The 288358-nt window shown below is 40.8% G+C and overlaps 19 protein-coding genes and 1 pseudogene across 42 annotated transcripts; 9 read left to right on the top strand and 11 right to left on the bottom strand.

Annotated features, from left to right (window-relative positions):
- Positions 1–31957: 31957 nt before the first annotated feature.
- On the bottom strand, positions 31958–32832 carry Or98b (Odorant receptor 98b; the record flags this gene model as incomplete). The annotated part of the gene is given in 2 exon segments (XM_032439077.1): positions 31958–32257; positions 32758–32832. Coding segments are annotated over 2 exon segments (375 nt in total), but the record flags the coding sequence as incomplete, so codon positions are not given.
- A 12330-nt stretch (positions 32833–45162) lies between these two features.
- scrib (scribble planar cell polarity protein) lies at positions 45163–115907 on the top strand. 20 transcript variants are annotated; one of them, XR_004304921.2, is made up of 31 exons: positions 45171–45382; positions 46483–47017; positions 57187–57304; positions 67261–67843; positions 67908–68326; positions 68893–68967; positions 72109–72323; positions 72980–73291; positions 73360–73439; positions 73502–73800; positions 81295–81866; positions 81940–82146; positions 82221–82407; positions 82497–82861; positions 83861–84145; positions 86913–87023; positions 87580–87759; positions 89062–89220; positions 89337–89550; positions 89619–89707; positions 89765–90046; positions 90124–90402; positions 94927–96324; positions 96580–96822; positions 100036–100168; positions 101033–101351; positions 109282–109743; positions 110266–110401; positions 110818–110997; positions 113212–115032; positions 115469–115907. XR_004304921.2 is itself a non-coding variant. In XM_032439339.2 (31 exons), exons 2-30 carry the CDS (start codon positions 46856–46858, stop codon positions 114853–114855), a joined length of 9708 nt encoding a protein of 3235 aa, XP_032295230.1. In that variant the 5' UTR covers positions 45171–45382; positions 46483–46855; the 3' UTR covers positions 114856–114891; positions 115469–115907. The 20 variants fall into 20 exon arrangements, 19 of the variants coding, with proteins under 19 accessions (XP_032295229.1, XP_032295230.1, XP_032295239.1 ...); XM_032439339.2 differs by having other exon boundaries at positions 113212–114891; XM_032439338.2 differs by lacking the exon at positions 115469–115907 and having other exon boundaries at positions 45163–45283; positions 113212–115247.
- Positions 115908–132604: 16697 nt separating this feature from the next.
- On the top strand, positions 132605–133703 carry LOC6634861 (keratin, type I cytoskeletal 10). Its single transcript, XM_002058660.3, has 2 exons — positions 132605–132744; positions 132811–133703. The coding sequence occupies exons 1-2, from the start codon at positions 132730–132732 to the stop codon at positions 133591–133593; spliced, it is 798 nt and encodes a 265-aa protein (XP_002058696.1). The 5' UTR covers positions 132605–132729; the 3' UTR covers positions 133594–133703.
- Positions 133704–134478: 775 nt separating this feature from the next.
- Positions 134479–135299, bottom strand: TwdlP (TweedleP). Its single transcript, XM_002058659.3, has one exon. It carries the CDS (start codon positions 135256–135258, stop codon positions 134578–134580), a length of 681 nt encoding a protein of 226 aa, XP_002058695.1. The 5' UTR covers positions 135259–135299; the 3' UTR covers positions 134479–134577.
- A 1239-nt stretch (positions 135300–136538) lies between these two features.
- LOC6635050 (uncharacterized) lies at positions 136539–137545 on the bottom strand. Its single transcript, XM_002058657.4, has 2 exons — positions 137488–137545; positions 136539–137418 (listed from the first exon to the last, which is right to left on the bottom strand). The coding sequence occupies exons 1-2, from the start codon at positions 137500–137502 to the stop codon at positions 136645–136647; spliced, it is 789 nt and encodes a 262-aa protein (XP_002058693.1). The 5' UTR covers positions 137503–137545; the 3' UTR covers positions 136539–136644.
- Positions 137546–139670: 2125 nt separating this feature from the next.
- On the bottom strand, positions 139671–140905 carry LOC6635049 (uncharacterized). Its single transcript, XM_070207153.1, has 2 exons — positions 140809–140905; positions 139671–140742 (listed from the first exon to the last, which is right to left on the bottom strand). Exons 1-2 carry the CDS (start codon positions 140821–140823, stop codon positions 139756–139758), a joined length of 1002 nt encoding a protein of 333 aa, XP_070063254.1. The 5' UTR covers positions 140824–140905; the 3' UTR covers positions 139671–139755.
- A 328-nt stretch (positions 140906–141233) lies between these two features.
- Positions 141234–141998, bottom strand: TwdlO (TweedleO). The gene has a single exon (XM_002058655.3). The coding sequence runs from the start codon at positions 141945–141947 to the stop codon at positions 141255–141257; it is 693 nt and encodes a 230-aa protein (XP_002058691.1). The 5' UTR covers positions 141948–141998; the 3' UTR covers positions 141234–141254.
- Positions 141999–143694: 1696 nt separating this feature from the next.
- Positions 143695–145723, top strand: LOC6635047 (uncharacterized). The gene has a single exon (XM_002058654.4). It carries the CDS (start codon positions 144479–144481, stop codon positions 145331–145333), a length of 855 nt encoding a protein of 284 aa, XP_002058690.1. The 5' UTR covers positions 143695–144478; the 3' UTR covers positions 145334–145723.
- Positions 145724–145997: 274 nt separating this feature from the next.
- Positions 145998–148662, top strand: LOC6635046 (uncharacterized; annotated as a pseudogene).
- A 1321-nt stretch (positions 148663–149983) lies between these two features.
- Positions 149984–150881, top strand: LOC6635045 (uncharacterized). The gene is made up of 2 exons (XM_002058652.3): positions 149984–149998; positions 150074–150881. The coding sequence occupies exons 1-2, from the start codon at positions 149984–149986 to the stop codon at positions 150755–150757; spliced, it is 699 nt and encodes a 232-aa protein (XP_002058688.1). The 3' UTR covers positions 150758–150881.
- Positions 150882–151112: 231 nt separating this feature from the next.
- TwdlR (TweedleR) lies at positions 151113–152660 on the top strand. Its single transcript, XM_070207388.1, has 2 exons — positions 151113–151127; positions 151184–152660. Exons 1-2 carry the CDS (start codon positions 151113–151115, stop codon positions 152114–152116), a joined length of 948 nt encoding a protein of 315 aa, XP_070063489.1. The 3' UTR covers positions 152117–152660.
- Positions 152661–152781: 121 nt separating this feature from the next.
- TwdlS (TweedleS) lies at positions 152782–153754 on the top strand. Its single transcript, XM_002058650.4, has 2 exons — positions 152782–152955; positions 153036–153754. The coding sequence occupies exons 1-2, from the start codon at positions 152941–152943 to the stop codon at positions 153678–153680; spliced, it is 660 nt and encodes a 219-aa protein (XP_002058686.1). The 5' UTR covers positions 152782–152940; the 3' UTR covers positions 153681–153754.
- Positions 153755–156499: 2745 nt separating this feature from the next.
- On the top strand, positions 156500–157505 carry LOC6635042 (uncharacterized). Its single transcript, XM_032439216.2, has 2 exons — positions 156500–156585; positions 156648–157505. Exons 1-2 carry the CDS (start codon positions 156571–156573, stop codon positions 157398–157400), a joined length of 768 nt encoding a protein of 255 aa, XP_032295107.2. The 5' UTR covers positions 156500–156570; the 3' UTR covers positions 157401–157505.
- A 10388-nt stretch (positions 157506–167893) lies between these two features.
- beat-VII (beaten path VII) lies at positions 167894–225878 on the bottom strand. 2 transcript variants are annotated; one of them, XM_002058646.4, is made up of 9 exons: positions 225129–225878; positions 190457–190566; positions 186909–187007; positions 185897–186032; positions 185694–185830; positions 184793–185009; positions 183954–184158; positions 171582–171976; positions 167894–170245 (listed from the first exon to the last, which is right to left on the bottom strand). In XM_002058646.4, exons 1-9 carry the CDS (start codon positions 225184–225186, stop codon positions 170055–170057), a joined length of 1548 nt encoding a protein of 515 aa, XP_002058682.2. In that variant the 5' UTR covers positions 225187–225878; the 3' UTR covers positions 167894–170054. The 2 variants fall into 2 exon arrangements, with proteins under 2 accessions (XP_002058682.2, XP_032295064.1); XM_032439173.2 differs by lacking the exons at positions 167894–170245; positions 171582–171976 and adding an exon at positions 183510–183663 and having other exon boundaries at positions 225129–225876.
- On the top strand, positions 178873–179972 carry Tb (Tubby). The gene is made up of 2 exons (XM_002058647.3): positions 178873–179051; positions 179121–179972. Exons 1-2 carry the CDS (start codon positions 179037–179039, stop codon positions 179871–179873), a joined length of 768 nt encoding a protein of 255 aa, XP_002058683.1. The 5' UTR covers positions 178873–179036; the 3' UTR covers positions 179874–179972.
- A 15224-nt stretch (positions 225879–241102) lies between the features above and the next one.
- TwdlQ (TweedleQ) lies at positions 241103–242070 on the bottom strand. The gene is made up of 2 exons (XM_002058645.4): positions 241897–242070; positions 241103–241827 (listed from the first exon to the last, which is right to left on the bottom strand). Exons 1-2 carry the CDS (start codon positions 241912–241914, stop codon positions 241162–241164), a joined length of 684 nt encoding a protein of 227 aa, XP_002058681.2. The 5' UTR covers positions 241915–242070; the 3' UTR covers positions 241103–241161.
- Positions 242071–247535: 5465 nt separating this feature from the next.
- Positions 247536–270968, bottom strand: amon (prohormone processing protease amontillado). The gene is made up of 12 exons (XM_002058644.4): positions 270258–270968; positions 255050–255157; positions 254296–254566; positions 254177–254214; positions 251859–251935; positions 251215–251303; positions 250562–250737; positions 250177–250490; positions 249871–250104; positions 249629–249793; positions 249452–249569; positions 247536–249390 (listed from the first exon to the last, which is right to left on the bottom strand). Exons 1-12 carry the CDS (start codon positions 270504–270506, stop codon positions 249229–249231), a joined length of 2001 nt encoding a protein of 666 aa, XP_002058680.1. The 5' UTR covers positions 270507–270968; the 3' UTR covers positions 247536–249228.
- Positions 270969–271931: 963 nt separating this feature from the next.
- On the bottom strand, positions 271932–273936 carry LOC6634919 (uncharacterized). 2 transcript variants are annotated; one of them, XM_070206872.1, is made up of 3 exons: positions 273722–273936; positions 272669–273664; positions 271932–272612 (listed from the first exon to the last, which is right to left on the bottom strand). In XM_070206872.1, exons 1-3 carry the CDS (start codon positions 273792–273794, stop codon positions 272581–272583), a joined length of 1101 nt encoding a protein of 366 aa, XP_070062973.1. In that variant the 5' UTR covers positions 273795–273936; the 3' UTR covers positions 271932–272580. The 2 variants fall into 2 exon arrangements, with proteins under 2 accessions (XP_070062973.1, XP_002058679.1); XM_002058643.4 differs by having other exon boundaries at positions 271935–272612; positions 273719–273907.
- A 304-nt stretch (positions 273937–274240) lies between these two features.
- On the bottom strand, positions 274241–276132 carry Sfxn1-3 (Sideroflexin-1-3). The gene is made up of 5 exons (XM_002058642.4): positions 275813–276132; positions 275280–275397; positions 275038–275199; positions 274849–274976; positions 274241–274785 (listed from the first exon to the last, which is right to left on the bottom strand). The coding sequence occupies exons 1-5, from the start codon at positions 276123–276125 to the stop codon at positions 274541–274543; spliced, it is 966 nt and encodes a 321-aa protein (XP_002058678.1). The 5' UTR covers positions 276126–276132; the 3' UTR covers positions 274241–274540.
- Positions 276125–287588, bottom strand: LOC6634917 (probable sodium/potassium/calcium exchanger CG1090). Of its 3 annotated transcripts, none has more exons than XR_004304852.2 (8): positions 287083–287588; positions 284225–284431; positions 283919–284165; positions 283570–283859; positions 281650–282634; positions 281321–281509; positions 280489–281254; positions 276125–276205 (listed from the first exon to the last, which is right to left on the bottom strand). XR_004304852.2 is itself a non-coding variant. In XM_032438994.2 (8 exons), exons 2-8 carry the CDS (start codon positions 287083–287085, stop codon positions 281244–281246), a joined length of 1932 nt encoding a protein of 643 aa, XP_032294885.1. In that variant the 5' UTR covers positions 287086–287123; positions 287183–287588; the 3' UTR covers positions 280943–281243. The 3 variants fall into 3 exon arrangements, 2 of the variants coding, with proteins under 2 accessions (XP_032294885.1, XP_015024963.1); XM_032438994.2 differs by lacking the exon at positions 276125–276205 and having other exon boundaries at positions 280943–281254; positions 287083–287123; positions 287183–287588; XM_015169477.3 differs by lacking the exon at positions 276125–276205 and having other exon boundaries at positions 280944–281254; positions 287083–287334; positions 287394–287588.
- Positions 287589–288358: the final 770 nt, after the last annotated feature.

Raw genomic sequence — 288358 nt, 5'->3', positions numbered from 1 at the left:
CGGCAAATGAATGAATGAGTGAATTGCGCGTCGCTTCTCTATGGCAAATATGCCAATTTTGTGCGAATCCCCTTCAGATTTCTCCATTCTCCTATTCCACGAATTCCCCTAGACTCGCGCTCTATAAAAATCTCAGTGCCATTCATTGACATGTGCCGTCTATTGTGAACAGCTCCTGCCACATGTATATATGCTGGATAAATACGTGTGAGTGTGTGTGTGTGTGTTCGTGCGTGTAAGTTTATGCATGTGTGTTTTTGTGGCGTGTTCACTGTTCTGCGATATGCTCATCAAAATAATCAACCAAAGTTGGTATTTTTTTTTTTTTTCAAAAAATAAAAACAATTCACAACTGCACAATTTATGCGACTATAAAAATGAAGTGTCGGTCCCAAAAAAACATGTTTTTTATATAAATAAGTACATAGTGTATACGTAAACTATGTCGGGTATATTAACAGATCTATGTTTTTGGTTACAGTAAGTGCTACTAAGACTGGGGACTTGGCTATCATATGTGTTATCAATCTTTTTTCGCAGTGATTGGAATAGAATTTTATATTCCAGAGCTTTCACAATAAATTTCTGTTAAAGTTTGAGGCTTAGCTTATATATCAGAAATAAGAAACACTCCTTTGTCTCCTATTAAGTACTTGCGCTGTATAACCATTAAAAGCTAGAGACTTTGTTAGCTTGTCTTAAATCTATTATATTTTGAAGCACAGAATATTCCATTATATTCGGACTCTAGACGGACCAAAGCTACTGTAGAATGCATTACCAATATTGTCGGTCTAATGAAAGGTAAACAGAAACACATGTCTGAGTGAAGAAAAGAAACAATTAATGTACTTCATCTCACAAGTTAGTTAGTTGAAGAGCATTAGAATGTCGAAAATACATGGCGTATGGCGTTGGTTTTTCGCAGTTGTTTGCGTATTTTATGTTTGTTACATAATTTTTCTGCTATCAGCAAGAAAAAACTACAACTATCTGTGCATATATTTTATCTTTTATTAAATATCACTTTATGCCAAGTTGATGCTCTTCTTGTCCTTCTCAGTATTGAATTTAATTTATTAATTACTACAGCCAACAAGCTGTGGTGATCGATTTCATGATTAAATGGCAGCCAACCATTATTCAATTAACGAGTTTTTTTCATCTATTCCAGGAAGAGATTGAAAAACATCTTTGCAGAAAGTATTACAGTTCATGCCTAGGAAGAAATCCGAAGTAGGAAGAAGGAAGCATCTGCAAGCTTATAAAGTATGTATATTCTTGAGACAGGTTTTTTTTTCTCGAAAATTATAAGAGGTAAATGCAAAATGGTTGAGAATATTACACTTTTAATATCTCCCGCTAATCGCAAAATTGAAATGAGCTTATTTTGTATAATAATTTTGCGCAAATGTATTTAACAGACAGATGCATCTGAGATCTATCTATCTATCTGTCTATTGACATGCGGCTGCAAGTGTAAAGTGCAAGAATTTTTGTATACATGTGGACACATGCACACAAATAGAATTGAAATTGCGATTCCCAACGCGTAGTTCGAGCTGTATTTGGTGACGTTAGAGAAAGGTTTAGGGTATTCCGTATTCGGGCAATACAGAATAGAGCACTTGTTTTATTTTTCAATTTATTTCGCAACGAATTTTATAATTGTGGTATAAGCTAATTTCTATAATAAACAAACCAATAAGCCCTAACAAGATGCCTAGTTCGTGCTTTCTATTGTTTTTAAGAATATCCTAATTCAGGTCTATTGTTTACTTTATTCAACAAACTATTGTTGTTGAGTTTCTAATTAAATTAATTTATGAGCTGAATAAAGTCAACTAGGCAAATTTACGTTATGTCTTTTGAACTTGAATGCTAAAATCCATTGTTGTTGCGAATTATGACATTGTACGGCATTTAGAGCTGGCGGCCTATCATGAATAAATTAATTTTCTGCATTTCGAACATAAATGTAACAATCAATTGTTGCTTCATATCTGACATGGGAATGGCCAAGCGCTCAATTAATCTGCCAGTAAAACTATTGGTATTCCGCATATTGCATATTACAGCTGTGCATATTCACAGCATCACATGGACAACCGTATGCTGGAGTCGGAGTTGGTTGCACTGCCGTAACAATAGCCGGGAGCAGAAGCAGCAACAGCAGCAACTAAACGGAATGCCCATGTGTGGATGATTGTCTATCGCCGGAGCGGCACGAAGGCTTGAAACTGACTCAACTCGGCATGGGGCATGAACCAGGACTGATTTATGTGCTCTACGTGTGCAGCTGTGATCGAATTTCCAATCATGTTTACGAGTACACGCACACACACTTGTATGATTATCTTGCATAGCAAGAGGACGAGACGGAGTCCATGTAGCGACGATAGACAGGCCGCCAACGTCGTCGATTCGTTGGCCAGCAAACGTCGGTGTTGTCCATTTCTGTTGCTGGCTGTGATAAAAGCGACAACAACAACAAAAAACAACATCAACAGCAACAGCAGCAACAGGAACGGGAACACTAACAACAATACCATCAACAATACAAATGAACACGAATTGCACTGAACAGGTGCGCACATGACTTCATTTTCTGGGTTACATTTCCCTGTGTTGTTTATTGTGTGGATAGCCATTCTCTCCCCCCGCCACCAGCCTCTCTGCCGCCCACAGAGATGGCATATGCTTTCTGTTGCTACTATTTATGTTTTCTTTAGCAAATTGTGCGTACTATGCATTTGCACACTCACACAATCCACATCGAAAATGGAAAATCATCATGGCAACGTTGTTTTCCCTTTTTGTCAAGCTCATTTGCAGCATTTTTCATATCCTGTATTCTCTGGACTCTTTTTAAAGGGTATCCTTAGAGACTTGTCATGACTGTTATTTGATTGTACTTGTTGATCTCTAGCTGGACACTCGTAAGATATACGGTATAGATAGACACACCATCGAAATTTTCCAGATTTAATAAGAATTAAACATACTTATTTTTTACAAATTTTGCATATGCCTCCCAACTTTAGCTTAAGTATCATCACACGAAAAAAAAAAATTATTTTTAATACATAGTAAAGGGTAACTCCTAGTCCTTTTCCTGCTCATGATATTTTGTTTGAGTTTTTTAGACGAAAAGCGTCTTTGCCTTTTTTTTTGTTTTCGGCTGACCGGAAAATTGAAAATTAACCAAGTTCTCAAAGGGAACAGCCACCCAGCAGAGACTTTCGACGTACAGTTGCTGGGGTGACCGCAAGCTCTGTTTTGCTCCATGGCGCACATTCAGTTTTTAGCCCCATTTTTGATGGCGCCAGCTCCCCGTGGACTTCTCAATGTCACTTGCAATTTTCAGCCCCTGTTGTAGTTCACAGCATTCGCATTTAGTTTGTTTCACTACAGCTATGGACTTGGATCTGCAAATATTGCAGGCGCATTAACAATAACCCAAGCCGAAACCTATTTATTTCATGAGTTCTTTCGAATTGAAGGCATTCGAGATTATTTGTAATATAATAAAACCTTCAGAAAGAGTATACAATATTTGGTAATGTTCCATCCAAGCATCCTACCGCATTCTCGTTTGTTGTAATTTTTCCTATTTTGTTGGCCTCAGAAAAAAATTCGTAATGCTTTCATGGCAGTTAATCTTGGTGGGTCCAAACGAAGCGTTAAATGCCGCTGGCATTCCCTAAAGGTGCAAAAGTGTTGAGTGCTGCTTAAATTATGTTAATTATTAAATGTGTGCGGCTTCTATGTTTGGTAAATTTAAAGTTATATTGTGTGTGGCATTTTAATTAGCATGCGGAATAAATTTAGATTTGGTAAATCACGGACCAGCTGCCAGCCAACAGCGAGCAGAAGCTTTAACTTCAAAAGCGAACAGCGCTCGAGGGATAGAAAATCTATGGCAATGTGTTTTCCATTTTATCCCCCTGCTGTTTTGTCTACAATTCTATTTCAACCTTTTTGTTCTGTCGGGCAAATCCTTTGACGCCAGCAAAGCACAAAAAAGCTTCAGCTCTTCTTCTATGTACAAAATGAAATTAGTGTCAAAATGTTTTTGCGCTGCCTGTGACTGAGTTTTCATGCTGTTTTACACCGGCACCACGCCCCAAAGCGTTTAGCGCGCCTCAGACACGAAAAAGAAAGCGAATGAACGAATGGGCGATAAAATGTGCACAAATGTTGACTACAAAAACAACCAAAAAAAAAAACTTGAGAGATAAAAAAAAAGTAGACAAAAGACTGAACAACTAAATGCAGCACGTCGAAGATTAAATATCCTTGTAGACATTTAACATTGAACTGATGTTATACAACAAACACTTGTATGGATAATATATTAGAAAAATAGTCAAGCTGGAAATTTCTGGGCTTGGCTAAGATATATTGATGCAGAGACTTTTGAATACAAATCCCAGACACTTACTATAGAGCTACATCGACTTGGCTATGAAGCTGGTCAAAAATATAAAAACTTTGTAGTCTAAGAGACATTTCTATCTATGCCTTACACATTTAAGGGAACTTTTTTTATACCATCTGGAAGGGTATCAAAATCGGTGTCTTTCAGTCAAAATTATTTTGAGTTAAAGCCAGAATAGGAACTGACATCCGCAGGAGAGGAAGACAGAGATAGAGAGAGATAGAGACGTCGGGCAGTTATTGAAAGTGAAATGCAATTTTTTTTCACGCCTTAAATGCTTATCCTCCATCTTCATGTGTATCTACGCGTATGGGGCTTCCAACATTTTTTGTAACCTCTTTCCCCTTCATATCTGCTCAGCAGGCATTCAGTAAAAGCCGACAAAGAGCTGCTTTACCAACTGATAACAAGTGGAGAGCGTGTCCTCAGCTGACAAGCGGAACCAAATGATTAACTCATCTACCTAATTAAAGTTTATGCAATTGAACGAAAAATTACCACAACACAGCACAACACAATACAATTGTGCCTGCTCTGCAGACACTCGATGCTGGCCAATGGTTCATTTGCATTATGCAAATATTGCCAGCAAGACATCCGTTTTGTACGGCATATATAAACACGACATGTTAACCGCTATATAAATATGCTGTAGCTTTTCAACGTTTTTCAACGTGCCATTGCACACAGCACACGGCAATCTGTGAAGTGTGGCAACGGGGCGTATACGTATTAAGCACAAATTGCATAACAACGCTTTAAATCCACTTTGATGCATGCATAAAGAAATGTGTGTATGCGAGCACATGACTATGCCATGAAGAAAGTCAGCGCTGTCAGAAGAAAATGAAATGTTATAAGACATAAAATGACAGTTTTAGATTGTCCTATAAGACCACTTTAAGCTCACTGAAACAGCGAGCACGTGACTTACACTTTTTGCTAATTCGTATATTTTTTCTGATATAGTCAATATACTGTACGAAATTGGGAGCAACAAAATATTTTGAAAAGAATTCATCTATTTTAAAAAATTGGATACACAATTATTTATTTTAATTAATTATTTTATATTGTGCATACCATAACTTTATTTTCTAATAGATCACTGTAAAGCACATATATGAGAAGTAGCTTAATCTATTATCTGTGCAATGAGATACAGATATATGATTATAAATATGTGAGATTCCGAAGCTGAGCTCTGATGGTGGGGCTGACCGGCGTTACCAGAGCTTATTTAATTGATTGCACACATTATGAAAAAGTTATATGTAAATAATACTCCCTACAAGCATTTCGCAGCAAAAAAGTATCGCATTTTTTTTAAACCAGCAAAATAAATATATTTGTTTGTAGCAACTTTTTTAAGAAGGCTTTTAATTTGATGCTATAAAAAACAGTATTTACTTCGATGTTGCATACGGCTTTTTGTAATCTGTAAAACAAATAGAAGAACATTTTTATTTTCAATGTTATAGTATATAAACATTATTTTCTCAGACGGTTTATACATTTGCTCTTTAATTTTAGTGTTTATTCCTTCCACTTTTTCTATAAAAATATGCGAATCACGTTGGTATTTTTCCTGGCACAAAATAAAAAAATAAAACAAAAACAAACGACAGCCCTCTTCTATTTTTGCTATACGCAAATATTTTTACAGCCTATTGATTTTTTGTGTCTCTTCGTTCCGAAAGCAATTGAAGCGCTTTTTTTTCTTTGATAGATTCGTCAAAAAGAAATCGACGTCTTCTAGAACTAGAGAGGCATGCAACTGGTTGCAAGTACATTCGCGCACAAAAGTATGCTATAGCTACGGCACCAGCTGCGATAGAGGCTGTGGTATCTTAACAGTACTCTAATATGTGTACATTGTGAGTTTTATGTGTGCCAGTGTGTGGGTGTGTGTGTGTGTGTGTGGAATGTGTACTTTATTTGATGATATGTTGCTTGATTTTTATTTCGGCGCTTTCTGCATTTGTTACGTAATATCAATAACTCACGCGCAGCTGACACATGTAATAATTCAATCGTGCGGACAACCATTAAACAAGATTGATGATCTCTTTAAAGCGTGCACAGAGCGAAGCAGATCCGACCCAGAGCTTCGTATGGCTGCAGACCCATTGACGCCAATGGGCGAAAGGCAGACGCCTGCCCTTTAAAGTTGTGCGCCGTGTGAAAAATGAATTTTGTGGAACAATTAAAAGGCCACAGGCAAACAAAGATTCAACAAAGATTCAGATACAAGTGTGCTTGTTTATTTATAGGCCACACACACACTCGCACCCAAACACACTTGAGAGCGATAAGCATTTGTATGATTGATGAACTGCCAACGGCTAGCTGGCTGAATGTCTGTCATTCATTCATTCATTGTTCAAATATTTTGATATACAGCCGCAGCCGCAGCCGCAGCAGCAGCCGCAATCTTCTTATTATGTTCACATTTTATGGCAACCGCAGATTAGTTGAGATTGCCCCCGCCTCCATTGAGCCAGCCAGCACCCAGCCAAAGTAAGACAGGCTACAAATTCCGCAGCTGTTAAAAAGCTAACAACGTCACCTTTGGCTGTGTATTGTGCCGCATAAATATTTACGGCTGACATTCCAGTCGGGGCAACAGGCGTCGTCAGACAACAGACAACAGTCAACAGACAACTGACAACAGACAACAGACAACAGACAACAGACGGCAAGCGGCAGACAAAACGTCAAAGTGGCAACTGTTTGAGGAGCTAAATTGAAATATCCTCGGTCTTGGCATTGTTGCGGCAGGCCTTGCCGCTGGAAATTCATTATGAAAGGTGTAACAATGCCATGGCTAAGTAGCTAATAAAAGCTCGAATCCCCAGACCGTCAACTGGCTGTCAAAGACAAGAGCCCAGCCCATTGGTCGGACGCCTGGACCGCAAAGGCCGACACGGCATGGCAAGGGATGCGAGATACGGTCCGTGGGGCACAGGAGCTGCCGCGTGGCTGACTTGTTTACTGTCATCATAATTATAAAAAGGGTTTTAACAGCCTTCGCACAAAAGTAGCAAGCAGCATAAAGGGCAGGTGGATTGTCGCTAGGGATTTAAGGCGTTTGGGTTTTTATTGTCGCTCTGATACCGTCGCACCCATCGGCATTATCATCATTACGACCTTGGGTCGACAAAAGGATTAAATGCGGATTATCTTAATATGTTGACAAGATTCTGATTAAAATTGTTTGTGTGATCCCCTTTTGTCTGCTGTCTAAAAATACAAACTCAAACTCAACAAAACTAACAAGTCTAATAAAAATACCTATTTATAGTTATTCAATAAATATATAAAATATTTAATATTACATGTTGTACAATTTGTTCTTAGTTGATATGATTTCTTTTAGCGGCCTTTGTGGTCCTTATGCTTAAAGCTGATTTAAATTTCGGACAACTTAAAGGTCGAGCAGCCCTCGAGCTTTTCTATGAGGCATGCCAAAAAATTAAGCCAAACATAAATATTGTTTACTGCTCTTTGAATGAGAGCTCAGAGCTCAAGGCAAAGCGCAGGCAGAGAAGAACGCCATCCTTCCTAATTGACTTTTATATGAAAAAAGTCGGAAAAGGAAAAAAAAACGTTCATTAAATCAAAATAGCTGGAAGCGAAAATTTCACATTTTATTAAATAAAAAAAATAAAATATAGCTGCGACTGACTGACTTACGCTCTAGTTGTCCAGCGTTGTGTATTATTTTAAATTTTTATTTCTGTGACATATATACAGAATGTACAGATATATTATTCAAATGCTTCCGTCTGCATCTGATGCTGATGTTAATCTTAAACGCTTTGTCTACAGCAAATAAGTGGCTTAATAAAGCCATAAACTATACTGAGATGAACATGAACAGATAAATATGATAGGAAGTTCATACACACATGCGTACTTTAAACAGATATGTATGGGTAAAAGCACGCCATGGCATTTTTATATTTTCCTGTCGCCATATGGATGACATCACTGAGTGCAGTAAAGTAAGTGATGCACATGATTGACAATCTAGTGAGACGGACTGGCAGTCGAGCATAGTCAGTTACCGAGTCAGTTAGCGACCTTTCAAAATGTTTAAGTTCATTCAGGAAAATTAAACAAATATGATATACATATATGTATGCATATATCCACAGCGAACGCGACGTTCTGTCTGCGTTGCCATTGAATAAAAAAAGAAAAAAAGTGCAATAAACGCTTGAATTAATAAAAATGCATGAGAATGTCTCTCTCTCTCTCTCTCTCTCTCTCTCTCTCTCTCTCTCTCTCTCTCTCTCTCTCTCTTTATATATATTTGTACATGCTGTAGGTGCAGATGGGTGTGCTTAAGGTTGGCGCCGCGTCTGCGAGTCATCTTCTAGCTGCACTTTTGGTGCAAATGTAAATCGCTTAATTTGGACTCGATTTTTGGGTCAAAATGTGGCAGCTTCCGCACCGCCCGCACATTTGCTCCCAGCGAACGTCTGTCAACGATGCGTTTGAAAGCTAAAGATTTTCAATTAAAACTACTTTGCCAATCAGCATTTGAAAGCAGTTAGCCAGACAGACAGACCCACACAGAGTGCGAGTGAGGGCAGGAGAGATGAAGCGGGCTTCTCTTGCCGTCTCTGCCACTCTGCGCGTCATCTTGCCTTGGCTCAGTCGCTGCAACATTGCAACTGTAATTATGAACTTTAATCGAAAAACTTTTTACAACTCATTGCTCATTCCTATGCAATACACACACTCACACACGCACACACCCCCCGGCACACATGTACACGCATATATAGACAGCTGTCTATCAGGACTGTTGCCGAAAATCGCTTTACGCGCCTGCACAGTTTACTCTCCCTTACCAGCATTTAACTTAAATTATTTACTGCTGCTTAAATTGAGGCATCAGACAGGAGCATGTGTCCGACTTGGTGATACCCTATGTCCAGGGACTAGCTGCCGTTAAGCGTATTGTGGCATCTTTCTTTACATACATTTATGCATTACATACATACACATACATCACTTGATATACCTAGCTCTTATAATTTTTGAATACATCAACATATTCAAAACTTATATATATATCGATATTATGGAAAAGGAATGAGAAGCTGGCTAAAGTCGTATTGTGCAGATTCATTCTATTGAACTTTTTAGTGTTGTAAAATGCACAAGATTATTATTATACTTATTAACATTATACTATATTAACTGTTTTTTATTATTCAGCAGCTAAATCTCAACAACATTAAGGGTCTATGAATGACAAGCAAAGAAAAAAAAAAATTCATTGAAAAAACAAGAAAAATTGTTCTCTTTCAATGATTAGAAATTGAATTGAAGTGACACAACGAAAGATCCAGCATGCAATTTAATTATTTAACTTGTATCAAAAATGCATATAATAAGTATAAATGTGGGCAGAGCTCAGACTAGTGACTCTTTCAAAGCAACTCTCAAAACAGCATCGAAATGAAAATTCTGAGAAGTAATCAGAGCGCATGTTTTCTTCTTAAGCAAAGTGCATAGTTACTTAAACAATTAAAACATATATGTATATAGTTTATTTTTCTATTTATTTTTATTGTAACCAATGCATACTCTCCGCGCAAATACGTTAGAATTTTATTTGTAGTTGGTTTTGCAAAGAGGTGGCAAGATTTTCGCGCATGAACTTGTACATTTGAAAAATATTCGTCGTTAAAGGCCCAAACATTATTGCCGCCTGCAGCTGTCGAGTGGTTGGTCGGCTAGTCCAATATGTTGGCGCCTCTGGCTGGTCTAGATTCTGGGCAAAACTGCAAAACAAATACATGAGCTGGGGCTTTGGCAAATGCAATCCGAATAACATACAAACAAGCGCTCACAAACCCCACCACACACACCACATATAGGCAAATAGATACAAGTGCTTGGGCCTGTCTGGGCGATATTGCATTGAGAGTCACGGGCGCGTAACAAATAAAATTCCGCAATTCGTTTTTATTTATTTGTTGTTTTTTTTTTTTTTTGTTTTTGGTATTGCTGGTTAACCTACTGAAACGGCGCGGCTTTGGTCAAGCGGCCGGGCAAATAGAGAAATAGAACTGCATACGTTTACCTATATGTATGTGTGCATATATGTATTTGTATTTGTGTGCAATAGGTGTCGCTCCGCGGTGCATGTCAATCAAGAGTTGCATAGGAATTTTCGCTCATCTCACACCTTCGCTTTCAGCTCGCTGGCTTTCTGCCGAAGTTCCTGTCCGCTGCGGGCAAAACTTTGCCCATCTATCAAAACTTTCGACAGCGTCTGCCGCTTATAGCGATTTCTTGCATGTCTCGCAGTTATCTGCATTTTATTTGGTTAATAAATTGAAACTTGCTGCAAAGTTTCGGCTCTATGCCATGAGCGTTTACGTTGAATTCGCCTCGTGTGTCCGGCTAGTGCTCAAAGCTGCTACAAATATGATTATGCAAGCCCGTATGCTCACATACATTGTTTTTGCTAGGCCAGCGAAAATGTTCAATTCGCCTGCCTCTAATAGACCTCTTGTCAACGGTTCCGAAAGCCGTCAAGTGCTCTTAACTGCATTTAATGGACACTTTTTGGGATTGCTTTAAATCGACCACACATACATACTCACGTACAAACATAGTCAAACTAGCCAAGCTATGTAGCTTGACAAATGCAAAAGTTTCAACCTGCGGTTTATCGCGCCGGATCTGAATACGCCAGTTCTGTAGAACGTGCTACCTTTGCTTAATTACATTCTGTCGAGCAATTAAATGCTCAATAATTGTTTTGTTGCCCGCTTTAATAGCAGTTATTCAAAGTGCCCAGCCACAGCATCACCCGGATCAACATCTCCCTCTCAGCTACCCTGCAACTATTAGAGTAGAGTATATTGGAATTAACAGTAATACTAGTTAATTCGCTGTGTTTGAGATATATTTAATGCATTTCATTCATCAACGATCATACTTTAAATATATATTTTAAGCATCATGTCAGACAATGCCGAGTGCTGGGTATTTTATAGTCGCTGATATACCATTTCGGCACTGAAGAATGTTTATGTTTACGAGTTGGAACTCGGCAAAGGTGTGTCCTGCCTCTGCCGTGTCCGTTTGTCTGCATTATTTATGGCTCTGTAATAATGATCAGGCATTTATCTTGTTGTTGCCCGTCATCTCACTGGCTGTTGTTGTCTTGTGTTCTTTTCAACAGAGGACCGCTTAACTTTCGTCTGCCGGCACACGCGGCGCATGAGTAATGCCTTAAAGTTCGCTTACACTTAATTAATGCACACACCTTCGCATCGCTGTATATACAGCTGAAAATTGTTTTGTGTAAGATAATATGCTTGTGCATTATAGTGGCTTGTGTATTTATTTACCTTACCTAGCAGTTGGGCCCTCGGTTGTTGCTCTGAGTTCTCATAGATGTGTCTGCTGCTGTCCTACTGCATGCTATTGACACTTGCATGTGTCGATAGACAGAGAAACAAAGCGAAGGCAGCCAGCGACAGGTGCTCGTATTCACAGTATGCTCGCTGTTTCGTTTCAGTTGAACAAGTGCCTTTGTTAATGTTCCCCCCCCCCCCCCTGCCCCACTAAGTTGCCTTGCTTGTCTGACTGCGCTGCACATCCTATTTTGCCTGCTGTGTTGTGAAATCCATAAGCCATTGCCTGCGCAAGCAGGTCACAAGCTGCTGATCCCACTGACTCTCACCACATTCAGGTGACGTATTGTCCACATTGTCAACCGAGCTACACGCATGCGGCATGGTAGAAGAATATTGAGATTTACGTAGAGTGATATAAAAAAACCCTCTTTGGACACAAGGAAACGAAGATTTACTGAACAAATTTAGTATCCCATAATCAAATAGAAAAACATCTAAATTGACAAATTCGCATCGCAGCGCCAATAAAGTACATATATTTAACATTTTGAGAACTTTACATACTTTCAGAATGATATACAAGACTGTTGTAAAGACCGTTTGCAGCTTTTGAGTTATGCTTAAAGAACGAAGTTTTAAAATATATTTGTATTATTGAAATGGAACGAGATATAGATAAAGAAAATTATACATCCATTTACACAAAACATTATACTCCCTTTAGTCACACTTAAAGAGTGCAGGGTATATAAGCCAAGCAGCTTTTTTAAGAATATTTCGAAATATTTCTGGGGATTAATACCCTGTAAATATAGAGTTATACTTACATAGAGTATAAACCCAAACAGAGCTGTACGGAAACAAGCATTCAACTACACTAACTTATATTACTTTTTTTATAACTAAAAGTATTTTATTGCTGTGTCTTAGCTTTTCAATGGCAATGAAAACATTTATTGAGTTTAATAAAATATATAACAATCTGACAAGATGTGAAAAGTTTGCAACCAATTCAATTGGCAAGTCTGTTTTCTTTGCTCAAAAGTAACCCACAGCAGGCAGTCCATTAGCATATTTGCTTTACCCACTGAATTCATTTAAGCATTGGCAACGTTTAGCATTGATTTGACAACCAAGTGCAGCACTTTCTGTTCTCTGTCCTTGGTTGATGCTCATCAGCTTATCTGCTGCATGTATCTTAAAAGTTTTGCAATAGCATTCCGAAAAATACAGCGCACAGAAGTTTTCTTAAAAGCTTAAGATCTGCTCTGGCCCGACGCACGGTCGGCGTCTGCCTGTCTGGCTGGCTGGCTGGCTGGCTGGTTGGTTGGTTGGTTGGCGGGCTGTTCTGGCCAACCGCACGCTACAACAATTTCCCATAAGAAATTTGCAAACATTCAAGGCAATTAAAACTGTCAGATGGAAAGGGGCGGAGTGTGGCCCACTGATAACTTTTGCCATGGCACATGGCCAGGCATCGAGCCTCTCAGCCAGGCTGTAGCAGCAGCAGCAGCAGCAGCAGCAGCAGCTGAAGCGGCCGTATCAGCGGGCCATGGCCAACATTGTGACCACCAATGCCGTCGCATTGTCCGTCAGTCTGTTAGTCTGTCGCCACTCAACAGTCAACAGAGTCAGCTGGTTCGGTCTATGGGCACGCAAAACTTTTCGGCCCACATTAGTTTGGGAATTGTGTTTGAGCTGGAATATTGCGCACTCTGGTTAGAGTCAGATTGGCGTTCTGTTTTTGTTTGTGTGGCAAAAAAAAAATAGAAAAAAAAAAAACAAAGCGACAACTAACAACAACAACAACAACTAGAATAGCAGCAGCAGCAGCAGCAACAAAGGCAAACAACAAGGATGGCACAAATTAAGTGCACACTTCCTTTGCATATTTAAATGCCCCTATATACTTCCGCTTTGAGTATGGCACGGCCAGCCAGTGTGTGCACATGTGTGACGTGTGTGCATTGAATACGTGTGTCTGTATGTGTGTGTGTGTGTGTGTGTGTGATTGTGTGGATAAACATTTTTTTGACCATTTGTTTGCATGTTGAACACGGCCACACCAACTGTAGCTGTAGCCGGGCAAATGTGTGGGCACAGCTTGGGCAGGGCGTGTATTTGGAGGTTGCCCGTGTCCGCTGCCTGCTGCCATTGTTTTTTGATTTCTAATGCTGGTTTGTATTTGGTAAAGCAACTGGCAATAATTTTAGCTTTAATTTTACAGCTACTGCGCGAAATACTGCAATACACAGTTGGAGCCCAGATTCAATCGGTTGCCAGCCAGTTGTCTGTCCACAGGCCTTGCATGAGTTTCATAAATATGTATGTAGGGATATGTAGGTATTTATTATTCTGAGGTTGGCCGAGGTGTCGGCTATAAATGCTTCAGGATATTTTTAACAACCACCATACATACATACTTGATTCGGCAACAAAGCTGCTGATCAAATTTAAAGCTTAGAATTTAAATTGCAGAATATTACATTAAGCTGTTGTGCACCCAACATGGATATGCCACAGATGCAGCTATATATCTATGTGCAAAACCCAGAAAGGGGCAGACTGGCAACATCGAGTACGCACTGGCAATGAGATGACTTTGCCTTTTAGTGCCAGGCACTGAACCAAACAGACTATTCGATTTTGATTCTGAATACCACTGAATAGCAAGGCAAAGTGCCAGCTGCAAGCCGCTCAACAACCACAAGACCGTGCATGTGTGCGTGTGTGCTTGTCTGTTTGTGTCTATGTGTGCATGTGTGTGGAATACCTCTGAAGGATGCTCATAAACTAGAAGCGTGTGTGTTGCAACTTGGCAATTTGAAGCTGGCAAAGGGCACTGAAACGCCGACATTGTTTCCAGCAGTATTCAATTGCTGGAAAATTGTTAATCCATCGGTTAGTCGACAGCCTCTTGAACTCGCATACACGCACACACACACACACACACGCACGCCCCTTGACGGCACACTTAGGTATGTTTAGCAGCATATGGCCGCAACGTGCTAAAATAATCTGATGTAATGAATGCGACGGAACAAAATGACGGATTTGGCACGATGAAGCTAACGACAGATTCAGTATGCATTTAGAGTTATATATTAAGAATATGAAATATTTAAATAGTAAACGAATTTGTTAGGCAAGAAAAGCTTCATACAAAACGTTTAAACACACTTAACGATTTGAAAGTTGTTTTAAAATCGCTTTCAATTGTTTGATTTGTATTTATTTAAAGGATAATAGACTCTTTTGTTGTCGTATTTATTAGAATAGAAAGTGCATCAAATTATTCGCTCTGCTTGTAATTGTTTCAAGCAAAGACTGCCCCAAATTTGGCAGGCTTTAAATAATAGTCTCGACGCGGTGACTGTACTTTCGTTAATTACGAGAAACAATATGCGCTTGACCACATAATTAGCATTGTAATTGGGCGGCTCAGGCGTTGAGTGCCACCAAAGCCGACAGGCAACGCGTGACTTGGCAGCATTTTGGTGGCTGCCCCGTCAAGCGGCAAGTCTTGGGACTGATGTTTTCAACTGCTTTTAATTACAACGTTGACATATCTAAGCTGCTTTCGATACAAACAGAGCGCGGCTAATAGGATTTCGCAGCGGCAGTGGCAGTGCAGCTGTCAGAACGATGGCAAAGGTGCGGAAGGGCTGGACGGTGGGGGCTTGGCACATCAGCAGAGCAAAAATTAAGTATACGTCGCGTTTTAGCAAGATTTATAGCATCAGCTTCAGGGGCATCAAGTGTAAACGGCGCACAGTGTATTTAAAAATAAAATGCAGACGCGATTGGGAAATCTAAACACCCGCCACATGGCATGCATACTTATGCAGGCGACTGTATTTAATGGCCACTATGCGCTGCGTGCAGAGAAAAAGGCGTAAATTTTGCTAATGGCCTGAAAATTGGGCAATTTTATAGCCTCATGAATAAAAGATTTTCATTTTGCTTCAATTACAGTCAAACACACACACACACACACGGGCGTTCAGAGTCAGAAAGCACATGGCAAAGGGCTATTGCCAGCGCCAGTCATGGATGATGCCAAGATAGGCACCACACACACTCACTCACTCTTGGCCACTTGCACACATATGCGACAAGTTGGAGGCCACAATCTTGAATTTATACGGCTTTGAGTGGCATCGTTGTCGAGTCGCCGACTGCCTCTAGTTGGCGCTGGCTGCGCTGCCTATTTAAAAATTAAGAATATATTAAATTTTAATGCCACCCAAGCATCCATAAAACCAGCAAGTTATTAGCTAGCTTGCCACGCACCACCTGAGCGCCCGGCTTTCAGCATGCGGCAATTTGGGGCACAGTCTTTGCAGCCGCCAATCGAGCGCCGCGATGATTACAAAATTTCCACTTGAGCGCATATTTTTGTGATTAATTTTGTTCTACTATGATCCCACCGAAAATATGCATTGTGTGAAAAAACTCGTTAATATTTGATATCCCAACGAGCATAATACAGCCAGTTCCCAAAAAATTGTGAAATAAAATAAAACCCAGCATTTGCCAACCGCACTCAAAGTGAATTTTATTTCTGTTTGTGGCCACAAACGTGTCAGTTCGGACACATGAATGATGAATTATGTTCGGTTGTCAACACATCGCCACAATTTCACATACATATATAATTTAGCAATATGAAAACCGCAGAAGCCGCTAATAAAATGTTGCCCATACGCAAACTTCAGCTAAAGTTGTACTAACTCGGAGTTTTCGATGTTCAAATACACTTCACTAAATAAAATACACTCAAATAGCTATCGATTAAATAATTTATCAAAATGAAATAAAGTTCAACATATTCAGTTTACATTGACACATAAAAATGAATTGCATAATAATATAATAATAAATATAATAATATAATAATATATTATTATTATTATTATTATTATTATTATTATTATTATTATTATTATTATTATTATTATTATTATTATTATTATTATTATTATTATTATTATTATTTAAAACAGAAAAAATTGTGTACATTATATTATTATCGTAAGAAAACTATAAATATTTTGTTTGATAAAATAGGGCATTATTTACGTTATACAAAAATAAAATTAATTCGTTATAGAGACTACCAACCTTCGCTTATAATAGTTCGATCAACGTGCATATTTGCATCAGTTTTGTTTAAATTAAACAAATATATTTCATCACATTTTATTCGTTTTTTTTTTTTGCTAGGTTTTGTGCTGACGGTTTACCACACGAATAACGACCAATAACGACGAACCGTATGAATAGATATGTTAAATTATTCTAACTAAAAGTATATATAAAATATCTGGTACAAAAAATACATTATCATATAGAATGATAATCTAATTGTTGGGTTAAAAAGTGTGAAAGCTTATTATTCGTTTTTATACCCTGAAAACATTGCAAATAATTAAAAAGTTATATGAAAATATATTTAACCGTCAGTAGAAAACATCTCCTACCCGATAAAGTATATATGTGCTTTTGCCGACTCGACCTTCCGACGAGTGTCCGTGTATATATTTCTATAAAAGCAGTATATATGTCGGAACCAGCCTGATCGGACAACTAAATCATCTTTAGCTTCCGCAAACCAGCTACTTTTATGAACAACTATTTTGTTTATCTTCACATATACTATTAGCTGCAGCACTCAACATCACACAATTATATGAAGTAGGAGGAATCGACATATTCTGTTTTTCAAAATATTTTACCTAATATATCTTCGAAACCAAGGTGATTTTAGCTGTTCTGATCGATTAAAAAATTCCAAAAACTATTTAACTCTAATTGATGACAGCTGAATTTCTGATTATTAGTACACATACTCAGAGTCACTGAATGTGCCCAGCTGGCTAGGCTAACGTTTCGGCTCTTGTAAAACCAGCCTAAACACAATTTCAATGCCAAATTTTCAGTCTTACTTTGAGGATGAGGACTATATCTACTCCCATTGGCTTTTGTTGCAGCGTCTGACTGTGCCCAACCAAGCGGCGGTCAAACTGAGCGCTTAATTGAAAAACGTAATTAACTTGCATTTTCTGCTTTCGGCGTTTATTGCCGCTCATTTGCAACGGGCGAAACAAATGGTTAGGCGCCGCAGCCCCCCTCGACGCAGCTGCAGCTGTGTATTTATTTGCGTTACACGGCAAATATGGTCATGGAATTGGATTGGGAGTGTAAATGGGGTGGCGCATGATGGGTTTGCCTGATGGACGCTTGTTAATTTTGACCGCAATACGTGCGCCGGCCACTGACTGGCTGCAATCGAAATCAGTGGCTAACAATTGTCGTTGCCCATAGATATGCCTAGGGCAATGGATGTTGCCCTGAATTCAAAAAATTAAATAGAAATAATAGCCCACAAATTGTTGTGTTCTTTATTCAACAGTTTTACAAGAATCTCATCTAGACGCTTACAGAATAACGTATAATTTTATTAGTCTTAAAGAAAAGATTCTAAATTGGTTATATTAGGAAATAAAATTGAGGTAGACATATAGAGCACTTTTCTAGCCCGCTGAATAAACAGATAGGATACTATTTTGTACGAAATATTATGAATTTTGTACAAAAGAAAAGTTTTCAAACTTAAATTTATCCTAAACTAAGTACGTTTGCTATGTACTTATTCAATTCCTTTGAGCTCGCGAGCCTTATTGATCTCACTTCGACAAGGGCGACAAGGACCAACGGTGCCACACTCAAACCTCTCGCCTTTTGAAGTGCGTCCGCGACTCAAGCGACTTCAGACAAGGGCTTGGGTGAATGTCTAAGACGGGGGACGGTCTTGTTAGTGGTGTCCATTGCAACCTGCGATTCTCCTTTTACATTTATATGTCCAATCCTGACAGGTCCGCGGAGCACTGTCCTTAGACCTGTTGCAACTGTGTTTCTGCTGTGCTTCTTACTGTGCCAATGGATGCAAAGCAACAACACCTTGCCTATTACAAAAATTATAGTTATTTATTATATATAAATAGGCTAGCCAGGACTTCCTGAGTACATACTTTTGAGTTGTTAATGCTGATGAAAGGAACATAACAGTCATCTTATCCCTGCAACAGAGAAATATCACAAATTTTGCCACTTCGAAGAATATATGAAATCCATGCAAATTCATCCATAGCTGTTTCTCAACCACGTCTGGCCTGCCTGACTTACCTTCTCGTCAAACAATTAATTCTTATTAATAAATGTCAGTCATTTAATGAAAATAAATAAAATTTCATGCAGTCTAATAAAGCTGCCAACACTTCTTTCTGTACGGCAGCTAATTATTTGGCCAAAAATACACAGGAGCGCAAAAGCTAAAATAGAGAATGCTACCTGAAATTCCATTAATTACTAATTTAAAATGCTGCACGTGCATGGAATGGCGAGCTGTACAGCTATAAAACTGTATTACATTGATTGAACGCTTAAGCTCGCTTGTGTAGGGCAAACACGTTTAATTTAATTGTTGATATGGCGACGCTACAAATGAATCACAGAGTGAGACCAACAGACAGTTGGGCGGCCAGACGGGCAGATTGAGCGCCATCGAGTCAGCTTTTCGCTATTTGCCAAGCGAATCGGCTAAGAAAATCCAAGTTGACTCTGGCCTGCTGTGCAGCATTGCCGCATGCTGCGTTCAAATAAGTAAACATGACGGCCCCAACCAGCCAACAAGCAGTCTCCCAAAGTTGCTGACTTTACAGCAGAACCGCCAACAATCAACAGCCACAACAACAACAACGACAACAACAACATAAAGAAAATAATCAAGAGCAAGTAATCTGAGATAATTAACTAAATAAGCAAGCGTCGCCAAATTTGCTGCGACAAAGCATAAAAGCGGCATGTGATGGCTTACAATATTGCGGCGAGCCAGGGGCTGAGAGCAGAAGCATGCGTCATGCTGCGCTCTTAGTAGCATACTTTTGTGGGCCGGTCAACGGTGCGTATACTTAATGCAATACTTATTTAGGAAAATCCCTTTAAATTCGAAATGGAAATACATAGACGTTTTCTTTGAATAACATTCTATTTATAGTAAAATCCCAATTAATTAATTCAATTAATATATATATAACATGAAGAACCAAGTAATTATGGGCATATCGGCAACCTTCCAATTACCAACTATTGGTTCAATTAAAAAAGAATTATTCATACGCCTAGTAGTCCTTAATGACTTTCAATTGTTAAAACTAAATTAATTAGCAAGCGTAATGCTAACTGTTTTAAATACTTTTGTGGCATGCAAAATTAAAAATTAATTAACTAACTTCCTCGCACGGACAAACTGCTAAAGCAGGACGCAGAGAGGAGAGCTGAGTTAATTTGCACATTTTTCAAAGTATAATTAAGTGGCAAAAAATTATTTTAACGCATATAAAGCATGCGAATAACAACAACAATAACAACGCCGCCTGGCACCAGCTTGATGGATGAAATGAAATAAAAACAATAATAACGAAGGGTAAGCAACAGAGGGACGTGTGGGTGGGGTCATGTCCAGGTCGATTTGATTGAAAACATTTGAGCCGGCTAATAAGAGAGAAATTATTTGCTAATTTGTTTTTGTAGAACCATTCTGTGGGCAGCAGGCTAATCAGCTTAAAAAAGATTGTTTTAACAAGCATAAAAACAATGCGTGGGTCAGCCCCAAAAAAAAAAGTTAAAAAGGCAAAAGGAAACAGAGAAAAAAGCCAAATACACTTAGAAAAAATACGAGCAATGTTCCGCTAAACTACATTTTTGATTTATTATCTAGTTAAGAAGTCTCTCATGTTCGATCCGAAAATCCTAAATACCAGACTTCATTTATGCTTTTTATACCCTGCACCCATTCAAAGTTAAATCCACCAAGGCTGAAATAAAACAAACTTTTTGAGGTCTAGAGGAGTTGGCTATATTTAAGCCCTAAGCACTTTCTAATGATAAGGCTTATACAGAAGACTTATTCTGAAATGTAGGTCCCAGTGAACGGGACAAATCTCAGTTATTATTATTACACATTAGTAACTTCGAATATCCTGATTAAAGGATACTTTCAGTCAGACATTCTCGACTTGAGATACTTGTGTCTTTGACAACAAAGTTTTTCCTTGTGTATGTAAATAATATGGGTGAGTCAAAGAATATGCTACGAAATCAAATAATACATAAATAATAAGGAATAGATTTTCAAGTTTTTATTAACTTAGCAGATTTATATTCAAATTATCAACACCAACCTTATCTCTATTATATTACGTTTTTCAATTACAAAATTGCGCAATTATAAATATAACTTAAGAGTGTTAAAAAGGATTCCACTTTAGAAATAGCTAATCTATGACCATGACCCCTAATGATTATAACGTAGAGCTTTGAAAGGCAGCCAAGTCAAGTTGGCAAAGCTTAAAGTCGCCCCCAGGTTCTTTTTATACTCTTCTAGAGGGTATTATAACTTTGTTTTGAACTGTGCAAAGCAATCTATTTGTATGAAATTTAGTTTCTCAATTCAAATTCTATCGTCATGAAGCTTTGCATCCATCCAGACAGTATATATGAAGGAAAAGGACGATCGCATCAGTATATCATAATGTGCCATAGAAATCATCCGTTGTAATCTAATTTCTTGTAAGAAAAAAAATTATGACCTAACCCAAAATTTATTAAGTTTCTTTCTGATATTTGAAATAAGCTGCGAAGTTCTCCTCACATACGTATCTGCATTATCATAAGGCAGAAAGAGTATTTAAGCTTCGGCGCGCCGAATAAAGTCATTCTTTCTTGTTTTATTTCAGCGCTACTTTACATTAACATTTTCTATTTTTTTTTTAGCGTGGGGTATCCGGGCAATTTTCTGTTTAATAAAAATTAAAAAAGGGTTCTGTGCACAGTGAAAAGTTTTTCATTAAGCTGCAAAGCAGCAGCGACGAGGATGCTGAAGCTGACGACGGCTACGCGGCTGAAAATTACAACAAAATAACAGCTCAGCTTCGCTGGATTATCCAGGAGGAGGTGCACGGTCGGGACAACAAAGAGGCAAGTGAGGCGAACTGCCGCAAATTGTATAATGAAGATAAATGTTTATCGCTTCTCAACGGGTTGGGGGAGGCGTTTGTTATTTGTAAGGCGTGGCAGGCTGCCAAAAGTTGGCAACGCAAATTTCTACGTTGATTATGCCAATAAAATCGATGATAAGCGGCCCAAGTCCAAGCAACAAGCACATTTTTTTCGGCTATCAGGTTTAATTTGAGTTGGGTCAAAAATTCATTGACTGCCAACAAAGTTTTTGAATGCGCATAATGCTGATAAACAAATAAATAGGCTAATGCATTGAACAAAATTTAAATGCTCGCTAGGATAACCATAAAAGGTATACAGAAAAGAATAGAGATAGGCACAGCTAGAGAGAGAGACAGAGAGAGAGAGAGAGAGAGAGAGAGAGAGAGAGAGAGAGAGAGAGAGTGGGAGTGGGACGCAGAGAATAAAAGAAACTACGAAATTGGTCAGCATGGCAAAATGTATACAAGTTTGGTTTTCCAATGTCATTAGAGAAATAAATTTTCACATTTTGGGCACTAATTAAATTTCATTTGACTTTCTGTGTATTGCGGCCAGGACTTTTCACATGCCTGCATTTTGTCTAATTTCAATTGTTATAGCGCATCGCAATATATCGTAAATTAGTTTACAGCTTGGTGAAATTGTATTTACTCGTGATGTAAAGCCAAAGTGCACAATTGTTTTTAACATCGAATAAATAAATGCTCTTAAAAGAATCTATGACTCCATGTAAATATAGACCGATGTAAATCGTTTAAGAAATATATGTCTGAGCCAAAATATTTGTAAAAAGAAACTTTTCAGCTGACATGGAAGTGCCAGGAACTATAATAAATGTTAAATTTGAAGCTGTTCTAATGATATAAGTAGAAGCGGATAGTTTCTTATATGAGGGATTCATAAACATACTAATTTGTGTCTGCAGCACCTTGAACTTATACATATGTGATGCAGGGTTTAGTAAACTTTTCATTCAATTTGCAACCAGTTTTCGTCAAGTCTTGCAGCCATCTATCTAAACCATTTATGTCAGTGGGTCGCTGGTCAATGCACTTGGCCAGCATGCGGGAAAGCTGCAGTAGTCCAAAACACAGCTTCGAATGACAGCTAATGGGAAAGAAAAGAAAATGGGGAAAACATATGGCGCCCGCAGCTAGTTACATGCGGCAGACAATGCAAAGGTATACGTAACAGACGTATGAAAAGAATATGAAGAAGTTGCAAAAATATCAACAGTATCTACAGAAGGTAGGGGGTATAGCCGAGGGAGACAGAATGATAGCCGACAGAGATAAAATAGTTGTACGCGGAAGCAGATTGTCAATGGCAGCCCCATGGATGCTTAGCTCTAGTCGGATTCAGTGTCGCCAGGTGGCCAACTGGCCTTACCTGTAAACAGCTCGCGGGCGCAGCTCCTTGATGAATGGCCACGTGCCACACGGAAGTTGAAGCCTGCTTTTCAATCGAACTGCTTGAGAGTAGTTTGAATACGTGTTGAAATTACTGAAAGCCCTTGCCTTGTCTACGTATTAATTTGTTTAATTTCCTTCATTTATTGCAACTCACATGTGCAACACCTTTGATTTACCCTTTCATTTTACAAAACACGCTTACAATAACAACAAATTTAAACTGCCTTTGTGATCGGGTATGGGTATAGGGGGAAAAGTTCTGAACTGCGTTGGGGGCCTGCCCCCTTGCCGAAGTTATAGCAAAAGCACTTAAGCGATTTCATGTACATTTATTTTTTTTTTTTTTTTTTGTAGTTTTGCATTTTTATATTCATTCGCGCTCAGGTGTGCATTATGGCAACATCACTTTGGCAGCGACTGCGGCAAAAAACTACAAAGCAACGCTGCGGGGCTGTGAAAAAAATGACTGGTTGCAGTCAGAACAAAAAAGGAAAAGAGTCGCCACAGTAAAAGAAATGGAAAAACAAGCAAAAGTTGCTCGTGCACTTTCATTAAAATTAACGTAGCAGAATTAAGAGGGCTAATATAATTTAAACAAATTAATATATTAAAGTCTGCTTATATTTTTATAAAACTAAAATTACGATTTTTAAAAGAGAAGCTCATTAAACTTTAGTAAGTTGTACTTAAATATTTAATGTCTGCGTCAACTGAGTGTTTATTTTAGCAGTAAAAATAAACCTACCGTTTACGCAGGTAACTTCAGGACTATTTCGCCAATTCAATATGATGTTAACATAAAATTAATTTTACTTCTTGTGATTTAGTAGTAAGTAGTTGTAGCAAATGCTGGAATTATTGCAGTTAGCACGCCGAAGATATTAATACCCTTCGATGAGAACATATTGGCAAACTCAATATTTTGCCATACATATCGATTCTTCCTATATAGCTATATAATATAGTAGTGCATCTATAAGCAGCTTAACATACAAGGTATAATGCTAGTGTTGGTCAAGATATCGTGATCAGCTCGGCTGTTGATGCTGTTCTAGAATTTATTGGCATTATGGTCAGAGATGTCTTCTTCTATGCAACACACATTGTATTAAAAAATTACAAAGGTATAACAAGAGAGCTCTCTTGGAAATGCTCTCATGCTAGCTCTAAGCTGCCATTGCATAATTATAAATCTGTTCAAAATAGAATCATGTCATTACCGACATATATCTACTGAGTACCTACCACGGTTCGTAATATCCGTGCTACCACATTCAACCCAATTGTCCCTCGATGTTCTCGATGCTTATACTAATTTTCCCACAAATAAATTGCCTCGCATCAGTTGCACAAAGCAAGCCGCTTGTGTTTGAATTTATAAAAACACATATTTGTTTATTTAAACGTTCAACGTCGCCTTTCAATCGACTGATTGGGTACTGCAAAAAGTACATGTGCGAGCGCCGTAGTTGACCAAACAATCAAAACAAAAGAAAAATTGAAATTATTAATTGTAGCACCCATTCATTTTCCATTTCATTGTTTATTTTATACCCTTATACCCTTATAGATTTTGTTTATTTTTGATCAGTATTAACAGTCGAGCTCAAATTGGAACACTATATAAAATTAAGTTTTTGTATGAATCATTTCTGGCTTTTACTGCGATATCTATAAGTTTATCAACATCGGACTACTATATTTAATGGCTCAATTGGCAGAATAGGTCGAAAATACATTTTTTTTTCGACGAGATGTCAAGTTCTCATAAATCTATCTGCATAGCCATATGTAACTCATATGCAAGTCAAGAACATTTAATCTTCGGCGTGCTCTTCCTTGCTATTTCATACATAACTTTCTTCCATCAAACTGTTATGAAAAACAAGTAAGCATTAGTTGAGTGTGATCGACTATAGAATGCCCTGTGCCATGCAGCATCATGCTGCGTATTCTTCAAATCACATATGATATGAATATAATATGAATTCTGCAGTTTTTATGCCCTATTTCCTGCCTTATAAGGTGGCATATGATGCCTTCTGCCTGATACATACTTTTGCACCCAATTATTCCCGTTTTCAAGGGGTACAGGGTATAATAAAAATATGTGAAAAATATCCGGTCTTTGAATTGTTGACCTGGGGTACTTGCTTGTTTCTCATAAAACTGACATGAAATATTAAACAATGTGTACATATTTCATTATCTTCTATGCAGAGATGAAAAGTAAGCTGCTTCAATCAAAACTGTAGCAGGAATTTGTATTTGTTGCGAATACCCGTAGTTCTATGAAATTTTTGGCCACAGAAAGGTGCAGCCAAATATCGTTTTGAATATTTTAAAAATATAAACGTAACCTTAGAGTGCCGTTGGCATCAAAGCGCAATGCCTTGGCTACAAGTGCAAAATGCTATTTGATTTTTGATGGCCAGCATAAAAAATACACATCATAAGGCAAATGCCCAATAAGAGCGTAATGCAAAAAAAATAAAGTTCTTTGGCTGTAAAAATTACTTGCGACATAAACTTTGCCACATAAATTAGAAGTGCGTGAAACGTTGGCATATAAATTTAATATGCCGACGCCAGCAACAACAGCAACAACAACAAATCAAAAGCATTTTTAGATGCGCACGTCGCTGCAGTAAAAAAGTCAACACATTTTACATATACCTACAAATTTATGTAATTTAGCGTTTTATTTATTGAATGTTTAGCGGGAAGCTAAAGCGCCTTCACGGCGGCGCCGCAGCAAATGGCAATCAACGTATATTGTTGTGCTTCTATAAAGGCTGTTGCTGCTGTAGTTGTTGTTGTTGTTGTTGTTATTGTTGTTATTGTTGTCATTGTTGTTATTGTTGTTGTCAGAAAAATAAGCCACACATACGAGAACATATGTAAATAAATCACAATTCAAAGGCAAAGTCCTTGTGACAAATTGTAATTTGGTTTAAGGAAGTAAAAATCAAGTTGTGTTTCCCCATGTTAAAGAAACGCAAAATATGTGAACAACTTGGAAAATATGTGAAATCCAATAAAAAATTTGTATATATACATATCTTACTTAAAGAATAAGTTACAGGCTCATGCTTGATCAATTTGCGGTCTATTAGCACAGATTCGTTTCATTCTTGACTTTAGCTGGTTTCATTTGAGCCTAAAATTAATGCTTTACTTTTCAATATCTTCTCATCACTACCAAGCGAAAGAAGGTAAGTAGGTAGTAGAAGGAAAGTAGGGCATAATTACGTTGTTATCTACAAAGATAAGATATTTACAATCGACTGAAGAGATAGCCTGGTCATGTATGGGACTGCCTTGGCTAAATGTATCCTTGAGCTCTTCACAGCACTAACTATAAATATGTTTCATAAATTAATAATATTAACAAATTTATGTTTTTGCTTTAAAATTTCACCATTATTTATGTACCATCTACAAATCCAAAAAGCTGTAATGGTTTTGGAAAATGCTCACAGCGTAAAAGCTAAATCCTTATTTTGGAAATTTGAATTTTGTATACCCTGAAAAAGGGTATAATCTATTTGTGCAAGTGTATGTAACAGGCAAAAGGAAAGCATCTCCGACCCCATAAAGTATATATATTCTTGATCAGCATTAATAGGCAGGACGATATAGCCATGTCCGTCTGCCTGCCCGGCTGTCCGTATGTAAGAGCTAGAGACTTGAAATTTAAGATGTAGTTTGAGCTTGTTTCCGATAATCGATAACTCGCCCCGTTTACAGGTAATCGATCAAAATTTATATCGAAATCGACTTTTTTTAAAAAATCTCTTGATTAGATTTACAAAACCGGACATGTAGCTTATAGAATAGCATATATATAGCATATATATCAAATATCTTTCATATAATAGCTTTATATAGTTCAGGGTATACCCTAGTCGGGTATTCCCGACCGAAGCCTCTTACTTGTGTTAAATAAAATTTTATAAATGTTAAAAGCAAATGCATTTGCTTTACCACGAACTCTTCTTATGATAGTACTTTACTATACGAATCAGCATTTTGCGTTTGTATTTTGTAGCTTCATTTCCTGCAATAACTATCACTTAGCTGTTGCCAATTTCCTTGTCGGCTGCTTTCTAGTGGCTGATGCAGTTGCTGATGCAGAGCAGAGCCGAGCAAAGCATTATTTGGCAGATAAGACAAATAGAGAAAGTTGCAGGTTTGGCATTGGAACAAATGCAAAGCCGACAGCAACGACTGTTGGTAGCTTTGAGTGCACTTCATGTTGTCGCTGTTGCTGTTGTTCGAGTTGCCGTTGTCATTGTCGTTGCCGTGTTGCATGTTGCATTTGCATGCCACTCACAGCTCACATGTTCTGCATTTTCAAGCCATTTCGACTTTTGTGCTTACGCACTGTCTGCTCGCTTGTTTGACTCTTTGCTCTGCTGTGCTGCTGTGCTGCTTGAGTTTTCTTTGCCATTGTTTCACTCTAATTGAAAATATTTTTGTTTGCACTTCATTAAACTTAAATGGCACACAGCAAAGCCAAAATGGCGAGTGGCAGATAGTTGCATTTAAGAAAAACTGCAAAGCTGTATGCGTATATTTTCATAAAAATTTATTTCAAAGCTCAACATCGTTGTTGGCTATAAAGTTTCTGATGTTGTTGTCGCTGTGCTTGTTGCTGTTATTTTAATCCAAAATGCAATCATTGAAATGCATTTTATTTAAGCTGCACTCGGTTATTGCATTTTTGCATACAAATTTGGTAGCTTTTGTATGTAGCTCAAAACCTCCAGCGACCTCATTCTATATGCTTGCAACTATTGTGCTTCTTACTCGCCGACCAGATTCTGATGCTGCAGCTTGCCCCGCTTTTGGCGTAAAAATTCAATGGCATTTTGTGCTTTTTGGAACTTTCAGCTGATTCTTTATTGTCAATCGAACAATAACGAAATCATCGGGCAAGTTACGTCAAACGCCGCAGACGCAGCACGGCGCAAACTTTAAGGTAGGCAGCAGCATCGGCAGCAGCAACAGCAGCGGCAAGACAGACAGCCCGAATGACACGCCCCAGCAGTGAGATTTATATGCCCAGGCGATGTGACTCAATCAATGGCATTTGTGTTGTGCGACAACAACAACAACAACAACAATGATAACAAAAAGACGAGTGAGAGGAACTGAAGATGCAGCAGAGCATCAGACAGTCAGATGGAGTAAAAGACATGCACAGCATTTTGTATAAAGAAATCAAAAATTTATACAAACTTTGCACAATGAATGAGCAACAACAAAGAGTGCGCACCGTGCCATAGCCATGCCATGGCGCAGTGTCCAGGAGGCCAAGCTATAGCTAGGAGCTGTGCGCCACATCGTCCTCGTTTCATAGCAGTTGCCGAAAATTGTTGCTCTTTGACAGCAACAACAGCAACAACAGCAGCAGCAACAAAATGGACACAGGAACTGACCTGCAACTTGCAGGCAGCAGGCAGCAGGCAAGTGGGCAACAAAAGGACAAGGCTCAGTCGACGTAGTTCTCAGGATGTGTACGAGAATGCATGTATGTGTATATGGTTAGCACTGCATGTGCCTGGGCATGGGAATTAATTAAAAATTCCGAAAATATCCGGTTAGCTCTTTATAACAATTTCTCATGCTATGTGAACTTTTGCTTCTTCTAGGCCAGAAAAATCTAGCAGCATTGTGTGCGTATTGTGCTTTAATATACATTGACTTTTCAACCGAACATCACACAATTTCCAGGCTATATCCCACTTCAAGACGGTCGTGTCGTTTATTCAAATTACATTTCGGCTTGGCCACTTGCCCAGTTAAATACATAAATTAAATTATTTGGCACATGTGGCCTGCATCGTATACGTAATATGTGCTGTTACCATTTTAATTGAGCAATTCCAGGCGACAATAGAAAAATCCAAAGAGCAAAGAGAGAATTCAATTCGCACATACATATTCATGTTATATTTAAAGCATGACAACCTATATGATGTAGTATTACGATCTTCATAGGATTTGGCAAAAGCAGCAAAGTGAAAGATTCCATGTTGGTCAAGTTATGAATGCCAGACCTTACGTTCTATATAATATAATCTACAGTACTGCTTGAGACAGAAAGAATGATCAAAAGAGAGTTTTATGACAATATTATAATACCCTCTGAATGTGTATAATTAACGAGCAGCCCGCACATTGCCTTTCTGCCTGAGCATATTGTAAGGGACCGAAAAATAAATCAGAGTAAATATTATAAAGGCCGCGCATTGGCAGGAAGTGCTTTGACCGAGCATGACGGGGCAATTTTTCAATAAAAATGAACGGCACGCTCGTTAAAACCAAAACAATTGACCACATAAATTAGCGACATTAAAATGGCGAGCCAGGACGGCAGGATGGCAGGATGTGCAAGCGATTGATTCAATTAATTGCCAAATTAAAAAGGGAATTTATCCGCAAAAGGCCACAAGAAAGAGGGCCAAATGACAGAGAACGATATTATGACAGAGTTAGAAAAGCAAACAATAAACGATTTGTGGGCCACTGGCCCTCAATTGGGCCAAATGCGCGCTTGGCCGGATCTGGGCTAACACACAATAGTGACAGGAGGCGCACCCGGGGGGCCTCACTCAGACACAATTGAATTTATTATGGCATTTCAACTCGACAAGCATCAATTGAATATAATTTTATCAACGCCCGCCCACACACACACACACACACACACACACATACACATAACTTAGCCAAAGAGTAAGCGAGGGAGCGGGAGACAGGATATTTCGAGGGCGGCTCAGTTGCAATAGCATCATTATTGAACTAAGCCGAAGCTATTGGCCCTCAATGGGCCACAACACGACACATTTGTAGACACACACACACACCCGCACATACACCAGCAGACAAAGGCAGGCGGTCGAATGCCCTCAGGGTGTATTTTTCGCCACTTTCGCCAGTTTCCAAGTGTGTGTTGTGTGTTGACTGTCTTTGATTCTGTTTGTCTGCATCTTTTGCGGCTAAACTTGCCCGCAACTAGCGTCTCACACACACAAACACTTGTCTCAGTATGTGTAAACATGTTGTCTAACGCGCTAGAACTTCGTCATAGATTGCGATAGCTGTCGCGATTTCCTGTGCAGTTCTCTTCGGTAATTTCGGTCTTTTGGCATATTTTCGCAGACCATTTGCGAGGGGCTTTTGGAAATCAGTAAATATTTATTTACTATTTATTTGGCCAACAGCAAGTTACGTGATATAAAAAAGGGATGCCAAAAAAAAAAAGAAATGGTAGTTCAATCTTGCCAATAAATCAATATTTAAGCAATGTGTATAAAACAATCCAAGCCCAATAGTTGCGTTATTTACCCAAAAATGCACACACCTAAATACGATTATTTGATTGCCGACTATTAGTTAAAGGTAGAGGGACCTTTAAGCCAATAGAAAAAATGATAGATGTGATTTTCTATTTATCTGTCAGCCTTATGTCTAGATCATATGTAGAAAACATTACTGAGAGTGATCGCTTCGGGAAAACATATTTTATTTTTGATTTTATTGGGAAATTAAATGTTGGTAACCTTTGCCATGTGACGGCAATGGTGGAAATGGGCCAAATGCACACACAGTCCATGACAGGAATAAAATGGCAAACGGTCCTTTTTGACCATGCCACACTTTAATGCATAATCGTTGGCTGCACGTGAAATAAACCGCATGGTTGTGTGGGAAAAACAACTATTACGCATACGTGCATGTAATGACCACGAGACAAAAAGGACATATATGTACATATATACCCGTGGTCGTTGGCTGGACAACAATTGCCAATAATGCAGGAGGCATTAACAGGCGCGCCGCTGATTTTTGCGAATTGGCCGTGTAATCTGCCTATAGTTATTAACATGGCTTTATTAGCAAGTGGCTTAAACAGCAGCAGCTTAAAGCGCCATTTGAACTGTTAAGTCCCTTTGCAACAACTGACTGAATGTAAACAACAAAGAAACAATGGCAACAAAAGCAGCAATGATGACATTTTAACTGTTTCCATCAAAATTTATTTTAAGTTATCACAGAAACTAAGTTTCGATCTAAGCTATATAAGGCATGTATCTCAAAGATACTTGTTATTTCTGTAAACTAGAAATTTAACTTATTTTCAGCCAAATATCTTACAGAGTTCGTAGCTATACCCTGTACATAAATAAATAGGGCTTATGCGTGAAATGTATGACCTGAGGGAGGTTAATCCAAACCCATAAAATGTTTACATACTGGAACAGTAGGACCTGCCGAATCTTTTAAGCCAGTCCATCTAACTATCTTTCTATATGAACGTGTCTATCTCGAAAATACCATATACCAAATGCAAATCCATTTTATTTCGATTTCTCGTTACATTATCAAAAAACAGATAAAAGTCGATTTCAAAAGCCTTAAAAGCTAATTTGGTATGTTAACTCTCGTTAGGTATACACAGATTATGTATTTACCTTTTGGGATTCTCCCCCCGTTTTGCTAGAGTCTTTTAATTCATGCAGACACATATAAGATTGCCATATTTATTCACTTACAATTTACAAGTAATTTAAATATCCAGGAATGTGGGTTGTTATAATAACCATGTTGGAATACATATTGGGCTATATTTTAAAATTTCAAGAATACAAAGCGTGCGTTTGCAAACCAAAATATAATATTGACAGAGCATTATAATTTTCGAAGAGCCAAGATGAGCTACTGCAGAGGGTCTCATACCAGGTGCTGTCATGGCTGGCCAAAGAGAGCTGTTGACAGTAAAGTAAGAACGTAAAGGCGGTGTAGAAGAGAACTTCCGGCTGTGTCAGATTTGCTGACAACTGACAGCTGTCAAGGCACAGATGCACTAAAGCTTCAAGGAACTAAATATTTATTAGCGGTCGATGGAGACGATTCAGTGTGAAAGACATGTGTAGGCTCTTTTGGCAGATACGGGCAGCATGTTGATGAAATTCATGCGTACAAATTGTAGGCCAGCAAATAGAAGTGCGTAGCCAGGCATGCCGTTGACCGCAGCCCAAGCCCAAATCGGCGGAAACATTCCACACATACGACACCAAATAGTTCAGTGCAATCCGACGATCCCACGAATAGCTGCAACGGGCCGTGCAAGTCTGCAATGCAATCGGACATTCCTTTAAAGCTGAGCTCGGCAATGGGAACTTTGGCTCAACTGCACCTGCGCTGGGGCACAGAAAAGAGTTCGACATGTGCCAGCAGACATGCCGACGCAATGGTTAGTTGGAATCAATTTCTGTATAATCCGCTAATTAGCTGCTCACAGACAAATACGCCCGCTTATGATCTGGCTATAAGCTATAAACCTATTAGCAGAAAAAGTTTAATTACAATTTAAGGTGAGTTAACTTTGTGTGTGTCACAAGTCAAGAAGCTGTATCTGTTAAATAATGCGTTGAACATCCTTATGCAGCCATAGAATTAGTCCGGCCTTAAACAGTGCCAAAATGTCAACCAGCACCGAGCAGAGGCCACATTTTCCATATTACACACACAGAACAGAACGTCACAGTCAATGGCCGAATATGTGATGCTGTATTGAAGCCCAGCTGGCGAATGTATGTTAAATGTGCTGCAACTTGAGCAACTTGCAACTTGAATTGTGGCTGTTGCTTTAATAGAGAGCACATGCCACACGAATCAGGTGTCTAATTGCAGTATAATATGCAGCCACCTACGCAGACACAGACAGGCACAAATTTTGCGCTCATTAAACTTAAGGTCTGAATTATGGATAGCTCGAAGTGCTCGAGCATTGACCAAAGGACATTTAAAGCACCCTTACTGAAAATTTGATGGCATTTGCACTTGAATTCAAATGAATTCAAGTATGTTTTCGTCTATCATTAAATGTGCATGCATTTCTAATGGTCTTGAAACATATATATTAAATATATATTTGTAAATTTTGGTAAAATATATCAAGAATTTAAAGTATATTAAAGACCAGCATGTGTAGAGAAGAACATTTTGAAATTGTGAGTCTGGCAATACAATTTATTACAACTATTATATATGCCAAATGAAACTCTATATTATATGCCAGCAAGGCTACTCTACAAAACTAAGAAAGTTTTCGACTATTTCTAAATATTTACTCTAGAATATATTACTTTAAGCTGGGCTAATTAGTCGACCGCTGCTTAAACTAGTTCTTGGGCATCTTACTGCATTGAGTTGTAAGCCCAGGGCATATGGATATACACGAAAATGTGGCAAAAGCCCAAGCCCAAAGTGTTTTTAAAACAAACAAAGCTCGTGATAACATGTTGATTTCATCAAAATGCAAATTCAGCTTGTTTTCAGTGTGCATAGTCTTTTGAATCCTTAAGGCCCGGCATTGTAAACAAAAACAGCAAAATGCATAAAATTGCGTATTGTGAGCTGCTTATTGTTGTTTGCGCAATAAATTATACTTAATTAAAAACAATTAAAAGCAAATCCAATTCTATTTTGCATAACGGCAAAATATAAAGGCTTCGACTCAACCATCTTCCGGTAGAGTCGAGAACACTTTTGTACACTGCTGCAAGCTTGTGAATTCCATTGCAAATATTTGGCAACATTTTCGACAACTACAAAAACTAAACAAATCTGTAACATTTCAAATGTAACATGCGGGCGTTCAAGCCCGTCTCTCAAGCCCTTCAAGCTTAGCCTTAAATGCGTTGGGCAACATCTTGAACGTTTGGCTTTGAACGCAACCATTGATAATCTCAGCTTTTTGTCAGGCATTCCAGTTGATTTTGAAAATATTTTAATTATTCCATGCCCCAGACAAGTTTAGCACAAGCATGCAGGCCATACAAAGGTCAGCTGCAAAAGTGAAGCTCAACAGTTGGCCAAACAATTTGGCAAACATGCAATCAGTGGGCAACAAAATCATGCAATTACTCTGCAACATGCAACCACTTACGTAAATGGGCCACTGGTTGAGCTTCTGGGCAGGGGGCGTGGCACACACACACACACACACACCCAAGTTTTGTGCACATATGCAGCATAATATTCGAATTAAAATCAGAGAGTCAAAGTGAGAAGATTTGACAAATATTGACAGCATAATTAATTTCTGGGCGCACTAACCCTGTGTTTGCAATTTCTTATTTAATTATTAACAATAATATGTTAATTATGCAACTTTTGCGTTTTACGATTGTAATTAATTACAATTTTGACAACATACCCGCACAGGTTCATTCCCACTAAAAGAGTTGGGCCCCCCGGGGGGGTGGGGTGGGAGGTAGAATGGACACAAAGTTTTGTAGCTAGACTGCGCCTAGGCACATAAAGCAAACATTGACACTGCCACGCCCACTGGCAACTAAAGGATTTCAGTTTATATAGTATTTTGTAGCACAAAACTTGCTCGAAACTCAGCTGGCAACTGGCAGAAGCTTTTCCGACCGTCGGCCTGGGCAGTGGCCAGTGGGCAGCGGGCAATGGTGAGCGGGCGGGGCAGGAAAGGAAAGGGGAGCGCCTAAAACTCCCAAGAACTTTTTGCTCTACGTGGTATTGTTATTGCTATGCTGATGTTGTATTATTGTTGCGACCCTACACTTTAGAGTATTGCAGACTATATCATTAAGTTGGATGCTTCAAGCAGAAGCTGTAAAATGAATCCTTCATTTGAGTATCCTCAAAGCACACTGTGATCAATGGTGATTGGTTACATTTTTTGAAGAGAAAGAACAAGTCGATGTTTGAAACAGTTTCAAAAGTGTCCCAACTCGAATCGAAACAAAAATTACATTTATATCTTAAACAATTTGTGCTTGGTTTAAAGAACTTGAGCTTATTCAAATAGTGAGACGTTTTAATTACGAAATACTTGATTTTTTTCAGTGTATATACTTGAACAAAATCCTACAAAGTGCCGTAGTTTCTTAATCCCCATGTGATGAGAGTGCAGGTCAGCTGCATATAAAGGAATATTATAGCTGCCTTTCCAGGTTCAATGCATTTCCTGCCGGCAGTTTCTTCGGATTTTTACGTGAAAAACTGCTGTGCAATCTGCTGCTAATGTTAGTGTATCTCGAGCTTCGTTCATTCAATTGTGCTTAGTTTAATTTGCCATTTTGTAGCTGCTGTTGCTGCTGCTGCTTCTGCTGCTTCTGCTGCTGCTCCTGGAGCTGTTTGGGGCTGTTTGGGGCTGTTGGTGGTGGCGGCGTTGCAATGCTCGGACAGCAGTTGAATCCAAAATGAAATACTTGATTTCAGTCTCCATGGAATTTGCCGAGCAAGTGCAGCGGCAAGAACAGAAGTTGGAACAGCGGCAGGAGTGCCAGAAACTTTGCCGCTTGCACAGGAAGTCAACTTGGCATCCCAGCGCCTGCCGACGCCGACACCAACGCAGCAGAGCAAGATGTAGATGAGGATGTGGATGTAGACGAAGATGGAGACGAAGACGTTGACTGCGGAGCAGTTTACTTAAAATGTTTAGTGGAAAGTGTTTTAAAATACATTAAAAAGTTCACGGCTGCCATGGCACGCATAGAATTTATGCGAATTTGGTGAACTCTAGAGTGGAAACTTTTTACATTTGCGCCCGCCCAATCAACTTAAATATTTGTTTAGCTCAAGCAGCTGAGCTCTTAAATGGCTAAAACATACAAACCCCATATACATGGATACACATAATACAAATATATGTAACAGCTGTAATTAATGCCTCACCAAAGAGCATGAGTCGCTATCTATATGCAGATATGCGTGTATATCTATAGATTTAATGCGGTTTTGTCATGAGCACCTTCAGCTATTTGTGCTAGTCATTTAATGAGCTACTTTCACTACCCAGCTCATATTTATGATATGCCCTGCCCGAGGCTCGAGCAGCCAAATATAATTCCATATATTCAGTGTGTGGGCTGTCTATGAATTCGTTCACGTATTTCCGTTTACGCCTTGATTTGATACGCTTCGCAGAAAACTGCCAAATTTGCAAATGACAAAGTCGTATTTCATTTCATTGCCAACGCAAAATCAAAAGGAGCACGAAAACAGCAAATAAGCAAAATAAAAATCAAACAAAAAAAATAAAGCAAATAAACACGCGTAAGTAATTTGGATATTATTTTTCCTCTTATTATTTGTAAGGAGTACGAAGAGTCATCGGAAGGTAGCTGAAATTTCGATGCCCTTAAAACATCTCAAGAAGGGCAGAATGTCATTAAATATTCATAAACAGCTCACAAATCAAAACAATTTTCTATAATAATAAAACCTAAGCAAAAAGTATAAATAGTATAACATAAAATCAAATAATATGGAGCTGGATAAAAGTTTGATAAATATTGTTAAGTCCGACATTAAATAAAAATTAAGCAAGCTATTTTATGCAAGCTGACTTAATGTTAAGAATATATTATTTATATGAAAAAAAAAAGATTATATATAAATTTTTAAATTTTACCATACATTAATAATTATGCTCAGTTAATAATAATTATTGAAAATGTCTCGAATGTTTAATAACAAAGTTTCAATACCCGCGGCAAGAGTATTATAATGCCATGCGAGTTGTTCGAGGCATTTGCATTATTTATTGTAATTTTACATTTTTTCACATTTCGCAGCTGCAGCACGCAATTTGCTGAAATGAACAGCTCTTATCAGCGCATCTGTTTGCTGGTTTTCAGTTCTTGATGCGACAGTTGCGGCAAAACATTAAAAAAATTTAAAATATATAAACAATATTAAAGTCAGACGCAAGAGCACAATGTGCAATAAGCGAGGGGTAGGGGTGGATCTGAAAATAAAATAAAACAAGTAAGAGGTTCCAGTCGGGAGCTCCCGACTAGGGGATACCCTGAACCCTCCTCTTCCAATATCAAATGCATATATATATTCTATTTATGGAGCACTTACATCTCAAATTTCTAGCTCTTACAGGTTCTGAGATCATTGCGTTCATAAATACGGACAGACAATCAAACAAACAGACGGACATGGCTAGATCGACTCGGCTATTGATGCTGATCAAGAATATATATACATTTGGATTTTGCACAAATACAATATACCCTTATACCCATTTTTAATGGGCTCAGAGTATAAAAAAACGAAATAAAGAAAAAAAGGAAAAGCCAACCGATGTTTCCACAATTGTTGGCTTCGTGTATGCAACAAACGTATTTAATTAAATAACCTATTTAAATTTGAATGCATCGAACAAAAAAAAAAAAAAAAAAAACAAGCGAGTGTTAAAAAAGAAAAGAAACTATATATTGAATTGATTCAACAAATGGAAATAATTGGCAACAAAATATAAAAAAAAAAAAACAAAATGAAAATTAATTTAACTCGCGTCAATTCAAAAATGCACAAAACGAATTATGCAAAGCAATTGACATTTTAAATTGCATTATACACAAGAATATGCATAAAATAATATGCACAGCCAATGTCCTTATCTCTGTGCAGGATAACGTACCAAAGGAAAATGCAAATGCAAATTAAATAGCTAAAGTGATTGCATTCAAGCCAAATTTGCTTAAATTTATAGTAAATGTTTATTCGAATTAATTATTCAATATTTGAATAAACATTTCAATCAACAGCGCTTAAGCTGTTTATACCCTAAGCGTTATACGTAGATGCGTTAAACGGGTATGATAGCCCGATTGCAAATGTACGTAAGAGGAAGAACGAAGCATCTTCAACCCAGCTAAGCAAATTTGTGCTTAGTCAGCATCTATAGCCGAGTCCATATAGCCAAGTCCTTCTATCTAGCTCCTATCTGCACCTCCATTCCCCATCTTTCTCTCAGTACTTATAAGAGCTTGAAATACTTGAAATTTTTATGCTACTTTAACTCCGTTTTATGTAAAGCAATGACAATTAGTTTTATTCAGTTCATAGATATAATTTCTCAAATTAAATAGATCAGCCGAGCTTTTTCATGTTTGTGTTTTTGTGGACTAAATGCACATTTATAAGAAAACAACAATTGAAAAAGGTTCAGGGTATCTCTGAGTCGGGTACTTCCGACCATAGCGCTCTAGCTCGTTTTGCTTAAACTTAGTTTTTGGCCAGCTTATCAAATAAATAAATAAATTGAACTATAAATAAATATATATATTTATATATATATATATATATATATATATATATGGTTAGATAACATTTACACCATTTCCACCCTCTCCTCGCATACCTATCAGATTACAATACAAATAATTATATAGAAACAAGTTTTATTTATTAATTTTAATTATATATTTTATACGGGCCTTGCCAGTTGCATTTATTAGATCAACTTTTTTCATTAGTTTCCCAGCTATTGTAATTTTAATCTTCCCTTAATTAACGCAATGTCTAAAGATATATTTTGCGTAAATATTTGCAAATTAACTTTCACAGAATATTGCGGCCAAAATCTGCGAAATAGCTGAAAAATTTATTCATTAAATTCTTATGTAGGGCTTTGTAGGACTAAAACAGTCAGGATAAAGTTATATAGAATCAGTTCCTATCCTTCATTCATTGTTTTTCTAGAGAGATCGGGTTGAGGTTCAATAAATCATATATTATGAATCTGCCTTTCTATACGTAAGACTACATACAAAATTGGGTGTCTCTAGCTCTCGGACAGATAGAAGGGGCATAGCTAGATCGACTCGATTATTGATGCTGACCAAGTATATATATACTTCATTCTCTCAGTTACATACACTTGCACAAAATCATAGCACCCCCTTTAATAACTCTTAATGGATGCTCTTACTGGTTCACACAAATCATAAGAGAAACAAGTAAGAACGCTGCAGTGCTCCACTACGAAACCTCGTGTTCCTCTTAGTCAATATAATATTTCGGTTTTTAGCAGCACGCTTTGAATTCTTGAAATCATAAAATATAACCCAATATGAATTTCGAAGTGCTTTCGCAGATACCAACTCATACATTTATGCATAGCCCACAAACTCGTGTGCGCAACCTACGCAGCAGGAGAGCTGCTTCTTCCGCATTTACCACACAATTGGACATTTAATTTTGAATACGATAGAGATAGATAGAGATAGAGATAGAGATAGAGATAGAGATAGAGATAGAGATAGAGATAGAGATAGAGATAGAGATAGAGATAGAGATAGAGATAGAGATAGAGATAGAGATAGAGATAGAGATAGAGATAGAGATAGAGATAGAGATAGAGATAGAGATAGAGATAGAGATAGAGATAGAGATAGAGATAGAGATAGAGATAGAGATAGAGATAGATAGAGATAGAGATAGAGATAGAGATAGAGATAGAGATAGAGATAGAGATAGAGATAGAGATAGAGATAGAGATAGAGATAGAGATAGAGATAGAGATAGAGATAGAGATAGAGATAGAGATAGAGATAGAGATAGAGATAGAGATAGAGATAGAGATAGAGATAGAGATAGAGATAGAGATAGAGATAGAGATAGAGATAGAGATAGAGATAGAGATAGAGATAGAGATAGAGATAGAGATAGAGATAGAGATAGAGATAGAGATAGAGATAGAGATAGAGATAGAGATAGAGATAGAGATAGAGATAGAGATAGAGATAGAGATAGAGATAGAGATAGAGATAGAGATAGAGATAGAGATAGAGATAGAGATAGAGATAGAGATAGAGATAGAGATAGAGATAGAGATAGAGATAGAGATAGAGATAGAGATAGAGATAGAGATAGAGATAGAGATAGAGATAGAGATAGAGATAGAGATAGAGATAGAGATAGAGATAGAGATAGAGATAGAGATAGAGATAGAGATAGAGATAGAGATAGAGATAGAGATAGAGATAGAGATAGAGATAGAGATAGAGATAGAGATAGAGATAGAGATAGAGATAGAGATAGAGATAGAGATAGAGATAGAGATAGAGATAGAGATAGAGATAGAGATAGAGATAGAGATAGAGATAGAGATAGAGATAGAGATAGAGATAGAGATAGAGATAGATAGAGATAGAGATAGAGATAGAGATAGAGATAGAGATAGAGATAGAGATAGAGATAGAGATAGAGATAGAGATAGAGATAGAGATAGAGATAGAGATAGAGATAGAGATAGAGATAGAGATAGAGATAGAGATAGAGATAGAGATAGAGATAGAGATAGAGATAGAGATAGAGATAGAGATAGAGATAGAGATAGAGATAGAGATAGAGATAGATAGAGATAGAGATAGAGATAGAGATAGAGATAGAGATAGAGATAGAGATAGAGATAGAGATAGAGATAGAGATAGAGATAGAGATAGAGATAGAGATAGAGATAGAGATAGAGATAGAGATAGAGATAGAGATAGAGATAGAGATAGAGATAGAGATAGAGATAGATATAGAGATAGAGATAGAGATATTTGTGTGAGTAAAGTATATTAATAATTTAATAAATATAGAATTTCGAAGAATGACAATGGCAGTTCGCAGTTGTGTTTAGGCTATCTTCTAGTGTGGCATTTTCGACTCGAGCAGCTTTATTTGCATGTCATTTTACCTTGATTAAAGCCCTTTAAAGCCCATTGAAGAAACGACAGGTGCGTCAGGTAAACGAATGCAATTTGGTTCTTAGAAGGACAATTCACTATTTATCTGATTTCATTTTAGATTGAACAATACAAAGCAAATTTCCTGCTCTGTGAAATGTAAACTGATGAATTTGTTTACATACATTTTCACGGTAAATGAACTGAAAAGTAAAAGCATATTGTTAAATTGGCTTAAAGCTGTCATTGTCAAGACGTTTCAGTTATGAAACGCTTTTGTGTTGTGATAAAAAAAGTCTTGAGGTTTTCCACAACGATCAGGAGTGTAATTAGCTATTAATTGAAATACTAAATATAAACAACTTCCAGTTTGACTTTGCACTCTTTCAATTGTGGGCAACCTTAGAGGAATGTCAAAGTTCGTGTAAAGTCAACTGCTGCCGAACGGCAGCAAAGCTGGCCAACAACTGAGCTGCAGTGGCAACAAAATGAAAAGCGAAACGCAAGCGGAAACGGAAACGAAACAAAAGAGAGAGAGAGAGAGAGAGAGAGAGAGAGAGAGAGAGAGAGTGGGAGAGGAAGTGGCAGCAATAATGTTTCAATGCCGCAACGTTTGCTCTTAAATAAAGCTTAAGAGAGCTCTGCGCCAGGCTCTTGCAGTGCCTGGCCGGCTGCATGGCCAAGTTTTCGCACACTTTTGTCAACAATTGGCCCTTCTTAAGCATATTTACACGCTTCGAGCATCAAGAGACGACAATAAACAAGCGGCGACTACTCCACACATTGCTTGATGTCGCAGGTCGCCAAATTGAATTAATTGCTGCTGCGTGTTGTCTCTGTTCGCGGCTGGCATTAAAAACGCGTAGGTGTACAGATGCCCGACCGCTATTTTGACGACCATAATGACAACAATTAAATATAAATCACCGACCGACCAGCTACATCTACGCATCTGCGCATCTTTTTGGCTTTCCGGCTTTCGGACTCAGACTCCGTCCCGAGCCCCCGAGGGCCAAGACACACGCATACAATTAGCTTTAATGGCCATGGCCATGGCCCCGGCGCACTTGGCGTATGATAATTTGAAAATATGGTAATTATATGAGGCGGCTTTGAGAAAAACCAACATATATATAGATATATGTATATCTGTATAAATTAATATTTTATTTACAATCGAGTACATATAGAAGGAGCATGAAATGGGCAGCGCTGTCTGCGGTAATTAGGCGCTCATAAATCGCGCGCCACACGAAAACAACAAATCCTAAATAACAATTAAAACAATTTGCAAGATTAAAAAACACCTTACGGTCGAGGCTTTAATATTTTAATTAAAAATTCCTTAGCCACAATATTGCCAGCGGGCAGCCCAACTACAAGGTGTGCCAGACCCTCGTGCTGGCGGTCGAGTGCTCTGAATGGTCTCCGGAGGCCTATGACTTTGAATTATTGCTGGCCCAGTCATAAATTAAGTGCCTGGCTCACAGGGGGCGGCTGGGCGTGCCAGGGGGAGGTAGGGAGGGGGGGGGTGTCGGTTCAAGCTTCTCGAGTACCGTTTAGCGCCAGCTAATAATCTGAAATGGGGCGTGAGATGCGATCGTAAGACCAAGACCAAGACCAAGCCAAATTAATAGGTAGATCCAGTTCGGAAAAGCCCATTAAAATAAATAAACAATTAAATCGAATGGGCACAAATAAATTCGCAGCCATTCGCATTATGTTGCGCCAGCAAAAACATATGTCTTGCAAAATATTTGCTGCCAGCTGTTAAATAAAACAAGTTAGCTGGCTCTTGGCTGGAGAATGCACGACTAGCAAATGCTCTGTAACTTCTATCTAAACACACTCTATAGAAAATACGCTTTTAATAGCTGCGTTTGTTATTCTCTGATGAAATATCACATACCCTGGGCTATTTTTTAGCTTAGAGAATGCATCGCTTTGCTTGCCTTTAACATTCAAGCAAAACCAATATACCCTGCCTGCTCAGGCTTAACGGATGCAGGGTAAAATATCAATTTCATATTTGATTGTTAAAACATAAATCTGCAAGCGATTGATATAATTTTACAGTTTTGGTTTTTCATTATAGAAAACTTCATTAGTTTTGTTATAATTTTGTCAAAATAAATTTAATTGAGTGCACTTTTTTCACAAATTCGCAACAAATATGTCTAAAATTACAAAATATTTAAATAAAATTATTTTTTGTTATCATGTGAAACGAGAAAGAAATAATTATATTTGTATTTGTATATAATTTTTATAATTTCTTAAATTTTTATAATATCAAAAGTGAAACTTGTTGAAGAAAGTGAATGAAAGAATTATTGCTGCGAATTAGTCTATATATTTTTGTGAATTTTGTTTGATAACAACTTTTGCACATAATTTTCCGCTTTTGTCATTTACATGTGAACGATAAATTTGCGTGAAAGGGAAAGCTGCTGTCCGCTGACGCCGAGCCCAACTGCACCAGGAACTGTTGCAAGCCGTTTACAAATAAACATCTGATGCGGCCCGGACGGGGGTGGGGGTGTCGAGAACTTGTTGCATAAACCCATTCCGGCTGCTCCTTGGGGCCTGGCCAAGTGGATGCCGCGTTGTAGGCAAAGCAATTTGAACACAATAAAGCTGAACTGTCTGTGTCTGAGCGTGCATATTAAATGTGCAAGTGGTCGGGGGCCACGGCTCAAACCCTCATAAATAAAAGGCAAAAGCATTCGGCTGCAGCAGGCAAGGAGTTAGCCAGGGCCAACGCAGACGTTGCGGCCGCGCAATCAAATTCAGATACTTGGTGACTCTCTCTTAAGTGCCGTAAAGTCCTTCTGCTCGCAGCGCCAACAACAACAACAAGAAGAACATTGGCAGGCGCTTTTATGATTTATGCAACTATCGCCTGCAGCAGCCAGTCCAAATATAGCCGCAGCGTCAGGAGCAAGCCCCATTGCCGAAATCCTTGAGGCGCTTACCATTTTTTTTTTCACGTTTCTCGTTTTTGGCCAAATGTCTGCGTCTCCCTCAGCCGCCCCCTTGCCGACGCCGTCGCCGTCGCCTGTCGTGCTGTGCGGTGGCTCTTCAAATTGTGCAATTTTTATGGGCTGGCTGGAGGGGGGGGGAAGGGGGCGGCGGCATTCATGAATAAAAGATTTCCAAGTGCGAGCCGTTTTCTCTCAATTTATTATGCTTCTGGCCTTGCCGAGTGCAAATAATAAGCAGCAAGTGCACAGCCACGCCCACGCCCTTGTTGTTTCTCTCTCTCTCTCTATCGCGCTCTCTCTCTCCCTTTCTCTGTCTGTCTGTCTGTCTGTTTCTCAACACGCCCACACAATTGTCGAGGCGTCGCCGTAAAATTAGCAAAGCAAAGAGTTGCAATTTACTTTCTATTTAAGCGCCGCACTCGACAGCTGTGTTTGTCGCTGGCAGCAACAACAACAACAACAACAACAATAACAACAAGGACACAAACAACATTGTCTGCGCTGAGGTTGCATTTGCTTTGTTTGCAGTCGCCGCTTGTTTGCCTTATTTGTTGTCTCTCAAGATCGCTTGCCCGTGCCCAAATATGCACCTGCCCCTAAAAGCAGGCAACATTTTTGCAAAGTTCGCAATGCGAACAGCTCTTGAAAATCTTTCGGCCAACAAGCGTTCGCAGCATTATGCAATCTATTTATGCCGAGTGCGCATTAGAACAGATTCTCAGCACAATAAAGGCTGCAAGCCGATTTTGAGCCTAACCAGCTTGCAGTCGGTTTTAACGAGAATTGAATCCAGGGGGGACTCAGATTAGTTGTATACAGCAAAGCCTTCCCTTCTTATGTGGTATATTCTGTATTATATTTTTAAAATATTCCATTTGCCAGGTGAAACTTCGATTAATAATTGTGAAATGAAAGGTTGCAGAACCGATGCAATCGCTAAAATACGTTTGTTGGGCTAACAGGAAATGTTAGAAGCTCAAGAAATTTTAGAAGTCTCTATTCTCCATTTTCTAAGATGTTTTCACCAAACTCAGCTCTAAATAATTTTGCCTTTATTTTAACGGCATTTAAATTCAAACGCCCGCGCATTGCTGAATACATTTGGCAGCACTGCAGCGAAATTGTGGCCAACTTAACACCGCTGCGTTTACATACACCTGTAATTGAACAGTGCCTTTTTGAGTTTAACAGCCTGTAATGCTGTAGAGCTCATTTCGCTAACACATATGTTAATTAACATTTAATGTATCGATATGTGATAGTTAACAGAGCCTATCGAATAGTTCGATTTCACGGCGCAGCCACACTGTTTTTATGTGGATTTAGTTATTTTTGGTGATTTGTCACATTGGTCACACCGATTAGTTGCCGAATTGTTTTTGTCGCGAGCGGTTGATGTGAACAGGCGCTGCGCTCCGTAAATTTCGTATACGTTGATTTGTGTAAACGCCATTTGTGTGCGCGCGTGTGTGTATGTATTTGCATGCTAGCAAGTTGTTTTTTGCCGCCTCTGTACAGTTAATATTCATAATTTTCTGTTAAGCGCAGTGCACTCGCAGCCGCAGCAAACGTAAGTGGCCAAATGAAGCGTGCGAAAAAGAAAAAAATTTGTGCAAACTGGCGCCTTGCTCAGCGACGACGCCGCTTGCCTCGTTTTGTATATTGTAGTCGTTTTCGTTGTGTGTAGCCGCCTATGACCAGCACTTTGTTGTTGCGCAGTGCCAGTGTGTGCGTGTGTGTGTGTGTAAATTCCAAAACATACGCTGCACAGTGGCACCAAAAGCGAGCTCACAATTGTTTCAATTCCCATGCCCGGCTTTGGACCTATGCGTGCGTGTGTGTGTGTGTGTGTGTGTGTGTGTGTGTGTGCGTGCTTGTGTTTGGGTGTGTCGTCGTTGTTGGCCGTGTTTATTATAATTTTCCACTTTTATTTCGTTGAAATTTTCGACCCAAGTGGAGTTCAGTGTGTGTGTGTTTGTGTGTGTGTGTGTGCTTGGTGCGTCGCTACTGCTTTTGCTTTTGCTTTTGCTTTGCATCAACTACGCTTTGGGCACTCTTTTACGCTTCTCTCATTCTAAGCCCGTTCGCAAGCGGCCGCCGCGCACCAGTCAAGTGTCATTGTGAGTTGTTTTTGCTTGGCTTTTTCTCGTTTTTCTGTGTGTGTGTGTGTGTGTGTGTGTGTGTAGTGGTGGAAGAAGCAACAAATGTTGCGATTGCTTCGTATCAAAACTTGTGATACGTGATAAAATGTGGCCAAAGTGCGCGAGTAAAAGCCGGACATCAACAGCCGCAACAACAACAACACGAAGACACAAGTGCCAATTAGAATTTATTATTATTCATTATTTTTCCTATTACGCTTATTTAACTCATACGGGCACACTCACACACACATACAAGAGGATAGCGCTACGCAAGCAAAACTTCGTTAGGCCTAGAGTCGGTTTGCGCGCTCGCACACGCTCATGCTCTCCCGCTCTCTCGCTCTGTCGCTCTCCGGAGTTACAAAAACAACAATAAGTGTTGGGCAAGGACAGGCGAAGGCAAGGCATTTTTTTTGACACGTGTGCTGCTGCCTGCTCTTCTTCTTGCCTTTAGTTACCTTTTCGTAACGCGAATAAAAAAAAATACGAATGCAAAGTGTAATGTGTTTTAAAATTGTAATTGCAGTAAATTAGCGCAAAATGTTGCCAAAACGTGTGCGATAAAAGTGAAAGAAAAGTAAAACCCACAAAAAGTACAACAACAACAACAACAACAAACGAAGAAAATAAAAGAAACGTAGCGCAGGGCCAGGCCAGGCAACCAAAAACTGCGCGTGCCTGTCTCTGTCTCTTTCTTTCTGTGTGTCCGTTTCCGTGTGTGTGTGTGTGTATAATTGTGTGTGCGTTTGCAACAGATGCTGCAAACGTTACGCTCTGTGTTTGTGTTGTTGTTGTGCAAAGACACCAACACCAACAGCAACAGCAAAAGCAAAAACAACGACGCCTAAAACGACAACCACGAAATACGTCATCAACAGCCAGCAACAACAACAACAACCATGTTCAAGTGCATTCCAATATTCAAAGGCTGCAACAGGCAGGTGGAATTCGTGGACAAACGCCACTGTTCGCTGCCCCAGGTGCCGGAGGAAATTTTACGCTACTCGCGAACCCTCGAGGAACTCTTTTTGGATGCGAATCACATTCGTGATCTGCCAAAGGTCAGTATAAATATGTGCATGGGCATTACATGCATGCATGTGCGTGTATGTGTACATGCGCGTGCATGTGTGTGCGTATGTAAGAATGGCCCAAACAGCTGTTAAAATTTGCGCAAAACCAAAAAATGATATTTTCAATGCATAAAACGTTATAAATACGATTTTTATGGTTATTTTTATTATTATAATTAAAATTATTATTTATGCATTTAGAATGCATAAAATGATTGTGAAATCAGTGTTGTTAACGCAATGCTGTTAAAGAGTCTTCGTAAAGCAGTGTTGGTAAATTAGAGAAAAACCTTTAAGACGTAGCTTTGCACTGGATAAATTAAAACAAATACTATTTAAACGGAATTCGCAAAGGGAAAATAAAACCAGGCTAGTTCTGTTTATTTTTGTAATTTTAATCAGGTTTACTTTGCTTCTGATATCCTTCCTCATCCATATGAGGGAAGAAGGTATAGTTACAAATATGTAACTTATAAGAAATTAGCAAGAGGGATATTTACAACGAAGGGGAAGGAGATATTTAAATGTTTCGCCTCGTAGATATGTCGACGGGTTGAGGTCGTTTGAGGCGCCTCTCTCTCTCAGGTCTTAGTTAAGAGGATTACGACCTTCTGGTTGTTAAATTGGTTCATTGAACTCTGCTCAAATGCCACGGTTGTGCCTTTGACTTGTCTGCAGCATCCCTTTACTTCGAAATCAAAAGCTGAGACTTCGCTAGCTACCTAGATCCCATCGACCCCGTAGCAACCCCCTTTCGGGTCGTTGTCCAGCACTGGCCAATGCATCGCCCCTACCCCCGGAAAGTTGTCTATCTCGCCAAGACAATGATTGCAACAAAAGACGTCCGTTCGCGCCGGCTCGGCCGGAAGTCTTTAATTAATATGGATGCGCAAAAGGGGCATGGTTCTGATCGTCCGCGGCATGCATACAAAATTGAATCTCCAATTACGCAACATACATACAGACATGTGCATCGACAGCTGCAGATAACGTTACAACTAAAGAAGGTGCCTATAAATTTCCATGAAAGCCAATTATGTTGGTGCTTAAACATCAAAAGACGGCAGCGCCCGCGGATTCTCTTAATAATCGTGTAGAAGTGCTTTTAATTAGCTGAAAAACTTCTGAAAATTGTTTTGCCATGCACCAAGTCAAATGCTAACGATAGCGGCATTAACTATTTCCAATTTAATTTAATGATAAACTTTGTGATCTCAAAAAAAAAAAAAAATAAGCTACTCTCCAAATGCTGAGGCAGCAATTTGGCATTAATGAATGCGATGGGGCCTGCAATTGTGAATCATTTTGAATGTAAATGTACTCAAATTATTTATTTGTTCTGCTGGCTTCCGTTTTATATGCAGCTGACGAAAAACAAACAAATAACAATAACAACAAATACAGGCAGCGGGCGCTTTATACAGAAAACAAAGCGTTGACATAGCAACAAGTGGCCAGCTCTTGGGTGAAAGGGGAGAACGGGAGAGGGACCTTACTTGAATACATACATATGTACAGTACGCCCTCGCTCAACACAATCCTCTATACGCACGATTTCGCGGGGTTTTCTTCACTGTGCAGCAAAATATACATTTTAGCAGTGAAACTGAACCACATGTAAGTTTCTCCAGTTGACTCGATTTTCATAGATTTTGTTAAGCGAGGGCGTACTGTACTTACAAAAATGTTTATCTTGATTGATTGACTGACTAACTTACTGTAGGTACTTTATGTAAGTCTCTCACGCTTAAATAGCGAAAAAGAAATCTCAAAGAAATCTCTTCAAATGCACTTGAGAGATATTCATCACTTTTTGAAAAATTCATCCATTTCTGTATAAAATGGGAATTGAAATCTTTAGACAAATTCATTCTAATCCACCCGTTTCGATGTAAGATGATGTTCGATATAAGATGAGAGACGAAAACTCTATTTATCGGCTTCAAAATTCTTACGACGAGACTATTAGCCTGATTTTACTATGCGCATCATTTCTAACATTTATGCCTGATACCAAGATTATGCGCAACATTTGTAACATTTATGCCTGATTCCACTATGCACAACATATGCTACATTTACATACTTCACATCATCGCAAAAAAACACGTACTACTTGGGTCGAAACTCAAAATTGTTTGCAAGTGTAAAAATTGTCATTTCTTATGAGAAAATATACAGCCAACATACTTCACATTCGCAAAAAAAATGTTAGAAATGTGGATAGTTGAATAAGGCTGTAAAATTGAAAGTTTTACTTCTTTCTTAGATGAATGTCAAATGTCATTTTCAACTTTCTATGAAGAATTTTAACTTAAGTCGTAAATATCACAAAATTTCGCGTGTATTAAAATTTTACACTGTCGGAAAATGTGTGGAAAATGTATGTCTAAAATTTGAAGCAAAACTTTTGACCGCGCAAGGCCGGCAAATATGAGTTACATTATTTATATATGTATCCATCCCTCTATCCCCTTCCCATATAACGTTGCATTACCTTTGCCTTCTGCAATTCATTTGCGGTTAGTTAACTTTCTTTCTCCGTCAAATGGGGGCGAAGGTATTTGGTTCAATCCAACAATTCAGAACGTATCGCGAAAAGTATTAATAGTCTTCTCATGACGCTCAGTTTTGGGCTTATCTTTAAGAAACCCATCTTAAGACCCTAATAAAAGTCTGGTTTTTTAATAAATCTCAATTAATCTTATGCTTCAAACAGAAGAAAAACTAAGTTATTTAACATTAGGTATTATATCACGCATAGTTCCCGACCGGGGAGAGAATAACTATTCCAGAAAATTAATGAATTACGCAAACTGCAAACATTCCAATTAAAACGTTTTAAAATGTATGATGCCGATGCGTTGCAAGGGTATTTCAGCTTCGGCTCGAGTGTTTGCTTCCATTTTTTTTTGCCGCATGTCTTGAAGTTGGAAATTTTTTGCCTGTTTGTAGAGCTTCCTTCGCGGTTAGCCGCACTCGCTAATGAACTTCTAATGCAAATTTTTGTTGTTCGTTTACATCAATAAAGTGCACAACGAGAACAACAACATTTACTGGAGCAATGGACCCTAGTTGCAAACAGCAGCAGCAGAAGCAGAAGCAACAACATGTTGCTGACCGATGGCAACAACAACGAGAAAGTAAGGCTATATTCGCAACGCCGAAGATTTAATACCCTTGCGGACATTTGCCTTACGGTCTTGCAGATATCTGGAAAAAGAGAAGCTTTTCGAGAAAACAGAATATGTTGCTAAACATAAACTTTATTTTCCACCGATCGTTCCTATAGCAGCTATATGACATAGTGTTTCGATTTGAAAAGGAATAAGCATATAAATGGGGAGCATAGTAAAACAAACAAGTGTAGACCTTGTGATACAATAAATTACTTTTCGACCGATCGTTCCTATGTCTGCTATATGATATAGTCGTGCGATCCAGCTGGTTTCTACGTATGCAACAGAAAGAGGGACGTATGCATGTTTTCATGACGAAAGCTTAAAGATCCAGAGATTAGTTGGCAGGGAAGCAGACAGACGGACCTGGCTATATGGACTCGGCTCTTGATACTGATCAAGAATATATATATATATATATACTTAATGGGATCGGCGATGTCTTCTTCTATGCGTTGCACATTTCGAGACAAAATAATGATACCCTTTATAAGGGTATATAAACTTAAAGAGCAACAACGACAATGGACAGCCATAATGATGATGTTCTTGCTACGCTGGAAGTTCGTTTGAATTTTAAACTGACAGCGTCGGATGTGCTGCTGCCTCTGCTGCTGCTTCTTGTTGTTACTCTGGTTTTTGTTTTTGTTGTTCTGGTTGTTTTTGTTGTTCTGGTTGTTGCTGCTGCTGACTACTAGAAACTCTTCGAGCGTCAACCCTTTAACTCTTTGAGAGCTGCAAACAATTTCCGCGTTGTCATAGCTACGACATCAACGACAGCAATCCGTGCTTCAATTGTATTGCTCTTAACTCGACGACAATCTGCCTCAATCTCTCTCTCTCTCTCTCTCTCTCTCGGTCTCTATTTGTGTCGTTTGTCGATTGACAGGCAGCCCCGTGCCTTGAGCTCTGAGTCACATAGCAGATAATTTAAATTTTAGCAACCAATCCATTGTTTAAAGGTTAAGTTGGCAATGGCATCGAGTTTTATGTTAAAGAATTGATTTATTTCGGATCTCTACCCTGCGAAAGAAAGGCTCCTTCTACCTCATGTACCTCTTGTCACTTCGTAAGCTTTACGAGCACATATTTTGTATCTATCACAGATTCTAAGTGATATCGCTTATCTATGCATTTCTTACCTTTCGACAGGCTTTCAGTAACAAATGCAAAAACTTGCACCTAAAATAGGAATCAAACTTTATATCATCATTTTTCAACTAAGATTTCTGTTTAGCTTCGATTCGGGAGCTTGAATCAAGGAACTCATTTTCGCCCGTTCGTTCCTGCGGCAGCTATCTTATGTAATGGTCCGATCTAGCAGAATGAGGGACTTCCGATTCTGATTCTTATTTCCGTTCAGTTTGGATTTGAGAGCTTGAATTGTCTTTGTTTTTCTGTGCTCTCGTGCTTGATTTATTTCTACAAAATGTTCATTCAAATGAACATAAATGCTTTGTGGTTTTAGCAGTATGCAATCGCTGGCTTTTTTTGTGCAGCTCATGGAACCTACCTCAAGTGAATTTCGTTGAAATTTCAATTTTTCACTCGAGTATGAAATTGGGTTATACACCCGCCCGTCCGCCCGCCCCTCCGTCCGCTCGCTCGCATCGCCCAATTCAGCGCTCGTTTTTGCTGCCAATTAGTCACGCCCAGAGATAAGATATCAGGTAATCGGCTCTTATCGCCTGCCGCTGCCTTGAGGTCTGGGTTCCAGCTACAACAACCTGAGCGCCTTCCCGGTTTAGCTGCTTGTCTTTCGCAATTCGAACCGTTGTCGCGTTGTCGCTGTTGTTATTGCAGGTGCGTTTGTCGAGAACTTAACCGTCGGCTGTTTGTTGTCTGGCTATTGGAACACAATACCAAAGCGACGGCAATGACATCATTTAGCGGCAGCGCAGCTATAAAAACAACAACTAAATACCATTTAAATGGCGTCGCTGTGTTGGCTCCTCTCTCCCCTCCCTACCTTTTTAGTCATAGCCTAAGAGCCCAAAAGCAACAGCAGCTATAGCTTTTAAGCTGGCCCAAATGATAGCGACTTACAGTGCCAGATACAGATAGTTCTGTTCAAAATTCAGAATTGCTTTCGTATTTTACTTCTTTTTTTTGTTTTTCTCTATGAGGCGCACTGAACGCCTTGCTTATATAAGTTCTATGGAGTCGCCGCGTCACTCAAAACCGGTTTCCATAAATAGACATATAATAAATGTTCTCGAGCTATTTCAATTAGTTTTATACCCTGTACCCAAACAAAAATACTATAAAAGGCATAATCAGTTTAGCCGCGAGCACCTTTGTGACTAGAGATTAATTCACAAACATAATTTGGCTTCTCATAGAATCTGAGAAGCGTTAAACGCTTCCAATTGCAAGCATATAAAAATAATAAATAAATAACAGAAATATATTTGCACTGATAAAAATATTTAGCTTATTAATTGTCAGCAATGATTTATTTTCACTTTTCTAATCTACGTTTATTCCTTTGATTTTATTTGTCTTATTTTTTTAATATTCTTAGATTGTTTTCATCGTGAAATTATATTCAATAACAACGTTTATTTTCTACTTTCTAGATAGCGTTCCTATCTCGTTTAAACATTTCTTAGATCCTTCTAAATTAAATGTAATACGCATTTATATCTAAGCCTCAAATAACTTGTTTTTGTTTTGCTGTATTTATAAATCTTCTCAGTTTCGCAATCTTTTCCTGAATTTCCGAGTTCCATTCTATCAAACTCATTTCATTCTTGATCTCTTTGAGAAATGAAGAGTATCTTTTAGTCGGTCGCATGCACCAAAGTTTCCTAAGCTATTTTTATTTGTTAGCTGGCTTAAAACAATAACCTACTAGCTGACGTCAAGGCAGCAGTTGGGAATTTTAACGATTTTGCACTTGGCAGCGCAGAATGAATTGCGTTGAGAGCTGCAGCTGCAGCGAAATTTATCAATATGTTTTATCTAAATTGCAGGACTAACAAGCAGATACACGAGATAATAGACAAATTACTTGCAGCTAACAGTTTCTGCTTGCAACCTAAGTGATGCCCCAGCTGCCGCCGAGGCCGCTGCCGCAAAGAAAGTTGTCGCTGCGTGTGACTTGCAACTTGTGGCTGCAACTGCAACAACAATAGATGTATCTATCTACAGCATGTGTGTAGCGTGGCCGCTTCTGTGTGCGTCGCTAGAAAAATGAAGATGTACAGATTCGAGCAGGCGCACAGATTCGGCCAGCAGGCGGCTGGCCTAGACTGGGATGGCACAGAGAGTCGCATCTGCACACATACTTGCAAACCTGTGTTCACTTGCATGTATCTGCATCTGCGAAATGTTGCAAATGCTGCCGGTTTGCGAGGCATGCAGCATGTTTACTATACATATGCACAGATATATAGATACATATATATATATATGTGTGTGTGTGTGTGTGTGTGCTTGAAGTGCGGCTCGTCGCGCTGCTCTGCTCGCTGTTCTAGCTCAGCTGGTTTTCGCATTCAGTAGATGCGCTCCGCAAAATATGTGCGAAATGTATCTAGAACTCGTTTTCGTCTGTATCTTGAGAGAGCTGCGCTTTGTCATATGCTGTTCGCCCAGCCATTTGCAACATGCACACCACCAACCTTGGCTGTGTGTACGCATGTGTGTGTGTGTTCCTGTGTGTATTACCAACGAGATACATTTAGCTGATTACACTTGCAGATACATTATAAAATTACTCAAAATCAGCGAAGCGCACTGCATGGATGTGCAGTCTGTCCGTCTTTCCGTCTGTCTGTGTTTGTGTGTGTGAGTGAGTGTGGGTTGTGTGTATTTACATTCATGTCATGGTTCAGCGCAGTTAACACACACACACGCACACACACATGATGTTCTTATTGCTCGGAAACAAGTAAGAGTGCTCTATGTCCAGAGTGCTCAAACTAAAAATACTCTGTAAACAGCTTCTACATAACACCTGCATATGTCCTGAGCTTCATCCTGTCCAAAATGGACTGTTTAATAACTTCTGTGATTATTTTCTTTTATAACCAAAAAGCGTTATATCAAATAAATGCTTGCCAAATATGGTGTCTCTTTTCCGAGACATGCTCCAAAAATGGGGTTGACAATCGATATTTATCAACATATTGAATTTCGTGGATATGCGCAGAAAGTATGACTTTATAGATTTTGCATATGAAATAGTTTTTCGCATTTAAAGAAATCGAGAACATGTAAAACTCGTTGCCCTCTACTTGTGTGTGTGTGTGTCTGAGTTTGTTTTTTATTGCGACAGGGTATCATATGATATTATAAAATGTATCTCGGGCCTGCAGCTGTACGCAAAGCTTTTATATTTGCCTATTAGGTTGCGCAAAGTGGTTTTGAAAATTTGATTTTAACCAAACTAATTGCTTTAGCCGGCTCGCTCGGACAGCTCGGCAGCGAGCCCTTTGTTGGCCAATTGAATTATGTGGCCTGGTTTTGCACTTAGCCAACATCAGATGCAGCCTCAGTTTGTGGCTGCAACGTCATTGGACAACGTCACATGCGTGACATGCGTTCTGTTGTCGAGCTGCAACCCATGCGAACTGCCGCAACTTGTTGGCCTGGCCAATACACAACCATTTCAACTAGTTGCTGCCCGTCGCCTGCTGCCGCTTGCTGTGCGCCTGCTCCGACTAGATACAATAGTAAAAGTGTGCTCGCTGACTGAGTGAATGCTCGAGTGAGTGGATAAGTGTGTGCGAGTGTGTGAGTGAGTGCCTTGGCAAAACTGGTAGTACTCGTGCAGTGTACGTGGGGCACGTTGCAATGCCGGCCGGCCGGCAGCTCGGCCTGTAATTTATGGTCATGCAAAAGAGCGACTCGCCTAGATACGACAGCGTGGGCTGTGGGCTGTGGGCTCGGGCTATTCGGGTGGCAGCACTTCGCTAAAAGTTTACAATTCGCATTCGTATTTATTGTCATCACGTCTTGTCCTCCTTTGGTGCATTTTGCTTTTATTTTGTTTTTTTTTTTCTTTGATTTTTTTTTTTTTTTGCATTGTCGGCCATTGCACCGCTCGACCGCCTCCAGGCCACAGGGCCTGCATTCTGATGCCTTTTTCATATGCAATTTGCATGACTGTATTTTTGTTTTCTCGTTTCGTTACGTTTCGTTTTGTCTTCCTGCATGGCTTTGTCCCTGACAGTTACAACTTTCTGACGCATGATTTGTTGAAAGGCCTTTCGTTTTTTTTTTTATAAGTAGCAGACGGAATCTGGGACATTGTAGGTGCTCGCTCACAACAAAAAAAAAAAAAATGAAATGTTGACAAAAAAGCGGAAAAGCCATGCACATAAAGCGCAAATATGCCTAAGTACTTTGCTTTTTAACAAAACTCTGACCAAGACAAAACTGAAGTGTTTGTTGGGCAGCTCGTTTGAGTAAATTTGTAATTAAGCGAAAAGTCAAATGGCTTACAAAGGCCACACAGGTTGAATAGATGTGTTCATTAATTGTGAAAATTACACACAGTATATATATAGTACGTACTTTTCATTACATTATTTTATTCTTCCCATTTTTACTCGTTCCATTTCGTATATCGTATACCGTATATCGTATATAGATCGTCTTTCCTTTTGGATATATGTATTTGTGAAGTTGATATCGCAACGGTTTAGTGTAATTTTTCCCTATTATACAAATCGAAATTAAAACTAACTTTTTGTCCTGATTGATTTTCTTGTTAACCCTCCGATCGGTCTCAAACTCATTTTCAAAGATATTTGTGAGAACTTATCTGAAAGGGTCTTGGGTGGCGAATGCGAGTCAAAGGCTTAATAAACCAAAGCGTATTCCGCAGCATCAAGGTTCTCACCGCAAGACTAACATGGGCACAAAACCGCACTTAAAACATATTTTTAAATAGATAGGTGGAGATCAAGATGGGTAGATATCAACTTTCCCAAGGGTCGTGTACTTGGTGGAAAAGTAACATTTTTAGCACAAAACATTCCGCGAGCAAGGCCGGGCAATAACCGGGCTTTTATATTTATAAATATTTCTAATACATTTACACATATCTAATGCATGTGGGCAACTTTCGAGCTAGGTTTTTGTATACCTTTTCTGGCTTTCAGAACTGGGTCATCAACATTATCGAGTCACGGCCCAAAAGTGGCACTCACACAGAACTTTACACTTATACAAGTCTTTTGAGACAAGCGAAAAAAAATTTAATCATCTTTACGACCACAACTACGAATTATTTTCATTATTATTATCGTCGCGACTCTGCTGCTGCTGCTGATGTGTGGTAGATGGTTTTGGGCGGGGGCAGCGTCAGCGGCAAGGGCAGGGGCAGGGGGAGTGACCCAACAATGGCCGATAAAAATCGCTGGCACAATGAAAGCAGCGACGCTGACGCTGACGCTGACGACGACGCCGCCGCCCGGTGCGGCTGTTAACCTTGAGGTCTATGACTCACTGAGTCAGCCGCTAGGGGGCGCTGCTTTCTTTTCCAAGTGCCAAAAGATGATTGTGTGCTCCACATTGCGGGCAGGAAGGTCAGCGGAATGCTTGTGGCTCTGATCGGGCGCGACCTTTCACTTTGGGAAAGTACGAGGCGCGCCAAAAATAATTTATTGTAAATCGAACATCGGAACGTTTTGGGGAATTGATGGGGCGGCCCAGGAAAACAAAAATCGTGATTTTCATAAATGAATTGTTGGGGACATGTCTGTCTGATGAAAAGAAAGCAACATCCCATTGGCATCTTCTAACAGCCTGCGAGATGCTGGACCCGTCGAATGGGTCACGGCGTTTACAAATGACAAACTCTTTGAAATTTATGACCACGAAAACGAACTCGAAGATGAACAGCAACACGTCCTAACGATTGTGGCTCTTTTGTTTGCCAAAGACTAGAGAAAGGCTCTGCCTCAACATTGTGTCGTGCCGAAGACTAAACCAGCTTTTCATCTCCCCTCTACCTCTACTCTCTTGCAGAATTTCTTCAGATTGCATCGCCTGAGAAAACTGGGCCTGAGTGACAATGAAATTGGACGCCTGCCGCCGGACATACAAAACTTTGAAAATCTCGTGGAGCTCGATGTTTCACGTAACGGTAAGTCGAAACACAACAAAACATAGAAAACATGCAACAAGTGCCAGATAATTATTATTGACATTGATGGGTTGCCGTTTTTACCATGTGAAAGCTAAGGATGCGCTCTCGAAACACTGGCACGCGCCTATCTATTTAGTTGAGTGACAGAATGACAGACAGACAGACAGCAGGGGGATTTTGTCATACAAATTGAGTCACTTAATGCCTGACATAAAACAATTGCACATCAGGTCTAATTGTGTCTGAAGGAGCACGCTCTCTGTCTGTCTATTGACTGCAAGTGAGTCAACGTCTTGTGGGTTGGCTTTCACCTACCATCATATATTGTTATTGCTGTGCTCAGGCAACAGTCACAATAATTCTTGGTAACCCACTCAAAGTTTGACCTATTATACGCTCCGAGCATTGCCATTGTCCTGCATTAGATCTCTTGTACTTAACTGGAAATTGGCTTGACTGTCAGTTACGATTTGTTGTTACTTTTGTACGAGTTGCATCAACAAAGCAGACTTGTTTAGCCAGAAAAACTTATGTTTTCCGTTCTGGCAACTCTTCGGTGCAATATTGCACGCACAAGCGGACTGTCAGACAGGCGAGTCGCGTACTCGGAGAACCGTATACCCCGCACATATTTGTTTTCTGCTTAAGCAAGCATAAATCCGTAAACACCAATCAGTAATTGGAGTCAAGTGCAGTGCGCACAGCAGCGCGTATTAAAAATAAAACAAATATGTATTCTCTTATATACACACAACTTTTGACAAACGAGCAGGTTAGAGCATGTTTTCCAAATACCCTGTAGCATCATTTTGAGCAAAGTGAAACCAATTTCAACAACTCTAATGTTTTAAAGATTGATTTATTTATGATGTAGGTTTTATTGGAGAGCATAGAAAAGTAGCTTATGAAATTCATGATACGATATATTCATTGTAATTTACATATCATCAAACCCCTTTTTGGAATACAGGGTATTTAGAAAATGAATGCAAAGCTTGTTACCATTGAAGACTCGTTTATTCATTCATGTAATTTAAGCAGTCAGGGCCGGACTTGACTTTTTTTTGGGCTTTTTAACAATAAATTGCTGAAATGATCGGACGAGTTTTCATATTTTCAAATGTTATACTTGAAACAGTTACTGTCAAAGCGAGCTATTTGAATTTTTCAAAAACATGTTTTAAGCGATCTTGAGGACGCACCGCTTTTAGTCTAGTCCGCTCCTGTGCTCGGTCCACAAAGACCGAAGTATTTTTGATGATGTTACAACTTTGTGCGGCTTCCTATTTCCGTTTTGTCCACAAGGGGCTTAAACTGGGTAGAAGTGTTGCACTGCCGCCTTGCCAGCTTGACTGCTTTTGCTGACCATGCAACATGCCGTGGTTGTTGTTTATGCATATGACCCACAAATGTTCGGCAAACACACCCCAAGCAATTCAAGTGAATGTGCTTTTAAAGCTCGTCCGTTGTCGTCGCCTGGTGCTGGAAATCTGAGCTGCGGAATCTAAGTGAAAGGCCCTCAGCGATAGAGATGTGAGCCACGATGATTTTTTCGCTAGACACGATCGCAGCGAACCGGGCAGTCTATCAGAAATATATAGACACCTTTTGAGATTTTAGCTCAACATTCAGTCGAGCGGCTGTTGGTAAAACCCTTTCACATTCAATTATCAATGCTGAAATTGAGTTATTATAATTATTATGGCCAAAGCGTTGTCGCCGAATGGCTTTAAACTTGCCTGGTAATAGGAAAAAGCGCAATTGGCAGGTGCGGCCGCACCTTGCTATATGCACCCACACGTGGCAGCAGGTATTTATATACCCTCCGAATTGGTCGAAGCCAAAAGAAATATTTCAGTTCGCAACTGTGGCGCATTTTTGTTAAAATTAGTGCGCTTGATTTGTGTTGCGTTTGTGGCCATAACAATGGCTATGGCAGCAGCAGCGCAGCAGCGCAGCAGCAGTAGCAGTAGCGATTGTGCAAGTGGATCGTGGGGAAACGAGCTGCCAGGCGCAGTACGCAAAAACACAGTATATTACGTATACGCCCGCTTGCACTTGACAAAAGAATTGGTCGACAGCGAAAACAAAAACGTGCAGTGCATTTGTAAGTGCGCTGCACAATGGACGTAAACACAATTAAAGCAAACAAAATTAAACAAAAAAACTCAAAGCTTTTTTTAAATGGAATCTTTTTAATACAATTACAAGCCATTTTATCAATTTATATTCGTAATTATACTTGAATTAAACTGAATATACATTTTATAAAATGTTTGCTTTGTTTTTCATAATTTGCTCGTCAGGTTTGATTTTCAAACATTCCATGACTTGGATTAACTATTATAATTAATATTTTATATAACTTAACTAAGCTTTACTTTACTTTCTTTTAATGAGTTCTTGAGTCCGAGACCAATATCCGCTGAGACTATCGAAAATTCCTATCTCCTATCTCCATCTGTTTTTTGACAACAAGTATTAAATTTACAATTTTCTAAACCCATTTAAAGCGGATTGATTTCCATATTATCTCAAGTTGTTCCACTGTGCAACACAATAGTTATACCAATACCAGTAAAAACATTAATTTGTATAGCTGTTGCGGTACACACGTGTGTTAGTGGGTGTTAGTGTGTGTGCATGCGGGTGTGTTTGCCATTTGCAGGTGCTGCGGATGCAGTCGACGTCGTCGTCGTCGTCGTCGTCGTTAGCAGTCGCGAGTTTGTACGAAACGTTAATCATTATGACAAGTTGACCTGTTTGCGAAACGTGCGCGAGAGGGCGCTTTTGTTGGCTGCTACTCATTGCATTGCATTCTGCCCTCGCAGCGGGTATTATAGTTTTGTCATTAAATGTGTGACGCTTAGAAGAAAACATCTTCTCATTCTCGAAGCATAGCAACCCACCAAAACTTCATGATTGCTTACCTTTTTCTATGCATACTAATAGTCTCTCGCTTTTAAGTTTATCGTTCTGAAAATGTATCTATATATTATTGTTATATATTATCATTATCTATAAAATACTATATCATATAGATGCCAAGGGAACGGTCGGTCAAAACTTACGTTCTTGTTTGTAAAAAAGCATTTGTTTGTTTTTCAAAGTATTCTAAATAAACTTGTCATATGCAGGCTCTGCAATGCTCCTAAAATGTGAGACAAATCTAATCAATATCGGACTAATAAATTTTGTAGGAAACATTTTCTTCTTGTAACAGAAGTCTCCATCAAATACCCTGATAAATACGAGTTCTCTTCATATATCTGCACAGATTTAAGCCGTTACGTTCAAAAGGGCATTTAATTTTCGGCGTGTTAAATTTGATCGTACTCTCTCGTTTTGTTTTTGTTTTTTTTTTTCTGTTTTCCCAACGCCGCTAATTGTTTGTTTATTTGCGCGTTGTGTTTTCTATTTCTTAAATTTCGCAATTTGTTTTTGCTGCAGTTTTGCGCAGTGTGAAGTTAGCTCGTGGCTTGTTTATTAATACATACTAATTTGTGCATTTACATATTTAAAAGACGCTGCAGCCATTCGACAAACAGACTCTAGTTGCTTGAAGTGAGAAACTCCGAGTTCAAACCAAGTATATACGAGAATCCGCAGCAAGATTATGAGGGAATGAACAGAATACTGTGGGAATTGGTTGTGAAATTCTATGGGAACAACTTAACAACCGATTTCAGAATAGAAAAAAAAAAGCACTGCATTTTACAAAAAGACCAATTAAATGCCATTTGAAAGTCATGTACTAAGCCAGCGACGACGACATCCTCAACGGCCAAGCACGAAAAGCCAACAGAATCTGTGTCATCTTTTATTCTTGTTGCTGTTGCAATTGAGGCGTCAACTGGGTCAAAGTTAAGCTCTGCGCCGAGTGCACCGAAAGTCGTCGCGTCGCCTCATTCAAGTGGCTTTTGCAAGATTCTTGTTGTTGTTGTTGTTGTTGTTTTTTTTGCGCTGACAACAGACACAAGTATTGTTAAAGTTGCTGTCTGCTTGAGAGTCTGACGGCAAACAACAGGCAGGCACTAAGCTGCAGAAGGCCCTCGACTATAGATCAAAAGAGCTCGTTGGCGGTAGATGGAACGAGAAAGCGGGAGCTTTTCGTCAGCACAATGCAAAATCAGGGCTAAGTTGTGGCTTGACTGGACCTAGGCCACACGTTATTACCGGCCATGACTTTGTTAAATGTCCACATATACAAGATTCTCTTCTCTCAACAGGTATTATTTTGGCGTAGTCTGACAGACACAAGCACACATGCCCATGGCGTGTGAGAAAAGAAAAGCAAAAATTGTTGAATTAATAGCATTAAACAAAAACTATATCAAGAAATCAGAAAATTGAAAAATCATTTCTACTCACATCGTACTTAGCCATAATAAATATGTACATACATAAGTATTTCAAATGCCTGCCCGCTATTGACGTCACCGGGCGAGGGCAATTAAAAATAAAAACTAATCGACAGACGAACAATAATTTTCTGTGCGGGAGGGAAACAAATCAAAAGCCAAAAGTACGACATGAACTGCCTACACCAACACATAGACAAAATGGCAAAAATGTGTAGGAAAATGTAAACTCAACAAGCTGTTGGGAAAATTAGTAAACCAGACTAGTAAGATACCCTTGTTTTTACAGCTAAACCAATGCCCAATGCTTGATGTTTAAGTTAAAAAGTAGTTTAAGACGCCAAGTCGATATTTTCTGCTAATCTGCCTATTAAACATTTAACAGGAGGATAAATGTGCCAGCAACAAATACAATTGACATGAATAAGAAACTGCCGTGCAATGTACCTAACCATTTTGCTAAGCTACAAGCTAAGCTGGCTAATTACTCACTTTAAAGTATAAAAAGCGAAACATAGTTCAACTTTGTATCAAAAGCCAATTGTACGACAGCTAGCTTTTACTTGGAACATGTGAAAAAAGGAACTTTTGAGGCTTAAAAGTTCTTTTCTCTTGTCGCATGAATAGCTAGCTTCCTGGTACATAAATGTTACCTGCAGTTCGCCCTTTAGCAGAAAAGGTAACCAAGTGAACGTAGCAGCGGGAAAATCATATTGAAAAACCGTTGCGGTCGGCTGGCTGGTGATGCCTTTTCCAAAGAGAATGAAACAGGAAAAACGTGGAAATTAAGCGAGTCGCGAGCTGAGTTTGATAAGCCTGCGCCAACTGGTACAGAGATGCTGGGCGCATATTGCGGATTTGTATTAATCGAAACATATTTTAATTGATTGACAGCAAGACTTAACTGAAGTCAAGCCTGAAGATTGACAAAGTGTTTGCATATACACCTCACATGTTGTACTTTATGTGAGACTTTTAATCAGAGTAATAAAAACACATATTTTATGTGCCCTTTCTTCTTTCTGCGCCAAGAATATTAGGACATTTACTCAAATATGTATGTGGTCTAAACAGTTATAGAACACTGAAATATTTAAATAGAAACTGACATTCTATTCCCTTTCCCATAATTCTCGTGAATGCTGGAGTTAGATTGAAGGTATCTCAAACTTGCAAATTGCAAAATGCAATTAAACTCGTAACAGCCTCATTTCTGGATAACTTTGTTAGCCTGCGGCTCTCTAATCGCATCATGCATGTAACGCACGGCTGCTTTTAACTGTCGCAATTTCCAGAAAAATTCAGACATCTGGCTGCACTTTTACAGAATGGAAATGAAAATCAGTTTTGCAAACATTCAAATTTGATTTTTACCGAGCAGTAGCTGATACCACGAAATGCATGGAACATGTTGTGCAATATTCTGCTAGTTAGAATATATGTTATGTGTGTGCAGAGATAAAAGTAAATAAATGTGCATACATATTTTAAAGTGGGATAATAAAATACCCGTTGATTCATTGGTTACAACCGGCCCTGCCATGGCTCAAAGCTAAAGTTACAAAGCTATAATATAGATATTTTTATATATAGCGGTTATTTTTAATTTACATTCAATTCAAACACAATTGAAGCCGACTCAAAGTGCAAATGCCTGTAACAGGCAGAAGGAGACTTCTCTCTGACCCTGTAAAGTATATTCGATTGTAACCAACATTAACCCCCATTAGTCTATACGTATATACGCGAAACTATGACAATTAGAGACTTGAAATTATGATGCTTTGTTTTGATGAAATCAAGCAAAATGTACATCGATATCTTATTTTTCAGCAAATCTCAGAGCTTCGAAGCGCCAAGATTAGCATCTTGTCTTTCGTATACTATTAGTCTTCCCGTTTTTCGAAAAACTTGAAAGAACAATTTTATTGTGTTATATTGTTAAACTCTTCGTTTTTAACATACGTTTGGATTTTATATGCCCTGATAATTTTATAAAGATCGGACTTTTAAGAATCGTAGTGTGTATGTATCATACTATGTATTAAGAAAATTCCTATATGAATTTGAAAATTTGTTTATTTCATAAAAGCCTCAACAAATTGATTAACTTTATGTCTGTCCGCTTGTTATGTATTAATTTTTTTTACTTTTGCTTATTGAAAGCGTTTTATTCTCGCTTGTTAAACACTTTAATTGCGTTAAATAGCACCTGTTGCAGCATGTCCTCTGCATTGTCGCGATGTGGCAGCGAGCTCTACAATTAAGGGCCATTTACTTAGCGCACTCCCTGAACGGCTTAGCCCGACTTTGGGTTGGTGACGTGCAGTCAGCCACAAGCAGCCGCCGGTGCGCTCTATTATGAGCCGGGCCATAAAGCATCCAGAGGCAGCGGAAAGCTATTTCTATTTGCACGCTGCCGTTGAGGGATTTGCTGGATGTGGATGCGAATGTTGATGCTGATGCTGATGCTTTCAACAGAAACAGAAAGCAAATTGCATGCAGACGACGTGGATGACGCCGTTGCCATTGATGGGGATGTGGATAAGGACGAGAACGAGGTCGACTCCATTCATTCAATAAAGTAAATGGCAGCGTGCCATAAAAGTAGTCATATATGGTGTTCTCTAAGTGAAGATTAGTGCAACTTAACCTGGCTGTGTGAAATTGAAAAGTCTGATGAAAGCTTTTCATTTGCAAGCAGCCATCAGTTTTATCATTAAGTGCAATGTGCAAGTCATATTGAAAAGTGGGGCCAGCCCCCCATTCGGCCGGCCCATAGTCTGTTGTTTGCCTTGATAAGTGACAAATCATTTCATTTCTCTCATGTGCCGGCAATACACACGAAACAATGCCGACGACAATATGCTCTTAAAATATTTGCTCGTTCAATGACATTGAAATGAATTTTCATCTACAATGTTGACGTCGTCAACTGACGTTTCGCCTGGCCGAATTTTGGCAACGCCCAACGGCAGCCTCTTCGATCTCTTTTCCGCTCGTTTGTCCCATTTCATTGAAATTTATATGCTTTATAAATTCATGGGCTTGTCAGCCTTGTTCCTTGTTGTTCTGTGTTTGCTATTGTGCTATTTTAAGCTGTATGCATTGTCTTTTTTTTTGCTCATATTCTATAAAAATGATAAAATATTTCATATTTTTGGCTCTCGACCCAAAACTCGTGTGCTGCTATGTGTGTTCCGCTTGTTGCTATTCTCATTGCATAATTGCACAAATTGATTACATTTGGGGCACCGGCTCAAGCATTTCCTTTCATTTCCGCTCCCACTGAATTAGTTCCCTCCCCCCTCTGCAACGGAAAGGTCAGTGAAACACGCGCCGCTGGGCGACTGTCGCCCATCTAATGACCGCCAACTGTGCCGCACAGTTGAGCACAATTTGGCTGCAGCCCTGCGGCCAAAATACAATCGAGGGAATATAGAACAGCCATCCCGTATGAGAGTCACATATGCTGCCAATAGCCCAAAGTGTGTGAGAGCTTGTTTGTGTTTATGAGAAGCGACTCGCTGCGTTCATTTGTCTACGGCAGTTGGAATCATTTTGAGTGTTTGGTGTGTGGCTCTGTTGCTGCCCTCTTGTTGATGGATCGACTGCTGTTTGATGCTGTGGGGCCTCGATTGCTCTTGACTGTTTGCCTGCTGGCTGATAGCTTCTGGCTGTTGCTATCCAGAAATACACAAAGACCTCAATAGTTAATTATAGCAAAACGTACTGAAACAAATTGTCATTGGTTACTCGAAAGCTGGTCTAAATTTCCATGTATTATCCTTAACTAGTTAAACCTGGGCAACGAATTGCATATGTCCATGCTGTACGAGCACGCATGTTCCTAATTTGTATCCCTACATTTGTAAAGAGAAAAGGAAAAAACGATAAATACCTAGTAAGAGAAATATTTTATAAAGATATGCATGATTTATTTTACATATTTTCGTGCTCAATGTTATATCTCATAAATATGCAAAGCACCAAAAACATTTAGTAATATTTTGTTTGTTTAACATTGAATGTTTAAAGTGCATGCAAATCGCAGCAAAGTCAACAATATGTATATAAAAAAGAAACATTTTATTTACAAATGTGCTTTTACACACACAGTTGTGTGTGTTCCTGTATATATTTTTAATTAAATTGCAGTCGGTAAACATTTAATCCGAAGCCAGCCCCGCAGCTGGTTAAGCAAGGGGGTCGTAGCAACAATTGTATACAATGCATCAGGCACTTTGAGTCCACACGTCATTCAATGCACATTTGCACAAATTTTTTATATTCAATGGAGTATTGGGGCTCCCTCACTCACAAGGACTGGCCATTTCCGCCAAATGCCACTCGAAATGCCAGGGCAAAAAACCAGGTTCATTGTTGCCCGGCAATTCGAACATGTCCTGCTCGACAGGCAACAGCTATTGTGTGCTCTGTGGCGTTGAAGTTGTCGCCGTGCAGAGGTCCCACGAGTCGTATTAGTTACATCAAGTTATTATTCCCAGTCTGCTGCATATACATTTATGCATGTATATTGATGTGAGTGTGTGTCTGTGTTGTCTCCTGCCTTGTTGTGTGCAACTGGGTCAACGTAAACGTCGCGTCGCGTCGCATCGTCAAAGGATTGCGCGCCCACCTGCCTGTTTACACTGCGGTGACCTTTTGTGCGAGGCTCCTGTGGCTTTCTGTGGGTGTGTTTCGCATAGACAAACAGCCACATAACACACACACACACACACAAACAATCACTCACCATTGTTTGTGTATGTAAATGCTGACACCTACATATACACAGACATATTTATATATATATATATATGTGCTTGTGTGTATATGAAAACTCCAGCTTTTGCGTGCGCATTTCCGCCTGGCAGTTGAAAATGTATTCGATCAACAAGTTTCTTTTGTCATTTTACGCTTCGTCTCGCTTTATCGATGTGGCGTGGCCACACAGCAATAACAAAAGGGCAGAGCGAATAAGCCTATGTTAAATGAATTGAATAGAATCTGAACATACCATATACATACCTTAACCCGTGATTAAGCTGTGAAACCATTTATATGGCCATGTGCTGTGTGAGCCGATTGTAGTTACAATAAAGAAGAACATTGCAAATTTCAAAGTTTTTTGTTTAATTCCTGCACATGCGAAAATTTTTGCCAAAAAGGGATAGAATCGTAGAATCTGTCAACTGATTTTTGGATAGGTACATTTTATATAAACATATATATGTAATGCCAAATACATTTTCTCAAAATACTTAAAAACGTATCAAAAGAGTAAAGGAAAGGAAGTGCGGTGTACAGGATAACTCCTAGTCAAGCATGCTCGGCCACTCAAACCCTTATCTGTACAGTTTTTTGCGCAGCATTCGCCGCTTTCATTAAATATTTATAGATATTTTATAAATAATTATATATGGATATTAGGCACGTCCTTTAACGCAATTCATGCGTAAGCGCAGTGCTCGACAGGGGGGAGGGTCAAAACAGAACTTGAATAATCGATGAAGCAACTCTGAGTAATAAACAACGATAAGAGAAGATAACAATTGTTAAATGTATTGCTTTATATATGTATATATGCAGATATACCCGACATTCCCGATGACATTAAGCATCTGCAGAGCCTGCAGGTGGCCGACTTCAGCTCGAATCCGATACCGAAACTGCCGTCGGGCTTTTCGCAGTTGAAGAACTTGACCGTACTGGGCTTAAATGATATGTCGCTCACAACATTGCCCGCCGATTTTGGCAGTTTGACGCAGCTCGAGTCACTGGAGCTGCGCGAGAATCTGCTCAAGCATTTACCCGAAACGATAAGTCAGCTCACGAAGCTGAAGCGCCTCGATCTGGGCGACAACGAAATTGAGGATTTGCCACCATATCTTGGCTATTTGCCGGGCCTGCACGAGCTCTGGCTGGATCACAATCAGCTGCAGCGTCTACCGCCAGAGCTGGGCCTGTTGACCAAGCTAACGTATCTGGATGTGTCCGAAAATCGCCTGGAGGAGCTGCCCAACGAGATTGGCGGCCTGGTTAGCCTCACCGATCTGGATCTGGCACAGAATCTGCTCGAGACACTGCCCGATGGCATTGCCAAACTGAGTCGACTGACCATACTGAAACTGGACCAGAATCGCTTGCAGCGTCTGAATGATACGCTCGGCAAGTAAGTATAGCAAACGCATTTGGCAACGGTCTACGGGATTAGAAACTAATCAAAACTTTTGCAGCTGCGACAACATGCAGGAGCTGATATTGACGGAAAACTTCCTGTCCGAGCTGCCCGCCTCGATTGGAAACATGAGCAAGCTGAGCAACCTGAATGTGGATCGCAACGCCTTGGAGTATTTGCCCATAGAGATTGGCCAGTGCAGCAATCTGGGCGTGCTCAGTCTGCGCGACAACAAGCTGAAGAAGCTGCCGCCCGAGCTGGGCAACTGCACAGTGCTGCATGTGCTCGATGTGAGCGGCAACCAGCTGCTCTATTTGCCCTATTCGTTGGTCAACCTGCAGCTGAAGGCGGTCTGGCTGTCGGAGAATCAATCACAGCCACTGCTCACCTTCCAGCCGGACACGGACGCTGAGACGGGCGAGCAGGTGCTCTCCTGCTACCTGTTGCCCCAGCAGGAGTATCAGCCCATTGCGCCAGGTAAGTTGCTTGCAACTGCTAAATAGTAACTGGTAACAGGTGACTGATGACTGGTGCTGGAGATCGTGATTCGGCTGGCTGCTCATTGCTTTAGTCATGGCTCGAACATTTCAACATTGGTCAATAAATATAAAGGGTTGCTTATCTGTAGCTGGCATTCTTTCCGCGAGCCATATCATGGTGCAATATCTGCAATCTATGCTCGCGATAAGATAAGAGCCCCCAACACTTGTTTAATTGTACCAACAAGAGCAATGAGCAACACTTGAGTCAAACGCTCTGAATATCCAGTAGTACAGGCTTTTCCAAATTCTAAAATTTTATCAATTGCCTTTTTTGTTTTTTTTTTTCTTGTAACTAAAAGTCTTTAACGTTATTTGGCCTTAAATTTCTTCATGCACTAAGCACTTTGTCCTCGATGTATCTCAAATATCTATATACCTATTTGTTTTTCTTCGATTTTGTTTATTTTTTTCCGCATTCACACCATGCGCTCTCTATACTATATACTGCACCTTCACTCAAATATCATAAAAAAAAAAAAAACAATCACAAAACACCAAAAGATTATCCACCCCAGACGCTTTATAGATCAAGCGAAAAGTTCGATTCGATGGATTTCTTCAGTTATCAACAGAAAGGTTTGCGTTGTCTGTTAATAATACTAAAATAACAAAACGCTATTCATATAAACAAAACCCCTATAAATATAGTTGTCCCTCAGAGCTATAAAGTAGAGTTGTGCTTCTTGCATGTGGCTAGTCTTAAATTATTTATTTTTTTTTCTAGAATTTTAATTCTTTCAAAACGCGTTTGACGAAAATTATATATATTTTTTTGTGAGCTTCTAATAAGAAATGCCAGTTTTCAGTAAACAATAATTTTTTTACAATTTTACAATTACAATAGAAGCAATAGCTAAACGAATCAAAGAATCTCTTAGTAATTCGTCTAGCGGATTTTCATTTAAATTTCTTAATTTTGAAAAGCCAAAATGTAAACAACTCTCAAATTTGTCCACATTTATCTTATAACTAAATACTTATTTCCTCAACTATTTATCCAATTAACTTTTTTTCAAATATTCAAAGATTCTCTTTTTAAAGAAACCGGGCTTATCAAAAATTTTAAAAAGTCTAAAGGGCTTGCATAAATAAATTAAATAAAAATAGCATTTTCTTGAATCCAAGAAATTTGTTTGGAACTTTTTGTAATAAACCTTTACAAATCGGGCATATACGAGCTAAGAATATTTGTAGTGTTGTTTATATATTCAAAACTTAAAGTCGAAACAAATTGTAATTCCGCCCAGTTATGCATGCCTTGAACACAACTCTACTAAATAGTGCGCTTCTTATAATCCATAAGCTATGCATGCTCCTCTCACCTTATGCCTATTACCTTGAAAACTTGAAGCTGTGGCTTTGAGAACGCATTCCTCGAAGCTGTTGCCTGAACTGAGACCAGGTCTTTGGTCAATGTTGTTTTGGTTAGAATGTTTGTATATCCAAGTCTTTTGTTGTTTAAAGAAAACCAGTTTAGTGGCACTAAATGACGTCATATAAATCGGATAACACAAGTCGGGCCGGGCCGGGCCGGGCGTTGGCCATGTCAAGAAGAGACTGGGTGCTGTAGCGCAGTGTATTATGGGTGTGCACACCCAACGGCATACTCGGAATGTGCGTGTGTTTGATTTGTTGTTTGATTTGATAATGTTATTATTTGCTGTTTATGTTCCATTCATTTGACAGCCAGTCCGGAATCTGTTTGCTTTGTATGCGTGTTTCCCATCACACAGCCCATCGCTCAACACTTGAGACTGGAGCGTTAGGTGCCTGGTTAATGCTACCGATACTCGGCTCTGCGTTCAGAGATTCGGATTCCGATTCTGTTATTAAACAGCTGCCTGCTGTCAGTGGCAGCAGGCCAGATCAAAGCGTATGCCCTGCTGCACAGGCGTCTTCTTTGTTCCGATACTCAGCCATTTGGGGGTGTGCTTCTCCGAGTGATGTCAACGCTTATGACGTCATGATCTGGCCTGAATGTAGACCAAGATCGACGGGCAGTCGTAAATGTATTCACGAGCAATCGCATGTATAACGCCGATACTTAATAATATTAATCGTCTTCTAAGAGCGCTCGCGACTGTAGACATTGTGTACGCCATTGATTAATGGCCTGTCAGACAGCTAGGCGAATAGTACAGTGAAGCGTGCTGTTTGACGAACGCACTGCCCGAAAACTTGGCTTTATGCATTACAACTAAAACCATATACCAGGCTCCGATAATGTATAGTCCGTCCTAAGCCTTACTGGCATTTCCCATAACTGCCAGGTTTATTTATATAAATATATTTTTAAATTTGAAGCCTTAGTTTTTACCTACTTTTCCTCTTATAAATCCCAAGTATATTATGTGTGTTATATTATTGATTATTATACTTGTTAGCGCTAAGCTGAAACTCAAACCCAAAAAGCTTTAATATTAAGTTTGAAATTGTCGTCCTATCCAATCGATTGTAGTTTCAGTCTATAAATTATGGCTTCACATGAATGCATGTATGTGTTGAGTCTTGTTTTGCGTGGTTTCACTGTAGCATTCACTAGTGCTAACTGGTATTATTCAACTTGTTGTTATTGTGGTTTCCGCTTTGTTGCGTAGTTTTTTGTCAGAGTTCTCCTCCGGTTAGTTTGACATTCGATATAATAATATTTCGTAACTGTTTTGAATCGGAAACCAGTTTTGCTAAAAATAAATCGATAATATCATCATCAGTTTTTTGTTTTTCTATTTTCATCTTGACAATGTTGAACCAAACGATTTTCGTAAGTGCATCAAGCATTTTTCATGCAATTAACACACTTGCGCTAAAAAGTGCCCAAGACCAGGCGGCGGCTCATCAATCGAGCGCCCATATGTGGGTTACGCTTTTGGGGTCCCGGGTGCGCCATGTGCTGGCACTTAAACGTTGCTCAAATTATCCAATTAGAGCTGTGACGGTCAAGACACGCAGTGACAATGGCGGCGCCCCTCGGCCTCATTATTGCTATTACAAGTTTCTGTTTTATTTACATAAATCTTCATATGAGAAATGTTGCTCGAAGACACATCAAATTTACTCGGCTTATCAGTAGACACACGCAGCACATCCCGCTGCGTGTTGTTCATTTCGAAAAGATATTATTCCGCGCTGAAAATCCGTAAAAATTGTAAGTTACGAGCTGACATTGGATGCAGCTACTTAAGCCGGGGCCAACTACTTCCGTCATAAACAACGATTTAAATTTGTTTATTGGTCAGCAGCAAACCGACCCCACCCCTGGCCCCTCCTCTACCACCCGGTGGGCTATGGCATGCAATTGCCGCGCGGGTTGCCCACATCTTGCAATTTTTATATTGTTTACGCTGAGTGGAAATTTATGGCACATATCCACACACAATCCCTTGATGGATTAGAGAGTGCCTGTGGCAGCGGGGCTGTGGCAATGTTTATGCCAAGGCCTCAAAAAAAAAATATATATATATATATATATAGTTGCCTTATTGTTTTAGTTGGTTTTCACATGTTGCTGTTGCTGTTGCCGTATTTATTGATCTTACATAGCCCCAGCTACAGGTCGTTAAGCGGCCCGAATGTAAATATTTATAAACTATACAGCTACTCGACAGCTACTAACTGTAAGTGCATGCGCATGCCGTTTGCTAATCTTTCAATTAGTAAAACCACAATTAAATCAAATTGTTCATGAACAATCCAATCTCCTTCTCACTTTTGCCGCAGCACGCGATTTGGAATCCGACTCTGAACCCTATGAGGAGCGCGAACCGTCACGCACCGTTGTCAAATTCTCGGAGGATGCCAGCCAGGAAAAGGATACGCCATTTGTGCGCCAGAACACGCCGCATCCCAAGGACTTGAAGGCCAAGGCACAGAAACTCAAAGTGGAGCGCAGTCGACACGAAGAGAATGCCAATTTGGTGGCACTGCCCGAGGAGGTAAATGATACAAGAAGATCAAGTGAACGGGTTCAAGGGTCAAGCTTATGTATCTACTTCAAATGCCCTTAATTGTTATAGAACAAAATTGTACAATTTCGGGGTCCAGCGGAGGCAGCTAGCTCTTGAATTCATTTCAAAACTTCTGACCTCTTTTTATGGTAGTTTAATCAAATTTATGATATTGATATTTTATTATTATTAATGTAGCTATTTAACTTTACATTTATATTATTCTCAAATAGTTTATTGCTTTATTCTTAATGCATTTATATTCTTAACTTCACATTTATATCATTCTCAAATAGTTTATTGCTTTATTCTTAATGCATTTATATTCTCATTACAATAGAATATAGAACCATATTAGTAGTATTATTGGTATATTTGGTTGCACAATTCGGATTAAGTAATTATGCTTTGAATATCTCAAAAACTTAACAGTATTGATAAAATCCATAAGTTTAGTTTTAAAATACAAATATTAACCAAAGTATTATAGTTATAAGTACGTTATATTCTCTTCTTAGTTACATTATATGATTTATTTTCTGCATTCTATTAAACTTGCACGCAATTCTTTAACTTTTCTATGCTTTTTTCATATAATATTGCTTATTCATAATTTATTTTATGCAATTTTATTTTTTTAACAGAACGGCACCAAAACAGTCGTGACAGAAACCCCCGCCGAGGCACGCACTCTGGCCAATAGTCACCAACAGATAGTCGTGACAGCCACCAATAGCGCTACCGCTGCGCAGCCAGTACACAAACCAGCCGCAGTGGTGAATTCCAAACCTGTAACGGTTGGTGCAATTACACCAACACCAACTGCAGCTGCGCCACAAACCGTACAGGGTGCCCCAGCAGCAGCAGCAGCAGCAGCCACGGCCAGAACCAACAGCGACAATACAACAGCAACAGTTGCCCAGGCGGCTGACGCTGCGGAACAGGAAGACGAATATGTAAGTAAATGTGAAATAAATTATTAATAAAATACATTTTGAATAACAATTTTGACTTGATGTTGCAGGAGACCGATCGCCGCGTGGGCTTCCAGGTGGAGGGTGAGGACGATGACTTTTACAAGCGACCGCCAAAGCTGCACAGACGGTAAGTTTGATTAGCTAATGCATTGCGAAACGTGTTTCCAATCCAGTTATTTGTACCCTTAGCGATACGCCCCATCACTTGAAGAACAAGCGTGTGCAGCATTTGACCGATAAACAGGCCAATGAAATCTTGGCCAATGCTCTGGCCTCACAGGAGCGCGACTCGCCAGAGCCGCAGCAGTCGCTGGCCAAGGTGCAGTCCCCCATTGAGGAGAATGCTGATGCCGAGCTGCTCGAACAGCAGCAGGAGCAACAGGAGCAGCAGCAGCAGCAGCAGCAACAACAAAAGCAGCAACCATTTGACGCCTCGCTCTCCCCAATCCCAGCTCCAAAGGCTGAGGCAGCAGCCGCCACAGCAGCAGGTAATTTATGCAAAATCAGCTCTTCGGAGCTTTAACTATTTCAAAACATTCTCTTAACTGCTCACAATGCGAAAGAGGGATGAGTTTCAGGGGACCTGCCCCTACGACCCACACATAATCAATAACCAATCGATACGATTTTCTTGCTAAATATTGTGCCCCGTCTTACATTATGAATATGTGAAAGCCACCTTTGGCAGACATCCAGCGTCGCATTGTCCGCTTATGGGAGTTGTCTGGTTAGGGGAATGCATTTTGAATTACAAAATGGAAAGCTTACATGATTTGTCAGTTAAAGTGCGTTCACTTTAGAAGTGGTTTTATTTGCAGGCCTGACGGGCCATTTAGAAATTTATGCACAAAGTAACAAATCTTTTTTTAAGTGCATGCATAATACTCAAAATTATGATAATTTATCAATCAAATGTAACGATCATAATTAGTTCCATTTATTAATCATATTTGCATTCATTACAAATGCGTGATTTAAATGAGAAAACTAAAAGTAATTGAATATATATTATTCATATTCAAAATATATATTAAATAGCAAATATTTAGAAAGTATTTAGCATGTACAGTAAAAATTCCCCAAACGAACATTCGACAGATTTCCCTCTTGGACGGACACATTCGTCCATTCTCTCGCTGTCGCTATCTATCCGCTCAAGTTTTTACTGTATATGTGCTGTCATATTGTATGAGCAATCCATTAATGTCTGTCAATATATTTAACTTGTATCTAAGAAATGAAGTAGAAGGATATTATAACGTTGAAGATAAAATACGAAAGGGAAAATGTTCGATTCTGTAAGGAGAACATATTCTCCATTTTCTACCAATGATCTCAATTGATCTCAGAAAGAACAAGAGTTAATGAACAAGTTTCACATTTCCCCAAATTGGATTAAGTCATAAAATACATAATTATTAAAAGATATCTATAGCTTAGATTGTGCCAAGAAGATAGATTGAGTGGGAGAAATGCAGGAAGATATTAGAGAATTGTGACAAAACTCAGGTGAATGATATCTGAGGCATTTCAAGTGTATAAACTACAATGTCCAACCATAGCTGACATGTCTTGCAACAACTTAGGTCAGGTCTGTCTACCAATATTTAATGAAGCGCGCTGATATCATCACTTGAAGACTTGTTCGAGTAGCAATTCGACTTAATTGAAGCAACGAAAATTTAATTGTAGTGCGTGCTTATTAAAAGCGCGTTACGAAAAAAATAAGAGTTGGAGAGGAAGAAAACAAGTGCGCAACAGGTAAACGAGCGCTAGAAATTTGGCCTAAAAATACATATATATATATATATATATATATATATATACACACGCAACGCCAATAATTACGCGGTATGTACGACGCGTAAAGCCTATATATAGGGCCCGGGGCCTATCAGTGTGCGCTATCTATTTGCTGGCTTGCAAAAGCTGATAAGCAAACAAGGTGGTGGGATCAGGGGGGGGGGAGGGTTGGGTGGGTGTTAAAGGGGGGGTTAACTAAAGGGAACTGAGCAAAACTGAAGAGCGACAGCTCTAAAGAGCGCAACAAGTTGAGAAAGTTGAAAATAAAATAAAATTAAATGAAACTAAAATCAGCCGCCTGCTCATTATGGCAGTAGACGAGTGGCTACCTGAGCAGGTGTGTGTTTGTGTGCGAGTACTCTAGAGAGAGAGGGCTAAAGAGAGAGGGGGAGAGGGAGAGGGAGAGTGAGAAGAGAGTGAGTGAGCGAGCGAGCGAGTGTGTGCAATTGCTGGCAGTCTGCCTCTGGGTCTGGGTCTCGACACTTTGCCCATTTGCCGCTGACTTTAGTCATTTTTTAGTAACGCTTGCGTTTTGTCAACATCGCGAGAGCGCGCGCTACGTTTGTCGCGTTTGTCTTGAGTTTTCTACAAATAGCATTTACTACTATTATTTGTTTATTATTATTAACGCCTGCTGACTAGACACACACACACACACACGCACGCACTTGAGAGCCCGCAACAATAGCAATAATAACATTGAATACAAACTTTTCACATGCCTTGACTTAGTCAGAGGCCCGAAAAAAAAAAGCAAAAGCAACTGCAAAAGCGACACAGTTGTATGTTAAATATGTACTTATATTCATTTTTATTTTGTGCGAATTGTCGCTGCCATTTCGAGGCGCCAGGCAAGCCAACTGTCTGCCCGGCTAGTCTCGCATTACGCATACGCAGCGTTCGCCATTGTGTTGGCCCAAATTGAATTTCAAGTGCAAATATGCTCGAATAGGGCGCTGCAGCAACTCTCTTGCAAGGTCGCAATAGCTAGCTGCTCAAGGTTATGCCGTGCCACATCAGCTGCTGCTGCTGCTGCCTTGGAGCGCAACCAGCTTCCGCTATTTTCATTTTGGTTGCATTACCCAAAAAACTAAAAAAACGAGCTGCTTGAAAGGAAATTTTGCATGTTGTTTGCGTAGTCACAGAGTGTCCTTCCTTATATATATATTTGCACATGACAAATACGCCATGTTTATCTGCTTTTGCCAGTGTGTATCTGTGTGTGAGTGTGCATATCCGGTTGCCACTTCCTATTTTTTCGGTTAGCTGCTCAACAAGAATCATCAACATTTGCACAGTACCTTTTTGCATGGGTTGGGCAAACAACACGCTGCATTTGCCATCAGCTTGCATTGTGTGGTGTGTCTTAAAGCGGGGCCCCAGCTCAAACCCAAACCAAAACTAATATATAGCCATGCTGTATATATAGTATATACACACCATGTTGGCCAATAAATAAACCGACGCCATTGATAAGCCCAAGGCAATGCAATTGATTTTATGTATTGTATTGCTGATTGCACGCTCTGTGCGCGCCCTTATTGAATTTCTACACAGTGCGTGTTTGTTCTGTGCTGTTCGCTTGTGTTTGTTTGTTTGTTTTTGTTTTGTTTGTTTGTTTGTTTGTTTGTTTGATTGTTTGTTGTGTGCCCTTTTGGTATATACCACCAACGCAGTCTTGTTGAATTATTGCTGCGGGCATTCTGCCTTACATTTTAACTATTCGCATTCTAATGGATTTTTCTACATTAGGCAAACAAACATATTTCAGTTATCACTCTTGTTTTCGACTTGTTTTTCTACAGTTTAACGTTTGCATGCGAATTTCATCGGTACAGCCCCCCTGTCTCTGCCGTCCAACTGCCTGTTTACTGTAATAAATGCCAGTTAAGGAAAATATGGCTGAAAAGCTGTTTGAATGACGTAGAGCGAGAGGGGAGGGGGGCGTTGCAGTGGCAGTCAGTCGGAACTGGAGATGGTTATGTCAAACAATTTTGCATTACATTTCACAGTCAGAAAATGTTGCGAATACGCGAACTTATTGATACGCCAGACTAGAGATGGGGGAGTTTTTTTTTTTTTGTGTCAGCGAACATTTGTTGTTGTGTGTTAAATGTGATCATTCCTTTGATTCATTCTCTATAAATCTTCGATATTGAAGTTTTCTTCAAGTTTTTAACAACTTAAGTAGTTTTATCATAAACGAAACTTGTTGTGACACTTGCTGCTAGATACCAACTCCTCAAACTTGCTGTTTGTCAGCATTTAATCCCATTTCCGTTCTTATCTCTGAGATATAGAGCACATAAATTGCACAACCTGTAGATGTTTGGCTTCAGTTAGAGAATCTGATGAATCATGCAACATTTCCGTTGGGCTGCCCTTTTATTAGAGTATTTTCTTTGTACTCCACAAACATCTGTGAGGCTAACAATTATGCGCAAAATTAAACTTAAAATGAATGGACCCATGATGTCATCGCCTTTCTTATCCAACCAACACTCACCTGTACATACACACCTGTGTGTGTGTGTGTGCATGCCAGCTTTTCATAGCGTAATATCAATTTCTGTTGGAATCATTGATAAGCCGGCGGCGTGGCGTATGGGGCATGGCTACTCGAAATTACGCATACGACAGGTGGACCAAGGTCATTAACTAACGCTTGACTTTGGCTTCGTGTAATGTTGCTGCCGTAGGCCGTCGAAAAAATATGTCGTAATGATTCAGTTTTCCAATCGTTGCCTTATCGCAGTCGCGGGTTTTGTTTCTGTTTTTATTTTTGTAATTTTGTTTCAGTCACTTTTGCTGCGCTTATCAAATTGGCTTTAGGCATTCCAAACTTGTTGTTCTCATACCTGATTAGATATGAACGCGAGCGCGCACCCCTTTTTCGCGGAGGGGGAGCGCTCATTATTGCAAAATGCGTGGAGCTCTACACAAAAGTATTTATTGTTTATTTTTTGTTATTTAATTGTTGCCTGTGCTCTGCTCTGTTACAATAATAATTCAACGTTTTTATGCTGCCTCAAAAATGATGATTCATTAATTTTTGTCACCACATTTTAAAACATAGCTCGCTGGATTTTGATAGCTTTACGCATGCAATTTGTCAAGAGCTTGCCCAACATGACCGGCAATTTATCACAGCGGCTGCCTGTTGAGCCCGCCCCCACCCCCGCCGGATCCAACGTGCCACATGGTATTCCACGGAGTAGAACCCGCTCACGTGCTCATCGATTGCTATTTAAATGCAATTAGGCACTTGATCTTTTGCTATTAGCTGGGGATAAAAAAAAGCACGAATGTAATTAAAAGCGATTACATTTGCGGGGCATACACACGAGTACTTGGATCAATAGGCGGTAGCCAGAGCATAAATGAATGAAAATTCAATTGTGGCGGAGAGGAAAATGTGTGTGTGTGTGTGTGTGTGTCTAGTTGAGTAGAGTGTGTGACATGCGTCCAGTAAATTTGCATAACGAAAATGTTTTGCCAAGTTTTCTCAAGTTCGACTTTTGTGTCACAAAGAGAATATGTCAATGCACCAGCAGCATCGGTACAAACGGGAGGGGGAAGCACGTGTACTCGGACTCGGGCCAAGTCAAAGACGGAGACGCATGTCAAGCTGTCAATGGCCGGCCACAGGACATGGCATGACATGACCGGACCCAACAAAAGCCTGTGCTTTATGTGAAATATGGGTTTTGCTCTCTCTGCCATATTTCTTGGCATGCAGACTCCCGGCCAGATCATTTACATATAAATAACCAAAACGAGTCGTAGATATCGCAGGCGCATTGATTTGGCATTTGCCAGCTGTATTTCACGCAATTCCAAATTCGAATGCGTTCAGGGAAATCGCCTGGTGTTGCTTGAGTTTTCCCAGCAGCGCTTTTAATGACTTTTCCCAGCACATTTTATGGGCTTTGCCTCATTTTCGGCGTATTTAAAATTTTATATATATGTTTATTCACATTGCCTGCCGCACATATCTTCTGTGCACTTCATCGCAGGCGACGTTCGCGGGGCCTCTTTAAAATACTTATACTTAAATGCATACTTAAATATATGTACAGAGTCGTAAAATTTTCAAATGTTTATTTGAGTGCGTGGAAATGGCAGCTTCCAGACGCGCGCGCGTTTCTGTGTGTGTGTGTGTGTGTGTGTGTGTGTGTGTGTGCTTGTGCACAATTCGTTGAACTCTTGATTATGAGCCCGATTGAGACGTTGTACTCCCGATGGTTTTGTCTGAGGCGTATTTTGGGGAAAGGAAAATTAAAATTGAAGTGCATAATTTCACACATCATGTCAAGTTTTCCCATGATCCAAAACTTTTCACTTTATTGCAAATTCTGTTTTCGCATTTAGATTAGAAACTGTCTTAAGCTAAAACATTTTTGGCCAACAGCTATAAATGGAATATGAGATCACGTTTAACTCGTTTGAATTAATGGATTCCCAAAAACTTAAACGAATTACAGATTTGGATAATACAGCTATTCGAATGTTTTAGGGATACATATTTAGTATAGTCTTGGCTTCGTATTACCTGTATTTATATTTTGCCTAGTTTTGTATTCATATGTGCGCATAACTCTTGCATTCGTTGCCTACTTCTAGGAGCTTGCTGCAGCTCACATACACATACACAGCCATAACCAACACATGTATACATAAGTCTGTGCCTTTGTTTTCTTTTTGGCTGCTTTTGTTGGCGACTCTAAACAAAAGTGCGACAGATTCTTCATGTGGCTTTGCTCACAGCGTGCGCACAGATGTGTGTGTGTGTGTTGATAACCCATAAAAATGTTTTCACCTGGCGCAGATTCAGTGAAATTGCCGAACATTTTACACATTTGCTCAACAATAACAAGAAGCAATGAAAATCTTTTCGTTTTTATTGCCACATTATTTGTCAGTCGCCGCTTTGCGATTTAAATGAAAAGCCTTTTCTGATAATTCAAGTGGAGCGCAAAATAAAAATAATTGCCATTTTATCATAATAAAAATGAAAAGAAGCAACGCAATGACCAATAAAAGCTAAACTGAAGTGGAATTTCATAATTTATACCCATATCGATTACAGCAGGGATAAATGTTCGTTTTTGTTTTGTCAAGCTTTATGTTTTGCGTTCAATTCATCGCAAATTCAGGCTTCAATTAATATGCGGGCAACGGTACTAATTATAAGCTGGCGGCTTGGATCATGCCATTAGCCTTGACAGTCATTAAAAACAAAATAACTTTAACAAAGTGCCGACGGATTTATTGAGTGCAAATCAGCCAAGTTGGCGGCGTGGGTAATTCGGAGCACAGGTAGAGCCCGGCTGCAGTGTGGGTGGCCGTTGCCCGTTGCCTCTCGCTCTTTATTTATTTAATTATTATACAAAGTTGCTCTAGGGCCGTTCGCTGAGGTTGGTTTTTGCCCCAAGGTCGTTGGCTGTGTGGCCCAAATGGGCTTTGTCTTTGTCTCGTCGCAGTCGTTGATTGGCCCAGCGCAATCTCCGTTTTGGCCAAACAATTTTTGGACCATAAAATATGCACAGGAATTTTTCATGTCATTAAAATGTGTAATTTATGCAATGCATAAATTCAATTCCGTCTGTCGAATCGAATACAAATTTAAATTTAATAATATCAACAATATGCCTATATATTAATATTATGCGATTTTTCAATCAAGTGCACACAAGACGGGTACAGGGTGCGCGAGACTTTGGCGTATTTCAATAAAAAGAACTTTTGTAACATACAGGGTGCTTCTGATTCTATTGCAAAAGTGAACTTATCAATATGCCAAGCAGCAGCATATATTGAAAGTGCATTCAAGTAGAAACTCATAAGCAGCAACATGTTCAATGTGAAAATCAAAGTCAAAGAGGGCAACAACACACTGCCCCGTAGCGCACAGCGCAGCAATGGCAACTCCTTGTTGGCCGCCGGCGGCAGCGGACGCAACAGTCCCGCCACGGGCAGCCTGCGCAGCTCTTTGGCATCCTCGAATGGCGGCTCGTTGCGGCGCAAGGGCAAGCATGTGCGCATCGTGACCAGCTACGATCCCTTGGAACGCGACTACGAGCGAAACAGACAGCAGTTTGGTAAACATTTGTGCAGCAGTCGAGGGCTCTGAAATCTCTGAGTATAGCTGCTAATCCGGTTCTTCATTTCATTTGCAGATAACATTGATGGCGTGACGGAGCTGCGTCTGGAGCAGTACGAGATACACATTGAGCGCACCTCGGCTGGCCTCGGCCTGAGCATAGCCGGTGGCAAGGGCTCGACGCCCTTTAAGGGTGACGATGACGGCATATTCATATCGCGCGTCACCGAAGCGGGACCCGCCGATCTGGCCGGCCTGAAAGTGGGCGACAAGGTGCTCAAGGTGAATGGCATTGTTGTCGTGGATGCCGATCATTACCAGGCCGTCCAGGTGCTCAAGGCATGCGGCGCCGTGCTGGTGCTTGTGGTACAACGCGAGGTGACGCGCCTAATTGGCCATCCCGTCTTCAGTGAGGACGGCAGCGTCTCACAGATCTCCGTAGAGACGCGCCCTCTGGTTGCCGAGGCACCAACTGTCACACAGGAGCGCTACATTCCGCCGCCCATTCAAATAGTTCCAGAACAGCTGCAGCAGCAGCCCGTTCAGCAGCTGCAACAGCTGGCGCCTGCCCAGGCACATGGCTATGCGGGCAATGTGTTTGCCACGCCCACGCCAGCAACAAATGGCATGTTGCTGGAGAACGGCAAGGTAGGAGAGCATAGTCATACTCTTGCTTTTGCTTGATATTGATTAATTTATGTTGTCCTTTGTGGTTTTATAGCTGGATTTGGCGCCGTTAAGCTTTATTCAATTGCACACAACGCTCATACGCGATCAAATTGGCCAGGGATTGGGTTTCAGCATTGCCGGCGGCAAGGGCTCACCGCCGTTCAAGGATGATTGCGACGGCATTTTCATATCGCGCATTACCGAGGGTGGGCTGGCGCATCGCGACGGCAAAATCATGGTCGGTGACCGTGTTATGGCGGTGAGTGAACTGACAGACGCTAATGGCATTTCATTGTATAATCCAAAACCCAACCAACCACCTACTCGTTGCAGATTAACGGCAACGACATGACGCAGGCACATCACGACGCGGCTGTCGCCTGCCTCACCGAGCCGCAGCGGTTTGTGCGCCTCGTGCTTCAGCGCGAATATCGCGGCCCTCTTGAGCCGCCGACGAGTCCGCGCAGTCCGGCCGTGCTCAACTCGTTGAGCCCCTCCGGCTATCTGGCCAATCGACCAGGTTAGAAATTCATAACGCCTCACTGCGTCCTTCTCTTAACGCTGTTAACTGTTTTTTTTCTGTTTCTGTCTCTGCCTTGCTCTCTGTAGCTAACTTTGGACGCTCTGTGGGCGATGAGCAGCCCTACAAGTACAACACATTGGCCACCACGCCCACGGCAACTGTGACGACAGGCGTTGTGCACAACAACAACAACAACAACAATAATAATACGCTGCCCAGCAACAAGACTAACGGATTTGCAACAGCTACTGCTGTCAATAATGCTCCTTATACTGCTGCAGCTGCCCCAGCTGCTGTCCCAGCAGCTGCTCCCGCTTCACACATTGACAAATCCACAGGTCAACCGGTGCCAGCACCACGTCGCACGAACTCGGTGCCTCTGGGCGATGGCGACGCTGCAGTAAATGGCGCTGCGTCCACCACCAGCAGCGGCGACTCTGGTGAGGCTCAGGTAAGATGACAAACGTTTACTTTGTAGTAGCTCAGCTAGTCTCCTAGCTTTAGTTAACTGTTTAGTTGTGTGCACGTCATTTTAATGTTGCTCATAAGCTCGTTTGTTCGTTCCCTAATCATGCCCAGGCTAGTCTTAAGTAACCTTTAGGCCAACACTAAAAAACCACAACAACTTGCGCGACAGTTGGCCCAACACACGTCACAGGTAGGTTCAACTTCAACTGCTGTTGGCCAAATGACGCGCAAGCTGGCAACCCCGAAGAGATTCATGCAAATTGTTGTTGATAAACACATAAACAAACCTTCCATATAAATTTATTTATATATATACAATAAAATAAATATATATCTAATTGTGCTAATACATACTCGTATCTGCCAGATTATCAACCCATAACCCTAGCTCTTAGCCAACACATACATATATACTACAATATTAGTACACACATCTATCTATATATATATATATATATAGATATATATATTTATATAAAATTTGTTTGTGTTTGTTTTGCATGTGCCCTGTGCGCGTTCCTTTACGTGTTTTATCTTGTTACCTTTTTACATTTTTGGTCTCATATTTTATACCCCCCCATACCCAAACATATCTAGTATATAAGTGTGCACAAGCGATTTGTGTGTTGTTTCTTGTCCTCGGCTTTTAGCGTACTTTTGCACTGAGATTGAAGAGCCCAGTTAAGGTCTGGACAGGAATTGTATATAAATATAATGCTACACATACATACCATCTACAGTTATTTAGGAAGTTTAGCTTAGCTTTTAGACCCAAAATCAAAAGAAAATATGTAACGAAATTTACAAAAACCAACATATTTTTGTTTCTTTTTCTATAAACCCAAATGTTGCTTTAAACCTGAACTTTCCACAAAAAAAAAACCAAAAAAAAAAAAAAAAATCCAAAATCAATAACTTGTCCAAATCGAATAAAACAAATACAAAAACCAATCAACAAACTGCGTCCGCAATCAACGAGCAGCCCTCATCCCTACGGCCATTGACCAGCGATGATTTTCAGGCGATGATACCGGCACATTTTCTCAGCGGCGGCAGTCAGCATCAGGTGCATGTGGCACGGCCCAACGAGGTGGGCGTCAGCGCTGTCACTGTGAACGTGAACAAGCCGCAGCCCGATTTGCCCATGTTCCCAGCCGCGCCCACCGAGCTGGGCCGCGTCACCGAGACCATCACCAAGTCCACATTCACGGAAACGGTAATGACGCGCATCACCGACAATCAGCTGGCGGAGCCATTGATCAGTGAGGTGACTATCACAACATCACGCATACACTAAAAAAAAAAAAAACGCAAAAAACAAATACTAGAAACTTAGCAAAGCTTTACAAAGCGACGCCACGCTCTGCCGAGTGCAGCCAATTTTGAGACATGTTCCTGTTACCCACCCGAGTGGCGGCGCCCCATGGGGCATTATTTTGCTGCTCATTGCTCGGGCAATCAACCACAAGGATGAGAGCTTCTTTTCACCTACTTATGCACACCATACACACACACACATACACAAACACACACACACATACACCCACACCCACATACAACCACGAAAAAACACCTTTTAAATTGTTGTATTCAAATGTAATTGGCTCTTTCTATTGTTGGCCCTCATCTTATGTTTGTATAGCCCTTAAGCACCTACACATATAAAACTTATTTGGATATACATTGTAAATAAAAAAAAATTTTTGTGCGTTTTTGCAAGCGATTTGACTTGAACGAAACTCAGCTCCTTGCTTCTGGCAACGCTCCTAACGCTCCAGCACAGATCCAATAGATGGACAATTTCCTTCAATTTGAATGTTGAAGCGTTTGAGCTAAGCGTAGCCAATGCACATAATTAAACAATTATAATTGAAATGTTAAGCATTATGCAAAACACGCACATCGAAACTAATTAAACAAAAAAAGAATTAGTAGTAGTTATTTATAGTTTAGTAGCTGTAGTTGGTTTATGGTCTTGCATAACAATCCGTTAATATTGTATACAATAAGCATTCAAAGGATTTGCATTTGGTAAATGGTGCATGCAGGAATTTTAATTTTACACACGTATCGTTTAATAATTACTAAATTACAATTGATTGTTTTAAATGAGAACTAAATGATTTGATCAACCTACTAACGAATTAACTAGGAACATTAACTTTTTTACGCATTTAAGAATAATTATTATTTTAATTGGTTTTTTTAACGCGTACCTAATAAAACAGCTATATTATAATTTTGGTATATATTTTTGTGACGAAAGGGTTTAATGCATATTTATAAATTTAATTCCAACCCTTATGTGTGTGTTTGTAATTGTTTATATCCCTATCTGTCTGTTTCTGAAATATCTTATCTAACAAATAAGAAGTTGCATATGTTGAAACATCAATTCCGAGCCCAGAAGTGACCATATCCTTTAGCTCCGATCGGAACAATCAGGAATTTAAGTTCATTTTAGATTTTTATTTAGCTTTATTTATCTTTTCACATTCCATTTTGCCAGAGATAAGATAACCGATTGAATAGAAGGGCATTCAGTATTCGTCACATCAAAGATAACAGCTCTTACTAGTTGCCAATAGTTACTAATAGCAGTTGATTTAAGCGAAATTGTTTGCAGTTAAGAGCAGCAATTCAACTAAATTATATCTCGAGCCTCTCTCTTTGAGGTTTCCCAAAGCAAATACTTGTGATTATGAGAGCTGTAACTTAGCTCTGTTCGAATTGCAACTAAAGCCGGCTTTGCACACACCCACACACACACACACACACACACACAAACATTAGCCACTCGAGTGTCATCGTCTAAAGCCCTGTTGAAAATCTACAAATCTGTGCAACTCTTAACCGCCTGCCACATGAATAAGTAAATTGGCAAACTATGTCGTGCTTGGCGCACACATACACAGAGCCGCACATGAATACAGAATCCTTTTAATAATGCATTTTGTCTGGAAAGTACACGAAAAAAGCGTTTGTTGCAAGAGTTAATAAAGTTCTACAAATGGGCCACGCCCACAGTGCAATGGTTTGTGTCAACGACAGTCGTTGAACAAACTTATGAATTTTACGTTTTATTCGCCTGTCAACTGGCTGTGTGTAAACACTGACATCAAGGCAAACTTGCATTCGAATGACAAATAAAATATTTAATTGTTTTTAATTTCACTTGTTGGCAAAGTCTTTCCGAATCTCTGACAGACGATTGGCCAACGGCGTCGATTGTGCCACTTTGTTGCCAGCAAGCAAAGAAAGCAATTTGCTTTAGTGAATTGACAAAACTTATATAGTATAGTCGTAATTATATAGTTTATGTCTGCAGCAGAAAGGCTCTTCGGGCGAATGCCTGTCAACTGCTCGGCTAATGAATGTAAAACTTGAAATATATTTTGACATTTTATGAAAAGGCTTACAACGTGTGTGTGTGTGTGTGTGTGTCTTGTTGAGTTGTGCCAAGCCGCAGGCAGCTTTTTACCAACGTGCAACTTGCAACTTGTGTGTGGCATATATGCATACACCTGTTTGTTCTGCTAATTAAGATTAAAGTACAGTGGCAAATTCTCAGGACATTTGTCGGCATGCCAAATAACTATTTTAACTTATTATATTTTATTTAATATGCAATCAAGTTATGCTGAATGCATAAAGCATAAATAGCTATTTAGTATTATCTTCGGGCTCTTAACTATCTGGTGTTTTGTTATATCTGTTTTGTTGGAACTTTAAGAATAATTTGCATGTCTCTTGTTTGGTTTTAAAACTTGGTGTCTTTGTGAATGTCTTTTTCTAATCTATCCTTTAGTTAAACATGAGACTCGAAATTTGTTCATGTAAATATCACCAACAATTTTGCACACACTCACACTCATTTATGAGGCCACCCACCCACCCACATAAGCACTCATCATAATGTGCTCTTCAAATTTCAGCTAGAACACAGCAATATTTTAGTAGTATGATTTTTGTTTAGTTTTATATTTTACCACACGCACAACATCCACTTATATCGCATTTTGTTGTCTCTGTAGGAAGTGGTGCTGCCCAAGAATCAAGGCTCACTCGGCTTCAGCATCATCGGCGGCACGGATCACTCCTGTGTGCCATTCGGCACACGCGAACCGGGCATTTTCATTTCACATGTAAGTAAAGCGAACAGAAAATTGCTGAGATTGTGGTGCGGTACGGTGATGGGGGGGATGGGCGAGAGATGGCTTTTAAAACTAGGGACAAACTTTTCAAACTAATGCAGTTCTCGCTGCCACAGCTTGCGGTTGCAAATGAGCTGCACAATTAGCTCGCAGTGTACTCAGCGTCTTTACAAACAATTAAATGAACCATGGGGTCTGGCGAACTCACAACGTTTGACATCTGTGTGTTAGACAAAGTTATATAAACTTAAGAGCGGCTTATGACCGCCTTTGCCTGGGCCTAGTTTTCTTTCTTCAAGTTATAGACATCCACCACGATATTCACCTAAAAATGATGTATTCTCCGATAGATGTTAAACATGTATAAGTATGTTTACAAATGTCTTGGCAAAGGAGTTTTTTTTTTTTCATAGTTCCAGACGGAATATTTATTTTGAAGAGGTAAAAAGATCACTGTCTCAGCTCTTATAGTGCGTCGATCATCAGTCATTGGGAACTCATTCTTTTATATATTTTATGTATCATAATGTTTTCTTTCCATTCATAGATTGTGCCCGGGGGCATTGCATCCAAATGCGGCAAGCTGCGCATGGGCGATCGCATATTGAAAGTCAACGAGGCGGACGTCTCGAAGGCCACACATCAAGATGCTGTAATGGAGCTGCTGAAGCCTGGCGATGAGATCAAGCTGACCATACAGCACGATCCGTTGCCGCCTGGTTTTCAGGTAAGCCAAAATATTGTGAATAGTGTTATTGTACGCCCCTTTTGTATTCAGTTTGCTTTTGTGCTGTATATATATGGTATTTGTATTAATGTAAGAATCAAAAATTTAACGCTTTAAGTCACCACACCTATTTATACTTCTCTTTCACCTATGCTCTATGAATGCTTAAACAAACATTTACGATGCAAAGCACATAGAAGTAGTTTATGTAAAGACGCAGGTAAGATTTTTCAATACTCTACACTCTGCAAACTATTGGAAACGCTAAAGATACCTATATAACCAATTGCACCCAATAAAACCGGCCCCAATTAGAGATTATTTAAGCTTTATTACAAAGAATATCTTTAGGAGCACAGTAATTCTCACCATTAAAACTGTATTTATGCAAAATCCAAGTGTATGTTACGGGCAGAAGGAAGCATCTCCTACCCCATAAAGTATATATATTCTTGATCAGCACCAATAGCCGAGTCGATCTAGCCATGTCCGTCTGTCCGTATGTATGAACGCAAGGATCTCAGAACCTACAAGGGCTAGAAATTTGAGATGTAGGTGCTCCTACTGCACAGATCGAGTTTGTTTCCGATAATCGATAACTTACTAACTAATATAATATATATATGCATTTGATGTTGCAAGAAGAGGGTTCAGGGTATCCTCTAGTCGGGAGCTTCTGACTAGAACCTCTTACTTTTTTTTTTGTACTTTAAGAATTAGTTCTATAAATAAAATGGTCTAGTACGATACGATCCCCTTTTTATAGAAACAGGACACATTTGTATAGATGTTTAACAGATTAAAGAATAAATTGCAGATAAGATATTGGCAAAGCTCTATAAAAAGTAAATAGATGGGAGAACAAGCCAATGCCCAACTCAAAAAGTTTCGATTGGTATTTTAATTTGAACAAAATGAAATATCAGCTCTGTCTTAATGCCAGGTGATATAGATAAACGATGCTCATACAGTTTCATCTAATTAAGAACTATTGTTAATGAGACTCGGATTTATTTATTTAATTTAATTGACGCTAGAAAATAAGAGTATTCAAAAAAACGCCATTGTTACCTGTTAGTCTTGGCCAACTTGTAAAATATAAGACAGCCAAGATATTTAATTTTTTTGATTGCTTTGTCTACGGCTTATATCTACCGCAATATCTTGGAAAACTTTATCGTCATAATCAAGTGAATTGCTTTACCTTAGTTTCTGCTCTGTTTTTATAATTGTCGAGCACTTAAGCAAAGCCAATGCTAATTTTTATGCTATTGTTATTGTTGTCGTTGTTGAAAATCGCAGGAAATATTACTTGCCAAGGCCGAAGGCGAGCGCCTGGGCATGCACATTAAGGGTGGCTTGAATGGACAGCGCGGTAATCCTACGGATCCGTCTGACGAGGGCGTCTTCGTGTCTAAAATTAACTCCGTTGGAGCAGCACGACGCGACGGAAGGCTTAAGGTAACGAGTGGGTTCCTTGACAGTTGGGCGCAAAAGTTCGTTGCCCAACTGTGGCGGGACACATGAAATTGAATTGAATTGAATTGAAGTGAGCTAAACTTTTCTCTCGACCCCAGGTGGGCATGCGTCTGCTGGAGGTCAATGGTCATTCGCTTCTGGGCGCCTCGCATCAAGATGCGGTCAACGTTCTGCGCACTGCCGGCAATGAAATTCAATTGGTAGTCTGCAAGGGCTACGACAAATCTAGTTTAATGCATTCCATTGGCCAAGCAGGTGGCATGAGCACTGGCTTTAACTCGTCTACATCCTGCAGCGGTGGCAGTCGCCAAGGTGAGTAAAACCCAAAGTCGTAACGATTTTCCCATGTTAACTTAACTTAAAAAATTGTTTCCTCGCAGGCTCTCGTGCTTCAGAAACCGGCTCGGAGCTTAGCCAAAGTCAGAGCGTCTCCAGCTTGGATCACGACGAGGACGAGCGTCTACGACAGGTAAGTCCCAGTCATATTGCCCACTGATGAAACCCTATAAATCTCGACCACTTGCAGGACTTTGATGTATTTGCGGGACAACAGCCAGATATTGTTGCCATGCCGGAGCCCACTAGCCAAACAGGCCTGGCAGCAGCTGCTGCTCTTGTGCACGGGGCGCCTTCACCCACACCCACCACACCGACGCCGCCCGCTGGGTCTGCGGCACACGCCGACTCGGCACAGCCTGACACAGTGGCCGCGCAGACTGTGGCGCTTATACACGCCGAACAAACGCAACAGCCGCCGCAGACGCAGCAAGTGGCAACAATTGGGCAGGAGAAGAGCACCCAGGAGAAGGTAAGTCAACGTCCTTGGCCTTTGGCAGACTGGTCAGTAGCCTAGCTTACCTACCTGTCGTGTTTAAATCAAATTAGGTGCTGGAAATTGTGCGCGCTGCGGATGCCTTCACCACCGTGCCACCGAAGTCACCATCAGAGCATCATGAACAGGATAAAATACAAAAGACAACGACGGTTGTTATATCGAAGCACACGCTCGATACGAATCCTACCACGCCCACCACACCCGCCGCACCTCTGCCGCTGTTGCCCGCGGAGTCAGCGACCGCGGCCGCGGCCACGACCACGGCACCAGTTGCTGTTGCACAGACCCAGACACAGACCAATTCCAGTCAGCAGCAGCAACAACAACAGGTATGTATCCAGATGCACGTCTTTTGCTAACTTACTTCAACATTTCTGTGTCTCAATATTTTTATGTGTGTGTACGTGTAGTGTGTGTTTGTGTGCCTGTGTGTGTGTGTGCGTGTTACCTTTGTTTAACGTCTCGATGTCCTTTTCATTTTTCTGTGCCGCACTCTTAACATACACGAGCGCAAGTGACTGCTCTGCTGCGCGTTCAACAAACCCAAACATAAAACCCTAAAAAGTCAAAAACCCTTCGCCTGTTTTATTTACTCATTTTATTTATTTATTTTTTGCCTGTTATCTTCAATAACTTCACTAACGTCTGACCTTTCGGGTCGCGTGTCTGTGTGTATGCGTGTGCTTGTATCTGTGCCTGTTCGTATCTCAAATTTTATAAAATTTGTACATTTCATATAACTCATATGCGCTAACATTTGTCATGTCTCGCAAATCTTACTACATGAAAAGAACACTCCATCTACTTAAAATTCACATCACATAATCGTTTCGTTCGCTCGTTCCTCAGTGCCTGCAGCTCTTAGAGAATGTCAGCCTCCGTGTTTTTTGTTAATGCAAATTCTAATTTGAAAATCGCAAAAATATATACATATATTGTACATTTTTAATTGTGTCAGAAACCCCAAACCCAAATCGTCATATACTTCAATACGCATATATTTATGTGCCTAGGCTTACAGCCCAAAATCGGAAAGCTGAATACTTGGTTTTTTTTTTAGTAGATTCTGGCCCTTTGAGATTGCTACTTATGTAAATGGCCCAGTAATAAGTCATATACATCGAGATATAGTGAATTATTTACAACAAATTTTGACTGAAATTCAAGAAAAGTGAAAAAATACGGTAATCAATTTATCGTCTGACTCGTTAAGATACATTAAATACGCTGATCAAGTTATTTCAAAAAAGTTATTGACTTTCAAACTAACATTCCAAATAATAACCTAACTTATCTATATTGTGATGGTTCTTTGATTATAGTTAAGTTCTTTGATGTAGTTAGTAACTATAAAAGCTATACTTAAAAGATAGAAAATAATTTTAAAAAGTTGAAGTCCTTCAACTTGAATGGATACTTAACGTATTTCAAATTGAAAAGCATAACCTCTTATAACTATGATATAATGTTGAGCCACTTTAAATGAGTATCGGAAAGCATATATTTTAATAATGTATTATAACAAAAGTTAAGAAACGTTATAAATGTCCAGAAGTTAATTTGATCGATTACCCAAAATATCCCAAGAAATATCCATATAGTATATCAATATTACCCTCTCAACAAATGGAACACAACATCAATCACACGCTACTCATGAGTATTCATTATAAATCGTGTCGTATGTTTGTTTGTCATTTGCTGCATTTTGATTTGATAGTATATAGTACTATACAATCATACTTAGTAATGTCTCGGGAATTGCGCGTTGGCTGTGGGGGTGGCGTTGGGCAAGTGTGAGGGTGGGTTAGGCATAAGTTATTGTACAGTAGAGTGCATGCGGAAGGGTGCTGTGCTAAGCCCCTATATATATATATATATATGTATATCGCTGTTGTAGCTGTTGGCTCCCCTGTTGATGCCAGGGCCTGGGAATCAGAGCTGGGACCACGTGTCCCACATTTATTGAAATGGCAGCGGGCAATTTATTATTTATTAGCATATTCCGAAGACCACATTTCTTTCGTTTTGCCTGCTCAATATTGTTGTTGAAGTTGTTGCCGTTGTCGCTGTTGTTGTTGTTATTGTTGTTGTTGCTGTTGTTATCTTATTTATGCTACTTACATTTTATATCAATTTCTGTTTGCGCCTTTATTGTTACCTTTTGGGCTGGCTGCTGCCGCTGCTTGGGCTTGTGCGGCATGCTATTGTGTATGATTGTTGTGCCTGTTGCCTTACCTTAAATCGGGTAGCATTTGGATTTGCATTGGCAGCAGCAGCAGCAGGAAAAGAGAAAAGAAATACCTAATATGCATAGATGGCACGTATAATAAATGTATATACAAATATATATGTATATATGTATATATATATGGTTTATTTTATATATCTACATAAGTATTCAAAAACTGCGGAAAGGAATTTCCATTAAAATGTCTCTTATCTTCTTCTCATTCCTTCTTTTTATTGCTCTCAATGACGTGCGCGCCGTTCCCTGCTTTTCAACATATTGTTTTTCCTCTTTTATATTCATTTTTCTTTTTAATATTATATTTTCTCCGTTTTTGTTCTATTTTATTTTTTATTTGCGTTTCGCATTCGTTTCGATTCGCAATTGTCATTTTCCTTCGCGAATTGCGCAGATCTCAATTCAGCGTATTTCTTAACCGTCAGATGTTTCCCACTATAAGACTGAGTATTTAGTTTAAAATACAGGAAAATATTTAAAATAAAAGAAAGGTTAAACAACAACAAACTAATAATACATACAGACAGACAGCAGCATGTCAAAGTCAATCTGTTAAAGATGTTGTTAACATATGAAGCCTCGTCGTGTTCAATGGGCAAAGAGTTACTAAACACTGGCTGAAAATAACTCAAAACACAGAGGCTATATCTATTCGTAGGGCAACAAATTCACTCGATCTAGCATCTTAAGAATACTGACCGCACCTGTCTAAGCAAATGGTTTCAATATCCCTCACCGACCAGCTGTCTATTGGGCTAATTAACTATGTAAATGTTGAAAGGACATGATACAAATTGTAAAGAAAATCAAAAAAGTAGAGTCAACTTCGGGCTGCCGAAGATTAAATACCCTTGCAGACATTTAAATTGTTGCGAACGTGTTGTAATTGATTTTTTAAAAACTAAATATGTATGTATTTTTATTGAATGTAGATATCTTCAAAATTAAAATATCTGTTGTATTTATGGAAGCTGTGGTCCGAATTTCATGAAATCTGGCTGAAACGCTTGAAAATTAATTAAAGCAAAGTATTTGTCTCCAGTTGGATTATTAAATTTTCACAAATATGGGAGACAACAAATGAAATTATTAACCGATTGTTCAGTCTAAAAGCAAGTTAGGTTAGATTTTTGTTTTTCGAATTGGTCAACATATAAGATACTTAATGCATGGCCAATCGTCGTTAGGCTAACTCTCAGTTACGCTCTTCAAAGTATAAACTGTACCATGTTTAACTTGCTTATTAGGGAATAAAGATATGTACTTCATTGGGCAAATATCTGCAGGGATATATATAAATATGAAAACATCTTTAATACACACTCAGAGTCCCTCCCGGTATTTTATAAAGCGAAAACAAAATGAAGATGTATTAAACATTCCTGTGCCGCCATTTTGCGGCGTCCAGTATTCACATACTGTATAAGTATTGTTGTCTTTCGATGTTTACAAGGTCGTATGTATGTATGTATATGTTATATGTATATGTATCTGAGGCAGTGTCTATTATTGTAAATTATTGTTATAGTTATATTTAACACTGTGCGACAGGCACACGAAAAGGTCCAACTACGCAACTAAATAGTACTCACAGATAAATATCATACTACTTACTTGGAGTCTCACAAGGTACAAATAAGCCAAAAAACAAAAAAGTTAATGTCTGGCCAACTATTATACTAACTATTGAATGTTGAACAAACTTTCACTACAACTAGGATTTTAAGTATGTGTTATGTTACATCTATTGGAAATCAATTTGTTAATAGTTAATTGAATGGGAGAGTGGTTGCTTTTGGAAGAGTTAGCTTTTTGATTTGATCAGTTGGTTTATTTTCTTGGTCGTTAGTTAATGTTAGTCATTATATAATACATGCGGCTAGATAAATGGAATAATGGAGTATGCATTTTTGATGTCAATAAATGAAATCTAAATGTTCTAAACGTAACTGCGTGCACTTATTTCGTGTATGCTTCAAGGAGCGGGAATATAAAGATTATTATTGAGAGATATCATAATAGACAGGGTTTTCTTTCTTTTTACGCGTGGTTTCAAAACGTTTACATTGATTACTCGGTGTGCATCCTTTATGTTTTGTCCATTTTGTTTTCATTGTAAGTTCTCTCATTGTTTCCTTTCGTTCTTGTTAAACGTCCTTGTCTCTGTTTCGCCACGCCGTACACTCGTTTTTAAGTACGCCGTAACCGTTGTGTGCAGCTCATTCCATCCATCAAGCAAATTGGCCAGAGCAACGCAATTGCACCTCATCATCAGACAGCGACATTGCTAATTGGCTAACAAAGTGCTGGCGGGCCTGTACCTGTACCTGTACGTGTACGTAATGTTAAGAAAAAAAAAAAAAAAACAAGCTGGTTGCCATAGCACCAAACATGTCATCATGTGCACAACCAACATTCAACAGCATATCAACATCCACAACAGACCACACACTCAAACTCAAATTCAAACTCAAACGCAAACTCAAACGCACTCAATTAACGTCGCACATTGCAAATTTGTGTTTCATGCTTGTGTGTGAAGCTGTTCCCACCACCAACAAAACTAAAAACTAAATGAAAAACCCAAAAATCCAAAATCCAATAGCAGCGCGGCACACAGACACCGGAACGTGTGGCGCCCGGAGCACGTTATTCCTATCAGCAAATGCTGGAGAGCCAGGAGGAGAGCCGTGTGCCAGAGCCCACAACAACGCCCAAGAAGGCGGAGCCAGTGTATATCATAGACGATGAGGATGACGATGAGGACGACATTGATGCAATTGCGGAGGAGGATGAATCCTCGCCGCCCGTCGACATACAGTCGCCGCCTTCGTACGCCGACACCGACTCCGATTGCTTTGAGCGTCCGCGCGGACGCTACACCAGCGATTCGGAGAGCGATTGCCGGCCCTATAAGCCGTCACGGTCCGGGCGCAGCACGCCCGAGTACGCGGGTGGCCATCGAAAGTCCGTCAGTTTCGATCTGAGTGGAGACGAGCGCTCCAAGTCGGATTATGAGCGCTCGCGTTCCCGCACGCCAGATCGCTTCTCGCGCGCCTATGACTCGGAGCAGGATACGCGCACAAAGGCCTTGGGTCGCATGCCGCGCAAGGGTATACTGCGCGCTACCAGTCCCAGCTCCTCGGCCAGCTCCACGCTGGAGCGTCGTCCGGAAAAGCCGCCGCCCATTGTTCCGACCGTAGCGCGCATACGCGAGGTAGAATCACCACAGCTGCAGCGTGTCTCCCGCGCCACATCGCCCGAGCGACCGGGTGAGCTGGAGCGCGAGAATCCCTTCCGTCAGGTGGAGCCATATGAAGATGATGAATACACGCAAATTGCCAAGGCAATCAGCATGTCGCCGCGCTCACCGCGTGATCAGTTCTTCTTTGGCACCTCACGCTCTAACGAGGATCTGATCGAGCAGTCGCATTCCAGTGGTCGCAGCACGCCCAGCACGGTCATCTCGAAGTCGACGGAGAACTTGACGGGCGCCCGGCCCAAAGTGCCGCCGCCCACGCTGCCCAAGCCGCAGCTCAAAAAGGCCGATCTGGTGCGCAACGTGGCGCTCGAGACCTTCCAGGCCACCGATGTGGGCCAGGGTGATTTTGCGGTGTTCGAGCACGACGCCAGCACCAATACCATACACCAGGTGGCCAAGCTGCCCGTTCGCCTGGCCACCAAGTCGTCCTCCAGGCCACGCGAGAGCCCGCCGCCGCCGCCCGTCAACTACTCGACGCTGCCCAAATCACCGCTGCCCAAGCTGGCGGCTTCGCTGTTAGAGGAATCGGTCTATATGGAGGCACTACCGCCAGCACAGCGGCGTCCAAATGATTTCGTTCACGAGAACTCACCGGACAATATATTGGTAACGCCGGAGCAGCATCGGGATTTCCTGTTGCGCGAGAACGAGATGAGGAATCAGCTGCGCGCTCCCTACGAGCCGGCGCCGCCCATACCCATAGCAGCCGGCAGCGGCGGGGGCGACAACAGCAACTATGCGGTAAACAACCCTTTTCTAGATTGTTGCGACACTGACATTGACAGCCTGCCACTGCCCCCACCACCCCCAATATCAATGCCACCAACACCGACAAGCGCCGAACCACCCGCACCGCCCGCCCAGCATTCATCAGCACGTCATTTGCATGAGCCGCCACTAACCGCTGTCGCCACTAACGCAACAACATCTTATTCTCCCATTGCCAATGCTAACAACTATCTGATGGATGCCGCGCCGCTGCCGCTGCCGCAGCAGCTGCTGTTGGGGCCCGCAACGCCCGCACAAATCTTTCCCGCGGCCCAAATACTGCCCGTGCAATATGCCAGCCTGCCGCAGCCGCAACAGCCCAATAAACTTCGGTTGGGCGGTGCGGCCTCGCCGCCGCAGCCCGTGTTCAACGTGCTGCTGCGGCCCGGCGATCAGCGCCAGGTGGCGGCTGCCCAAGGTGGCGGCTCCTCCACAGCCGGGTCGCTTTATCTGCAGGCGTCACAGTTACCGGTGAGTGAAACGCGTGTTGCTGTCTCAACGTCCACGCCCGTTGCCACGCCCAAGTCGCCCTCCTATGCCACCATGAAGTTCCCAACGTTCTCGGAAATTCTGGTCAGCCCAGACTCAAATAGCAATTACCAGAACATGACCACAGCTCGCGTTGACATATCGAACTCATCGCTGGGCACCAGCAGCTCCTTCTCCATTAACTCCTCCAACTCGTCGCTGCTGACAAAGACCGCATCTGCGGTTGCTGCGCCCTACAGCAGTTACTATGAGACAGCCGAGGAAATCTATTCGACCATCGAAGAGGAGGCCATTTATAGTAATACCGCGTTCTTTGATTCCCGTCGCAGTAGCGACACCTCCCTAAATTGTCGCGCCTCCACCTCGCCCACTCCGCCGCCCTTGCCACCAAAGCGACCGCTAAAGCCCAGCAAGCTGCGCACAGCGCCGCCGCCTCCTGTGGCCCAGAAGCCGCACGGTCTGCGTGGCATGGGCAACCTTAAGCTGCGTTCGCAGTCACAGCCACAGCTTTTAACAACAACAGCACCCTCCACGCCCCGAATGCCCCAAACGCCCACAACGCCAAGTGGCAAGGAGACGACCGTGTAGCCCACTTTCGAAATGTCCACTTGAGCTAGCTCTGGCTCTGCCTGGCGTCTGTGCCTGTTGCTTTCTGGGTCAAGCTGGCGACGCTTCTTAAGTGCTCCCTAGTTAACTGCCTCAATTGCATTACCACAAACCAACTGCCCCCTGCCGCCGCACAGTTCACGACCAGGGCCTCGTGCATTTTAATTAAAATCCAACACCTTTTTAGCCATCAATTAAAAGTGCAACAGCAAATTGAGCAGCGTCGTGCAGACGCTGCTGTAGCTTTCAATATTTTTATTTGATTGATTGCTTGCCGGCAACCAACCGAGTTGTGGTTGGGGTGGCGGGCGGACAACTACTGCAACCTGCCGCATATCACCTGCAACCTGCAATCCGCCGCATCTGTCTTCCTAATTAGATGCGACTTTTTGTTGACTTTGGCGCCAGCCACCACACCTGCCAAATTCCTGCTGACACACAGCACAGACAGTCCGTGAACAGTTCAAGCTAAATGTGCGCACCCAACCGCCGCCCCTAAGCACCTCAATCAACATTCAGCTTACTCTCTTTCTCTATTTCTTTTTTTTTCTATCGCTTCCTCCCTCTCGCTCGCACGCTCGCTCTCTCTATCTGCTTTTGGTCGAGTTTAATTTGACGTTGATTGAAACGTTCGTTGCTTAAAGCGCTGCAGTTACCTCCCGCCCGCTCGATTCCTTTCTCTTTTATTTCACAACTTGGCGAACACGAATAAAAACCAACGAGAAAATTGAAGTAAAATCCACACATACACACACCTATACACAAGGCAGACACACAAATTACAAAAAATACAAATGCAATTTTTACAAATTTTACAATTTATATAGTTAATTTTTGCGTAGAGCTCTTAAGTTGATTTTAATGCTAATTTATTTTGACTAACCAAACAAGTTGAATATTTTTTTTAAATACCTATCTTAAATAAACGATTCTGTGTAATTCGACATGTTGGCTTTCACTCTTTCATTTTGTGTTGTCCCCACCCAGTTGATATGAGCTTATCTAAACGATAAGTTATGCTCTGCGTAACCTTGGCTAATTCACCTGAGCTGTACTGGTTCGCAACTTGGCTAACTGAACATGCCACGCCCCACGCCCCTGCTGCACGCTACGTGCCGCACGCTTTGGCGCCCGGCGCTGCACTGATTTGCCGCTTTGGGCAATGCGACGCAGTTGGCCTCAGCTTTGAGCCAACTCGCAGACTCGCAGTCTTATCTTATCAGTTGACACTGTTAATTGCGATACGCGATAAGCGCTGCCAATGTCTGTGTATTGATAACACACTAACACACACTAACATAAAACTCAAACACAGACACTTGAGTGGTGAAGGGGGGAATTATTCAATAGCTTATTGGCTTTTAATGCGCTGACCAGAACTGCTTGACCCGTCTGCACATGCAGCTGCTGCTGCTGCTGCAGTTGGTTGCGCTTGTGGCCATTTTCTCAACACTTTCATGGCTCAATAAATTTCTATTAGCTCGTCCGCCGTTCGTCCTGGCAGGGTGCATGGCATAGGTTATAAAGGAGCCGGTCGCCGCTCGTCGTTGCTGTTGCTTCAATCTAAGTACGAGTATCGAGTTTAATTGAAAATCGAAAAATCCGATACGAAATTAATTTCTTTACTAAAAATACAGCTGACCGGATCCTTGGCTGCCAGCTGCCGGCTCCTGGCTGTTGCCTGATGGCTTTTGTATATGTAGCTGCGTACTTGACTTGTCCTCAGGGGGAGTTGGGAATTGGGTGGATTAGCTGCTGATATCGCTTTTCCATGCACTTGTCGTTAGTCGGTCGCTTGCTGCTCTCCTTTATTTATGAGCCTGGCCTTGTGTGTTGGCCATTGTAGCGCGTTCGAGTGTGCGTGCGTGTGTGTGTGTTATTCATGCAAGCCAAAGGATAAGGTTGCAATTTGTGCAGTTTAACGCTGGCTTTTGCTCTTGCTCTTGCTCTTACTACTGCCGTTTAATGACTTTGTCGTCGTTACAGCAGCCGCCCACACACACTCGCGCCCCTCCCCCACCTTTCTTACCCTGCAGGCATTGGCCTTCTCATATTGCCTAAACCGAAGAAATTGCTTGAAAGCATAAAACCGACAGTACATGACTTTGGATGATAAATTGCCTGACCCAGTCCAGTTCTGCCCTCTGTGCTCTGCTGGGCTCATACCAGCCGCCACAGCTGTAATTTGCGTCCCCGCGCCCGTAAATTATATGCCTTGGGGCAAAAACAATGCGTTGATTCCCTCCTTTTGTTGGTCATTTCGTGAGCTGCTCCTAACATCCTTCTGTTGCTGTTTCTGCCCCGCTGCCGCGTACGCGTCCCTGTTGCTGGCGTGTCAGACTAACAAATGCTCCACCATCGTTCCATGTGCTTTTTAATAAACTTGTGCAGTGCCATCAATTTGGTTTATGGTCGTTTCGGATTTCTTTGACGTTCATTTTGAAAACTGCAGTTTTTCCAGTCGTTTAATTGAAAATAGACAACGCGAGTCAAGTTTTTGACTATTGACTTTTTGTTTGTTTTGGGTACTCATTGAATGCTTTTTTTATTTTTTATGACTTGCTAACAAAAGGTTTTGCATTTTTCCAGCTATCACCTGCGGCCGAGCATGAGAAGGCCATGGCCACACCAACACCCACAAAAGTGCCTAAATCGGTATCCGATAAAAAACGATTCTTTGAGTCTGCCATGGAGGATCAACACAAGCCCACACAAAAGACAGGTGAGTTGGTGTCTAACTGCAAAGAGAAAACAACACAACCAACACATCAAACAAGCAAGAGTAGTTCAGTTGGCAGTGACCGACTAGAAGATGCCCTGCACCCAGCGGCGAGCTGCCGTTCATCAATTCGCATATGCAAAAAAGGCTGAATTATTCTATCGTTATTTAGAGGAGTTCGTTCATTCGATAGTTGATGTCATTTCAGATGACGATGTAGATTTTTCCATGTGGTCAGAGTACATAATCTTAACACATATCTCAGTATATATAAATTCTCTAGCTTCCATAGAGGAGTGGCATACAAATCTATATACTCTTTTCACTTTTTTGAACGAGTATAAAAATTCTGTTGCGCACAAGATACACAATAATAAGATGAAAATGAAGCTCTTAGCTCTCAGTGGTTGGTTGACGGGCCGCGTATCCATTGCTTCTTGTGTCTTGTGCTGGCAATTCTTATCAGGTTTTTGCTCAGTGGCTTGTGTAATTAGAAAAGGAGGCGTGCGACTGTACGTAGCGCCTGCCTCGGTAGAATTTGCATGACAAAGAAACGTCAAAGGAGGTAAGAGTAAGACTGAGGGAGAGGGCGAGAGAAAGAGAGCCTTCACAAGGCTGCGGTTGACGTGCGCAACTGCAGTCAGGGATTAATGCTAACCACGGAGGCGTTGGCTAGTGCAACAGCACGGCTTTTTTTTATTTAACTAATTTATATATATTTTTTTACTAGCTTTAAGTAAAGGGGATTTGATGGACGAGGGGGGTGTGGGCGGTTGGCGGTCTGCACTTTCAGCGCAATAAAATGTAGGCGGCTTTAAGTGAAGGGTGGTTAACTAAAGTGGTTTTACTTCTTCCTATAAATTGCAGATAAAGTTTTTTCGTTCCTGTCAAAGGACGAAGTCGAAAAGTTACGGCAGGAAGAGGAAAAGAAAATTGCAACACTGCGTCGTGATAAGAAATCCCGATTATTAGATGCTGCCAATGACAACATTGACAAGGACGACGATGCCAGGCATCCTGATAACAGGCAACAGGATACCGCTGACAACAGCAGCAGCAGCGAGTACAACAGCGACGACGACGTCGACGACGACGACGAGGACCACAACGAACTGCAGGCAAGCGGCCGCAAGGATGTCGTTGACAATGTCGTGCGGGCACAGTTCGATGATGCGGAGGACATGAGGTAAGTGCGCTTCAGAGCAAAGTCTTATTGGATCATTGGTGCTTGCGCTCTTTTTTGCATTTTATGTTACATTTCAATGCACAGACACGTCCACAATTGGTCACTCCACAACACAATTATGATAATGACACACACACACACACACACCCGCACACTTCCACACATATTAGCTATAATCCAAGGTGTTTGTGCATTTGTCTTATCTATTTGCTTTATGTTAAGTTTTAGGCATTGGTAAAGTTTTCGACTGCTGCCTTTTGGTTTGGTGCTGGTGCCGGTGCAAAGAAAAAAAGCTTTGATTTATGTTGCTCTTAAATTAAATTATCCATAAGCATCTGTCTATCTCTTTCTCTCTCTGACACACATACACACAGACACAAACATATATCGTAGTTCATATTTTTTCACTCCACATGCCGCACATCCAGCCAATTGACGGAGCTGATCATCATTATCGAAACGTAGTGTGTATGTTATAAGCATTTATAAGCAAGTTAAATAAGTAGCCCTTACATGTAGTTATATATCATATATCTATATTAAGTACCCACACTTGAGCATATAAACACCCAAGGCGGTTTAAGTTTTAAGTAGCACTTAGGCGTTGTCTGGACTCGTAAATCGCAGAGGAGCCTCTGAGGCGTTTTGCCACTTAAAAACATGTTATGCCTCTTATGCGTGCCTCATATTTCTTGAGCCAACAGGCAGAGAGATAGAACGAGAGCGAGAAGGAGAATGAGAGCAGGTTCTGTTTTAATATATCCATCCAGTGGCGCATAACTCGACATTATCTATAAAAGGCACTGGCATACAGCTTCGACTGGTAGCAGCCAAATTTATTCTCGCATTACGGCGCTTTGTGTGTTTATTTTGCAGCACATCGCGTATACGCAATGTTCTCCCATGCCCGCGAGCTGCTCGATTGGCAGAGTTTTGCTTTTGTGCACTGGCTGAAAATTCAATTCCCGCCGGCCCAATGCCAGCTGTTTTCGCAATTGGTTAACTTCATTTTTCAAGCAAGCCGCAAATTGCGTTCGAGGCGCCTCCCACGCAGCCAGCATTAATGGCAAACGGGCAACTGAAAAGGTCGCGTCGTGGGCGGATACAACACGCGCTCAGCACGAGCTAGGCATAATTTAGGCAGTGCGTACATTTCAATTTATGCGTGGGCATAATTCTGCTCCTAAAGAATCTCTCTGATCCTTTTCGAGTGCAACTCGAGAACTGTATTGAAAAAAATAATAATCGTGGCGTGGCGACTTAGTTTGTTAACATACAAAATCGCTGTCAGTGTCATTCGCAGTTGCATGCAACATGTAGCAGCCGCAACGCGCAAGCTTTTGCCAACTCCACCAAGCTGTTGCTGGCTTAAATATAAGTATCTCTATGTATGTACCTCTCATGTATGTCAGAAGGCAACTGGGAGCCACTGCTGATGTCATTCCCATTCCCGTTGGCCTCCAGCACCCTTCAAGCAGGTTGTTATTTTTTTTTTATACCCTGAACCCATTAAAAATGGGTATAAGGGTATATTGAATTAGTGCGAAATCCAAATGTATGTAACAGGCAGAAGGAAGCATCTCCGACCCCATAAAGTATATATATTCTTGATCAGCATCAGTAGCCGAGTAGATCTAGCCATGTCCGTTTGTCTGTCCTTCCTTCCGTCCGTCCGTATGTATGAACGCAAGGATCTCAGAACCTATAAGAGCCAGAGACTTGAAATTTTAGATGTAGCTGCTCCTAGTTACCGCGCAGGTCGAGTTTATTTCCGATAATCGATAACTTACTCCGTTTCCAAGAAATCGATAAAAATCGATATCGATATCCTGTTTGTCAGCAAACTTGACATATAGCTTCTAAAATAGAATATATATCTGCATTTGATGTTGGAAGAAGAGGTTTGAGGGTATCCCCTAGTCGGGAGCTCCCGACTAGAACCTCTTACTTGTTTTTTGTTGCTCGACTGTCGTCTGTCCATGCTGTTGGCTGGCGTACCTTTACATGTTTATCAGGCAACGTATGTCTGGCGTGTACCGCCGTCGCCCATGGCGCGTTTGCTTCTAGTTGTTGACTCTGGCAGCATTATGTAATGAGCAACAACAATGTAATTTAATACAATTTTATCCACACTCCAGAGTGTTGAAGGACAACAAAATGGAAACAAACAAACTGAAATAAAGGCATGAAATTGTACCTTTAAGCGTACAAAAAACCAAATACCCTGGCGATTCCCAACTCTCATTAATCGGATATACTACAATATGGTTATTGTTCAATAAAAACGTATGACATGAGTGCCACTTAATTATTAGCACTTGATTTTAAAAATATTTCATTTCACGTCGTTTAAATCAATGTCAGAGTTCACGCTGCACGCAGGTGTCTAATTACCCAACGGGTTCGAGCCTGCAACCCGGGCTAGGGTATCGTAGATATTGGGGCTGGAGTTAATTGCATAACCCTGTTATTGAAATGGCCCATCAATAATAAGGATCGAATTTTCTGCCATCCAAATCCCTGAACTGTGTGGAGTAAATATAAATATAAATACAATCAATTGAAATATTGTGAAATTAATTGCAAAAAGTATATCTGAAAAGTTGCATAGTGACCTATGAAAAGTTTTAACTACATTTTCTTTTGGCTCTTGCTAAATTTGGTTCTGTGTGCTTCTGGCATGTGTTGCAAACAGTCTGACAAAGCTGCATAAACCCTGAAAGTGGCACACAAACAACAAGTCGTGGCATGCACATGAAAGGTTGACAACACGAGATATCATTTAGCGGCACAAAATAACAACTCGCAAGACATCGGAAGCAACCCGCAACCCACAAGGCGCTGTCTGTCTCCAACGCCAGTCGTCGTGTGTTTGCGAATTAAATGTATGAGAAGTGGAGCGGCCGGCAAGGTGGCAGCTATGAAAATATTTAACAAACAAAGAGCCATTATGTACTTTTCATTACGCAAGCGTCTGTAACGTAGCATTAATGGCCTTAGACGTAAACGTAAAGGCAAAGGACAGACAACTAAGCTGATTTGCCAGTAAGAAGCCCAACACTCTTCTACTCTAGTTGAGCCCTTCTTAACTTCAATTCAAATCGCGCGAACTGCTCGTTATGATTTTAATTAATACTCTTAAAGACTTCGGTTAGCTCTGTTTTAAAAACAAGATGTTGTTTATATTACATGACGCACAAAATAACTGGTCTACAAATCAATGACTACCTTGGAGCCAAATTTGCGCAGCTGTCTAAGCCCAAGCCGAGCCGACTGACCAAATGGCTTACAGCCCGAAATTTGCATAAATTTAAATGTGTGTTATTATGTTGGCGTTGTTCGGCCTTGGAGTTCATATCATAAGAAAAGGAGACAAACATGTTAATAACCTATTTACAAATTTTCCAGCAAGAATTTCTATTAGCCTTGTTTTTTTTTTTATTATTATTTATTTTTTTGTTTTGCGCATAAATTTAAGTTGCGGCGTTGCCGTAAAACAGCCAAAAGAACTATGTCCGTTAAAAAACGAAGAAGATATTTTTATATGCTTATATGGCCACATCAAATTAGCCGGCAGAGCAATGTTCTCAATGATCTTTTTGTATTTATATTCAAATTAAACTCGTTTAAATCTATAAAAATGGTGTGTAGCACAAAGGCTCGCTCAGATCCGTGTTTATAAATTCTTTGCCAGCTTCCGTGGCGACAAACTTAACGTTAACGTCAACGTCAACGTCAACGTGAACGTGAACGTCGACGTCGGCATCGATGTCGGCAAAACGCAATCGAATGATTATTTGTGCATTAATCGGCTAATTTATAGTTTGATAATTTATGAACTATTTCTAGTTGCCAGACGCTTAAACGCTTTGGCTAACCGCTTTGCCAGCGGCTGACTGACTCGACGACTCCCTCGCTCTCGCTTTCAATTGGCTTTTGGCCGTTTGGCGCAGCGGTTGCCCTTGAATTAATCGCGACGTCAAGACAATTGGTCAGCTTTGGATTTTGTTTTCTTTGTGTCTTTTTTGTGGTTTTCTTGTTTTTTTTTTTTTTCTTTGGTATTTACATTTATGTACGCAGGTTTGTGAGCGACCACAGCTTCTTGGGCCGCTTTTGTGATTTTATGCAGATGAAAATATTTATGTTTTGTTAATTGCGCATAAATTAATTTATATTTTATGGCGTTGGCGCTACGTTCAGTCCACAAATGGACCGCAGCGCACCGTAGCGCATATGCAAATCCGTGTGTTTTATTTTTGTGTTTCTGATATAAAAGCGTAATTTGACCTTAAGCCAAAATGAGGGCGTTAATGGTGCTCTTTAAATATATGTGTGCGTGTCTAGCTATTTCTGTTGCTCTTCTTCGCATACAATTATTGTTTTTTTCAGTTGTATTTCGATTGTTTTTTGTACATTTTGTTTGTTGCTGTTGGCGCATAAATATTAATTAAAGTTGGAAAAACCATGACAACATTAAGTGGAAAAGAATAAGCGAGAGCAACTTAGCCGCAGCAGCAACAGCACCACCACCAAAACAAAACCTAAAGGCAGTTGAACATTTACTTGGCCCCCCACAATGAGATTTCCTTCTATATTTTTGTTTTCAATTATTATTTATCTAATTGCTTTTCTTATCCGTACCTGTGTACCTGCAAGCCCGGTAACAATGCACCTGTTTAATTGTACATCACAAAAACTTTCTGTTTCTGCTTCTCACCAACTTTTTTCAGGAATCCACTTGACGAAATTGAAGCAGTATTTAGAAGCTAATACTAAACTAAGTTCTGACACACACACACACACAGTAATGAAGATGTGACACGTTTATTGACTAAGTTCCGATATCTAGCCAAATAGATACGTAGCCTATATGAATATACTTATTAACAATTTCTAAGCGAGAGAATTTGACTAAACTTAGTTACTGCCTCACACGATAAACTAACTAACTGCATTCTACATTTACTATGAACACCCATTTTTATATGCAGCAAAGTTTTATATTGTTAGCGACTACGCAACTCAAGATACTTTAATATACTATGTATTGCAGCAGAAGAAGATCGCACGCCCACATAATAAGCATAGTGTTAATGTTGACCTTTTTTTTTTCAACTTTTACGATATGTTATTTCTCTTTTCAATTCGCTCCAAACTTTTACATAAAACGAAACGAAAAAAGAACTGCAGCGTTGTTCACTTCACCAGCACTTGAAATGCTTTTACACACCTCTGCCACACTCATACACCTGCAGCGGTTTTAAAGTACTCACTCACACACACAGACATACACACAGTTATACACGCCCACTTACTGACTCACTTGCCGCCCTTAGCGCCAGGGGCCATGTTATTAGCATATACTACCACACGCGTTTAGTATTTGAAAAAAACTGGAGAAAATATAAAATTAAAAATAATGATTTTTAGAGCAGGACAAGGAGTCTAATTAAAATGCTCTAGGCACGTTTAGCTGTGCACACAGAGAAACGGAAGTGGAGAGAGAAAGAGAGAGAAAGGAAAAGGAATTAAAGTGCCTAGTTATATATGAGTAATTCCTGACTATATAGTTACATTTGCGTATTCAATTGTTCAGTTCTAGAAGCCGTCGTTTGTCATTGTTTTAATTTTAAAGACAACTCGACAAATTTTCATAAACTAACTAAGCAAATAATACAAACTTGTTGGGTGAAATCTAGTTGAAGTTTGAAGTTGAAACAGTTTTAGTCATGTTTCGTGTTTAACTGCAGTATTTGGTTTTATCTGCGACGATTCGATGCGCAGCTCCTGAAAAGATACTCCCGCAAAAGCATGCATGTTAAGTTTATGAAATCGAGTACGTTGTTGTAGTCAGCGTTAAATTTTTTAATTATATATTTTATAAATATTTATATGATTGTATATGTATCAATATAATTACAAACAGACACACACACACTCACACGAATTAAGTGTTCTATATATGTACTACGTTTACGAAATCCATGCATCATCATCAACAACATCCACAACTATTTATGCTCACACATTGCCAATGCATTTCCTGAATAACATGTGCCATATATCTTATATATGAATGTATGTATTTTTTGTTACTTCGCATCATAACGGAAATATGTCTATAAATAAATGAAAAACAAAATCAATTTCGATTTATTGCAGTTTGTCATACATTCTACATATTAACTAACAAACAAATATATCTCGGTTATGGTTATTCATTTTGATTTACTTAATCTCGACCAAATTATTGAAAACCAAGAACTAGTAGCAAAACGAATTCCAAGTAAAAGTACATTGTAAAAAGTTATAAGGACACTCTATACATAAATCTGTCAATTGCAAAAGTTCAACGCGTTTAAATACTATATATATAAAATGGTCGGATTGTCCCGCTGGGGCGGAATGCCAGCATGTCTGGTGGTGCCCTCTGGAGTGCCTGCGCAAAGTTCATTTAAAAGTCGAAAGGACAAATGAATGAATAAAGCGAGCCGAGCAAATGGCAGCGCCGAATTGTTAAAAAAAAAAGAGAGAGAAGAAAAATAGTATAACAAGTGCAGCTTGGCCGGGTCAAGCCTGGCCGCACTTAGCCAACACTGCAGCTGCGCCTTACTATGCGCTTCTCAGCCGTGACAGCTGCTGCTCACTCGTAGGTGGCTGAGCTTCTCGCCGCCGACGGCGGCGTGTGAACTGGAATACATAAATCACTCAAGCTGAAGTTGCAGCCACGCTGATTCAGCTGCAATAATTTCGCATTAAGCTTGAACCGAAAGTGTGTAGCAATTTGTTTAAGACAAAAGCCACTTGCAGCAAGTTCTTAAAAAAAACAAGAAAGCGTGCTCTAGTCAAAAGTGTTCGACTAGCAGCTACCCTAAAATCACTCAGACTATGGAAAATGAGTACGTACTTGAATACGCTCTTAATTGTCCGATCCTTATAAAAAGTTATAAGTGTGGCATAAATGTGATATTGAAAAGTCTATTTATACCAAATTCCAAAAACCCATTTTCTTCAGTTTTGAGTGCAATACTCTACAACTGCCCATTAATTTCAAATTGGTGGATCTGCCTCTTATGCTTCATTCAGCCAAAGGAGAACCTTCTACCTTCTGCACTTTCAGCATGATACCCTTTGTGTCCAATATCAATGGGTTAGGATATAAAAATCGGGCCACAAAGTTCTTCAGTGGCAGACTTAGGCAACGCGAGCATAGCCAGGGGAGGAGAAGTTGAAGGGGGTGCGTGGAATGCCACTGGCGGATGAAACCTTATTGCAAATAGTTTTAGTGTGCTCACTTTTAAAATTAATTTTGCATACATACGTATATATTTGTATAGTGCTATATATATATGGATATGTAAAGCGGGATGGCAACGCAAATTTTACGACTTAGCCGACTTGCAAGTACTCATGGCTTATGCCATGCCTGGGCCAGATTGTCTCGAGCCTTGGGTCTGGCTCTGACTCTGTACTCCTGTTCCTCATTCTCCATGCCCTGTGCCTGCGTCTGTGCATCGCCTCAGTGCCTTGGTTGTCTGCCTTAACACGCTAATCTCCAGATGCCATGTTATTGCACTTGTTGGCAAAGTTGTTTAAAAAGTGATTTTGTCAGTGACGGGGATTTGGGCTAGGCGTGGGCAAAAGTTTTCAATGTGTTTCTTGGTTTTTAATTACAACAAATTTGACTTGCTGTGCCAAAGTTTGTTGCATGCAGCCGCAGGCACGTACACATCTGACTAAAATGAATTAACGTCATTGTTTTTGTAAGCGTTCCCATATCATGTGCTAACCGCATTACACATTCACAAGTTTGTTTGGCCAAAACCAAAACTCTTTTTGTTTTGCATATTATCTGTATATTCTTAAATGTGTTTTACTTTGCACAATTGAAACACCAAACAAATCTTAAACCCACAACAAAAAATGACAGAACCGCACAAGCTCAAGCGCAGACAACGCACGCGCCTAGCAAAATACCCAAGCAGCTGCGGCAGCAGCGTGCCAAGGCCACGCCCACGGCCAATGCGGCGCCTGCCAGTGATACGCCCAAGCCTTCACTGCTGCCCAAGCCAAAGGTCAAAGTTGTGATGCCGCCTGCGCTGCAGCAACGGTTGCGGCAGCACCAAGAACAACAACAACAACAGCAGCAACAATCTCAGCCCGAGGAGCCAACCATACACGAAGAGGAGCAGCCGGCCACGCCCAGCGGCTCTGGCAGCCGTATACCCGTGCGCACACTGAAGGCAGAACGACGCGCCCTGGCAGCAGCTGCACGCCAGGCAGGCCTGACTGTGGACGACTACGTCCGACAGCTGGAGAAGGAAGAGCAGCCGCAGCTGGAGCAGGGCGCCTCGCCCACAACGCCAGCGGTCAAGAGCCGCGCCATGATGAAGTAAGTTGAATGCGTGGCGGTCAAAGAGTTGACAAGCATGTGAGCAGAAGTCCAGAAGAAGTCACCGCAAAGGTCACAGTTCAAATGTGCTGGCAAATCAACAGCTCGTAGGCGTAGCCATTTAGTTTAAGTATCCGTTTGCTATTTGGCTTCCGATGGCGAACACACACACACACACACACACGCAAACAAACAAACAAACACATACAAACGAGCAAAAACACATGCACACGCACATGCGAAAGGCAACTATTAGTTTCAATGTGATACTCCAGCCTATATCTTTATATCTATGTATATAAATCTGTGTCTGTAAATCTAGGGAAACACTTTCAACTTTCTTTTAGTTAGTTTTTTTTTTTTTTTGTATTACTTTTTTGGTGTGTGTTTTAGCTACTTGACCTATGTATTTACTTTGGTATATCTTATATATCTTCTCTTGTAATTAGCCTTTACGAAGGAATAGTCTTCTGCAGCACCTTTTGCCTATGACTTACTAATATTGTGTTTATTTTCACGCAGCGCTGAGAAGCGCGCCTCTTGGCGTGCTGCACGTTTACGCTCCTTGGAACAGGGCGCGGTCGAGGCGCAGGATGTGATCAAGAACATGCGCAAGATGACCGACGATTTGATCACGCACGAGTCCAGAGCCAGCGAGGTAAGTGCTACGTTTCCCTGACTACTTTAATCTAGCCCATCTTCAAGTGAAACCCCAAAATATAAAAAAAAAAACATTACAAAATTTAAAAGCAGCCATTAACATGCGTGTTTTGCCCGAGGAATTCGGCTGAGCCACTCCTAACCAGCTAAAGGCCACAACCCATAAAGCTACATGGTTTGCTTTACTAACCGCAACAATATACTAAAATTTATTAAAACAAGCATCCGTATGATTCTGTTTTATACTGAAATGTAACTAATGCAAAGATAGTTCACTCGCAACGTAGCTAGAGGGACTTCGATAGGGGGCACATCTCTACAAAATAGAATATCAATATTTGAAAACCCATTATCAAATTAAAAATGAAATTCATTTCATATATATATCAAAATTTTTCTCTCTCTGTAACGCAGCCGAAAATAGTCTTTCCAAAAATTGCCATAAAGTCTAGCGATGGCCCGGTCATCGTGCGCGAACGCGAGAAAATACTCGATGAGAAAATTGTGCGGCGCACTGAGGAGGTGCCCTGCCCCATAACGGGGCAACCTCAATTGCGCACCGTTGAGTACATTGAGAAAATCATCGAGACGGAGGTTAGCTAAACCAACTAAAATTAATTGTATACATATAATTGGCACCAATTTTGAGTTTCGTTAGCAATGCAAAAGCGTTTTACATATTTTTTGGTTGAAAGCTGCTTCTGTTCTGTACTCGTAAGCGTCAACGTTGTGAGCTCTCTCGTCTCGCTCCAGCTCTCGAATTTGTAGTATCTTCACGTATTTTGCACATCCTAAAAAACCATTTAATGCACTGCACACAGAGCACCCAACACTTGTATCACTGTAAATAGCATATAGTACATTTCATCAAGATTCGCCCGTCTCGCCGCAGACTTAATTATTTTATAGAGCTCATGATTTTTATGTTCCAAGTGCACAAAACTTGCTGCCTTCTAAGAAGTATCTTTAGATCTTGTAAGTGCCCTGCCACAAATGTTTACCAGTTGTGTTTCTGTCCCTGTTGTTTTAAGCTTTCAGTTGCACAGTGGCTTTGTTGACATTGCGCCAGCCAACCTGAAGCTGTGCGTCCGCTCCTCTTCCGGCTGAAGTGCAGCGCATAAAAAGGACAATAAGCCACTTTTGTGAGGCACCTACGCGAAAAGGTCTTGTGATGAAGCTCGGCGGCAACAACAAAAACCATTTTCCCGGTTATTGTTGTCTTAAGTGTCGTGGTTTTTAGGACCCCATTCCCCCGTCTCACTCGCACCATTTGGCGCGTATCCGTTTTGGGGACTCAACCTTCAAAGAGTTTCATTGTTTGTTTTGGGCTTGTTGTTGTCACGTGTCCATAAAACAGAGACGACCGCGAATTTTACGCGTTTGGGGCCTGATTCTTGATTCATTTTGACTATGCAAACGCATTATAATGACGCGCTCCATTTTATGGCAAAGTCCATTAAAATTAAAGCAAAAGTTTTGTCTCCTTTTGCTGCGGCGTCGTTTTAATGATTTTGATCGAAATAAAACCAACAACATAACATTTTATGTGCCCTCTGCTATTTTTGGCCACAAATCTGTGTTTAAAAATTGCCTCTGTCGCTTTGCTGTGATTTTCAATTTGTAAGCGGAAGGAAGCGCAACGAACGAGAACCGGCTAAAATGTCAACGGCATACAAGTTTATGCCCGACTTCCACAAGCTGCCAACTCTGGTAATTTGAGAGCAAAAACTTTGCTCGAGCCAAGCAGCCCCCAGAGCTGACCCAAATGCTCTGAATGCACTGCGGGACGGCTGCATCCAGTTTCTTAGTTAGCTCAGTGCGAGGCCTGTCAGCGGGCAGCCTCAGCTTATCGTCTTTCTGCAATAGAATCCTTTTACTTTGTCAGCGAGCAAACGATGGCAATTTTCTTTGCAGAGTCGGCCTTGTTGTCATCAGTTTTCATGCCTCATTTATCCTTGGGGTCCATTTACACAACTTTCATATTCACGCTTCTATTACACATTTCATAAATTTCGTTTCTCGTTGGAAATATATTTAAAACCCTTGAAAGCAATTAATTTTTCTCTTTCTCTGAAAAGTTATAAGAGTGCTTGAAGTTCTCAACTTATTTTTACATATTGCATATTGAATAAAACATATATTTTTCTTATTCATGAACATATTAAGGCAATAGAGATACGCGATATATGACGCTCCATTACACGAACTTGTTAATCGTAAAATACTTGAAGCTGTTAATATAAATGTAGTTTTCTTTTACTAAAAATTCATTCTAAGACTATGACAAAGGACCAATAAATCAACACATTCAAAGAAAATATGAATAGGAACAGTTACTTGTTGACCCCTCTTGACTTTAGGAATGTTAGTTCAATACAATAAAAGAAATGCTTTGAATGAACAAAATGTTCCGATTATCATTTAAAAATAACCATCGACTAAAAATGAATGATTTCAATAACTGATTAATTTACTAAAACTGTGCTTTTAAGGGTTTAAGAAACGGGTGAAATTATAATAATTGTTATTTATTCATATTTTGTATTGTGTGTTGGCATGTCTTTTAAATCATCTATAATATTCTAATAATCTCTATATTAATCATGGTAATGGAAACCGCATCTTATAAGCCGTACACCAGTTCTTGTTCCTTTGCACACACTTTAAAAAACACGTGTATTTATAAATGATTAGCTATGGTTTTGGTCCCGCTGCTTGGTGCTGATTTTTGTTGCCTTCATTAGTAGTTAGTAGTATGCCAGCAAACCAAATGCACAACGTATCGCATTCCGATTCCAATGTATTTAGGTGGAGACTTGCAAGGAGCGCATCATTTCATTGGAGCTGCAGGTGCCTGAGGCGGAAGAGGGTACACTTGATGATACACAGCCGCCGCTGGAACTGCAGGCAGATGATGATTTCGACAACGATGATTACGATGATGATGATGATGATGATGATGAAGAGGACGAGGAGGAGGAAGAGGAAGAGGACACAGCCTCCATTGTTACGGTGCAAGCAAACAACGAGAAATTGTTTCTGCGCCACGATGCAGATGCCTATGGCCCATCCTCCATTGACAGCGTCTCGTCGGGCAAGGTACGCATTAAGGCAACGCCGCTGACACTACACCAGACGCTGGCCAAAGAGACGACCATTGTGGAGGTGCTGAATCCTGTCATTGGTGGCGACGGCAGCGCGCGTACTATACAAGTGAGTGGCATGCCCTTCGACATGGATGAGCTGGAGGAGGGCGCGACCTCGCTGCTGCGCAGCGAAACTTTTGTGTTGCCCACTGGCGGCAAGTCGGAGCTGTCATTAAATGCAAAAATGAAGAATGTGCTCGAGGAGCTGCTAGAGAATGAGCGCGTTAAATTGAATTTGCAAAAGAGCCTCGAGGAGCACAGTGACAATGAGAACGACGAGGAGGGCGAAACCGAGAACGTCTATGTGGATGCACGCGACGACGATGAGAGCGCCTATGGTGACGCTATAGATGATGTTGTTGACTTTGGCGTAACAGTCGCGCCGACGGGCAAAACTAAAGGCCAGGACGATGCCAAGAACGGCAATCAGCAGCTGCTGGAAGCGTTGATCAGGGACAGTAATCGCAATACCATAATGGGTAAATTGGCCAGTCAATTGGCCACGAACAAGGACGGGGACGACGACGACGATGACGAGCAGGACGACGACGAGGAGGAAGACGAAAGTAGTGATTCCTCGGACGATGATAGCGATGACTCCGATGAGGAGGACAATGCCGAGGAGCAATTAAACATTGCCTACGTGCAGGGCGCGCAGGTAATCGAGAATCTCAACACTGTGGCTGCGGGCAACAAGCTGCAAAAGTCACAGACCTACAACACCATGAAGCAAGCTGAACAGGAGGAGAAGGAAGCGGAGGAGCAAGCAGGCGGCAATACCCTGGCCCAGCTGCAGGCCGAGCAGCGTGCACTGGCCGAGATCTCAAAGCAGTTGCGCAAGTCTGTCGAGGATTTGCTTAGCGCCGATGGCGGCTCGGTAGTGGAAACACAGCGCACCTACACGCTGCCAGCTTCCAGCGACAGCAAAGCCGTCGTCACCGTCACCGAGGTGGTAAAGAAGCAAAAGAAAACGGCACGGCAATCGGGCGCCAGCGAATCTGGCGAGGCTATATTCAATCGCCTGCTCAGCGCCGGCGAATCCGAGCGTCAGATCTTCGACCAGCAGCAGGGCGAAACCATCACAACCACCACCACAACCACTGAAGCCCTGCCCGCCGCGGCAGCCGCCGCAGCTGCCGGTGAGCCCAGCACCAGTGTGGTGACCACAACGCGCACAGTCTCCAACATTGTCACCAGCGGCATACCGAGGCTCGAGGCGAGCAAGCAAACCATTCGCAACAGCAGCAACAACAACAACAACAATAACAATCGCAGCAAAAACAAGCGCAAAGGCAAAAAGAAATAGGCAATAAAGGACGGCCAATTGCGCATACGACACGAGGTCTGTATGGGATTTAACTAGGCATATATACACAAATATTCTCACGTGGAGCCCTTCACCAGCAGCAGCCCCTTCCACATATAGACATATTCACATATCAGCGCATTAAGGAGCATTTAACAATGTGCCGTTATACATAATGTATGTACGTTTTATATACGCCTGCATATGTGTGTGTACCATATATAATACATGTGTGTATATAATTTTAATTAATTGTGCAAATAACTTGTCGCTGCATTTAAAAACACATTTGTAACTAATCATAAAAACGAGCGCAAAAAAAAAGGAACGCATAATTGTGTAAAATGAAATCAATTTCATTATTATTAAAAATATAAACCCTGCAAGCTTTTAACAATATTCAGTTCAGTAACAACAAATGGCAATTAAAATTACCTAAAGCCCAAGGAACTACGTGCACATAATTGCAGTAAACAAAAATCTTATTTAATTGATTTAAATAATTTCACTTTGTTTTGCATTTAAATTACTCGCATTACTTATTTTGTCATCACGTCCTTTGTTTGCTTTTCAATTGAATTAAATTTGCCGTTTTTTTTTGTTTTTGTTTTAGCATTATAAATAAAGAAAAACTCGCCGTTAGCCGGTCAAAAGTTATTTCGATGGTCCCTCATACAAAATTAATAACCCCGAGCATTCCGTCTGTCCATTTTATGATGGACAATATTGTTAAGGTCTAGCTCTAATCAATATAACAAGTTTATTAATACATAATATTCGAAGTATGTATTTATTGGTGTTGCATTATTCTAGTTACTGCAATCTTGTGGTCAGTGTACAACAACTTACGAGATAGTCAGTCTACAAATGCATTAACTAAACTTTAATTGTAAAAAAAAAATCAATCCGAGCAAATGATTAAATATTTACCTATATGATATGTATTTAGCGTGTAAGCAAACAAACTTTTTATAAACCGGCAAAAAAAAAAAAACAAACAAACAAACATTGTTGCAATGTAATAAACAATTCAATTTATTTTTTATTTTTAAGTCAATCTTTCACTGTCACTCCGACAACTTTCTATTTAAAATAAGCTCCCACGCAGAATGTTTGGAGAATTATGTCAATGAAAATAGCTCGACTGTCATTTATTATTCGCAGATAAATATAGCAGCATGCTATTTTTATGGCTTTTTAAGTCGCGGATTATACCTTGGCTGACAACAAAAGTCTAGCACATGTCATAAGATTTATATTTGGCTAGTTACCTGATGAGTGGTAAAACCGCTTTATGGTTTATTCTGGTTGTTACGGGGTACTAAAGTTCAAAGAAAACAGATAATCGTCATACGAGTAAGTGCTTGCCTCTTTAGTTAAAAATGCATTACAGGAACGCTGGCTTAAGCGATTTCAGACGACCTGATTATAAGAGGTATGTATTGCATATAGAATGAAATGATGATGACACAGCCAGAGTATTTTCTCATTGTTTGTTTTGTGACTTCACGATGTGAATCCAGAAATGTTGAATAAGAAATATAAAAAAATGTCATATGACGTAGAATTTTTGATAAACTTTAAATAAATTTTACTTTGTGAAGCAAAGGGAATTAAAGACAACCATTAAGCAGAATGAATCTATGCAATGCGAAAAGAGGCTGTGTTGTGTTCCCCAGTCGGCATCAAGCTTAATGGCATTACGGAAGTTGTTCCATTCTGGAGAACGCGCAACAAAACTGCGTCGGAAACATCGTATGTTGGTGTTGTCAAAAAGATAGACAGTTGCCTTGGCTGTGGATGTGTATGGTGCTCCTAATGTAAAAATCGTTAGAATTTGTTGTGCGCCCAACATCATCACATGAACATCAACTCTGACAAGAAGCAAGTTTTAAGCGGAAGTTCTTGACACCGACACAGAGCATTGAGCGTTGCGGGGCTCACGTTGCGTATGTGCAACGTGCATAATTTGATTTTTAGTGAAGAGAAAGAGTATGTGAAACGCACAGACGTATTGCAGATGCCTGCGTCAGCATTTTAAATATTTAATGCCAACCAATTGAATTACGCAGCAAAACCAGTCAAGGACTGCATCTGACGTAGGTCTTGTTACATGCGCAAGCGGCGGTGCCAAGTGCACGGCTCTGCCTTGGTCAGGTCCACTGCCTGCATGCCGCCCGCTGAGCAAGACAAATGAATGCGTCATCTCGCCCCCAATGCATTTGCATTTGTGCAACATTTCAAGTGCAGGCACCCTGCCAGCCAAATGCTGCGGGCTTCCTAATGCTGGTGGAACCACTGCACCACCAAATGTGCAGCGCGCATTAATCAGAAACTCATTTTTTGGGCGCTGCCAGGCGCCGTTGTTATTATACTGCATGTAGTGGCTAAAATAAAAGCAGTTTCGTCATATTTAATACACTCGACTGCTCTGACAATGTAGCCAACATCATTTCGCGTCAACGGGGTGCTCATTACATGGTCTGTCTGCCCCGAAACTTCATCCAATTGTCGTCCCCTGTCACATTTAATAGGATTATGCTTGGTTAAACACAAAGTGTCCTTACACACGCACACATACACTGACATATTCTTTTTGTGCAGGGCGTGTGTGTTTTTTGTGAGGGAGTCACACAAATTTCCAGCATTTGCTGTTTGAAATTTTTCACATTTCACACATAAATTCTGTAAAGATGCTTTTTGGTGTAACTCCTGCTGTTGCTAGAAGCAGCTAGTGAAAAATGTCCAGTGTGCACACACACACGCATATACACGCACACTTGAACACAGGCGTAAGCGCAGGTGTCCTGTGCTGCTCTAGTCCTTGGGCGAGCTCGTCGTGCTGTTTGCCTCCGCCAGTTACTGAGTTATCTGGCAAATAATGGAACGTGCTGTGCAGCTGATGCGTTTTCATAAATTTTAAATAAGCGCAGCAGCTGCCACAATACTCGAAAGGCAGAGTCTCCACCCCAGAACCCAAGGCCTTGACGAGCCCCAAACATCTGTGTGCCTGTATAATTTTCCATATTAGCGAATAGTTTCACCTGGCAAAATCAACTTAGGTGGTCAACAGTCAGCTGATTGCCTCATTAATCAAATGTTTTATCAGCCAACTCACGGAAAACTGCTCTAACAGCAAGTTGGCACAGCCAGACACTCTGCGGTAGCTAAAGATACCTCTTGCTGCTCCCTATTCATATGATATACTTTTTTGTAATGGTCAAATATTTATTGTTGCAATATGCTTCTTACAATATAGTACATTTAGTCGTGACTAACTAGCTGTATTTATTTATTATTATGATGTTGTGGAAAATATCGCTTACCATCCTTACGGCTTACGGCTTCAAACTAATTTTTACAGTTTTTATTGAAAACTTATTTGACTATTTTCAAACAAAATCTTATATAGTTACCATGATAACTTGGAGCTTCACACGTTTATTCGCCAAATTGATCTTTCAGTCTTAAAGCAATAATCGTGAAAACGTGCATAGGTTCATCTTTCTCTGCTAGGCCAAACATATGTCTGACTAGGCCGTATCAGACTACCGACACAGGTCGAAAATTAGTTTTTATATTTATCAAAATATCTTATCCAAACTTTTCATTTCACCAAAATCTTACTACTGAATCATTGAGCCCTATAAAAAGAATCTGGCTATCAATCTTAAATTCCGATGACAGGCAGGTTGTTCAGATTTGCTAAGTATTCTTTTCAATACGTATTGCAAATATGAAATAAATTAGCTCCTATATACGCTTTCTGTTTCTCCAATTCGATATTACACTTACATAATATATGGATGGAGTACTCTATAAAAATGCGTTACAAGAGTACAAGGACAATGAACAAGCAGTTTGACAGCTCTGGCAGCGCATAAAAATGCAATGCTCGTCCTGCAATTTAGATTGCGCCTCGTGGCTCAGCTAAAAGCCGCCGTGCGATGTTCCCTGATGTTGTTGTTGTTGTTGCTGCTGCTGAAGATTCTTTTATTTTGTTTTAGCCTGTTGCTGTTCGCTGCCGCAGGCAGCAACTGTTGTGCGCGTGCGTTGGAATGCCACGGAAACTGTTGCAGTTGGCAGGACAAAAACATTGCCCCTAAAAGGGCCAGCTTTATCCGTGTGGCTTATCCAAAAGGCAGCTGCCTTTATTAGCTGGCTGTGCGTGTGGGGTACATCCCCAGGGTAGTGTTCCTCGTCGTCGTCGTCGTCGTCGTCGTCGGTGGCAACAGAGTCGTCGCCATCGTACTCATGCCCATATCGATGAAATACGAAAACGTATCCTAACCTGGAAGCCTTGCATGGGCTTCGGTTTTTATTTTTTGTTTCAAAGCCTGGAATGCGTCGCTTTTGCTGGTGTTGGAGGCTCTTTTTTTTTTTGCTTTAGCACTAGACTCTGGCTTGCTTAACCTTGTTGCCCAACTCGGCTATCTTGACTTGGCGTCGCTCTGGCGGCTGCTGCTGCTGCTGCTGCTGCTGTTGCTGTTGGTGTGTAATTGCAATTTTCAAGGATAAGGATATGCTCGAAACAGATTTATATGGAGGGCCCAGTACGTGCGGAATTTATTAATGCTGTCCCAGCTACTATATCTACGTTCGGAGGCTCGGTACAATTGCTGGCCGGCCACGGAGTAGGCGTGCTCTGAACATTGACACCCGCCTCGGGTTATATAAGGAGTGGTGTCTGCTGTCATATCGAAGTCTGCATATCCACGATGAGCCGGGAGTTTCCCCGGCATTTGAATTACGAGAGTTGAAATGAAAATAGACAGCTTGGCACTACTATTGTGGTTCCTGTTGTTGCTGTTTTAGTTTTGTGGCACAATGAGGTCCTTCCGTATCGAGGAACGAAAAGGCAGCTAGTAGCAGGTGTTGCCGTAGTTAGTGTCTGCGAATCTGAACAACGCTCACGTATTCGCATTAACGAACTTCGGTGCTTTAAGTGCAGTCGAAGAGCAAAGACCAATATAACCAGAAAGATCTCAGCCAAAACCCTGAGACGTGGTGCAACCATTGCTAAAGGCAACCACAGAGTTGAACTTTATTTGTGCTTGTGCATTTGTTGAGCATAGTTTAGATGGGGGCAGAGTTGGCAGTTCTAAAGTATTGGGAGGTGTGGTTCTTGTTACATACATGCAAGGGAACAGTAAAAATAAGTATCAATCATTTGTTTTAAATTCATAAAGCAAACTTTATTACGCAGATTTTAAGGCTTAGGCATGCGTAGCAGGGTTAACTTCTATAACACTCACAATTATAATCATATTTGAATTTTATGGGATTAAACTTCTTTTACGCATGCATGTTTGTACCATCAGACTGTCAAACAACGCATTCCATCTTCCATATAAAAAAAAACTAACTTCATAATGTTTCATGTTTTTAACTCTTTCGAGCCAAGCTACATGTTAAATTAAAAAAAAAAAATACAATAAGATCTGCAAATAAAAGCTTCAATCAAATTGAAACTGTTGTATGATGAAATTTATAAGCGTGAAAAACAATTATTAACCAAAATATCTGCTGTGAAATATCTTTCAATTACGCAATATTAAATTTCTTGAATTACATGCCAGCCAAGCTGAACTTCAGTTAATTAATTTGCATGCCTGCATATACAAACATATATGTATGTGTGTATATTCAGTGGGATAAGCCAATAGTTGGCATTCAGGCACTTCATCCATGGTCCATCACAAGAGCAACTGGGGAAAAAAAAAATCAGATTAAATTGGTTGGCAACTGCAGCATTGCGGGCACAATTTGCATATATTTAACACAAACCGATTATCGTGGACCACCACAGATTCAAATGAGGATGCTGCGCACAACAGCACAGAACACTGTACAGTGATCATCTGCTAGGGCCACTTGCAGCACGATGTTGTCGTCCTGTCGCGCTGTCGGGTTGTCGTGCCGCATGTGGCAGATTGAGTGACGTGCGCTCATTAATAAACGCAACGTTCTGGCAACAACAAAAGCCATTTCATGAAAAGGCCAAAGCCAAGAGCTGATGACGAACATGTGGTTATTTAGCCTGGCAGTGGATGCTCTCGGCTGTTTGTCCTTTGCTCGTTTAATGTGGATTATTGGGTTCTAGCGTGAGGGCTGCGCCTTTAAATCATTTTAAGCGTCATGTGATATTTCCATTTTTATGAAAATTATTGTTCATTTTCCTTTTTCTTTTTACTTTTAATCCACATTAATATACTATAAAATATTGCAAATAAAGTGCGATTGCCATACAGCTTGTGACTGTCAGTTCAACCAACATATTTTAATTTTACTTTTACAAATTTTCGGAAATTAATTTAATTACGGTCTCAAGTGCAGCTTAAGCATTAAATAACATGGCTGTGTCATTTATTAACTTCTGATATTATATATAAATGACAAAACTATACCAGCAGTTGTGACTTTTTAATATGAACAATCTGCAAAGACTTTCAAAGAATATAATATCAACACGCCACAAAAGGCTGTCTATTTATTTATGAACACAGATAGTGCATTTCTGTGTGTGTATGTTTTTTTCTTTTTGGCAAAGTTTGAGCTGAGCCAATTGTCTTACCCCTCATCAAACAAGAATCTGTGCATCTTGGCGTACATGACGTATACGTAATATGCTATTCAGCCAATATAAATGAGCTCAAATGGCAGCTTTGTCGTGGCCGGGAATGGTTGAGCTGCCGTTTTTCACTTCCAGCTCGCCTTCTACAGCTTCAGCTCCAGCAACAACTTAAATGCAACCAGCATTAGTTTGTTATCAACGCTCGATTGCTGAAGAAAATTGAAAAATATTGTCGCTGGTGATGTCTCCTTGCCAACTCCGGCCGCCTGCTATTACCCCGCAGTTCGTTGCACGTAATGATGGATTGCAGTCGGTGCGTCGTAAGTTCACACGCGGGCCTTGGCAAAGATGAAAGAAGTTTTGCAACTGGTGCCTACTCGAGGCAAAGACAATGCTTTGCTGTGTAAGCAGCAGCCGCTGTTCCCATTCTTCAACTTCTAAACTTTTTGTTTGATTTTGGGTGCCTCCAGTTGCAAACTCTTAACTCACTTGCGTCTTAAAGTACTCTTATATGGGTCACAATGTGCTGCTTGCAGATAAACGCACTGCTTCCGTCCGCAACTCCACTTGCCGCGAAACTTGGGAAACAGCATTTTTTACTCGCAAAATAAATCATCCTGATCGAGTGAGCGCTGTCATCTAAAATATTAAAGCGAGCAAGATAAAAGAAAAATTAAACGGAATAAATGCAACATATTTTTTAAGTTGCAAACACTATTCAAAGAATAACTTAAATAAAATGGTTGATGAATTTTACTCTATGAAATTACTTTATCGTTTCTGCGAAAAGAAGTAGACACCCATTCTGAATGAACGGTGACCAAGGCACAATTGGTCTCCATCGGGGACAATGAACCGTCCGATACAAAGAATCAGGAACCCATCATGCCCACTACGATCAAAGTGGACATGACATTTTAGATGCTTACTATTTCGTTTGTTATGGATTGGTTATAAGCAATTATGACCAATAATAATTAATAGATTGCGTGGTGGCCAGGAGTAGGCCATTAGCAGCATTGTATATTTATGAAGTTGGCGCAAATAACACGTACATATTCAATACAAAAATGTAAGTAAATGATTCTAATGTGTTCTGACATTAAATGGACGAACAAATTGTAATTTGTAGAAAATATAGCGAAGAACTGCGATTGGCTTTAGACAGCCTGATGGAGCTCTCTAGCATAATTTAGACTCAGACAGCTGTGACAGAAACACAGTCTTTTTGTCCTGCTGAATAAATTTCTTTGGAAAATAGGTGGGAAATGGTTGTGTTTTGGCTTACTAGCTGATAGGCTTTATACTAATATTTTATAATTAACTAATTAACATACAAACTTCCTTGCTCTCACGATTTTGTGTTTACGTTTATCACGAATTAGTCAAACAAAAAATTATATAGATAATGCACACGATTTGTAGATGCTTGTACTTATCGTTTAAGTAATCACATTTCAGTAAAGTGGATTAAAATTTATTATGTTTGAGGGCCAAATGGCACATGGCAAGAGAACAAAGAATTCATAACTTGTTGCACCTCCTTGGAAACATAATTCATTTGTCAACTAGCCGTTGCCGTCTGTACCTTCGCCTCCGCGGCAACGTGCTCTGGCACAGGCACAGGCACGCTAATATGGTCAATGCCAACTGTTGCCAGTCAGACAGGGGCGGCTATTCAATTGCAGGATACCGGCTGCACGACTCTATAAATGTATCCGTTCCTCTCTGCTCGTTTCGGTCCCGTCGCTGCCATTAAAGTCAAGTGCATGTTGCGCTGGCACTGTTCCAAACGGCTGCGCATCGGCAGCGGAAACGGAAACGCGCAAAAAATGGCAATAGCTGAGGCGACGCTGCCGCAGCGAGAACCCATCCCCGCCCTTCGAACGACTAAGTGGCAAAACATGAACAAAAACTTTGCTCGTTGTGCGGCCGACAAGTTGAAACTAATGACAATTTTGTTGTAATTAGTTGCGGCTTTTACAGCGCGGCGACGCGCTGCCAACAAATAAGTTGTCAGAGAACTTAAGTTGAGCAATTTTCATAGTTTTCGTCGCTGGCATTTGCGGCGAGCAATCTTTTTGCTTTGGTACAAATTTGCCGGAAATGAAATTCATTTGTTTTCCGTACCTCAAGATTGTTGTAGCTGCGGTTACAGGGGCTTGGGTTTGGGCGTGGGCGTGGGCTTGGACGTGGCCGTGGCCATTGCTTGGCTACATTCCGTATGTGCCGTCGACTCGAAGGCATGTATCCTGCAAATGGGCTGGGCCAGTTCGTGCCAGATATTTCATAGCTGTGCCCAGCACCTGGCTTTTAATTATTTTTAATTGCATGCAGCTGCGCTTGACGTCCCACAAAACACATTCACCAACAAAAATGTTAGCAGCTTCCGGTCAGGAAAATATGCTACAATAGCCAGTTAAAGCTGGCCTTGTGTGCATTTGACACCTTGTGCAAAATAATGTGATTCATAAATTCTCTTTTATTTTGAAATGCGGTTGTGTTAAGGCCGGAAACTACCCTAATTGCTGTCATTTACATGACATCATGGATAACAAAAAAAAAAAAAAACCCTTTATATAAAACCAACTTGAATAGTTGGTACCGCCTATACAATTAATACCCTTATATATTTCTAAGATATAACTTATTAGAATTCATTTGCAGATAAATAATAGCCAAACAAAATGCGCAAGATTTATCTTAAGTATCAAAACCAAAACTAATGGTGCTGCGTTTGATATTATTTCAACACTTCCTTTATTTAAATTATCATTAATATAAATTCGAATTGTACTCAAGTCTAAGACCTGCAAACTGTCAAATTGCTTGCCGCATTAAAAGCCCTGGCAATATTCCGCACTTTACAGTCACATTGTAGGTTTATTCCCCTGGCTCTTAACGTCGGTGTGTCTGAGTGGTTGTGAGAAGCATTTTAAGGCGCCTGCATGTAACGAAAGTGCGCAGCACTTACACACATTTTATGTGCGTAGTGATTCTTTATTTTATGCGCAATATTTTCCTCCAGGTGCGCACACAACTGACAGACTAGGCATAACACGCCCACGTGGTGAGCCATCTTTGAGTGTTGTGATTGGGGGGTCGGAAGCAGAGCTCAATCAATTGCTCGGAGTGTGGCCCTGAGATATAAAATTGACGACTTGCACCAGGCGCTTGCGATTTGCCGCCTGGAATTGTGGCGGATTTACAGCATTGCAAGAGTGCAGAGCTGCAATTTTAACTGAATTTAATTCTTTATTGCTCAACTTTTGACTTTTATGCACAAACACACACAAACACGCATACAAACTGTTGGAAAAACAGCAGTGCTTGAAATTTTAATGGAAATTTGCATATGACCGCGTGTCCTGGACCTTGTCCGCGCACTGCGTGCACATATACACACACGCACATTCACTTTCGCACACATATTTGCATATCATAAAAATTCATTTTGTAGCAATTTTTGTGTATTTTCTAAATTGAGCAACCGCAAAGTTTTGCCTTGCATTATAAACAGCGCATAGAGAGCTACCTCGTCTCCTAGAATATGTATTTTAAGGAATGCTTTGATTCGATTCACCAGTTTGTCTCCGGTTTGTCTCTTAATCTTCTGTCCATGTCCATGTTTCCATATAAACGTACGCCCCCTTGTACTTGTCATTTGTCTGCACATTCCTGTTTGTCATGCTCCAGCTCGGCCCGGCCCGGCCCGGCACGCACATAAAATACATCAATGTGGCCCCAACTCGAGTCTGGACAAGTGGAGTTTGCGGCAACTCGAGATGAGTTGAAGAAGCCCCAAGCAGTGCAACCGACTTTCAGTTCTGATTTAGTGGCATTTATGACAGCCACCGCTCTAAAAAGCCATCGCTTGAGTTTTTCTTGTGGATAGACTTAAATTTCATCCGTACATGGGGCGTATGCGCAATGCTTGCTTGAATTTTTCAGATAATTGAAACAGTTGCAAAACTTAATGATGCTCTTTATTTTTGTTTTCCCTTGTTGTGTTTTCTTTAATGGCATGATGGCAGACGCAGCAACAAAATTACAGACACAGATATCAACGGCTACAGAGGCAGACAATTTGGTGTCATTGTTCGGTCATTAGCTTTATTTTTATGTGGCAGAACGCATGCTGAAATATTGTTTATTTACTCAATTAGCGCTAATTGCTTGGATCAATAAATTTTTATTTACCTTGCGCTTAAAGGCACAATCCCAAAGTGCCTTACGACTAACAGGCTGAGCAATCGAAGTGCGAATTTTGTGTAGAGAATTCCTTAGACAGGCATTTTTGTCGTCGGCAAGCAAGTCGCAATAAGTCTCAGCTGCCATTAATAAAGTCATTACCGTCTGTCAATCTGCCGCTTTCACTTATCAAATACTTGAAGCTACATCAAATTCAAATGGCACGAATACGAGCGCAATCGCAGCTGCAATATTCACGGCGAGTAATAAATTTTGAGGCTTTATCTTCCAGTCTGACAAGCGGATGTTTCATTACGCGACGCGCGCTCGTTCGCCCATAAGCAGGCAACGCATTTTTAAACTTCTTATTAAACTTGCCAGCGTCACGTACTACCAGAGTGTGGGGGCACCGAGATAGGATGCGGGTCAAGTGCGGGGAGTGGGCGTGTTTGCCACGCTTTAAGTTTAAGTGGCTACTTTACAAAATAGCGTCGCATAAAATAAATTTCTTTTATGTACTTGCAAATTGCCAGCCAAACTTTATATATAAATAAATAGAAAAGCGCTTCAACGACCAGAGAAAATACACAAAATAAAAAATACAAAAATGAACAAAAAAAAAAAAAAAACATAACCAAAAACAAAATACAGAATGGCATTGTGGCTACTTGTAACAAGTGTCAATGCTGCTGCGCCCACTATAAACATAAAAATCTTCTTGCTACAAAAGGAAAATTTCTTTAAAAAACTTTACCAAGGCGTGGCAAATGCGTTAGGCGTGCTTATTGTACTCAATGCTGCCGTTGTTGTTGTCTTTGTACGTATGTGTGTATGTTGGGGAAAGCTTAACGCCAATTGAATGCCAAGTTAAGTGGCAATGTGTGCGAAGGCGTTTTGCTTTTGCAATTTGCAATAACCAAAGCAAGACCATAAAAATATAGTTGCCAAGCCGCCGCCCTGCGCAAGAGAGAAGGAGAGTGCCATAGAGAGAGAGAGAACAGCACAATGAGTTTTTGATTACTTTGGAATTTCTTATTTGCCTTTCTGGCAGTTCCCAAAAAAATCGCGTCCTCTAACTGTGCCAATATTGATAAGCGTTCGCTGAAGCGACACCTACACATACAGCCACGTCTACACAAACACACACACTCACTCACAAAGACACACTGAAGTGGGCCGAGCTTTGGCTTTTTTCCTAACAATCTGACAATGGTAGAGCATGGGGTTTTGTGCTTGCTACATTAGCCAAAAATTGGCTGAAACCGCAAAACCTGCTACTTAAAGGCTGTACAACTTTTTACCTTGGCGAAAAGCAACATTTAGACTGCATTGTACACTTTAAAAAAAATAAACAAATATGAACTTTCATCCTTTACTTCGTGCTCAAACATTAAGTTCCTTAATCTCGATCAGTTGGACAGCTATTTCCTTTTTGAATGTAACCAGAAATGATTAACTATATATATTTATATTTATTTATATTTGTTTTCAAGTGTAAAGCAACATACAATTTATATACTTTAATACTGACTGAATATGTCAAATTATAATTTTCACATATGTATATGCATATAACAGTGTGGGCTAAGTGAATATAATTTAGATTTCTCATTTATATGAATTGAGCATTCAAATTTGGAGCTTTGTTTCATTCGGGAGTAGTTGTTGTGTCAATTAAAGCGTCATCATTCGGTAGCTACCTTGTTTCTGTCAATTTGACCTCCACTTGAAATGAAATGTGTTGTCAGCATGTGGCGCCTGGCTAATGTCAGCGCTGTCGCGTCGAGGTGTTTACGGACATAGACAAGGAAGGCGCGCTAAATTGAAGAATTTTTTGCGTAATAAATTTGAAACGTGACGCACGCTAAAATACGTTGAAGCCAACTGTGACCCTGGCCGAAGCTTATTGATAGAGCAAGAAGTATCCGACCATACATGCCTGCCGTGCCTTCTCTCGCAATATACTTTGAATGCATAGATAACTGTCATCGTGTTGGAGGTGAGGGCAGCATCTTCTGACAGCTCTGTCACCTGCTCACGTACGCACAAAACCAAAAATGGCAAAAAAAAAAGAAAAATAAATCCAAAAAGTATTTGGCATTTGCTACTTTCACGGCCTGGGTCATCAAAATATGACAACCTTTTCAAACAATTTATGCATTTTCGAATAGTAAGCCTGGTTAAGCCACGATTTCCATTTATTTGCCACTGACCAGGCTCATAAATTATCCAGGCTTAGAACCCGTGCGGTCGGTCACAGATAAGCACGTGCAACGTTTTGCTGATTGATTAAACCGCGCGAAGATCAATATTGCAGCATCAACTAGAAAAGTGTTTGGAGCGTTTCAGGAATTGTTATTACATCGTTTGCTAGTTTTTCCATTTCGGCTCACCTAAAATCGGCTGCTCATCAAATGGCTAGCAGGGGATGCTGATGCCAAGCAGAGATAAACGGACAAACGGACACACGGACAAATGGCACACGTGCCAAAGTCACTTTTGATATAACTACATGATGGCAGCACTTAATATGCCCCTCAGTCGTCTTTGGGTTTGGGTTCATGTCCGTCAGCTCGCCCACAGCCTCAAGACGTGACGAGTGCGGCCAAAGCGCGTTATGTCCTGGATGGGAATAAAGTCTGAACTCATTGTCATGTACGGCGCATAAACAGCAACTGTGGGCGGTCCACATAGTCAACAATAGCATGGAGCAAAAATACTCAATACGACCATTTGCCAGTCACAGACGAGCCCGCATCAAGCATACGCACCGTGTACTTTCACTCGCCGTATAGTTGTCTATCCAAAACATTAAACAAAGCACTTGCCAAAATGCTAGCATAAAATCCATATTACAGTCAACAGACAAACAATGAAAACTCACAGTGGGGGCAGTTGGTAATTGAGCTGACACAGCGTGAATTCGTTATGTAATTAGAATAATTCCAGCCAAGTAAATAAAATGCAACAATCATATTTTAGACCAATGTGGGGCCATGGTTACACAATTCAACAATAAATTTAACTGGAAATGTTTGAAAATTATATCATTTAATTTACCGAATTTAATTCAAGTGCAACTGACTTAAAATCAAGAATGTTCGGACCATTTGAGGTAGTATAAAATGTTGTTATGTCCATTACAAGGGTAACCACAGGGTTAGGTGATAATTACGAAACGTTTTCAAATATTTCTGGTCCTTACAAGGATCATCCGTGGGTACTACTATATAATGGAAGCTGGTTGTGTTAATTAAAATATATTTCTCGCAGCTTAAAGTTGACTTAAATCAACACTCTTATAAATACGTGAACTCTCGTTTTTTTTTTTTCTGCTTATTCTAACTATTCACTTTCGAAAACTTTGACTCCTATGATGCAAAAGTGTGGACTATTGGGCCGTAGTTCGGTTAACGCATCGAATTCATTATAAATGCAAATCAGATTTGGCTACAGCTTCAAGTTCAATCTGGCCATCAAATTCATAGCGGGTGTGCGCGCCACGGAAAGGCCAACAAACCAGGTGATAGTCGCAGCCAAAAGTTGTCTTAGTTTGTTAACCCGTTTTCAGCCAGAGGCTAACGGCCAAATGCAACAACCTTAGGCGACGCTCAGCTGGCAGATTAGTTATGCCATCTTGTTTCTTATTTTATTATTTTGCTGCGCTGGCTCTCTAAAGGTCTTTCATGACACATACGCACAGTGGGCCATATTTATGGCAGCGTACATATATGCATGTAGGTGTGTGTATGTGAGGGAGTGTGGGTGCTTTATTTTCTAATTACAGCACATTCGCACAAGTACGAGTGGGTGTGTGTATGTGTGTGTGTGTAATTAGTGTATGTATGTTTTTATATTAAAAGCCGTCGCGTTCGCTAAATTAAACGACAATTTGCACATGCAAAAGTTGCTCGGTGCCTGTCAATGTTGTTGTTGTTGTCATTATAGCCTTGTTGTTGTTGTTGTTGTTGTCATTGTTGTTGGTGCTGCTTCTGCCAGCGCTCGTAAAGTGCTGTTTAGCTACTGTCCTTACTCGCAAACGAGTTTGAAAAAGCAGCCGCGTCGCTACAGGACGACGAGGACATTATGCGTGGGCATTATATGTAGGCATGTTTGCAATTAAAATAAAAACCAGGGCACAAGTGTCAGTCGGGCCTGTATGTATGCGCTGTGGACCCTGTACTATGTACTCAAATGTTCTTAGCTGTGACTAAGCCTAAGACGCGTCCTCATGCAGGCTACAAAAATAAGTTATTGCCTACTTGTGGGCGCTGAGACGCTCACAATAAGCTGCGAATTTATGTGCGCTCTTTTGATGCTTTTTGTGCTCTTTCCTTGTAACAGCAGGGTGCATCAGTTGAGTATCGATCCGTGCACAGGGTATGTCCCATTTTTTCTTACCTATTCCCCAATTTGTTGTGGTATTTTTACGCTGGATTTACTACCATTAAATGGTTCGTGGTACATGTCTAAATCTCATTTATTATGCTTAGCTATTGGATAAATAATTTTACGTTTATTTGTCAACAAATCAGCAGCTGGTGTCGTCAATATTTGATTGCTTACACAAAACGCTTTGACCGTTATGGCAAATTGATAAATAAATTGACCAGAGTCTAATAAATTGGCAATAAGTCGCTTTGATATTTTTTTTTTCTATAGGTGACGAGTTTTTAAAATTTGATTTTTTAAAAGCTTAACTTCTCGTTTCGTTAATTTTGGGTTTTTTTCGGCTTGCAATAATTGACATAATTTATTTGCATGCCAAATTTGACAAATTTGCATTTCTTTAAGTCTACTGCCATATTGTTTAACACTTTGTGGCATGCGGAAATATTTAAGAAAAAGTCCTTAACTGGCAGCACAAACATTTATGCAAATTCGAAGAAAGAACCAACCAAACACGTTTAACTAGCACTAACTGACGACCATAGATATGCAATTTTTTAAAAATAAACTTGATCATTTTTAGAATTAACAAATGCTCTAATTTATAGCTTTATAATTTTTCTTAACACCCAGACAAATCAAAAGCTCCGCCCAAGTTGATGCTGCAAAATAATGACTAAAGCAAAAAGGAAGTTTGAAATTTATGCATATTTTGCTTATAAAGTCAGGTCAGTGGCTATGCTGACACTGTGTCGGAGATTTCAAAAGTGTTTGGAATAAGTTGAACTATTGACCCATCTGGCCCGTGGGGCGTTGATATAAGACGATTTTCTCAGTCCAAGCCTGGGTCTGGACGCACTTTGTTTATTTGTATCAATAGTTTTTGTGCCTGCGGAGCACTCTGCTGTTTACTGACTGTTTCTTTAATTTATTATATTTTTTCTTAAGGTTTTTGTTTTTGGTTTTTATGTTGCTGCTGCGTGCATCTTTATGAGGGTGTGGCGTCCGAGACCTTGAAATTGTAGCTAGTTTATTTTAATATGCCTACATTTGTTTAGTTTGCATATGACATTGCCACCAGCGATAGGCGGTGGCACCGCCAGCAGCCGAGACGTCGGAATGCCGAGCAGTGGTCTGGGTGGAGCCATAAACAAAACGAAGACAAATTATTTTTGGTTTTAGGCTGTGGCTTAGGCTCCGAATCTTGATTGACAACTTCTGAAGCTACGCCAGATTCAGCTCGGCCAAAAACAAAACATGAATGGAAAGGAAAATTGATGAGGTTCACAAGAGAATTTGTAGAATCAATTAATAGGGGCTTAAACTATTAGAAAATATTCGAGTAAATTGAAAGTTTGTTTCGGCTTTAGTTATTATTCAAAGTAGTAGTTATTATGCAAATCAGACTGAGCTGCGATTACTCATAGTTAAACTTATCCATGATATCCATCTTTGAGGCGCCATCGATTTGCAAAACTATTCAGTTATCTCAGTTGTGGATCTTTCGAATTTTAATGCTCCACAGACTTAATTATGCAAATTGATTCAATATCAAATATGTTGTTGGCATTTATTTATCTATAGCAGGGCTGCGAGAGTCAAAAACAATAATTTTTATGATATCAATAAAGCATGATGAAAACGTGATAATCGCTGATCAGATTAAATGGTCGTCGCCTGGCGCCAGCTGATTACCGCCGCATAGCTCCAGGTGACGAACAGTAAAAACCTCAAGGTCGCAACGCTTGTTAAGTTAATGGCTTCTACTTATACTGGCCAACTGTCTAACAGGCCAACAACAAGCAAATTTGTGGGCTAAACGGATGCGCAAAAAAGTCAAAAGATTTGGAAATTGATATCTATTTGCGACTACGACTATTTCATAGATATTGAGGCCATTGTTTCGCTTAACACGCACATTCCTTCGAATGTAACTTGATAAATTTTTGGTGTCCCTCGCCAAATAATACAGCAAAGTTTGAAATTCATAAAAAACAAGACGCTATAATCGATTGGGTATTCCCAAACTAGAAATCTTTGCACCAGGCAAGCTCAAAATGTATACTTAACCCAACTTGGAATTTAAAATATCGCCTCGAACTTGTTTTGATACGCCGCCAATCCAAAATCGGTATCAACATCGATCGGCATCCAACCAACATTTTTTTGCATACAAATATGTATAAAGGAAATAATTTCTTTTATTAAAACCATGATCATATCACAAAATAGTGTAAACTCGTTTTGATGATGAGCCTTTGCTGCTGGCCCTAGTCTCGCCTTCCGTTGGCTCTTGAGCAAGGGCTGCGACCCATTTGCATAATGCCAACAACAATATTTGCAGGAATGGGCCGACATATCGGAGATGCGCTGCGATGTTGACATTGCTGGCATTGTTTTTATCGCTTTGCGTTGGCTTTCAGGGCTCGATATCAATTCAATAGACAAAAGCAGCAAAAGAAGTTACTGCTAAATGCTTCGCTTCGAGAGTGACAGCAGCTGCTGCCGCAGCCGCCGCCGCAGTCACACCAACAACTACACCGTATCAGCCTCAACAACAACAACAACGCAGCAGCAGCGACCACCGTGGTTCGATGTCTGCATGAACTTGAGCGCAGTCGAGTGACACAGTTTTGAGGGTTTCGTATAAATAGTAGATCCAATGGTGCTCCAAACGTCAGACACAACCGAACAGTCAAAGTTAAAGAACTTCATTCAAGATGCGTGCATTCATTGTAAGTAGCCAGGAGCCAACTGCAACCCTCCTTTAGGATTACCTCATCCATCATTTCTGTGTGCAGGTTATGTGCTTAGTGGCAGTCGCCTGCGCCGATAAGCTGGGCTACAACTACCAGCCCGTTGGACACTCCAACCAAGGATTATCGTTCGCCCCTGGCAGCGCAGGTGGTAGCATTGGAAGCATCGGCGGCGGTAGCTCGCTGGGTGGAATTGGTGGCGGTTTGGATTCCGGCCTTAGCGGCGGCAGCATTGGTGGCGGTTCCGGTCTCGGCGGTCTCGGCAGCCTCGGCAACGGCGGTCTGTCCGGCGGAAACCTTGATGCTCCAGTCTCTTACAACGCCCCTGCCCCAGCTGCTGAATTGGAGAAGGAGTTCTTCACCTTCACCGCCAACGAACAGGACTTTGATGAGCCCCAATCTTTGGACAAGGTTTCCAGCTCTCTGAACAAGGGTCTGCGTGTTATCTTCATCAAGGGACCCGAGAACCGTGGACTGGAGAACGCTGCTCTCGCTTTGGCCAAGCAGGCTGCCCAGCAGGAGACCGCCATCTATGTCCTGAACAAGCAGGCCGATATCGGTGATCTGGCTAACAAACTGAACTCCATCCGCAGCAACACCAACAACAAGCCCGAGGTGCACTTCGTCAAGTACCGCACTCCTGAGGATGCTGCCAACGCTCAGCGTGCCATCCAATCACAGTACGACCAGCTGGGCGGTTCCAGCCAGGCTCACAACGGTGGTGTTGCCCCCGTCCTGAACTTTGCTTCCCAGGGTCCAGTGCGTCAGGCCAGCGCTAAGTCGCCCGACAATGCTTACTTGCCCACCTCGATCTTCCGTCGTGTCTAAATTTCCAGTTAGATTTAGATCATATGATTGATATTGACACCGATCTTTGACTGATTACCTAGTTATTGTTGAATAATGCTTAATAAATTCGCGTTCTTACATGTTACCTCAAACGTATGCGTTTCATCTAGGATGGTTCACTAATTTCATAATTTTAACAAAAGGTGCGACACAGATTGAACTGAACCGAAAATACAATAATTGTTTATATTATGAACCGATCCCTTAACCAGAACTGCTGCCAGAAGAACAGCCAAAGAAATACATGGACTCCAACATGTTTAAAAAGTTGTTGATTTTGAGCTCAATCAAGTTTTCCCTTTATTGTTGAATATTTATAAGTGTGTGTAATGTGTGATATCCGCGGATAAAAATCACATTTCCCATATCTATACCACATTATTCCTGATCTAAAATGTTGTTTATATATAATTTAAGTTTGAAGTAGAACCTTTGACTGCGTTCTCTACCTAGAAGAGGTACATTTTCAGGAAACTGAATCATTCATAGATATATTTTCAATTGAGATCAAGCCGAATGTTTGGTTATCAAATAACTTGCATGCAATAGTTTTCCACCAAGCTACAATTGTTGCTGGACATTTTGCCTTAGTGTAACTACACGAAGAATTTCAACTTCCCATATATGAAACTGATTCATAAAAAAAGTGTCCAAAACAAACCAGAATCTAAATTGAAATTAAGACTTGTTATCATTTCCACAAGCAATATACTATACGAATTATATATGAGATTATGAAGATAGAACAAATTTTAAATACAAATACAAATGCAATACAAAATAACATCAGACCTCAACTTTGACTTTATAATATATAGGCTTCGAATAAAATATTATTAATATTTTTATAAACAAATTTAGCTGTTATTATTTCTGAATCATGTTCAAATTCTATTAATTTTATTTTATAAATTGATCAACATTTTAATTTAACTAATTCGATTTTTCAAACTCAACTAACGCCTATTTATGGCGCAAGCGCCGCAGAATCGAGGACGGCAAGTAGTTGCTTTCGGGCTCCTGGATTTGGCCAGCGCTGACCGCGGGCGCAGATGACCGGGATGCAAAGTTAAGAGCATTGGCCACGCCACCGTTGATGTTTTGGCTTGTGCCGCCCAGTGAGTCATATTGGCTCTGAATAGCCTTCTGTGCGTTGGCAGCATCCTCTGGAGTGCGATACTTGACGAAGTGCACCTCGGGCTTGGCGTTGGCATTCTGGCGCACGGCATTGAACTTGTTGGCCAGCTCGTTCAGGTCGGGTTGCCTGTGGAGCAAATAGATGGCAGTTTGCTGCTCAGCAGCTTGCTTGGCCAAGGCGAGGAGAGCGTTCTCGTAGCCACGATTCTCGGGCGCCTTGATGAAGATAACACGCACGCTCTTCTTTACGGCGGCAGCTATTTTGCGTGCTGCATCGGGATCCTCAAAGTCGGCCTCATTAGCATGGAAAGAGAAGAATTCCTTATGGATGCCGGCTTGTGGCGCTGCATTGTAGCTCACTGGGCCGCCCAGACCAGCGCTGGTGCCAATTTTGCCAGAGCTGCCAATGCCATCAGTAGCAACGGCCGTGCTGCCGGGCCTGTAGTTATAGCCCAAGCGACCGGCACTAGCTGCCGCCGCTAAACACAATACAATCAAAACGCGCATCTTGCCGTCCTCTACTGTTCTTTTAGAATGCTAGCCATGTCTATATAAACTTAGCTTTTATACCGCCAACGCGGCCAGCGACTATAATTAGACCAGTTGATCTAGCCGCATTAAACCGTCGCGCTCTCTAGCGCCATTTCTTGATGCTACTTGTTCCGCTCGCCGTTTGCTGGCGGAAGAGTACGACCACGACCAAGACCAAGACCACGACCACAAGCACTGGCGACTGGCGACTGGCGACTGGTGATTCGTGATGTGTGATTGGCCGGCGGGTTTTTGGAATGTTGTTAATCTGTTAACATAATTTCGCTCTTAACACATTTAACACATTGTTGTGTGCAGCTTCAATCGAGCCGCCGATGTCGACGCAGTCGCGTCTGTTTCTGATTGGTGATTCGCGATCGTGATTCACCCATAATTGGCTTATAATTTATGCATAAGATTCGGCTAAAGCAACCCTAAATGACAGACTTTTTCGTTATATTTCGTGTATAAAGAACCGCATATTTGTTAATGATTTCAACAAAAAAGCGATCGTCAGCACAATAAAATTAATGATTAGATTTGTTTGTTTCTTCTTGTTTTTATAGCAAATCAGGTTTTGATCAAACATAAATCTTAAGAGCTCATCATTGTATTCGTCTGTGTTGCACTTGAAATTCCTTTCTAATTGTACATGGCACACGGCAAGGTAACAATGAAAATCAGGTCAACTAACAGTTTATGTCAACCGAACGACCTTCAGATCTATTAGGAGATTAACTTGTCACGAAACCTGTCAGCAAAACGGCCTAATGATTTTAAATATATTTAATATATGATATTAAATAATTTTTACTTCTAAGAACTATACGTGCGAATATATGCCGCTTATGATATTTCGTCTCCCTTTTTGGAGATAGAATGGAATGCTGGCTAAAATACTGGGTAAAATTATTGGGTTGATGTTAAGAAGTGTATGCACCCGAAAATTCAAATCTAATTTATTTATATTATATGTGGCTTGAGTATTTGCTGCTTATGGTGTTTCTTCTCACTTTTTGTATATATAAATATTGGCATATTATTACTATGCTGGTGCAATCAGAACTATACGCACTCGATAATACCAATATTATATATGTAAAAGGTCACTAAATTCCAATAATTGCGTGACCACAGTTGGTGTCATATAATTTTGATTTAATTATCAAAAAATCTAAAATTTCTAGACATGTATAGCTTTGTCAGAATGGAGCAAACCCTTCCACCCAATTATAAAACGCTCTTCATGTTTTGTTATAAAATTACTATTTCGAGTTTATATGTGAGATTAGGCATTAGTCAACAATTGGTAACAATAAAGTTCACTACCTTCGTCATTGTGTACTTAAGCTAGAAAACAATTTAAAGACGCAGACGACGGAAGACCGAAGTGGGCAGGTACGAGTTGTCAGGAGACTGGGCGGTCACCTGACGCACTGGACCCTGGGAAGCAAAGTTCAAGGCGGGGGCAACACCACCATCGAGAGCCTTGGAAGAACCGCCCAACTGATCGTATTGTCCTTGAATGGCGCGCTGAGCGTTGGCAGCATCCTCCGGAGTGCGGTACTTGACGAAGTGCACCTCGGGCTTGTTGTTGGTGTTGCTGCGAATGGAGTTCAGTTTGTTGGCCAGATCACCGATGACGGCCTGCTTGTTCAGCACATAGATGGCGGTCTCCTGCTGGGCAGCCTGCTTGGCCAAAGCGAGAGCAGCGTTCTCCAGACCACGGTTCTCGGGTCCCTTGATGAAGACAACACGCAGACCCTTGTTCAGAGAGCTGGAAACCTTGTCCAAAGATTGGGGCTCATCGAAGTCCTGTTCGTTGGCGGTGAAGGTGAAGAACTCCTTCTCCAATTCAGCAGCTGGGGCAGGGGCGTTGTAAGAGACTGGAGCATCAAGGTTTCCGCCGGACAGACCGCCGTTACCGAGGCTGCCGAGACCGCCGAGACCAGAACCGCCACCAATGCTACCGCCGCTAAGGCCGGCATCCAAACCGCCACCAATTCCACCCAGTGAGCTACCGCCGCCGATGCTTCCGCTGCCAGGGGCGAAGGATAATCCTTGGTTGGAGTGTCCAACGGGTTGGTAGTTGTAGCCCAGTTTATCGGCGCAGGCAACGGCCACCAAGCACATAACCTTAGGTATAAAAAGAAGAGAGGGGTGAGGTAATCCTTTTGTGGCCGGGTGTAGGTCCTTTGTACTTACAATAAAAGCACGCATTTTAGAGTAAACTGATTATTTGGTTCTTCTACTTCGAGGTACGATTTGCTTCTGTCTTCTGCTTGGGCCAATCTTTATTATTTATACAAATCCATCTTCGAGGCTGATAATATCAAAACTGCCGCCTTGGCGTCGCTTGCATAGAAATCGCTTTGATGCCACTGTGTTTTGCCGCCTACAAAGCTTTTGGCTTGACGATTTTATGGTCGATTTGGAATTTTTGTTGCGTTTCAGCGGGCTGCGACTGCGATTGCGGCCGATTGTTTTAGGTTATTCAAATATTCGAGTTTTTTATTCAATAATTTTTACAAGAATTAATATAAAATTATAAAATTAATATGTGGCAGGCACATTGAAAAAGGTTTATATGCATATCGATGCTATAAAGATGGGTCATAATTACCTATTAAGTAAAAAAAAATATGTTTCCGAAATATTTCGGCAAGGCTACAAGCTTGTTTTATGTAGGACATCTATATTATTTAAAAGTTGCTCATCGATATTTCTCTTAACCAAACATGATGATATTGATTTATTGGTATGACATCAGGCCAAATCTTTAGGAGTACACTTTAGCCATATTCGATTCACATTTAAAAAACGATATATATTACGTAATAATTATATTGATATTAATTTATTATTATTAATTTCTTGACTATATTCATAATACTTTTCATCATTCCATTTAGTTTTCTATGTAAGTTTATCAAGATTCTTTCATAGCCTAAATTTATAAGCCCAGCTTACATTGCTTTGCAATAATCTAATGCTCTGACAAAGTTCCTTAAACAGGAGGACTTTATGCATGAGGTTCTATGAGTTGTAAGCCACCCATGAGTAGTGCTGCACATATGACGACCATCAATATGTCAAATTGCAAGACAGCAACAATCAATTTATTCCAACAATATAGTTTGTAACTAAGTATAAATGCTCCATGACTTAATATAATATAACTAGACCGAAGGTTTTACAATATACCCAAGGTTGTGCCATGTCTGTTTCGCTGTCTGTCCGTCCGTATGAACTCAGATTTTAAATTTAATATACTCTTGTACATCTGCATGTGACAAAAAGCTTTAATATTTGAGCCACGGCGGGCAAAAAGTCTCCCTTAGTTTTAAAGCTCATCAAATTTTGCTGTCACCCGATTGATGTCCTACTCTAAAGGTCGTCCACTGAGAAAAATAATGCTATCTGTGAACAAATATGATGGCTGAACGAGTTTTGGGGAGTCTGTTGCAGTCGTGTCTCATCTTATCATACCTATGACTATTATTTATTATATTAATATTGGTGTTTAGCATCGGTTAAAAAACGCTATTGAGATAATCAATGTCTAGATGCTTAACATTTTTCTACTTTGATGCATCAATTTTTAAAAATATTTATTGTCCAATTAAGCCATTTTATAATATTCAAGCGGTTTTTTTTCAATCCAATCAGTAAAGCTTACATATATACAAATATAGATATAGAAAGACATTCCAGCAATGTACGGTTACGGAACTCATAAAATGTTCCCTGTCGCTGTAAAAAGCATTTCGGCCAGTTTTGAAGTGCCAAGACCTACCAGATATTTTCCAACGGCTTGCTATAACTTTCTTTTGCTTGAAACGTGCATGCAGAGAAGTGATGTAGTGAGTATTAAGAGGCATATGTTATTTATATAGTATACACAGCCTTGGAAAATTTCACATTTGTAATGTGTCAATTTAAAGCTAGTGTGTTTTTATTTGATTTAAATACGCCATATTCATGCCCATAAAATAGGTAGGTTAACACCTAGATGGATAATCCCTATTTAATCAGTCTAACTTATTTTCTGTTTTGTTTTTAGATCTCATTTATTTGCACTTTATTTTTCAAATAGTATTGCATGAGCTGTGGGTTTTTGTCAAGGTGGCACATAAGCCAAGTTGGTTCTTTGTGTTTTGGAGCTCTGGAGCTTTTTTGGGAATAATATTAATTGGCTTATAACAAGAGTGGAAGATAGGGAATAACGATTTTCAATGAGAGCCTAAATTTCATCTTATGTTGAAACATAATGTTTTCTTTTTCTTGCAAATTATAGAAATTATTGTGCCCTAAGTACATTACTCAACAAACAACAGCAAATATTTTTAAAAACATTCGAAATATCTTTAAGTTTGAAAAGTTTTTTTATTCATTTATGTATAACAGTTGATAGAATTATTTAACAAGCAGTCACTGGAGCTTGCGTAGCTCTAGTCGTACAGTAGGAACTCTTTACAAGCGACGGAAGATAGATGTGGGCAGGTACGAGTTTTCGGGGGCCTGGGCGTTCACCTGACGAGCTGGAGCCTGGGAAGCAAAGTTCAAGGCGGGAGCAACACCACCATCATGCGACTGAGAAGAGCCGCCCAACTGATCGTACTGTCCTTGAATGGCGCGCTGAGCGTTGGCAGCATCCTCGGGAGTGCGGTACTTGACGAAGTGCACCTCGGGCTTGTTGTTGGTGTTGCTGCGGATGGAGTTCAGTTTGTTGGCCAGATCACCGATATCGGCCTGCTTGTTCAGGACATAGATGGCGGTCTCCTGCTGGGCAGCCTGCTTGGCCAGAGAAAGAGCAGCGTTCTCCAGACCACGGTTCTCGGGTCCCTTGATGAAGATAACACGCAGAGCCTTGTTCAGAGAGCTGGAAACCTTGTCCAAGGATTGGGGCTCGTCGAAGTCCTGCTCGTTGGCGGTGTAGGTGAAGAACTCCTTCTCCAATTCAGCGGCTGGGGCAGGGGCATTGTAAGAGACTGGAGCGTTCAGAGCACCACCGGATAAGCCACCATTGCCGAGGTTGCCGAGACCTCCGAGACCGGAACCACCACCAATGCTGCCACCACCAATGCTGCCACCACCAATGCTGCCTCCACCAATGCTGCCACCACCAATGCTGCCACCACCAATGCTGCCACCGCCAATGCTGCCACCGCCAATGCTGCCACCGCCAATGCTACCACCGCCAATGCTACCACCGCCAATGCTACCACCTCCAATGCTGCCACCGCCAAGTCCGGAATCCAAATCGCCAGCAAGTCCTCCCAGGGAGCCACCGCTTAGACCTCCAATAGAACCGCCTTCGATACCACCCAGGGAACCACCGCTGAGTCCTGCTCCACTACCGCTGCCAGGAGTGAACGACAATCCTGAGCCGGAGTGTCCGACAGGCTGATAGTTGTAGCCGAGCTTATCGGCGCAGGCCACTGCGACCAGGCACATAACCTATTTTTAATTTGGGGGAGAAATAGTCCATGAATATATTCTTTATCTTTACTGGCGGAAACTTACGATGAAGGCGCGCATCTTGGATTATGCTGCTGAGGTTCTCTTAGTTTGAAGCTTGTTTGGTTTCTGTCTAACAACGCGTCGGCGGTTATTATTTATACAAATCTGACTTCGAGGCTGTCAGCGTGGCTTCTCGTAAAACACAATGCGGCGGCTTCGCTAAATGTCTTTTCCGCATTGAAATAGCTGCGTTCGTCTTTTGTCTCGTCGCTTGGCTCGCCACTTCGGCTTTGCATTAATGTCGTTATAAGGAAAAGTGATAAAAATCAAAATCGTAAGCATAAAAATGCAATATTTTTGCGCAAAGCGGCAAGAAATATGTTAAGCAAATGCAAAAACAAGTGGCTGTAATTTTGGTGTTACTTTATTTGGTCGATTTTATTGTGGGGTCGTCTATAAATTGCATAAAAAAAAAACAATAAGCGAAATAAGCTTGAATCACAATTATTCTAACGCAAACGCAGGCGACGCAGAATGTTGGCTGGCAGATAGGAGCTGCTGGGCGCGCTTGGAGCCACATAGCTTCCACCTCCTCCAATAGATTGTCTGACAGGGGCACGAGATGCAAAGTTGATGGCTGGGGCAACTCCGCCGTTGATGTTCTGGCTGGTACCACCGAGAGAATCGTACTGCGACTGAATGGCACGCTGGGCGTTGGCAGCATCCTCAGGAGTGCGGTACTTGACGAAGTGCACCTCGGGCCTGGCGTTGGCATTCTGGCGCACAGCATTGAACTTGTTGGCCAGATCGCCGATGTCGGTCTGCTTGTTCAGGACATAGATGGCAGTCTGCTGCTCGGCAGCCTGCTTGGCCAGGGCCAGAGCTGCGTTCTCCAGGCCACGGTTTTCGGGTCCCTTGATGAAGACAACACGCAGACCCCTGTTTACGCTGTTGGCAACTCTTTCGCTGCCAGCAGGATCGTTGAAGTCCTCCTCGTTGGCCTCGAATGTATAGAATTCCTTGTTCAGTCCACCGGATGGAGCGTAGGATGAGCCTGGGCTGCTCTCGGCGCCACTGTAGCTGGGCTCGTCGTATGCAACGCTCGGGATGCTGTTGGTGGCAGAGCCGGTGTCAAGTCCTTGTCCATAATTGTACTGGGCGCATGCGGCGCCAAACAGGCAGAGAACGACGAGGAAACGCATGGTGAACTGTAAAGAAGATGTGTATACTGATCGGCCAATGGCTGAGACTGAATCCTGCTGCTGCGCAACGTGCCTTTTATACACCGCCCTAGTAGCGGGATCGCGCTTAGAACAATAGGTGGGTTCTTAACGGGCACATAATTCAACTAGTCATGTATGCAAAATAGTGCGCTTATGAAGTGATTATGCAAAACTATCCAACTGGACAGGCTCTTCAACTTTCTGAGTTAGGGAACACGGGAACGGGGGACCGGTTCTTCATGCTAGTTTTCGTCTCTCATTCCTCATTGGGATTTAGGTTCTACAGAGAAATTACTTAAGAATTACCGAACTTGTTCTTTAAACTATAACCGAATCCAATTAAGGCATAGCTATCGTAAATGGCAAATTTAATACCGTCCATTTTAGCATCCGCGTTCACACCAAAAGAAACAGCAACAAAAATAAATAAATAATGAATACATTTGGGAAAGGTAGAACATTGGCAAAACCTTTTGAATTAGCCGCTGAAATTAACTTATGCATGACGACACATCGTTTTATTTTTAAATTCACCATTTTACCGGAAGAAATGTTTTACCTGTGAATGGAGCAAGAATGTTTGGCTTGGTAAGCATCTCGGTTATTGCCCTGACTCAATGCTTGCATAAATATTTTCAGTTTAAAACAAGTTCATTTTGGAACATTCCTGAACGTAGCCATTTGATGCATTTATAATTATCTGAAAGATACAAAAAGTTTTTGAAAGATTCACAAGTTAATGGAAGATACGATAGTAGAATTTTCGCATTTATACCGTGTAAAGTTTTATTAATACTTTGCATTAGAAATAACTTTATAATAAGGGGCTTGATTAACTTAGTACTAATGTTTAGGTCATAGACGTTGTATCTTAAATTAATTGTTGAGTTATATGCAACTAACTCTCCTGCGCTTTTTTTTTTGCAAAACCTTCTTCCTAGTATATAATGGTAAGCGCAGAGGCAGATATATATATAGGTGGTAGACGGCTGTTGAAGTAGATCGCCTAAGGTAGGAAATTTTAGGCATCTTGGCCCTTTGCGGATGACCTAAGGTGTCCCACAACCTTTTATTTTTCCAGTTTGATATTGCTGCCGTGTCAACAATTTGACATACTCTGCGCCAAACTAGGGCTATAAATATTTTATAGAGCAAAAACGTTGTTGCTTAAAGAGAGGTTGCTGCTTATCTTTCAGATCCACAGCATGTTTATTAATTTTAATTTTTAAGTTTTTAAGAAGTTGGACAAGGCGACGGACAAAGCTTTCATCTCCAATATTACCACCGTCAATTCCTGAGCTGACGGTTAGGCTAGGGTCGCAATGTCCAATAGGCTAATTTTTGTAGCTCGGCTCGGCCGCAGGAAACGGTAACCAAGCAGAAGATGATAAATAATGGCACGCATTTTGGTGGAGAATGTATAGAGAGATGTCCAGTTTATGCCTTTGAGAATCGCTGTATTAACCTTTATTACAATATATTATAGATAGAAGATAGGATAATAAGACAGACCCACAGCCCCAAAAAGTTTATGCCTATAAAGCTGCAAAGGTTTTTTTCAGTGCGAAGAATTATTATTTCTATTATGATTTGCCTCATTGTAGGTGCAGAGCTAACTATAACTTTGCAAAACAGTGCAAAAGTATAGCAAACTTTGTTTTAATTGTAATCAGTCAAAGCAATTGGCAAATGAGCTTCGCCAACTAATTCATTAAACATCCAATTATCAAATTATCTTATTTAGTGCTGACATCGCGCTGCATGCTCAGCAGCAAATTAGCTTATCGATCGACCAAAGAGATAGCGTTTATTTTTAGAGATGAAGTCTTCGGCACTTCCGACGCCATTCAAACTCCACGTCCATTGCCGGCTGCGGAAGGTCGTTTCCACCCGCAACATTAGCATAAAGCAGAGCACAAAGCCGTAGAGCTGCGACAAAGCAATATAAATTTCGCGGATCGTTAAAAATATGTTTTGTTATAATACGACCTATCATTTGCATGTTTTGCTTAATTTTCGAGTGCCTTTGGGTAACACTTCGGATCCCGTGTTGATTGCACAAATGTTTATGAAATAGGCAAGTGTATCGCATAGATTTTAGTTTACGATCTATTGGCCAGTCAGCCAACAAGCTACTCATTAAAGCTCGATTTATACTGATTATAGTGATAAACAGAAACATTTTGTCAAGGCTTTTTTAAAGAAGAAACGGCAATAATGAGAATTATTTTGAAATGCAGAATATTTTATAGTGCCGGTATCGGTGACGGTAACGTGATCAATATCTTCTGCGGCCAGGTAAGGAACCATAAACTCAGGGTGGCTGTCCAATCAAGCGGTTCTTTTGCATATTAACTAGCCGGCAGTCGAGAGGAACTATTGCATAATTTGACCATTTTATTCAAGCGTTTTGCATAACGGTAAGTGCTCCACATAGGCGCCTGCATAAAAACCAAGAAGCCATCTGCTAACCCATCAGATTCAGCGGCCAACAGTCAAACAGTCTAAACATGCGACACTTTTTCGTTTTTCTATGCTGTTGCCTGGCGGCTTTGGCCAGCGCCGACAAACTTGGCTACAATTATCAGCCGGTGGCTCACTCGGGCACTGGACTTTCATTTGCACCTGGCGGCGCCGCTAGCAATGTGTCGCCCTCGTATGCATCTGGACCAGCACCCGCTTCTGATTCCACTAACGCAGGCTTCGCTCAGCCTTCAAGTGTGGAGTCCAGCTACCAGCCAAGCGGCTCCATTGCTGAACCATCCGCTGATGCTCCCAACTATGCCGCAGCACAGCCCAAGCTGCAAAAGGAATTTTTCACCTATACAGCGAACGAAGAGGACTTCCAAGATGCAGCTGATTCTGAGAAAGTTTCAGGCTCGCTGAACAAAGCTCTGCGTGTTGTCTTCATCAAGGGACCTGAGAGCCGTGGCCTAGAGCAAGCTGCTCTGGCCCTGTCCAAGCAGGCCGGCCAGCAAGATACTGCCATCTATGTCCTGAATAACCAGGCCGATATTGCTGATCTGGCCAACAAGCTGAATGCCATCCGTAGCAACACCAACAACAAGCCCGAGGTGCATTTCGTCAAGTACCGCACCCCTGAGGATGCTGCCAAGGCTCAGCAGGCCATTGAAGGACAGTACGATCAGCTGGGTGGCTCAGCCTCCCGTCAGGATGGTGGTGTTGCTCCCGTCATTGACTTTGCATCCAAGGGACCAGCGCCAGCTGCCGTTCCAGAGGCTTCTGCACCAGCGCCACAGGCGGCTGAGCCCGAGGCTGTGGAGCCTGTTTCCTCATATATTCCACCTGTGACTCCGGGTAGCACCTATTTGCCAGCAAACATTCTGCGCCGTTTCCGTTTCTAAGATCTTCGGACTTAGACTTTGATCTGTGTTTTGTTATTGTTATTGTTGACCTATTGTTGTGAAAATAAAATTTGTTATTTAAAATATTTACGTATTGAAAAAAATATAGATGATTCTTACTTCTTATACCCTTTACTAAATAAATTTGGCATTTTTCTAAAAATATATATTTATAGATTACACACATTTGGACTTTATCAAAATTTTCATGACAATGTCCAAAAACGATAGAATGCCATAGAAAAATCGAATAGCTTATATACAATATATTTAACTGTTAGTTAGTAGTGAACCCAATTACGATTGTATTGTTTTTGTGCTGCTATTTTAATTCGTTTCTTTATCTCAACAAGACTCACTCCATATTGTGGCTGTTGAGTAGAGGCAGTGGCAAGTGGTGCGGTCAGTTGCAAATTCGAATCCTACCAAGAGAACTTTGGAATAAAAGGATTTTGGGTATTCCCTAGTCGGGGCTCCCGACTGGAACCTCTAACTTGTTTTATAAATAAAATGCCAAATTTTCTACAGTATGACGATTGGTTACTGACTTAGGTAGGAAAATGGAAATAAACTTTAAGACAACTTAAACCTTGAAATGGGATTTTAAGCCTGGGTACAGAGTATTTGTGGGCCGATAACTGCTGTTGGTTCCGTTTTTAATTCGATTTAAATTTGGTTTATTTATAGATAGCATGTTTTTCGCTTAGGAATTCGGTTTTATTAAAATGACTCGAATTTTAATTTGGAAACGGATTTGGGTTTTTTCGTTCGACAAACGGGTTCAGCAGGTTGAATTAGGATGCCGACCTATTAAAGAAAATTTACAAATTAGAAATACAAGTTCTACGACAGCATATTATGCTTCGGACATGTTTTTGAATGTCGCCACATACAAATGTACTTAATTGTTGTTGATTTAGATCAACTTATGTTGTGTATGTGAGATCAACCCACGAGTTTCCTAAATTGATTTCGTTTGAATTGTCTGACAAATTGCATTGAGCTAAACCAAACAATGCCCAAAAGTGTGGCGCCGAGCAATTTAATATTATTTAGCTCGCATATTGGCCTAAATATACAAATATTTGTGGCCATTAGCCAGAGTTTCACTTTCAATCGGTTCGGGTTCGATTTGCATAACAAAATGAGCGAACAAAAGAATTTGGCTACCGAACAGCCAAACAATTTGGAGCTGCTTCTGCTGCTGCTGCTGCTGCCAGCGTAGTCTCTGTCGCCGTCGACTGCGCTGTTGGCGTCAATACGTGTTGGTTAATTTGCATAAAAATTTTCTTTTCAAGCCGAAGTTCATCAAATTTTTATCAGCGCCGCCGCCACAGCTGTCGCTTGATTCAGGCAATTATCAAAGCTGCCTTAAAAAAAAAATAAAACATGTTCGACCACATATTGGGGCGAGCCTTATCTTGATTTCCAGCATAATTTTTAAACGCTTATTCTGAGGGTGACAATCATCTTGGTATAAAACTGGCACCTCACCTCTTGACCACATCATTCAGTGCTCGCAGCTCCAACTAGAACTAGAACCCCAAAGATGCGCGCATTCATCGTCTTGTGCCTTGTGGCCGTTGCCTGTGCCGATAAACTTGGCTACAACTACCAGCCGGTAGGACACTCCAGCTCAGGACTGTCGTTCGCTCCTGGCAGCGGAAGTGTCGGAATTGGCTCCCTTGGAGGATCCAGCTCAGGTTCCCTTGGTATCGATGACTCTGGACTGGGCAGCTCAGGACTTGGCATCTCTGGTCTGGGCAGCTCTGGTCTGGGCAGCTCTGGACTGGGTGGCTCTGGATTGGGCGGCTCTGATCTGGGAAGCTCTGGATTTCGATGAGCCACAAGCTTTGGAGCGTGCTTCTAGTTCCGTCAACAAGGGTCTCCGCGTTGTTTTCATCAAGGGTCCCGAGAACCGTGGTCTAGAGAACGCTGCTCTGGCTCTGGCCAAGCAGGCTGCCGAGCAGCAGACCGCCATCTATGTCCTAAACAAGCAGGCCGATATCGGTGATCTGGCCAACAAGTTGAACGCCATTCGCAGCAATAGCAACAACAAGCCCGAGGTGCACTTCGTCAAGTACCGCACTCCCGAGGATGCTGCCAATGCACAGCGTGCCATCCAATCACAGTACGATCAGCTGGGAGGCACTAGCCAGTCTCACAATGGAGGTGTGGCCAATGCTCTGAACTTCGCATCAGCTCCACAGTACCGTCAGCAAAGTGCTCAAATTCCAGAAAACTCTTACCTGCCCTCGTCTGTCCTCCGTCGTCTGCGTTACCGTCTCTAAGTATATTTTATCAACTGTTTTGTTGAGCCCCTGTTATCTATTGATTTGTCAAATATTTCAAATACACTTATTTAAAACGTATCCCACATGTTTCTTATCTCCGACCACAAATAAAGGTCCGTCTAACGATAGAGTCATTTCTTTTTTATAAAAGACACTAAATATAATTTCAATGTAACAGTGTCAAAAAAAAAAGTGGCATTCGATGTTCACTGGGAGCCATAAAAATTCCAGCGCTGTGACGATATCATCGACGCCAAGTGGAAACCAATAAAAATTAACATTTTGTCATCTTGTGTGTACGCCTATTGTACAAGAGGCGCAAAACGAAATTTTTGGATAATAATTAAAATGTTAATCTGCGTGAAGTAAAAGGTTAGACAAACTATTGGCACCCAAATTTATGGCAACTGCAACACGGAACAATCACGACTAGGCCAGTCAAAGCCAGTTCACTGCATTATGTATGAGTAAAAACAGAGCGATCGCATGAATGGCCAATAACAAGCCGAGACAATAGATGCTATATTCAAGAGCACCCACTATCCCCGATTTGCATAAATATAAATAAAAAACCACATCAGTTTATAGTTTGATACCTGTATCATTAAAGACGAGCCTGCAAATGAGGAAAGAATTGGCAATTGGGCATACATTTAATGTAAGTGTCATATATACAAAAAAAAGTTCAAAAGTTTCGATTTTTATTTTCTCTTTATTGATTTGTGAATTGAAATGCAGTTAAATATATGTTCGGGAATGGAACCTTTTTATGAATTCATTTGACATTTAACAAGCCTGGACGTGGGCAATGTCATCCCGGGAAATTCTAAATTTTTTTAATGCTATATAAATACTCTGTCTAAGTTGGACATAATCGACCCAGTGCATAATATTAAAATCACAATATAATAAATTACTAAAATATTCACAATTATTATATTACTTCATCAGTCAGACGTAGTCAATACCACAACAAATTCATACATTCTTTTAGCGAACCAAAAAATATATCTGCATCTTTTATTTTAAAATGGCAATAGATAATCATTAAAATTTTAATGGCTTTTAAAACATCCACTTTTTATTATGTTTATGTTTATAATAGTTAATAATATTTAAGATTGAATAAAGTGTCTTTGTTAGTAAAATTATTAGCAAGATTATATCATAGGAGTTTCTTAAATGATTTAAATATTAATTGTTAATCCAAAAAACACGTTTTTCTACCCTTAGCCGTAAATCTCTTTATATATAACTGTTTGTCCTGACTGGCTGATTGGTGATCAACGCACAGCCCGAACCATAAAAACTACAAAGCTGAGACTCACTGTAGTTACCTAATGTGATGAAGGTGCACGTTAAGACTTCGGGGTTTCGATAAATTCCATTTGCATGAGTGGGAAAATTGCGAGAAATCTATTGTAAGAAAGTCTTTTGTTGTCGTCCGATCGGCTAAAAAGGCATTTGCAAATAATTTTAAGAGGAGGAAAAGGCCGGGTATTTCCCCCGCCGATAACTTTTGATCCATTTGGCTTCCAAATCTGGCAACATTATTCCTTGTCAAAATGTATGTAAAAATTCGTAGTCGTAGCCCAATATAGACATAGGTTAAAATTTCCCACCCACATAACTTTGTCGATTTCATCAGATTTTCACGACCTTTGGGTTTATGTTAATAGTGTGTCTGGATCAATTTAGCTTCTAGATAGCTTCCCATTTAAGAATAGTACTCTCGAATATTATATATAGACATAGGTCGAAATTACCCATCCCTACATCTTAGAGCAAATAGCATCAAAAAAGACCAATTATTTTGTCTTTAAAAATACATTTTAGTTTTATTTTCAATATCAATTTAATTAAGATTTAAGCTATGGTTGGGTCGATGTTGTGTATTGACGTCACGTCGCTCAGTAAATCAAATACTTGTTTAACTAATAGAAGTAGTTTGATGTTTAAATTACTTGCCTGGAATTCCAGAGGCTAGTTCGCCCTTGTAAAATAAGGAGGTCATCTAAAATTTGCAAATGTGGTGCAGTAAACGGCAAAAGATACAGGTAAAAATGCGAATTGGGGACTAGTAAAAGGGTAAAAAATGCTGCGAAATAAAAACATAATCAGTTGAAATAAAAGAAAAAAGTGAGCAGCGAATTGAAATTGACAAATACCGCTTAATGTGGTGCACAAATTAAAAATGACCAATAAAAAACGATATCGTAAATTGATTGTGGTGCAAAAAACGCAGCATTTCCAAAATGATTTCGTATCGCATAAAAAGCGTGGGTGTTAAAGTTAACAACAGAGTTCAGCTCGATACGTCCAATAGTTCGGTAGTATTATCTTAAAAATATACAAAATGCGTGTCCTTATTGTGAGTATTGACAGGATCTGCAAAATACCAATTATCCAAACTCAAAAAATTCGATAAACAACATTGCTTTCATAGACCATTTGCCTGCTGGCCGTAGTCTACGCTGAGAGACTGGGATACAATTACCAGCCTGTGGATCAGCCCATCTCCTACACGCCCAGCGCAGTCGGCCAAGCTTCATATATTCCACCTGCGGAAACTGGAGCTACTGAACCAGGTTTTGGTGCACCCGCACCCGCTGAGCAATCATACCAAGCCCCTGCTGAGCTGCTCAAGGAATTCTTCACTTACACAGCAGACGAGCGCGATTTCAACGAGCCCATCAACCAAGATCAGCTGTCAAACAATCTTCGCAAGAACCTGCGCGTTGTATTCATTAAGGGACCCGAATACAGTGGTGTACAAGATGCTGCATTGGCGCTGTCCAAGCAGGCAGCCGAACAACAAACCGCAATTTATGTGCTGAACAAGCAGGCCGACATCAACGATCTTGGCAACAAGCTGAACAACATTCGCTCCAATACCTATCAGAAGCCGCAGGTGCACTTCGTCAAGTACCGCACAACGGAAGATGCCATAAATGCCCAACGCGCCATTCAGGGTCAGTACGATCAACTGGGCGGTGTCTCCATTAACCAGGATGGCGGCGTCGCATCCGTGCTGAACTTTGCCTCCCGCACACCCGCACAAGCAGCGCCAGCTGTGCACGAGCCCTTGAACTCGTATCTGCCCGCATCGGTGCTGCGCAGTCGCCTTTAGGAGTCGTCTTTGGGAGCAGCTAGCTTTTGACTCCAGACTGACCATAACTGATTCCCACGCATATTTTAGCCCATTGTAAATAATTTTTGTTTAGTTCAAATTGCAAGTTTTTAAATAAATAATAATAACAATTATAATGAAATATTGTTGAAACTTTAAAATTTGCACAACTTTTTGGCATAGCAAATGTTGTAATATTCGAACAGGCTAACATTGAACTATTTACCTTTTATGGTGAGCCTCTGCCATCATTATTCCATACTTGGCCCTACAGTCTGCAAGCAAATATTATAAAACGCTCATCGGATTGTGGACTGCTTGACAAATGATCGTTGGTTTTTGCTGCGCCTACAGCATGCGGAAAATTGTGGTAAGGCAGTCTTTAAACAATGAGTTGGAGCCCGGTTTAACCAATATTTTTTGAAGTTTTTAACTTTCTTGGCTATATGCTCGGCAGAGCTGGGCTACGATTATCAGCCAAAGTCTCCAGCTCTTGGCTATGAAGCAGAGGAATTAGACAGCCATCACAGCACGGATCATTATGAAGACCATACAGATTATCACAAGCATTTCTACGCATTTGAAGCACCCTACGACTCGGTCGATGAGTCTGAGCTGATAGAGCACAAGATATCGGCGCAGTCAAAGAAAAACTTACAGGTGGTGTTCATCAAGGCGCCCGAGAACAGGGTCGTCGATAGCGCCCTCCATGCACTGGCCACACAAACCAACGAGGATAAAACTGCGATCTATGTGCTAAACAAGCAAACTGATCCCCATGAATTGGCAAGCAAACTCAGCGTCCTGCAGACGCAACATAAACACAAGCCACAAGTTCATTTTGTCAAATACAGGACGGAGGAGGAGGCCTTGCAGGCGCAGCAGCACATTCAGGCGCAGTACGGAGGAGCCACGTCTCAGTCATTGGAATCCTTGCAGCAGCCATCATTGGGTTACTCGCAGACCACGGAGCCGGCCCCGCAGGCCTACTATACGGACAAGCAGCCATTGGCATCGCACGGTTACTATCCCCAAGAGCTATCAGCTGTGCCGCCCGAACCGCATCCAACCTATCTTCCTCCCTTGTCCAACTATGGCAGTTTACCACAGTCCTACGAAGGTGGTGCAGATCAGGGTCGCCTTGATTTGCCTCCACTGCCTTTACCAGAGCAGCAGCTGGCACCTAGTCCCTATGACTTGGATGCACGCACTGCAAGATCACGACGCATCGATTTTCGAGTCAATGAAAGACACCGTTCAGACAGTCGCATGGTGTTTCCCACTGAGAAATCGTATCTGCCGTCTGGCTCAAAAAGCTATCTGACACCTCAGAAGAGCAGAAGACGCGCCCACTTCTAAAAACCTCAGATTAAGACATTTAAATAGTAGCACCATAAGACTGTCAGATACATGCGTTTCAAGCTTCTAAGACAATAAAATTGCCAATATCTCTACAAATGGTTCTGTTTCATCCAAGAATATGTAGAGAAGGTTGTTAATTACGTTAAGCTGATTATCGGTTAAGATCTAGAGCGAGGCTTGACAGCATATTAAATTAAACAAAACAAAAACACCAAAACGACGTGTAAATTAACCCAAACAACAGACATAAAACTCGATCATAAAATCGAATTCAAGTGAAAGTAAAATACAATAGTGTGTTGTGCTGGCAGGGGCGGAGGGGTAAAGTGTGTTGGAATCAAAACAAATGTATCCGTCTATGGCAGCGAGCAGAAATCGCATATGAAAATAATTTTATAACTAATTCAAATTGGGAGCTCATTTGTAAATTTTATTCAAGTTCAAGCCGAGCTCAGGTCAAACTCACATGAGTTTTTGGCCCGGCTCTCTGGCAAGCCACCAAATTTGCATTTCCAAACTGAGCGACATTAACATGGATAATCGGATCAGGCAAATACAACAAGCAGAGCACAAAATGTGTGCAAAAATCTTTTAAAAATCCATAAACAAAGCCAAAATCTACAACCAGCAAAAAAAAAAAAAAAAAACAATGCAAACAACGTCAACGCAGCCGAAATTTCAGTTTTGTTGTTTGTGTCGTATATAAGGATGGTTTTGTTGCTGTGACTAGATTATAATCGAGCTGAGCTTCAAGCGCTAAAAATCAGCCGCCGCAGGCCGCAAAGCGAAACCCAACATTGAACAACCAAAGACCATCAAACATGCGCGCCCTAATGGTAAGATAAAAGTTTTTCAACGGGCAACACGGTGTGACTGCACTCTGGCTGATGAAATTTCCACTTTTCACTTGCCACAGAGCCTTTGGCTGTGTCTCTGCACCAGCCATGCCTTTGACCCGAACAGCGCCTACTTGCCAGCCAACAATGAATACTCACACCGTCCCCTTGTGACGGAGTATTTCAGCTACACTGCACCACCCGAGGACGATCAGAGCTTGCCCCTGCAAGCAGCTCGCCAGCTTGCCACAGCACTCGCACCTCCGCAGCAAGTTGTTTTCATACGCACGCCGGAGACTAGTCTGTTCACACTGACGGCCAAGCAGCTGGCGGCTAGCAAAGCTTTGGATATCTACGTGCTCCAGCGGCAAATGGATGCGGCCGCATTGGCCGAACAAAAGGCAGCCATTGAGCAGCAGGCGGATCACAGACCAACAGTTCACTTTGTCAAATATCGCACGCCCGCCGATGTAACTCGGGCTCTGAGCAGGCTGCGGGCCAATTACGATCAGCTGCCGGGCAACAGCTATAGTCATGCAGTGGAAACCGCAAATGTCATTCACCTCAACCCACCTCAGCACTTGGCACAGCCCGATCCAGTGGTGTTCAAGATCTTGCCCAAGGATGCAGCTGACTACGAGACTGACGAACAAGCGAGGGAACTGGAAGCCGCCAAGCTGCAGGCGCTCTTTCGGCCATATTTGCCTCGAGCGCAGCGGCGTTAGGCGTAGATTAAAAAGGACCGGTGCCAAAGACTGCTATATATAAATACTTAGAAATAAATAGAAAATAAAAGCAATCAGTTTGTGCAATGTTGTTCTCTCCCTTCTTATGTTTGGGTGGGATAATCAACATATATATATTTTCTCTTAATGAAAACTCAATTCCGGTTACACATTTTTGTTTACATTGTTTTTGTCAATTTGAATATTTTAGAAAAGTTATTTAATCAAATCTAAGCTTTTTAAAGATGTTTAATTAGTTTTTGCTTTATAATCTATCATAAAAGTAAAAAGTTCACATTTTCATTATTATTGTCTTCTACCTAATTAAAATGTTTGCAATTCAGTTTCAATCTCATTATATTATCTTGTCAAAATTGCGCACTTCGAATAGCTTGTGCCGAGAGTCTACTCATTGCCTTAAATTAGTGGCCTTACATGAAAAATAATTTTTGATTTTAATCAAAACAAAAACAATTTTCGGAGTAGCAGACTTAATACTCTTCGGGCATACTTATTTTTATTTTTTATATTTATAATATATTTTAAATCAATGTTACCTTTGATGTTATCAATGTCACCAATGTGTCTCTGTTCGGCTTTACAGAAAAAAAAATTATTTCTGATTTCAATCAAAACAGGAATTTACATCCGAGTACTGATGAGTTATATTTATATTTATATTTCTATTTCTATTTATAATGCATTTTAAATGTTGCGTGCACTGCTTTATATCAATGTTACCTGTGATGTTATCAATGTCACCAAAGTGTAGCATACTCTGCTAGGGTATACAGATGTTTAGTAATAGAGACGACAGAGCTGGGCCAGGCCTGACCGCAGTATTATGAATAATTAATGACTTGGCTGACAAGTCGAAACATTTCACTTTTGAGCTTGCGTTGAGCCATCCGCACTGTTTCGGATTATCTTTAAGATATCTCTTAGATAATCATGAAGGTGGTAGGGTGCTACTCAGGCCAGGCCAGGCCCCGCCCCGATGCGATCTGTGTCCATGCTAACATTTTCTTAGGCAATGTGTCTGTTGCTGCTGCCGCTGCTGTCGACGTTGTCGCTGGAAAACTTTTTAATGAGGTATGCGCGGAGCTGGGGCTGCCCAGCTACTTGTCCCACCAGCTAACGCGCTATCCATCCGTGAAGCTTAACGACAAGCGGTGCTTTAAGAATGTTTCAACTGAATTATGGCAGCGCCGACGCTGACGATGACACTCGTGCTGACATCATGTTGCTTTGCAAATTGTTTTAGTGTCAGAGGTCAAACACACACCGCCATGTGGCACACTGAAGTGCAGTCGTAAAAAAGGTATCCTGACACTACAAATCTGTTGAGCAAGTTTTAGTTTGAGAATTTTTGAGCAACATGAGAACCGGTACCTAAGAGAACGTAGCTCGTTAGCGGCGCCTGCCAAAAAGTTTGCCAGTCACGTCAAAGCTGCCAGGGTTTTGCCGCTCCTTGGGAAACGTTGCAGGTACGAGTACCCGCCAGCTGCTTTAATCCTGGCTGGCGGCTCATGACTTAAAATTCTTGTTGCAAAATATCAACACAGGTGTGTCCAAGGTCCAAGCATAGCGCCAGCGTCTCAAATTCAGCCTCAAGTTTGCGTGCTCCCAATCTTGTTACCCAGGTCTTTTTACTTCTAGTTTTGCCTACCACGACCACATTAGGCGCATTTTGTTTCTTCTAGCCTCGTACTTAACTAGCAGTAGAATGATATAATAATGCCCAGCATGACGAGAGAGTTTTGTACGAAATAAAAATATGAATTTGATTACTTTAGCACACTTTTTACTTTAAATTTCGACCCGATATACATTTCACCTAAAAAAGCGTTATATTTTTTGTCAATTCTCTTATTTTAATTGGTACTATATTTTATGGGTGTAAGCTGGTATTATGCTGTTGTGCGAATATAACTAACAGGCTATAAAAGGCTTTTATACTTAGCATCAGCTGCCGATTCGAGCATATCAGGTTCATCTGTGTGCCCGTCTTCGATTTTCAAATCAGCTATATAGTTTAAGGTTAGGTTAGGGATAACACTGAGGATACACGATCTACAAAATGTTATATGCATATTCAAGTTTGATAAACACTGACCTCAAATCCGATTGTTGGGTATACTTTTAACATTGTATATTCTTTGTTCTGGTTACAGGGTACCTCTTAGTCGTGTCTTGCCGACTAGAGCGCTCTTACAAGAGTAACTTTGTATTGTTTTTGGTATCCATGAATTTCAAAATGCTTAAATTAGTCAAGAAACTTTATTAGCCGCCTGGGCATAATGTATTGAGGCATTCTGCAAGGAGGATGGGTGGATAAAAACAAAACTTTCGGGAAAGTATGAAAATTATAATTACTAGCTTATGTAGCGCTTGGGATATTATCAGTCAAAATCGGTAGCTGTTTATTTGTTCACAATAAGCTGTGCTGCTTTGGAGTGGGACGTCTTTTAGGCTTTGGTTTTTTCCAACAACAACATTAGGATTGGTGAATGTGACAGAATGAGACAAAGCGGTCCATGCATATTTATAGGTGTCGTAAAGTGCATTTAAATCAAAATGCGACGGCGTTGAAGCCAAGATAAACGGCCGCAGATGCTGACTGGGCTTACTAGACGTCTTGTCTTGGTTGTATTTAAATGCGTGCGGCTATTTAATGACTTTGGCATGGCATAAATAACAAATTAATATCGCATTCGCTGCCAAGGTCACAGATGCCAGCTACCAATCGCTTTCATTGGGAGTTGGGGGTGGGGATAAGTCGCCATAGAGCTGCAGTCGACTGCGCCTATAAAAGCCGCTGCTTCTTCGATTCCCAACATTAGTTTCACCTCTTAGCTTCAGCCGTGTGGAACAAAAAAGAAAACAAACAATGCGTGCATTTATTGTAAGTCTTAAGGTGCTACCGATCGATAACAGCCCCAATGCTAATTCCACCTACCTCCATAGCTGATGTGCCTATGGGCAGTCGTTTGTGGCGCCGACAATTTGGGCTACAACTATCAGCCGGTCGCCCAAGCGGATGAGGGCCTCTCTCTTGTTCCCAGCAATGGATTGGCGTCAGCCACGCAGCAACAGCATGGAGAGGCTGAGCTCTCACTGCCCATTGCGGCACCAGCTGCTGCACCGGCTCCGGTTGCCATCATTCCGCAGGCGGCGCCTCTGGTCGAAGAGTTCCAAAAGGAGTTCTATACCTATGCCGCGCCCGAGGACCAGTTCGACGAGGGCATCAATAATCAGCAAATCGCCGACTCTCTAAGGAAAAATCTGCGCGTTGTGTTCATTCGCACGCCCGAGAATCGTGGCTTCGAACGCGCCGCCCTGCAGCTGGCCAAGCAATCAGCCCAGCAGGAAACCGCCATTTATGTGCTCAGCAAACAAGCAGATGTTGCCAATCTGGCTAAGCAGCTCAACGCGCTGAAGTCCAGTTCCTCCAGCAAGCCCGAGGTGCACTTTGTCAAATATCGCACGCCACAAGATGCGGCCAATGCCCAACTGGCCATTCAGAACCAGTACAATCAATTACCCGGCGCCTCACGCATCTCCAACGAAGGCCGCGCTCCAGTCCTGAACTTTGCCTCACAGGCGCCGGCCGCGCCAGTGAGCTCAGCCCGCTCGCCCAGCTCTGAGTACCTGCCGGCCAATGTGGTGTCTGAACAGGATTATCTGCCGCCCGCTCTGCGACGCTTTCGCGTCAAGTGAGCTTCGATAGCGTACTCCTGATAACACACATCCATACAGCCGTACACACGCACACGCCATCAAGCCAACTACTTAGTTTTGTAAATACCAATACAGGAATAAACATTTTAAGCTGACACATTTTCATCTCTGCTCAATTGCTCGATGCAGCTGAAAGCTACTTTCCAGCTAACTTTCATTGCCGCCTAATTGGGCGTCCCCTTTTCCATTCTCACTTTGTGTCCCGCACGCTCTGTCCCAATGCCATTTGCCTGGTTAGCTCGTTTTATGTGTGATTTGTTTTCGAAAGCAAATCCTATCCAACGGCTACGACTTTGGTGTCTGTGTCTGGTTGTGCAGCCGTGCGTTGTCCTTCCACAGTTAATCCTTGAAATAATAGCATGGATAAAGTAACAGGCATGTCATAAAGTCCTGCAACAAGTTGAACCAACTACCACCCCAAACACATACAGAGAAACGCGCACAAAGACAGCTACGTTCACATATGCACAACGGTTTAACCAGCCGCCATTTGTAATTGGAGTTATTAGAATCGAAACGAAGCTGCTCTACAATGGCCGGAACCCAAGCTCGTTGCCAGCTGTGGTCGAAACGAGTGGCAACGTCCTGTGCACCTGTGGACGAACCTGAATTCTGGTTGTTGATTTGCCCAGGCGAATGGGCATGTGTGTGCTGTGACTGTGTGTGTGTATGTTTGCCTTGATGGCTTCCTGCTTCCGCAGTAGGCAAACTCATCATGTGAAAAGCTGCACCCAAATGCCCTTCTGCAAACCACCCAACCGAGCCCCCATCCGCCGCTTACACAACTATGCACTGGATATAGAACGTTGTTGAGTGGAGTCCTTAAATTTCACTTAGATGTAACATAAAACTGGCATAAACGCAACTCAACGGCGCATGAATTCATGGCCATGACGGCAGCTGTTTCAATGAATGTGTGTCTTGCCTAGCGCGTGTGTGTGTGTGTGTTTGTGTGTGTGTGCGTGTGTGCAAAAATCACACGCTTATCAGCAGTCAAGTGCAAGCTGAATTCGCCTGCTTGCCGTGCAAGTACAGTGCTAAATCGCTAAAGCGTAACGCCAACGACAATATGGCACGTAGTACCCGGGGCCAGTGTAAGGCAGAAGCAGCATCAGCAGCAGGGGCGTGGCAATGACAGGCCAAGCATAAAAGCCGTTTGCCTACCTTCCATTTGCCGTCTGACTGCACTCAGACTGTTGCCTGTAATTAAGGTGATATGCGGCAGCCAACCGACCGAGTCAATGCCGGCGCTGCCAAGTGCGTGCTCTGTGCGTGCCTTATGCCTCTTGCCTGCTAAATGCAAGTACGTGTGAGTGTGGCGTTTTGCTCAAGGGCCCCATATTTTAGTGTGGCTGTGTGTGTGCATGTGTGCGTGTTAATGAGCAGTCTGCTGTGCACACCAAATAAATTATTAAAACAGCATTCAACTTGCGCTCAACTATCAGCACTACGAAAAATCTTTGCTGCAGATTCGCGCTAACGCTTTTTAAATCTTAACAACAAAACAAAATTAAATGTATGATAATGAACGATAAGATTAGATCAGGTGATCTTGCAGATCTTTACAAGCAAAACTGAATAGTTTCATAAGAAAGATGACATTTCTTCAAAGATTTGCTAACAGACATCGTGAACCATCTAATTAAACGATAATTTCTACAAGTTAATATTAATTTATAGTAAAATGATCGAAGTTGCTTTGAGTCAAGTCAAACGAATAGTTGGCTGTCAGTAATTTTAAAATTTTGTAGCATGCTTTTAGGCTGATCACAAATGCCCTTAGGCCGTTTTAGCTGCTGCAGCCCACTCGCTCTAAATGCAATTCCCATAGAGCATCTGCATCTAAATATAAGCTGGATTCTGTGACCGCCTACAAATCGGCGAAATTAAAAAATGCCATACTACAGCGAGGCGGGCGTCGGGCGCCTCTCAATCACACGAGCTGACAGCTGTGGTGAGCCGACTAAAGCCCAGAACTGAAAACAACGCGTTCCAACTGCGCTGCAAATAACTAAGGCTCGAATTTTTATTTTCTATTTGCACCGATTCCATTTCCATTTCTATTTCTATTTCTGTGTATTTTTGTTTTTTCCACTGCTTTCTGCCGCTGCTAACCAATATTTCTTTTCAATTTTGAAATGGTGCGAGTTTCCTACAAAACTTTTGTTGTAAAACCAACTATTTTGGCATTTGTCCGCATGCGGGCAAAAACTTTGTGAGCACACGTGTGTGTGCGTGTGTGTGTATGTGTGCGGGGTGCACAAATTGAAATGTTCTTGAGACATTTTGTAGCTGTTATTGTTTTGGCTGTGTGTCAGTGAGTTTCTTTACCTTTCAGATGCAGCAAAGTTGCAGCCACTCACTGCTGTTAATTCGGCAAACGCTTCCGGCGGCGCCCAACCCATCATGACCAGGCCCACCACAAGCAGCATATGCAGCTGGCAACAGTGCCACGCCCCAAATGCAGTTGGCAGTTGTACGCAATTTTGTCGCTGTCAAAAAGTTTTACTGTGCCTGTCGCTGCTTTTACTCCTGCTGCTGCTGCGGCTGCTGCGGGCACAGTTTTGAATTTGTTGCAAAAAGTGTTTATTGGTTTGCCATGTGCAACAGCCACTCTATGAAAATTGAGTTATTCGCTTGGCTCTCGATCAACCCTCTGGGCACTTGAGAGTATAGTTTGTATGCAAAGCAACGGCTTGACTGCCTGTCGAAACTTGGCACACATGCTGCCAGTTTTGGCTCATTAACTTTCCCACACTCCCAGCCTCTGTCTCTGCTCCTGCTTCTGATCCTGCCGCTGCTGCTGCATATCAATTAGCTGACTTTTAGGCGCTGCCATGTATAATTAAACAACTTTGAGAGTTGGAGCCTGGTAGCTGATAGTATGGTCCAACTCAACGCTGAGTAAACCGCATCCTGTTTGCCTCTTTCACTCACAGACATGGCTCATTAGCACCAGCAGCAGCAGCAGCAGCTAAAGCTGTAGAGCTGTAGAGCTGACTATGATAGCCCTGGCTAATTTAATATTTATACCTTAATCAAGACACGAGGCAGCCCCTTTGATGGCTTCCTCAGGAAATCAGTTGATGGCCAGGCGTTAATTGACCATTCCCATTCAAACTTGCCATCTGGCTGCCACAGCTGTCTGTCACACAAATTTTCAATCGATAGAGCACATCTGTGACCAGGCAAATACATACACACACACACACACACTCGCTCCCACACATGTTTATTTGTACAGCCCACGGCTTTGATTCCGTAATGAGGCAACCAGGCTTGTTGCACCTTTGTAACATCCTGGCCATATGAAAGAGGACAGAAGACAGCAATAGACAGGGACAGAGAAAGACACGTAACGGCCCGGCGAAAAAAAAAGGCTTTAGCTTTGTCCGTGGCCATGGCCGGATGTGTTTTACGGCCAAGATACCCTTGATTCGCCATTTATTTCGTAGTTTATCCTTTCGTTGATTATTGCACAACATTTGTTCACCCTCTCCGGCTGGCAGCCCCTTTGTAATTTTGTCAGACTTTTGACCTTATGGGTCCCTATGTTGTTTGCCTTTGTTTACGCATTTCATTGTTGAGTAGCTCCTTCAATTTCCATGCACATTTAAAGGGATTAAAAAGATATTCGTCAAACCCAAAGCTACACAAGTTTGTTTAACGCCCTTCCAGTAGCCCAGACCCTCGACCGACTTATGTGTGTTGTGTGCTTTTATGGTTGACACAATATTATCTTATATTTAAGTCCGATTGGGTTGGTGAGGGAGAAACCCTCAATAAAAATTATGCTCCTTTCAGTTTTCAACATTTATTTTATAATGTTTAGTTCATTCTTTTTACCACAAATAGTCATATTTATATTTTATTAGTTATTTATGTGTAGTAAATTGACAAGCCAAGCAGTAGGCGTCATTTTAAGAGCTGGGTTTGTTTTTCTTATTCCATTTTCTTGAACTTTACTTAATTTTTTTTTTATATATGTCAAAGTAAACTTGACAGATCGACACCGAATTATACATATTTACTTGTATATGCTGCATACTTAATGTTTAATAATATATTAAGTACATCCATTCATAATCCGTGGTAACTTTTCGTTTTTGTTATATATATATATATTTGCATAGGTTGCAATTTATACACGTGTATCTTTGATGCGCCGATTGGTATGCCTGTATCTATAAATAAGTATGTATTTACGTAATTGTTTTTGTTTATTTTGTGGTACAATAATTTAATCATTGTATTTCTCAGCCGCTGCGGTTTTTAGTAGCGCCTGTTAATGCTATTTTCCTATATCTTAAGATTTATGGTACAATATTTATTACAATATATCATTAACAAAGGAAAACTCAGTGAAACAATAAATCAACATTGAATTAATGACATTTCTCACATGTGTATAAGCATGCATTTATGTATATTTATTATTATATTGAATATATTCAATAGTCCAAATAAATTATATATATTTTTTTTTGCTGTGTTATTTACGTGCGTAAACCAAACTCTGCGTTCATTTTTTCCGCTACATATTTTTATTTCACACACATTTACACTTTTGTCATATATATATATATATGTATAAAATTAATATGGTTTTTTTTCTATAAATGTTGGATTAATATGCCATGATATGTGTGACTGGAAGAATCGTGTATATATGTCAGTGAAATTATGTAGGTACTCGCCGTTACGATTACAACAATACTTAAAGCCCGAGTGCACTTTATAGTGTTAATGCTGTGGCTGATCCGATGTTATTACAACTTGAGGAACATATAAAAAATATGTGTGTATTTATGTCAATATATGCATCCCTATGTAAATAAATAAATCAAGATGAACAATGTCATTTCAATTTACGTACAGTATCCGCTTTTATTGTTGCTCCTCAATGAGACAATTAAATTTGTATTAAATTATGCTAATTGCGTTTGTCGCTGCCAACGATATTGTTTTTCAACTGTTAATTGCCGTAATTGTTATTTTCTTATTGCGGCTCGTGGTTTTAAGTTTCAGATCCACTCTAATTTTTGTTAAGTTAGTGGGTTTTGCTGCCTCTTAAAAAGTTGTATTTAATCCACTCGAAGCTTTTTATCTTCTTTAGAAAGTAAACCGATCTAAGCCTTTCTGACCACTGAGTAAATAAACATCAACAATTTCAGCTGGATATTCTGTTCAAAATGTTCTCAAAGACGCTTGCCAAGTTCTGTTAGCTTCTTTGTGCCGAAGTATATATGCAAATATATGTTGTATATTGTATTCCTTTTGTTTACATCCACTTTAACACAGATAATTGTACAACATTTATGATATGTTTTGCGAATTGCTGTGACATTAATTATTTGGAATTTTCATAGAGCTTAATGTTTCTTTTAGTTCCTGGGTTCTTTATCCCGTTCACATATTAATACACCATAAATATAAATATTTATCTGCTTACATAAGACATTCTTAAGTATGTTTGCGATAAAGTGCTTTTTGATCAGTGCGTAGACTTACTTCTGAAGAATGAAAACATTAACACACAGATGTCAGAGGACAGAGTTGGAAACACAACACACAGATTTGCACACACATGGATTTGTAGGTATGTGTGTATGTATAGTATATATATGTATGAAATTGTATGCATGTATGTATGCTATTACATAGAGATAATTCAGTTATGATTGATATGAATGCGTGATATTAATAGGAAGATGTAAGAGTGTGCGTAGATTGGTGGGAAATATTTGCCCGTCCTTGTTAATAAAAGACGACACATTATAGTTAAAATGAAAGATCAGATGAAGTTAAAGATGTGTTAAAAACATCTTTACGTGAATGCTGCAAAGATAATTAAACTAAAAAATATGACACAAATCATTTGTTAAACATATTGAAAAAATAGTCCATAGATTCTCACTTAAAATAAATCATTTATAGTTAAGGCTTATATACTTGTTGTATAATCTGAGTGTTCTTTTGGATTGCAGCACCAATTTAACACAATTATCTATAATTTTATGTTATCAATTTAACACGCAATATATGTATGTATGCATACATTGGAATATACCTATTATCTAGTTTATTAATGTAAATTTTATAAATTTTTCAATTGGTTTTTCTTGTTCAGTTAATAATAGACAGCGTAGCATAGGAAGACGTCAATACCTGCATAAGACATTTTAGCCATATTTTTAATATATAATATGTACTTTGTTATACCATTTTGTAATAATAATTCTTGCATTTTTATAAAAATGTTGTTTAAGCATTCAGTATATACTACGTTAATGCCCTTTCTCTGTAGTTCTCAATTGGATCTGAAACTAAGGATTTACTGCATATTATATTTATTGAACTAATGCTTTGAACAATTGTTGTTTTAAAAATGATTTTAACTATGTTTCCCGGAAATTTCTTTGCGGCCTTAATCAATATATATTTTGTTTTTAGCTACTTCTTCAAACTGTAGGAAAATGTTTGCAGGCGTAATAATTATTTTACATTTCTTTTTTTCTTGTTCCTTATTTTGAAGTTAAAAATATTTGCCTAATAGCTATGTAGTTACTGTTAAAATAGTGACAATAAGCTGTTAAGCTTCTTTATAATCTGGCAACATTGTATCAGCATAGTACTCATTCTGTAATTGAGTACTTGTTCAGATTTTTGTACTCATGCTTGGAAGTTTCCATTAAATATTTAACCGAACCACTACGTGTGTTTTCTTTATGTGCATCTTAGGCACACTAGAAATTTCCCAACATTGGTTATGGGCCCAGGTCTCGTTGTTTTCGGTTAAATAAGTACACAAAGTGTCTATGGTTTTGAAAGCTTCTTTTTGTTAAATTTTTAAAAAGTTTATTTCGTGCGAAGAATAACGTGGTGAAATTGTCAAAATGAACATGTCGCATCAAATAGAAAAACTTGGTGAGGACAATTATGACGTATGGCATATGGCCATGAAAAGTGTCTTGGTGGTGGCGGACCTATGGAATGTTGTGTGTGGAAAATATGTTAAGCCAGAAGGAAATGGTGAGGATATCGAAAAATGGGTTAGTGTCGACCAAAAAGCGATGGCTTACATAATTTTAAATCTGAAGCCAACACAGTTGATGCATATCAAGTCATGCCCAACATCTGCAGCTGTATGGAAAAAACTAAAGGAAATTCATGTCTCAGTTGGACCGATTAGGAAGGTCCAATTATATCAAAAATTAATACGTTTCAATATGCAGCAGGGTGACGATGTAGTCGCATATGTCAATTCATTTGTTGAGACAATTGAAAAGTTGGCAGAATTAGACATCAAACTCAATGACGAGTTGCAGGTCATCATGTTTTTGAGCAGTCTACCAGACACATGGGAAAATTTTGTAATAGCGATTGAGACACGCGATGAGCTGCCCAAATTCGAAGTCGTCAAGGTTAAAATGTTAGAAGAGGCCACGCGAAAGCAAGAAAGAGCTAGCAGAGACGGCATAGGGACACCAGAAGCAGTGTATACACACAAACATAATGGACCGCGGGACAACAACAGTGTCGAAAGCAAAGGCAGAAAGAATAGCAGTAAGCAGCCATTCCGAGGCAAATGTTTTAATTGCGAAAAAGAAGGGCATCGAGCGAGCGATTGCCGAAATAAAAAGAAGGATGATAAAAAGAGCCAAAAGGACGAAAAGTCTCTATGCTTAATGCACACGTGTGTCAAGGAGAAGCAAAAGAGTTTTTGGTGCGTTGACAGTGGTGCAACATCGCACATGTGCTGCGACCGCAGCATGTTCCTTACGTATGCTGATAAAAAGACGTCGATAATGTTGGCCGCAAATAAGTTTATCGATTCACCCGGCAGTGGCAGTGTTGAGTTGCACTGCAATAGAATAAAATTAAAGCTGCAAAATGTTTTATATGTCCCTGACTTAAGCATGAATTTTTTATCAGTAAGTGCTGCAGCAAAGTTTGAGAATTCTACCATATTTGAAGGGAAAATTGCGCTGATAAAAGACAAAGAAGGCAACGAGATAATAAGGGCAAGACACGAAAATGGTTTGTATGTTTACAAACATAGTCTTGATCAGGTTCATATGCTAAATAGTTCTGATTCATCTTCCATAAAATGGCACAATAGATTTGGCCACCTGAATTTTAAGGATTTGAAATTGCTTAATGATAAGCAACTGGTGCGTGGTATGAAAGTTGAAAATGTACAATTAGAAATAAATTGCGATACATGTAATAAAGCAAAAATTTGTGCATTGCCATTCCCACAGAAAGCGAATCGTGTCTCAAAGCAAGTACTGGACTTAGTACATACAGACGTATGTGGTCCGATGAATGTTAAGTCGCTTGCAGGCAATCGATATTTCGTAACTTTTATTGATGACTACTCACGCAAGATATTTGTTTACCTTATGCACTCAAAAAGCCAAGTTTTTGAAAAGTTTAAAATGTTTAAAACTTTTGTAGAATGCCAAACAGGAAATAAAATAAAGGCTGTGCGCAGCGACAATGGAACAGAGTATGTGAATAAGCAATTCACTGAATTTTTGATCGAGTGCGGTATAAAGAGGCAATTAACAGTTCCTTACACTCCGCAGCAAAATGGTGTGGCCGAACGTGCTAATCGGACCATCGTTGAAATGGCAAAAAGTCTTCTAATTCATTCAAAGCTTGAAGAATTTTTGTGGGCAGAGGCTGTTGCAACAGCAGTTTATTTGCGCAACAGATGTCCCACAAAAGCATTAGATGGAAGCACACCATTTGAGGTATGGAAGGATCGCAAGCCATCAGTACAGCACTTGAGAGTATTTGGCTCGCGGGCATTTGCACTCGACAAAGTCAGAAAAAGCAAGTTCCAAGCAAAGGGCAAGGAGTACATTTTTGTTGGTTACTCCTTTACAGCAAAGGCATATCGCCTATATGATCGCGAGAAGCGAACAGTTATTGAAAGAAGGGATGTCAAATTCATTGAAGGTGAGTTTGACATAGCAACAACTGATGCATGCAGTATTTCAGACAGAAACACCTTCACGACGTACATTATCCCGTTTGAGTCAAATCATGAGGTTGCAAAAAACCACCCAGAGCAACCTGCCGAGGTGCAAGAGTACAACAGTGACTCAAATGAAGAAGAAGAGGAGGATTTTGTGAGCGCAAGCGATCCAGGAGAAGATGGCAACGATGACGACAATGACCAAGTAGCGCTGCCACAAGTTGAAGCTGTAGTAAAACATGGGCGTGGCAGGCCAAAAATTATACGTACAGGTCAGCCAGGCAGGCCCAGAAAGCAGTACCAATTGATCAATAGTCTTAATCAGATTGAAGACATTGAAACTCCGCAGTCAGTTGCAGAAGCATTACATGGCCAAAATGCGCAGGATTGGGAAAAGTCTATGCAAATAGAGTACGACGCTTTACAAGCAAATGAGACATGGTCAGTGTGTGAGCTACCTCCTGGACAAAAGGCCATTGGTTCAAAATGGGTTTACCGAATCAAGAGAGATAAAGATGGTAATATTGAAAAATTTAAGTCTCGACTAGTTGCACAAGGTTGTGGTCAACAATTTGGTGTCAATTACTGGGAAACGTTTTCTCCCGTAATTCGATATGAAACCATTCGCATGTTATTCGCAATAGCTGCCGAAAAAGAGCTGTATATGCATCAAGTCGACATTTCAAACGCATACTTAAATAGTAAGCTTAATGAAACTGTGTACATGAAACAGCCGCCGAATTTTATTGACAAGCAGCATCCAAATAAAGTCCTCAAACTAGAAAAGGCACTTTACGGGCTTAAACAATCCGGACGAGTTTGGAACAATACGCTCGATGAGGTATTGAGAGGCATGGATTTTAAAAGATGCAAAAATGAAGCATGCTTATACGTCAAGCAAAAGCAACAACAATTCAGCTACATCGCTGTCTACGTCGACGATTTAATCATAGTGTGTCCCAGCGAAGAAGACATAGCCGTGATTAAGAAGAAGATTGCATCAAATTTTAAAATGCACGATGGAGGCCCCATTAGCTATTTCCTAGGCATGGAAATCCAACGCGACGGCGATCGAGGTTCCGTTTCGCTGTGCCAGAAGACGCACATTCAAGGCCTATTGGACAAGTATGGCATGAGCAATTGCCGTCCAGTAAGCACACCTCTTGACCCAGGTTTTCAAGTGGACTGCAACGACGATACTTGTGTAAAGGTAAATATAACGCAATATCAGTCATTAATTGGTTCGCTTATATACTTAGCAGTTTTGAGCCGACCAGACATTTTGCATGCTGTAAACAAATTATCACAAAGAAATGCTAATCCTCATGGAGAACACCAGTCTGCAGCAAAGCACATTCTAAGATATCTTGCGGGTACAAAGAATATGAAATTAGTATACCGTAAAAATGGCAAACCACTAAAAGGCTATGCAGATGCAGATTGGGGCAACGATCGGCTGGACAGGAGATCCTATAGTGGCTACGCATTTTTCCTGGCAGGCAGTGCGTTCTCTTGGACTTCATCAAAGCAAAGCGTTGTCGCATTGAGCAGCACTGAAGCAGAATATATTTCTTTGTCCATGGCTGCCAAAGAAGCAGTTTATCTACGCAGGCTACTTAGTGAGATGGGATGGTCAAAGGATACAGAGCCGTTGACTATATGTGGCGACAACCTAAGCGCGCAACATATTGCGCAAAATCCAGTCCATCATAAGCGCACTAAGCACATAGACATAAGGTATCATTTTATACGTGAAAAGGTACAATGTAATGATATTGCATTAGAATACGTACCTACAAATAATAATGTTGCAGATATACTAACAAAATGTTTAAGTAAGCAAAAGCACGTAGGCTTTGTAAAAACACTTGGATTGAATTAAATTTGTTATTTTGCAACTGATTATAATTAGCTTAAGAAGAAGTGTTAAAATAGTGACAATAAGCTGTTAAGCTTCTTTATAATCTGGCAACATTGTATCAGCATAGTACTCATTCTGTAATTGAGTACTTGTTCAGATTTTTGTACTCATGCTTGGAAGTTTCCATTAAATATTTAACCGAACCACTACGTGTGTTTTCTTTATGTGCATCTTAGGCACACTAGAAATTTCCCAACAGTTACACACATTTATGTAGACGCATATTTATATATAGTTGTATATTGGTATAATATATATAAACTAGGTTGCTATTTGCTTTACATTTATTTACGTTGCGCTGTGCGATTTGTTTTGGTTTTTGTTTTCTCCGACTTAGATACTATACATACATATTTGGTTACAATGTATGCTACGCGTAAAGACTTTTTCAGTTAGCAATAGACATTTAAAGCGTTTTTGAAAAATATCCTATTAAATATATTCACTTATTCACACACTCATATACGAATATCTTAGCTCATCCAAAAACGAACAGTGAACGGCAAACGAAATTATTTTCCTAACTACTCGTACATAAAAGACGATCCATTTCGACAATTACCGTTTACGGAGCGCAATTAAGGGCCAAATGAATACAAATAAATAAGCTGTGTAAGTGTAGGAAAAGGAGTATCTTGACACCAAGAGGAGCGAATTTCGCGTCATCAGGAGTTCACCCATTTGGGCTGACCCTTTTCAGACTTGCCACGTGCCGCAGATTGCGACCATTTCGACGCCCTTTCTTGTCGCTTTTATTTATTTTGGTTTTCTTAAGGTTTTTGTTTTCTTTTTGTTTTGTTTTTTTTTTTTTTTTTTTCTCAAAATGTTTTCAACACTGATTGTATTTGTAAGCTTCTTGGTTTAACTGTCTAATTATTTTACATTTAAACATTTCATTTTCTGGGGGGGTTAATTAATTTTTTTTTGTTGCTACGGCCTAAATTCAAACTTGCCTTAATGTTAGCCTTAGATTTGCTATTTAGCCAAAGCGTTACAACACCATAAAAAATATCATTTGTTTGCATAACTTTTTATATTTTGCTTGCATTTTAGGTACATGGGCCCAAGCAGTCTGGCGACTGCCTAAGATCGCCGTAAACGTTCTTTATCTATTGTAGTTTATTTTTTGTTAAAAATGTTTATTTTTTTCGGTCGGAGCACTTGCACAAATTTTTGACTTTAACTGCATCTGGCTCAGCTTCAAATGCTTAATTAACGCCTAGTCCAATTGTCTGTGGGTTCCCCTTGGGACTTGGGTATGCTCAATTGAAAGCTATACAAAAATTTCGCTACGCTACAAAATTGTCAGCTGCTAGAAATGAAACAATTTCGATGCTCACATTTTGCAACTTAATTACAAATATTTCTGTTTTCGGTATTGCAATCCGGCAATAATTTACAAATAAACTCCTTCACTCTAGTTTGCCAGAACGAGGCAAAAAATATTATTGTTTATGCACTCGCTCTTAATTGTTTGCATGCTTTTTGGCTTCTTCACACACTTAGCTAATTTACCAGCTTAATTACACTGAAATCTCCAACTTGCCTGTGCATGACTGTTGCTGTTGCTCCTGTTGTTGTTGTTGTTGTTGTTGTTGTTGTTATGGTAGTTGTTTCTGTTTCTGCTGCTGTAATGGGTGCCCTTGGATTTGGCTTACTGTACCTCTTGCTATGTCGGTGGTCTTCTCTCCTACAGTTTGATGGCTACGTTTACTGCAGTTTGTTCCTAATAGTTCAGTGGGAGCAGCACGAAAATCAGCAGGGGCGCCAGCGACCACAGATGCGTTAGGGCAGCTCCGCGCGCCCTCCAACCGGCGGAGGTCTCGTTGCCGTGCCCGTTGCCATTGCCTAGGGCTGCCATCCCGATGCTAGGCGGAGCTGTCGACGTGGAGGACGCCTGATGTCGCTCTACCTCGACTGCAAAGGTCAAAAGAGAGACGAACATTATAAATAAAGCTTTAGAAAGTCCAAAACAATGGTCGGATCAGGTGGAAGAGATATTTTAGAAGCAAACAGCAGGCAAGGTTGCCTAACAAAATTAATTAGACCAGCTAAAAGTCATCTCCTGAAAGGCAATGGGACTTAAAATAGGAAAAAAAGAAACAAGTTGACAAGGGGAGCGTATAAATAATGAAAGTGGAAAGCACTTTCAGTAAACAAAATTAGGGTACAAGAAAAATCAAACTTAACTGCGTTCGGCTGCAGAGAGGTAGCAGAGTGCTCTAATAACTAATAGAAAAAAATTTTGTTAAGATAGTTTCGACCTTCTTTCTATTGGAACCCATTTTGGTAGAAATCAAAGCTAGCAAAATAATAGCAGATCCTAAGGACTGCATAAGAAACAATTAAGGAGTGGAGCACTCTTGGCTGTGAAGTGGCCAAAACAAATGACGTACTTCACGCAACATAAATAACACGCATACGCCCCTTGGTTCAGAGGGAACTCAAGAGCCGAACGGGCCGTTAGCAGCCGCCGGCGACAGGGATAGCGACAGCGTTGGCCAACGACCGTCTTGAGTCATGGGTCTGTCTGGTAATGTGTAAATTATTTCATACAATTTGAGACAATTTACAACACCGGCTGAGTCAACGGCTTTACCGGCTGCAAGCGCTAACAGCCAGCGTATGGGCAGACAAAGCCGAGCAAATATATAAATTAACTTTTGTTTGCCCGCCTAGCGGTTATTTGGGCGGGGCGGCATTAAGCGAAAATTAAACGAAGGCAAGCAAAATAGATGACACACGCCCATACAGTGTGAAGTGGGCGGGCTGAAGGCTGGAGCAGGGCTGTAAAGTCAGCGACAGAAATATAAATTATGGCCGTATTTCAAATTGGCAAAAACGTTGCAACGTTGACTTTGGCTTTTCAATTCTGTGACCCGGTATTGTATTATTGTTGTCTCCTTGAAAGTCATCGTGACGAAGGCAAACACACACAGCATTTACAATGGGCACGCATTTAACAGGTCTAACCCAGCAGCCGTGCAATGCTAATTTATTTTGTGTAAATTCGGCCGAGATTCCTTCCGACAATTCCATAATTGACATTCACCTTGGGCGCCCGTATGCAAACGAGCCATATTTTTGATGAGCTCATTGCTCGCAATTTTATGAAGCGACGCCCAAAACAAATATTGTTCTTGCATAGCATTACACGCGGCGCTCAATAAACACATACATAATATACTAATTTACATGTGTACGTATCTATATAATAATGCATATCACGCATACGCCGCGTTGTGCCACTCACCTTTCACCGAATACGTTTTGTAATCGGCATACTGCTCGCCCTGACCCACCGTCGCCGGTATTGTGGACAGGCATGTGATCTCCATGCGGCCATTGCTGCCCACGTGCTGCTCCGTTATCTCCAGATTGAGCTGACTAATGCTGAACATGCCCTTCTCCTGCTGCGCTGCGGTCACTGCAGCCGCAGCGGCCGCTACACCACTGCCGCCTCCTGGATGAGACAGCGGACGCTGATAGCCGGCTGCCAGCTGGTTCATGGGTCCGGCATTGGATGGTATGCCCAGTTCCTTGTTCAAGTTGGGAGCCTGTGGCCCGAACCCGCCACTGTTCAGAGTGCTGCGAATAATGCCAAGCGCATTTTCGTTAATATGACGCCGAAATTTTCGGTTTGAGTTTCTGAAAAAGATTGGCAAAGAAAAAATGGAGAGGTTAATAAATTTCTGGATGTGTGTGTGTTCCATGGCTGAGTTTAATGTGCCGAACGCCAGCTATTTGCACACAAATAAACTCGTAAATATTTGCATTTTATGATTGATGTGCGAAAACATGAAAAGCCAAACAAGGGCGAGTTTTCCACATGCCGGTCACGCACTAAAACGAATTTAAGTACAATATATTTTATCAAACCTATTTGTAGTTGGTCACACATACTGCGACTGGCTACAAATTGGGGTATATGCATTTGCCCTATGAATTACATTTTAAGCTATATCTTATCGATAAACAAACCAAAAAGTAGCAATTGAAAATATTAAATTAAATTGTCCTGAAAACATATAGAGTTCCCTTGATACATGTCTATTCAACTCGATGAAAAGTTAAAATTTAGTGTGTTGTTGCTCGACTACTCGACATATTATAATTGAGTTGAGCGTATCTGGTGGATAGGTTTGCATTACTCAAATGGCACCGCCGCGTGCCTCACTCACATATTCTAAGTCCAATTATCCTTTACGGCTTTGTTTCATATTTGATAAGAAGCCTGCGCGGCATATAAATGAGTTCGGGTCTGCTTGGTGAGATTTCGACGGCTGCGGCCTCGTAATTACCTTAGCCGTGCGTGCGAGCGTCGACGTCTGTGACGACGTGTTGCTTTATTACAAATGCAAAATGACTGCGGAATTACCTGTACACCCACCAAACACAAACACGCGCACACACACACACACGCACACACACACACATACACACCCATACACACAGTGCGTGCAACGACACTTGAGAAAATAACGTGGAGACCATAAAGTTTTATGCACCCAATGTCCTGGCAAGCCAATTGTCAGCTGTGTTAGTTTAAGGCCGCAGTGTCAGTGGGCTTTAATGGAATGTTGCCAAACAGAAATTGTGGAATTTATTACAATATCTGACAACGGTATTTCGTGCGGAAACAATGCGCTTATTTCCGTCTCATTTAAGCAATTAAATTATTTGCATTGCGGCGACTGCAAAAGCGTATTTAAATTTCAAGGCAAGTGCCTCACAGTTTGTGCAAAGTAATATTTAAATATAATATTGCTGTAAGTGCAACAACAAACATATCCTTGACGCAGCCAACGGATGCGATATGCAGCTTTCAAGATACTCTCTGTGAATGTGTTTGCATGTGTATTTCCGAGTGCGCGAGCGTGTGCATGTGTGTGTGTGTGTGTGTGCCCGTGTGCTACATTCGAGCTGCTCTCCTTGTGGGTTGTCGGGCTAAGAAAACGGGCAAGTGCCATGCAAAGAACTTGGATATTTGAATAGATGAACAGACATGCAAGGATTTGGTAATACAATTGCTGGCGATAAGAAACAAAATATTTTTAGATATGATCCTTTGCGATAAAAATGAGTTAAATTGAAGCTAGTGCTTTTAAATATGAAAGCATTTACTAGTTTGATATTAATTTAAGCAGTTGAAAATGCTCGCAAATTGGATTTTCTGTAAAAGATGCCAAAATGTTGAGCCGTCTGTGGATATAATGCACATTGTGTGGGATGTGCCTAAAGCTTTCTCACGCACAAGAAGAAAACAATCCCATCGTATTGCCCCTGGCCAGCACAGGGGAAGAACTTAAGTAGCAACAGCAGTAGTAACAGCAGCAGAAACAACAACAGCAACAACAACAGCAACAATAACATGAAAAGCCAGTTACTGGCAGACAGCATCAACATCAACAGTAAGCTAGTTTAACTAAGAGCGAAAACAAATGCCGGGCAAAACTCAAAGCAAATGCACAATATCCGCATAAGCCTTCGACAGCGTTACGTTGACGAGCTTGGCAGCAACAGCAGCAACAGCAGGAACAGCAGCAGCAGCAACAGCAACAGCAGCAGCGATGACGGCAGCAACAGCTGCTACTGCAACATCATCAACGTGGATGCATGCTGTTGTTACTGTTGTTGCTGTTGGCATTACAGTTGCCGTACTTGTTGTCTTAATCAAATTCCTTATGCAGCGCACTTTTCACTGGAAAAGCAACAACCAGCAGCGACAACATCAGCAGCAACAGCAACAGCAGCAGCAGCAGCAGCAGTCGTGGCAGGAAGCTCAAGTTCAAAACACAACAAACTTGGCAAGCAATGCAAATCAAGCGGAAATGCGGGTCCCGGTGAACAGTCTTGAAATATTGGTAGCAAGCATGTTATGAAAATTCTGTGACACTTTAAACTTTACCTTTAGCTCTGTTAGCGAATATGGTATATTAACTTGGCGCTGACATGCAAAGCCATTTACGCATCTTAGCCTTATCGCAGCCATGCCCCAGGCGATAATTTGAGAAATACGCCTAATTAATTGGTATGTCATGTAGTCTGTGGCGGCTGTTGCTGCCCCTGTTATTGGCTTATGTGCCTATCGTCCACAAGAGTTGCTACTTTATTTTGTTTTCAAACGCAAGCAAATGAGCTAAGACCACAGAGCGTAACGCAACAAAACCTTTTAGGATTTTATGGCAGGGGGTCACTTCCCTAGACAGCACACGCCCAGAACTATGCACAGCAAACTCGATATTCTAGTAACCGGGCCCATGGCTAGTTCGTTTCGAAAACAAGGACTCTCACGAGAAACAAGGAAAGCAACTTAAGTGGAATCAAGGCAACAACAATGGCAAAGGCAAAAGCAAAGGGAACCGACAACGGCAACACCAGCAGCAAAGGCTACGTGCCAAGTCCCATGAATTTCTTATATTAAAAGACCTTTGTAATCGAAAACCGGAAGTTAGTCTAACCGCAAGCAGGCAACAGTATTAAGAGCGGTCAAGGCAAACACCAACAGATTAGCAGTTCAACTTTTTGCAAACTTTGTAATGCTCCGCCGGCTGGTAAAGCTCAAAAAAGCTTGGCCCCCGGCTACAGAAGCCGTTCTCCTAATGGCACAAAGAATCCAACTTCGCCCGCCAAATCGAATTAACAATTCAAATATAATGTTTGGTGATTGTCAGGAAACGCGACGAAAATTCAAATATAACAAGTAGAAACTATCGAGAGTTGCGGACGTGAGTTGCTCTGTTGACAGTGTTATAGAAAGTTGAAAACGAGGATTTCAACATGGTCCCTTACCCCAAATAGAACATGTTGTAAACTTTTTCTATTCGGGATTAAAGGTGGGCAAATCGCATTAAATCGTACTTTTTGACGTGGGTAGCAGTATTTTTAATTTTCACTATAGCCCATGCAGACAGAAGGACTTCCAGAAAATCAATAAACTCCATTTCCCCGTGGGAACAGGGTATATAAGTGAAAAGCTACGCGCACAAAAGTCTGCTACGAGTTGGTCAGGTCTAAAATTGGGTCAACTAAGGTCGTCGAGAACAACAACAGCAACTGTCATGGGCATGAAATTATAACTGACACTGACAGCGAAGGTTTTTTTATGTCTCGTCGCGGCGTTTCGGTCTATTGAATAATTTATGCATCGTAAAGTGCCCTCGCGTGCCGAGAAACAAATGGTAGAGAGAGTGCCGGCTCACCAATCCTGCACACTTATACATAACTATCCAGCTAAATATATATATTTATAAACCTTAGCGATAAAAAAAGCCATGCACATGACTTAAGGAATTTGCATAAATGCAAGATCTAAAATTAGCACGGCTATATTTAATGGACACAACTTTTTTGTGTTAGCGAATATCTTTGCACAATCTTTTTATATATATGGGATTTTCGATTCACCAAATTTGAAAAAAAAAAATTAGTATGTGAATACGGACTTGTGATTCAGTTCAACAAATTCTAATATTTAACATAAACAATCATTGCATTGTCAATCCTATAACGACTAAATTAATTACTGCTCCTCATTTATCTGTCTTCTTTACAAAAAAAAAAAAACAATGTCGTGGTCGACTGTGCTCAGCTACAGAATCCCCTGTACTTTAGAAGTCTTCAAATGAAGCCAATATTAGTTCGAGAATAGGACAAGACGTCGACAAAAATTGTTGAGCTCGTTTTGCGTTAGGTATTGGAGAACATTTATAAGACGTACATGTAGTAAAATTCAAAAGTTTCCAAGATCGACCATCTTACACTTTACTACAGGGTATACAAAACTATAATACTTTTTTTTTGTGCATATAGCATATTTATTACAAAATTAAGCCACTTGGCCTGAATATCGTTTAATTTTTAAACAGCATTTTTGAAGGCAACCTGCTGCTTTATACTAGAGACAATTGTGCTCGGAGCCGGAGATATTAAAAGCGAGTGCATGCAAATATGCCAATATTGTTAAGTTAATTAAAAATGAAAAATGTGAGTGCGTTTTAAGCTCTAGCTTAACAAGGAATAACCATAGACTTTTTGATATATTAAAAAACATTTCGCTTTCATTACACAATTTTATGATACTAAGGAGTCTTACATTTTTACTGCAGAGCTAAATTAACTGAATGGCGGTTGCTGGCCATATAAATACTGCATCTAGTCATTGATTTTTCAAAGTCGCCCTTCGACTATGGTTAATGCATTTGCAATTGTTTTGTATCCTCTTACTACTTTATGTTGCTGCTTATCAAGTTGAACGCCCTTGGGCACAAATGGGATAATTTGCTTAATTACGCATTTATTGTTTATCGACTGTGCGCATATATACAACAACATGCAGCTACTTTTAAAGCTCACATGTTCGCAATTAACTTAATTGCATTTCTATTGATTTTGCCTAAGGCCTGCAGCAACTTGACGTGCTATATGATAACCTCGTTAGCCCCATTAGCAAAAGACAAATATTTTAGCTTGTGACCCACAATAGTATACCAAACAAGTAAGAGGTTCTAGTCGGGATCTCCCGACTAGGGGATACCCTGAAACCTCTTCTTCCAGCATCAAATGCATATATATATTCTAGAAGCTATATGTATTTACCAAAATTTCCAAAAAAAACAGGATACCGATATCGAATTTATCGGAAACATACTCGATCTGGGCACTAGGAGCACCTACATCTAAAATTTCAAGTCTCCAGCTCTTATAGATTCTGAGATCCTTGCGTTCATACATACGGACAGACGGAGATGGCTAGATCGACTGGGCTATGCTCGAGATGCTTCCTTCTGTCTGTTACATACATTTGGATTTTGCACAAATACAATATACCCTTATACCTATTTGGTATTTGGTATAATGGGTTCAGGGTATAAAAATATACATATGTGCCCAAGCCGCGATTCCTGATAAAACTGCTTTTAATTCGCTTTAATAATTAATTACACTTACAGACGGCTATATATTGTATAAGACTGCTTTAGCTGAGAGCTAATTTGGACACACTTGTATTTTCACAAGATAGATAGTTTCATTGTCTTTAATCGCATCACCATACCACTCAAATAATCGAAGAAGGGTTTCTTATTTGTTCAAAAACGTTTTCATCTAACCTTTATTTAAGGTAATAGCCGTTTTGATGTGTAACAACAATACCTTCAACAGGTGCCTTAACATCCTACTTACTAATTAATTTTATTAATTTTATATTAAGTATGCGTGATCAAAAAATGCTTCCAAAAATTGTCGAAAGTGAAAGGCGGCAACAGTTTGCAGGCACTGTGTGGCAGTTAAATCATCAAGCCTAAAATAGGGCAATAGTATTTTTGTAAACTAAATTTAAACAAAACAAATGCTAGTAAAAGTATACCACACAATTTACCACGGAACCACGAAAAACTAAAGTTTTACACGGTCACAGACGCCATCGAATGTGGTCTGCCAATTTAAGTAAAGTTTTATATAGTTTACATTATTTTTGGTGGAGTCCCCATGAGGCTTTGTGTATACTTCATTTCTATTCCATTCTACATAAAATCTAATATATATATATATATATATATATATAAACATGTATATAAAACCAATAAATAAATCAAAAATAATATTAAATCAAATAAAATCTAACTATGATTTTTAGCAAAATTAAAATAGATATAGGAACTGCGTATAGTGATGTGTTGTGACTAATCAGCTTTTGGCAGTCGCAGGAAAAAAGTAAATAAAAATGTGCCTAAAGCATTTATTTGATGTCCCTAATTAGATATATATGCGAAAAAAAAAACAATAGCAATAAAAATGAAATGATGCTTAACTAAAAATGCTTCAAACGGCGCTTGTTAATTTACATAAATACAGTCTGTGCGTTGTTTTCATTTTTTTTTTATCGTTTGATTTTTAATTTGTTTTTATTTGTTTTGTAATTTTACGAAACGGCATTGTTATCTGTTTTGGCCAAACGGCAAATACAAATATTGTTACAGTGGCCAAAAGCTAACGAAACTGCTTAGCGTCGCATTGATTTGTGGTCTGCGGCAGCCAGTTCCCACCGTTGTTGTCATGCTAATCGGTTGCTATCATTATAAAATATTTAGCGTGCATTCATTAAAATTCAATTCAATTTCCGAATCATTGGTTGTGCAGCTATGGGCTTTTGTGTTGACATTTGCTGCTGTGTTGTCGTTGTTGTTGTATTGCTGTAATATTTTGCATTTGCGTTGATGTTTATAATTAATTAATTACGTGGCCACAAAATGGCCAAGAATGCAAATTTCGCGCAATCTGCGGCGCATACCTCTTGTCATTGCCCCACATAGTTAGTCTTTGTTGGCCTCAGCGAGATCTCTAATCGGTGTTTCCAGCATTTTCATTTCCATATCGTTTCGATTCGATTCGATTGATTCAGCGAAATTTGCAATAGGTTTTTGATTTATGCTAACTAATTCGCTGGCGGATACGGCTCGCCGCTTTTGCACTTTACGTCATTTACAACATTCAGCGATAAGGTGGATGAGCGGCCAAAATAGCAGTAAACACAACGGCCGCCGACTGCGCAATCTGCATCTCCGTTGGGCGTTTGGCTGCCGCTTATAAAAACGCCCATCGATCGGATGAGCAGCATCACACGCCTTTCACACCTCGAGCCGTAATCGCGCAAGGTGACAGCCGTTGACATTGCAGCTGAAATTGGACTTTGGGGCATCACAGGAATATGCGTGGATTTATTGTAAGTGCCGCAAAGTCTTTCCACTTAACGTTTTTTGTATTCCAATTTAAATGTTTGTTCGCTTGGCAGGTCTTAGCCTTGCTGGCGACAGCCAATGCAGAAGTGGGCGGTTATAATTATGAAGCCGGTATTGGAGGCTCTTTATCTGGGGGTTCACTGTCCGGTGGCTCAAATCTGGACTATGTGTCCAACAGTCAGCCCGACTACTCCAGCGTCAACACGGAATTCAACAAAGAGTTTTATACATATTCCGCGCCAGAGGCAGATTTCGAAGATAACCGCAGCGTCGGCGACTTGGCTGCCTCGCTGAAGAGGAATCTGCGCGTGCTCTTCATTCGTGCACCCGAAAACAAAGGGCTGGAGAACGCTGCAGTGGCGCTTGCCAAACAGGCCGCAGAGCAACAGACTGCCATTTATGTGCTGACCAAGCAAGGCGATCTCACCAGCTTGGCCAACAGGCTGCAGAATCTCAACCACGTAAATGCCAAGAAGCCCGAGGTACACTTTGTCAAATATCGCACGGCAGAAGATGCGCTAAATGCGCAGCGCACCATTCAACAGGAGTACGATCGCCTGGGCGGCTCCTCCACATCCTACAATGCTGGTACTGCGCCCGTGCTTGACTTTGCCTCAAAGCAAGTGGTGCAACAGCCACAGCAGCCGCTGCAGCTCGTGGATGAGCGCAGAGCGGGAGACATCAGCATTGAGTCCACTGACAATGTGGGCTCTCGTGTAACCGAGCTAGAGGCGCCTTCTAGCTATGCGCCGCCAGCTGCCGCGGCGCCTGGTGCCACCTACTTGCCTGTTAACAAGGTCAAGTAGGCGTGGCCAGTGCTCGCGCTCCAGCAAATTAGCCAAATTGTAATACTTAGTCTAACGTTATAAAATACAAATTTAATTTTAATGTGCAGCTGCTTTTGCTATTGCTGTTGCTTTCTCTCATTGTGATTAATGAAACACACCATTTCAGCGTCTTGTAGCTGATATCAGCAGGCACTTAGCCCCCACCTCGCCCTGCCGCCAGCAATTAAAACTAAAAGCGCACTGGCATTGACCGCGCTTAAGACTGGCCTCTCGCATTAAAACAACTGACCCCAGCTGCCAGTGCTAGAAGCGCCTACCGTTTGCCCCCTTGCTGCTCACAATTAGTAGCCCGGTTTATGACACGTCGCCGCGGCTTCTGCTGACCCGCCCAGAAGAATTACTGCCACACACGCGATCAGCGCCAGGGACCAGCTAATTACATCTACTCCGGCGCACAACCATGGCCAATTTCTTGTGCCTTAAGTCGCGGCGAGTCGCGACATTTAATGGTCGCCCTTTTGAGGGTCAACTCAGCGATTCGGGCAATTTCAGCACACGAAAAACGTACAAACGACAACCACACTGAAAATTAAATGAAAATTCAAGCTGCATTTAAGGGCGCGCCCTTTGTTGGTTGTTCAAACTAAAGAACAAAAAAATCCAGCACACGAAAATAGTAAGAAATCCAAAAGTACGGAATGTGCCATTTAAATAGCCTCAATGTCGAATACCCTCTTCCAAGCTTAGAAATAGTTTTCGTTTATTATTTCATAGTTTTATTAGGTTAATAAATTAATGGCACTAACTTAACTCTTTTAATAGGTTTAGAAAGGTAAACAGAACAGCTTTGGCCGGGACTCGAAGCCGGCCAGAAATTTCAGTTGTAAAACTTTTCTTTGAAAAACCTACTACTTAAAAATTACATTTATATATTAATTTTTTTTTATCAATTTGCCGTATAAATTTTATATATTTAGTTTACTCCCATAGAATTTAAGTCTTTTTTCTCTCTAATTGTTTTAAAGTCTATCACTAATTCGAATAATTTTACAATTGTCTAGACTTGCATACTACAATGTATTTCAACTCTGACAATTTGTACTTGCATGCCCTTTTAAGGCTTGGGTACGTTTAGAAATGGTAGCCCAGTGCAAAAATAATAGAGACGGCACAAACGGTTGCAGGTAGTATTCAGCTGCAACACGCACAGGATCCTAAGCATACTAACGTATACATATGTATATGCATATGCATGTGTATGTATGTGCATACCTTATATACATATGTATGCATTTATCTGCGCTGGCTTGTGTCTGGCACAATGGTCTTACGTGTTGCACAAACATAAATTGTGCAACAACGTGTAAACTACTTTTTGACTGCATAAAACGCCCCATTCATATGCCTTTGCCTGGCTGAGTTTCCTGTGTGCAGGGCCACCCTCTCGACCCGCCCGTCCGCTCCCACCCACCGCTCGAAGTGTACATTCAGCGCTACGTGTTATGCCTTTTATAGCCATGCCGCTGCTGGTGCTGCTGCTGCTGCTGCCGTTGTTTTTGTTTTTTATGTTTTTTTTAGTTACATTTTTTTGTTACTTTCATTCGGCGCTCTTAAAGGCGTTTCAAGTCAAGCAGCTGAACAAAACCCTCAACAACAAAATGGCAAGCATTCAGACAGCGGAACAATGCGGAGTATATTTGTGTCGCCCAAACACTTGTTTGTGTTATTGTGGCAATTACTTAATCAATTTTAGCGGTTAATTAAGCTACATGACCAATGGCACACATGGCGCATACTTAATGTAGTTCATAAATGCAGCAAGGTCGCTGCTCGGGGCATGCTTTGACATTCCATTTGCATAAAATCACACACACACACACACACAGACACACATTCATGCATGTGTGTGTGTGCTGTGCAGTGTATTAAGCTTTAACTTAATAAACATCGTAGTCTATGTCACGCCCCGCACACGCACACACAGACACACACGAACACAGAAATTTATGCACACTGCTGTAAACTGCTGTAAACATAAACGTGACCGTTACTTGCTGCTCTCTCTTGTTGTTGTTGTTGTTATTTGTTGCTACTGTTGCTTGCGCATTTTATAGTTGTTTTTTTACTCCGCAATACTCCAGATTGCATAAATATGCGCCAACTTTTAATAGTGGGCGCGTCTGCAATTACGCCCACAGTCGTACTCACATACGTAAATACTGTGCAGCCTGTAACAGAAGCCATGAATAAAACAAATACAGGGTGCTTCGCGTAAAGCTGAAGTTTATCTTAACTTAGACTTAGAAATTTAAAAAAGCTTAAAAAACCTACGATAAATTAAAATTTTGATTTATTTATCATTCAATTGAAAGTGAACTGGAAAACTAATTGCAATATTTATTTGATTTTTTAATTGGACTACCAAAAAAGACATAATCATAAATATGCAAACATTAATTGTATAACAAATGACAGGATATGATTGTTCTCACAAGATTTGATTGTCACATTAACAAAGAATAGATAAAGCGTTTTCACTTGCTATACTTTAGGCATCTGCTGTTTAAGTTCTCCTGAACCATTCTGCTATGTAGTAAGATATTTAGTAGTCGCACCCTGTGCTCATTGCAGCTTCAAGGCTTCAAAGGCTGCAGCTCAGGTACATTGCAGCTCACTTGCAACTGTGCCAGCTGGCTTATGCTCTGCCGGGACGGGGCTCGTGCACTTTGGTTATAAATTATTGCTTATTAACGTTAAGTTTTCAGCAAAATTAGTTTTACACACAAACACAGTCACACACGCTGCATTTTGAGCTGTGGCAATTATTTTTAAAGCGTTTTTGCTTTCGCCCACGGAAAATGCAATTAGCCAACAAGGAAATGGCGCAAGAGTTAATCATGGTTTCCACTTAAGGATAAATTAACCAAGTGGCATTTGCCACGAATGCTCAGCGACACACATCAGATACGATTGGGAAATGTGAAATTCATGTGTGTGCAGACAAGCGAGCCAGCCAATTGCGCTAAAAGCATTTCAGATCTGGTTATATAATGCACTATTAAACAGTCAATCCAAATATGATGTGATTGGCTGCCAAATGTCAAGCAAAATGTTAAAAGTCTCCAAATGTGCTCGTTAAGTTGCAAGTGATGTGTTTGTTTTATTGTCTTCAACCTGGTTTGGCCTGGTTTACTGCGCTTTATGTCAGGGCCATGTTGCAGCTGGCCCAATGCAAATGCCTGCCACGTGGCGTATGTGTAATGCGTATGCAGGTTTGAGCCACGACCACACAACTTGAAAGAGCAACATCAGGAGCAGCAGAAGCAGCAGCAGCAGACATGGTAGAAGCAGCTGGCAGGCGAATTGTGGCGTAGCCTGTCATTAAACTAGCACCACACACACACACACACACACACACACAAGCACGCCTACTCAAGCACACACTTAAGCACATACGCATGCCCATGGCTTTGAAAGTTGAGCTGAGAAAGTTGGTATATTGGAAAAGTTTTCCTTCTTGATTTTTAATATCGCAGGTGAGCGTAAATAATTTATTGCATTCATTTACGTTTCACTTCCAATCGCGCCACGTAAACATTTCTAGCAGGCAGCGCGGTGGCAAGCAGAAGCCATGCCACAAAATTTATTTATATTATCCACAATAAAAGGCATAGGGAACGAAGGATAAGCAATGGCAGCCCGGCTGGCAGCCGGTTTTAACAATGTGCCAACATCGCGGCACATGCACAAGCCAAATCCTTTTAGACCATAGATAAGAAAACTTTAATAAACACGCCACACACGCAACCTGGGGAAATTGATAAGAATATGAAAAGTTTTTGCTGGGCACTGAACAGCTGGCTCAGTTACCCAGTCAAGGGCGGCAAGGGTGGACCTGTGAGAGTGTTGTATGTGCCAAAGGTGGCAGGGTGCAGAACTTTGCACATTGCATACTTTTAGAAACAGTTCGTCGTCTGCTTAGCTGACTGCTAAAAGTTGTTGCCTTTTAATTTGTAAGCCTCATAAATAAAACTCGGTTTATGCCAAGCATCGCCAGATGCCGGTTCGGGCTGATTAATGGCCCGGTTGTGGACTAACCTGTGCTTTTTCAACTCCATCTGCTGTTTCTTAATCTCCATATGCTTCTTGTTTATATCATAGTTGCGCTGATGTATCTCGTGTATCTCGCCGATATCATGATAATTAGCCAGAGAGCTGAAAGGATTGTTGTAGATGTTTCCAACACCGCCATGATGCACATGTCCGTCGTGTCCATGGTGCGGCGCATACTGCGAGAACTCATCTGCAATGGCAAAAGTCAAAAGTCATTTTAACAAATGGGCTAATTAAACTAAACGTTGCACTAGCTCAAAACCACCAGCTGGCAATGCATCTGGAAACAATTATATAACTGCATTCTCTCGCTGGGTTGGCATCGGATGGAGAAGCTATTCTTGGATGCAAATCAAATATCATAAAAGTCACAAGTAGGTGGATAGCATATAGATTTATCTTTAAAATTTAAATAAAATAAGATGATTCAATGCTCATCACAGGACATTAGTGCGTTATTGTCTGTGTCCCTTCTAATATACACGTAACCTCCATTTCCCTTTCCCGTTCTATTTACTAACATTTGTTTACCGGAAAAGGTTACCTGGGAGGGTAAAGGTGTTAAAAGTAAAGCAAGAGTCTGAAAATTTTGAATATATATTCGTTAAAAATGTGTCGGATAGTGTTACAACATTTATGACACAGCAGATGTAAGTCGAAGCACCCAATTCAGCAGGTGGACCACTGTTGCCCTTCTATAAGGATCGACCCTCTAACCGCAAATATTAATAGTTTCCACAGCCGGACAAATAAAGAATAATAATACTAAAGCTCAAGTCGGTTGCACCCGACTGCAATATTCGAACTTATCGTGGTTTACTTACCGCCAGGACGGGCACCGCCCCAGCGCAGGCTCTTGTCGTAACGATCGATGTAGTGGGGCACGTGGAACTGCGGCTGATACTGGCTGTAGTAATGCTGCTGATAGTAATGCTGCATCTGCTGCTGAGTCAGCGGCGTCTGTTGCTGCTGCTGCGTGCGGCGCTGATGCTTGCCGTTGAACGAGAAGACATGGTGGGTGCGCACGTACTTCTCCTCGACCTGTCGGAAGAGAGAGCGGGGCAAGGATCAGAAGAGGGTTCACATTGTTGACTTGTAATGTTACGCAACTTGCAAATAAAAGTCATTTCAATGTCAAAGCTTTCCATAAGGTTGCAAATAAAAAATGGATCATTGAGGTAGGTAACCCATTATTATATCCCTCGCCTCTCCACCCGCCACGCAAATCCCCCCACCGCCATGCGATGCCCGGTCAGATGGTCGTGTGGCAGCGCGTTTATGAATAAATTTCATTTTAGAGTTTACCATATTCTGTGTGCGCCAGCAGCAGATATAATAAATTTATTTATATTTCATTTCCTTTTCCCTCAACTCTTGTTGTTGTATTTCTCGCTGAGAAGCAGCTGCTACCGCTGCTGCTGTGCTGCCTCGGCTACGGCTGACCCACACAGGCACTGGGTCTAGGTCTGCGCCCGGGCCTGGGTAATTAAAATGAAAGCTCCATAAGCCGCACATGTAGGCTATAATTATAAAATGGCTTAAACTGATGTTTATCTCAATGCAGCGCCACTGACATTCTGACGTCCCCTGGCAGCCATTCCATTTCTCGGTCACACAATATGCATTTGGAAATATTGCTCCCACACACCCCAATGCAACTGACCAACATTTGTGACCCTGGCCGTGTTTTCTGATAGATAAATAGTAGCTCTTATGCATACGCACCTTTTTGCCATTGATTAGCCATGTTATGTGCGGGGCTGGTCGTCCTCGGGTTGTGTTGCACAAGGCGAACAGCTTCTCGCCTATGGCGAAGGGTGTGCGCTTGCGGAACTTGATGGTGGGTGGACCTGTCTGAGGCACTGTAAAGACATTACAAGAGCAATTAGTGTCTGTCTGCTGAAATTGTCTTGCCAATTGTTACGCACAGAAAACGCTCATTAGCTCATCGGCGCTGGCTTTGGTAAAGATGGGCGTGTCCGTTGATACCTCGCAGTAGAACTGGCCCGACAAGTCGAACTGCACATTCTTCAAGGTTACCTGCGTTTCGTTCGAGTTCTCCCACTGTTAAGCAAAAGAAAAAAGTTTAAATACTAACTTATTTAAAAGAAATAATTAGCCAATTTATTTACTATAAGTTAGTGCGTGATAATTAAGTGCAATTTACTAAATGGCTTACAACAGCTGTTGCGTTCGTCAAGGTGCACTCTAATAAATGAGCTCTAAATAATTTAAACATAATAATATTACTTACAATTGCGGTCGATAGGATCAATAACTATTAATCTGTCACTAATCATAATTTGTCAGCTAATGTGCATTTAATGTGCATTTTTCTAATTTCATATTTTCTTTCTTCTAATTTTTAGCAAGTCCGAGAGGGTTTTAAATATTATCAAATTAATATGTGCACATTTAAATGGATTTTTATACATAGACTGAAATTTAATATTATGTTGCTGTTGGTTTTTATGGCCAACATTGAACTTCTAATTTAGTTTGGACTAAAACAGAAGTCTAAAAATACTTTTTTTACTCAATAAATTCTTTTTACTTCAATTAAACTGGGGCTCACAGAATTTAATGGAAATTGACTTGCACAGCTGACAAGTTCGTTTAAAAAGAAAAATGCGCGTTATTTCGTCCTAAAACAACATTTATTATACTCTAGCTTATGGTTCTTTAATGTTCTGTATTAATATATTATATGAAAAGGTCGCGTCAAGTCCCATCACACACATGTATAAAATAATATTGAGCCGAAGGGCTCACCTGTTAACCCTTACCCAATTGATGTACACACACAACATCAATAGTAGAGACAATCAGTGGAAATTATATGGAATTACTTATTTGACATGCCTGCAAGGGTATTTAATCTTCGGTACGTCAAATTTAACTGTCCTTGCTCTTACCCCCCGGCAATTTGCGTCTACTTACATCAATTTCGGCTCCCTCGATGGTGGAATTACGAAATGGGGGATTGCGTCCGTTTATGAACTCGAAGAATTTGCCCTTCTCAACCTTCAGCCATGTCACCTGCAATCAAACAAATACATTTGGCCATATTAAAATATTGTTACGTAACAGTTTTGTTGTTGCCACGCTGATTGTGACATTGATTGAGTAACTGCGTCAATTTGAATGCGAGCCGCCGGATCGGTTCATGACTGCCGCAGTTAATAATCTAGAGTAAGTAATTTGATGGAAAAAAAAAATGAAAGAGAGAAAAAAATTGAAAACGGAAAACGATAAAGTATAAAACAAATGCAATGCAATTAAACTTTGCAACAAGTTGCACGAATTTGTTGCAAGGACAATTAAAATGCGCGTTAAGCTGTAAAACTGTAAATAATAGAATGTTTTATTGAAATGCCACAGGCAAATGTCAAACGGTCAGCATGAGGGGGAGGCGCTGTCATGTAAATGTTTGCCCACGTCGTCCTGGGTGGGCGGGGGGCGTGATGAGTGCGTTATTAAAAACGAGGCTTGTGAAGGCAACATAAACGCTCGAATATGACTGAAAAAGTTAGCGCCAGTGCAAATGGGACTTGGAAGCAAAAGCAAATATGAAAACATAATGTAAATGAAAATAAATTTCCATTCGCAACTTGCGACTGTGGAAAAGTTTTTAGTTTTGGGGTGGGCGGCAGAGCGCGAGACAACCCTTGAGGCCCCGGAAGTGAAAAATAAAACGGCGCTTGCCAACAGCTTTTAATTACGCACAATATTTATTTATTGCACTTTATGCGACACACTTTGGCAGCTAAATTAAAATGTACTCGTAATTTATTTAAGAGTTCTGTTTATATTAAATATCACGCTCGACGGGGCGTGGGCGTGGGCGTGGGCGTGATGTGGGGCAAATTGGTTGATTGACATGCTTCACAGCAAATTGCATTGATTGCATGCAACTTAATAATATTAATGTCCCTATTGAAAGTGCCTGCGGCGAGCGCGGCGTATACGCAATTTGGGCCGCAAATGTCGTCATTACTCACGCATGTGTTCTCTGTCAGAGCAATCGATAACGGTATACAGTGCCCCGTTTTGGACGGTCAAAGCAAACATCAACATGCAACCGCTGAACCATTCGACAGCACATAAGCACGTTTGAGCGCTCTCTCCATGTGCCCATCAAATTTTATCAGCCACTTGTGGAAATTTTTGAAACAATTCCTCTTGATATGACATGAAACTTTCGGAGCCACGGTCACAGTCATCATAATAATAGCAGTGTGCATATCGCAAAGTAATCAAACGGGGACAGTATCTGGCTGTGGATATGGGGGACATGGCCCGGTCCCTGCAGAGAGCGTTGTGATCCTGTTCCATTGTTTTGTATTTTTGTTGTTTAGCCAGACATGAGTTTGGCCTGTGTTGGCTTTGGCGTGTCCGCTAAGCCATGGTCTGACTTTGTGCATATTTTGTTTGTGTTTATTAGCCCGCTTCTTTTTTTTTTTTGGTACTCAGCCGGCAAATCAAAAGCTCAATTACGTGGTCGGGTCTGAGCCAGCCCCGTTGGCCCAGCCTGCCGTTCGCAGCGTAATTAGTTTATTTAATTTATTTTTTCGCGCTGCTTTTGTATACCCAAAAGTATGCTTCAGCATGTGAAAACCATACGACGCAGCCGACTTCAATTCCATGGTTAACCGTGTTCGCATTTGCGTTTTAATTGCCTTTTTAGTGCCACTTCCACACAATTTGCCACGCTTCGTGCAACAATTCGAATCAAAACCGGCGGCATGGTGCCGAGTGTGCCAGCGCACTCGGTTATATAGTCAATTATACTAATTAGCCATTGCCAGGCGGTAGTAGCCGCAAAACGGCCAACTGGCCAAATAAAATAATGTCTACATGTAAACACGGCAAGTGCTGCGCTTATTTTATTTTTACCCCCAGCTAATTGTACCGCTGCAGGTATGCCTGAGGGCAGGTGTACAGGTGTGCATATTAAATTTGTTAGCTGACACTAGGATGAAAATCAGAAAACACCATCGGCCAGATAATTTACATAACATTTTCAACAACTAAATAATAAAAAGGACAAACAATCAAAAGGCAATTACTCGCTAATTTAAATATTAAATTTCGACGAATATGAAATACAAATAATATTTGGCTTCTCTTGATTTGATATCGTTTTTTCGAATTTCGCTGTGGCTCATGGTCTGAATATTGTAAAAATAATTAAATACAATATGCCCATAAATACACTATAATTGAATCATTAGTTCTATAAAAAAATTTCTTATGTCTTCTCGTTACTAAAAATATACTCTGTTAAGGAGCAAATCCAATTCTAACAGAGCAACCCTTGCTAGCCCTTGTTTAAGCTAAGTGCACATTTGAAAATCAATAATGATTTTAAAGGGTTTGCTTAAGTCAACTTCTTTTTTTGTCAATTCAACTCGAATAGAGTACAGCAAAGCTTGCATGGACATTGGATGGTAAATTAACTTTTTTTTTCCAGCTAACACATTCATTAATTTTCACTCTGCCTAATGATAATGACTAATGAAAAACCGTACATTAACAACCTGTGTTCCACACTTTCGTCTAAAATTCATTCTTGATTTCGAACGAAGTAACTGCAAACTGCTGCTACCGCTTCTACTGCCGAAAACTGGAGGAAAATCAATATGTTGTGCGCTTCTAAAACACTCAACTTTGTGGTATTTTTGCGCCATCAAAGTTGTACGCTTTTATGGTACTTAGAATGAACAAAACGACAAGCTCGCGCACAACCTCCATCTCTACATCGACCTCTACCCTAACATCCAGAGAAGTCGCTGCCGCTACCGCAGCCGCAGGCGCTTGTGCTTATGGTTTTGCTTTTGCTTGGCCTTGAATTTGTATGCCACGATTTGTAGTAGCATAAAGTTCCAAACTAAACTTAAAGTATGCACGCTGACTAAGTCAGCTACACTCGGCTACCGCCTGGGTCACTGTGGCAGGAAAACCAAGCAGCTCATTTGCCATAAATTCAAAGGCGTCGCCTTTGGGGCCATAAGCCGTACGCCGTACGGCTATGCGTGTCCCTTGATGTTTCGTGACAGTAATAAGAGAGTTGAAGTGAAATTAATTGTCGCAACTGTAACTGAAACTAAAGCCGAAACTGAAACTAAGGCGGAAGTGACAACGTCGGGGGCAATGAGGACACGATGAACCGCTCTTTGATTGCAACTTTTCACGACAATTGCTACAATTGCATTTCTGTCTGTGGCAGAACTAACAACATGCACTACCTCCAGCACCTGCCACTGATTGGGTAAGCTTCTGTCAAAGCTATAAACTTGCCAGAGTAGCACAAAGTAGCACAAGGCAAACAAAGTTGCTTTGTCGTCGCGGTTGCCATTTCAATTTAAAGTTCTCATCGTGCCTGCCACATTCATCATGCAAACGCTGATATACTTGACGGTAAAGACAAAGACAAAGATAATAAGTACACATTTGCTTGCGTTCAGTAAACTGAACTGAAGACTTACCTTGAACAGTATTTCCGGTATCACATTGTGCTTGCATATCAATGTGGCGCTGGAGCCGCGCTCCACATACCTCGGCACCACCAATTGCACATCCACATCCGATTGTCCATCTGCGAAAAAGAAGATGAATTCACATTTACTAAATTTGTAACATGCATCGACGCTCAATTGCGGCTTAATTGAATGCCTTTAAAAAGCACAAGCGAAATAAAAGGCAAACATTTCCAAATATTCCGTGTATTTGCTGCGAGAGCCATCGCCTTAATTGTCAGTTTATGGGGTGTAGCTCCTCCGACCTGACCACCAGCCGGTCCGATAAATTTTAATTTGTTTGCCAAAGTGCACATGAGATATTTTTCGCCTGCATTCGTGTGCGGCATTGGACAAGCGGCGAGTGTCAAATATTTACGAGGGCATGCACCTGCACCTTTTTCACCTTGCTCACATTGACACGTGAAGTCCGCTGCGGCAATTTTCCGACATATTTTTTCCTGTGCCCAGCCGGGCAACAGCTCTTCAAGCCCTCTTATTCAAAGTGCGAATACTTTTAAAATGAAAACTGCACTCTTTTATCGCTTGCGCGCAGAGAAGTAGCTTAAAGGTGCAGCATATATTGATTAATATTAATTACTTTTGGCATTTCAGATAATTTATTATCAACGATTCGTTCACAAACCGAATAAACAATGTATTTACATTTTTGAAAATTTTTACTATAAATTACTCTTTTTCTTTGACAAACTACGTTTACTTAATCAAATTGTCGGAATTAATTCTTTAATTTATTCAATTTTTTGTGTATTTTATTTAATTTGTATACATTTAATTTTCAGTTCACCTGAATTTCCTGTGAACTTCAACGCACACTGATTGATCAAAATACTTTTTTATGCGACTGACAAATTGAATTACGTGTAAATATTCCCAACAGTTTAGCGGGAAAGTGCATTAAATAATTAAAATTTAGCTGTGAATAATATTTTCCGTGGAAAACATGGAAATCTGAATGACAACAGACACTCAACCATTAAATTTGGCTAAATAGTTGAGCGGATTTAATATTCTAGAGAGCTCCGCAGCGGGCAACAATTTGCAAATTGGACGATATAAATCGATAAATTAATTGCCAATGTTGCAGCGAAGAGTGTACGTCCAATCCCAATCATAATTAAGACACCAAATGGTAAAAAGCAAACACATTGCCCCATTTGCGGGGGCCTACAAAGTGGCGCCAATTTCATTTTCATTTATTCACACCACGCGGCTGTCGTCAGTCACGCAAAATGTCAACGACTGAGTAAGTAAAAAACGTGTCAGGCCGCGCGAAAAATATGGAAAAAGCGGAAAACAAGAAAACCAAATGAAATGAAGCACGTCAAGTGCATGACAGGCGAGTAGACGGACGGACAGACGGGCGACAGCGGATAGGCTGGCAGGCAGGCCGTCAAACATGGTAACATCGTTGCCTTTCTGGTTGGCAACTTGTTGCAATATACAACGAACATGCCACGTTTTCATTGGTTTTGTGGCATTGCCCACAGCAGGACGTCTCTCGGTGTGCGTGTATGTGTAAGTCTGTGTTTGTGTTCGTGCCACACGCTAACGAGCCGTAATTCACGAAAATTCAATCATGCCCAAGCTGCCCAAGAATCGAGAGCCAAGCCGCAGCCTCCAGCCACCTCACACCCGCCAGCCATACAACCATTCATTGATGCTGCAGGGCCAAGGAGCAGACAGCCCTGACACGAACTCGAATCCGAATTGGCTGACTTTTTGCCAGCGCCTGCCTTGATCCTGTCTTTTTCGATGATTTTTTTAATATCTCGGGTAATAGCTCCGCGCGGAGATATGACGTTCCAAAACGACATAACTCCGCGCGGAGATATGACGTTCCAAAACGACAAAACACCGCAGGGAGATATGACGTTCCAAAACGACATAACTCCCGCGATATGACTTTTCATAAAATCATCACGTTGTTTTTCAAAATCGAGGTTTTTGCGATAATCGAAACTTTTTCGATGATTTTTTTAATATCTCGGGTAATAGCTCCGCGCGGAGATATGAAGTTCCAAAACGACAAAACACCGCGTGGAGATATGACGTTCCAAAACGACATAACTCCCGCGATATGACCTTCCATAAAATCATCACGTTGTTTTTCAAAATCGAGGTTTTTGCGATAATCGAAACTTTATCGATGATTTTTTTAATATCTCGGGTAATAGCTCCGCGCGGAGATATGAAGTTCCAAAACTACAAAACTCCCGCGATATGACCTTCCATAATTTCATCACGTTGTTTTTCAAAATCGAGGTTTTTGCGATAATCGAAACTTTTTCGATGATTTTTTTAATATCTCGGGTAATAACTCCGCGCGGAGATATGAAGTTCCAAAACGACATAACTCCGCGCGGAGATATGAAGTTCCAAAACGACATAACTCCGCGCGGAGATATGACGTTCCAAAACGACATAACTCCGCGCGGAGATATGACGTTCCAAAACGACATAACTCCGCGCGGAGATATGACGTTCCAAAACGACATAGCAACGCGCGGAGATATGACGTTCCAAAACGACATAACTCCCGCGATATGACCTTCCATAAAATCATCACGTTGTTTTTCAAAATCGAGGTTTTTGCGATAATCGAAACTTTTTCGATGATTTTTTTAATATCTCGGGTAATAGCTCCGCGCGGAGGTATCAAGTTCCAAAACGACATAACTTCGCGCGGAGATATGACGTTCCAAAACGACATAACTCCGCGCGGAGATATGACGTTCCAAAACGACATAACTCCGCGCGGAGATATGACGTTCCAAAACGACATAACTCCCGCGATATGACCTTCCATAAAATCATCACGTTGTTGTTCAAAATCGAGGTTTTTGCGATAATCGAAACTTTTTCGATGATTTTTTTAATATCTCGGGTAATAGCTCCGCGCGGAGATATGACGTTCCAAAGCGACATAACTCCGCGCGGAGATATGACGTTCCAAAACGACATAGCTCCGCGCGGAGATATGACGTTCCAAAACGACATAACTCCGCGCGGAGATATGACGTTCCAAAACGACATAGCAACGCGCGGAGATATGACGTTCCAAAACGACATAACTCCCGCGATATGACCTTCCATAAAATCATCACGTTGTTTTTCAAAATCGAGGTTTTTGCGATAATCGAAACTTTTTCGATGATTTTTTTAATATCTCGGGTAATAACTCCGCGCGGAGATATGAAGTTCCAAAACGACATAACTCCGCGCGGAGATATGAAGTTCCAAAACGACATAACTCCGCGCGGAGATATGACTTTCCAAAACGACATAACTCCGCGCGGAGATATGACGTTCCAAAACGACATAACTCCGCGCGGAGATATGACGTTCCAAAACGACATAACTCCCGCGATATGACCTTCCATAAAATCATCACGTTGTTTTTCAAAATCGAGGTTTTTGCGATAATCGAAACTTTTTCGATGATTTTTTTAATATCTCGGGTAATAACTCCGCGCGGAGATATGAAGTTCCAAAACGACATAACTCCGCGCGGAGATATGACGTTCCAAAACGACATAACTCCGCGCGGAGATATGACGTTCCAAAACGACATAACTCCGCGCGGAGATATCACGTTCCAAAACGACATAGCAACGCGCGGAGATATGACGTTCCAAAACGACATAACTCCCGCGATATGACCTTCCATAAAATCATCACGTTGTTTTTCAAAATCGAGGTTTTTGCGATAATCGAAACTTTTTCGATGATTTTTTTAATATCTCGGGTAATAGCTCCGCGCGGAGGTATCAAGTTCCAAAACGACATAACTTCGCGCGGAGATATGACGTTCCAAAACGACATAACTCCGCGCGGAGATATGACGTTCCAAAACGACATAACTCCGCGCGGAGATATGACGTTCCAAAACGACATAACTCCGCGCGGAGATATGACGTTCCAAAACGACATAGCAACGCGCGGAGATATGACGTTCCAAAACGACATAACTCCCGCGATATGACCTTCCATAAAATCATCACGTTGTTTTACAAAATCGAGGTTTTTGCGATAATCGAAACTTTTTCGATGATTTTTTTAATATCTCGGGTAATAGCTCCGCGCGGAGGTATCAAGTTCCAAAACGACATAACTTCGCGCGGAGATATGACGTTCCAAAACGACATAACTCCGCGCGGAGATATGACGTTCCAAAACGACATAGCAACGCGCGGAGATATGACGTTCCAAAACGACATAACTCCCGCGATATGACCTTCCATAAAATCATCACGTTGTTTTTCAAAATCGAGGTTTTTGCGATAATCGAAACTTTTTCGATGATTTTTTTAATATATCGGGTAATAGCTCCGCGCGGAGATATGACGTTCCAAAACGACATAACTCCGCGTGGAGATATGACGTTCCAAAACGACATAACTCCGCGCGGAGATATGACGTTCCAAAACGGCATAACTCGGCGCGGAGATATGACGTTCCAAAACGACATAGCAACGCGCGGAGATATGACGTTCCAAAACGACATAACTCCCGCGATATGACCTTCCATAAAATCATCACGTTGTTTTTCAAAATCGAGGTTTTTGCGATAATCGAAACTTTTTCGATGATTTTTTTAATATCTCGGGTAATAACTCCGCGCGGAGATATGAAGTTCCAAAACGACATAACTCCGCGCGGAGATATGAAGTTCCAAAACGACATAACTCCGCGCGGAGATATGACGTTCCAAAACGATATAACTCCGCGCGGAGATATGACGTTCCAAAACGACATAACTCCGCGCGGAGATATGACGTTCCAAAACGACATAACTCCCGCGATATGACCTTCCATAAAATCATCACGTTGTTTTTCAAAATCGAGGTTTTTGCGATAATCGAAACTTTTTCGATGATTTTTTTAATATCTCGGGTAATAACTCCGCGCGGAGATATGAAGTTCCAAAACGACATAACTCCGCGCGGAGATATGAAGTTCCAAAACGACATAACTCCGCGCGGAGATATGAAGTTCAAAAACGACATAACTCCGCGCGGAGATATGGAGTTCCAAAACGACATAACTCCGCGCGGAGATATGACGTTCCAAAACGACATAACTCCGCGCGGAGATATGACGTTCCAAAACGACATAACTCCGCGCGGAGATATGACGTTCCAAAACGACATAGCAACGCGCGGAGATATGACGTTCCAAAACGACATAACTCCCGCGATATGACCTTCCATAAAATCATCACGTTGTTTTTCAAAATCGAGGTTTTTGCGATAATCGAAACTTTTTCGATGATTTTTTTAATATATCGGGTAATAGCTCCGCGCGGAGATATGACGTTCCAAAACGACATAACTCCGCGCGGAGATATGACGTTCCAAAACGACATAACTCCGCGCGGAGATATGACGTTCCAAAACGGCATAACTCGGCGCGGAGATATGACGTTCCAAAACGACATAGCAACGCGCGGAGATATGACGTTCCAAAACGACATAACTCCCGCGATATGACCTTCCATAAAATCATCACGTTGTTTTTCAAAATCGAGGTTTTTGCGATAATCGAAACTTTTTCGATGATTTTTTTAATATCTCGGGTAATAACTCCGCGCGGAGATATGAAGTTCCAAAACGACATAACTCCGCGCGGAGATATGAAGTTCCAAAACGACATAACTCCGCGCGGAGATATGACGTTCCAAAACGATATAACTCCGCGCGGAGATATGACGTTCCAAAACGACATAACTCCGCGCGGAGATATGACGTTCCAAAACGACATAACTCCCGCGATATGACCTTCCATAAAATCATCACGTTGTTTTTCAAAATCGAGGTTTTTGCGATAATCGAAACTTTTTCGATGATTTTTTTAATATCTCGGGTAATAACTCCGCGCGGAGATATGAAGTTCCAAAACGACATAACTCCGCGCGGAGATATGAAGTTCCAAAACGACATAACTCCGCGCGGAGATATGACGTTCCAAAACGATATAACTCCGCGCGGAGATATGACGTTCCAAAACTACATAACTCCGCGCGGAGATATGACGTTCCAAAACGACATAACTCCCGCGATATGACCTTCCATAAAATCATCACGTTGTTTTTCAAAATCGAGGTTTTTGCGATAATCGAAACTTTTTCGATGATTTTTTTAATATCTCGGGTAATAACTCCGCGCGGAGATATGAAGTTCCAAAACGACATAACTCCGCGCGGAGATATGAAGTTCCAAAACGACATAACTCCGCGCGGAGATATGAAGTTCAAAAACGACATAACTCCGCGCGGAGATATGAAGTTCCAAAACGACATAAGTCCGCGCGGAGATATGACGTTCCAAAACGACATAACTCCGCGCGGAGATATGACGTTCCAAAACGACATAACTCCGCGCGGAGATATGACGTTCCAAAACGACATAACTCCCGCGATATGACCTTCCATAAAATCATCACGTTGTTTTTCAAAATCGAGGTTTTTGCGATAATCGAAACTTTTTCGATGATTTTTTTAATATCTCGGGTAATAGCTCCGCGCGGAGGTATCAAGTTCCAAAACGACATAACTTCGCGCGGAGATATGACGTTCCAAAACGACATAACTCCGCGTGGAGATATGACGTTCCAAAACGACATAGCAACGCGCGGAGATATGACGTTCCAAAACGACATAACTCCCGCGATATGACCTTCCATAAAATCATCACGTTGTTTTTCAAAATCGAGGTTTTTGCGATAATCGAAACTTTTTCGATGATTTTTTTCATATCTCGGGTAATAGCTCCGCGCGGAGATATGACGTTCCAAAACGACATAACTCCGCGCGGAGATATGACGTTCCAAAACGACATAACTCCGCGCGGAGATATGACGTTCCAAAACGACAAAACTCCCGCGATATGACCTTCCATAAAATCATCACGTTGTTTTTCAAAATCGAGGTTTTTGCGATAATCGAAACTTTTTCGATGATATTTTTAATATCTCGGGTAATAGCTCCGCGCGAAGATATGAAGTTCCAAAACGACAAAACACCGCGTGGAGATATGACGTTCCAAGACGACATAACTCCGCGCGGAGATATGACGTTCCAAAACGACATAACTCCGCGCGGAGATATGACGTTCCAAAACGACATAACTCCGCGCGGAGATATGACGTTCCAAAACGACATAGCAACGCGCGGAGATATGACGTTCCAAAACGACATAGCTCCCGCGATATGACCTTCCATAAAATCATCACGTTGTTTTTCAAAATCGAGGTTTTTGCGATAATCGAAACTTTTTCGATGATATTTTTAATATCTCGGGTAATAGCTCCGCGCGGAGATATGACGTTCCAAAACGACATAACTCCGCGCGGAGATATGACGTTCCAAAACGACATAACTCCGCGCGGAGATATGACGTTCCAAAACGACAAAACTCCCGCGATATGACCTTCCATAAAATCATCACGTTGTTTTTCAAAATCGAGGTTTTTGCGATAATCGAAACTTTTTCGATGATATTTTTAATATCTCGGGTAATAGCTCCGCGCGAAGATATGAAGTTCCAAAACGACAAAACACCGCGTGGAGATATGACGTTCCAAAACGACATAACTCCGCGCGGAGATATGACGTTCCAAAACGACATAACTCCGCGCGGAGATATGACGTTCCAAAACGACATAACTCCGCGCGGAGATATGACGTTCCAAAACGACAAAACTCCGCGCGGAGATATGAAGTTCCAAAACGACATAACTCCGCGCGGAGATATGACGTTCCAAAACGACATAACTCCGCGCGGAGATATGACGTTCCAAAACGACAGCAACGCGCAGAGATATGACGTTCCAAAACGACATAACTCCCGCGATATGACCTTCCATAAAATCATCACGTTGTTTTTCAAAATCGAGGTTTTTGCGATAATCGAAACTTTTTCGATGATTTTTTTAATATCTCGGGTAATAGCTCCGCGCGGAGATATGACGTTCCAAAACGACATAACTCCGCGCGGAGATATGACGTTCCAAAACGACATAACTCCGCGCGGAGATATGACGTTCCAAAACGACAAAACTCCCGCGATATGACCTTCCATAAAATCATCACGTTGTTTTTCAAAATCGAGGTTTTTGCGATAATCGAAACTTTTTCGATGATATTTTTAATATCTCGGGTAATAGCTCCGCGCGAAGATATGAAGTTCCAAAACGACAAAACACCGCGTGGAGATATGACGTTCCAAAACGACATAACTCCGCGCGAAGATATGACGTTCCAAAACGACATAACTCCGCGCGGAGATATGACGTTCCAAAACGACAAAACTCCGCGTGGAGATATGACGTTCCAAAACGACATAGCTCCCGCGATATGACCTTCCATAAAATCATCACGTTGTTTTTCAAAATCGAGGTTTTTGCGATAATCGAAACTTTTTCGATGATTTTTTTAATATCTCGGGTAATAGCTCCGCGCGGAGATATGACGTTCCAAAACCACAAAACACCGCGTGGAGATATGACGTTCCAAAACGACATAACTCCCGCGATATGACCTTCCATAAAATCATCACGTTGTTTTTCAAAATCGAGGTTTTTGCGATAATCGAAACTTTTTCGATGATTTTTTTAATATCTCCGGTAATAGCTCCGCGTGAAGATATGACGTTCCAAAACGACATAACTCCCGCGATATAACCTTCCATAAAATCATCACGTTGTTTTTCAAAATCGAGGTTTTTGCGATAATCGAAACTTTTTCGATGATTTTTTTAATATCTCGGGTAATAGCTCCGCGTGGAGATATGACGTTCCAAAACGACATAACTCCCGCAATATAGCCTTCCATAAAATCATCACGTTGTTTTTCAAAATCGAGGTTTTTGTGATAATCGAAACTTTTTCGATGATTTTTTTAATATCTCGGGTAATAGCTCCGCGCGGAGATATGACGTTCCAAAACGACATAACTCCGCGCGGAGATATGACGTTTCAAAACGACATAACTCCCCGCGGAGATATGACGTTCCAAAACGACATAACTCCGCGCGGAGATATGACGTTTCAAAACGACATAACTCCCCGCGGAGATATGACGTTCCAAAACGACATAACTCCGCGCGGAGATATGACGTTCCAAAACGACATAGCTCCGCGCGGAGATATGACGTTCCAAAACGACAAAACTCCCGCGATATGACCTTCCATAAAATCATCACGTTGTTTTTCAAATAAAAATCCATAAAATCATCACGTTGTTTTTCAAAATCGAGGTTTTTGCGATAATCGAAACTTTTTCGATGATTTTTTTAATATCTCGGGTAATAGCTCCGCGTGGAGATATGAAGTTCCAAAACGACATAACTCCCGCGATATAACCTTCCATAAAATCATCACGTTGTTTTTCAAAATCGAGGTTTTTGCGATAATCGAAACTTTTTCGATGATTTTTTTAATATCTCGGGTAATAGCTCCGCGTGGAGATATGACGTTCCAAAACGACATAGCTCCCGCGATATGACCTTCCATAAAATCATCACGTTGTTTTTCAAACTCGAGGTTTTTGCGATAATCGAAACTTTTTCGATGATTTTTTTAATATCTCGGGTAATATCTCCGCGTGGAGATATGACGTTCCAAAACGACATAACTCCCGCGATATGACCTTCCATAAAATCATCACGTTGTTTTTCAAAATCGAGATTTTTGCGATAATCTAAACTTTTTCGATGATTTTTTTAATATCTCCGGTAATAGCTCCGCGTGAAGATATGACGTTCCAAAACGACATAACTCCCGCGATATAACCTTCCATAAAATCATCACGTTGTTTTTCAAATCGAGGTTTTTGCGATAATCGAAACTTTTTCGATGATTTTTTTAATATCTCGGGTAATAGCTCCGCGTGGAGATATGACGTTCCAAAACGACATAACTCCCGCAATATAGCCTTCCATAAAATCATCACGTTGTTTTTCAAAATCGAGGGTTTTGCGATAATCGAAACTTTTTCGATGATTTTTTTAATATCTCGGGTAATAGCTCCGCGCGGAGATATGACGTTCCAAAACGACATAACTCCGCGCGGAGATGTGACGTTTCAAAACGACATAACTCCCCGCGGAGATATGACGTTTCAAAACGACATAACTCCGCGCGGAGATATGACGTTCCAAAACGCGCGGAGTTATGTCATTTTGGAACGTCATGTCTCCGCGCGGAGTTATGTTGTTTTGGAACGCCATATCTCCACGCGGAGCTATTACCCGAGATATTAAAACAATCATAGAAAAAGTTTCGATTATCGCAAAAACCTCGATTTTGAAAAACAACGTGATGATTTTATGGAAGGTTATATCGCGGGAGTTATGTCGTTTTGGAACGTTTAGCTATTACCCGAGATATTAAAAAAATCATCGAAAAAGTTTCGATTATCGCAAAAACCTCGATTTTGAAAAACAACGTGATGATTTTATGGAAGGTCATATCGCGGGAGTTATGTCGTTTTGGAACGTCATATCTCCACGCGGTGTTTTGTCGTTTTGAAACTTCATATCTCCGCGCGGAGCTATTACCCGAGATATTAAAAAATCATCGAAAAAGTTTCGATTATCGCAAAAACCTCGATTTTGAAAAACAACGTGATGATTTTATGGAAGGTTATATCGCGATAGTTATGTCGTTTTGGAACGTCATATCTCCACGCGGATATATTACCCGAGATATGACATTCCAAAACGACAAAACTCCGCGTGGAGATATGACGTTCCAAAACGACATAACTCCCGCGATATGACCTTCCATAAAATCATCACGTTGTTTTTCAAAATCGAGGTTTTTGCGATAATCGAAACTTTTTCGATGATTTTTTTAGTATCTCGGGTAATAGCTCCGCGCGGAGATATGAAGTTCCACAACGACAAAACACCGCGTGGAGATATGACGTTCCAAAACGACATAACTCCCGCGATATGACCTTCCATAAAATCATCACGTTGTTTTTCAAAATCGAGGTTTTTGCGATAATCGAAACTTTTTCGATGATTTTTTTAATATCTCGGGTAATAGCTCCGCGCGGAGATATGACGTTCCAAAACGACATAACTCCGCGCGGAGATATGATGTTCCAAAACGACATAACTCCGCGCGGAGATATGACGTTCCAAAACGACATAACTCCGCGCGGAGATATGACGTTCCAAAGCGACATATTTCCGCGCGGAGATATGAAGTTCCAAAACGACAAAACTCCGCGTGGAGATATGACGTTCCATAACGACATAACTCCCGCGATATGACCTTCCATAAAATCATCACGTTGTTTTTCAAAATAGAGGTTTTTGCGATAATCGAAACTTTTTCGATGATTTTTTTAATATCTCGGGTAATAGCTCCGCGCGGAGATATGAAGTTTCAAAACGACAAAACACCGCGTGGAGATATGACGTTCCAAAACGACATAACTCCCGCGATATGACCTTCCATAAAATCATCACGTTGTTTTTCAAAATCGAGGTTTTTGCGATAATCGAAACTTTTTCGATGATTTTTTTAATATCTCGAGTACTACTTAGCTCCGCGTGGAGATATGACGTTCCAAAGCGACATAACTCCCGCGATATAACCTTCCATAAAATCATCACGTTGTTTTTCAAAATCGAGGTTTTTGCGATAATCGAAACTTATTCGATGATTTTTTTAATATCTCGGGTAATAGCTAAACGTTCCAAAACGACATAACTCCCGCGATATAACCTTCCATAAAATCATCACGTTGTTTTTCAAAATCGAGGTTTTTGCGATAATCGAAACTTTTTCTATGATTTTTTTAATATCTCGGGTAATAGCTCCGCGTGGAGATATGACGTTCCAAAACAACATAACTCCGCGCGGAGACATAACGTTCCAAAATGACATAACTCCGCGCGGAGATATGACGTTCCAAAACGACATAACTCCGCGCGGAGATATGACGTTCCAAAACGACATAACTCCGCGCGGAGATATGACGTACCAAAACGACAAAACTCCCGCGATATGACCTTCCATAAAATCATCACCTTGTTTTTCAAAATCGAGGTTTTTGCGATAATCGAAACTTTTTCGATAATTTTTTTAATATCTCGGGTAATAGCTCCGCGTGAAGATATGACGTTCCAAAACGACATAACTCCCGCGATATAACCTTCCATAAAATCATCACGTTGTTTTTCAAAATCGAGGTTTTTGCGATAATCGAAACTTTTTCGATGATTTTTTTAATATCTCTGGTAATAGCTCCGCGCGGAGATATGACGTTCCAAAACGACATAACTCCCGCGATATAGCCTTCCATAAAATCATCACGTTGTTTTTCAAATCCGAGGTTTTTGCGATAATCGAAACTTTTCGTTGCTATTTTTAATATCTCGGGTAATAGCTCCGCGCGGAGATATGAAGTTCCAAAACGACAAAACACCGCGTGGAGATATAACGTTCCAAAACGACATAACTCCACGCGGAGATATGAAGTTCCAAAACGACAAAACTCCGCGTGGAGATATATCGTTCCAAAACGACATAACTCCCGCGATATGACCTTCCATAAAATCGTCACGTTGTTTTTCAAAATCGAGGTTTTTGCGATAATCGAAACTTTTTCGATGATTTTTTTAATATCTCGGGTAATAGCTCCGCGCGGAGATATGGAGTTCCAAAACGACAAAACACCGCGTGGAGATATGACGTTCCAAAACGACATAGCTCCCGCGATATGACCTTCCATAAAATCATCACGTTGTTTTTTAAAATCGAGGTTTTTGCGATAATCGAAACTTTTTCGATGATTTTTTTGATATCTCAGGTAATAGCTCCGCGCGGAGATATGGAGTTCCAAAACGACAAAACACCGCGTGGAGATATGACGTTCCAAAACGACATAGCTCCCGCGATATCACCTTCCATAAAATCATCACGTTGTTTTTTAAAATCGCGGTTTTTGCGATAATCGAAAAATTTTCTATGATTTTTTTAATATCTCGGGTAATAGCTCCGCGCGGAGATATGAAGTTCCACAACGACAAAACACCGCGTGGAGATATGACGTTCCAAAACGACAAAACTCCCGCGATATGACCTTCCATAAAATCATCACGTTGTTTTTCAAAATCGAGGTTTTTGCGATAATCGAAACTTTTTCGATGATTTTTTTAGTATCTCGGGTAATAGCTCCGCGTGAAGATATGACGTTCCAAAACGACATAGCTCCCGCGATATAACCTTCCATAAAATCATCACGTTGTTTTTCAAAATCGAGGTTTTTGCGATAATCGAAACTTTTTCGATGATTTTTTTAATATCTCGGGTAATAGCTCCGCGTGGAGATATGACGTTCCAAAACGACATAACTCCCGCGATATAACCTTCCATAAAATCATCACGTTGTTTTTCAAAATCGAGATTTTTGCGATAATCGAAACTTTTTCGATGATTTTTTTAATATCTCGGGTAATAGCTCCGCGCGGAGATATGACGTTCCAAAACGACATAACTCCGCGCGGAGATATGAATTTCCAAAACGACATAACTCCGCGCGGAGATATGACGTTCCAAAACGACATAACTCCGCGCGGAGATATGAAGTTCCAAAACTACAAAACTCCGCGTGCAGATATGACGTTCCAAAACGACATAACTCCCGCGATATGACCTTCCATAAAATCATCACGTTGTTTTTCAAAATCGAGGTTTTTGCGATAATCGAAACTTTTTCGATGATTTTTTTAATATCTCGGGTAATAGCTCCGCGCGGAGATATGAAGTTCCAAAACGACAAAACACCGCGAGGAGATATGACGTTCCAAAACGACATAACTCCCGCGATATGACCTTCCATAAAATCATCACGTTGTTTTTCAAAATCGAGGTTTTTGCGATAATCGAAACTTTTTCGATGATTTTTTTAATATCTCGGGTAATAGCTCCGCGCGGAGATATGAAGTTCCAAAACGACAAAACACCGCGTGGAGATATGACGTTCCAAAACGACATAGCTCCCGCGATATGACCTTCGTTCTTTTTTCGATGCTATTTTTAATATCTCGGGTAATAGCTCCGCGCGGAGATATGAAGTTCCAAAACGACAAAACACCGCGTGGAGATATGACGTTCCAAAACGACATAGCTCCCGCGATATGACCGTCCATAAAATCATCACGTTGTTTTTCAAAATCGAGGTTTTTGCGATAATCGAAACTTTTTCGATGATATTTTTAATATCTCGGGTAATAGCTCCGCGCGGAGATATGACGTTCCAAAACGACAAAACACCGCGTGGAGATATGACGTTCCAAAACGACATAACTCCCGCGATATGACCTTCCATAAAATCATCACGTTGTTTTTTAAAATCGAGGTTTTTGCGATAATCGAAACTTTTTCGATGATTTTTTTAGTATCTCGGGTAATAGCTCCGCGCGGAGATATGAAGTTCCACAACGACAAAACACCGCGTGGAGATATGACGTTCCAAAACGACATAACTCCCGCGATATGACCTTCCATAAAATCATCACGTTGTTTTTCAAAATCGAGGTTTTTGCGATAATCGAAACTTTTTCGATGATTTTTTTAATATCTCGGGTAATAGCTCCGCGTGGAGATATGACGTTCCAAAACGACATAACTCCCGCGATATAACCTTCCATAAAATCATCACGTTGTTTTTCAAAATCGAGGTTTTCGATGATTTTTTAATATCTCGGGTACTAGCTCCGCGCGGAGATATGAAGTTCCAAAACGACAAAACACCGCGTGGAGATATGAAGTTCCAAAACGACATAACTCCGCGCGGAGATATGAAGTTCCAAAACGACAAAACTCCGGAACAAAACTGGAGATATGACGTTCCAAAACGACATAACTCCCGCGATATGACCTTCCATAAAATCATCACGTTGTTTTTCAAAATCGAGGTTTTTGCGATAATCGAAACTTTTTCGATGATTTTTTTAATATCTCGGGTAATAGCTCCGCGCGGAGATATGACGTTCCAAAACGACAAAACACCGCGTGGAGATATGACGTTCCAAAACGACATAACTCCCGCGATATGACCATAAAATCATCACGTTGTTTTTCAAAATCGAGGTTTTTGCGATAATCGAAACTATTTCAATGATTTTTTTAATACCTCGGGTAATAGCTCCGCGCGGAGATATGAAGTTCCAAAACGACATAACTCCGCGCGGAGATATGACGTTCCAAAACGACATAGCTCCGCGCGGAGATATGACGTTCCCAAACGGCATAACTCCGCGTGGAGATATGACGTTCCAAAACGACATAACTCCGCGTGGAGATATGACGTTCCAAAACGACATAACTCCCGCGATATAACCTTCCATAAAATCATCACGTTGTTTTTCAAAATCGAGGTTTTTGCGATAATCGAAACTTTTGTCGTTTTGGAACGTCATATCTCCGCGCGAAGTTATATCGTTTTGGAACGTCATATCTCCGCGCGGAGTTATGTCGTTTTGGAACGTCATATCTCCGCGCGGAGCTATTACCCGAGATATTAAAACAATCATCGAAAAAGTTTCGATTATCGCAAAAACCTCTATTTTGAAAAACAACGTGATGATTTTATGGAAGGTCATATCGCGGGAGTTATGTCGTTATGGAACGTCATATCTCCACGCGGAGTTTTGTCGTTTTGGAACTTCATATCTCCGCGCGGAGTTATGTCGTTTTGGAACGTCATATCTCCGCGCGGAGTTATGTCGTTTTGGAACGTCATATCTCCGCGCGGAGTTATGTCGTTTTGGAACATCATATCTCCGCGCGGAGTTATGTCGTTTTGGAACATCATATCTCCGCGCGGAGTTATGTCGTTTTGGAACGTCATATCTCCGCGCGGAGTTATGTCGTTTTGGAACGTCATATCTCCGCGCGGAGTTATGTCGTTTTGGAACGTCTTATCTCCTCGCGGAGTTATGTCGTTTTGGAACGTCATATCTCCACGCGGTGTTTTGTCGTTTTGGAACTTCATATTTCCGCGCGGAGCTATTACCCGAGATATTAAAAAAAAATCATCGAAAAAGCTTCGATTATCGCAAAAACCTCGATTTTGAAAAACAACGTGATGATTTTATGGAAAGTCATATAGGAGGAGTTATGTCGTTTTGGAACGTCATATCTCCACGCGCAGTTTTGTCGTTTTGGAACGTCATATCTCCGCGCGGAGTTATGTCGTTTTGGAACGTCATATCTCCACGCGGAGTTTTGTCGTTTTGGAACTTCATATCTCCGCGCGGAGTTGTGTCGTTTTGGAACGTCATATCTCCGCGCGGAGTTATGTTGTTTTGGAACTTCATATCTCCTCGCGGAGCTATGTCGATTTGGAACGTCATATCTCCGCGCGGAGCTATAACCCGAGATATTAAAAAAAAATCATCGAAAAAGTTTCGATTATCGCAAAAACCTCGATTTTGAAAAACAAACGTGATGATTTTATGGTAGGTCATATCGCGGGAGTTATGGCGTTTTGGAACGTCATATCTCCACGCGGTGTTTTGTCGTTTTGGAACGTCATATCTCCGCGCGGAGCTATTACCCAAGATATTAAAAAAAAATCTTCGAAAAAGTTTCGATTATCGCAAAAACCTCGATTTTGAAAAACAACGTGATGATTTTATGGACGGTCATATAGCGGGAGTTATGTCGTTTTGGAACCTCATATCTCCGCGCGAAGTTTTGTCGTTTTGGAACGTCATATCTCCGCGTCATATCTGTCCGTCATATCTCTATCGCGGGAGTTATGTCGTTTTGGAACGTCATATCACCACGTGGAGTTTTGCCGTTGTGGAACGTCATATCTCCGCGCGGAGTTATGTCGTTTTGGAACGTCATATCTGCGCGCAGAGTTTTGTCGTTTTGGAACTTCATGTCTCCGCGCGGAGCTATTACCCGAGATATTAAAAAAATCATCGAAAAAGTTTCGATTATCGCAAAAACCTCGATTTTGAAAAACAACGTGATGATTTTATGGAAGGTCATATCGCGGGAGTTTCGTAGTTTTGGAACGTCATATCTCCGCGCGGAGTTATGTCGTTTTGGAACGTCATATCTGCGCGCAGAGTTTTGTCGTTTTGGAACTTCATATCTCCGCGCGGAGCTATTACCCGAGATATTAAAAAAATCATCGAAAAAGTTTCGATTATCGCAAAAACCTTGATTTTGAAAAACAACGTGATGATTTTATGGAAGGTCATATCGCGGGAGTTTTGTAGTTTTGGAACGTCATATCTGCGCGCGGAGTTATGTCGTTTTGGAACGTCATATCTCCGCGCGGAGTTATGTCGTTTTGGAACTTCACATCTCCGCGCGGAGCTATTACCCGAGATATTAAAAAATCATCGAAAAATTTTCGATTATCGCAAAAACCTCGATTTTGAAAAACAACGGGATGATTTTATGGAAGGTTATATCGCGGGAGTTTTGTAGTTTTGGAACGTCATATCTCCACGCGGAGTTTTGTCGTTTTGGAACGTCATATCTCCGCGCGGAGTTATGTCGTTTTGGAACGTCATATCTCCGCGCGGAGTTATGTCGTTTTGGAACTTCATATCTGTCGAATATTGGCATTAATGTCGCCACACTCAACATCAATTTTCTAAGTGAGCCGCCTTGGCAGCTGTCCAATACTTATTTAAAATAAAAAAAAAAAAATGAACTTTTTTTTTTTTTTTTTTTTTTTATATTTTGTTTATTAAGAAATCTGGTATCCTGTTACTCTATGTTAGCAACTTTTATCAGAGTGACAGAGTGAACAGAATGGAAAAAGGAGGAAACTTCACGACACGTCCGTTGACAAGATGTTGACCAACCGCAATAATTGTTTTGCAGCCCGCCAGCAAAAGAAAATATTCATTACAGCAAATATTCCCAGCCGAACCCACAAGCCAAACCAAGCGTTTGGCTTGTTTCGGCTTGTTGCCTGTTTTGGGTGGCAAAAAAATGAGCTCACTTTGACAACGACGGCGGCAACGTTTTGTTGTACGTGGTGTACGTGTTTTACAAGCGGAAATTGATGATTTTCCACGAGTCGGGCGACAATAAAGCATGCAGCGTGTCAGCAAAACGCAAATAATCAATCAATCAACATTAATCAAGGCGGGAGTGGGCGTGGTATGCCTACATCAATTGCAACTGTTGCCCAAGAGGAGCTCCGTTTCAACAAGAACAACTACATCAGCATTTTTGATATGGTGTGGAAATTGAAATTCTCAAACGGAAAATTAATTTAAAATCCAACACATCATGCACCGCATCAGCGCACCTCTGAAATATCTGATAACCAAATTGAGATTCGGGCAATGCAATCCTTGAAATCCTATTATAACATTATCCTTTGTGGGCTGGTATCTGGTTGCTGTTAGAGATTTGGTACGCGTAGGCTGTTCCATGATTAAGTGATGCCCTCGAGGGTCGAATAAGCGGCTCAGATGCATATAGGATGTTCACCTGGATCTTTTAATTTCCTGCCTATTTCACACCCATTAATATTCTTATCACCTAATCTGCAATCCCTGACCTGAAGCTACACAACAGGAAATGCCTGATTTTCTTCCAAAATCTGATTTTGGGTGCTCTGCAGCTCTTGCCGAATTCCCCACACATCCACACATCAGAAGCCCAGATATATACTTTCTAGCTACCTGCAAGGTAGTTCGGCTCATATGGCTGTGGTTGAGTATTCATTTGATTTTCATCGCGAATTACAAACTCTGAACTTGTGGACTTAAAGCAATTGTATTACGACATCTTTATCCATGAACATATCGACCCGTTTTTGCGCCGTGAATATAATTTACTGCTACAACTGCTTTTTGCATTAACGAATAATTTTAGCTGGAATATCAGGCCGTTGGCGGTTATTTTGTATGGAGGTAGCTAAACATTACGTCTATAGAGTAGTTGCTCAACTTCCGGCTTTAGTTAAGAACGGGCGTTTGCAAATACGATTGCTAAATTTACGGAAGTTAACCCGAACAGAGCAAGGTAAGAAATTTTTAATGAAGAATAGAAGAATGCAAAAATCCGAGGCAATATACAGCCAAAGTAATAGTAAAAGTAATACAACAGTGATTGCCTAATTGTTTATATTCTTAGATTATAAGAAAACTAACTGCCGAAAAAGAAAATAGAAACCTTTTTAATTGAATGAGCTACATTTCTGCCGATAAGTGCTTTGATTAGTTGAACAGCCATTTGAGATGCGCTTCAATGAAAGAACCAAAAGCTATTGATTGATTGTGCGGACTGAAACAGACTTTTTTTTGGCCAGAAACTGAACTGTTTACCTGTTGACTGGTTAGGCACTAATTGCAATAGCATAAACAAATTATTGCAACAAAAACAAACAGAAAGAACAACAATGGCGGCCGTGTGAAGAGTGCAAATGGAAAACCATAAACAGCGTTTGCCGTTCGATTGTTCGATAATATTCATATTTTCAATTGATTGCTAAATCAATATTTGAACTTTGGCAGCTGTGCTCGGAGCTCGCAATCCGCCCGAGGAAACAGACACACCGAAAATAACTGCGACTTCTGGCAAGGAATATGGCAGATTACCAGTGAGAGTTGTGGTTGATCGGTTGCTCAGTTGCTCGGTCGGTCTGTGAGACGGTCGGTCGGTTGGTTTCTTGGCCTGTTTGTCCCTCGGTGGGTCTGTCCGTCGAGACGTGACACGCCCGTTACAGTAAGAACACAGAACGCAATTATGGCCCGCAAGTTGGAGTGGTAAGCTGGTAGGTGTCCTGTCAGCTGCCAGTTGTCCAGCTGCCAGTTGACCACGTTGAAGCTGACCAAACACACTGTTGCTTATCAATATAATGTTGAATCATTATGGTTGATTGGCAGACGAAAACAATATACACGCCCTTAACAACATGTCCTACTGGCGCATATTGCGCACATTCTACAGAAGTTCATTAGACACCAGCTATCCGAATGATTGACTGACGCACAGCCAGTTCTAGTACCAGTTTCTTTCAGTTACAAAATGAATTCCCTGTTCATTTTCCTAGTAACTTTTCCGTTTCACCATTGCGGCATGTGGCAGGCAGCAAAGTGTGGCGATTTAATGATTCAAATCAGAATTTATAATTGATTTGTTAACTATGCGGCTTTCAATTTTCGATAATGCTTGATTGATATTTGGGAGATTGATGCAAACTATGCGACGAGGTTGTTGCGGCTTAAGAGAAACCACACGACGACAAGCCAAGCCAAGCAAATGTTTTTAATACAACGCAAATACAACCCAACACCCGCTCACGGGCCCACACATGAAGGAACAACAAGAAAAAGGACAAAAGAACCTCATGCAGCTTTGCAGCACGAGCGAGGAAAAGGATAAAGGCATAAGTCGTCATGTTGCGAAAGCATTCGTTCAGCAAATGTAGGCTTCTTTTGCCCGAAGAACAGAAACGTGGAGGGGACTTGAAATGGGACAGGGATTGGGCTTGGGTTTGGGCTTGAGCGAAGGGTGGCCAGACAAAGTAAGGTCTGCAGGCAACGCCTCGGTGGCATAAAGTAATTTTATAGAACAAATCACAGGCATTAGTGGGTATAAATCCCGTTTATCCTTGCCTGTGTATGCGCGCGTGAAATTTAAATATGTAGCGGACAAAGTGGGGAGACAGAGGCAGAGGCAGAGGCACAGAGAGAGAAGGAAATACAAGTATGGAGAAAATGGAGACCAAGAAAAATGTTCGTCTTTGGCAAGGACTTTGGCCTGCACGGTCTTTGAATAAAACTGCTGGGTGCGAAATTCATGAAAAATAAAATACATAATATATATGTATATAAGTATTTAAGCTATTGTTTTTATGCGAGCTAAATCGCCTGCGGATATACTATTATGTAAGTTATTCAGCTGGTCTGCGAATTTTAAGTCCACGCTTCGAGTTTGCCATCCTGAAGATAAGTTTCCTTTAGTTCGCCCACATAACGCAGAAAATTAGCCGCTGTTATTTAAGCAAGAACTTATTCAATTGTGGCTGACTGTATATACGTATATTTTGGTGGCAAAAATATTAGCCAGACTTAGAAATGATGGGGAAAGATGATGACTTAAGAGAGCTTTTAACTATTTACAATTCCAATATTTTAAACATTTTATATTTGTTGGGCCTAAGAAAGGAAAGGTACCCATTTAAATTTGATACTTCCTTTTCAATTTTATATTTTTTTTATCACATTTATTATATGAAATCAGATTTTGTAAATAAAAATATCAAAGTAAATGACCAGCGTGTATGTCTGTCACGCACACAGCCAGAGTCAGAGCCACAGCCAGAGCCAGAGACCATGTACATGGCCGACAAGAGTAGCCAATGTAATGGTCAAAACAAGTAAGTGACTGTGCGCAACGGGAAGCAAACTTCCCGCTTTGAAATTTTTATCTGGGCATCCGGCAGCCCCTGCAATGACTACACACCCAACTTAACAACAGCAGGCACTGGCAGCACCAAAAGAAAGAAAAAAAAAAACAGAAAAAATCCGTTTACAAGTAAGTACATAAGAAAATGGCTTCAAGGGCACGCTCCGGCGGCTGCACACAGGCACCAGCTACAGCTACAACTACACAGGCACGCCCATCAAGGCGCCCAGCACGTAGGGCACATACAGCACGCCCAGTGCCCATTTACAAGGCCGTGGAGCAAACACATGTAGGCCATGAATCTCATAACGAGTGTTAGTCATGCGCCACGAGGCCCCCGCACTTTCAGTCTATATATGCGAGCGTGTCTCTCTGTATGTGTTTATGTGTGTGTGAGCCAGTTGCCGGACCAGTGAGCGCGACCTGGACCTGTGCCTCTGCCCGTTCGTACCTGGCTCGTAAACCTGCAGACTATTATAGAAATGAAAAGCAAACGCAAGAGCAGCCAACGGTTGCGCCCACGATGTTGGCAAACACAAAAGTGCTTAAATTACTTTTAAGCGAAATTATGTTTTATTAATGCGTTGGCCAGCAACAAATACGAGAACACCAACAACTACAACCACAACTACAACTGCAAAGGCAACAACAGAATGACAGACTGGATAACATTGCAAATTGGTATCGCAAATTGTTTCCTTTTTTTTCAGCAGTTGGTCAGTTCTGCGTGTGCGGAGTTTTGTTTCAAATTGCATTCTGAAAATGCCACAAAATGTATTTTGCAATTCCCGTTTCGACCAAGCTTAGAGCGGGTGTTAAAAACTGCTAGAGTGTTGGACATTTGCTCATTTATCGTAACATCTGCGCGGACACATTCATTCATTATACCCTGTACCCAATCCAAATGGATTCAAAGGGAATATTTAATTTGTGCAAATGTTCAATTATACAGAGATTCTAGATAGATTCTAGTTGAGAGAAGTATTTTACGTTCATCTTAAGAGTGGACACTGCCTTGGACTGAGGAAAAACTGTAAAACTTTAGAAATAAATATCGATAATTACTAAATTCAGGACACCTAGAACGACTATCGATGCATTTAGATGTGCTCGTGCATCAATGTAAATATGTGTATCTGGATGATTCCTGTGGAATTGTCACTCCCGAGTTCGATTGCATATAGACACATTGAGAATTCGAAGCATTCTGAAGCTGGCATGAATAACCAAATTCCAATATGTGAGACTAGACAATATAACTTAATGCATCTGACCATACATTTTTTTTTCGGTACAGGATACCATACAGTCGGCAATTCCCGACTTCAATAGTCGCACACGTTCCTCACCAAAATATTTCCCATTCAGTTTGGAAAACTCGTTTAAATCATGGATGACAGATACCAAAATATTTGCTCCACAACGATTTCAATTCAACTCTGTTATATTTTATTTCGTTTATATTTCGTGCGTTGAATGTGGTTTTATTTGCTGAGAAATCTGTGAAAATACTAGTCACAAACAATTGAGAATTATTTATTATTTTCTATGACACAAACAGCTGCTGTTTCAGAAATTCTAAATTAAAAACTTTTAACTCGCTGACGGCCCACGTGGAGCAACTGAAAAGGTGTGCCAAAGTCGCCCACCTGAACAATTAATTAAGGCCTGCCGCTGCCCGGACTTTGGACAGACCGAGGAGTTGGTTTGAGCGAGCGACCGACCGACCGACCGACTGACCGACCGACAAGCCGACCAGGTGACCGATATCAAATTCAGCCGCACCACAACCACAGCTGCATTATTGTGTTACGTAAACGCAATTTGCCTAGGCAAATTCTTTGCGCATTGTCCAAATGCCAGTATTTGATGTTGCCCTTATCTCTAATCTACACGGGCATTAGGTCTGCGACACAAACATGGGCCAAACGAGGGCTGACAACACGAGGAAGCCACAACAGGCCCTGCGGCAATTTCAGAGCCTTCTGATGATATTGACATTTATGCTCGGCAGATAGCCCCCAGCCCACAGCCCAGCTCAGTCCACAGTTTGCCTCTTGTTTTTTTGGTAGCTTCATTTTTTTAACCGAAATGCTGGGCACTGTTTTTGTTGACACTTGACAGCACCTGCTGCCTGCCTTGTTGCCTGGCTGCCTGCCTGAAATAGTCTGCGGGCGGCTAGGCATTTTTTCTGTGAGTATTCGGTAGAAATGAATGATTCCATGTTACATTTCGAGAACGATAAATGCGCATTAGAGTCGAGTTGAATGCGAAATGACGCAGTTTGCAGCGTCGCACACGCGTGCCCACAATAATAAGGCCATATTTGTTTAGTGCCCATAAAGAGCTGGCCACGGCTGACCATCCGCCCAACTTGTTGAAACAAATGGCGTAGTGTGCAGAGGAGTAGCTGTTCACCAGAGTCCTTGCCCAATCAATGCCAACTGGCTATTGTTTGCATTCCAATTTCAGCTGATGCCGCCACAGGACTTCGGCGCCATTTAAAAATCAACGCAAAGTGCCTTTATTATGCGACTCGTGACCATCCCAATGCCAAGGGCTAGCATATTTTTATATTCGTTCAGCCGAGAAAGCTCTCACAAAAGGCGTAACAATCAACCCGGAACATCAAAAAAAAAGTGTATATATATATATATATATATATATGTGTGTGTGCTGCCTGGTTAGGCTAGCCAGGCACGCTGCCAGCCTTCTGCTTTCTGGTGATTCTAATCAATAATTTACGCATTTTCATTTCGTACAGCCCAAAGGTGGCATTAGCATTGGGGCCACAATTACCAGCTCTCGAAGTGCCAGCCATTCGAGTGTGTCCCTGCTTGAGTGTCTCTCTGCGTGTGTCTCTGTGTGTCTGTGTGTGTGTATGCGGGTATCTGTTTGTGTGTGTGTGTGTGTGGGCTTATTCGGGCTCTTTTTCTTTAGGCATATTCCCCTACTTAACACGATTTTGTCTGGCCAATTCCCAGACGCCCATTTTCTCAACTCGGCGCTGCATAAATTGTTGGCTTTGTTTTTAGTTTACAATGAAAAAGTTTTGTCTCAATGGTTTGGGCGATCTTAAAGTTTTATGTGTGCTTGTGTTAATTTGCACATTTTTCGTAATATTTTATTATTTATGATTAATTTTAGCCCGTCTCTCTTTTTTTGTTTTTGGCATTTGCCCTTGGCTTTTCTTACACAAATCCAATTATAACTAAGCAGCCACGATTTAGACTCCTTTCCCTTGCCATCGAATGCGTGTCTTGGTTGTTTTGCTATTACTCTGCTGGTAATTCCTTAAGGATTGTGTTTACTTGAGTGCGCATGTGGCTGCCAATTGACGCATATTTGACTTGGTGCTTAAGCGAGCTGTTTTTTCCTCCTCTGAGCTCCCAACATAATACTATACAATTATTGAGCAGTGCTGAGATTTGGCTGTGGTCTGCCATCTCTTGATTGCCATCTCTTGAGCTCTGCCAATTGTTGCGTGAAGCAGCACAAAAATAACAGCAAGAATACAATCGCAGCTTCAAGAATACTAAGCAGCTTAGACAGCATTTGGACTTGTGTTTGGCTCTGAATTTTAAATGCACACGCCCAGCTCAAGGAATTCTCGGCCAAGCTAAGCAAATGAAGTGCGTGCTTTAGTATGTAGCTCGACTGGCGTTAATTAAAGCTAGGCTAATGCTTAAACTGCATAAATGTGGCAATTAATAAAGCGTCAAAACGAGCTCGACTCAAGCTTACCCGCATTCGCATACGTGCACACATTACGCATACGCCGCGTGCGCCGCAAGCAGCAAGTCAAGTATCTCAGGCAGGCGGCAAGGCGCATATTCATAAGCTTTCTACATTAATAATATTAATTGAATTTGACGCATGAAATATTTTATTCATACGCAACCCTTAGGCTAGCACCTATGCTGGGTATCTGTGTGTGTATTTGGGTGGGCGGGCAGGCTGGCAAAGGCGTGTCTAGGGTCGCCAACAGCTGCTAAATCATCAACTTATGGGCCCATTAGCAGCTATTGCGAGAAAGTAGCTGTTCCTGCCATTGCGCCGAGTCACCTACCGCATATTAACTGCAGGTATTAAGCATTGTTAAGAGCCGCAAAATCATCGCAGTTACAGTCGACACACGCTACAAACGATACACACGATGCTCTCAAGTCCGTGACGTTGCCCATGCTCATTGCACACGCAGTTGGTTAGACAAATGACTGGCTTTCCGCTACGCACAAATTCGCACACACTCATCCACACACACACACACATACACATAAGCCTCATCGTTATGAGCTAACGACAACAACAACATTCGAGCATTGTACATGAAGAGTCGGTCAAATTAATTAGCCAGCTGTCTGACTGGTCTTCGTCTCAGTTCAGCACTCTGCCGACTTGCTATCCATAAATTTCAAAGACAAGCAGGCGCTGAGTATATTGAACTTAATTTCAATGTACTACAATTTGTAGCTTGATTGCTGTGCAAATTTATCAATACATCATAACCCCTGCGAGCTATTCACCTGTGTCAACAATGTTACGAAAGTTGGACCTTATTATTTTTATTCGACCATACTGGCAAGTATACAAGTCATGCTAATTATAGAATATTTTATATATTATATATGCATATCTCTCATCATTTATGTATCTATGTATGGAACGCAGCTGGAGTTTTTAAGGTATCTCCTAGTCGTGCAATCCCAGTCTTAAACAAACTGCCAAATCAAAATGTTGTGTTGAAATTGCACAGCTTGAGAAAATTGATTGGATATCATAGATGTCGGGGGTATGCAATCCCAAAAATTACTTTTGCCCAATGTTTTTTATACACAGCGCAACATAACTCGGTTTGTCACACGCATGCACACACAACTCTGGCAACGGAGTCAATTTTCAGTAATAACACTTTATTTGGGGCATATTTGTTGTTCATCAAACATGGTAGCGCCCGTCGAAAATGGCCCAATAACACAGCTGCTTATGCTATTGTATGTCATGTCTCTGTGGGCGTGCTTAGATTTCTGCAGCCAAAGCTAGTGTTTTATTGCCTACTTTAGTGCACACAGACAGACAGACAGACAGACGCATACGCACACAGACACACAGACACAGACGCGCGCTTGGCAGCCCTTTATTCTACCCGTTAACAATACATACTTTCAAGTGAGCGCGCACACACAAGCACAGCAATAGAAAGTGGAAGACACACACACACATAGACGCACACTTATAGACGTGCATGGTAGTAGCAGCCGAGTGGAAAAAACAAAAACATTTGCCTTTCATTTGCGTCCTCTTTGCATAATAAAAATGTGTAGTTTACTTTTTTCCACCAGCTCAAGCCAAACTCTGCCGCAGTCGCAGTCGCTGTTGGCGTCGTTGTTGACGTCGACGTCATCGTCAGCTAACTTCTGTAGCCCTTTGTTTCCACATTTGCTGTCGTTATTGTTTGTTTGTTTGCCAACTTGTTATATCCTCACGCGTGTGTGTGTGCGTGTTGGTGTGTGTGGGAGCGGCTTGTATGTGTGACATTTCCGCCTATGTTTAACTTTTCACTTCGCATTCGCTACTCTTTTGAGAGCGCGGCAGTCGTTTCTTTTTTCGGCTATTTTATATGTAATTTTTTTTCGCTTCACTGCTGAGACTTAATAAAGTTTTTAGTGCCTAGACATGTTTTTGTTTTAATTCCCACCACATACAAACTCGGTACACATACACACATACACACAGACGCACACACATACACTGCGTTTTTAATTAATTTTGGCTACTGCTGCCAAATAGCTTTGCTGTGTGTGTACCGGGTGTGCGAAGGGGTGTGCGTAACAGCAATAAAATAAAATACATATGCGAACTGGGCTGAAAATCGTCCCCCTCTTTGGCAGTGATTAAATTGTTATGGCTGCTCACATTGCTTGCTCCACGATAAAAACACTTTAAAAACTGCCAAGCAGAGAAGTTTATGCCTGAAAGTAGGCTACAGTTTTCGTACTGTGACTTTTCTGACATGATGGTACATTTAACCCAAATAAAATATGAAAGAGCAATATTTGTGTTAGCAATTAAAAGCTGTTAGATCAAATAAAACATTTGATGAAAGAAACAGTATTATATTCCTTTATAAAGCGACTGGACGAAATAAAACTGATTCGTTTACGCTTCTGTCTTTCTGTCCGTCTTTCTATTTCTATGCGAAGTAGTATCTCACTATTGTATGTGTTGCTTTAATATTTCACTAATATATTATGTAGCTTTATAGAAAGAATCGGTCGAAAAGTGAATTTTTGTAAGGTAAAGTATTTTTTAAAATATTCAAAATTTATGCAAAACTAATTTTCCACACTTGGACGTAAAAATTTCCAAACCCCGATCTGACTTTGAGCTAATTTAACAGGCCAGGTTTGAGACTGTATGTTGATCTCCAATCTGTTAGTCAGCCGGGACAGTTAAATACATAAAACACTCGAGTTTACAAATGATTAAATAGGTTGACCGTAAAGTAATATTTGCACGTTTTATTTTGACAGCTGCACGAGAGATGGTCGGAAAATTTTGTATGCAAATATTATACAGTGCAAACAAACGCTTTTGTAAAATGAAGCACACCTTTTAATTGAAGTTTATTTGCAATATTGTGAGCATAAAATATTCGCTGAAAGTTTAAGCCAGGCCTACACTGTATATCATTTGAAAACAAGACACGTGCTGAAGCAGAGTTTTCCTTACCGAGCCAGTTTAAAACTTTTAATATCTTGCAGACTTGGAAAAGATTCGGTACCAAAATGACAATGGTCCAGGCTATTTAGGCGTATTGTTTTGGCTTGTTTGGCTTGACCATACGCCACACTAGTGGCCAGAATATTTCCAGACTTTCGGGCACAAATTTATGCACCATCAATTTGAACCTGGTCTGCTCTGTGCTGGTCTGTTCGGGTTGTGAACGGCCTGCTTGGGCATCTGGGTAAATCCCTTAAATCCCCCAACTTGCTGTCATTGCTAACCAGCAAGCCTCATTCATTTTGCATGAATTGCCGGCAGCGTTTGACTTTAAAATGCTGCCGACCTTTGTTAAAAGTTTGCTGCCAGAGCCAAAAACTTTGTGCCAAAAATCAAACTGTGGGCAGTAATGAATGCGTCGCAAAATTTGTCCGCTTATGCCTAGGCTCCCTCCAGTTCGGGATTCATCGTTCCTCTCTCTGCCCTGCTGTGCTCTATATGCTTGAATAATTAACGCTTCGCTGCGCAGCATTGAGTACCGCTTTGAGCACATTGCATTGCCGTTTCTCGTTTGCTGAGAGTCAATTTACATTTGGCCAGCAGAATTCGATTTTGCACAACATTTCCACAATGTTGTTGTTGTTGAGTGTTTGTCAGCTTTGGCTGACCCATTGCGTGCCATTTGCCAATTTATGGCTTTTTGAAATTTATTTCAGGTCTGTTGGTAACAAATGTCTGCCGGCAGTTCCAACGCATTTTCTTGATTTGGGTTGAATTAGCCGGGATTTATGCTGCATTTGCCGTCTTGCCCCTTGCTGCCTTAATAAGGCTCATTAAAGCGGCCGCAAGAACAACTTCAAAGCAGCAGGCTAGAGATTTAACTTTTCCGGAGCCGAAACCTCAGGCAGCAGCAATCAAATAAAAATCATACAGTTCTTTTTTTTTTGGCACCCTCACTTTTTGTTTTAAAAAAAAAGGGCGCGTTCACCCTGTCAACAAAAGGCGGCAACAACAATGCCTGCGACTCTTAATAAACCCATAAATTGAGTGAAAAATGGTAAATCGATTTCTTTTCTTGCGTTTATTGTTATTACAAAACTGTCAGGGCAAAGGCAGCAACTAAAAAAAAAGAAATGATTGCAAAAAAAAAAAGGAGACCCAGGCGCAACCTTGACAAATGCAGGCAACTCCTTGCGCCTCGGCTACGTAAATCCGTTTTGATAAAGTGCTTTCATTCTTTCGCCACTCGCTTAAACAGACAGACAGAGACAGCAGCAGCGGCAGCAGGAGCAATGGTTGACTGGCAACTTTTGCGCGATTTGGCCCAAGTGTCACATTATGACCATTTTCAGTGGCAACGCCTCGTTGGCTTCGCAGTTTCCGCCCGCCTTTTCTCGAGCTAAGTTCGTTTCGTTTTTAGTGGCGGATTTGGCAATAAGACGCCATCAGATTTATGCAGCTGCTGCCATGCGTAATTATTTGTTGACAATTTAATAGTTTTCAGCTTAATGTTTTTGACTGCAAAACCACGCTTCAATAAATAGCTGAGAACTGCATTTATGTATAGCATTTTTTGCCAGCAAATTTATCTATTTGCGAAGAGCTCTTTAGGCAGTGCTCGATGGCGCCTCAAAAGTGTGCTCTGTTCTTTCAAAGCATTTAGAATTTTTTTTGTCAGCTTCATGAATATTTAAGGCACTGCACTTAGGCATAATTGTTTTGTAGGAGTTTCCTTCTTTGTACCGCCTTCAAGCAGCTGACATCTGTCCCACACATAGGAAAACCTTTTTAATGGCCGCAGTTTAACGACATTGCCCAAAACATCATAAATAATATAAATAATAGCAAAAGCTGAAATATAAAATTCGTTTTCCATGTTTCGTTGCCGACGCTGCTTGCCAACACAGTGACAATTTGTCGTATGAGCAACTTTTTGATAGGCTCAGTTGTTTCTGTGCTTTGCCTGCCGATAAACTTGTGTGTCTGCCCCCTCTCACTTGGCTCCTCTCGCTCTCGTTGCCGAGGCTCTAAACGTCCTTGCCAAGTCGCCGCCACCCTGGGGCTTTTAAGTTTGACGCTCGTTTATAGACTTTGCACACTTTGCATTTACTTTACGGCGCCGCTGATGCGGCTGATAATAACACCACGTGGCGTATGCGCAATGCCAGCCAGGTACAACAAGCGAATGCCAACAAGTAACACGTTCAAAAAAAAAAAAAAAAAACCGAAGAAACAGAAAAAAACAGGAAAAAGGAAAATAACAGAAAGTTTCTCCAAAGTTTTTACAGCTCGATACACACACGCCAGAGCTCCGTAGAAGACAGCGCATTCCCGCTCAGCATCATTTAGGCTCTGGCTGGGCTGGTGATTTGGCATTGGGGCTTTACGGAATTCTGGCCGCAGTTCTCCATTGTTTTCGCTTTGCCGAAGCTTGTTTTATAACTTTTTGATTGTCTTTGTGCCAAATTGTGCAAAATTGTTCCAGTCATTTGCCAAATGCTTGCTACCTGCAAGCCTAGCCAAATTGTATTGCTGTACATTAGGGCCGCAGCCGGAGCCGCAGCCCGGGTGCCATGTGTGCCAATGTTTACTTTAATCTGATTTTAGACGCTCAAGTTAACTTCGATACTGTAAGCCGGCAAAAAGTTTGCCCATGGCGTTCATATTTCGGCAACAATTTATAGACAATTTCGTAATACTTATGCATTGGCTGCGTCGACTTTTAAAGTCGCGAGCTAGTCCATTCAAGTGTCTGTCGGCCAATAACTTTCATTAGATATGCCAAAAACGTCTTTGCACAAGTCAAAATCACAGCAAGGGGCGACGGATCCTTGTGGAATGTCAAAGTCGTCAAATGTGGGCCAGCTAGCCAGGCAGACAGCAAGGCAGCAAGGCAGCTCTGACTGTCAGACAGCTGCAGGCGAAATCATCGCCCAGCCCCGCCTGTCCTCCTATATACTATATATGCTCTTGGTGTGAACATGTGTGTGTGTGTGTGTTCGTTCACAACTTGAGTTTGCCTGTGGCTAGACCTGCCATTGAGGTTGCACAGAGCACACACACTTGCCGTCTTGTTGTCATTGTATCTCTGGCGTCTGCTGCCGCTGCTGTTGGCTTTCATAACTATTACATTTATATGGACATGTGCGCACATTAAGTATACGCAACGAAGGACAGCGTTGGCCTGAAGCCATCGCCGCATTGTTGCCGCGTTTGACAAAATATTTGCTTGGATGTAAATTATATAAATGCACTCTGTTTATGCAGCCAAATTGATTTATATTTTGTTTAAATTTCTGAATTGAATGTGACATTAAGAGCTAAGCAAACAGTAATCAGCATTAAGACAATGATGATGGTAATCGTTAACATCATTGTCAGCCACATCACGTGCGACCTTTTCTCAGTGGTTCAGCTAAATAAATAGTTGAGAGTTCTCAATGTGGCGCTCGTACAATACAATTAGGCTCTTGCCACTTGCCACTTGCCATTATTCGCCCGCCCATATGAATAATTCAATCCAACCAATTTTAGTTAAGGAAAAAATCAATAATAATCGCATCAGTTGCTGAGTCCGCGTTTCGATTACACTTTCCCGAGATGGCGACGTGTTTTAAATTCGACGATCAGAACTGCTAATGGTCTGTTGTGTGTGTGTGTGTGTGTGTGTGTGTGTGTGAGACTTTCACTTCCGCAAGAAAGCAGCCACAGAAAGGAAACTCTCCATAAGGTTCATTTCGTTTAACGACTTGAAATTGATTTTACTGTGGCAACGGCACATTTTATACGATGCTGCCTCGTATCTGAGCCATTGGCGGTTTAATATGGCCCAAACGTGCTTTACGACATACACCGATCCTTGTTACTTCATCGTCCTGGCTGGCGTCGATGCTGCTGCCTGCTGCTCCTTGGCGTATTAATTTTTCAGCGATTACGTTGCCTCGACAACGTGTAATAGATACGAGGCGAAAGGTTGAGGCGCGGCAGGTTGTTGTCTTTACGAGCTGCTCATTGAGTTTTTGATTAACTTTCGCCCCCCAAAATGAAGCTGTAATTAAATTTAATTCTGTGGCATACTTTTCAGCTGTCGTAATTAACGTGCCGCAGCCGACCTGCTCATTGGTTTAGTAATCAAATCAAATTATCCATATAGTATATATGCCCAATTAATTTGTCATGCAGATTGCAATCACCGACTTGCCTAACAGCTTAATAAACAACTAAGGGCATTTTGAGTTATCAGAAAAGTGCTTTGCTTGTTGCAGGCGCAAATATTTGGCCAGCCAAAACAATTTATTAAAATTAAAAACTTGTACGCGCCATAAAATGCCAAGATGCATACTAACGCATTCTAAATGTATGTATACACATACATGCATGTTCAAACACAGACAGGCACGACTGTAGCAGAATGTTTATGAAGTAAATAATCGAAGCGTGCCCTCTGAATTATTCATGAGGCTTATGAAAAAACACACAGCTGCCGGAGGAGCATCAACAGTAGCCAGCAGGAAGCAGGAAGCAGCTGTGCGGGCAGGTATCGAGGACCAGCCAACTGACCAACTGCGTGACATTCCATTGGACAAGGTCGGTGGCATTCAAGAAAATCAGCACGTCTCGGCCAGAGTGGCATGGCAACACGGTTCTGAATGTCTGCGCAGTGGGGCGGTATTTGGGCGGGTTGCATGCCTGCGCGCCATTTGCAATTAGCCAGGGGGTGGCTTTGCTGGCGCCTCCTTTTGCATATGCATATTTCAACTTAAATGCAAAATTTTATAAATAAATTGTTGACTAAGGTTGAGGCATGCAGCCGAAACTTAACCCAAGGCTCCTTGTGGGCGTCAAGCCTGAAATTGGCATTTGATATTCAAATTGTTCTTCGCTGCAGTAGCTTAATGCGGATAACGCACTTAGCAATTGCATAAATATGCAACCAAAAATAAGCCATCTTCTACCAGAAGCCTTGAACTCAATGGCTTCCCTTAGCCCTTAGCCTATGAGCATATTTATGCACCTTTTTTCTAAAGCAACTAAGCACCTTTATTTTCTTTCGAAATTTGCGGTATTTGACCAACTTTTATAAAGAGTTGGTCAAAAGAGTTTGCAGCAAATGGAACAATTTTCTGCGAGTGTGTGTCTCTTATTGTTGAGAATACCACAAATACAGTGCAAACTGACTGGGACAGACGGCGACTGTCACGTAATTTGTATCAAGAGTGCCCTGCTTTCAGGCGGCACAGGTAGGTGTAATCTATTTCATAATGGTTTGAGAGGAAATGTCCGTTCACGTGGGGAGTCTGCCTAATAGAAATGTACGTTGGGAGTATTTTCACTGTACTAACTTACCATTGTTTCATATGCCACAGTCAGAAACTGGTCAAAAAGCAAGGCAAGCTGCCTAGCTTCTGGCTTGTGAATCAAAGCATTCCTTTACAAACTGTGACAATTGTAAAAGTATGTTAAACATTGCCAAAGATTTAATGTCGGAAGGTGAGGCAAGTCTTCGAATAATCACCAACTGTCCAACAAGGCATAGCAAAATGCGCAAGTACCAATACAAGCTACAAGTTTGTGACTTCAAACACACACTCTAGAGAATTGTCCAGAGATTAACAGGCTAAACATATGTCAGAAAGTGGGTTCCATTCGGAAAGGGAATTGCATATAGCTCTGTATAAAAAGACTTCTTTGATAAGAGCCTTAGTCAGTCCAAGATGTTAGCTTGTAATAATATAATAATCATGTGAACATAAGGTTTACCATAATTCGCTTATTAGTTACCTCGCCCCATTCCCCCAATAAAATTTTAAATCTCATTATTGGGGAAACAGTAATAGACTATTTTTGAGTCATATTTCTGCCCCGAAAATTTAATAAGAGTATAAGTACTGAAACACTTCCAGAAAGTGTGGGAATCTAGAAAGCTAGAATGTTCGAAACGGCAGCTTGTAGCTGGGCTTAGGGTATATCCTAGTCGGGTTTGCCCGAAGAAGCTTTGCTTTCTATTAGCGATAGCCAATTTCTATGTAGGTAGAGTATAGCACAGTCGACTGCACCCGACAGCAAAGCTTAAAATTGTCCGATTAATTCTGTAGAAGGTTGAATTAAGCTTTCTTCTTTTGTTCTGTAAATAGAAGAACGCTCAACAGAATCAATTAATAGCACGATGCGATTTAAATGAATTTATTGTAACTGAAACTAAATCGGTTTTTGCATTGTAAATGTACACAATGCACCTTCAGCTGTACTTCAAAGTCTTTACTCAATTAAAATGAAATAACAAAATTGCATAAGCCTCGCTCGATTTGAGCTGAACTCGATTTAAAACTGAAATTGACTTTATTCCCCATAAATCTCTTGACTGTTGTCACACAAAAATTCCAAAAAATGATGTATCGTAATTGTCAATTAAAGATGAGCGCACAATCCGATGTCGAGCAAATATTTCGATTTCAGATTTGATTGAAAATACTCTTTGACTTACTTATTGACTTAGTTGCTAGTAATCCTAGACATAAAACGATTATCCAAAAGTTATACATATTTCCGATGTTGTTGTGGTGCCAGTTGCTGTTGCTAAAAATTCTTGTTGGTGGTTTTGAGGTTTAGGTTTTTTCCTTCTCTTTTTTTTTGACAATTTACAGAACTTTTATAAAGATGTAATTGCTCTGCTCGTTTGCCAAAACTAATAAAATTTCAAAATGGTTTTGGTTTTTAATCTATCCGTGATTATCTTCACAATTTGGGTAGGTAATTGAATTGAATTGCACAAATCGGTGGCGTTTGCTTGCTTCACATTTATTTCGCGGATTTGCTTTGGCACCAATTTAAACACTACACAAAATGCCACTAAACTAATTTAATTTGATTGCCTTGATCCAAATATGGGGTCGGGGTGGAGTTACATTTTCGCAGTGCCGCATGAGTAACGCGCGCAGCTCCTTCGATCAAAAGCGGCCAAAGGATTCGTGGAGCTATGCCGCGCTTTAATTACTGCCGTGTACGCAAGCTGCTTACAAAAAACTTCAGCACACGCTCACACACACACGCACACACACATTGTTGCCGGTGTGTCTTGGTTTGCACTTTCACTTTCGGGCACACTACACTACACTACACGGTTGCAGTGCGGCCGCTCTGCTCAGTTGATTGGCTTGTAAAGGACTCTAAATTTGGCTGTTCACACACGCGCGCACTTGTTGTGGCTGTCGCAAGCGTTTATCCTAGACTGAAATGCCATAGCCGAGACTCGACGAGGCTGGAATATCGACGGCAAGCACGCACGAGCGCTACGTGGGAGTAGCATTTCCATCCAAGTACTGTCCACACGAATCCGTCGGGCCGAGAGCAAAAGCTTTCCAGCTGCCCAGAGCGACAGAGAGAGAGAGTGGCAAAGCTTTTGCGCTCTTTTATCCGGGCGGGCAGTTGTTGCGCTACCGCAACAGGCTTTGGCCTACTCCTGACTGGAACCGGCACACGGCGAAAACGGATGCAACAGGCTGTTGAATCTGCCTTGGCCATTTGCCTGCCGCCCCACCCCACAGCACGTGCAGCCAAAGTGGCCGTTTTAAATGCATTAAATGTGGCAGACAGCAACCCAAAAGCCACATCGTTTTGATTACTTTTTGAGTTGCCAGCAAGCTCTGCTAAGAATAATATTATTTGCCCAGACAAGCTGTTTATTCAGCAGCAAACAATACTCGGAGCCAAATGTCCAATAAAGTCAACTAGACGCCTATTGGATCAATTATTATATTCGAAAATAAGTATATAAAATTGACTTAAGTATTAATTACAGAATATAATGAAAACCGTCCACTTGCTCGATTTGCAGCTGCTTGGGCTTGCTTTGCGAATGCGGTCGAAATATTGGCAAATATTTCGCAATTTTCTTTGACCCTATTATTTTCCAATAGGCGAGCTAATTGTGGTTGCAATGTTGCAACATGTCATTTATTGCAGCTGTGGCTGCGGTTTACCTCAGTTTGTTGGCTGCCACCTACAGACATCGAGGAGTAAAGCGTGCGGTTGGGTTAATTGTGAATATTTGGTTTCAATCGGATATTGAAAAATTTAAATTTTTACTCAAAACAACACTCAAAAGAAATACTATTAAATTATAATTAATAAACTCGTATTTTCTCAACATCAATTTCAATTTAAAATAAAGCGTGCTTTCTTACATTCGCTTATTGATACTTTTGTCGAGGATTATGCTGACTCTGAATTAATTTAACATATAATTAATGAATTATCAATAAGTACATTGAGAAAAAAATACTTCAGCTCAGAAAATAATTTCAAGCATTTGTTTTCAAAATATTTAATCCGTTCATGTGAAAAGAAAAGGAGGACCTAAACCTGCAGGCAGGTGATAAGTTTTTTTTTAAATAGGTAAGCAGACTTGTTAAGTGTTAATACATATTTAAATATTTACAAGAAGGCGAGATGTGAACATGCAAGGCTTTTGGAAAACATGTCAAAAGTTTGGTATCGATGAGTACGGGCTATTGGGGTAAATGTGTAATTATTTAAGGCATGTGTTGGGACACCTTGTTAGGTTTAACAACATGTGTTTCCGTACAGTTCTTTTCACTAGCAACCCGTATTAAGTATGTATATCTGGACATTTCAGTTCAAATTTATTAATGAATAGAGTATATCAATTATTTGGTTGACTGCCCAAAAACTGTATACCTATATATGTATATACTACACCACCTTGTATTACCTTTGCAGGATATTATTCTTGTTTCTCTCACACCCTTTGGCTGTCTTATTTTGTGACCCATTGCCACGACAGTAATTTACTCACAGCCGCTAATACATATGTTGACAGGCGTCTATCTTTTTGGTTCAATTTGGGACCACCTTTAAGTGTCTTAAGTCCCTTCAGGCCCACCCACGGGGCAGGCTTTGACACTGTGGCGTATCAATTAGTCGTTAGGCACAACGCAAATACACTGCCCTGAAAACTTTTGTAAGACATTCGAGGTTTAATTTGTCCACACACCCTTGTATATACCTACATTGCCGACGGGGTCCGGGCACGTAGCGTTGTCTTTACCAGCATTACGCTTTTATTTTTATTAGATTTCTACTTTTAAATTAAGAACAGGAACCGGGCACGTGGCCATAAAGTTTTATGCGCCAGCTAAAAAACACACAAACACCCACACACACACACAGAGAGGACGTGGTCCGTATATCCCGTAGATACTCATTTAATTTTCGCTGCGTCCACTTTTAATTACAAACAATCAAATCAGCTTGTTTTTGACGCTCCACGCGCCCCGCTTTTCCAACAAAAGTCTGACCACAATATGGCACCGACCAGGAGTTGCGGTCAGGCTGGACACAGGGCGGGCTGAGGGGTGAGGGTATGTGTCCGGCTACACAATTGTGTCATGTGAGAGCCACGGACTGCTTGTGCATCAGTCGGCAGTTGGCACTGGCCACAAAAGCAGACAGACACCCGCAATACACACACAATGTTTAGAGGAACACCGTGTTACTGTATCTGTGTGTGAGTGTGAGTGTGTGTGTGTTGGTGTGTTTGTGTTGGTGTGTGTGTTGATGTTTTGGCTGGGCGGCTGTCATCATTAGTGACCACAACAAAAGTTGACAGTGCGCTAAATGGGAACATGGTCTATCCGCCCGCTCGGTTGGTGTTTGCTGGTTGACATACTTATTATATCCAAGTCAGCTCAGCTATTAAGTCATAAAAGGCGTGGCTGGTAGGTACCACAGTTAATTGGCTGAATGTGCCGACCCCGCAACAGCCCGCAACTGTCCATGCAGCCATGCAGGCAATCAATAAACCCATTGCCAACTTGGCGTATGATAAATGTCAGCCGCATTAAATCCCAGTCTCAGCCATAAGGAACAGGACACAGAGGACGCAGTTCGGCTCTGGCGCTGGCTCATGTCACAATTCGACAAATACCATTTTACTGTTATTTTTCCGCATGCATTCATTTTATGCGAACGAGCGAAAATAGAAAATATAAACAGCTCTGGTATGCATAGATAAATATTTGTTTTGTTGCTTATTTGTTTATGCCAGACAAAATGTAAACAGCTTCCGATATGCGCTTAATTTTGCATTGTGTTTTTCGCATCTAATACAAATTTGCCATTTGGCAATTACTTTTTAGCAGATCAGAATTTTCATTATTTTGTTGTGTCCGTTTCAACATGCAAACTCTGATACAGAGTCGCAATCATGCGGAATGGTAAATATTGACAACAATTTTAAATGATTTAGTGATTAATAAATTTAATAATTTATATTGTTTGTAATGTAAATATACTTTACCATAATTTTATTAATTTATTCATGTCATTAAATATATTATAATTTATATATCTTAATAGATACTATATAGTCAGTCCAAGTATTTGTGAAACAAATCAAATTTGGTTTAAATCAGTTAAATTGCAGTTAAGACTTTTCAGATTGCAAACAAATTGGCAGATATGTTTTAAATTGTGGAAATGTAAGATGGCTGGGAATACAGGGGCTTACAGACTTTTATAGCATTATCTTCTTATCTGGCCAAGTTTCAAGACACAAACTAATGGAAAAGACAGCCTAAAATAACTGGATAAAACACTCTTATGCACAGTCAGGTCATTGACTACATTTCTTCCAGGAATTTCCACCCACGACATGGAGTCCGCTTCGAGGTCCTGAGCGATACATTGAATGTGCACCCACAAAATGTTCACTCGCAGAGCCCGCGGTTGGGCCTGCGTCCTTGGTGAAATGCAAGTTGAGCCTACATAAAACAAGAGCTCGGCCGCTGGCGTTGCCTTGTTAAGTTGGGCAAGGAAATAACAACAACAGGAGCAACAACATGAACAGCAGCAACAACAGCAGCAAACAAAGCTCATTTACACGGGAAATAGCCTAAGTGCAAAAACCATTTAAATGCAAATTAAGCAGCAAGTGAAAACATGTGAACAAAGCTGCCCACACACAAACACACATACACACACACACACACGTGGCCAGGCACGCATATAGCGAATGCATGTAGCTGGCACGTATTTGGGCGCAGGACGAGGCTTTTGGCATCGACTGTGCCAGGGACAGTGCCAGTGGCTTTGGCTTGGATACGGCCACGGCTACGGCTTCGGGCCCAGCGCTGGCTGCTCTAAATGCAAAATAGTTTAGCGTCGTCAGCGCCAAAACAAAATGCCTGCTTGTTGGAGGGTCGACTGTGTGCTGGTGCCCTGCCCATGTCCTGATTTGAATAAATTCATATGCATAAATGGCCACAGTTTACAGTGATTATCCTATAGGGGCATAATAGTCAACTGCAACCGACTCATACACACACACACACACATCGCTGCCCGACTGGTTGTTCATTGAGTCAAACATTCAGTAATTAAGATATGAACATTGCCTACTATTGCCAGGTGGCCTGATAAAATGCTCGCTTCCTGGTCCATGCAGCTGCCCACCACGCCCAGCCGGTCAATGAGCCATTGAGGCTACTGTCGTAGACATTTTTTCTGGCATGCACGTCAACTTAATGAAGCAACGTGCAACAACAACTGCAGGTGTTGGCTGACGTGCCTTTGCGATTCAACCTGTCCCGGGCAAGCAATGTGTCAGTCGGTCCGGCCGACAGTTGGTCGTTCGAGGCGCGTTCGTGTGTGCACTCGGGCGCCAATAACCGACAATTGCACTCACCAGTTGAATGAGCCCAACATGCCAACGGCCACTGACCAGAGGCAAAGGCCTCCGGGCAGCAACAGCAGCAGGCGGCAAGGCACGCCCCTTTGACCAGATTGCATACGTACTCTCTACTAGTACGCTAGGCGATAGCCCTTGATTACGTTACGCCAGTCTATATACATATGTGTGTGTGTGTGTGTATTTGTGTGTGTCTGTTTACTTTTTTATCCGCACTAAGCAAACAACAGGGCACGCACTGGCCTGAACTTAACCGGAGCCATGCTAGCCTGCCCCCATCAGGCACTGAAATTCCCAATTCTTTCCACACATAAAGCAAAGTATAAAACCATTTCCTTGTTTCAACATTTCAATGTGAATTTGTTTTTTTTTTTATTTTCGTGCGTTTTCAGTTAAATTTATGTATTTATAAGTAGTTTATGTAAACATATATCTTTTATATCTATTTTAATGTGTAGCATTTTAAAAATCAAAACTTTTGCTAAGCATGTGCCAAATGAAAAGCTTTATATATGTGTGCGTTTGTTCGAAAATGGTCTAACTTTATCACGAGATGAAAAACACGCGCGTAGTATATATGTTTATATATATACTTGTTATATCCGTGCGTCCGTCTGTTCGTATGTATGAAGAGTTACAAAAACTAGTCTTCAGTTACTTGCCTCGTTTCCAAGAGATCGATAATAATATAATTCTTAATAATTACAAAATTAACAACAAATCAACGATTTCTGCAGAAGTTGGGCCACCGCTTTCTCGCTAATTAGTTCTACGCTTATGTCGTTATAATATAAGTACTTATATAATATATTGCTGCGTTCTTGTTAATGTCGACTGCAGATATTGATCAGCATTTTCCCCCTTTTGCATTTTTATCCCAGGATCCCATGCCAAATAAACACACATTTCAACTAATTTAAACACTCGAACTGCACAAACTCAAAGTATGCTAAAAATTTAGTTAGTTAATAGAATTTGATAACAAAAATCAGCAGCACAAAGTTGAAACGTAAAATTGTGTCATCAGCTTTGGGACAGTGCGCCTGCCAGAGATGTCACATGCCATTACAAACTTTTGTCCTGCACATTTTTGGTGGCGCAGGACCACAGGCACATCATGATTGTGCTCACAGTTCATTTGATATTAATATGGACACTCGTTTGGGCTGCTGCTGTCCTTGTCAATGCTGTGGGTGCTGCTTTTGCCGCTACATATGTTTTCATTTGTTTGACGCTGACGATGACAACCCTCATCAAAAGTTGGTCCGATGACCGCTCGATTGCTCGGGCGACTGGTCAACGGCTGTTGACAGGCCACTTTGACATCGTGTGTGTGCATGTGTGTGTGTGTTTGTGTGCTTGTGTGTAGATAGACAGTGATATATATATAATTAAAAGTAAAGCACAGAGTCAAAGGCTAGCCAAACTTTTAATGGCGCACACGCACAATTTAACTTAATGACCGACGGAACAAAAGATTTCGATTTTCGTCATAAGGGCAAACAAGTCGCTTTCAGGTAATTCATTAATCAGTCCGCCTCCCAATTTTCATGACTAAAACTAGTTGCAGCTATTTCAATGCAAGGAAAATGGCAAAATTTGTCCTCAGCAATGAAGCCATTGAATAAAAATTCAGAGTGAAAAGGTGCGAAAGTCAATGAAATGTAAGTGCTAGAGCGATGGAGTGGGAGAGGGAGAGGTAGAGAAAGAGAGAGCGGAAGAGTGATAGCCGAAAACCTGCACAGATAGAGTATGCCGACTGGGAGCTGCAGAGCAGCGCATCGCATCCTGCAATACACACAGAGAAATATCATTTGTAGTAATTGAAATGCTGTCGAACAAGGCAGAAATCGCAGGGAGCAAGAAGCGAGATATAGAGAGGACGAGACAGAAGAACAGCTCTAGAGACTGCCGTGGCTTGCAGCAGAGTAAATACTCGAACATAGCGTCGGGCTGCCATTGCTGCCGGGCAAGCAACGCTCTGGGTGCACCAGAATGATTTCTGGCTATACAAACTGAATTCCGCTGTGGCAAGAGGAACGGCAACAACATGCATAGTTACAACAACAAGAACAGCTCCACTCACAGACGACATGTCGAGCATGTGTTGAATACGTGTTTAACACGGCCAAACGGCGACGACGGCATCGCTTGTACTTGTTCTTGTACTTAAATATGTATGTATCGTCGTATGCCATTTGTGCACCGCCGCCAGCCAAAATCGGCAACAACCGCCCGCAAGCGTCGGGCTCTGAAGTGTAAACAGCTGCGTGTGCAGTTGTGCAAGGTGGGGTTTGGGCAATGGGCCCGCGGCTTAGATGCGCGTTTTGAATGACGCTAATGCGGCTTAGCTGGAATCTGCACGCATCACGCACACACACACACACACACAGAGACAAATGCACATCCAAACACCTGCCACACCAACCCCACCCCCCCCCCCCCCCCCCCCCAAGCACACCAACAATCGATGCAAATAGACAACGGCAAAGCAATCAAAAGTGTGGCATCTATAGAATTTGATTGCAATTTTACACAGTTATATGTACACTCGCACATGCACATATTTGCATACACATGTGTGAGTGTTGGTCTATGAAAGGCTTTAAAGCCGCAGGCCGTAAAATACACACGCAAGCGTGTGGCGTGAGGCAACACCTCGTATACGCAACTTTAGCTAATTGCTGTATTTATGCGATTGCCATTGCATGCGCGCCACCATTTATGACAGCTGCCGGCGGTTAAAAAGATAAATGCATTTTTTACAGTCACGTGATCAAGTGGCATGCAATCGAAAGTGCTGCTCGACACGATTAAGGGATTAAATTAAATAACCTAGCAATGACTTTTTGTCAATTAAATTTATTTCAGCTGGATTTGAGCAATAATAGTTTGCAACAACAATTCAGGGTTAGCTTATTGAAACAATCAGCACACTGATACCATATTCAAATGCACCACCATATACCATATAATTTAAGAGTACGATTTCTTATGTAATAATATATTGTCAACCATTCTGAGAATGTTATCAACTAGCGCACTATAAGTCTCAAGGATTTTAGATACTCGCAGATGTTTTTATAAATGATATCATATCACCCTAGTAAATAATTTAGGGCAGGACAGGATCGAAGATAGCATTCGAGAAAAGGTATCCTTGCGGTCCTTACAGTAAGATCCATTTGACCTTTTCAAAAGTCCTGCTTCTCAGTTAGTTTTCAGTATGGAGTATCGCTTTGTTTGCAGCTTCAACCTGATGTACTGATGGTGTAGATATCTGTCTTTGTCGGCAAACTTCAAATATTTAATAATTTCAACTTAAGCCTGGTTTATATCTCGCAAGTCTTACCCAAAAGTCCAACCCACGAATTTTCCGAGTTTTCCAACGCACAGCAGTCGAAAAACTTAAGTAAAGTATATACTCCTTTTCTTAAATTTGGAAATGAAGAAAGTAATTTAAAACTTCTTGAGCTGCGCTGGAACGTGACCGAGTACATTTTTTCAGTGCGTGTTCGATAAAGTTTTTTTCGTGCTCGTGTTGGGCCGTGCCTTAAAAACGCACGCAGCTGCACCTTTAACGCGTGTATAATTAACGCAACTGCCAATATCGTGTTTGATAAGTAACAAAAAAGTTCCTTCGTAAAGAGGATTGACTTCTTTTTATTTCTTTATAAAAAAAAACCGATCAATTCACATTTTTGGCAGTACTTAAAAGTGTTTTCATTGTATTTGACAACTATTACCTAAAGTTTCTATATTTGTGCTTTCAAATTACAATTGTTTAATTTTTGCAATTTATTGGGAAACATTTTATTAGAAATTGTATTTCTTATAAAGAATTTAAAGTATTAAATTGCCAGCAGTTGGTGCAGCTGTTGAATTGTTGCTGCATTCACGCTGCAATTTTCCAAGTTTAACAAAAATTGCGCACGCACCAGTTGCCTTTGGCCCTCGACCAGCATATCCTTTTGGCTATGGCTTTGGTTTCATGCAATTCGATTTTGGTTGCTCTCACCCTTCCAATGACATATGTGATTGTATGTGCATGTGTGTGCGTGTGTGTGTGTGTGTCGTGCAGTACTTGCACACATCTATATCAATACATGTCTTTTCACACATATTTATTCAGTGGCTGTCTGGGCGCGCGCGTACTGCAGCTGTGGCTGGTTGCCACTATTTAACGTTAATTAAATAAATGGTATTGAATTCAGGCGAAATCAAAAACGCCAGCTCAATCCACAGCAGTAATAAAGACTCGAGAGAATAACCGACTATTTGATGCTCTTCGTTTCCATTGATTTCAATTGAGCAGTTAATTAATATATATATATAATATTATATATATAGTTCGATACAACTAATGCACTACACTTTCCATAGAAAAAAGCCGAAAGTATGGATATTCCCTCGTTAAGGGTATTTTTATTTGATCAGAACCTAAACTTTATATATTTTCCCATTCTAATATAACAACTAGTTCCGACTGCTTCTTCTTGTTCTAGGAGGCAGGAAAATCAGTATACGGTCGCACAAAATATATGTGAAATAAATGTCAGTTTGGGTTTTTATACATTTGATGATTTTAATATGCTTTTCATAAAAAAGACAAGCATATTGATCAAATAAATTGTTATTGGCCAATAGCTCCAGCTCGATAACATTAAAAGATTGCAATTTGGATTAATTTAATAATTTCACTAAATGTATTTATTAGTCAGGTTGGGCTTTCATACATACGTATACTTTTTTCCATGCGTTTTTTAGTCCGCAATTTTCTTTGCTCAACATCGCAAATCAGATTTTTAACAATTTCTTATTTATAGTAATAAACATGTGTCTTATATTCTTTTTTTATACCTCACTCCATCTATTTGCCATTGTATATGGTTAAATTTTCTTATCATTGATATTTTACAAATCTAGCTTGTTTTGTTCGAAAAGAACGTAACCAAGCAAACTTAACACAAGGCCCACTGCAATTTTTGATATATATCAATCAAAATCAGACCAATTAGTTGCTGACATGCATAATAATTATTTGAATACTGAAAAGAAAGTTTTATTATATATTTACCTTATTAATCGTCTGTCTTAATTAAGCAAAATAAAAATATTAATATTTGCTTGAATTTTAATCGCTTAATTGACAATTAATTATTTGTGGGCAGCAGTAATTACGATTAAAATATCGAATCAACTATACCTACCATATTTCCAATAAAGTTCCATCAAGTCGATTCACATATTTATGATTCTGAATGAGACTGCGAGCGAATGTGTCTGGCCGATAATATTCAGGGCAGTGCGTTAAATATTTAAAACGTTTATGCAAATCAAAACTGAGTCGAGAGCTCCCGACTAGGGGATACCCTGAACCCTTTTCTTTTAAAATCAAATGCATATATATATTCTATTTTAGAAGCTACTTATATGCCAAGTTTGGGGATTCTAGCTCTTATTATTTACCAAAATTGCCCAAAAAGCAGGATAACGATATCGATTTGTATCGATTGCTTGGAAACGGATCAAGTTATCGATTATCGGAAACAAACTCGATCTGCGCAGGCACTAGGAGCACCTACATCTAAATTTTCTAATTTCAAGTATATAGCTCTTATATGTTCTAAGATCCTTGCGTTCATACATACGGACGGACGGACATGGCTAGATCGACTCGGCTATTGATGCTGATCAACAATATATATACTTTATGGGGTCGGATATGCTTCCTTCTACCTGTTACATACATTTGGATTTTGCACAAATACAATATACCCATTTTTAATGGGTTCAGGGTATAAAAAAAAAACAAATACAACAAAAAGGTATTCAGTACCGAAAAATTGTTCAGTTTTCAGTCTGATTGGCATTTAATTTATTGTTGGCAAATTGTTTGGCATTAAAATAAAAGCATTTTCTTGTGACTTTTAAATGTTTATTTGCCGCATTTTAAAGGACTAAATCAACCTCTCAGGCTTAAAGTTAATGCTGCTGCTAACTGAAGTGAAATTGGCAGAGTTGTTCTTGTTATTTGAGTGCCAGTGCGAGTGTATGAATGTTTGAATGCACTCAAACACTTTTGCTGCTCGGACGAATTTCAATAACGCAGCCTAACCTGGCCCGGCCCTCGGGCAGCTGCAAATGGGAACTGTCTAGCTGGTCTTTCAACGTCTGCCAACGATTCGGTGCTGCTGCTGCTCCCGGCTACAGCTACGGTCAAATAGACAATTGATGCCGTGCATGGCTTGCCATTCATGTTAAACGCTAGCCAGTTGGCAAACGTGACTCTCCACTTGGCCATGCACTCCGAGCTCGCTATGACACTGAATGCTTATAAGGTGTGTGCATGTGTGTGTGGGTGGGTGGGCGTGCGTGATGATAAGTGCACACATTCAATTGGATATTCAAATTATTTGAAATCGCATTTGTCTGCGCGTGCAGGTGAAGCCAGCACGTCCACTCTCTGCACTTAAGGCCAATGATTTGCTTGAGTTATTTGACGCAAAAGTAAATTTAATAAAACCTATGTATGTACGCCACATATGGACATGCTCGCCTCTTCTAGTCTGTCAAAGACAGACTACCATTTGGGTTTTCAATTAAATTTATGGCTGGCAAAAGCCATGAACGCCCCACCGCACCACTTTAATGCCACACAACTCGTTACTGGTAACTCGTAACTGGCAACTGGCAACTGGCAACTGGTAGCTGGCAACGGCAAAGTTATTTCGGCGCAAGGGACGAAAATCGATTAGATTCAAATCTTTTAATAAGTTTCATTTCCGTTTTGTGTTCGCTTTCGTTCATGCGCTGTCTATGCCTGAGTTGGGCAGCAGGCCGACCCTTTGCTTGCCCCAGCCCCTACCCCTGACCCGATAAGTGCTTGCCACATGCAACAGCCACACCTATTTGCTTTGTGGCTTTAATTTTTGGTACAGTTTATTAGCCGTATTAGCGCGCGCTGTGGCAATTGCGGTTGAATTGTAGCCATAAACGCGGAGAACTCGCGAAGGAGCCGCCCATTGTCGACCGTCAAGTGGTTGCAGGCCAAATTAGGTCAACATAATAATGTGACTAACATCTACAATGGGGAATCGATTTGCATCGACTGACGGATATTTGGTTGCCACAATGCAAATATGATAATTATGATGTCGCTGCAGAGGTGTGCGGTTGCCAAACCGGCAACAGAAACAGATAATCAACACCAATAACGCACGTGCCACAACCTCCACACTCCACATACATATTTGATGCGCCTGTCAGGCAGTAAAAGCCACATGCGGCGATTTTGAGCTGTTGCGTTCAACATGTGCTGTAATTGGCCGCAAACCGAGGCATGTGAGCAGTCAATCAAAGCCCAAATATGCGCGTCTTTCTAGACACTCATATGCTTTCGTGAATTTGTGCATGTTGTCCTGGCGAGTCTGGGCTGAACGGACCACAATTAACTTGACAGCTTAGCACAAGAAGTCACCTTTCAGAATCAATTTACGCTTCCAAAACAAAAGGGATAATGATATACAGAGTTGAGCTTTACAAAACCCTGTCAAGCCATTAGAGCACAAGCACACCGATACGCTGACACGCTCGTTAATAGTGTGAGTGTATGTGTGTGTGTGTGTGTGAGAGTGTATGTGTGTGTGTGTGAGAGTGTATGTGTGTGTGTGTTTGCGGGTGTGAGCTCCAAGCAGACATTGATTGTGAGCACCGCTTTCAATGCTTTTTGGCTTGTCTTCCTGGTCTTCATGTTGCCGTGCGTCCCTTCTTTCATTTCAGGTGGCTTAATTGGCTGTGAGACGACAAAGCGACACACGCACGCACACACACACACTCACCTACTGACTTACACACTCGCCCACATGTGTGCCCTTCCTTAGAGTTGAACTAAGCTTCACTTTCAAATCATTCACATACAATACATTTTGAAATCTTTTCATTTAAAGTTAACTTTAAATCAACAAAAAAATAATATTATTATTAAATTTTCCTAGCCAAGGCTCCAGTTCTTATTTATATAATAATAATGACGACCATTCCAAGACATATATATTTATCTAGCTGGTCCTCGAATTAGTTAGACATATATTCTTTACTCTACTACTCTTTATGATTTTTAAGAATGAAGACGAGGACTTAGAACAGAATCAGGCAAAAGCTGGGAATCAAATGCTTAAGAATAATTTGTATAATGTCAATCGGTCGAATTTTGTGAGTCAATTTATTTTATTATAATAATTGTAAGCCCAAATTGTTTTTTGTTAAGCGCACAACAAATTGTACTATTCTTTTTAAATTTTTTAAAATTGTACTCCCGTTATAAGTCATGAATGATGTGGCTCTGAAGTCGATGCCAGACATCTGCCTAATTTTGATTCTATGGTAGCTTTTCTCATGGCTCGCAATTCTGCTTTGTTGCTGAGAAAGCTTTTGCCACATTAACCGAAACAGTGACAATTCGTGAGGTGCCAGGACACACGATATGCCTAACCATCCAGGACATTCAATGTGCTTAAAGGCAAGACTTCCACCTGGCTTTAATTTTGCTTTTAGGATACAGAAGTACTTATAAATTATTATGTGTATTCGCCGAGCCAGCGGCTGTAATACATTAAAGCTTGAATATCTGTACCATATCTATGATATTTATATACAATTTTTTTTTTAAAAACAATTAAAGAGAATCGATATTCCTGGCGGGCAGACAGCAATGGACGTCAATGTAACCTCAATCCTAAACAATTAAATTTAGAACACAACTCGCCGGTCTCCCCAGTCCCCGGTCCGAGTAACCAAAACAATAACAATTATTCACAACGGATTAGAGCTGTTGCCAACACGTCGGCACTTGGCCAACATTTTTGTTGTTGCCGCTGCAAATTACAATTCCCAGTGACCAACTGCTGCTGCTGCTGCTGCTGTTGGCCAAAACCACAGCACAATCTGTTTGTTTAATTAAATTGCAAAAGGCGGGCAGAGCAAAAATTCCACGCCACGCTCTCCGCTTCAATGCGGTGAGTTATGGCTTAAGTCGGGCAACCCCCTCCTAGCCGTCTATATCAAACGCTAGTCATTTGTATTAATTGTCTAAGAATTGTACTGCAGTCCAGTTGAGACATTATAGACAATTGGGGGGTTGCCTCCTTGGCTGGCCAAATAGCAGCCATTTTGTCGGTACTTCGTTTTATATCCGGAGCGTTTTATTTTTATTTGCGCGCCTTTCGCCAACGTTTTATTTTCATTATTTACTTTTATTTCGCTTTCCTTTCAAATTACACCACAACACACACGTGCTAGCTGCCTCATAGTGCCAACATAATTGCAACGCCCGCACCCCAGACAGCAATTGCCACGCACGGCAACAATTGAAATTGAATCCGTTTTCAAATGCCAGTCGCAGCGATATGCTCAAAGCATTTACAGCTTTAATGCGTTCAGAATGTATCGAGAATCGAGATAGAATACATAAGTGTCCTCAAAGTTGTCTGCCCTAAACATAAGCAAAAGTCTGCTCATTTTATCTAAAATTATTACCCTATGCCCATTCGCTTAGCTTCTTAACTTTCTAATTCAGAAAACGATTGTTTTAAACCTATTGTTCAAATTTAGTTCTGAGATATTTCACACTTTATACACAATTCACCGCTTCTTGGCGGAAGGAGGGGCTCAAATATATACACACATTTCGCAAAAATTAACCTCGGAGGAAGATTGCAAGGGTTTTATATTCGAAGTATCCAGTTTCGTCCGACGAGCATTCAACTTATTTATTTTATAATTTTGAGTAATTTCACTAGTTATGGAATAAGCCAATATAGCCGTAAGTTTATTATGTTGAATAGTATATTGTGTTATGTGAGAGCCGACTTATATCATGCAGTTTCTAGGAAAAAATAGAAGGAAAATAATACGTTTTTGCACCCAATGCTATACTTTTAATTAGCTTACATAAAGTGAGCCATTCGCAAGAATAACTTTTAATATAGTGATTAAATAATATGATATGATGAAAAGCTACATTTTAGGTTTCCGCTTTCACTTACGGCTAAAAGTATCTTGTGTTCTATGCGTTGAGCGCACATGACAGTTAAGGTTGTCTTAAAGCCCAGTCGCCTTAATTGCGTACTTGGATTCGTTTTGCGAATAATACTTGCTTAAGGGAAGAACTTCTTTCGACCGATTGTTCCTGTGGCAGGAATATAATTATGCCACAAATTTCCAGCCCGTCGAAAATATCCCAAATCAAACTTTAAATAAATATTTAAAAATTAGTGTGGAGTCGATTGAATAAAGAGCGTGCACTTTAAAGACTCTTGTATTCTGAAGAGCTTGAAAAAATGAGCTTAAGCAGCAACAAAAACTTTTGTTCATTCAACCTTTCACGGGTTTCAAGCGGGTTGAAATATGCGAAAAGTGTAAAACACATATCAAATTAATTTTCACACAGATGTCTGAAAATATTTTGAAATCAGATAGGTTCGTTAGCCAAAGAGTTTCGTACAACATCTTACCTTTACATCTTACCTTTTCTTTTCGATTACAGTGCAAATTTCAGCTTCGGGTTGGACAATGCGGTTGATCAGCAAACAGTCAGTTAGTCCGTCATTCAGTGAGTTAGTCAGTTAGTCAGTCAAGACTGAGTCCTACCTAAATAGATAGATCAATTCTGAAAGCTGCAACATTTCAATGCTTGAACGGTTTGTGTGTTTAAATCTTAATAATAAATTTTAATAGAATAGAGCAACGGAAACAACTAATACTATGTAAACTGAATAAGAGCAACTAATATTTACAAAGGCCAAAGCTGCTACGCGGCAGGCAAATACTTAGCTCCGGAACCAGCTTGGGCCGTGGCGCGCTCCTCCGCGTCTGGCGCCGAGCTAAAGTCCAGTACAGGTGCCACGCCCTCATCGGAACTGTGCGAGCTGCCGCCGAGCGCATTGAACTGCTGCTGGATGAGCTGCTGGGCGCGCACCGCCTCTTCGGGCGTGCGATACTTTACAAAGTGCACCTCTGGCTTGTGGGCATGGCTCTGCTGTTCGGTTTGCAGACGCTGCGCCAGATCCGAAAGATCCGCCTGCTTAGTCAGCACATAGATGGCCGTGCGCTGCTCGCTGGACTGTTTGGCCAGCTGCAGTGCAGCATTGGTGAGGCCCTGATGCTCCGGCGACTTGATGAACAGGACGCGCAGATTGCGCTTCAGCATGTTGGCTATCTGTTCGGTGGCCTCGCGATCAGCAAAGTCCTCCTCGGGCGCCGAATATGTAAAAAATTCCTTGTTAAATTCATCGGCAACGGGCTGCAATTGCTCCTGCTGCTGCTCCTGTTGCTGTTGCTTTTGCTGTTGCGCATCCGTTGCACTAAATCCCGTGGCCTCCGTATCGATAAGTCCGGCAAAGCGCCTGTCATCGACAGCTGCCCGATAATTGTAGCCCAATTTCGAGGCGCCTGCCACAGCAACGAGGCAGAGTAGCTGCCACAAAAACAGGTTGCATTCAGTTTGTGCTCCATTTTGAAGGCTTTCAATTTCTCAAATGCTTACCAAAAATCCACGCATCATGAGCTTAAGTATGGCCGTTGTTGCGGATCTGTTGTGTGCCACTAAACGTTGCAAACTGGCGTTCAGCGTGGAGGGCACGTTGATTTTTATATGCGCCTTAAATTCACGCAAAACGAAATTAGTGAAAATTCGAAATTGTAACTAAAATAATAAATGATGCGAACGCTTACAAGATGCCAGCGATTTGTGGCTCAAGTTTCAGTTTCAGTTTCATTTTTGATTTCGTGCTCGATTTCAGCTGTTGCAATCGGCGCCACGAGCAACCAGGCAACGAGGCAACCAGGCAACCAAGCAACAACAAACAACCGACAACCAAAAACAAACAACCGACAGCGACAACAAACAACCAAAAACAGTTAATCAAAGATAAATGAGCATTTAAGCGTTAACACAGCGCCCCAGGGCTGCCCCCAATGGGGCGTTGGTTCGTTCGGGCACTCCGTTACATAAACTCCAAGCCCGGCGAACTACTCGTGTTTCGGAGCGGCAAAACTACAAAGGGACAAAGCGAGTGCCACCAAAAACTATGCGGAAATATGCATAATTAATTAATTAGTCAACTGGCTTCAGCAGCAGCAGCAGCAGCTGACGGTAAAATCAGTTTGATTTTGATTTTTGATTTGGACTTTGATTTGAACTTTGATTATAATTTTGCATTTCTTGCGAATGTTTGTTTTTTGTAAAGCCAAGCATCTTTTTTGTGTCCCTCTTCGCAACTGCTCAGATCGCATTGAATGCTTTTGCTGAACTGACTAAAATCTTTCCAGCTAGTGTCTAGCTCTAACATAAACTTTTTAGAAACTACTTTAAATGGAACACGAATTCTTCTTTCTGTTCTTGGAAGATGAAGGTTTTAGTAGGTAAGGACATATATAAAAAAAACCTACGGGGTATTCTCCGGCCTTGCCCGTGACAAGCTATAATTTCACTTTATCAATATCTCAGATACATCTTTTGCACGCGGTTCCCGCACGTTCAAATTGCTCATATATTTTTTGAAGTCCATATTTATTTGTAAACAACTCCGCCCATGTTAGTCTAGTGGTTAGAATCTTGACGCCGAAAAATAAACTTTCGTTCGTCAAGAGCAGTCGATTTTTTGGAAAAAAAATAAAATAAATCAAGTTTAAAGCGGCATTTATCATCCATGAGGCGCGGATTCATGGTTTACAGAGACAAGTGTGAATAAGATCGGCTTGAATTTTCGATAAAAAAGCATATTTTACCAAAATGGTAAATTCAAGTAAGTTAGTCGAATCTTTACGAAGCCACTCTGAGCAGTGGAGACAATGTTCATTTGAACCGCATCAAAGAAAAACACTTGAGTACGTTGATTGAGGAAGGTATAATTTCCTAGGACAAAGCAATGATGGGAGCTGCTTAAATTGGATTGGGAACTAAACTAAAGTAGGTTCTGGCCAATGATAATTTCATATTATTCAGGGAGACACCTCTCCAAACTACGCATCTCCGTGTCACATTAGTCGCCACACACAACAGGCAATGACTACCTTCGGTGGTATATTAACCAACACACACGCACACTCCTGCTCGCCGTGCGGTGCACTATACTATCCCAGTTACTCTTAGCTGAGAAGACATACACTTGTGTGTGCGTGTGTGTGTTTGTGTGAAGTAACGGCAACTAGTTATCTAAGCTATATTAAATATTTAAACTCAAAGTGCCAAGCCGCACAATTGAGCTACGCTCTGGCCATGGTCAAGAGCTAAGCAACTGGCTGAGAACAACAAATTGACACATTGTCTTGGCAACAAATGCGTTTAAATTAGGCATAAATAGCTCCTTGGAGACATGCAGTACATAAACACTATTGCATAAATAATATTTAACAAGAAGCATGAGGCAGAAACGACAACAGCAACAACTATGGTCGGCTGCTTCGTATAGTTTCCAGAGATTGCTAAGTAATTGTCTTGATTGCTGCACATAAATCTGATTACGTCTACATGTGTCCAAGTGTTGTTTGTTTGTGTGTGTGTGTGTATTGGACATAGAGAAAACGCTCTAATTGATAATGGTTGAGGCCATGCGCAGCCAAATGGCCACTTAGCTGTCAATTGAAATTCATCATAAACAGGCCCAGTCGATGGATGTTGCTAGCCAGATTTATAGACAAACACAGGCAAGCAAGGCTCTCAGCAACAGGCTTGAATCTATTTGGCCAGGTCTACTTAACAATGCCCATTTATGCACATAATGAGGCGCCATATATCAGCTGAGAGAGCGCAGCAAACTTTTGCTTTGGCAACTGTTCATTTTGCCGTGGCATTGGCCACTGGGGCAGCATTTATATTTTGATAAAAGCGTACAATTTGTTTAAATATAATAAAACTCTTGTAGAGTCTCGAGGCGCAACGACATTTAATTTAATCACTTTTTGCCGCTAGCCAACAAATATACCAAAAAAATAAAAAAAAAGAAAGAAATAGAAATTTATTCAGGCGTTGTCGACTTAGATACGAAGTTAGATACAAACCCGAAATGAGGGCCGCAAAGTTTTCCGCAACACAGTTGCCGGGCAGCTGTCATAGTATTGATATGGTGGCCCGCCAAAGTTAAATAACATGGCCTAGGGTCAGGTTGCCAGGTGCTTGTTTTTCCTGTTTTTGCCGCTTGTTTATCTTGAGACCAAACGCAAACAGAACTAAGCTAAAACAATAGCAAACAGGACCAACAACAGTCAAAAAACCGATACGATAAATTAAATTTTAAAAGATTTTCCTCTTCGGTTTCGATCAGATTTCGTTAGCGGTTCAAATTTTTGGTGGCCATCGATACGGGCCAAAGTCGACTGGGTAATTGATATCGGCGTGTGCGCAGCTAATTAAAATTTTTCAAAGCCAGCGCGTGCCTTATATTCTACTAGCCCATAAATCATGACATCAACAGCCGCAATAGATACAAGACACACGAACACACACACACTCGCACACCCAAACATATGTCATAGACAAACAGCTAATAATGGCAATTACTGGGTCAGAAAACACAAACAATTATGGGCATTAGGCATAAGCTGTGTGGGCCAAAGGTCAGCAGACAACTGCAATTGCGCCATAATTACTCGCACGCATTAGCAAGAGGGCCAAAACGCCGGCAAATGGCCCAAAATGGCAGCTGTAATTGAACACTGGCCACAAATTGTTTTCGAGCTGGGCTGCCGTAGCAACAAACATGGCTCTTATCGCTGCTCAATTAAACTGCAATTATCAACAAATTAAACAAACAAATGTTCGGCGATTGACATTTGTGTGTGTGTGTGTGTGTGTGTGTGTGTTTGTGTGTGTCTGGCGCAGGTTAAAGTGCGCTGCTAGCCCAATTTTCGGCTATGGCGAAAACTGGCCAAAACTGAGCATTAATATTAATGAGCGCACGCTGAGGCGACGCGCTGCGACGACTGCGACACACGCGACCCCGGGCAGTTTATTAAAGTGTCAAATACTTGGGCTTACACAAATAAGCCCCTCCCACCCCCCCCCCCCCTCCCTCCCATCTTCCCTAGCCGTCAAATGAGCGTTAAAACACAAATTTATTTAAAAAGCAACAACAACAATGAAATAAGAAAAAAACGAAGAGCAGCGCATAAGGCAAACATGACAAGAAACCTGTTGCTGACGCCCCAACTGACCCGGGCCAGCCAAGTTGGCTGTCATTATAAACGTGTCATAAATCAAAAACTTGTTACTTGTTACTTGTGGCCAACCTATTTGCAAACTAAAGTCCCATAACTGTATTTCAGGTTCTTTCAAATCATCTTCGCCCTTAAAGTTGCGCATACGCCGCGTGCATCAGACTCGACCAACTTTGATTGATGGCAACTGCAGTTGCTTGGCCAACTTTGCTTGGCCCTGTTGCACAATTAAAGGCCCAAATATCAGACTTTAATATGTGCGAGCTGGCAGTTAGGGGCGGCAAATGATATGCAAAAATTGACAAGCCAAGTAAATGAGTGGCAAAATCGTTTTGTTTTCTAATTTGGCATTTTCAAGAAGGCGGCCCCAAAAATGCAGCCAGCCTCAGGCTGCATTGGCAGACCAACGTCATCGGGACTGTCGTCACTGTCATGAGCCTGGCAATGGGCCCAAAAAACCCACACCAAACCCCAAGACGCTGCTGCTGCCTGTCTGTCTTGAACGCTAAAAACAATTAGTATGACAATTTATCATATGCCCGCAGGCAAATGATTTATGAACGCACAGCCTGCCATATACTCAATACAACAACAGCAGCAGCAACAACAACAACAGCAACAACAACCAACCGACCGTCCTACCCATTTTGGCCGCTTTTGCGTAGGCCGCATTTTTATTTGTTTTTGCGGGCGCGTCCGATATTTGTTAGCTTCCTTCCTTCCTACGAGCTGTTCGGCGCCTTGTGCGTTGCGCAATTTATAGTTAATAAACATTTCCTGCGACGAAAAACTTTGACACGCCCACTTACGCCCCCAATAGGAGTATATCACATTATAAGCTAAGTTAAGTAAGCTTAGACACAGATTTTGAATTTAATTCACATTAAATTTAGCTCCAATTTCAAAGTGCTTGGAATTAGAATGCTTTTTAATGGTTAAGTCATTCAATCCTTTTTCTCTTGATTTTCCTGGTTGCCTTTTTTTGGATTTTCTAATTTCCACTGGCTAAAGCATATTAAAAGGCACAAAAAGTTACCCCTCATCTTTCTTTCAAACTAAGCTAGCTCTTTTTTATGGCTTTTTACATCTGTGAAAGTTAAGAATCCGTCGATAAGTCGAGAGGTTCACACAATCATGACATTCCAGATGACAAGGATTCAAAAAAAAAAGCTAAGTACAATTTTAGGTCCAGTCAATTTAAAATAGTTGCGACATAAGAAATAACTCAAGTCCTGTTCTTTGGGGAAACTTAGTAAAAGTTTCTTCTAGCACTTTTGCTTATTCTCATTTCAGTTCAACTTAGTTATTATATATTTAATATAAAACGTGAACTTAATTGGAAGAGTCAACAATTGAACAATACAATTGACACTGCTAGCACACCTGCTTAATTCAATTTCTTGGGCAACGTGGGACTTGCTTTCACTGCCTTTACCTGTGTTCTGTTCACCAGCATATTACAAGCTTGTTGTGGCATATTAATTGGCTTTAATTAATTATATTTTGACTGCATGTCCTGTAGGTAGCCAGCTAAATTAGTACTGCATAATTAATTGACTTCGGCCATGGAACACAAACACTCACCTGCTTGTAAAACAATATGTGTGTTCCTAGCTGGAAAAACTAATTGAACCTTATGATTGTTTTACTTGCCAAAGTTGAAAAGCTTGTAGACTTTTGAAAACAGTGTTGCGAAAATGTTTTCAATTCAAGTAGATGGCATTACCATAATTGGTAAAGCTTTTAGTAAAGCTTTTATAGAGTTTTCATGTGCAGGTTCGCGCCGCAGCTACTAAATAAAGCTTTTCAAGCTTGAATCTCTCTCCTCTCTCTGTCCCTCTCTCTCTCTTTTACTCTCTTTCAGTCTCTTTCACTCTCTCTCAGACACAGTCACAGAGAATGCGCATGTGTGTGTGTGAGGCCCTCAAGCAATCTTTAATTTCCGGCTAGTGAAAAATCAAAATTCCGCTTAGGCCGTTTTCCAACTTTTATTTACAAAATGAAATTGATTTATTTTCCTTGCCCATTACAAGAGCATCAAAGAAGCCAATAATAATGATAATAGTAATTAATAATTCATAATTTATAATTAACAAAAGCATTTCATCAATGGCAAATCATAAATACTGCTCGAAAATATCTATTTTCAGTGTGTTTAACATCTATGCTAGACATTAAATATTTTTGCAACTTCATTTATGTGTATTTGTGTGTTATTTAGTATCTACAACATCAAAGTAACTTTACATCAATATAAGTTATTTATTCTGATGATATATATGTGTATATGCGTGTATGTATATTTTATACATTTAAATATATATATATATATATATATATGTGTGTGTGTATATATAAGTACTATATATATATATATCCTGTGTATGTATATTTATGTATAATATTTATATGCCTCAATTTATGTTTGCTCAACATCGCTTTTGGTTAATAATTACACATTTAATGTACTGCATATATTTAAATATGTGTGAATGTATATATATATATATATATGTATATATCATTCCTTTGCACTTTAACCCATGAACTTTAACAATGTCCTTTAATGAATTTATATATTTCTTGTATACTAAACAAATCATCTCTGTTGTTACACATTCAAACTTTCTGCACTTGTACTTTCTATATATCATTAATCATTTAGCTTCTTCTTCCATAAATACCATGCTCCCTTTTCTATATAGTATATATATTTCTATATGTTTTATAATGTTTATAATATAAACTGTTTTTACGCTCGTTATTATTATTTTTGGCCCCCGAAAGAAACTAAAAACTTCGTATGCAATTTACATGCACGAATGGAAAAAGAAAATTGCAAATACAGACATAAATGTAAATATAAATATAAATAATAGAGAGATTTTTGGAAGCGGTCTGCAGCTTGGACTTTATCCACTTTATAAAGTTCAACATTTGAGAAATTATAATAGCTTTCAAAATGTTTAAGCTATATAATATTGGTTAGAGTCTAAGGGCATAGGACACAGTTACATATAAGGTATGTATGCATACATATAGTTAGATATAGTACATTTACAAGACATTTTATATTATTTTATTTTTGTTTTTGTTATGGAGTTTAGTTTTGTGTACTCAATGATTCCCTCGCTCTGTCGCTCAAAAACTACCGCAACACACATATGCTATACCTGTTTCGAATCTTTGATAGTTACTACGGATTTGTATCTTTTGCTACGTTTCAACTACGCTTTTTTTTTTTTGGTTTTCGAAATTTGAGGTTTTTGAAAATATATTTTGCATTCGACTAAAAAAAAAATAATGTGCGCTTTAAAAAGTCCACAAATTCTTATTATTGGAAACTCAAAGGAGAAATTTACACCCTGGGTGCTTAATTAGTTAATAGCTCATCAAATTAGTTAACTAAGAAAAATATTGGAAATCCGTCAAATTGAAAGTTAGCTGAACTTTGAGTTCAGTTAACATTTCGCTTAAAATCAAAATGAGCTGTGTACACATTGAATCAATAACTCAATTCTATAAAATATAAATTAATTCTCAATCAATCCCATTTAAAACAAAACACAGCCAGCACATTTCTCTGCACTCTATACTAAACTGAATGATAAAAGCCAGAATGACCAATGGACGACGTTGCTCACGGACACGCGGACATCGCTTACTTCATCTTCTTCTCCTCGTGCGCCTTCTTAACGATGGCCAACTTTGAGTGGGGCGACGATGGCGACAGTGTGCGGTAAGGTGCCTCCTTGGTGCCGTGCAGCACCAGCGACCATTCCATTAGATGTCCATGTCGCGTTTGAGCTGAATTGAAGCGTGCCTGGACAAATATATAAGTATATTAAATCACGACCTTCTCTCATATATATTGAGTAGCATACCTCCAATTTCCATACTCCCTGCGGATACTCGCCCCAGGAGTGCGTGGTCATGAAGGGCCATTTGGTGAAACCATCGCGATGGTCATCATCATTGGCGCGTCGTGACAGAATCATGGATCTAACAAAGACAATTATCAAGGGTTGGTTTGACTTTAATATATATAGAGACACACTCACTTGGTGCCCATTGGCGAGGTGAGGAAGAGTTCGAGGTCGCCGCGTCGCGAAGCATTTGCCGTGATGACCGCCTGCACGTGCTCCAAATAATTCACTTCCGTGTCGGTGCCCTTGCAAGCATCCGTTTTGATTTCCCAGAACAGCGAGCGACCCATTATAATTGGCCTACAAAATTAAACAGTGAGGACTTAGCTGTATCGACAAAAACACAAAAACTATGTTAACCCATTCCGTGTACTTACTGAGCGCTGTTAATCTCGCCGGCTTCACAGTGATAGCGTGCTGGCACCGAGTGCCACTGCTTGGCCAGGGTCACCATGGCACCCGCATCGAGCACACCGAACCCAAAGAGGTGATTGAACTCCAATCCGACGCCGTTCATTGTCCAGTAGAAACGGTTCTTGGCATCGAACAGGGAATTGCGCTTCGATGTTAGCACAGTCAGATGCTGGATGTCGCGCCAAGTCAGTTGAGGGCTGTTTGCCAAATTGCAATTGAGATTAGCATAAATTGATGTTGGAAATCAGAGCAGAACGCCCAGTACTCACTTTGCCTCCAAGGCCAGCGCAAAGACGCCAGCTGCCTCGGGTGCCGCGGCGCTGGTGCCCGAATGGGTGGTCGTACATTTGCCATAGAGGTCGGTGGTGGCAACGCCAGTGTTGGGATCCTTGGCACCATTGCTGAACGTGGATGCCAGCGTCGAGCTGCAGCTTTCATCGTAATGCGCATTCTGGCCATCGTTGATGGCACTGTTAATGGATATCGTCCACATGGAGGCGGCATAGCCATCGCAGTTGCAATCATCCTCCTCGCCGCCATCGCCCGAAGCCCACACATAGATGTTGCCCAAACCATTGCGTCCCTACGGGTGACCAGAAATTAACGACGATTAACACCCCGAGCATCGTAAGCTAAATCCAAAGTAACTGTTACCTCATTGACACCCTGGACAATGGCGCGCATGGTGGCATTGCGCGGCCCGTCCACCGTCTTGCCATCATCGGTAGGACCCCAGGAGGCGCTGTATATATGTATTTTGTGCGGCTCGTGGCCCATCGAGTTGGCTTCGATTAGGTCCGTCATATAGGGCTGATCCAGCATGCGTATGCCTGTTGGATATCCATTAATCTTAATGCCCGTAATTATAAATCAATGGCAATAGTGTTTTATTTGAAAGCCCGCCAACTGTTGCTAGTCGCTGCATTTTGGACTTTTACTACAAGCGATTTATGGCAATCGTAAAAAATATGAAATAAACTGCTCGCAATGTGTGCGATTATCGAATATTTCCGATTTTTCACATGATTTTTCCCACTTGTGCCCTAAAAATGACAGATAAGATTCGTGCCGATTTATGTGCTCGCCCACTTGTGGCATGTTCTACCACAGCACTTGATTTTTCCATATTTTTGCGAGCTGAATTTTATGTATGTTAAATTTTACTTGGCTCCCGCGGCGTATACGTGATGCAATACTTGTAGTTAAAGCTTAGAAGTCACGCAATTAACGCTAGCGAGAAGTCTGCTCCTTTCCTTTTGCACTGTGTTACCTGTGTACTGTAATTGCTTCTTGCCAAATCCACTTACCTGCGATTTTGCTGTCATAGGCAACGCCCACGCCGCAAATTCCATTATCTCTGGCAGCAGCCACTTCGCCAGCACAGCGAGTTCCATGGCTGCGGGAAAGAGTGAAAGTGGTAGAGGGGGGGAGAGTGGGTGAGAGAGGGTGACCAACGGGGTGACCATGTCATAAATATGTTAGTCAGATTCGCGGCATTTGGATGCGGGCCTGTGTCGAGGGCTTAGCGGTAAGGGGCTTTCCGCGAATGTAATAAATGTGATAAGCACACAACTGCTGCTAAAGCAAACAAGAACTTCAGCGAAATACCCTCGAATGTCAACTCGAATGCCAATTCAAATAACAAAATGCGCAGCGGCAAGAACAAAACAAACAATTAACAAAAAAAAAAAAGAAAAACAAAGAAAAGGGAAGCACAGGAAATATAAAAGTGAAAACTTATAAAAATTGTTTGCGAATTGTTTTGAATTTTCTTTTTTATGCACAGCTGCTGACTCTGCATAATTGAAATTCGAAATGCCAAGCTGGCAACTGAAAAGTATTTTACGGCCACATCATTGCCATTCGCCGCCAGGCTTCGGTTACCCCAACCCATTGTCAAGATGTTTATGGGTATAAGTCCCAAAGCAGCTCGGCTTCCGGCACAACTTACCTGTTAAACCAATCGTCAGTGTAGCGCGGATAGGGGAATGCATCATTGCTGCTAAAGTCGTAGCTCGCCTCGGCGTTCTGCAAGAGTGAGTAGGTGTAGGTGTGTGAGAGAGAGAGAGAGAGAGAGAGAGAGAGAGAGAGAGTGGTATATGGCGCTCACACGGGCAAAATAGTTGATTTGGTGTGAGTTTTAAGTGCATTTTTATGTCTCATCAACACATAAGCTGCCAAATAAAGCTGCCTATTAGCTGCCAATTAAAGTTAATTACAATTTGCTGTCTCATTTGGCAAAGCACTTGAATCGTGCACTCTATCATGCCAGGACAGCACTATAAGTTTCCGCATAATCAACATTCATATTCCATTATATACGATACAAATACGTTTAACGTTTCGTAGATATTCATAAAATATAACTTTGCTTAAAAGAAGCACTTTGCTTGCAGTTACCCTGTACCTAGAGCTACCGTACCCAATTCTCCCATCGGTTTGCAATAAATCCTAATTAAGCATATGTGAATACGTAGGCTATACCTACAAAAATTTGTGTTTACTATTAAGGGGTAGAAATTCAAACATTTTGGATATGTGTATACTCGGACTACCTTAGTCTGCATACAAAGTTTCCGCATAATCAACATTCATATTCCATTATAAACGATACACATACGTTTAATGTTTCGTAGATATTCATAAAATAGAACCCTGCTTATAAGAAACACTTTGCTTGCAGTTACCCTGTACCTAGAGCTACAGTACCCAATTCTCCCATCGGTTTGCAATAAATCCTAATTAAGCATATGTGAATACGTAGGCTATACCTACAAAAATTTGTGATTACTAAGTATTAAGGGGTAGAAATTCAAACATTTTGGATATGTGTATACTCGGACTACCTTAGTCCGCATACAAAAGAATAACATTATTTAATTCGCAAATAAGACAATGAATCGGCCCTGAAACATGCTCATAGCCAAACACTTTTCGAAGACAAGTAACAGCATTTTGAAGTAAGGCCTCTTCATATTTCATATTCATATTCCTTCATATTTTTTCAACCTGCAAATTGAAACTCATCGTCAAGCAGAATATAGCAAACGTACTGTGTTTATGTTATACTAGACCATATGAGAACTTACATTATTTGTTAGTCCCTGAGATCTACGCAATTATACGTTCATTTGACAAGACAAATGGACAGGCAGACAGAAGGACATAAATTGACTTATCTGCTGATGATGATGAAGAAAATATCTTGCACGGTCGAAAAAGCCTCCCACAGCCTATAAAAAGATTTGTATTACATCCTTTTTATATCAAGCCTAGCTAGCTATAGTTATTACCATAAAAAGTATTAAAAGAAACGATTCTTATTCGTCTCGTATCCCTTGTAACACTTGCTTGTTTCGTCGTGCGGTTACAGTACAGATTCGACTTAAAGGCCCCAACAATTTTTATACCCTGAACCCATTAAAAATGGGTAAATTTTGGGTAAATGGGTATATTTTATTTGTGCGAAATCCAAATGTATGTAACAGGCAGAAGGAAGCATCTCCGAAACCATAAAGTATATATATATATATATATATATATATTCTTGATCAGCATCAATAGCCGAGTCGATCTAGCCATGTCCGTCTGTCCGTCCGTCCGTATGTGTGAACGCAAGGATCTCAGAACATATAAGGAGCTGAAGACTTGATGTAGGTGCTCCTAGTGTCTGCGCAGATCGAGTTTGTTTCCGATAATCAATAACTTACTCCGATCCAAGCAATCGATAAAAATCGATATCGATATCCTTTTTTTTTGCCAATTTCGGTAAATAATAAGAGGTAGAGTTACCAAACTTGAAATATAGCTTCTAAAATAGAATATATAGATGCATTTGATGTTGGAAGAAGAGAGTTTAGGGTATCCCCTAGTCGGGAGCTCCCGATTAGAACCTCTTAGTTGTTTATCTTCACGCATTGATCAAGCCTCTATTGCCCCTCTTTACGCTATTTTGTAATTGTATCCGTTGCTGACTCCTCTCGAGCGCATTAAATTGAACTTTCAATAAAATGTAATCAGATTGTCATTTTAATAAAGTTTGCATATCGATTTTAGTTGCAGCCGTTGGCAAACTGGGAAACTGATAACTGCGGCCAGTCGAATTAATTCCCACTGCGCAACTGTGGACGATCCACAAATTGGTTTTTCGTTGTGGCCATTTGACCATAGCACTCAGCAAATATAATTTCGAAGGGCAACAGCACAGAGGGATGCGTATTGCGTTACTATTTTCGAGTACGATATTTACGAGAATACGCAATTACTTACATAATTGAATTTCAGGTCCGGATGCATATAGTCCACGCCTGCACAGTGGATGGAATTGAAATTGAAATGTTTATATTATTGGCAGTTACATTTGAGTTTTCTTCAGTCATGTCGCTTACCGTCATCCATGATGGCCGTGGTCACGTTCTTGCCGGTAATACCCTGCGCCCAGGCGGCCTGCACATTAAGATCCAATCGCACTTTGCCGCCATTTTGTCCGGTGTTCTTCAGATACCATTGCATGGGAAAGTAGGGATCTGTGGGCTCCACATCAACGCTATTCGGTTCGCCCAGCGTAGCTGCATAGTGTAGACCATGAATGGCAGGAATCGCAGGTCTCAACCCGCGTTTGACACGCCTAAAGCCCGGCTGCTGAACGGCCGTGTGTACCTGTTGAAATGTTGCAAGCGAAAAAATGTATCAATATCGAAATGCCAGCTGTCAGCGGCTGTCTCTCAAGGCCTCCACTCGTCCGCTTCTGTGGGTTATGCATACGTGTCACTCGGAAATGTTAATTACAAACATGATGAAATTCGGTACGGGGTGCGGGCTACGACTGAGAATCTGGTTGCAGACAGGCAAACAAAACGAAACAAAGCAAATTCTCATTTGCATATGCCATTGTGCGTATTGTTTGCCAACAGACTGTTGCATTTTGAATAGTAATTATCGGCATTGGCCCACTGGCACGTAACGGACGAAAGGACACGCTGCCAATTGGAATGCAATGCAATATGGTTGAATACAATTTGCCAACTGATTGCCGAGCTGCCAGCGGAAGCGTAAACTTTGACATTTTGTGGCGGAAGCATAGAAAAACCAGTGACATGGCTAAAACTGTCGAGCTGTCGAGAAATTCACAGCAACACTCACCGAGGGATGACTCTTAAGGGCACGCGTGTGTGTCAGGCTGCGACGTGAACGGGCATGCGGTAGTGTCCTGTGCTTGAAATGATACTCGTGTCCATCGGCGCCTGCCAGCTGTAAAAGAATAGTAGAATACCATTTCATTAGATGCGTGCCACACTCTTATTCTAATTGAGCTTAACACATTAATTCCCCTCTCAGTGTTCTTGGCGCTCGCATCGCTGCGTCAGCCATAATTGAGCCATAATTGACTTTAGCTGGCTATTCCCCGACTACTCTCATATTAACGCACATACTGGGAGTAGCTATGTGCTGTGCGTGCCCATAATTGCGTTTTAAATTGCCAGTCATGGGCATCATCTTCACAGCATCATCATCATCAGCAGCAGCATCATCAGCAGCAAAAACAACAACAACAACTAATCATCATCATTACGTATATTAGCCTACGTCCTTGGCTAAGCTTTGGTAAATTGAGAGTTCACACCATTGCCCGGGCCCACTCTAGTTGCACTAGTAATTTTCCATTTTCGCTCACTGTAATTCCAATAAACAGCATATCGAGTTACGCACATTTCTCGCATGTGCCGGGCCCCCCAACTGCTGTACCCAAGTTCCCGTTGTGACCCCTCTAAAGCATGTCAGCGCCCAAAAACTTTGACTTTACTCTACAACAACGCCCCGATTAACCGACATTTTTTACTCAACACAGTAATAAAAGCCTACAATTTACTTGTCCAAAGTTCAGTTCACATGATATCTATCTGATATCAGGCAATCGAATAATGTTCCTTATCAAACTTAGCCGCCAAACTGCTTGGTAAAAATCAGCAGGAGAAAGTTGAGCATACTCTATTTAGTATGCATGTATAATTAAGGCTCAGCCTTGAAACTTCAGGAAGCAAAATATATATTGCATATATGGCCAGAAGCCTCTCAATGCGAGTCAGAGTATTGTCCGTCTGTCAGTCCGTCAGGACAAACGGTTTAATATATATAGAAACTATTAACACTCATTTTTTTTAATTTTTTTTTATGTATGAAAAGCAATAAGCAAAATGAGAGATTTGAACCAGCGACGAGTCACTTGCTGGTCATTTTTCTTTCTTGCCAATTTAGCTAATCTAATTGACTACGTCATATTTATAGATAAAATGTTTTAAAGTCGAAGAGAATTTATAGGTTAAACATTTAATTTACCCAAAAATTATAAAAGAATATATACATTATCGCAGATATATATATATATAAACTATTAACACTCATTTTTTTTAATTTTTTTTTATGTATGAAAAGCAATAAGCAAAATGAGAGATTTGAACCAGCGACGAGTCACTTGCTGGTCATTTTTCTTTCTTGCCAATTTAGCTAATCTAATTGACTACGTCATATTTATAGATAAAATGTTTTAAAGTCGAAGAGAATTTATAGGTTAAACATTTAATTTACCCAAAAATTATAAAAGAATATATACATTATCGCAGATATATATATATATATCACAAATGTGACCACAGAGTCGCATATGTCTATGTATTACTCTTCCCTCGTACACAATCCCTCGTGGCTCGTGTTGCTTTTCAAGATAGACAGCGAGTGAAAGTTATGCTGGCAATGCCTTCCTTTTGACCAGACTTGTCGAGTGAAATTGGAAACTTGGCCACAGCTTGGACAGCTGTTGAGCAGCTCAGGGCTGAGCAGCCTTTGTGTTATCCTTACACTCGCAGATTGTGAATAATTAGCAGTTGCCCTGGGGTCGTCTTCTTTGCCAGAGACTATCCCAACTATTCCGCGGTCGGATAGCTATGTTTGACAACAAAGAACTGCCGTGCTGCCAACGCGCTTTTATATATAGAATGGCAGCTGAAACCAACTTCGACTTTCAGTCGAGTCTATTTTAAGAAACCTACTTCTTACAACCTGAGCAGCTGTCAGTGTTTAAGCAACATGGGTTTATGCAGAGTTATGCCACAAAGTATCCTGAGGCCCTAGATGCAAATTGCAAAGGGAACTGTGTCTGATGAAGGCTTTTCTTTTGTCGACTCATCAGCTACCCAAAAAAGGCTTTGCCTTTGCATATTGGCCGTTTTTTATAGGTTTTTCAGCAAGCTGAAAATTAAAGAGAATGAATTGGTCACCAACATTAGTCAAGGAACGATCTACCCAGACATAAACATGTAACATAATAAATATAGAAATCTACAAAGAAAAAAGCCAAAAGGCCTTGAAAATCGCATAGAAGGGTCATCGACATTTCAGAAAGCCAAGCCAAGTTTAATCAACTTTATCCATTTAACCACAAATTAAATGTGTGCGGGGCATGAATGAAGGAGTATATCTTAAATTTAGACGAAGACACGAAATTAAAAGAGCTTCTAAATTGTAATTATCCGTGCCTTTAACACAAGCCATTCTCAAATGTACAACATTTTGTAAAGAGAAATCGTTGGCAAAGAAACTTAAAGGGATATTTGAAATGTTTGCCAGCAAATGCTTCACTTATTATTCATGAAATTTTTGGCACCAGGCTGGTGTCCAGGGTCCAAACGGGATACGCGAGACAAACAGAAGCCGCAGCTCGCTTTTAGTTTACTTAGGCCAAATTAAAGGGACACAGTTGCCGGCTGCTCAGCAGCTCATTTTATTGGGGTTTGTCAATCGAAAACCAGTGTCAGCTTGTCAATAACCTAGAGCCTCTCTTGGGTGCTGTGCGGGTTGAGGATTGAGGGTTTTGTCTATTTTTATGCGCTGTTAATTTGTGCGTTAAGTACGCTGGGTACTGCAACAGCTGGCCAGCTTTCAGCTGTGCTGCTGTTTTGCCATTTAAATGAGGTGACGACCAACTATGGGGTTTGAGGCAGCGAAAGATAATAAAAACATAGCGCGCCTCATATAAATTAATAAGGCAAGCAAACTAATCCCAACTGCCACATGTGGCTAAATTGAGGGCATATTTTTAGAAGTTCGGTATAATTTTTGCATTATTCCTAATAAATGAAACATATGGCAGCGCAAAAAAAAAATAAAGTAAAAAAATAAACTTGATGACCGAGCTTGGAGTGGATTGAGATAAATAAAAATAGCCACATAGCACACAAAGACAACAGCACTCATTGTCTCTATGTATGTGTGTGTGCGCTTGTGTGTGTGTGCGTGTGTGTGCCTGTGTGTAGTACACAACGTATTATAAATATAATGTGTCACAGCGGGCGATAACGCGGACATCAGGCAGCAGCAGCAGCACAAGCCAAAGCAAAGTCAGACAAGGCGAGCAGACACTTCATGTGGCATGTGGCTCCGCCCCGCCTCGCCTGGCGACCCCGAGGGCAGCGTTTCGTGTGAGACGCTTAAGCCCAAGCAACACCCACGCACATTTAGCAACATTTGTGTCTGTGTGTCTCTTTGTGAAAAGTGTGCGCCTCGATTGCCAAAATGGCGTCTACAATAAGTTGAATATATCGTAGCTCACAGTTTATAACTTAATGTGTGCGCAGGCAACAGCAGGCGGAGGCGTCATAGTCGTCGCCATTGTCAGCGCCACTTGTTGCGACCAGAGCCCGCTTCCCGCACTCAGTGGAGCAGTATATTAATTTGCATATGCCCAGCAAACAGGGCAAAGGCGGAGTAGTTACATCAGGGAACGACCGCAGAGTGGGCGGCGACGCGTGTAGCATGTGACGTGTCATCTCTCAAACGCTGTCAGGATCACAAATATATGGATTTTTACCCAGCACGAGAGCAGAAAACAACAGAAGGTACCGCCAACCAACAATATAAGCTCCGGCTAACAAAAGCAACAGCTGCATTGTTGATGCATGCCACACACACACACACACATGCACACATGCATATACATGCGTGTGTGTATGGCAGTTTGTTTATGCGATTCTGATATCCCTGCAGACAGGCACGCATGGCAGGTGGTGGTCTTTTGTTTAGCTACAAGCTTAAATAAGTCAACAACAAAGGATTAAAGCCGACAACAATATGCACAATTCTTTGTGCATTTTAGCTGATAGGACACTCCATTAGCTCGAAATACACTCGCGGTTCGAATTCGCGCAATCCCTTTCAAAGCCAGCTATCGGCAAGGTTTTGTGCGTTAAATTCAACTATAAATAGGTAAGCTTTAAGCATGTGCATAAGAAATGAGATTTACGTTAAGCTCTTATGAATTCCCAGTAATTTACTTAGTCTTCATAAGCAGCAGAAAAGTAGGCAACACTTTTTTGCGGCAGCCCGCAATCGCGAACATTCTTATTTAATAATAAGCTTTGGCATTATCTCAAGCTATTTATATTCGACAGCTAAAGTAAAATCCATTTGTCAAACTTTGCCAGCCACTTCCACTGGCTCAGTGCCTGCCACTATTAGCCGCACTTTATCAGTGCGTGTCACTTTATCAGTAGCCAACTACATTTCTGACAATCTAATGGCATTTGTGCAAATGACTACTGCCATGCGCAAGGCAAGTGTTATGTACTCAAATACACGCATATCATACACAAAAGGATAGATACGAGCTCCATGCAAGCTGATAATAGAACTCTTTGCAGCAAATACCAAACGAATAAACGTATGTAATTGTGTAAGTTAAATATTTTATATATCGCGTTTACTATTAAATGTTCCTTAGGTTTCAAAGCTAGCTAAAGTTGGTTACTAAAAGTAATCCGAATCGTATGCTGAAAGGCTTCCGCTGCTCTACCAAAAAGTTGGCAAATTGCAAAAAGTTTATCTCAAACGGCTGCAAAACTTTAAATTAAGAACAACTGCAACTGATGGTGCAAAACCTGAGAAAATGGGTGCTTAATTTTGTTAAGCAAACCTTCTTATTAAATCTAAGGCCTTATACTATTTCAAAAAGAAGACCCTGCAAAAACTGATATATATATATATATGTGTGTAATATATATTGTCCATAAATCAGTAGCAAAAATGATGCCTCAGAGAAAAGAAATAGAAATGCATCAAATCAATTTTTTTTTTTTTCTACATATCAAAGCACGCACGTCAATTGCATTTTTATTGCATTTGTAGATTTTTATTGCAGCAATAAGTTGCAGCAAATAAAAGCAGGCAATTCGATTCGAGCTAATCAGTCAACCATAAAGGAAGCACATTTTTACCTATTTGATATTTGCATGCTTTATGGGCAATGGTAGCCAAGTGGAAATCAGGTGAGCATCAAAGTCAGCTGCTGTTGGCTTTTGGGATGGCTGAAATTTAATTTAAAAACCTTCAGCATATGCGACCAACTGAAATTGTGGCAAATAATGCAAACAGAGAAATATTGATTGCCGGCTGCGTAAGCTCTATACACACACCCAGGCGGCAATAAAAGGCATGTAAATTTCCCAGAAACGTAATGGTGAAGTTGTGTAAGTATATATATGTATATAAGTGTGCGTCAGACAGGTGGTAAATGAGAGAAATGCAAATGAATGCCACGAACTGCTGAATAATTCATCAGGATACACAGCGCGAAAGCGAAGACAAACAGCAGTCATGGCTAATAGGCTTTGATTGAGGCTTTTGGCATGTGCCATTCGTTGTGCCGGGTCTGGTTAGGCTGATATAGCTTTGATTTGTTGGCCTCGGCTTGGGCGCGTTAGCTGCTAACTAGTTGGCATGTGGGAAGTAGGGCCAAAATAATTGAAAAGTTATGCTTGACTGTAGATTTAAATTGCATGAACATGAGCAGGCGAGTTGTCATTGCAGTCGCTGTTGCAACGAGAGCTGAACGTGACATTCAATTAGCTAAATAGCACAACAAGTGGTTGTCATGACAGCCAAACGAAAGGGGGCGACTTTTAATTAAAAGTTGCGACTTGAAAGTGTAAGTAAATGCTTAACATGGCAAAAAGAAACTCATTTTGCGAGTGGGTTGCATAGTTATAAGCCAACCCAAAGGCCAGGCCAGGCCGGGTCAGGCAGAAATCGATAGACACACTGAATAGGAACAGAGCGAGGTCAGACGCGTGCGAGGCGAAGATGGCCGGGCCGGGCCATCATAATCTTATAAGTCCGTTTGCTATTTGGAGCAAAGACAACATTCCCGCTAGCAAAGCAAAATAATTATCTGGCCCACTGTTGACATTGACATGCTGTTCGGCGCATGCTGCGTATGCGTGATTTTCTACGACATCAACACAAACAGGCGGGCCGGGCCCTACAATTAAGAACGCATTCCATGCAGCACTCCAGTCGCCTACTGGCTAATGAAATTTAATGATTTCATCTTATTTTCTTCTCTTTTTCATGTGTCCTGTGCCCCAAACAATTACATTGAAATGTAATTTGCCGCATGCTGTAGCAAAACTTTTTTGTCTGCCCTCTGACATTTCTAAAGTACTGCGTTCTTCGTAACGTGAAGTGTCTCAAATATAATTTACAATTTTCAGCAATTACATATACTTCAGGACCAGCACACACTCACTTTGCAGTGGCGGAGGCGTTTATAAAAAGACAAAACGTTGAGTCTGACTAAAAAGTACCCTGTGCCAAATGTATCTAATTATATATTTATTTATTTCTCTATGAATGGAAAAACTAATTTCGTTGGATGTTCGATGTTTTCGATGTTCTTTAACGTTTCAAAATCCAGCATATCGAAATTTCCGTAAACGAAGAGATTTACAAGGGAATACAAGAACAATTACAAAGGATGTTTTTATTCCGCACATTCCGAAGTTTCCCACGAATATGCCATTCGAGTTCGAATGCATAAAACAGTGCTGACACTAAGTGCCAGGCTGCAGTTAACGAGAATTATACATATTCAGCGTCAGCTGCATTTTAAACGTAATTAATTCGCCTCCTGCTAGCTCGGATAGTTACAGAATGATGAACGTGACTTTTGAAGTCTTTGAAATGCATATTTCTCGGTAGTCGAAGCAATCAGAAATATATTTAACTTGATGTTTGATTGAGAGCATTAACAATACATCACTGCAAATGCGGACAGTATCTGACGCATATCTATATCTTTATAACATAAACATAAGCTCTGAAAGAGATGTTAATCTGGCCTTTGACTAAAATATTACAGCACAGTCTAGCCTGACTAACTCACTTAACTTAAGTTTCACACAGGAATTTGCAAGAAACATCGATTTTAATATTTCACAAGTAATTTGAATGAATTATATAGCCCTCATACGCCAAATCATGTCTGTCATAAAAAATCAAGCATAAAAAAGCCGCACAAATGAAGCACCTTGATTAAATTGTCAAAAATCTTAAATCTAGTTTGTTCGCTTTGCTGGTAATTAGCAGATAATGATCCGAAAACTTTTAAATAGACGCACATTAGTGCCAAACTAACGCCCAGTCTGAGACATAAGGCTTGCATTAAGATACATTTGTATATATTCAAATAACTTAAAATAATACGAACATAGCCAGTGGACCAGGGGGGGGGGGGAGGGTGGTAGGTTGTGCGCATAATATGATACCTCACATGCTAACGAGAAGCTTGCAAATATTTGCCAAAAGTTGGCTTTTTCATCAAAGTTTGCCAACTGTTGGTCGTAAAGCACAAATGGGCCAGGAGTAAAAGGTTGAGGCGCGCACAAGGAGCAAGCTATTAGTGTGTTAGGTTGTATGTGAGTGTGTGTTAGTGTGTGTGTGTGAAGCACAGGTAAGTTCCACTTATATACATAAATTTAACATTCATGAATTTAATTCAAAACTAAACGAGTTTCCTCAAAGTTAAACAGTGCTTTTTGTGTAAAGACAACGCCAAATAAATATAATATTAGCACAAACTACTTTCTTATCTAGGCAAGTTTAATATATAGATAATGCCCGCAGCCATACAAATAAAAAAAAAGTCTGGACAAAAACCAATTTATATTAAGTATTGAACATAGCTCGTGTCTAGCTTAGACTGGAGCTGCATCACGATTCTAAAAATAAATATATATATATATACACACGAATTCGCATCGACTCGGGCCACAGCGCTGCGTATACGTGATATTCTTTTCAGTGTGCTTGGGTGTGCGTGTGTGCGGGTGTGTGGGTGTGTGCGTGTATCTGTGTGGTGTTTTTGTGCCTGCGGTTCTTATATTTTGAGATTTCTAGCATAACCTTATCCAGGCATGTGCGACTTGGTCTCTGTTTGCCCGACGTGCAAGTCCTTTGTTTGTCTTTTATTTGCCAACATATGTTTGGCTTGAGTTACAAATTGCCAGCAAACGTCCGTGCCGTTAATTTGCCGAGCGGGCAGGGAAAAGGCCGCAACATTTGTAAAGTCCTTTTTCATTTCGCATAATAAATGAAACGAAAACAGCCCACAAACTGAAACCGAAGCTGTAGTTGAAGCTAATGCGTTTACTCCACAGCCACATCCCAAATAAATAATATAAATTTGCCTCTGTCATACCTCTGCGTCATTTGGCCATTTCTCACCGCCCACCATTAAGCTGTCTATACGGATAGTTATAATATATATACTATACTTTCATCTTGATTATGCAGGGCAAATAACTAATGAACGTTGCATAATTTATGAGCATGAAAAAAAATATGGACTGCAATGTGCAGCTATGCATATTTAATGAGCGCTGACATTCCACAAACTTTTTACGTTGACAAAGTTAAAGCGCACATTATGAAGCTGCCCTCATTTAGGTTTCAAACTTTAAATAATTAAAAGGACTCGCTTATTAATGCTGCTTTTTAGTATATAAGGTCTTATATATAACGAATTTGTACAATAGATCCACATATTCCCTATCCCAAGTTTGTTGTGCCTTATATAAATACTGCTCATAAAGCGTAGATAAAGTAGCTCATAAAGGAACTATTTGATATATAGTATATTATACATCATATTTAAAATCCGTGAATCCTGTTTAGTTAACATAATGGCAAACATTTATTTTATTTATTATAGCAGCTAGTTTCATTAAGATTTCTAATAATATTCGCCGCTTCCCTTACAAAGGTTCTGCTCTGACTATTTAAACGTATTCTGCCTACTTTTATAAGTCAAGCATTTAAATACCTTAAGAATATGTCTGACGTGTCTTTTTAAAAGCCTTACACATTTTGTGACAAATTTTCTAAAAGGTTGTAGAGAATATTCTCCATGATTTCCTTTTCCTTCTCTTACACGCAGCTGCAACTTTTTGTTACCAAACATGCGATTGGTAAAAGTTCAATGCTGACTTTCTAATTTTTCAGTTGGCATTGGGAAAATAATTATAGTTAATTACAATATTTATAATTCATATATTGCTTGTCACGGCGAAGTTACAGTTGCGGGCGTGGCTTAGTTTCAAAAATTGTTAGAAGTATTAGATATACAAAGAAATGTTAGTAACTTGAATTAATGATGTAATTATCTGTATATATGAAACTGTTTACCTTGACTGACTACATGACTAACTGACTGACTGATTGACTTATTGGAAACTTTTTATATATATTTTGTATTTGTGCAAGATCCAAATGTATGTAACAGGCAGAAGGAAGCATCTCCGACCCCATAGAGTATATATATTCTTGATCTCAGAACATATAAAAGCTATAGACTTGAAATTTTAGATGTAGGTGCTCCTAGTGCCTGCGCAGATCGAGTTTTTTTCCGATCGAATCGATAACTTACTCCGTTTCCAAGCAATCGATAAAAATCGATAGCGATATCCTGTTTTTTGGGCAATTTTGGTAAATAATAAGAGCTAGAGTCCCCAAACTTGACATATAGCTTCTAAAATAGAATATATATATGCATTTGATGTTGGAAGAAGAGGGTTCAGGGTATCCTCTAGTCGGAAGCTCCCGACTAGAACCTCTTACTTGTTTACTTTCCATCCGTTCAGACTCAGAAGTATTTGCTTTCATGAAGCAAACGTGTTATATATGAAGGCAGGTCAAATATATAGACAAAATGATGGCAATTTGAGCGGCTTATATCTGCCCGATGTTGTTGCGAATCAGACAAATAATTTCTATTATCAAGTGCAGCATTATTTTTGTATATACATCCAGTATATATATGTTGTGTTTGTTATATAAGTGCCTTATATCGGCGTGGAAACAACAACAAGCTGTTGCTGTTGTCAAGGCTTAGGATGGTTTGGTAAACAGCCTCTTAACGCTTTGTGCAAGGATTTGCGGCACAGTGCCTTCTAACAAGCAGCCCACGGCAGACTTGAGCCTGTTGCGTTTTGTTAGCTTTTAAAGTTATTACACACACCGCACGAAAAAAAAACACACACAACAGATAAAACACACACACACACACATATTAGTTAAAACTTTGCAGCAGCCCAAAGACAAACGTTAGGAAAGGCGCTTTGCGGCATTAACCAGGCGGCACTTCGTGAATTTGTGCGCCCGTAAAAAGCAGAAGGCGGCTCTGTAAAAAAAAAAACAAATCAACCCAGGTAGAAGACGGTAAATGCGTGGGTAACGCTGCGTGGGAGTTGACCGGCCAGCTGCACGAAATTGGTTTACTTGAATGTAAATATTTAAATTGTAAGACTCAATTCCAATCTGCAATTATATTAATCGAGGTTTACATATGTAAGTGTATATCTGACTGGCTGACTGGCCAAAACTAACATTGCTGATAAGGCCATAACAACGAAAGCAATAAAGCCCAAAGGCAGCCAGCGCCAGTGTGACAGATAAAAATCCAGTGCCACTTCATACGCTGCGTATACGCAATATCGATTCGAGCAATCAACCGAGCGTGAGCTTGTGTATGTACCCTATTCCCTATTCCCTCTAAGGCTGCCTTTTTCCGTTTTTTTTTTATACATATATATATATATATTTTTTTTTGTTGCCCTGTCGTGCATTTTGTGTGATTTCTGTTGGCAGATAGCGTTTGACGTAAGAGCAACAGATTTTTTCGGCAACATGTACGGCAATTTTATTGGCCCACGCCCCCGAGGCGAACTGATGGAATTTTGCTGTTTATCTGCTGCGAGCTTCGGAAGCGAATCGTATGAGCATTCAACACAAATTTTCAATTAAATTTCCGTCTATATTTAAGTTTGGCAGAAAGGTTACCCATCATATTCGCAATTATCCTGGACGGGAATACAAAGGACACTCCATTGACTGTGCTGTCCTCAGCTGGACATTATTTATGGCATTTTAATTAACATTAAAAATAGATTTCCCAAAGTCTAATCTATCAATTAGTATACAAAAATAACTGCCTAATGACTGGCGCCTTTGGAATTAATAACTTTTTAATTCGCTGAACAAAATACATTAGCGAAAAATCGTTTTTCCATTGTTCATGCAAAAGTGTTATGAAAATCATTAAAATTAATAAATTAAGCAGAAATGAGAAGAAGAAGCGCACTTCACAGCATATCAGGCATCTGCTCGGAAAAGAAAATATTTGCCCACATTTATTTTATGACTGAAAGAGCAGGTTGAAGCTATCAAAATGCGTGGGCAACTAGGGAATACCCTGTAATCTGAATACTCCTGCTGTGCATCTTCTTTCTTTAACCTTGTGTGAGAAGGAGAATAGAGAGTAGAGAATAGAGAGTATTCTGCGAAACGAGCAGGGAAAATGAAAGAGAAATTATATTTGATCGACTTTGGGGAAACGAGTCGACTTTTTAAATCAACTTTTCTTGTGTACAACACAATATAAGAGATTCATGCAATCCGCTTTTTGCTTAATGCAAGTTTCGTGCATATTATCTTAATTTTTTAGCCAGTGAGCTCAATCACAAGCAGCTGACGCATAAGCCGCGAAAAGTTCTACCAAAACGCAGCGAGCTGTAAATAGAATTTGCCGCGCCCGTGCAAAATATGCATTATGCCAGTAAACCACCCACAGGTCTGCTTCAGCGTGAAGTGCTTACCACAGAAATCGCGTGAGAAGTACCAGGAATTTGTGGGATCAAGAAAAAAAGTAAGACATAGTTAGTAGAGTATACTCAACGACAAAATACTCTGTTTTACCCTTATTCAATATAATATTTTGGCATGCTGCCACGCAAATTTATTTTAAACTCAATTAGGATATTTAAACCCCTTTACCGCTGGCTCTATAAAAAACAATTATCTTATTAACACTAACTTAATGGAAACTTTCCCACAAATATGCTTACCTATTTCCAATATAATATTGTTTTACCATTTTTTGGGGCTTTGGGTATTTAAAAAAATAATTAAATAAAAAGTTGCAAATATATCTAGCTTTTATAGTTTTTACACTTAAAACATATTCTTATCGATATATTGGACGGATATCGGGAAAGTTATAAGTTCGTTTTGGTAAAGGAAAAGATACATTTCAAATTCCAAGGTCTCTGTATTTTGTCATTTCCTAGCGATCTGATACATACAGACCGACGGGCAGACCTCAACCGACTCAGCTCGTCACCCTAATCAAGAATTTATATATTTATGGTAGCCGAAGTGAACCCTTCTGCCTGTTACATACATTTGCACAAGAACCTCATACTCTCTACTCAATAATTCACTGCACTTTAAATAAGTGCAGGGTATAAAGAGATAACCCAAAAAAATAATGTGGGTTAAGTAATTAACAAATATTTGTTAGCAAATAATTAAAATTCAAGGGTTGAAGTGCTAATGTAAGCCAAAAAAAATATAATATATAAATATGGAGAACCAGAAAAAAATAGAATTCAGAGTTTTGGGAAATTATTTTTAATCATACAGAACTCTAATTTTCATATTATAGAGAAGTAGGTTGCAAATAAAAAGAGAAAGGGAGAAAGAGAGATACAGAGAAAGAGAGAGAGAGAGAGAGAGTTGACTAATGCTTCGCTCAGCTTCTTTATTAATGGAAACATAAAGGTCTCTTGATAACCTTCGTTGTTTAGATGATTAAAGAAGTAAATATTTAATGAGAAAAGATCGTAATAAGCACTTAAGCATTCGACTTTAGCGATGTATGATTTATGGATATCAAAATGTATGATGTATGAATCGTAAATCTTAGAATCGAAAATACATCCTCGATACTGAAAGCTTTGATATTGGTCATACTTTTGAGCGGTTGCGCTGAGCGAATGGATTGTCGACAGCTTTAACTATCGAAAAAATAATAAAACATTTCGGACTAAAGCAGACCTGTGCTGCTTTCAGTATTAATCAAAAACTAGATGAACATGTTGAATTCAAAAGAAATAAGCAAAGTATGTGAGATGCCATCAATCTTGAAATAAAAATTCAAATCTATCGAATAAATATATGAGTGGAGTGGGCTAGTTATTCTAATATACAAGCCAAGGACCTAGTCCAGAACTAGCACAACTATTCTTAATGCTCTTTCTGTTGAAAATTCGAAGAATTCGCAGCTATGATAAAAAAGGCTCCCAGAAAATGTCATTAAGAATGCCAGAGATGAACGATAAATACGGTTAGTAAATATCTTGTTGCTACATAAACTAGAGTGCTCTAGTAGGCTGTGCCCGACTAGAGGATACCCTAAAAAGTTTTCTTTGTATTTTTCGACCAATCTTGACCAAATTGTCAGTAGTAGACCCTATTTTGCCATAGCAGATGCGTAGATTCTCAATTATAGTCTCTAATATACTGTCAATCTCAGATTTGAAAGTGCGAAAGCTTCTTTCTTTAATATAAAAAAATTAAATAAATAATGTTAAGCAAAAAGACTAATAGCAAATTCAAATTAAGCTATATGCTAATTTTTTAATGATATTATTAATATACGAATTCGATTAGATTTGATCTAAGTTTGTGTTATTGGAAAACCCAGCTAACTAGAGTCTAAACTATCTTATTTTTATAAGCTGTTATGGCTTTGTCTTAAATTGAGCGAAAAACTAAAAATAACTCTTTCTTCCGAGGAACCAAAATTCGAGCAGTTCCAGGTGGCCTCGTCTGGCATAAAATGAAGACCAATTTGCAATTCGAGGCACAAAGGAATTCCCTTACGTGAACACTTCCCTTGAATTGGATTGTGCAACGTAATGACCTTGTTAAGGTGGCTGTCCTGCAATCAGAGCCAGACGATGCCAAGTTGCAGCTGCGTCTAACTATGGGTAATAAATGTTAGCAGGAGTAGGGCCAAGCAGAATGGCGTGTCTCAGGTAACTAGTCGGCGGAATGGGCCGCAGCAATGGCAACGCCGTGGACAAGTCCGGCCGTATTAACTTACACATAAATCAGCATTATATAAATAATGAAGAGCGTATAAACTAATTGGATTTGTCGCCTGCTTCATATTTCTTTATTGACGCAATTGCTGACCCTGATATGATGTTATTGACGGCCCGGCTACCTAATTAAGGCAACATGCCGGCCAATTAATTTTTGGCCAGAATAAGGCTGCAACTCAAGCTGTCAAGCTGTTGAGTTGTCGAGTTGTCGAGTTGTCGCTGCTGTTGCCACCAGCATATGCAACAAGTGGGCCAACCACAATAGCTGTCAGCAGCAGACGGCCAGCGAGATATCATTCAATTCCTGTGACTCATTGTGTACTATTTTTGGCGCTGTCAGCGCAAACAAATACCAAGAGCGGCATGTAAAAATGTTATATATATATATATATAATATGCTATTACATACAGTTACGTGCTGCAGTTGCTGGCCTTGTGCCCATTTGCCACATGCAACATGCAAAACGAAATGTTTGAAAAGTTGCGCCTAGGCGATATGCAACGAAAATTTGCCGCATGGCAGCCGGAAGTTGGCCAAAGCCGCAGCTCACTTTAGACTTTATAATGTTTTGTATGCCAGGCACGCGCCTATTTACACACATGCACACATGCAGACACACATGCACATGTACACATGCAGACACATGCACACCCACTTAAGAAGCCACAATTAAAAAGTAGCCCTTGAAGACTGCGTTATTGTTGTTGTTGTTGTTGTTGTTGTTATTGTTATGGTTGCTGCTGTTTGTCTCTTTTGGGCGGAAAACCTGCACAAGCCGTCGGAACATAGAATAATTGATTTTTCACAGCAAACGACGAACTGGCCTTTTTGTAATAAGTAAAGCGTACAGTGAAAGCTCGCTTGAGCAGCCATTTCTTAATGGAGCCAATATTTTCGACTCGTCTGTTTCTTGTACTCTATTTTTATGCTCTCTTTCTTAACTAATAATGGTTTTTTTCTAAGCCACAATTGAATATTTTACATTTTGTTTCTTATTTACATGCATAGTAAGTGAGTTTTTTTTTTTGTGTTTGTGTCAGTTAACGCGAGCATTCACTGTACTTGGCTTGTTACTTACCGGTCCCAGATTGTCGAAACCATACTTGTCGGCCACCTGGTGGGCGAAGTCATTGTCAACGCCCCGACGGAAGCGCACCAGAAATGAGCTGGTGAAGACGGCCTGATTACCCAGGCCGCCGGTGAGGCTGCTGGCAGCGGCGTCGGCCTCGCCGATCAGCAGCGGCAGCAGCATCGCCAGCACCAGCATCCCGATGCAGAGCAGTCGCCATGAAGCAGCAAAGCTCCATGCAGCTGCCGCAATGAACATTTCACGTGTTTCGCCTTCTTGTTGTTGTTGTTGTTGTTGTTAATTGTGTTTCTTTTCTTCTTTTTTTTTCTGCTATTTTTCTTTTGACTCTGTTTGCTGTTCAGTTCACAATTGCGACGATGGGGCAACGCTGGCGCCACAAATTCGTGCACACTCTTTTTGTTGGTTCAGTGGTGGAAACGGGGGCTTTCGAGGAGGAATGCCAAAAATAAAGGCCGCGCTTCACTGAGCACCAGCAAAATTCGTACGTTCAAAATCCTTCAAAGGCCGGCAACGCATAAAACTTGTCAGCCTTAACGTTGCTTGGACAAATTATTATATTCTTATTACTGGTCTCTTCTTACTGCATTTGTGCTTTATAAAATATGTTTTTGTCTGCGTTGTTTGGCTGCGATTTGCGGCTTGTTGTGCGCTGCCACGAACTTCACTTTGGCGTTGCGCGCTGAAAACTGTTTGCCTGCGTCGATTGTGGACGCCATTATGAATATACGAACGGCAAGGCAGCTAACGAAAGCATTTGCGAAAAGCTCGCCGAAAGCTTTGCCAGCGCCCACACCCCTTAACTGTTGGCGCCCACACAGAGTGCATTTCATTTGTCGCGCTAGTGCTGTGCTGCTCGCACGCCCAGCTGGCTGCTCCTTCAAGCTCTTTGTTCAGTTCAGCTTTGTTGTTGTTACTTTTGCAGCTTGGCTTGCGCCTTGTAGACGTCACCAATTTAGTTGACCCGCTGCTTCTGTTTTTTTTTTTTCTGTTATTCCTTGTATACCAATTCCGCTTGCTCCGCGCTAACTGTTGTCGCCTATTCTGTTTTGTTTTTTCTCTTTTGCTTGGCTTGTTGCTCGTCTGCGATTGGTTTATGCTGCGCATTGTCAACATATGGCAGCATACTTTATGTTCCAGATTCGTTGCATTTCACCAAAGGCAATACATACGCACGCACTCACATATATACGTTCATATGCCTACGCATGTATGTATGTATGTATGTATGGTCGTTTGAATTGGGTCTTAAGAGTATAATAGCTGAAAAGAGCTTCAACTTTGACCTTAGCCCCAATGAAATGGGCTACAGCCGAAAGCGCGCATTAAACCTTCTTTATTTATGATTGTGAGCTATCGTCCATAAGCTGCAGCTTGTGTCCCTTTAAAAGGCAGCCCTTTATTCACATTCATTTGGCCGTAATCTGCCGTTTAATGAGCCAATATATTTTATTATTTTTTCCAATATTTTATAGATTTATTTTGGCAATAATTAACCGTTTAATGGAAAGCGCTAAAAATATTTTATTATTTTTTCCCATATTTTATTATTAATAAATATTTATTTAATTTTAAGTCTCCCGTTTAATGAGTGAACAATTTTTTATTATTCTTGCCAATATTTTTTGCATTTATTTAAATAATAAATATTTGTAAAGTAAAACTTAAAATAACATTGTAAGGCTTAAATAACTATTCCATATCAGCTTAATAATAATTAAACTAAAATTTTAAGCTAATTTGTAAAACTCTTGGGAGCATTAGAGGTACATTTATAAAGGTTATTCATTAACTTAGCTAAGATATTATTTAGTTAGTTAATTCATAATAACCTTAAGTTCGACAACTAAACAATACATTTCCTTAATATAACTATTCAATGAAATTTGTATAAAGCTTGTTGGGACACACAATATTATCATATTATCATAAGCCGCATTGGGTCTTCATTAGACAATGCTCCGACGTCACAGGAAGGCGCTCGATATTAAATCTGGCGGTCTGTCGCTTTGTCCTGCGCAATTGTCGCAATCGAACCTCTCAAATCTTCAAAAGCTGAAACATATGGTCCGTGGCTCGAGGGCAATTGAGCAGCCGGCTTAAATTACAATTAAATTTTAATTGAGCTTAAATTCTAATTAAACAAGTATCTTAAGAGTAGATGGATTCAATTAACGTATACAATGTTCAATGCAATAACGAGGAACAAAGAGGCGAGCGAAACTTGGAGCACACCCAACTTTTTGCGCATCACATTCGGTACAGGTAGATGGGAAGCCGTTGGAACAATTTATTGTGGGCGTCGTGGCATTGTCTAAGGCCGCCTACCAAAAAGATTGCCTCTTGCTAAAAGTACATATAATTAAATATATAAATGAAATGGCAAATAGGGCAACATTTACCACTTGAGGTAGCGGGCGACAGGGCGTGGGTGCTGGCGTGACGTTTTATGCGTGGCGTATCGGACACTGGCAAGCCTGCATTGACGGAGGAGCAGGAGGAGGCAGAGTTGGTGCATCGCTTAGCTGTGGACGCACTGCAGCCAGCGCTGGCATCGCCGGCCGTTTTGCTCGGCATCGATTTGTAACGCTGCAGGGCGAGGCGCGGTTTCTTGGGATTTGTCGCCTCCAGCATGGCCTCGTCGAGGGCGAGAAACCAATCCTCTGTTTCGCTTTCATCCTCCAGAAACTTCATATAGAACGAGGACTGCTTCTCCTTGTGGCTCTTGTGATGACTGGTGGGCGTGGTGGCAGCCGGCGTCTTGTTTGGCGTCTGCGGGGGCGCCAACTTCGACTCCAGCTGCTGTGAGGCCTCAATCAGAAAGCAATCCGTATCGGAATCGTTAAGAAAATCTGCCAAGGCGGGATCCTCCGCTGCAGCTGCAGCTATTTCGGCATCAGCTGTCGCTGCCGGTGCCGCAGTCTGTTGATACAACAGCTGCCGGTGCAGCTTGTCGCAACGCTCCTTGAGCAGCTCATGGTCACGTATCTGTTGCGCCCGCCATTGTCTGCTTTCGAACTGTTTGCGCCTGTGCTCATTGGCTGCGTCTCGCACCTGTTTGCGTCGATCCTTCTGCTTGCACGCATTCGGCCCGAACTCTTCCGAATCAAAGCCGCTGTCCGAGGTGGTGTTGACCTTATCGCCACGCCCATTCTTATCGCAGTTCCAGCGCCAACTGACTTCCGGGCTGCCGCTGACCAATGTCTGAGAGAACAGGCAGCTGGGCGAGAGGCTGTTGCGCGGCGAGAAGTCCAGGCTGTCGTCCAGCGTGTGATTCTTTTTGCTGGGCGGCGTGCTCTCAACATTGTCGCCAATATTCACTGTTGAAGAGCCGGGCGAATCTCCATCATTTGCGGCTTCCTGTGATGCGCTGGCGCGAACGCGACTTTGAGGTGAGGCTGCATTTGATATTGAATTGTATTATAACTAAGCTGAGGAGCGCTGGAGCTTACCACTGTGTCGTTTCTGAAGTAGTCTGCTGCTGAGCGTAAGTGAGCGTCTTTTGTTTACAGTTGACGCGTTTTCCATTTAGTAATATTAATTTATTAATTTAAAACATTGAATGACTGCGTCGCAAAATGCGCTCAACTCAAGCCGTTTGGTATTTTTTGGTGCTAATTGGTTATCACAGAGTGGTATTAATATATCGATAGTCATATGTGTACACAGTTGATTTGACAAAGCTATCGATTTACTTGGCATTATTTTTATTTGTGTCTAAGGCCTACTCGGTTGCAACCACGCAGCTAATTTTTTTTATAATAAATTCATATTTATTGCTCATTAAGAAAACACGCACTAAATTGCATTTGATTAAGTGGTATTTTTCGCAAATTAACTTCATTTTGTATGTTAAGTGACAAATAACATCGCCAACAGAAGCTGACTGCTGCAGCATGGCAGGGCTGCACAGCAACAGTTCGATTTGAACTAAATACGTTAAACATTTGAATTGCATAAGAAATATGTACACATATTTACATTAATACATTTTATTAACAATATCTCATATATATGATTGATGCTTCATTTGATATAAACATACGCTTGAGTTAATGGCTGCAATATTTAACTAATTCACATAAATGCATATGCTCTGACTAAAGGAGACCATATTTACCGTAACACAGAAATAACGACATTTTAATGCTTAAAAATATATTAAATGCATGTTGAGTTAATAAACAAGTCCTAAGCTAAAGGTATTGTCCACCACAAAACTCACAAAAATCACTAAAAATGTTTAGCTCAACTACAATTAAAATTTTGCCGACTTACAAGCCCTTGTTGTACCACACTGTGTCCAGTTCGGGACGCTTCTTCTTGATGGAATCGCGCACCTCCGTCTCCAGGGAGTCCACCTTGATGGCCGCCCGCTGGCTGAAGAACGCACAGCCCAGGGGCGTGGCAAAGAGCAGAACAAAGCCACAGAAGAGCGTCTGAATCGGCGCATTGGCACGCGGATATCTCTTGAGAAAGCCGCGCTTCTCCAGCTTCTCCATCAGCAGAGGCGTCAAGGCTGTGCAACAGAGGAGGAGCAGAAGTATTTAGATAAGATTCAAGCACTCGCAGATTAACGTACTCATTCCGGGCATGGCCATGGCAATGCGACTGACCACCACGGCGGAGATGCCCACAAAGGCGGCCTTCTTGGAGATGCCAACCTCTTGGTTCTTCTCGTCCAGCAAACTGACCCCGTTGCGCAGCTCCCTGTGTAAAAAACAAGCTGTGATAGCTCCTAACTATCGCTTAGCTTCAAATCTCTACTCACTGCATACGCATGCAAGGAATGTTGATGCAATTGGCGGCTGCGACGGCGACCAGCGGCACCAGGCGCCCAATCAAAGGATTCATATTCTTCACCGCACGGTTCAGGCTGAGCGCCGTGCCCAGTGCGCCGCTCGTGGCCAGGCAGTAGGAGGTCAACAGTTGGCTGTCAAATAGATTAGAATATGGCTCAAGTTCGGGGTCACAGCGCAATCTCTCCCTGGACCTGGATGGGGGATAACTTACGATTGACTAATTGGAGATGTGCCCGAGCGATTCGTGTAGTTGACAATCGCGTTGAATGTTTGATTGAACCATTGCCAGAAGACGACCGCCGGCGTTGTTTTGTAGAAGGTCATCATGCCTAAATAGAAAAAAAAACAACAACAACAAAAAACAACAACAAATACATTAATAGTTGTTTATTAATCAACGCGCGGAAGCGAATTGTTGAAATTGTGCACAATCTTCAGGTCAGGCGAGGGGGGGAGGTCGTTAGATGGGCTGGGGAGGGTGGTATACTCAAGGTCTGGCGAGAGGGGGGGGGTTAGATGGGTTGAGGAGGGAGTGTACTCCGGATCAGAAGAGGTGTGGGGGAGGGGGCTGATTAGCAAGGGAAGGGGGCATACTCTAGATCAGGACAGGCGGAGGGGGCCCTTGGTTGGCTTAGAGTGTGGGTATATTCCATATGAGGCGAGAAAAGGGTCACTAGATGTATAAGGCAGGGGTTATACTCCAGAAAAGGAGAGGGGGGGCTGTTTAGATGGGATCACACTTACAGCCCGTGATAAGCATATTCATCGGCATCTGGGCGGACATGCGTCCAACGATGAGCTGCTTCTCGCCCGTCTCCGGATGAAATGCCGAATCGTACAGATACTTGGCCTTCCATATATCCTCCAGGGAACTGGCCTCGGGCACCTCCTTGCCGGCCCGATACTTGATGACAATTTGACGCGCCCTCTCCAGCTCCTCATTGGAGGCGAAGACGTTCAGTGGATTCGTGACCAGAATGAAGTGCTTGACACGCCCCAAATATGTGCTCTGATCATATTTGGGTCTATCAATATCTACACGGGGTATTGCAGCCATTTTTACCAAATATATTTCTGCCTTTTTTTTTTTTATTTTTTACTGTTACTGCTGCTGTCTGGAACTATTCACGTATAATTCTGTGGGCAGATAAGAAAAAAACATTTTTAAAAATTTAAAAATACAGCTGATTTGTTTGTTAATCAGAAAAAACAACAGTTGCTGTCCCGAACGCTTATCATTGGCCGCAATGACCCAGCCCCAAACTGTGCGCGAATCGCCTGCAAACAAGTTTCACACACACACACACACATGTATAGTATGTTTAAGCATTCCCCACGGCGATTATGCATTCAAAATAATAATAATATTTACTGCATTACATAATAACGCTAGTGCTATCATAAATTTGGGCACTATTGAAAAATCCATAAGTCTTATCGGGCGTTTGCCGGGTGCACAGCTGAGTTCAGCACAAACAAAAAAAGAAAAAAAAAAAGAATTCGTTCCAGACTCGTCAACTGGAGAAAAGGTTGCGACACACACACACACACGCATGGCAAGTTTGTGTGTGTGCGAGAGTGCGCGAGCATTTGAGTGCTTTACAAGCTTTCCACGCGGGCGCCACCTACAAACACACACACACATATGTACATGCAGGCACACGCTAACGTACCGACACGCACGTCCAAGCGCCGCACTTCCTAACACTTTGGCAGTGAACTTTCGACTAAATCGAGCAGCAAGCGCTCCAAACGCTGCTGCCGCTGCCAGCCGGCAGTTGGCCTCTAAACAGCTGCAGCTCCAGAGAGCTTTTTATGCCCTTGGGCCGGGTGTCACAGCTGTGGCATGCTGTATGTGACACGAATTTAACTGGTTTAGTCTAGCGATTGGCTGGCCAACAATAATAGCATAAAATTAATAATTGAAGAATCATTTTGTCATCATCTTCCTTACACACCTTCAAGCGTTTAGCTAAAGGGCATTTACTATTCGGCATGCTAAAAAGACTATCCATTCGTTCTTCTTTCGTTCTTTTGCTTTTGTATTTACCTTCCGTTTGCCTAAACTTTTTTGTGCTACGCAGTGTTGAATGCCGACGTCGACATATATGAGAGAGACAGAGAGAGAGAGAGAGAGAGAGCTTTGCTCTCTGCGCAGTCCATTAACAGTTAGGCTTTGCACATTTCTAAAGCTTTTAAGTCAGCCTGTTGTAGCCTTACCAATATTTGAATTAATTTCAAGTTGAATTACGCGCACCCATCATGTACGTCTGCGTGTGCGTGTGTGTGTGTGTGTGTGTATTTGTGTATGTAGGAGTAGATACTTATAATTCAATTAACATTTGCAGGGCTGCCTGTGTTTATTTTTCGATTCCTGCCATGTAAATCCCTTTTCCTTTTGATCAGACTTTCTCGTTACTGAGAAATGTATTTTATTTTTTTAAATTAATGTTTAATAAATTATTATTAATTATCTACCAATTGAAAACTCTTTTCGGTTGCGTGTGTATATTCATTTATTTTTTTTTTTAAATCCATTAATAGACTAAACATAACATCAACAGTTGTGTATATTAGCAATAGTTATCATGTTTCTTTCTTCGTTAATTTCCGATTGTTATTATTTATTAAATATTTGTCATATAATAAATAAATATGCATTATGCATATTTGAAGTATCTCTTAAATGTTTGCAAACAATTATAGTCATAGTTAACACAAATGATAGATATAAATACAATTATGTGTGTATGTGTATTAGCACTGATGACATTTATTGTACATTCTTGTAGGTATATGTATGTATGTATATGTATATACGTATGTACACATATACGATATAAAGCGTGTGTGACTGTTTGTAGGTATGTGAGTGTGTGTGTGTGTGTGTGTGTGTGTGTTAGTGAACTTTTTTTTCACTTCAATATAATGATGTAAAACTTTTAATATGCATACATCATTTAGTTAGTTTAATATTTGGACAAGAAAGTATCTTGTATACGAAATATAGGTATATTTGATTTTATTTGATTTAGTTGAAGATATTTAAAATAAATTGAATAAAACATTTCATAACTGGATAACGTTTCAACTGTTTGGTAAAATTGAAATTGAACAGCTAATTGAAATAGTTAATTGAAACATTTAACGTTCTGTCAACAACATTTTTAAGGATAGTTCTTGGCTTCTATGTCATTTTGATGTAAGTATGATGTAATAGCTATGTATGTATGTAAAATGCATCAACTAGCCTTTTGCTCTATTTACTCGAAACACTCGCAACTATTAACAGTTTTTTTTTTCAGATTAACATTGCACTCAGTATATTGTATATTTATGTAAGTATGTATGTCTGTATGTATATATGTATGTATGTATTGTATTCGTACTACGTATGTATATTTGTAGCTGGCATATTTCATTGAGTGGGGAAGAACATTGTACTTGAGGAATGCCTATAGAAGTATATTATAGTATTTATTAGTATATGTATGTCATGGCAGAAGGTATGTATGTGTGTATGTATGTAACATATATTTGTATGCAAGTGGGAGTTTACAATAGGCGATTGTTCGTACATTTATTGTTTTAATTCATATATATATATATTTGTTTTTAACTTTTTAGAGTTAGTTTTAGGGAAGTTTCCGTGATGGATCAGAGGAAATCAATTACTTGGATTTCAACTGAGCGCTCTCTGTGCCATGTATATTCATAGGTATATACACTAAGCATGGCATATGGCATATATATATATTGTATGTTTCTTAGTGTCTTGTATAAATATGTTTATGTAACTACATTGTGTTTTGAGCGCGTCCATTCATACCATTTAGCAGTGCATTGCTCACTATGTAAGTTGTTTTTGTATCTTTATGCTAAATAAATATGGCGTATGTATATATATTATGTGTTCACGAGTATCTTTTGTCTTATAACTTGCTTGCAGCTAAATTATCATACTGATTCAGTTATGTTATGTTTACCATTAATACGAATTGACATTACTACCAAAGCATAAACCTAAATGTTGCACTAGCAATGCCTAAAACTTGGCCGGGAACCAAGCAATTTGTTGCAATATAAAACTTAAATCAAAGTGAAACATATTTTATAAAAATATTCAACATTATTACGGTATTCGTATATGGCTTAATACCATATTAAATGCACCACCGTTAAACAGCCTAAAAGAAACACAAATACAATTCTCATTTTTAGTCGAAACATTTTTTGGCGCGAAGTGAAAACAATTTGAAAAAAATGACAAAGTGCTAACAACTTTGCTTATCCCTTGGAAAACATTTTCGAAAACTTTAAAATTCTGTTCATTAAGGAAATTAAAGTCTTAAAGTCCCGATCCTTCGGTTCTTGTTAAGGAATTAAAGCGTGTCCACACGGAGGTATACCCCATTTCACATTAGCCTAGAAACAATTGATCAGGATTAAAAAAAAAGATTTCTTTTTATATTATTAATATCCCGAAATGTTCTCATGTTTCTTGTGCTGTTAAACGGCAGTATTTAGTTTAAAATAATATTTCTAACAAATTAAATAGGTTTAATTTAAGAAATGAGCCTAATGTATATTATTTTTTGTATTGCGTGCTTTGGTTAACTATTTTTTTTTATATTTTATTTTAATTATTTTTTTTTTGATTTGCTGTATTTACTCTTTGTATACTTTCTTGTATATGTATATATTTATAACAAAAACTAAAATAACAAATCATATAATTTATAATATTGTTAAAAACTGCACAAATGTGTATAAATATGCGTACGTAATTTGCACCAAAAATTGACTATAAATTTACACTAATCGAATTATTTAATTTGTATACATATAGAATTTATATATATAAGTATATTTACAGTAAAAAATTGACGCCATTAATTGCTATAAGTTGAAATATTTTCTTGAAATTGTTTAATACAATTGTTGCATGTGATTAATGTTGGTTTTTTTGTTTTTGTTTTTTAAATTATGGTCGTATGCTGTGAAACTCAGGACGTTCATTGTAAATATATTTAATTGTAAAAAAAATATGCTCGTTAATCGATTTAAAAATATCTACATAAATATTAATTTTCAAGTTTGTTATCTATTTTCAACTATCTTTGCATTATTTATGTATGTGTATGTGTATTATGAATGCGCTAGTCAAGTTGGCTCGACTAGGAAATACCCTGTACCAAGAACTATTGGCATAACTGTTAAGCATCGAAATATCCATCAAGCTTGAATTTCTATAACTATTTTTACGTACGATACAGAAATGTCTGCATTTGAGATCGACAGCAGACGGACAGGATAAGGTACAGGGTATACGATTAATCCATATAACAAGTTGAACAAAATTCGTTGATCTTCTTTTAATTGGCTTTGTAATACAATTCATTGATACCGCGTCTACTTACTTCGAGGTTCTCCAAGGTTTTCCCTGGCTCTCCCAGTTCACAGGTCCAGAAGCAGCAGCAGGTAACGGCGTTCAAAACATTTCAGTTAAATTAAATATTAAACATTTTAACTTAAAAATCAATGCCTAATTTACAACATATATTTATGATGATGGTGTGTGTGTGTGTGTGTGTGTGGGAGGGGGGATGTGTTTAGTTCATTTGAAATTTTGCGTTGTTCCTTTTCTGTTAGTTGGTTGTTGTTCCATAAAACCGTGACAACAAATATCATTGATTTGCTGTTTTGTTTATACTTGTACTTAATTTTATACAATTCTCCCTATCTACAGTGCTACATGCTCATAATTGTTGTTGTATATGGAGTTTGTCTACACACATCTGTGTATCTTTTTCTATTATTTAAATATATCGTAGATATATATATATATATATATATATATATTCGTTCTCGTTCATTTGGTGCATGTAAAAATCCATGTAAAATGCGCTTTGAGTAACCTTTACATTAAATATATATATATGTGTGTGTATGCATTTATGTATATATCTATATATATATATATATATATATTCATGTTCCTGTTGGTACACTTTTTGCTGCTGCGGCTAAGTACTGTATGTATAAGATATCGAATGTTGGTATGTAGTATGTATGCCTGTACTTATAAATATGTATATGGTACTCGTAATTGGTGCTGGTGATGCGAATCTAGGTGCTGTCTGCTATTTAATCTGATCAGATGGTAGTCAGTTGTTTAGTAGGTGCCTGCAAGGGGTGAAGGAAGAAAGTTGAATATTTTGAAGTAAATAACTGAGGCCAGGTGCTACTCACTGGGACACTCGGGTGGGTTCATGTAACCAAAGACGTTCATCTCGTAGAGCGCCGCCAGCGTTATGAAAAACAAATACCAGATCATCAGTATGATGCCCAAGCGCTTGTCCAGCTTCCAGCCATTCAGATGTGTCGACAATATCAAGAAGACAACGGTGGAGAAGAGCGAGAGCGTTGAATAGGCCAGACCTGCACGAAGATTACGCAACGGATTAATATAAATGGATTACGTGAGCTTGTTGGCTAAAACATTTAAGCCACATGCCAGGCATACCACAAAATTTGAACAGCAAGCAGTTAATGGTAGTAGGGCCATATCGTGTACATACCCTTGGATATAACATTGACGTGCGAGCCGGGCTTAATGATGGCCGTTTGTATGAACCATGGAAGACCTAAGCACACTAGTATATCAAAGACATTTGAGCCAATCGCGTTCGATACGGCCATGTCGCCGTAGCCCTCTTTGATAACGGCTATTGAGCTTAGGGCATCCGGCACAGAAACGCCAGCAGCTACGAACGTCAGGCCCATCACAGTGTCCGGTATGGCCAGCGTGGAGCCAATCACCGTTATCATCCAGACCATGAAGTACGAGTAGAACGATATCCAGACCATCGAGATCAGGAACGTGAATGGATACCAATTGCGATACTGCAGCTGGCGGCAATCCGGCATTGTCTTCTTGCACAAAAAGTGTATCGGATAGACAACATACCAGGACACCAGTGCTGGCATGCCGCCCTCTGTGGGTCGCAGTAACGGATCGGGGCGTGGCTCGCGTTGTTTATCCGTCGATTTATAGTACTCCACGCCAGCCGGAGCTGCCGCAACCTGAGTCTTGGGCGCTGTTGAAGCCGTTTCGCCAGTTACCACAGATTCCGGCTGATCCGCATGATAGCCCATATTCTCTTGCCCCTGTCCCTGGGTAAACTGACTCATGCCCCAATCATCGACCGGCGGCGGCTGACTGGCCCTAACACTGATGGCCGTTGGCTGCGACTGACTCTGCCCCTCCTCGCCCCAGGCGGCATTCGGATCCCAGCTAGCATTCGGATCGTTATAGCTCTGATAGTCGCCCTGTGTCGATGGCTGTGCCTGCTGCTGGGGACTCGTCTCCGATTCCTTCTGCTGTGTGCCCTGTGTGTACGAACTCTCCGGTACATTCTTGTAGGTGACCAAGGCCGATTGCTCCTCCTTGCTGGGCAGCTTGAACGGCAGATTCAAGCCCAACGCCCAGCGCTCCAGTTCCGCATTGAAATGCAGGGCAATGCAGTAAAGCACATAGCAGAGCAGCATAACCACAGATTCAGCCTGTAAAGGGAAAATAGTGCAATTGTGTATGAAATTAATGATTTGATGCAGGAACTTTGGCGAAATATTGAGGCTGAAAAGTGAAGAAAACTCATTCAATATTAACTCTTACGTTCATAGTTAAAAATTAAAAAACTGCGCTCGACTACAAAATCATCTTTAGCCCTTGGTCACGTTTAGAATTCTTAGAATTCTTTAAATCATTAAATATAGCCCAATTTTAACTCGAAAATAATTAGGCAGGAATTTACATCATGCAGATAAAGTCCTAAGTGCACAGTTTTAAAGTATTGTAGAAAACGCGCACTTGGGTTGTCTGAAATTCCACTCGCAAATGTGGAAAACGCCTGAAAAACGGTTGTATGAAACTTTTTAGTTTTTTAGTTGTTGAAATTAATTTGAGCTCCATTTCACACTGGTTTCATATATGATTTATTCAACTTTGGGAGAATGTGGAAAGTGCAATATTACTAATATTCACGGATGAGAGAAGATATTGGAATTGGGAGAAGATATTGACATAAACAATCAACTCATTATGGTATTGAGAAAATATAATATATATAAAAATCTCTAACTTCTTTAGTGTGTCTTTTAATTAGACAGGCTAAATGGACTCATCTTGATCGAGAATATATATTTTATATACCATAATCTATAGAGTCTGATGTTTCCATCTGTCTGTAACACAAACTTTCGCAAATTTGGCTTTTTAGCCATTTTGAATTCACTCAAAAACCACCTTTTTTTTTTGGCTTTAACTGTAATAAAATATTATTTGTTAAGATTTCTAGAAAAGAATTAGTCTATCAATTATATATATAAGCTTAATTGTGTGTATAAAGGCATTTAATATTCCCATACTTATGTCGTCAACAAACCCATCAACTTCCATTCGAAATGTTTTTGATGGTCTTACAAGTGTTACAACTTACGCAAGAGATGACATCATTGAAGATGATTATCAGCATGACCAATATGGACACGCAGTAGAAGAAGCAATCACGAACGAGTGGCCACCAGTTCAGCTGGCAGACAGTGCCGGAGCACAGGGCGCAGACAGAGATGACAAACATGATGTTGAAGACCGCAGAGCCAATGACGCCGCTGATGCCAATGTCGTCCTTGGCAAAGAAGACGCCAATCACCACGGTGGCCAGCTCCGGTGCTGAGCTGCCGGCGGCCATAAATGTTGCGCCCGCCACGTCCGGCGATAGCTTGAGCTCTGCAAGGAATTTGTATAAATGAAATGCCAGCGGCGATATTTGGATTCGTTCGGCTCACCCTCGCACAACCGGTCCAGACTGGCCACAAAGTACTCATCGCACACAATAGCCAGGCCGAAGAACGTATAGATGGCCACCAGAATGTGCAGGATGAGTCCACCGTGCTGACGCGCCCATTTGTTCATCAACGGCTGCGGGAACTGTTCAATGGCCGGCGGCGTACAATTATCGCGCCGTGGCCGCCAAGTGGGCACGGCGCCGTGCATGGGCGTGGCCGCGGTTGTGCCCGGCTCCGCTTCACTTGCCTGACAAAAGAAATGCGAATTAGCTGTCAAATCGAATGAAGTACAAAATTGCGGCTCACTTCGCTGGTCAAAAGATAATTGGGCGTCGAACTCTCACTCTCAGGCAAAACATCAGCATCGGCCGCTTCGGGCAGGCTGCCAACATCAAGAGGTATGTCCGGCTTGTTATCCTGGCCCCTGGCCGAGTAGATGCTTACGCAGTAGTAGATCAGGAACAACAGGCCCATGTTCCACATGCGCGCGCGGCGGGATCGATGGCGCACAATCTGCAAGGAAAGTGTTTTAGCTTTCGATTAACATTCACTTGCTCTGCAGCTGCTTGCTGTCATTGTTGTTGTTGTTTTTGTTGTTGTTGTTAATTAACAACAATTGCCGGAGGCGGCCAAAGCGCCCGCCTAAGCACACAAAGCGTGCCAAAGACAAAACTGCAAAGACTATGAGGCTTATGTGCTTCACATAAATACACGTCGCAACGCTGGCAGCCATTTTCTTAGCTAAGGTCTTAGCTATACGCACGCACACCCACACACACACACACACACACACACGCACATAAGCACTCACAGCCACTTATATACAGTATGTACTAAATGCCAGGTAAACTAGAAGTAAACATGCTGCGCTGCAGAAGGCTCGACAATCAGATGCCCAATAATTGAAGGAAGCCCTTTTACTTAAGGTTAAAGTTCAATTGACGAATATATTGAAATATGGATAAAGCGTGACAAAAGGCTGTATGAAACTTTTTAGTTTACCAGCCGAAAATTCAATTTCAAAAAATTTGTGTTGAAATTAATTTGAGCACGGTTTCACACTGTCAGAGATTTGGTTGGTGAAGTTGCGGGTTCTAGTTCAGTTGCAAATATCATTATAAGACTTCATTTGAGACATGTTTTGATACATTTGTGGTATATGTTTAGTCTAGATATGATAACATGTGGTAGATATACGCACTGAGCATACCCAATGTTATGCAAACATCTTGTGCTGGGTATTTGAAGAGGGGCTTAGACCAGCAAGTATATATATTATAATGTATGTACATAAGTTTACTGTTATGTTGCGCTCGTGGCAAGCTTATTAAAGTCTATTGCCACTGCATCTGCCTCAAGTTGGCTTTGCTACTGGCATCTGAAACTGGCAGCTGATTGACTTGAAATTGGATACATACCAGACCTGGGCCTGGGCCACAGCCCGAGTTGAAAGCAAATGGAAAACAATAATAAGTGCAACGACTGCAGTCGGTTAAATAGCCGGCTTTTGTGGCTAAAACACATTGGCCAGTTCTGGTCGTTGTCACGAGGCCTAACAATGCTAGACCTCATGGCTGTCGCAGCTAGTTTTTAACTGGCATGAAATCTAATATTACTAAACCAGCTGCGGCTTTTGCTAGTTAACGAGTCGCAAGTTCTCAATAAGTGTCCATAGCCAACAAATAGCTGGTTAGGCTTAAGCTAACCCAAATGGGCATTAGGCAGGCGCACAGTGATGCCTGGAAGATTCTCAGACTAAACTCTTGACCTTCGACTATATTAAAATAATATTAAATGTGATTTAAGGTAATTTAGCCAGGTTTCAGCTGTTAGATGCCCACCTAAAACAGACTAAGCTCGATTTGTTTACACAGGCAATTAGATAAGCACACATGCATACACACACACACACACATATGCAAATGTATATGTATATGTATGTGTGCGTGTTCACTTTCACAAACTGCGGCACATTTGTCAGCTGATAAGCAGCGAATAAACAAAGCCAAAAGCAGACGCTGTTAAGAATTGGAGCATTCCGAATGCCGTCTGCCAACTGCCAACAAATGCTGCATACTTTTCAAGGCGCCATTCAAAGCACGCACACACACACACACACATACATATAGCTATACTCGTCCGTATGACATCATGTGCTTTCCTTCAACTCTATTGACAAAATGCGCAAATCGTGACACAAACTACATAAGCGACAACAACAATAAATGTCTTTGAATAAATTTGTGTAGCATTACAGCCATTTGTTAGCTATTGACAACTGTTGTTGTTGTTGCAGTGTTGTTGTTGTTGCAGTTGTTGTTGTTGTTTGCTGTTTGCTTTTGCGGGTCTGATAACAGCGCAAATTTGACGCAAATCGGAGAAGAGCAGAGTGCCAGAGTGCGAGAGAGCATATGAAAGTTTTCACCACAAAAGACGAGCTCAAAATCAACTGCCGGGGTGAGTGTATCAAAAGGAGCAGCGACGCCAGCGTCTACGACAGCTGCGGCGTCTGCCAGGCTACCTAACAAAGCCACCACACCACGTTGAACGGGTGGCTGTAGTATAGCCAGCTCCACAGGCAAAACATATAGCCAGAGCGCGCCCGCCCTGTGGGCCACTCGGTCATGCCGCACAATATATCGATTTGTTGGACCTCCCGCCGCAGCCGCCGCCAGCTGCCCCTCAAGCTTTTACTCATACGCTGCTGCTGCTGCTGCGTGTGCGTGTGTGTTAGTTACTGTTACAGTTACATTTACAGTAAGAGCTGGCGTGGATGCTGCAGCCACATGCTATAAAAATAAATGACTCTGCTAACTAAATGTGTGTGCAGGGGGAGGGTAAGGGTAGGGTTCCTACGACGACTGGCATTGTGGTTGCTGTGGGGCGTTCGGGCTTACATCATATTTTTCTTAAAGGCTCAAAACAAAAGCCTATCTCTGTTGTAGGCTGGGCCTTGTGTTTGGGCCAGAAAAGTTGCAAAATGACAGACAATTGAAGGCTGTGGCTAAAATGCAATTGACTTGGACTTGACTACTGTAAACAATTTGTACAAGGCATTTCCCATTCAAGCACACACACACACACACACACACACACACACACACACACACACACACATGCATGCATGGCAGAGGAATTTCATAATCACATTCGGTTATAGTTACCATTTTTGCAGTAGTTTTAACGTTCAGATAAACACTTTTAACTGTAAATTGAATTTAATAATCAGCTTTTGTTAAATAGCGTTACGCGTTCTTCTGTTACTTATTCGTAGCTTGCAATGTGGGTGTTGCGGAAAACAGATACAGAAGAAAACCGTTGCATTGGAAAACGGGCGACGATATTGGCTAAGACATTGTTTTGGCCCTCACGGCGTGTCAGCAATCGCATTACTTGTACTTCATTATCATTGCCACCTTTAGAATGAACTCGATTATTTAATAATAATTCATTTGAATATATTTTGCTTGCGCACCATGCAAAAGTTCGAAGTGTGTCTGTGTGTGTGTGTGTGTGTGTGTGGGTGTGTGTGCGTGTGGCTTGGATATCACGAAGTGTATCGTGTGTGTCTGCGTGTGTGTGTGTGTGTGTATGAGTAGGTGTCTTATGCGATTCGAAACGCGCACGAGCTAGCAAAGCTTTGCTTTCGCCTGGCGAGACGGTTCAGCGCAAACTAACAGCAAAGCCCAACGTCGCAAAGTCTGCACCGAGCAGGCCGCGGCAGCTGCACTGTGAGAAATAAGTGCATCTTTCAAGAACATTTCAAATTCTTGCTGACAGCACAAAAAGATAAAATATACTGAAGAAAATTAGCTTTGAGTTGCATTTTTTAAAATTATACAAGTTTTCTTGACTGTGCTCAATTCCAAACTAAATGCAAAGTTTTCGCAGATATGCACCTGTTTTTCTTCTCAGTGTACCAAAAAGTCCAAAGCATTGGGGCCAAACTCACCACAGCCGAGAGGCGAGAGGAGACACGACTCACGAGTGCCAGCACAGGAAATGTGAAAGTGCGAGACTGTGCGTGCGCGGTCTGGCCGCTGCAGCGCCATCTATGGGCAGCTTACGGTGTCTTTAGCTTAAAAGCTGAATGAAATTGATTAGAGCTCGCACGGTTATGAACAATAGAGATTCCGGAGCTCAGTTGAGGACTTGGCTGAATAATGACATTAGAGACAAACAATGGGCCGCGAGGCATTTATATTTGTTTGATTATTATTTATATGCGCCCTCCCCCGGCCGCAACGTCAAGTGTTGGCCGTGTTGGCTGTGCAAACAACAAACAAATCGTTTGGGTTCGATGTCTCAGTTGTCGTTTGAAGTGCCGGCAAAGGACATCAATTGTCAGGATTTTGCCACATTATCCTTTACATTGCGGCCGACCCAACGGCCGGCACCTCAGATGTGCAACGTGACATTGCTACATGCGGCACGCTCAGA

Source organism: Drosophila virilis, chromosome 2, assembly GCF_030788295.1.
Source record: "Drosophila virilis strain 15010-1051.87 chromosome 2, Dvir_AGI_RSII-ME, whole genome shotgun sequence".
Lineage (NCBI taxonomy): Eukaryota > Metazoa > Arthropoda > Insecta > Diptera > Drosophilidae > Drosophila > Drosophila virilis.
This window is presented reverse-complemented; position numbering and strand designations above follow the sequence as displayed.

Excerpts from the sequence above, each read along its gene's own strand:
- LOC6634919 (XM_002058643.4), bottom strand. The coding sequence starts at position 273,794 with ATGGAAAACGCGTCAACTGTAAACAAAAGACGCTCACTTACGCTCAGC. Across the intron at positions 273,665-273,718 it reads ACTTCAGAAACGACACAGTG|CCTCACCTCAAAGTCGCGTT; the intron begins GTAAGCTCCAGC and ends TATCAAATGCAG. Across the intron at positions 272,613-272,668 it reads GTCGCCCGCTACCTCAAGTG|CAAGAGGCAATCTTTTTGGT; the intron begins GTAAATGTTGCC and ends ATGTACTTTTAG.
- LOC6635047 (XM_002058654.4), top strand. The coding sequence starts at position 144,479 with ATGCGACACTTTTTCGTTTTTCTATGCTGTTGCCTGGCGGCTTTGGCC.
- beat-VII (XM_002058646.4), bottom strand. The coding sequence starts at position 225,186 with ATGTATAACTTTTGGATAATCGTTTTATGTCTAGGATTACTAGCAACT. Across the intron at positions 185,831-185,896 it reads TGAGCTAATGAGCGTTTTCT|TGCCTCAGACAGGTCCACCC; the intron begins GTGCGTAACAAT and ends ATGTCTTTACAG. Across the intron at positions 184,159-184,792 it reads GGGCGGTGCCCGTCCTGGCG|ATGAGTTCTCGCAGTATGCG; the intron begins GTAAGTAAACCA and ends TTGCCATTGCAG.
- TwdlO (XM_002058655.3), bottom strand. The coding sequence starts at position 141,947 with ATGCGTTTCCTCGTCGTTCTCTGCCTGTTTGGCGCCGCATGCGCCCAG.
- Sfxn1-3 (XM_002058642.4), bottom strand. The coding sequence starts at position 276,125 with ATGGCTGCAATACCCCGTGTAGATATTGATAGACCCAAATATGATCAG. Across the intron at positions 275,398-275,812 it reads GAATATGCTTATCACGGGCT|GCATGATGACCTTCTACAAA; the intron begins GTAAGTGTGATC and ends TTTTCTATTTAG. Across the intron at positions 274,977-275,037 it reads ATTCCTTGCATGCGTATGCA|GGAGCTGCGCAACGGGGTCA; the intron begins GTGAGTAGAGAT and ends TTTTTTACACAG.
- scrib (XM_032439339.2), top strand. The coding sequence starts at position 46,856 with ATGTTCAAGTGCATTCCAATATTCAAAGGCTGCAACAGGCAGGTGGAA. Across the intron at positions 67,844-67,907 it reads CTGAATGATACGCTCGGCAA|CTGCGACAACATGCAGGAGC; the intron begins GTAAGTATAGCA and ends AAACTTTTGCAG. Across the intron at positions 73,801-81,294 it reads AGCAGCCGCCACAGCAGCAG|ATAACATTGATGGCGTGACG; the intron begins GTAATTTATGCA and ends TTTCATTTGCAG.
- LOC6634917 (XM_032438994.2), bottom strand. Across the intron at positions 282,635-283,569 it reads TCAATGATGTCATCTCTTGC|GCTGAATCTGTGGTTATGCT; the intron begins GTAAGTTGTAAC and ends TTCCCTTTACAG. Across the intron at positions 281,510-281,649 it reads CGTCAATGTTATATCCAAGG|GTCTGGCCTATTCAACGCTC; the intron begins GTATGTACACGA and ends ATCTTCGTGCAG.
- amon (XM_002058644.4), bottom strand. The coding sequence starts at position 270,506 with ATGTTCATTGCGGCAGCTGCATGGAGCTTTGCTGCTTCATGGCGACTG. Across the intron at positions 249,794-249,870 it reads GGCGAGATTAACAGCGCTCA|GCCAATTATAATGGGTCGCT; the intron begins GTAAGTACACGG and ends TTAATTTTGTAG. Across the intron at positions 249,391-249,451 it reads AGGGAGTATGGAAATTGGAG|GCACGCTTCAATTCAGCTCA; the intron begins GTATGCTACTCA and ends ATATTTGTCCAG.
- TwdlP (XM_002058659.3), bottom strand. The coding sequence starts at position 135,258 with ATGCGCGTTTTGATTGTATTGTGTTTAGCGGCGGCAGCTAGTGCCGGT.